Source organism: Canis lupus, chromosome 3, assembly GCF_048164855.1.
Source record: "Canis lupus baileyi chromosome 3, mCanLup2.hap1, whole genome shotgun sequence".
In the NCBI taxonomy this organism is placed as follows: Eukaryota; Metazoa; Chordata; class Mammalia; order Carnivora; family Canidae; genus Canis; species Canis lupus.
The window spans coordinates 73699953-73964823 of record NC_132840.1 but is presented as its reverse complement, the minus strand read 5'-3'; the positions used below and the strand labels follow the sequence as shown (position 1 = coordinate 73964823).

Sequence of the window (264871 nt, the reverse complement as noted above, 5' to 3'; positions counted from 1 at the left end):
AGAGAAAGAGAGAGAGAGAGAGGCAGAGACACAGGCAGAGGGAGAAGCAGGCTCCATGCAACGAGCCTGACGTGGGACTCGATCCCGGGTCTCCAGGATCACACCCCGGGCTGCAGGCGGCGCTAAACCGCTGCGCCACAGGGGCTGCCCTCCCCCCATATTTCTGAAGTATATTTTCCTGAAGAAATTATCATTTGTGGATGAAAAAATATATACCAATTAACAAACTTGAATGGTAGCATCGGGCATGTAACAAAATTAATGAGTTACAAATTAACTATTATGTACAGGTTTGATTAAACTGTAAGTTTGTATAAATTGACATAGAGTCCTTCCATTTCCAAGAACCTAGACATGCTTGAGCCTTCCTTTACTTAGTGATTATAGCAGAGGATTTTATGTAGCTATTTTTTTTATTGGAGTTCAATTTGCCAACATATAGCATATCACCCAGTGCTCATCCTGTCAAGTGCCCCACTCAGTGCCCATCACTCAGTCACCTCAACCCTCTGCCCACCTCCCTTTCCACTACCCCTTGTTTGTTTCCCAGAGTTAGGAGTCTCTCATGTTCTGTCATCCTCACTGATATTTTCACTCATTTTCTCTCCTTTCCCCTTTATTCCCTTTCACTATTTTTTATATTCCCCAAATGAATGAGACCATATAATGTTTGTCCTACTCCGATTGACTTATTTCACTCAGCATAATACCCTCCAGTTCCATCCACGTCGAAGCAAATGGTGGGTATTTGTCGTTTCTAATGGCTGAGGAATATTCCATTGTATACATAGACCACATCTTCTTTACCTATTTATCTTTCGATGGACATCGAGGCTCCTTCCACAGTTTGGCTATTGTGGACATTGCTGCTATAAACATTGGGGTGCAGGTATTCCAGCATTTCACTGCATCGGTATCTTTGGGGTAAATCCCCAGCAGTGCAATTGCTGGGTGGTAGGGCAGGTCTATTTTTAACTCTTTGAAGAACCTCCACACAGTTTTCCAGAGAGGCTGTACCAGTTCACATTCCTACCAACAGTGCAAGAGGGTTCCTGTTTCTCCACATCCTCTCCAACATTTGTTGTTTCCTATCTTGTTAATTTTCCCCATTCTCACTGGTGTGAGGTGGTATCTCATTGTGGTTTTGATTTGTATTTCCCTGATGGCCAGGGATGCGGAGCATTTTCTCATGTGCTTGTTCGCCATGTCTATGTCTTCCTCTGTGAGATTTCTTTTTTTTTTTTTTTTTTTAAAGATTTTATTTATTAAGTCATGAGAGATACACAGAGAGAGAGAAAGAGGCAGAGACACAGGCAGAGGGAGAAGCAGGCTCCATGCAGGGAGCCCGACCTGGGACTCGATCCTGAGTCTCCAGGATCACACCCGGGGCTGCAGGCGGCGCTAAACCGCTGCGCCACCGAGGCTGCCCTGTTTGTTTGTTTTTTTTTTTTAAAGATTTTATTTATTTATTCATGAGAGACACACACATACACACACAGAGAGAGGCAGAGACACAAGCAGGCTCCATGCAGGGAGCCCGACCTGGGACTCAATCCTGGGTCCTCGGGACCAGGCCCTGGGCCGAAGGCGGCGCTAAATCACTGAGCCACCCGGGCTGCCCAAAAACATTAAGTGAAGGAAGCCAGTCCTGAAAGACCATATCTTATACGGAAGACTTGCTCTGAATCTGTTCATTTCATTTATATGAAATGTCCAGAGTGAGCAAATCCAGAGAGAAAGGAACTAGGGCTGCAAGTTACTGGGAGAAGGAAGGAATGAGGAGTGAGGTTTGTTTTTTGAAGTGATGAAAATGTTCTGGAATTAGAGGTGGTACTTGCACAACTTTGTGACTATACCAAAAGCTACAGATTGTACACTTGAAAAGGGTGAATTTTTATGGTTTGTAAATCGTATACTTTTCTTTTTAAAGATTTTATTTATTTTTTTTAAATAAGCATTTTTTTTTTTAATTTATTTATTCAGAGAGAGAGAGACTGAGAGGCAGAGACACAGGCAGAGGGAGAAGCGGGCTCCATGCAGGGAGCCTGACGGGACTCGATCCTGGGTCTCCAGGATTAGACCCTGGGCTGCAGGCGGCGCTAAACCGCGGCTCCACAGGGGGTGCCCTAAAGATTTTATTTTTAAATAAACATGGGGCTTGAACTCATAACCCTGAGATCAAGAGTCATACGCTCTACCAACTGAGCCACTTAAGTGCTCCTAAATTGTATTCTTCGAAAAAGTGTGCAGGAGGGGCTCGAGGGTGGCTCAATCAGTTAAGTGTATGATTCTTGATTTAGGCCCAGGTCTCAATCTCAAGTTCCTGAGTTCCAGTTCCATGCTGGATTCCACACTGGGTGTGGAGCCTACTTTTTAAAAAAATGCACAGGGCAGCCCGGGAGGCTCGGGCAGCCCGGGAGGCTCAGTGGTTTGGCGCCTGCCTTCGGCCCAGGGCGTAATTCTGGAGTCCCGGGATCGAGTCCCACGTCAGGCTGCCTGCATGGAGCCTGCTTCTCTCTCCGCCTGTGTTTCTGCCTCTCTCTGTATCTCTCATGAATAAATAAATAAAATCTTTAAAAAAAATGCACAGGAAGCAGGGCACTTATGCCCATTTTATAGATGAAGACAATGATGACAAGTTTAAGAAATTTACACAAAGTTCTAAGCCAGTATATAATGGAAATAAAACTCAAATTCAGTCTTCTGATTCTATTGGCAGTTCTCCCAAGCCAAAAGTCAGACTTTGAGTATACCTGGTTCAGCAGTTCTTCCTGACATGTTATATCATTTTATCCCATATCACTGGCTCAACTCTACAGCACTCATCCACTGTTGCAATGGATAAACAGCATTCTTTTATTGAGTGTTTATTTTGTGTCAGGTACTTTACACATTATCTTGAATCCTTTACAACAATCCAGATAAGGACACTGAGAATCAAAGAGGTTAAACACTTGCCCAAACTCAAACAGCCTGTAAATGGTAGAGCCAGGATTCAAAGCCAGCCTTTCTCATGATGACTCTGCCTCTTTTTAACTCTTGTATGTTCCTTACTGTTTACTGAACGCTTATAATGAGTCAGACATTACTCAAAATTCTTCACATAGATTATTTAATTTAATCCCCATAGGACTCTCTCCCCTAAAAGGAAAGAAGGTTAGGGGGAAGAAGAAGGAGGCCAAGAAGATAGTTGATCCCGTATTTGAGAAAAGGCCCAAGAATTCTGGCATCAGACAGGACATTCATCCCAAAATGGACCTCACCCACTTTGTCAAATGGCCCCACTACATCCGGCTGCAGCGGCAAAGGGCTATTCTCTATAAATGTCTAAAAATGCCTCCTGTGATAACTAGTTCACCCAGGCCTTGGACCACCAAACAGCTACTCAACTGCTTAAGCTGGCTCACAAATACAGACCAGACACAAAGCAAGAGAAGAATCGGATATTATTGGCCAGGGCTAAGAAGAAAGCTGTCAGCAAAGGGAATATTCCCACTAAGAGGCTGACTGTCCTTCGAGCCGGAGTTAACAGTGTCGCCACATTGGTGGAAAACAAGAAGCCTCAGCTGGTAGTGATTGCATATAATGTGGATCCCATCGAGCTGGTTGTCTTCCTGCCTGCCCTGTGTCATAAAATGGGGGTTCCCTACTAGCATTATCAAAGGGAAGGCCAGGCTGGGGTGTCTGGTCCACAGGAAAATCTGCACCACTGTTGCCTTCACATAGGTTAATTCAGAAGACAAAAGAGCTCTGGCTAAGCTGGTGGAAGCCCCCAGGACCAATTACAATGACAGATATAATGAGATTCACTGCCATTGGGAAGGGAACATCCAGGGTGTAAAGCTGGTGGCTCCCATTGCCAAGTTAGAAAAGGCAAAGGCTAGGGATCCCTGGGTGGTGCAGCGGTTTAGCGCCTGCCTTTGGCCCAGGGTGCGATCCTGGAGACCTGGGATTGAATCCCACGTTGGGCTCCTGGTGCATGGAGCCTGCTTCTCCCTCTGCCTGTGTCTCTGCCTCTCTCTTACTGTGTGCCTATCATAAATAGATAAAAAAATTAAAAAAGAAAAGGCAAACGCTAAAGAACTGGCCACCAAATCAAGCTAAGTGGATACTTTTGAATTTTCTGTACATAAAAGTAATAAAGGGGATCCCTGGGTGGCTCAGCGGTTTGGCTCCTGCCTTCAGTCCAGGGCGTGATCCTGGAGACCCCTGATCGAGTCCCGCGTCCGGCTCCCTGCGTGGAGCCTGCTTCTCCCTCTGCCTGTGTCTCTGCCTCTCTCTGTGTGTGTCTCTCATGAATAAATAAAATATTTTTTTTAAAGTAATAAAAGTTCTCTTTCAGCCAGTGTCAAAAAAAAAAAAAAAAAAAAAAAACCTCCCCACAAGAGTTCTCTGAAATAGGTACCACCAATATCTCTATTTTACAGGTGGGAAAAACAACTGTATAAAGAGGAAATCTAGGGGCACCTGAGGAGGTCAATTGGATAAGCATCTGAGTCTTCATCTCAGCGCAGGTCTTGATCTCAGGATCATGAGTTCAAGCCCCAAGTTCAGCTCTACACTAGGCGTGGAGCCTACTTAAAGCAAAACAAAAACAAAAAGAGGAAAACTATTCTATCACAGATGTCAGGGCTAGAGAGTAACAAAGCCAGGATACGAACAAAGCAAAGGCTGCTCAACTTCAGAACCTGTACCCTTAAGCACTGCCTTATAGAAGTTTACATATTTTATTATTTTTTATTAAGATTTTATTTATTCATTCATGAGAGACAGAGAGAGGCAGAGACACAGGCAGAGGGAGAAGCAGGCTGCATGCAGGGACCCCAATGCAGCACTCCATCCCGGGTCTCCAGGATCACGCCCTGGGCTGAAGGCGGTGCCAAACCGCTGAACCATCTGGGCTGCCTGGAAGTTTACATATTTTAAAACTCTGTATGCCTAGAAGGATATATGTCAAGCTTTATAACAAATTGTTGTTATAAAAACATATTGTAAAAAAGACAATTCTTCATTTAAAAAAAAAAAGTAAAAAATCTTGCCTGGAATTATTGTCTGATTGTGGCAGCTTCCAGGAGCTTTTGGTATGGACCATGAAGCTCAGCCAAGACCAATTGATGCTGATTCTTTGGAACTATGACATTAACTGAATTACACTGCATAAGAAAAACATCCTTGCAAATGTGCTTCCTGAAGAGTGCCTAAGAGGCAGTATGTCATTATGGTTGGAAGCAGAGACTTGGGAATTTGACCTGTGTATGACCCCCATTTTGACCACTTACCAGCTGAGTGACACTAGGCAGGTAACTTTATCTAATCTGTCCATTGGCAGGAACATCTATCTCATAAGGTGGTGAAGTTAGATCATGTATTAACAAATAACATTATATAATCTAAGTGCTCCTACATTGTAAGTGCTCAACAATACATATGCATTATTATTAGCAATAACAGAGGACATAAAAACTTTAAAATGTTTTGCAGTTCCATTTTTAACCCGAAGTGTCTCAGAAGAGCTGTCTCTCATTTCCCTTTTTAAAGCCACATCCCTCTTTCCTCTGGTAAGTTTTCAGGGTCAATTTTCAATACTTTTCTTTGTTTCTCTCTGACTCCTCAACCAAGTCTATAGTTTTGAAATATTTGTTCCTTACATCTTCACTCACTCATTCCTTCATTCACCCATCCAACGAACATTTCCAAAGGGCCTAATTTTTGCAATCCACTGCTACTATAGAGAACTTAAAAATTAGGCCCTGCCTAGGCAGTTGAGTCTTGTTCAGCAAATAAAAATATAGGAAACTGGGGCGCCTGGAAGGCTCAGTCCGTTAAGCATCTGCCTTGGGCTCAGATTATGATCCCAGGATCCGGGGATAGAGACCCACATCCATAGGGCTCCCTGCTCAGTGGGGAGTGTGCGTCTCCCTCTTCCTCCTCAACCCCTCTACCCCTCCTCATGCTCTCTTTCTCGCTCTGGACTCTTTATTTTTTATTTTATTTTATTTTATTTTATTTTATTTTATTTTATTTTATTATTTTATTTATTTTTTATTTTTTCATGAGAGACACACACACACACACACACACACACACACACAGAGAAGCAGAGACACAGGCAGAGGGAGAAGCAGGCTCCACGCAGGGAGCCCGACGTGGGACTCGATCCCGGGTCTCCGGGATCATGCCCTGGGCTGCAGGCGGCGCTAAACCGCTGAGCCACCCAGGCTGCCTGCACTCTCTCTTTCTAACAAATAAAAAAAAAATTTAATATAGGAAACAAAATTTGAATCTCAACGAATAATTTCTCAGTATAAGCATGTCCCGTGCAATCAGCGCAGAAGGGACGGACTCTAAAGTAATACAAATTCTATAAAAGGACGTGCAAAGTGCTGTGGGCACACTCCCTCGAGTCGGCCTAAATTCTGATCGGGCTGATTTAGGAAGAATCGCCCTGTCCTGGGGGGAGAAGCGTACCACCGTACCTCCAGATTGGAAGGCTGGCTAAACCGACCGATACTCCTCAGCCGCCTTTGCCAGCCGCGGTCGCTAGGTGCCGCCACAAACACATTTACGGAAACCATAGAAAAACGGGGGACTAGACTGCCTAGAGAGGCTTCATCCAAAAGCCCCCGGATCCTCCTCGTATTCCTTTGCGGCTGGAAGAGACGCAAAGCGCGAGTGGAGAAGGTCTCACGAGACTGAAACCAAGTATCGCGATCTTTTCTTTCCTTTTCTTTTTTTTTTTTTTTGCCTAGCGACTGACAACAAGGCCGGTAGCTCTACGTCGAAGCCCCTCGAGTGGCCTGGCCTAATATTGGGTGAGACCCTGGCCCTAGGCTGGGGTTCTTTCTATACAGGGGAGACGGATTCAGAAGGGCTACAGGTAATTCGCCCTCTCGCTAGCAGAAATAGCACTCCCTTTCTCCCGCCAAGAGGGATCTAAGGGACTCCCTTGCCTCCAGCCCTCCCAGCTCTTCCCATCGCCTTGACAGCCGTTCCTGCTCCTCTCCCTTCACCCCACTAGCAACCACTCTGCTTCCTTCACTCCCCAGGAAGCTTCCGTGGGATCCGTCCTGCAAGACGGGGGCGGGGGGTGGAGACGGGGGTGATGCTCTTGGGATTATTGGATGAGACCCAGAGGCTGGAGTTTACCCTCTCTTCAGGTAAACAAGGTGACTCCGGAGACACAACATTTTCTAGAGCCTCTTCATCCTCACCGCCCCCCCCCCGCCCCGAGGTACCCCAAGAGCCTTGGGAAAACTGACCCACCCTAAGGAGAGAGCTGCCGTCTAAGACGAATACTGCTCTGCGGTATCCACAGCTTGGGGGAGCAGCTGCCTAAGTTAACTGTCCTTTCCCTCCACGCTTCCCTCCTTCCTCAGCCAGACTGCCCACAGTTCCTAAATAAGCCCTGCCGCAGAGTGAGCTAACCCCTTGACCTGGAGCCAAGAAGCCTTAAGGGAAATTTGAATGGGTGGTGGTGGTGGTGGTGGTGGTGGTGGTGTGAAGGTTTCATGTAAAACTGGTGGCTGGGGTAAGGAAGAGGAACCAGCGCTGGTTTGGAATCAGCTCATATCCTGTGATCGTGTCTCCTTTCACTTAGACCAAGATTGTTGAAAACCAGACATATGATGAGCGTCTAGAGATTAACGACTCTGAAGAGGTTGCAAGTGTTCATACTCCAACCCCAAGACACAAAGGTAAGAGAGGAATAAAGAAGAAGGAAGAGAAAGGGTTCTCAAAACAAAGACCAGGATGGATCCATGATGGTCTGGTCTCCAAGAAGTTCCTATTTTATAAAGGAAATGTTGCCTGTCAGAGTCCTGTTTGGCAAACATTTGCCCATTGTTTGTGTTTTCTAATTAGTTAAGCGGGGAGAAACATAGCCCCTCAGATTCAGGATTTTCCTCCAACCTGACCAGTGTTCCCTGTCACCATTTGCTTCATGATACTGCTCTGCTCACAATCTGCCAGGGATTCGTGGTTTGTTTGTTTAAATTTACCAGAACTGTTTACTCAGTTGTTTTTTTTTTTTAAGGTTTATTTATTCATGAGAGACACTGACTGAGAGGAAGAGGCAGAGGCACAGGCAGAGGGAGAAGCAGGCTCCCTACAGGGAGCCTGATGTGGGACTCGATCCTGGGTCCCGGGATCATGACCTGAGAAGGCAGGCATCCAACCGCTGAGCACCCCCCCCCCCGCCCCCCGGGCATCCCTGTTTACTCAGTTTTGAAGATGCTTCAGTATCTTACTCAGTTTTTTTTTTTTTTTTTTTCTTACTCAGTTTTGAAGATGCTTCAGTAACCTGCCCTTAACTTGCATTCCCAAGCAAAATCTCAGTGGAATCTTTCTTTTTTAAAAAAATATTTTATTTATTTATTCGTGAGATACACACACACACACACACACACAGAGAGCGCTAGAGACACAGGCAGGTGGAGAAGCAGGTTCCGTGCGGGGAGCCTGCGGTGGGACTCGATCCCGGGTCTCCAGGATCACGCCCTGGACTGAAGGCAGCGCTAAACTGCTGAGCCACCCGGGCTGCCCTCAGTGGAATCTTTTAACAGGACTTGACACCGTCATTTACTCAATAAACATTTTTTTAAAGATTTTATTTATTTATTCATGAGAGACACAGAGAGAGAGGCAGAGACAAAGGCAGAGGGAGAAACAGGCTCCCTGCAAGGAGCCCAATGTGGGATTTGATCCCAGATCCCCAGATCACGCCCTGAGCCAAAGGCAGACACTCAACCGCTAAGCCACCAGGTGTCCCACTCACTAAACATTTTTGAATGCTTACCATGTGTCAGCCTTATGCTTGGCACTAGGTATACTGTATTAAAAGAGACATTGACTCTGCTGCCCCAATGCTTGTAACCATGGGAGATTGGTGACAGATGAATAAACAGATATAATTACAAATATGGGAAGAGCATTGATGGAGGCAAAGGGTTTTTTTTTTTTTTTTTTTTTTTGAGGCAAAGGGTTTGATGTGATGGGGAATAATGGTGAGGTGTGGGGGCTACTTTTGATGGAGTGGTCGTGGAAGACCTGAGGAGGTGACATTTGAGACCGAAAGATAAGAAGGATCCAGACATTGAGGAGAAGTAAGCCAGGAAAAGAGAGCAGCAGTGAAATGTGAAAAAGACCTCAGGCCAGAAAGAACTTTGGTTCATTTAAGGAAATGAAAAAGACCAGCATATGGTAGGAGGGAGTGGCTTCAAAGGCAGGCAGGCCAGAGGTAGGCAGAGGTAGCCAGGAGGCCTAACAAGAGGAGCTGTAGGGGGTCATGTTGCTTTTGTGCATGTCTTGGATTGAAAGGTTCAATGATGAAAGTCAGGAGCTAGTTGGGAGGACTGTTGCAGTGGTTGAGTTTAGGCAAAAGTGACTTGGGTGTGGTGAGGAAAGTAAGAATAGAGAGGAGGCAAATACAAGATAATTGCCTATGGGTAGGATTTGGCTCTTGAATTGGGAATCAAGGAGGACATCTATGGTTGCTTGTTTATTGTGGTAAATCTACCTAACATAAAATGTACCATTTTAATAATTTTTAAGTGTACAATTCAGTGGCATTAAGTGCATTCACGTTGTGGTGTAACTATCTCTACTGTTTCCAGAGCTTTTTCATCATCCTGAACAGAAACGACTCATTAAATGATAACTTCCCATTCCCCTGTCCCTGGCAGCCCCTGGTAACCTCTGTTCTACTTGTTATCTATGATTTCACCTATTCCATATTCCACAAAAGTAGAATCATACAACGTTTACTCTTTTATGTCTGGCTTCTTTCACTTAGCATAATGTTTTTGAGGTTCATCCATACCATAGCCTGTGTTCATTTCCTTCCTTTTTGTAGCTGAATTGTGTTGTATGTATAACCACATTTTTAAAAAATTTTTATTTATTTGGGATTCCTGGGTGGCGCAGCGGTTTAGTGCCTGCCTTTGGCCCAGGGCGCGATCCTGGAGACCCCGGATCGAATCCCACGTCGGGCTCCCGGTGCATGGAGCCCACTTCTCCCTCTGCCTATGTCTCTGCCTCTCTCTCTCTTTCTCTCTCTCTCTCTCTCTCTCTGTGTGTGTGACTATCATAAAAAAATGAGAGAGAGAGAGGCAGAGCACAGGCAGAGGGAGAAGCGGGCTCCATGCACCGGGAGCCCGACGTGGGATTCACGTGGGATTCGATCCGGGGTCTCCAGGATCGCGCCCTGGGCCAAAGGCAGGCACTAAACCACTGCGCCACCCAGGGAATCTCTGTATAACCACATTTTGTTTATCCACTTGTCTGTTGATGGTTACTTGGTTTTTCTACCCTTTGGGTATTGTGACTCTGCTGCTATGAATGAATATTTGAGTTCCTGCTTTCAATCTTTCATATATATATATATATATAGAGAGAGAGAGAGAGAGATAGATAGATAGATAGATAGATAGATAGACAAGGTTTTTATTTGAGCATGTATAGAATCTTGCCTGCAATGGGCGTTATTTGTTTTCAGTTTGGGCAATGTGGTAGGTTGAAAAATGGTGTTTAATTGGCATTGATTCGATTTAGAAATCATTGAACAGAGGGTGCCTGGGTGGCACAGTTGGGTGAGCATCTGCCTCTTGGTTTTGGCTTAAGTTGTGGTCTTGGAGTCATGAGGTCGAGCCCCAGGTCGGGCTCCATGATCAGTGCAGAGTCTGCTTAGGACTCTCTCCCTCTCTGTCTCTGCCCCCCCCCCCCAAATAAATAAATCTTTTTAAAAAAGCAATCATTGAACATGGTTTTCATGCCAGTTACTATCTTATATCTGATTATACTTTAATTCAGAATATTTTTATTGCTCTTATTGTCTGGACACTGATTCAGTTTTATATTTATTATTTGCCAGGAGCTGGGTCAATTCCTTTCACTTGAGTATTGTCATTTGATCCTTACAACAGTCCTGAGTGATAAATATTACTGTCTTCCTTCAGACCTGGGAATACCGAGATTCAGACTAAGTCATTTTGTCCACGTCATAGAGTTGTTCTTCAATCCCAATCTTCTATTAATCCAGCCCTCTTGTCACTTTACTAATTACTAACCTCATTTTACCAATGTGTAAACTAAGGGCAGACTTTATATGATTTATAAAACAGCAAATAATCAACTGGTATAACGTCTAACCTAATGCCTTATGCACATCAATGCTTAGTAAATATATCCTGAATTGAGTCAACAGAGCCATGACTAGAATTCAGTCTCCTTTAACTAGATGTTTATAGGCCCTGTTCCATAAATAGAACATAAAATATTATAAACTAGAAATGCTTGTCTTTAAAAACCATCTGAATGATCTAAAGGGAAAATTTTTTTTCCAAGGACTTCTTCATTCCACCCATCTTCCTAACAAGACTATGGCTGACAACAGCAGTGATGAGTATGAAGAGGAAAACAACAAGGTGTAGTACAACCCACAGCTTCTCGTGGAGTTTCTTCCTTTGAGCTGTTGGTAGTTAGTCTGAGGTAACAGTATTCAGTAGTAAACATTTCTTGAATACTCACCTCCAGGGGTTGGGTTGGGTTGGGTACCTTTGAGCTCATGTAGGAAAATCAGGAGCAAAGTCTTAAGATTTTGATTCCTTAAAAAAAAAAAGAGAGAGAGAGAGAGAGATTTTGATTCCTTAAAAAAAAAAAAAAATAAGATTTTGATTCCTTCAGGAGTAAAGCCTACTCTTAAGCTGACTTTTTTTTTTTAGGTTTGTTTGTTTATTTATTTATTTATTTATTTATTTATGAGAGACACAGAGGGAGGCAGAGACATAGATAGGCAGAGGGAGAAGCAGGCTCCCCTAGGGCAGCCCGATGTGAGACTTAATCCCACAATTCTGGGATCACTGCCTGAGCCAAAGGCCGATACTCAACCACTGAGCCACCCAGGTGCTCCTACAGCTGACTTTTTGTGAGGAATTTCATATAATACAGGCCAGTGTTTTGCAGACTTCACTGATTGTAAGAATCAAGTAGGATACTTATCTTTAACAATATATATTTCCAGTAGTTCCCACCTAAATCTACTGAATCAGAATCTTGAAGATAAAAGCCTGAGTGTTTATATTTTTAGCAAGCACTCCAAGTAATTCTTAGGATAAAGCAAGTTTGGAATTATTGGTCTAGACATCTGTTCATTGTCAACATTTGGGATACCTCCAATATTTTATGAAAGAGACTTTAATTTTGAAGTTTTAAGACCCAGATGTCATTTTGTTGTTGTTCTGTGAACCTAGAGGATTACTCTGTTTTTGTATGAAAGATGGAGAGATGCCTACAGCTCTAGGCAGGACCTTGAAGCTGTGCACGTGTTCTGCTTAACAGCCATTGTGTTCAGTCTTAGCACGTAATCCAGCAGTTACTTTTTTTAAAAAAAGATATATTTATTTGGGGGGCTGCAAAAGGAGAAGGAGAGAAGCAGACTTCCCACTCAGCAGAGGACCCCACACAGGGCTCCATCTCACGACCCTGAGATCATGACCTGAGCCTAAGAGTTAGAGGTTTAGCATACTGAGCCACCCAGGAGCCCTGATGGTTACATTTGAATTGTCTTTTAAGAACAGGAGCTTTGCAAACATATGAAGAATGATATTTGAAGTAATGCAAAAAGCTGTAGTAATGTAGATTAATTGCATAAAAAGCCTAAAAGGTCACATTTTATTTTATTTTATTTTATTTTTTTTTAAGATTTTATTTATTTATTCATGACAGACACAGAGAAAGAGAGAGGCAGAGTCACAGGCAGAGGGAGGAGCAGGCTCCACTCAGGGAACCCGACCTGGGACTCAATCCCAGGTCTCCAGGATCATGCCCTGGGCTGAAGGCGGCACTGAACTGCTGAGCCACCCGGGCTGCCCCGCCCCCATTAAAAAAAAAAAAAAAGATTTTATTTATTTATTTATGAGAGAAAAATATAATAAATAAAGTATTAAAAAAATAAAGTAGAGGTACCTGGATGGCCCAGTCAGTTGTGTGTCTGATTCTTGATTTTAGCTCAAGTCACGATCTCAGGGTCATGAGACTGAGCCCTACTTCTAGCTCCTGCTTAGTGGAGTTGTCTTCTCTGCCCCTTCCCCTCACTCAAGGGTGCATGCTGATGCACTCTCTCCTATTCTGTAAATAAATAAATCTTTTTTAAAAAGTAAATAAAGTAGTCCCATTTTGTGACTAGTATGCTGTTTTATTTTTTTATTATTATTTTTTTAAGATTTTATTTATTTATTCATGAGAGACACACACAGAGAGGTAGAGACATAGAGAAGCAGGTTCCATGCAGGGAGCCCGACGTGGGACTTGATCCCAGGACTCCAGGGTCACACCCTGAGCCAAAGGCAGACGCTCAACTGCTGAGCCATCCAGGCGTCCCTAGTATGCTATTTTAACATTTTATGCACAAAGTATTTAGGCATTTGTCTGTGGCATATAAAGCCCCTCTGCCTTTAGATTAGAGATTTTGCAAAGCATAGCTTTGAAGAACCAAAGTAAAAGTGAGCAGTTTCCTAAACTGACCTTCTAATTTTGTACATTCACCCTAAATTTTTCTAGTCTCCATCATGCTGTGGCCAATGTTCAAGACTCATTTATCTAATTCAGTGTGCAACCAGAATCAGCAGAAAGGATCTATTTTTGAATGATCTTAAAATTGACCATCAGTATTCTTAAAAAGCTCCTTTCCCTAACAAGGATAGCTTTGGCAGATTTTGAATTAAGAAAGAACATTCTCTGGGCAGCCCCAGTGGGCTTTAGTGCCACCTTCAGCCTAGGGCATGATCCTGGAGACCCGGCATCGAGTCCCACGTCAGGCTCCCTGCATGGAGCCTGCTTCTCCCACTGCCTGTGTCTCTGCCTCTCTCTCTCTCTCTCTCTGTCTGTCATAAATAAATAAATAAAATATTTTTTTTAAATAAATAAAATCTTAAAAAAAAAAAAGAAAGAAAGAACACTTTGGGGCACTTGAGTAGCTCAGTTGGTTAAGCATCTGACCCTTGATTTTGGCTTGGGTCAGCAGGGTGTGAAATCTAAACACTCCCCCAACCCGCCTGCATTGGGGTCACACTGGGTGTGGAGCCTGCTTAAGATTCTCTCTCCCCCTCTCCCTACCCTTACCTCCTTTCTCTAAAAAAAACAAAAAACAAAAAATAAGAAACCCACACCACTAGGAGATTCTTATCAATGTATACCAATAAAGCATAGTCACTAAATAAATTGCGCAACTTTGTGTCATTTGTCACACACATATTACGGATTAGTTAAAATATATCCTAATCCATGTATAATAAATCCGTTATGCTTAAAAGAACACATGACCAGAAGCATTTTTGATGTATTGTCACAATTTTTTTAATATGCCAATGGTTGCTTTACTGTAAGAGAAACGTTAAATAATTTTTAAAACTAGAACCAAACATCTCTTAACCTCAGTATAAGCCATATGGCAGGGCACCTGGGTGACTCAGTAAATTAAGTGTCTGCCTTTGCCTTTGGTCATGATCTCAGGGTCCTGGGACTGAGCCCCACATTGGGCTCCCTGTTCCACAGAAAGTCTGCTTCTTCCTCTCCCTCTGCCCCTCCTCCTGGCTTGTGCTCTCTTTTCTCAAATAAATAAATAAAATTTAAAAAATATATTTTATTTATTTATTCATGAGAGACACAGAGAGAGGCAGAGACACAGGCAGAGGGAGAAGCAGGCTCCATGCACGAAGCCTGATGTGAGACTCAGTCCCAGGACTCTGGGATCATGCCCCAAGCCAAAGGCAGACGCTCAACTGCTGACATCCAGGCATCCCATAAATAAAAATCTTAAAAAAGAAAAAGCCATATGGCATATGGAAACCAAGCTTTCAAAAACCTACTTTTATTTTTTAAGTTATTTATTTGTTTGTTTATTTTTAAGTAAGCTCTGTGCCCAACAAGGGGTTTAAATTCACAACCCTAAAAAATAAATGAATGAATGAATGAATGAATGAATGAATAAATGAATGAATAAATAAATAAATAAATAAATAAATAAATAAATGGATTCACAACCCTGAGATCAAGAGTCACATGCCCTACCAACTTAGCCAGTCAGGGGCTCCTCAAAACCTACTTTTAAAGGGTGCCAATTGGTTATCCTTCAGGTCGTGAGGGCATACCATAGGCTGCAGGCCACAGAGGCAAGGACATGGACCCCATCCCAATGCCCCTGCAAGTCCCCAAACCAGACTCCACCTCGTACACTTGAGAGGAGAGGATGATACTTAAAGAACCAGAAGCTCAGAAAGGTAGATTTTAATGCCAAGAGCGGGAGAGTCTCTTATCTTTAGATATAACATGTCATTGCATTTAACTTTCGAAGAAGGGAAGGGAAGTATGAGTAGGTCAGGTTCCTACCGAGGAGAAGTGTGACTGAATGGAAGAAGACCCACAGTCTGGAACTGCTGGTCGGAATTCAGGCACAGGGTTAATTATGAACCTTCTTCAGATAGTTAGAAGCAACTTATGCTGGGCCATCTTGCAGATTAAATGCTAGATTTCCTGTGATCCTTATGAGTATGAAGATTCCTTAAATTTGTCTTCCAACTTCATGGTCCCCCATTTCCTTCCAAAATAACTCATCACAAAAAAAAAAAAAAAAAAAAAAAAAAACTCATCACAGTTACCTTCTGCTTCTTTAAAAGCCCCTAACTTTTGGAGTTGAAGCTGAATAGATAAGTTTATGCATAGTTTTGAGGGTCTCCTAAGTAACAGACAAAATAGATAATTATTAGATAAAGTTTATACAGAAGCCTCAAGGAGAAAAATAGAATATGGTTGTAGAAAGTGAGGACCCAGTTTGTAGCTAGGCAGGAGTAAATGAAAGTCCTTGGGGCCTTTCTGGGGAGCGCCACCTTCTCTTTCTGGTGAATTGGTGCCAGGCGGGAGGGTGTCTGTGGGAGCAGTAGGAGGGCTCGGGGCATGGGTACACTAAGCTGCTTTTTATGTGGTGCCTTCTCTGCCTGCCCTGCCCCATCTCAGGAGAAGAAAAAGACCTCACAGCTGACACCTCAACGAGGCTTCAGTGAAAATGATGATGATGATGACGACTCATCTGAGACAGAATCTGATGAAGATGATGATGATGAAGAGCATGGGGCCCCTCTGGAAGGGTGAGGAAAGCCCCCTAGCTGAGGATCCCCCAAGCCAGGGAGGAATACACTGGCCTGGGAAGAGATGAGTTGGGAGTGAAATTCTAGCATCTCTCTTGATCTCCCCTACTTAGTAGGATTTTCAGATGTCTCAGAAACCAACAATGAATTTTCCTCCTTTTTGGGCTGCACTGCTTCACTGAGTCCTGTGATGTCATTTGCATCATCTGAAACATTTTTGGGTTTGGGGGGTTCATGAGGATTTGCTGAGTAAATCTAAAAGATGGTCCCTGCCTTCAAGGAGCTCTCATTCTGGGAAACGGAAAATAAAATGTATGTACATCCCTAAGCAATTCTGTTTAGCAAGGAAAACATATCTGCACAGGACCATTTCTGCTTTAGGCTCAGCTCCTTTTTGGAGGGGTGGAGAATAAGGACTTCAGGAGCCCCACATGGAGGCAGATGTTCCTGGGTGATGCTTCAGTAAAAAATCTCCTTACCCAGGGGTGCCTGAGTGGCTCAGTCAGGTAAGCATCTGCCTTTAGTTCAGGTCATGATCCTGGGGTCCTGGGATCAAGAAAGCTCCCCACCACCACCACCACCACCACCACTGTGCTTTGTCTCTCTCAAATAAATAAAAGAAAATCTTAAAAAAAATAATAATCTCCATATGCTGTTCCAGCCCTTGTGCTAGTTGAGTCATGACTCACCCCTAGAGGTTTAGATAAGTGGCTTTTAAGGCCCATCCATTTCAAATACCATTACTGGTTAAACAAAGTAATGATGTTGTAGCCAATCAGTAGAATTCCATCAGGCCATTAAAAAGTATAAGGCAGGGGATCCCTGGGTGGCTCAGCGGTTTAGCGCTTGCCTTCGGCCCAGGGCATGATCCTGGAGACCTGGGATTGAGTCCCACATCGGGCTCCCTGCGTGGAGCCTGCTTCTCCCTCTGCCTGTGTCTCTGCTTTCTCTCTCTCTCTCTCTCTCTCTCTCTCTCTCTCTCATGAATAAACAAATAAATAAAATCTTAAAAAAAAAAAAGTATAAGGCAGCACTCCATACACCGTAAAGAACAATCTCCAAGAGAGTAAAATTTTAAAAAGATATAAAAGAATGTTTATGCTGTGCTACTATGTGTTTTAAAACAAGTATTACAGAGACTCTTGCTAAGAAACACTAGAGGCTAATAATAGAGATTACTTTGGAGGGGGGACCTGGTGGCAAGGGGCCAAGGGTGGAAGTGAGCCACAACTCCTCACTTTATACATTTTGTACTTTTCCTTTTATATCTGTATGTATCATTTATTTAAGTAGTTTAATAAAAATAAAAAGTTGGATCTTCCACCTGCAGGTAGACACTAAGTAAATGAGACAAAGGTTTCATCCCAGACTGACTTTTCATGCTTCCCGATTTGCATCATGATCATATCCTGCTTTCTTTTCTTTTTTTTTAAGATTTTATTTATTTATTCACGAGAGACACACAGAGAGAGAGAGAGAGAGGCAGAGACACAGGCAGAGGGAGAAGCAGGCTCCATGCAGGGAGCCGGATGTGGGACTCGATACCGGGTGTCCAGGATCACGCCTTGGGCTGAAGGTGGCGCTAAACTGCTGAGCCACCTAGGCTGCCCCATATCCTGCTTTCATATATTATAATCTGGGGAAATAGAAATTTCATGTTAGTAATATATTTAATTTTTAAGCTACTCTCCCCAGAAAGACTTTATTAATAACTTTCCAAGTCACTTATGTACTTTGCCAGTGTTCATTACATTTTACTTAATTAATGTGTTCTACTATTTTTTTTCTGTATACATTTCCTATATCAATACAAGTGCTTTTTAATAACTATACAATATTTGGGGCTCCTAGCTGGCTCAGTGGTAGCATGTACAACTCTTAACCTCTGGGCTATAAGTTCAAGCCTCACACTGGGGATAGGGCTTACTTAAAAATTAAAAATAATAATAACTACACAGTATTCAACTAGATATGCCTAACCATCTCTCAAGTGTTAGGTATTTTGTTTCTTATTTTTCTTGGGGCAAATTATTTTCATGTCAGAAATTAAAATCTCATGTCATGTCAATTCTACCTCAATTAAAAAAAATTAAAATTTCATGCTGTACTTTTTCCTCATCCCTTTCATTCAAAAAAAGGAAACAATTTATGCTATATTCTGAATTACTTAAAAAACGTTTTGAATTTTCCTCAGCTCTTTTATTCTTTGTCAGAGGTAACTGAGCTAATTATAATCCATTTTATTTTTTTTAAACTTTTATTTATTTATGATAGTCACACACAGAGAGAGAGAGAGAGAGAGAGAGAGGCGGAGACACAGGTAGAGGGAGAAGCAGGGTCCTTGCACCGGGAGCCCGAGTGGGATTCGATCCTGGGTCTCCAGGATCGCACCCTGGGCCAAAGGCAGGCGCCAAACCGCTGCGCCACCCAGGGATCCCTATAATCCATTTTAAAGTGACCTTGCAAACCACCCAGGAAAGGCAGACGTGCACGGGGCAGAAACCAGGTTCAGAGTCACAGGGTTTGGTCAAAGTGACCAGGGGGCTAAACCGGGGCTCAGCCATATCTGCTCTTCTCTGGCCACCAAGAACCATATTTTCCTTTCCCCAGGGCCTATGATCCTGCAGATTATGAACATTTGTCAGTTTCAGCTGAGATTAAGGAACTCTTCCAGTATATCAGCAGGTGAGCGCTAAGCCCTCCTCCCATGACCCCCACCCCTTTCCCACCTCTAGTCTAAAACAGGCCCATCCTAGATTTTTTTAGGCTGGACAGAAAAGTCCATTTCTCTGATTTTCTCTACCTTCCCTTGGCAATGTCTCCTAGGTACACACCTCAGTTGATTGACCTGGACCACAAGCTTAAACCTTTCATTCCTGATTTTATCCCTGCTGTTGGGGATATTGACGCATTCTTAAAGGTACAGCTGGAACATCCTAAAAATTACTTCCTAGGTGTTTCCTCAGATCCCTCTAATACTGTTAACAATTCAATGAATTTCCTTGGCTAGCTCTGGGTACCTTGATATATATTCTTCATTTCCCTGGAGTTCTTAACTTTGCTCTCCAAATTCTACACATTGCTGTTTAGGTAATACTTGATTATTACCCATTTTTTACTCTTTGTTCCTTTCTCTTCTTAACCAGGTCCCACGTCCTGATGGAAAGCCTGACAACCTTGGCCTGTTGGTATTGGATGAGCCTTCTACAAAGCAGTCAGACCCTACGGTGCTCTCACTCTGGTTAACGGAGAATTCTAAGCAGCACAACATTACAGTAAGACACCAGTCTACTACGGGCCCCTGCTGGAGAGGGCCAGGAGCTGAGGCTGTGCTGCTGCCTGTGTGGTTGATTTCCTGCCTATCAAAAGGAATGGCTATGGTTTCAGGCCAGCCCTATTTTTAAAAGAGTTTCATTGAGAGATACTTACCATGAAATTTGTTCTTTCCGATTTTACAATTCTGTGATTTTTAGTGTATTCACAGAGCTGTGCAAACATCACTGCTATCTAATTTAAGAACACTTTTATTATTGTAGAAAGAAACTTCATACCCACTAGCAGTCACTCCTCATTCCCCACTCCTCCTAAACTCTGCTAAGTACTTCATTTCTTCTTTATTTTCTGTTTGAGTAGAGTTGACATACAATGTTAGGGTAGTTTCAGGTGTACAACACAGTGATTCGACAAGTTTATACACTATGCTGTGTTCACAAGTGTAGCTCCCATCTGTCACCACACAGTGCTATTACAACACCATTTTTTACTGTATTCCTTATGCCCTTTTATTCCCATGACTTACTCTTTCCATCATTGGACGCCTATATCTTTCACTCCCATTCACCCATTTTGCCCATCCTCCCACCCCCCTTTCCTCCAGCAGATAGTCTGTTTTATGTATTTATAGATCTGATTCTGCTTTTTGTTTATTTTTTATCTTTTTTTAATTTTTTAAAGATTTTTAAAATTTATTTATTCATTCATGAAAGACACAGAGGGAGAGAGAGAGAGAGAGGCAGGCAGAGACACAGGCAGAGGGAGAAGCAGGCTCCATGCCGGGACCCTGATGTGGGACTCGATCTCAGGTCTCCAGGATCACACCCTGGGCCAAAGGCAGGCACTAAACCGCTAAGCCAGCCCGGGATTCCCCAATTTTTTATTTTTTTGAGTAAAATCCTCCCTCCTTTTTTTATGGCTGAACCATATTCCATGGTATGGACATACCACATTGTGTTTACCCATGCTCCAGGTGTTTCCACTTTTATTAATATGCTGCTATAAACTTGTATGTATGTACAAGTTTTTGCACGGGCATATATTGTTACGTAGGAGCACGTATGTAGGAGTAGGATTGCTGGGCCCTGTGCAAACTGCTTCACATTTTGAGGAACTGCCAAACTGTTTTCCAAAGTAGATGAACCATATTATACTCCCACGAGCAAAGAATGAGAGTTCTAGTTGCTCCACATCCTCCCCAACACTTATTGTCCATCTTATTTACTCCAGCTGTGCTCGCAGTGTGACATACCATCCCACTGTGGTCAGTTCTATCCTGTTCACCTGCCCCCTTTGCATGGCTCCAGCCATATTATACCAGACCTTCCCTCTCATCTTCATTGCCTGCTGTCAGGCTTCCCCACTCAACAGCTACCTGCTGTATACAGAATAGCAGCATTTGAGCCATCCTGTTAGAATAAGGGAGGTACTTTAATGCCATCAGCCAGGGTTTCCCCTTATTTTTCTAGCAACATATGAAAGTAAAGAGCCTAGAAGATGCAGAGAAGAATCCCAAAGCCATTGACACATGGATTGAGAGCATCTCAGAGTTACACCGTTCAAAGCCCCCTGCAACCGTGCACTATACCAGGTAAGAAATACCACCCTCTTCCCCACGGTAACCCCTATTAACCTTTACCACCTGCAGACCCATTGCTTCTGAAAGGAGGGCCCACAGGCTGAGGACATACTGGATTAACCTCAGGTCCTGTGGGTCCTGGCAGCTCCTGGCTGAGACTGCAGATGTAAAGACTGATTTATCTGATATTATTGCTTAGCCATTCCCCCAGACCCTAGACCCTGGATAAGTCTGTCAGGTTGTGTTCTGAAATCTTTCTGTGGCCGACCAACCACCACCCTCCCTACTAGAATCTCCTGACCCAGGGTTGCTGATGTCATTGCTCCACGTGCTTATTTATACTTACCTCTGTCCATGCAGGCCTATGCCTGATATTGACACGCTGATGCAGGAATGGTCTCCAGAGTTTGAAGAGCTGTTGGGCAAGGTAAGCAGAGGAATAGGAGCTACAAAAGTATGGCCTTTGCTTGAGGGCCCTGTGTTGGCTCTCTTCCTGTGTCTTTTTTAGTTTTTTTTTTTTTTAATTGATCACCTTTAAATATTTTTATTTATTTGAGAGAGAAAGAGAGAGGAAGTAGGAGCATGCAAGCAAGGGGAGGGACAGAGGGAGAGTGGGAGAAGCAGACTCCGTTGAGTACAGAGCCTGAAGCAGGGGCTCGATCCCACGACCCTGAGATCATGACCCGAACCGAAATCAAGAATCTAACACTTGGGATCCCTGGGTGGCACAGCGGTTTGGCGCCTGCCTTTGGCCCAGGGCGCGATCCTGGAGACCCGGGATCAAATCCCACGTCGGGCTCCCAGTGCATGGAGCCTGCTTCTCCCTCTGCCTGTGTCTCTGCCTCTCTCTCTCTCTCTCTGTGTGACTATCATAAAAAAAAAAAAAAAAAAAAAAGAATCTAACACTTAACTGACTGAGCCTCCCAGGAACCCCTTAAGTTTTTCTTTTTTGAAGATTTTAAACTCCCAACATGGGGCTCACGTTTAAAACCCCAAGATCAAGAGTCATGTGCTCTACTGAGCCAGCCACGTGCCCCTCTCTTCCTATATTTTTATTATCATTCACTTTTTAACTGGAGTATAATTCACAATCAGAGACATACATAATACATTCAGCAACTGGACACCTTTGTGTAACGAACACATCAGGTCAAAACATAGAACATCACTGGCATCCTAGAAGCCCACTGTGCCCATCTCCCAACATAATCACTCTCCTGATTTCTAACAGCATAAACCACCCTTGCCTATTTTGTGTGCTGTCTAAATCTAATTGTACTCTTTTGTGTCTTCATTTCTTTTGTTTTTAAGAAACTTAAAAGTCACAGTGGGGAAAATGTGATAGTTTAGATTCAAAAATAGAGTTCTAAGTACCAATAGTTACCATTAAACAAACTTGGGACACCTGGTTGGCTCAGTGGTTGAGCGTCTGCCTTCGGCTTAGGGCATGATCCCAGGGTCCTGGGATCAAGTCCCACATCGGGCTCCCTGCATGGAGCCTGCTTCTCTCTCTGCCTCTCTCTCTCTCTCTCTCTCTCTCTCTCTCTCTGTGTGTCTTCCATGAATAAATAAAAAAATAAAATAAAAAACCCACAAAACTTAAAAGAGTGATGGACTAAAAAAAAGAAATTTAAATGTGTATTTACATATGACAAGATTACTGTTCAAGCAAAGAGCTCTTCCATATCAAGAAAAGGAAACTGAGCAAACACAGTTAATAGGTTGTTGGTCATCCTATTTAAAATCACTACACCAGCCACACCATGTTCCTTACCCTCTTTCTCTGCCTTTTCTAATACTTAACCTTCTGACATACTCTATTCCTTATGTATTTTGGGTTTTGTTTCTCCCTATTAAAATATAAGCTCCATGAAGACAGAAGTTTTTAGTACGTTTATTTAATGGAGGAATTGTTGTAAAAGCAGAGAATTTGAAAACAATTTCTTTCCTTAGCATTTTAAAGCTGTAGATGAGGAAAAATGATTAGGGAAGTGAATAGATTGTAGTACGTTCATTTGGTGAAATATTTAAACAAAAGAATGTTATTTGACCTTATTTTCCTCTGATATGGAAAAAATATCAATTACATATTAAGTGAAAAGAGGAAGCTGCAGAACTACACACACTCTAATTTTTGTAAAGAACAGAATTGTTGACAAAGCCAATGGTTTTTAATTTTTTTTTTTAATTTATTTATGTTAGTCACACAGAGAGAGAGAGGCAGAGACATAGGCAGAGGGAGAAGCAGGCTCCATGCACCAGGAGCCCGACGTGGGATTCGATCCCGGGTCTCCAGGATCGCGCCCTGGGCCAAAGGCAGGCGCCAAACCGCTGCGCCACCCAGGGATCCCCCAAAGCCAATGGTTTTTAAACTTACAGTATGACTTGTTTAGATCCAGAGCCTGTCACCTAATATGTCATGTCCATTTTTTCTGTTCCTATCGTTTCCCAGGCCCATTAGGCATTGTAACAGCGAGCACTCATAAATACTTGGCCAGAGCCTAAGGTCAGCTCCTTCTTCACAAATACACACAGAAAGATAGCTTGGCAGTGTAGTTTACTTATAATTTTTTTGTCCTTTTAGATCATCTGCTACTATGGTGGTTAATGAATGTGACCAATTCCTTTTTACTGATCCAAGAGGGGAAAAAAGCATCTTGTGTTATTTGCTGGGGCTTCCATGACAAAGGAGCACAGACTGGGTGGCTTAAACAACAGACATTTAGCTTCTCACACTTCTGGACGCTACAAATCTGAGGTCAAGCTGTCGGCAGAGTTAATTTCCTGCAGGGCCTTTGCCCTGGCCGTCTTTCCTGTGTGTGTCTGTGTCCTGACTTCCTCTTCTTACGAGGACACCAGTCATACTGGATTAGGGTCAACCTTAATGACTTCATTTCAGTGTAATTATCTCTTTTAAGACTGTGTCTCCAATACAGTAATATTCTGAGGTAGGAGACATTAGGACTTCACTATGTGAACTTGGGGGGATTCAGCCCATGACACGCCTCATGCTAGGAGCTCTCTTCCTTCAGAGAGAAAGGGATTGGGGCTGATCCCTCTGAAAGGTTAGCCACCTGACTTTGGTCTGTCCCGTGCCCCTCCTAGGTGAGCTTGCCCACAGCCGAGATTGACTGCAGCCTGGCCGAGTACATTGACATGATCTGTGGTAAGCCTTCCACCCCTTCCTTGTCCCCATCTCTGGACAAATACATTGTGGGCTTTGCTCCTTTGCTCTGAGAAAGATGGCATCTTGAGTTATAGCTCTCGCTTTAAGACACTTTGCAGTTTGGTGGCACTGAAGGTGGTATTTGGGCTTTTGTGACATACACACACACACACCCCCCGCCGAGTCAGAGCGGCACATCCCATCTGGGAGAGGCGTGGCTGTCCTAACCAGGAACACCCCATGATTCCCAGTTGCCTTTGGTTCTGCTCACGGGAGTTCTTGGTTTCAGCCATCCTAGACATCCCCATCTACAAGAGTCGGATTCAGTCCCTGCACCTGCTCTTCTCCCTCTACTCGGAATTCAAGAACTCCCAGGTGAGACTGGCGGAGAGGGTGCCTTCTGCTGTGGTGTGGAGCGTCTCCACTCCTCCCAGTTGGCTGTGATTTGTCCTTAGACTAGGGAGGACGGTCCTGCAAGAGTTAACCGTCTTTCACAGAATGACCCTTCCCGTCATTCACAGAACAGCAAGCAGGAGGGGTGGGGCTTTCACAGGAAGGGGAGCAGAAGAGCTGTGGGCCTTGGGGGTGGCCAGGCCTGGGAGGGTCTGCGAGGGACACTCATTCTTATGGGAGAACCATGTGGCTCAGTGAATGGAAGCAGGGCAGAAGGAAAAAAGGGGTTCATCTTGGGCAGATTCCTAGCTGTTTTTTAAAAAGAAAACACCAAGGAATTGTTCTGAAAGTAGAATGGGGAAAAAATCGGGAGTTTCACAAGTTGTAAAGAGGTTAGTTGTTGCTCAGCTATAGCAGCCAGCACACCAAATACGCCATGTACCCTCTCCTCTTCCCTCACAGCATTTTAAAGCTCTAGCTGAAGGCAAGAAAGGATTCACCCCTCCATCCAACCCCTCTTCCCAAGCTGGAGATGCAGAGACATTAACCCTCAACTGAGACACCCCCAGGTCTCCCCGTTCTGAATCTGAGCTGGCTCCTGTCCCCCAACTGAGGAGAGACAGCCACCAGCTACACGGCGGCCACACGGCGGCCATGCCGCACCACAGCCTGTTGCAGGGACGCCGATGTCTTGCTGCCCTCTGCCTCTCTGTGTGCCTTCCGTGAATGGCTTCTGCTCATCTCGGGTTTTCTTGCCACGGGAATTATGTATCTATGCTGCTGTGGGGACTTGAGTTATAAAATAGAAGGATTGGATGTGTGGGGTTCCAGGGTCTCAGGCTGGGAGGAAGGCTTAAAAGATGTTCTCTTTGAGATAGCGATGCAATTCTTTTCTTTCATTCCTAAAATTAGTTGGCAAAGATTTTCCAAATAAAATGCTCTATCTTTCCATTGTCCTGCTGTTCCATAATATGAAAGAGAAAAGACAGACTAAGCATAAGGTGGAGATAAGGATCAGGCCCAGTGATGGCATTAAATGAATAGTAGCTTCAGCAAATCAATTTTGTGAAAGATCACGTCTCACTCCTCCAGGGTTGGCAGTAGAGGGCAGTCATCTTCTGGAACCTATTTTTCCTGGGGGCCTCTCACCAGTTACTGCTGGGACCTTACAGGCTACCTGCCTGTCCAGCTCCACTGGACACTGGTTTCCGGGTCAGGGGTGATTGTGCCCTGGCCAAGGGTGGTAGTGGTGGTAGTAACAGAGACAGGCAGATTCGGGAAATCATTTGGAGGCTGTATCAGCCAAGCTCCAGTCAGGAAGTCAGAAGCCTGCTAGTTTTTTCTTTTCTTTTCTTTCTTTCGGGGGTGGGGGGCGGGGAAAGGGAGAGAGAGAATCAAGCAGACTCCATACCCAGCACGGAGCCCCATGTCACGACCCTGAGATCATGACCTGAGCCCAAATTGAATCAGACACTTAACTGACTGCACCACCCAGGCACCCCCATGCTAGTTATTTCTAACAAAAGGTGTTAAATATGGGAAACTGGTCACAAAGTGTTGGGAGGGCTGACAGAGCAAAAGGGAGAAGGGAAGGTGTGCTGCAGGAGTGAGACGTTCAAGGGGCGGTATCGACGGCAGGTGCCGGAGCTAGACAGGGTGCCGCAGTGGCCTTGAGTTGCTGAGGGGACACCACGGAGCCACTAAAGTCCACACACCCTCACCCCACTGCTACGGCAACGTGAGTCATGGCTGCTATGTCCTTTCTCCCGCCTTCTCTTGTCTTGCTGCTGCCTCCCATGGGCAGAAATCAACAAATGGCCAGGGCGTCCGGGAAATCCAGCAGTATCAAACAGAACAGAAGGGAGGGTGTGGGGCTGAGAGGCAACAGTAGAAAACCAGGGGACGTATAATCACAGGACTTGCCGACAGACAGGATATGGGGGACGGAAGGAAAGGGATTAAGGATGACACCCAGGTTTTTTGGCTTAAGCAGCTGAATGAGTAAAGTATCCAAGTGCTGATATAGGGGGAAGTGGGGGCAAGAACTGATAGGAAGGAGAATTACCTTAAAATGCTACAGTGTCAGCCTCGTATGGACACAATAAACACACAGATGGGAGGGGAACTGTTGCTGACAGACTCCGAGGCCAGGTGATGTTCACATCATGCTTCGGTTTGAGGAGCAGGAGCACTCGTGCTCAGGCCTCACTTTGGCATCCTACTGGAACCAGGTGCTCTGCTCTCAAATGGATACCATCGACGCTCACCTTTAACTCATGGGGGAAAAGACTCCATTACATTTTCAGGGAACACTCAGATTGCCTCCTTCGGCAAGAGCGGAGAGTCAGCGCTAATAAACACCACTGATTCTTGTCATCCACAGTAGTTGTTTGTTTGTTTTACCTTGTTTAACTATGCTCCAGGCTTGAATGCACAACCCTGAGATCAAGGGTCACATGTTCTACGGACTGAGCCAGCCAGGCACCCCGTTACCCACAATAGTTCTTTCTATAAAGCCGTGACAGTCACCCAGTCAGCAAACCCTGAACCATCGTTCCTAGGGAATACAGGGTTAGGTTTCTATGTGCCCCTGGTCGTGCTGTGTTCATCAACCAACCGTGGACTCCCTGAGCTCACACCCACCAGCACTGGAAGTCCTGCTGGACTGAAGCTTATCTAACACACATCACGGCCCTCACGCAGAGAAAACGCTAGACGGCACGTCAGCTATACTCGGAGTTTTTTATTTTATTTTATTTTTTTAAGGTTTAATTTATTCATGAGAGACACACAGAGAGAGGCAGAGACACAGGCAGAGGGAGAAGCAGGCTCCATGCAGGGAGCCCGATATGGGACTCGATCCTGGGTCTCCAGGATTACGCCCTGGGCTGAAGGCGGCACTAAACCGCTGCGCCCCCCGGGCTGCCCTCGGAGGTCATTTTAAATAGAATCACCAGCAGTAAGAAAACGTAGCAATACCCAGACGGCGCACAGAGCGCTTGTTCACAGTATGAGAGCTGAAACCAGAGGCGGAATGTCCCCGCTTTCCAGCCTCAGCAGGGAAGGTAGGTGTTGGCTGACTTAAATCTTTCACTGCTCTGAGCTTGCCAGCAAATAACTGTGAAACACTGCATGGGGGATCCCTGGGTGGCTCAGCAGTTTAGCGCCTGCCTTGGGCTCAGGGCGTGATCCTGGAGACCCGGGATCAAGTCCCGCGTCGGGCTCCCCGCAGGGAGCCTGCTTCTCCCTCTGCCTGTGTCTCTACCCCTCTCTCTCTCTGTGTCTCTCATGAATAAATAAAATCTTCAAAAAACAAAAAACACTGCATGTATTGATTTGGGATCACACACATACTTCAGTGCCTAAGTGGATTCACAAAGGCAGAATCTGCAAACAACCAGGATCCAGTGTGCTTCCTGCTGAAGCCGTCAGCCCGGCCGGAGCGCACCCCGCTGCTCCAGTACGTCTAGCGCAGCCAGGCGGTGAGCATCCCGGACGGCGCCAGTGCGCTCCTCGCTCCTCCTCAACACCCGTGGTTACTCCCTTTGGTTCCTTGCTCTGTGGCCCTAGAAAAAAATCCCCTAACATCTATACCTCAGTTAACCTAGCTATGAAACTGTTACTATAAATGCTAATTAACTGTTAGGCAGTTAATTGAGTTATAAATTATAAGCCAGTGTACGTGGCTCACTTTTTTTTTTTTTTTTTAAGATTTTACTTATTGGGGATCCCTGGGTGGCGCAGCGGTTTGGCGCCCGCCTTCGGCCCAGGGCGCGATTCTGGAGACCCAGGATCGAATCCCACATCAGGCTCCCAGTGCATGGAGCCTGCTTCTCCCTCTGCCTATGTCTCTGCCTCTCTCTCTCTCTCTGTGACTATCATAAATAAATAAAAAATTAAAAAGATTTTATTTATTCATAAGAGACAGAGAGGCAGAGGCAAGGGGAGAAGCAGGCTCCCTTTGTTTCCCAGGTGCCCCCGTGGCTCACTTCTTATCAGTGTCTCTGTCTCTCCTCTACAGCCAAATTTCAGGCTCCCCCCACCCCACTAAATCAGTTACCATTACTATCTTCCAGAATTGTCGCTGCCTAGTCTCATGTCATTCTCTTTCCTATTATCTATCCTTGCTGATTTATATCTTTAAAAATTGCTATTCCTAGGGGTACCTGGGTGGCTCAGTCAGTTAAGCATCTGCTTTTGGCTCAGGTCATGATCCCAAGGTCTTGGGATTGAGCCCTGCCTCAGGCTTCCTGCTCAACGGGGAGCCTGCTTCTCCCTCTGCCCCTTGCCCCCAATCCCACTCGTGCTTTCTTTCCAAGTAAATACAATATTTTTAAAAATTATTATGATACTGTCATTGTATAGGTATAAAGGAGGGAATGAAGGTGTAAATACAGTGTTCAATACTTGTTTATTTCGAAGTGTTGAGGGCTTAGGATCAGCAGAAAAGGTGAGGGACGCTTCAAGCAAGGGAAACTGCCTGCATAAAAGTTTAGTTAGAAGAGGGACTTCCGGGGCACCTGGGTGGCTCAGTTGGTTAAGTGTATGCCTTTGGCTCAGGTCATGATTCCAACTGCCAAGGAGCCTGCTTCTTCCTCCGTCTCTCATGAATAAATAATAAAATCTTAAAAGAAGAAGAGGGACTTCTGGAACCCTGGATACAGCACAGCAAGCAGACTGATTTTCCAGTTTAACTTGGGGGATTATAGAAAATGAGGATCTTGGGGTAGGGAGAAAGTAGACAAATGAAGTCTTAAGAGGCCTAGTGGAAAACTTATACTTCGTAACGTCATCACTACATACTACATTTTGTGGCACTTAATCTCTTCACATAGTTTTACCCACACGACAAGCCTAACTTCTTGGGAGTCTGCTTCTCTCCCTGCCTCTTCCCCTCTATGTCTCTCATGAATAAGTAATGTCTTTGAGGTTTTTTTTTTTTTAAAGACGTTTATTCATGAGAGACAGAGAAAGAGAGAGAGAGGGAGAGAGAGGCAGAGACATAGGCAAAGGGAGAAGCAGGCTCCATGCAGAGAGCCCGACGTGGGACTCGATCCCAGGACCCCAGGACCACGCCCTGAGCCAAAGGCAGACGCTCAACCGCTGAGCCACCCAGGTGCCCCCAAACCTCATTTCTAGTCTTTTTTCCCCCTTATGATCCTCCAGATTTTGGGGGGAGGGGGAATCACAGCCTAGTCTGAGCCTCCTGTACCTCTAATCAGAACAAGAGCTCAGCATGGTTTAGCCACACTCTTGAGAGACGAGAGACGGTGGGGGAGTCTGCCAAGTGAGACTCAGACACCAGGTGGAGAGCTAGGATCCCTGCTCTGCTCTCCCCAAACAGAAAATGCCAGCCTAGCCATTGAGAACAATGTAATTAAAGAAATAACATTACTTATTTTTAAAAATAAAAGATCTGAAGCAAACAAGGTAAAGTGAGAAGATCTAACAGAGTAGTGGGACACCGGTGTTTCTTCTATTCACTGTGTGATTCAAAGATTTCATTTTGGGACTCCTGGGTGGTTCAGTGGTCGGGCATCTCCCTTGCTCAGGTCATGGTCCTGGGGTCCAGGGATTAAGTCCCACATCGGGCTCCCTGCAGGGAGCCTGCTTCTTCCTCTGCCTGTGTCTCTCCCTCTCTCTCTCTCTCTCTGTGTCTCTCATGAATAAATAAATAAAATCTTTAAAAAAAAAACCTCATTTTTATTTATTTTTAAAGATTATTTTTTATTCATGAAAGACAGAGACAGGCAGAGACAGGCAGAGGGAGGAGAATCAGGCTTCATGCAGGGAGCCCGATGCGGGACTCGATCCTGGGACCCTGGGATCATGCTCTGAGCCAACTGCTGAGCCATCCAGGGGTCCCTCAAAGATTTCATTTTAAAACCATATATAAGAAATGAGACAGACACGTAACATTCACTCAGTCGAGTTTATTAAATTTACTGTGTGCTCAGCACTGTCCTAGGTAGTAACATGAGAAGGATTATAAAACATATCAACAAGGGAAAAATATACTTTGTGCTAGACTAATTTGCTATCATTTCCATGTTGCTTTCCAGAGAGTTTTTAGATTGTTTGGGAGGTATGTGGTCCCCCTCTCTCCACATTCCCCTAAAGCTTCTAGTTCTGTCAAATAACACGCCGTTCTGACCATCCCCTGAAGAGCAGAGGGTGAAGGAAGAGCGGCTTCCTGCCCATGTCACAGTCAAGGGCTGGTCATGGGCACCCATGGTCGGGGAGACTTGTTGAGAGGGAAACTGCCAACCCCAGGGTTCAGGGCACTCACAGTGAATCATAGGAAGGCCAAACTTGGGGAGGCCACAGAGAGGGCCCTGGGCCCTCACCCCCTCCCGAGGGGATGTGCTTAAAGTGCTAACACTGTAAAAAAATGATGCATAGCTACATGCTGTCTTGGGTGCCCTTCCCACCTTCCTCTTTTTCTCCTGACTTGTGCTAATGCCAGGCACTGACACCACTGGGGGCTAGGCCAGTGGGCAAGTCTAGTGCCCAGTGAAGAAATGGAGAAGGTCTAGTATCTAACCTGTGATGCCCAAGAGGAGGCAGAGACAGAGAAGGGCAGAGAGGTATGCAGCAAAAGGGACTAGTTTGTGCTTGGCCACTGCCCCTGGGCCAGGCCTTGGTTCCTGGGCAAAGGGCAGTTTGATTCTATACAGCTATCAGGGTCCTAGATTTTCCCTGAGGGCACAAAGCTGCATAGCACGGGAAGCAAGTGAAGACGTGCAGGCACCCCCCCACCCCCCACCCCCGTCCCCCATCTGGGCATGCCCCATGCCTGCTGTGCAGAGTGCTAAGAGTACCAGTGTGTGGCACAGAGCAGCCCCAGGCCAGCAGGGCCACACCACACCCAGACGCTGGAGGACCTGCAAACACGCGGACAGAGAGCTCCATCCGCAGGGGCACAAGCAGTGAAGGCCCCCAACCCGAGTCAGAACAACAGGCTGAGGTCCAGCTGGTGGCTCTGCCAAGACACCTGTGCCCCTGAGGGTCAGGTCCCACTTGGATGACACAGAGGGCGCCCCAGCCAGGACAAGCTAAAGTAGGAGTGGCATGACCTCTTCACAATGGCAACAGGGCCAGGCAGGGGTTGCCTTAGAGAAGGGGGGGGGCAGGAGCCAAGAGGGCACCCCCCCATCTCACCCTGCTCAGAGCCAGATCTCATCACTGCTCACACTGGACACTCGATAGATATAGCCCAGCATCGGGAGCCGGATGAAACCTGCAGGGTCAAGGATGCCCGGGACTCAGTGAGCATCACTGCCTAGAAGGCAGGAGACCCCTCTCTGCCTCTTGGAGGCTCAGAGGCCTCTGGCAGAAGCGCAAAGGCTGGGGAGCAGAGCGGGGCCGAGGGCCCACATCCCGGTACCTCGGCTGGTGAGGAGGCCACCGGGCTCCGGGTCCAGCAGCTCTGGCCGGCTGTTATTCTGAGCCATCTGCCGGTCGGCTGGTTTCCCTGCTGGGCGACAGAGGGGGTGGTGCCCAGGATGAGGGGCTGCCTGACGGGGCCGAGCCCCTCCCAAGTACCAAGGTCTCTCTTCCTCCGAAGCACCTCTGAAGATAAAGGCAGGGCAGACAGAGGCCGGCCGTACCTCTGGAATCCGGAGTGAGGTCGTTGAGCTGGAGGTTGGACGGGAGGGACATGTTCTCCCGGGGCAGACGCACGTTGTTGAGTTTCAGGTTGTTGGAGTCACTACAGGGCAGACAGCCTGGGATAGGCCCCGGCTCCGGCAGGCACAGATGTCTGCTTTGGGGCCCAGTCCAGAACTAGGGAGTCCCCTGGTTTCCAGTGTCCCCATGCTGCATGCCGGGTCGGCCCAGCCAGCCAGCCAGGGGAACAGTTACCTAGAGATCAGAGACGGGCGCCGGGAAGGGCCTAGGGGAAAAGAAACCACACACTTTCTCAGGGAGCCCGCCCACACTGGGCTCTGCCCCTCTGCCCTTTCAGACCCACGGCCCTCAGGCAAGGGATCCCTCCAACGCCCAGCTCTGGCTCTGGGACAGATGGGGTTCCCAGTGCCCAGCCCCGCTGCCCGAGCCGCATCCGGTTCCCCCCGGGGACATGCCCGAGAAGACCTGGCACTTGTCAGAGATGGCTTGTTGTGCCATAGCCCTGTGTGCTGTCCTTGCCGCCCCTCCCTCCCCTGCCCCTGCTGCTCTGCCACCCTCGCTCCCCACCCCCCCCAACTCCACCCCTGCCTTGGCCCTACCTTTGGTCTTCTTCTCTTTCCTGCAGACCAGGCAGGCCACCAGTGTGCTGAACCCCACCAGGGCGCCCAGGGCAAGCCCTCCGGCCATGATGATGCCCAGCAGTGGCACTTCCACTCGGGTGGCCAGAAGCCCTGCAAGTTGTCCTCTGGTTAGGTTCTCAGTGGGCAGGGCCCCCCAACTCTGAGATGCCACAGGGACTACTCTGTCTTCCTTGCCCAAAGCGGTCGGCACTGCTCACTCGCAAGACTCACCCAAAAGGCAACCAGTCTTTTCATTTCGGTACTGTGATCCTGCACCCACCTGAGGCTTTGCTGGGCCAGCTGCTGGCAGTGCTCACCCGGGGCGGGAAGCGAGGCGCTGGTGACACCCACGTCGTTGGTGGCCACCACGGAGAGGTTGTGTGCCAGGCTGCGGAGCTGCAGCTGCACGGTGTGGTTGGTGAGCCAAGGGTAGTTCTGGGCATCCAGCACCAGGAAGTCGGAAGTGTTGACGGTCACTGGCCCATCCTGGTCGATCCAGGTCACATTGGCAGGTGGGTTGGCACGCACCAGGGCAAAAAGGACAACCAGGAGGCCTGGGCCCTGACTATCCTGGTATTTGGCCCCGACCTGGGCAATCTCTGGTTTAACTGGTGCAAAGCAGAAGCCAACAGATTCTCACCACACCCCTCCTACTCCTTGCCCTTTCTTCCCAAACCCAGAAGGGAGCCCGGAGCCTGGACCTCTCCTCAAGGGGGCACTGGGAAACAGGACAGCTGGGTCTCCTGGAGACGCAGCATCTCATAGTGACTAACAGTATCAACACCAGAACCAAAACGTTTGGATTTGAATCCTGGCTCTGCTTCCTAGCTGTAGGACTGCAGACAGTACTTAACCAATCTGTGGCTCCGTTCTTGTTTGTAAAATGGAACCAACAATCGTAATCACCTCATAGGATTGTCTTGAGGATAACGTGCGCCAGTATTTGCAAAGCGTTTAAGTGTTAGTCAACTGGTCTATCAGGCCACCTGCCTGGTGGCTGCTGGGGGTCCCTGGGCAGAGAACCCCTGCCCCTGCCCACCTCAGGGGCACTCACATTGCACATTGAGGATGACAGAAGCATTGGCTGACCGGCCACTGCCGGGGTCCTGCAAGGAGCAGTTAAGCTCATGCTGGGCCCTCTGGGCAGTAACAGTGAAGGTGCTGGTGCCTCCCGAGAAGGCCTCCCCGCCAACGCTCAGCAGTCTGGAGGTGCCGGCCTCCTGCAGCTGTCCGTCCAGGTACCAGGCCAATCGCGGGGTTCCAGAACCCCCTGCCACGCGGCAGGTGAAGGCGTGCTGCTCATTCTCCCGGAGAGCCCGCTCGGCCCAGGTCTGACCATCAATTTGCGGTGCCAATTCCCCCCAACCTGGAACACAGCAGGGGTTCTGGGAGAGCGGGGGAGGGGCGGAGCCGGGGCCTGGGCAGCGGGCCAAGGGCCGCAGGAGCACCTGGGTTCGCTCACTGGGGACCGGCCGGACCTTGGGTGGGTGCGGGGAACCCGGTGCTCCGGGGCCGGGTGCGCGGAGACAGGGGGGCTTGGCCCCGGCAGCGCCGGGCCAGGGGGTGAACGGGGGGGGTACCTGAGCTCAGAAGGGCTGGCAGGAGCAGCAGCGAGCGCGGGAGGGCAGCCGGGCCTGGGGGCGGCGCCATGGCGGCTCCGGCCTACGCCGCAGGCTGCCGAGAGAAGGGGGCGGGCCTCGAGGTCAGCCGGGGGACGCGGGCGGGCTCGGGAGGTCCTCCGGGGTTGTGCTCTCCGGGAACAAATACAAACCGTGCACCCACACACACGGGCACTGCCCGCAGCGGCGAGGGCGCCGGGAGCGCAGCCGCGGGGCCGGAGCCCGCCCGCCCGGAGCCGCCCGCCAGGCGGGCCGAGAACACCGCGCCTCCCGGGACCCACGGGCGCCCGCCCGCGCCGGGCCCCACACGCATGCGCACACGCGGGCCCGCGGCGCGTGCCCCTCCCCCCAGGGGACCGTCCTCCCGGCCGTCTCCCCCTCGCCCCTTCCCCCCGCCATCTGTCGCCCCGCGCCCGCCTTCCACCCCCGAGGACTAGGCGGAGCCGGGGCGCAGCGGGGCGTCCGGGCGGCGGGGGTCGCGCGGGAGCCCCGCCCCCCCGGGGGCTCACCTGGCGCCCGCCCCGCGCTCCGCACGAGCGGCTGCTCAGGTCTGCGGGGCGCCGCAGTCGGCGGGGCGGTGCCAGGCGGGACCAATCAGCGCCCGAGCCCGCCCGCCCGCCCCGCCCCGGCCCGCCCCGGCCCCGCCCCCATCCCGAGCGCGGCGGCCCGCGGGGTGGGCTGCCGCGGGGGCGCGGGCGGCCGCACGCAGACACGGGAGAGTCGGGGGCAGGCGGCAGCTTTATTGGCGCGGCTCAGCGGCCGTTGCGGGGCCCGTGCAGCTGCTTCATCACGTCGGCCAGCATGCGGTTGCACAGCGCGGCGTAGGGGTTGAGCAGCACCAGCTGGCGCCGCGCGAACGAGCTGCCCAGACGCGCCGCCCGCTCGAAGTCCCCGCGGGCGTCGTCGTCCCGGCCCTGCAGCCGCGCCAGGAGCCCGCGCTGCACGAAGCCCTGGCGGGCGGCGCGGCCCCGGCCTCCGCTCAGCGCCACGGCGCGCTCCAGGTCCTCCAGGGCGCCTGCGGACGGACGGACGGACGGCGGGGGGTCAGGGCCCAGCCACCTGCCCTTGCTCTCGCCCCTCCGCTTGGGGATCGCGACTCTCACCGCACGCACGGCGGCCTGGACAGCTTGGCAGGACTCGCCCCGGGCTGCCCCGCAGTCTCCAGTGGCAGAGTGGGCACTGACCCCCCTTTTACACCCAAACACGGAGGTGCGGGGGCCTGGCCGTTTATTCCACTCGTTTGCTGTTAAGCGTCTACCCTGCGCCGAGTGACTGACTCTGAATCTGAGTCTGAAAAAACTGCCCTGTACTGATAACCATTTCTTAGAAAGACCATCAAATTCATTTCTCTTAATTTTCGTTCTGAAGGCATTTCTCGTATTCATTGTACGCTGTAAACCTGTTCTTCCCGCTGACTGCCTTTCCTCATTCTTTATCTCCTGGATCTTCGTTATTCTGTATTTTCATGAAAGGAGATCTTGGAAACCAGAGCTGGCCCTGGACATTTTCATGTTTATCATTGTCATACAAGATACTTGGAGTAGGCCTTAGAACTCAGCGCAACGTCAGGCAGCCGGCTGGTAGCACTTTAGCGCCCAGCTGGAATGTTTCTGGGCTCTGCCTCAGTTCACTCATGCTCTCTCTCTCGTCTACAGGGCTGTCAGGGTGCTCGAGGAGCTCCTGCATCATCCTACAGAGAGGCCCATCTCTGTCCTGTTTCTGTGTGTTTTGATCCCAGAACCCAGCAGGGGCTATGCTCCCCAGGCCATTCTAGATAACTAAGAAGCTCTTTGATCACAGTGTTTCTGGGTTTCCTTCCAAGGAGCTCATCTGGAGGAATCAAAAGCCTTTTCCAGGCAGCATCACTTCTGTTTCTCTCTGGGATTCTGGTCTTTGTTTTTTGTTGTTGTTGTTGTTGTTGTTGTTTTAAGATTTTATTTATTTATTTACTCATGAGAGACACACAGAGGGAGGCAGAGGCACAGGCAGAGGGAGAAGCGGGCTCCATGCAGGGAGCCCGATGTGGGACTCGATCCTGGGACCCCAGGATCAGGCCCTGGGTAGAAGGCAGGCGCTAAACCACTGAGCCACCCGGGGATCCCAGATTTAGGTCTTTGGACAGTCCCTGGCTGTTTTTACAGCCTGGCCCAGCCCTGCCCTGCCCTGCACAACCCAGGTAACAAAGCCTGGGAAAGGGACCCTTGGTTCCCCACTGTTCCCAGAGTGGAGTCCAAACTCCCTGGGACTGGTATTCCTGGCCTCAGGAGCACTTGATCACCCTCTGGTCTCCAGCATGGCCTTCTCTGTCCCATTGTCCCCATTATAGTGTAACCCAAGTGCAGCAGCTTTGATCCAGTCAGTCCCCAGTTGAAATCCTCTGATGATTCCCCATATTTTCAAGACACAGTGCAACCTGTGCCTCTCACCCCCAGTCCTTTACCATCAGACCCTTATTTACTTCTCCAGACTCTACCCTCCCACCATTCCCCATTCCAGCCAGTCTGGAGATCTGGAGTTCCCTGTACCTTTTCATTCCTTCTGGGTCTCTACAGGCTGTACTGTCCCCCACCCCCTCCATCCAGCTACCTCCACCTCTGGGCAGCCCGGGTGGCTCAGTGGTTTAGCGCCACCTTCAGCCCCGGGTGTGATCCTGGAGACCCGGGGTCAAGTCCCATGTCGGGCTCCATAGGTGGAGCCTGCTTCTCCCTCTGCCTGTGTCTCTCTCTCTCTGTGTCTTTCATGAATAAATGAATAAAATCTGAAAAAAAAAAAAAAAAGCCACCTCTGGGGAACCTGGGTGACTCAGTTGTTGAGCATCTGCCTTTGGCTCAGGGCATGATCCCGGGGTCCTGGGATTGAGTCCCTCATCGGGCTCCTTCTCCCTCTGCCTATGTCTCTGCCTCTTTCTCTGTGTCTCTCCTGAATAAATAAATAAAAATAAATAAATAAAACATCTACTCCTCAGGGGCAGATACCCTGCTGACCCCACCCAGCTCATTAGACACAAAATCAGAGCTATGTGTCTGTCCTACCCCCTGGACTGCGAGCTTGAGAAGCACCGACTCTGGAGCCCTGCCCACCTGGTTCAAACCCCAGCTCGGCTCCAGTGTCTTCAGCTGTAAAGTGGAGGTAACGATAGCACAACCTTCTGGGGTTGTGGTGAGGATTAAATGAGTTACTAGAGCTTACATGGCAAGTGCCGGAGTCCTGGCACGTAGTCGTTGCTGTAAGCAGTCCGTCTGGCAGGTTTGTCCCAATGCCCAGCCCACTGCTACAGTAGGAGACTCTCATTAAATGTTTGCTAAATAAACCAGTGGAATGCAGTCTCTTCTGACTTTGACAATTGGCTCGAGAGATAAGCAGGGCCCGTAAGATCTCTCAAGTCAGAACAGAGGTTCCAGGACAGGTTCGTGGCTCCCCAGCCCCACAAGCCCTGGCTCTCTGGTCTGTGGCCTCCAGGGCCCCTCCGCGGAAGCGCCAGGGCATCTCCCCTCACCTGCCACGTCTCCTTGCAGCCGGCGGGCCTGGGCCCGGTTGTTGTAGGCGGAGGCCCTCTGGGGCAGCAGGTCAATGGCTTGGCCAAACCTCTCCAGGGCCGTGCTGAGGTGGCCGGCCTCCGCCGCCATCACCCCCTGGAGCTCCAGGGCCTTGGACTGCTCCAGCTGCGCTCGAGGAAAAACCTCATCTGTGTCAGGGAGAGAGCAGGGAGGGGACGGTGTGCAGGTGGGAGCAAGGAGCAAAAGCCACGCTGGGCTTCGGAAAGCCGCGGCCTGAGCCGGAGCCGGCCGGGCCGGGCCGGGGTGTAGGTCACTGCAGGAGTCAGAGGCCGGGTCATGGCCCGGGAGCCGAGGTGGCCGAGGTCGCAGGCGTGTCTACGTTCTGAAGGGACCCGGGAAAGGGGCTTCGGCTGCTCATTGCCACGGGAATGAAGCCCCGACTCCTTAGCTCAAGGTCACACGGACCCTAAATCGCCCAGCTGGGACTTGAACCCAGGTCTTTCTGGCTCTTTGGACTGTCCCCACTTTGTTCTACTACACCGCCTCCAACACGGAGACCGCCAAGGCCCGCGGGTCGTGAAAATCACGTGGGACGTATCCCTCAGCTTTTCAGACCGCAGTTTCAGTGAGACCGAGGCTTCTCTCCTTTAGAAACAAAGGTCATCAAAAGTCCTGATGGGGGTGGGGGTGGGGGTTGGCGCCTGGCCGACTCAGGCTGAAGAGCAGGCAACTCCTGATCTCAGGGTCCTGAGCTCAAGCCCCATGTTGGGCACAGAGCTTACTTAATTAAAGAACAAAACCAGGGCACCTAGGTGGCTTAGTGGTTGAGGGGCTGCCTTCAGCTCAGGCCGTGATCCTGGGGTCCTGGGATCGAGTCCTGCATCGGGCTCCCCACAGGGAGCCTGCTTCTCCCTTCTGCCTCTCTCATGAATAAATTCTAAAAATCTTAAAAAATAAAACCAAAAAACTCCAGGTGGGGGTAGAAGGCCTCATTAAAAAAAGAAACTCCCAAAAAAAAAAAAAAAAAAAAAAGAAACTCCAGGTGGGGGTGTAAGGCCCCATTAGAGGCTGAAGGAAGGGCCGGTGGGTGCATTCCCTCTGTGGAGGGCTTAGCTCAGTGTTGGGCTTGCTGAGGTTTGTGTTGAGGTCAGTACCCTTCAACTGAGCCACCCATGCCCTTCCATTCTCTGTGTTGAGAAAGGCCCTGTTGGAACAAAGATGTGAGTTGAGCATTTCCTACCCCCCCACCCCACCGCCCCTTCCCCCCAGCACAGCTGAGCTGGGATTATGGGCTGAGTTACGTGGTGAGGTCAAGTTCAGAAGTATGAGGCCTGAAGGACAAACCGTGACTTTCTCCTTTGGGCAGAGATGCTTGCCAAGCCTCCACCAGCGCAGTAAGTGCATGCGGACCTCTGGCATTCCAACCTCATCATCACCCAAGGGTCATGGAACAAGGGGTCTTGCGAGACCACCGTCCTCTGCTGCCCTGGTGAGGCCGGCCAGCGTGGCACGCTCTAGTCCAAGGTCAAACTCACCTTCATCTACTTCTTCCTTCTCTACCTCCTCTTCCACGTCCAACCCAACAAGGTCTCCAAACGGGGTGTCGGGGTTGAAGATGGCCCGCAACACTGCCTGGTCATTTGGAGTCCCCATGGTGCTCAACTCCCAAATCCCAGAAGGTGACTCAGGAGAGTGAAGGGAGGACGGAGGGGGGCTGAGCCTCGCAGCCAGCTGATCTAGAGGGCAAGGTTCTGTTTGAGGCTCGTCCCTGTGAGGAGTGTCTTCCATTCCTGAGCTGTACTGTAAACTCAACCTCATTTGGCCTGGGGTTAGCAACCCTGGCTTGCAGAATATTTACAAATAGTGCTCAACTGCCTTCCCACCCCCACCCCAAGTCTTAGGGGAACAGAGTAAATGAATCCAATTTCTGCCGTAAGGTGGAATGAAGCAGAGAGGGTGCTGCTCAGGTTCTTTCTGAAATGATTGCGTTTTAATATGTTCATAGACCAAGAGAAAATCCTTGGAAGCCCTCTTGACCGCCCATGGATTTTAAAAAAAGGCCGGGGGGGGGGGGTGGGGGGGGCGGCGGCTTATGAGAGGTAAAGCTCTTTCATTGTCCTCTTGACTCCTTTTCCATATCCAGGAGTAATTGGGTCCTGAACACACACCACTGATGAGTAGGGTTAGAAAACACAGTTCGGACAATCAGTGTGGAGTGGGGCCAGAGGAAGGCAGGGCAGGGTAATTTAACAAGTTAGCTTTAAAAGAAGAGAAGAGTCGCAGGTACTTTGCAAATCAGGTCACAGGCCACTTGCTGCTGCTCTCCCCTCCCCCCCTCCTCCATCCCACCCAAAGCCAAAAGAAAGCTCGATCATGTGCAGCAATAAACTTGACATGTTTATTAATTAAACTATCACTTAAATAAAAAAAAGTGCATAGAAAATAAACATGTTTAAAAACTCCTTTTTTTTTTACAACTATGTACACTTTTTACTTTTACATTCAGTCTTTCGTAGAGAGCTTTCAGCATTATTATTTTTTGAACTATTAAAGTATTTTCCTTCATCCCTGTCACAGGGAGTTAACACTGATGGACTTTAGACACATTTTTTTTCCTTTTTTTTTTTTTTTTCTCTTTTTCTCTAACCAGAAGCTTGGAAGAACACAAGGAAAAAAAAAAACAAACAAACCCAAAAGATCTGTTATACATGATAAAGTTGTCAAGAAATGTCTTATTTCTAGAAAAGAAGCTTGTCATCTGTTGAGCTTTTGAAACAATTATTCAACTACCTGTATTTACTAAAGAGACTGTTAAAAGTTCAATGAAAGAAACACCACAAGTCTATTTTCTTGGTTGGAAAGACAGAACTAGAGTACCTCGGAAACAAGATACCAAGAAAGCACAGAACACAATTTCCCCCTAAATGCAGGTGGTAACCCCAACATTCATAACCAAAAATAGAGAAAACAAGGCGTACAGGTACGGACTGGGACATTCATGGGCAGAAAAAATCCGGGTGACACCGTGTCTGCGTTCCTCTCTGATCCTAGGAACGGACTGCTTCACCGCCCCCCTCTGTGGTTTGGGTGTCCCCTCAACTCCGGGGGATCAGAGGGGTGCCAGACTGACATTTTCCTGCCACTACTAGCAACTGTAACACAATCCTTATCTATAGTGTTAAGAGAATTAAAAGCCATGGACTGAACTAGGCTTTGTTACATGGTGCATTACTCTATTAGTTCCTATATATATCATATTTATATTTATTTGAAAACCAAAACAAAACGAAACAAAGTTGAAAGTTTTCAGAGTGTGAGACTTGACTGGTGTATTCATGATTCGGCACAAAAACCATCTGCTCAAATAACCTTGTATTGCTTTAAAATGAAGGAAATGAAACATAAAATTACACCCAGCCCTTTGCAATGACCCGCTTTTCCTTTAAAAAGAAAAAAAAAACCAAAAGACCCCACAAAACCCCCAAACTTGATTTCTAGTTAAAAAAAAAATCCCAAATCAAACTTAAAAGTTAACATCTGATAAGGTTTTGACCTTTAGTCTTTTCAGATATTTGATTGAACGTCAGTCCTTTAGAAAGATACATTCATTAAAAGATTTTTTTTTGTTTTTTTTTTTGTGTTTTTTTTTTTTTTTTTTTTTTTAATGTTGTTGTAGATTTTAAATCAAAGGAGCTGCATGGTGCTCACTGCATTGGCCGGGGGAAAGGGGGGTGTGGTTTGACAGAGGCAAGCGGGGTGGTGGACTATACCCCGGCAAAGGAGTCTGGTTGAAAATGTGTATATATATATAGCTGCCAGGGCTTCCCCCTTAATTCTGGTGATTGGTCTAAAAACCGGAGGGGCTGTGCTGGAGGTGGTGGACGGGAACAGAGGGAGCCCAGGGACCAGGTTCCGGCCGTAGGGTCAGCGCCATGCAGCTGTTCTGGTTACACAGTTGTCACTGGCCACCAGGAAATGCAGCCACAACAGGTTCTAGCAGCAAAGCTCTAAGTGAGCGGGCTCTCTCACTGAGAACTGACCAGGCTTGCAGCTGTTACTCCTTAGGGATTCGGGATGCCCCTTGGGGGGATTCCTGGGAATGACCCACCACAGTTCCTCGGTCTGCACTTTTTGTGCGGAGATTCCCTTGGTCACTTTCAAAACAAACTCAGGTGTTTTTAGAGACAGATATGCCGGTTTGTTTTTGGTGTGTGTGTGTGTGTGTGTGTGTGTGTGTGTGTGTGTGTGTGTGTGTGTGTTTTGCCTTCTTTCCCTCTTGTAGGGAAACAGCTTATTTCCCCAAGTTGCTGGCAGGTATGCTGAGTTTTGGCAATGGACTCAAGGCTGAGCTAGAAGAGGAGTTACTCAGTTTCTATGGTTGACAGTTAGGGAGTGAAAAGGCAAGGCAAACCATCTGCAGCTGGCAAGAGAAGGAGAGATGTAGGTCCCTCCCCTGGCCTCAGGGGTCGGGACTGGTAGAAAGAGAATGAGGAGGGGGCTCACAGTACAGCATGGCCTAGCAGGGCAGTAACTAGGTCTATTTAGCTGAGTTTCCCCCACCCCCTGACTGGCCTTTGGGTCTTTCTCAAGGTGAATTCATGACCCATCAGTGCATTATCATTTCAGTAACAAATGCAGCTTAAGGTTTTTTTTCTTTAAAAAAAAAAAAAAAAAGGAATAAAAGGATTTACAAAAAAACCTCACACAGTGCAATAATAAAGGAAACCAGACACTAGTGGAACCCCTAGGGCCACAGTATCTTGTTCACGGGCAAAGGAGGAGGGAGGCGAGGTCTGGGTAGAGTGTTTTTCCCCAGGCCCCTGCTGGCACTTCTCCATGGTGACAAGGAAGTCTCTGCCATCCTGGCCACAGTGCTGGGCTCCCTGCACGACAGCGAAAACAGTGACAATGTTCCAGCAAAGCCACCAGACACAGTTCTTAAGGTCACGGAAGAACAGGAAGCCCAGGGTGGAAGGCACAGCAGAGCCATGAGTCCTGGGGCAGAGAGCGCAGGGCTGAGTCGTATTGCTTTGCTAGACTTCCGTGGGATTGGGCTTCTGGCCGGAGGGAAGGGCGCCCCGCCCTCTACTGGACTACACTGCTCTGAAACCCAGTGGCCGAAAAGGCAGAGGAGGATCTGCTTTATCGTGAGTGGTCAGACTGTGCTTCAGTTTCAACGGGCTGCCCCAAAAGAGGGCACAGGGGAATCCGTGGGTTCTTTGCAGGTATGAGGACTCGGTGGGCAGAGGGAAAGGGGATGAGGTGACCGATGAGGCAGATGGTAAATGTCAGGTTGCCATTCAACTGGGTTGTGATCTCGGAAGTAGGGCAAGATGGGGGAAAGGGAGCCACACCGCTCACCACTCCGAGCTAATCCCTGGAGGGATGGAGAGAGTGCAGGAAAGGACAGGGACACTGCTGTGTCAGGATACTACCACAGCCTCTTGAGGAGCTTCAACACGGGGAGGAGGGGAGCGGCCCGATGGCGTAGGGTGACCTTCCTTGTCCGTTTATTGTCAAAGAGCAAACCCAGGACACGTTTATGTCAACAGGGCACAAACAAGCTACACATTAAACAACAAAAGTACACCTTCCAGGGGGAAGTTGGGCAGGAAAAACCAGACTTTGTGTGTACAGCTGAATATTTTTCTCTAACTTCATCCTATGAAAATAAAAAATTATTAAAAACCGATCTTCTTTTAAATTAGGATAATACCGCGGTTTAAAAAATAGCCTTGTCATAAGTGCTTCTCCCTATGAAGTGCTTCTCATAGAAAAATATACAAAATATATTTACATTTATAAAACCTTAAATAGTAAACTGTAAACAGAACAGAGTAAAATCCAATGACTTAATTTAACAGGTTCAGGACACCGTCTTGGGGAAAGGAAGAGAAGAAACATTTGATGCTGTTTTGACCACATCCTAAGGAGTAATCAGGGCAGTAGTGTCATTTAATTTACTTCATCTGTGAATTTTGCCAGGTGGCCGAGGTCCCTCGGTACAAGGTGGTCTAGTTCCCAGGTTTTGGGCCTTGAAATCTGATTAGTGTTCTGCCTTCAACTGGACACCGACCGTTTAAAAATTAAGTCTTCCTATGTCTTAACAAGGGGAAAAATAAAGTTACCATGTCCTAGGAATGGGACCCAGGGGTCATCCTGGTTGTGATACTCTGGTTGTTGCATGATTCAGATCCTATTTAAATAATCTTCTGCTTCTAAAAAATCATGCTACATATATTTCTTTAAAACTCTCCATGGAGCTTTATGAAAACTCCAAATTCTGTCTGGTTATGGCCAATGGCTCCTGTCCACTTCCCCACTGGGAGTGCTTACAGGCTCAGGGATCGTCTTGTGGGCATATACGATGCCCGACCGGGAGTGTCCTTGCGCAGGGAGTCACTCCCCTCTACCACCCAGAAAGAACGGGAAAGCAGTGGGATGAAACAGGGGGAACGAAGAAAGTGGAGGGAGGAGGAGGAGGAATGAGAGGGACACCGCTCCTATTGTCAAGAAAGGTAATTGGCTGAGATAAGGCTCATGGGGGTAACACTCCCACCTAAAGCCCACAGGCTCCGTGTTTGGTGATTAATTGGCACAACCCCAAGACAGCCTTTTGACACCAAAGGTGCTCAGAATCCTGTCTCCCAGCCATAAGTGAACTCTCAAGCAGGAGGATAGTAGGGAAACCACCAGACCTTCTCTGTTTGTTCAACAGATGGTGGCTACAGGCTGGGCCGGCTGGCGAACTATCAGGTATCCAACCAACTCTGTATCCGGGGCCCTGGCTGACCCCTCGCGTATAGTGCTTGGGAAAGGGCCAAGGTGAGGATGGAGACACTCAGGCCCAAGCTCCCAACATACCTAACCCTCCACAGGCTCCTTCCAGGCAAGTCTGCTAGCGACCCCATCTCCCATGCTTTAACGGCATCCAACCAGAGGGGCCCCAGTAGGAAGCCGGTCACAGATCTTTTCTTCGAGACCTCATCTCTCTCTCCAGGACTGTGATCACATGTATAATGTGAATATGGGACGCAAGGGGGCCCAGCCGTCACGGAGGCCCCTCAACTGTGCCCACTCAATCCTGGCACTCCCTGGCTGCTGGCAAAGGCCTTCAGCAGTGCTTTGGGTGGCCCTGGGTCCTAGCACTCCAACGCTGGGGGACAGGAGCACAGGAGCAGCTTCAGTTGAGGAACTTCCGACATTTCTTGGCACCACAGTTGCAGGGGAGCTTGTTGCTGGCATCCTCGATGGGGAACTTATAGTCGTAGGTGAGCTCTTCCCCGCGGTAGATCTTGCGCATGGCGAAGATGACGATGTGCTTCTGCCCGTCAATGTTGATGACCCGAGAGTAGCAGTTGGGCTCACAGGAGTGATTGATGAAGCGGGCCGCATTTCCGTGCATGGTGGCGTCCACCACCTCCGAGTCATCGATCCGGAACATGTAGCAACCGATGCCCTACACGTGAAGGAGAAAGGGAGACCCCCTGTTATTGAGCACAGCTCGGGCTGGAGAGCATTGCCCATCCTTTTCCTGGTGTGGCCTACAGCTGCGGACGAAAAAAAAGTTTCTTCCGGTAAGATGTCCAGATTTCTCCCATCTTTCAAGATGCTTCTGTAGCAAATTCCTACATTATAGCTACTAGACTAGAGGTTTCTTAATGTCTCCACGGGAAAGAGAAACCTAAAACATTGTGTCATTAGGTGCTTTTGATCCTGGGATCCACTCAGACAAACCTTCAAAGAGTTTCCCTGTGTACTAGTCCTGAGGGTGGATTCTGAGCTTCTCCTGGGCCCAGCACAAAATTTAAAGATGTCAAAATGTTAAAAAGAAAAAAAAAAAAAAAAGGAAAGGAAAAAAAGTATGTTTGAATTAATAAAGTATACTATTTCTTTTGGGATATAGGGATCATATTTTAGGTTGATGGCCCCTTTCTACTTCCAACACCAGAACTGGGACAGTGAAAAGTGAGACACTCACCTTGCTGTCATAATACTTCTCTCGCTTGTCAGTCTGGATGGAGCGGATGACATTGCCAGCATATTCAATCACCATCTCACCTGCATCAATGTTTCTTTTACAAAAAAGACCCCGGCCATGGATGGGAGACCTAAGACATAGAGATGGAAAAGAGATTGGCCACCGATTTCGCAAATCAGGTTAACTGTGTGTTAAATAAATAATGAATAAATAAATAAAACCTCCTGGACTGTCAGTTTCCCAGTAAGGACAGACCCTTGAAAAGAAAAAAAGAACCTGGACCCACTCGATTTGAGTACGTTACTTGTTCTAACAAAATGGCCAAAAATGAAAGATTTCTCCACTCTGTAGCCCACTAGAAGTAGCAATATTCTAACATTTACTATGTTAAAGCCCTTGTTCAATGCAAGGAGAGGCAGGATCCCAGGACATCAGGTCCCATTAATCATAGCTAGAAAAACCTCACTTACTGAATGTCACTCCAGCATTTAGCCCACTTTGATTTTGGAAAGCGATTAGTTTTCTATAATTCTTTCTACAATTTTAGCCATACCTGTAGACACCAACTGCCTCCTTAGAAGTCTTTTTTAAGTGCCGGAAACGCATGGGCATTGGCAGATCCATACTAGTTGCCCGCCTAAAGAGACAAGGCATATTATTAATGAATTCTCTTCAGGAAATAATCAATTTTGAGTTTTGGATCGAAAGTTTCTAGAGAATATAACTCTATTATTCTCTTTGTTCAGTGCCAAGCATAACAAGTGTCTAATAAAATGAGGCCTATAATATACACAGTACTTTCCAACCATGGTAACTATGGTGCAAGAGTATAATTTGGTTAAAGAAAATAAAATGTACATCTTATAGTTATCTGAATGTCTCCTCTCCTCTGCCAGCCAGCTACTGCTACTTTAACACACTACACATCAAGTCTTCTTAAATGTTATCTGGTAAATTCTGATCCAAGCAAATCTACACAGTGCCCCGAACAGCCAGAAGAGAGGGAAGCAACGAGTGTTCCTAATGACCAGCTCCACCCAAGACTTACCGAGCTGACTTCAGCTGTACCTCCTCCTCTTCCTCATCATTGGGGTTGTATTCAGGAGGCTGCCGATGTTTGGAAGCCAGGAAGTTAAACATGTCAAATGCTGACTTCCTGGAGCCAAAAGATTAAAATATACTTTAATAAAAATCCTTTTAACAGAAGCAATAAAGGATCTCTTTGACAATGGAAACCTCAAAGGTTACGTGGGGAAATGATCCTATCATTAGATAATAAAAAACCCAAAGCTGCTTAAGAAAGAGAATGGAACTTGCCTCAGGTGAACTTCAGCCCTGGCTGAGCCATGTGGGTTCAGGGGGGGTTCGTTGGCCTCCTCTGGTTTGTGGAAACGGAATTTGTAATTCCTACAGTGCTTGGCACCAGAGAGCTGCTCAATCAGGAACACAACTGCATCGTGAAGAATCCCCAGCATCCTCAAACCGTTAACACCTGTTGGATATAAGGCACCAGGGTAGCGAGGGTGCAGCTGAGGGTGCAGCCAACAGGAAGCTGCCTGGTACTAAAGAAACGTCTGAGCTGGAGAAGAGCTCTGCCAGAGGCTGCTCAAGGGTGAATTGCATTAAAGACTAGCCAAGAATCAGCATTAGCTAGTCGTGGAGATGACGCAGACACAAGTCTATCAATAAGGAAAATGTTCACAACAGATTGAAAAACACACTCCATCAAACTATTTTCTATGTCCTGTATATACCAGATAGGGCTATATATGATTTCATTTTATGGTCATAATGTTCAAAGGAGGCAAGAAATACCAGCTTTCATTACCACATCTTGGGGCACCTGGGTGGTTCAGTGGTTGAGCGTCTGCCTCCAGCTCAGGTTGTGATCCTAAGGTCCTGGGATCAAGTCCCACATCGGGCTCCCAGCAGGGAACCTGCTTCTACCTCTGCCTCTCTCTCTGTGTCTCTCATGAATAAATAAATAAAATCTTAAAGATAAATAAAAACCACACCCAAGGTCACACAGCTAATGCAACAAGGTTTGAACCTTAGGCTGTGGAACACTGACCATGATCCCATTTTTGTTTATAGATTAATGGGGTACCTGGGCTTTGTAACTTCATACATAAGTATCTCACTAAAACTTAAATGTATGTAAGCTGCTGGCATAGATAAATGTATGTAAGCTTCTGGTGAAATGCTTTCTGAAATGACTGGCTTCTTTCATTGAAGGGATGGGGGCATTCCAACAACTGCCACACCACTTTGACACTAGAAGTAGCAATGTTCCAGGTGCTGGTTGGCTCAGTTGGTACAGCATGTGATTCTTTTAAGATTTTATTTATTTATTTGAGAGAGAACAAGAGAGCGCACAGAGGGAGAAGCAGACTCCCTGCTAAGCAGGGAGCCCAATGAAGGGCTCTATCCCAGGATGCTGGGATCATGTCCGGAGCTGAAAGCATACGCTTAATCAACTGAGCCACCCATGTGCCCCTCATGGGCAAGTGCCCTGCATTTTTTATTTCTTTTAATTTTTAAAAAAGATTTTATTTAGGGATGCCTGGGTGGCAGAGTGGTTGAGCTTCTGCCTTTGGCTCAGGGTGTGATCCCAGGGTCCTGGGATCAAGTCCCATACTGGGCTCCCTGCAGGGAGCCTCCTCCTTCTGCGTCTCTCTGGGAGTCTCTCAAGAATAAGTAAATATTTTTTAAAAAATATTTTATTTATATGAGAGACAGTGTGCATATATAAGCAAGGGGGAGGGGCAAAGGAGAGGGAAAAGCAGATGCTTAACTGACTGAGCTACCCAGGTGCCCCATAGCATGTGATTCTTGATCTCAGGGTTGTAAGTCTGAACCCCATGTTGGGTGTGGAGTTACTTAAAAATCTTAAAAAAAAAAAAAAGGAAATAGCTAATCTTCTTTACATTTTATCAAGTCAACAGTATTTCACTTACAAATATTGTTATCGGTATTAACAGATAGCAAAACAGTGTCTGTTGTGACAAGATACGTAAGCCATAAGCATAACTGTGCTTGGATCACTCCAATAGACATACACTTTGCTACGAGGCATAGTTAGAGATGCAACCTCGGTGTCATCTGGGGACCATGTGTCATACCCAGGAGGATGTCTATATTTACATGTTAATAACTGTTCCTTTTGGGAGGTGGGACTCTGCCCACCTTTTAATTTAGCGTAGTTGTTTGTTTTTTTCACATTTTTTCACATTTTAAAATTCTTCTAGATCTTGGATAATTTTTTTTAGAAGAGTGGAAAGTTACTATTAGATGCCTGATTTTTATTTCTCTTAGAGAATTTTTATTTTTTAAATTTTTTTAAAGATTTATTTATTTATTCATTCAGAGAGAGCGAGAGAGAGAGGCAGAGACACAGGCAGAGGGAGAAGCAGGCTCCATGCAGGAAGCCCGATGTGGGACTCGATCCCGGGTCCCCAGGATCACACCCTGGGCTGCAGTCGGCGCTAAACCGTTGCGCCACCGGGGCTGCCCCGAGAATTTTTATTTTTAAAGATTTTATTTGTTCATTCATGAGACACAGGCAGAGGGAGAAGCAGGCTCCATGCAGGGAGCCCAACGTGGGACTGGATCCCGGGTCTCCAGGATCACGCCTTGGGCCAAAGGCAGGCACCAAACCGCTGAGCCACCTAGGGATCCCCTCTTAGAGAATTTCTAAGGGAGATCATTTGATTTCAACGGGAAGCAGAAAGTTTAGTTTTCAGATCCATAACATTCTTCGAATACAACCATTGTTCCCATTAGAATTCACCCTAAGTATATAACCCAAGTCCCCCACAGAAGAGTTTAAAAGCCAAATCAGACAATGGCAAACATTTTTTTCTTTCCTATACAACACTGATTATCCCCAAGATTTTTTTCCTAGGACTTTTAGACTGTTGTGGATTCCTAAGTGGAAAAAGACGATGAAAAAAACATTAGTCACTTCCACAAAAAGTTCATTTTTATGTTTAGGCTGAGTGTTCAACTCTATCTGTCCTGGAGGGCTTATAGTGGGATTAGGTGCTGTGTCAATAATGGGAAAATATACATGAATTATACGTGATCGCAAGGAGCTCCTGGCAGAGGGGGGCAGATAGGTACACAAACCACACACTGTGGAAAGTATCCAAATAAACATATAGAATAAAGTACTGTGGGAGCTCTCAAGAGGAAGCAATCTCTTCTGTTGTGGAGGATTCACTTACTCATTCCACAAATATTTACTGAGCACCTACTATATCCCACACCTTCTTTCCATCTCTCTGTGTCAGACAGAGCCTGGGAATACAGAGGCAAACGAGATAGGCAAGGTGCCTGTATAGATGGAGCTTTTATTTCATGCAAGAGACAGACGATAAACCCACCAAAGATATTCCCACACTAGGCCTTTTTCATCTGCTATTTCTTCTGCATTGAGGACTTTGACTCTAATTGTTGAATGTCTAGCTCCTTCTCCTAATCACTCAGGTGTCAGCTTTACTGCCACCTCTTCAACAGACTTCCTTCCTGACCACTCTATCCAGAAGAGGTTCCTTGCTGCCAATGACGCACATTTGTGTCACTCAGTTTCATTCTTAAGAATACTTATTTGTGCCACCAGACTATAAAGCTGTGAGGCAGGGACCTTACTGTGATGGGGCCAAGGGACTGGACCTTGGAGAACGGGCCTGAGGCTGCTTCTACTCGGCAGTTCTTTCCTAAGTGGCCAACGTGGTGCCAGGCACATGAACGGGTTTCAGTAGTATTTTTTTTCTTTTAAAGATTTATTCATGAGACAGAGAGAGAAAGAGAGAGAGGGGCAGAGACACAGGCAGAGGGAGAAGCAGGCTCCATGCAGGGAGCCCGATGTGGGACCTGATCCTGGGACTGTGGGAGGGATCATGCCTTGAGCCAAAGGCAGATGTTCAACCGCTGAGCCATCCAAGCGTCCCCAGTAGTATTTTCTAATAACAAACATTGAAAGGTTGAAGATTTTATTCTATAATTAGCAGGTAACACTAAAAAGTTTTTGAGGTACTTCTGGTGACCCTGAGGATTTGCTACAGGAGGAGGTGGGGGACTCAGGGACCAGTTATAAGGTTTTTTGGTATTACTGGAAGACAATGACAAAGGCTATTCCTGAGGAAGGAAAGGGAGAGAAGAAGGGACTATGACTCAGACTTTTGAGGGAGAATCAACACCAGTGACCAACTGGATGTGAATGACGAGGGAAAGGAAGGAAGTCAAGATTTATTGGACTTTTTGACCTGAGATATGGGGGATGTTAGGAGGAGTGGATGACTCATAGAAGTGTATATGGGAGCAAAGCGATGGCTGCACAAGCCCAGGGCAAGGGCAGAATGAGGGTCAGAGAATCTTAATACTCCCCCCCCTTTCTTTCTGTCAACATACAGTGTTCTATTACTTTCAGGTGTATTGTATAGTTATTCAACAATTCTATACATTACTGAATGCTCAGAGAATCCTAACTCTTTTTAAAAGTTTATTTACAGAATGCCTCAGTGGTTCAGCGGTTGAGCGTCTGCCTTCAGCTCAGGGCGTGTTCCTGCGGTCCCGGGATCGAGTTCTGCATTGGGCTCCCCGCATGGAGCCTTCTTCTCCTTCTGTCTCTGTCTCTTTCTGTGTCTCTCATGAATAAATAAATAAAATCTTTTAAAAAATTTATTTGCCATCTGCTTTTCAAAAAAGTATAAATACATTCAAATTAACCCTTTAAAAAATTTATAGGGGATCCCTGGGTTGCTCAGCGGTTTAGCTGAGCAACCATCAGCTCAGGGCATGGTCCTGGAGTCCCGGGATCGAGTCCCACATCAGGCTCCCTGCATGGAGCCTGCCTGTGTCTCTGCCTCTCTCTGTCTCTCATGAATGAATGAATGAATAAATAAATAAATAAATAAATAAATAAATAAATAAATAAATCTTTTAAAAAGCCTTATAAAGTGACACAGTATAGAAAGTAAACGTTGCCCATTCGAATTCCCTAGGTCTTACTCCTCTGAGGCCACTATTCTATGTGTGTGTACGTATAATACAGAAATATCTAAAGAGATTATCGTGATCATACCAGATACATACTGTTACAACCTGTCCTTTTCAATTACTTTGGACCTCTTTCTAAATTTCCCTGTTGAAGAGTATTTGCCTTACTTCTAGTTTTTTGCTAACACATGTAGGAATGAACACCCTCATACATTTTTTATGACCTGATTTGAAGCTACCTATAGGATAACTTCCTAGAAGTGGAACTGCTGGAATAGAAGGGCATGTGACTTGAAAATTTTCATAGCTATTGCTTAACTGCTCCTCCAAATAGTTGTATTAGTAATTTATGTACCTGCCATTAATGTAAGAGAGCCTGTTTCCTCCATTTGTACCTAGATTATTTCCAAATTCTGAAACTTTATTACTAAAGGCTTTGTTAATAAATCTGTTAATAAAGCAGTTAATCAAAAAATAAATAAAACAGTTAATCATGTTTTAATATGCATTTTAAAAATTATGAGTGGGGTGCCTGGGTGGTTCAGATGGTTCAGTATCCGACTCTTGATTTCAGCTCAAGTCATCATCTCAGGGTTGTGAGATCAAGCCCCACATTGGGCTCCATGCTCGGTGTGGAGCCTGCTTAAGATTCTCTCTCTCCCTCCATAACTTCCCTTCCTCTCTAATAAATAAAATTATGAGTAAGATTGAATATCTTCATGTTATTGGCCATTTGTATTTTGTGGGGGATAAAATGCCTATTGTGTCCTTTGCTCTCTTTTTTGTTAATTAAAAACAAATTGGGGTGCCTGGCTGGCTCAGTCAGAAGAGCATGTGACTCCTGATCTCAGGGTTGTGAGTTTGAGCCCCATGTTGGATGTAGAGCTTACTCAAGGAAAAAAAGAATGAAAGACAGAGAAAGAAAGAAAGGCAGACTAAAAACAAACATCTGAGAAAATTTAAAATACACTTAAAATGTTTTCTAATACATCAAATATTTTCTCTCTCCTACTTTTTTTTTTTTAGACATTTTATTTATTTATTCATGAGAGACAGAAAGAGAGAGAGAGAGAGAGGCAGAGATACAGGCAGAGGGAGAAGCAGGCTCCATGCAGGGAGCCTGACGTGAGACTTGATCCTGGGTCTCCAGGATCACACCCTGGGCTGAAGGCGGCGCTAAATGGCTGAGCCACCCAGGCTGCCTCTCTCTTATTTCTTAGAACGAGAACAAAACCATATAAACTGGGACGCCTGGGTGGCTCAGTGGTTGAGCGTCTGCCTCAGCTCGGGATGTGATCCCAGGATCCAGAATCAAGTCCTGCATCAAGCTCCCTTCGGGGAGCCTGCTTCTCCCTCTGCTGGTGTCTCTGCCTCTTTCTGTGTGTCTCTCATGAATGAATGAATGAATGAATGAATAAATAAATAAATCTAAACCAAAACAAATCAAAACAAAAACCATATAAACTTAAATTCCTCTAATTACTCATTGTTTCCCTTCCCAGGACCCATCAAAGATTAGAGAGATAAACAGATATGGAAAAAACAGTCAGTGGGAGGTTTCTACCTTAAAGTAATTACATCTTTAACGTTTGCTCGAAATAACTGTATTAATGACATGTTTTTTCACTGCCTAAATTTAATTTGAAATCTAGTGACAATGAGAAACTGTATTAGTTTTTTTTTTTTTTTTCTTTTCTATTTCTACTTTGAAAAGAATAAATAAGTAACAGGGGTGCCTGGGTGGCTCAGTTGGTTGAGTGTCCAACTCTTTGTTTTTTGCTCAGGTCATGATCTCAGAGTGGTGAGATGGGAGCCCTGCCTCACTCTACACTCAGCAGAAAATGTGCTTGAGATTCTTTCTCTCTCTGCCCCTTCCATGGTGCACATGCTCTCTCTCTAAAATAAATAACTAAAACCTTAAAAAAAAAAAAGTAGGATTTAAAAAAATAAAAACAAAAGGAAGATATAACAAAAGCATAATGAGATAGCATTTCATACTCACTAGGATATCTATAACAAAAATACAGCCAAAACAAGTGTTGACAAGGATGTAGGTACTGCATCAAACACTGTTGATATCAAATAGTGCAGCTATTCTGGAAAAACAATTTGGCAGCTCCTCAAAATTTAAACATAGAGTTACCATATGGCACAGCAATTCCACTCCTAGGTATAGACCCAAGAGAAATAAAAACACAAAAACTTGTACAGGAATATTGATAGCAACATTGTTCATCATGGTTAGGAGGTGGAAAAACCTCAAATGTCATCAGCTGATGAATGGATAAACAAAATGTAGCATCCATACAATGGAATATTCTTTGGCCATATAAAGGAATGAAGTACTAAAAAAGCCATATGTGAAAAACCCACAGAGAATATCATAGTCAATAGTGAAAGATTGAAAGCTTTCACTCTAAGTTCATGAATGAAGCAAGGATGACCACTTTCACCACTTCTATTCAACACAGCACTAGAAGTTCCAGCCAAGACAATTAAGTAAGAAAAAGAAATAAAAGCCACCCAAACTCGAAAGGAAGAAGTAATGTTATGTTTGTAGATGATACTATCTTATGTAGAAAACTCTAGAATAAATAAATAGCATAGAATTTCTATATACAAACTGAAAAATCTAAAAAGGAAATTACAAAAGCAACTCTACTTAAAATAGTACCAAAAAGAAAAAAAAATTAACTTAATCAATTAGGTGAAAGACTTATACAATGAAAACTACAAAACACTGCTGAAAGAAATTAAAAACATAAATAAATGGAAACGTATCTTGTGTTCATGGATTAGAAGATTCAATATTCTTAAAATGTCAATAGTACTAAAGTATCCATAGATTCAGTGCAATTTCTATCACTATCTCAAATGACATTTTTTGCAGAAATAGAAAAGCTCATCTTAAATTCACATGGGGCTCCTGGGTGGCTCAGTCGGTTAAGCATCCAACTCTTGGTTTCAGCTCAGGTCATGATCTCATGGGTCCTGAGACTGAGCCCCATATCAGGCTCTGCGTTCAGCATGGAGTCTGCTTGAAGATTTTCTCCCTTTGCCCTTCTCCCACTCACGTGCTCTCTCTCTCAAATAAATAAATAAATCTTTAAAAAAAAATTCACAGAGAATCTGATGGGATCTTGAATAGTCAAAACAATCCTGAGAAAGAACTGGGCAGCCTTGGTGGGTCAGCGGTTTAGCGCTGCCTTCGGCCCAGGGTGTGATCCTGGAGACCTGGGATTGAGTCCTGTATCGGGCTCCCTGCATGGAGCCTGCTTCTCCCTCTGCCTGTGTCTCTGCCTCTCTCTGTTTCTCATGAATAAATAAATAAAATCTTAAAAAAAAAAAAAAAAATCCTGGGAAAGAACAAAAATGGAGGACTCAAACTGCCTGATTCCAAAGCTTACCACAGATCTACAGTATTCATCAAAACAGTGTGGTACTGGCATGAAGACAGTGGAATAGAAATGAACCCTTCCATATTTGATCCCATGATTTTTTTAAAGTGTATTTTTAAATAATCTCCATACCCAATATGGGGCTCGAACTTATAATCCCAAGATCAAGAGTCACATGCTCTGCAGACTGAGCCAGCCTGGTGCCCCTGGTCACATGATTTTTGACAATGGTGCCAATACCATTTAATGGGGAAAAGATTTTTTTCAACAGTGTTAGGAAAACCAGATATATCCACATGCAGAAGAATGAAGTTGACTTTTACCTCATACCATATAGGAAAATTAACTCAAAATGGATCAAGAAGCTAAGTGTAAAAGACCTAAAGCCATAGAACTCTTAGAAGAAAACATGTAACAAAACCCTCATGATGCTAGACTTGGCAATGATTTCTTGAATATGACACCAAAGGCACAAGTAACAACAGAAAAAATAGACTAGACTTCATGGCAATTAAAAAATTTTGTGCGTCAAAAGACACTATCACTCCCCACTCCCCCCCGGCCAAAGCTAGTATTTGATTTCTCTGAATTCTGTCTCAGATCCTTTCAATTAGGATAAATGTCTTAATTTATGTTATGTTATGTCTATTAGGATATATAAATAACATTTGTATAAATATACATACAAATAACTTTATTTATCTACACACTTATAAAATAAATAGCCAATAATGTTAGGTTTATTTATTTATTTATTTAGATTTTATTTATTTATTTATGAGAAACACAGAGAGGAGAGAGAGAGAGGTGGAGACATAGGCAGAGGGAGAAGCAGGCTCCAAGCAGGGAGCCCGAGGCGGGACTCGATCCCGGGTCCCCAGGATCACGCCCTGGGCTGAAGGTGGCGCTAAACTGCTGAGCCACTGGGGCTGCCCTATTAGGTTCACTTAAAACAATTTTTTTAAATGAGTATAAGTGACACAACAGGTTCATTGATTAATCCTCACCACAAATTTTGAGGGTCACATTAATATTCCTTTTTAGATAAGGAGATCAAGACTCAGAGAAATAAATTAGCTTGCACTCAATTTAATACTGGTAGCAAAAGAGCAGAAATGTAGCTTGTACTCAGTTTTTTTGCCTCCAGAGCTCATGGTTTCTTACCACCATTCCATGTGGCAGTAAAGGACATGGATAAATCAAAGGAATTTCTGTCCTGCTGGCAAAAACAAAGAGCTGGCTACTCAGTTTGAGGCTGAGAACAGAGTTGAGAACACTGGCTGATTCCAGGAGCAGGATTTTACACATATTTGCAGTAATCAGTGATTACTGGGAGAGGCCACGTAGAAGTTATACTTTCTTGCCCCCCAGATATCACCCTCACCAATCTAAAAAAAAAAAAAGAAAAAAAGGCAGCCCACAGAATGGGGAAAAATACTTTCAAGTCATCTCTCTGATTAATATCCAGAACATATATATATAACTCAACCATAACAACAACAACAAAGCCAAGGCAAAAGCCTTGCATAGAGATTTTTCCAAAAATGATCTATGAATGACCAGTAAACACATAGAAAGATGTTCAACATCATTAATCGTTAGGGAAACATAAATTAAAACTATAATAAGATACCATCGCACATCCATTTGGATGGCTTCTATCAAAAAAAAAAGCAGAGACATGGAGAAACTAGAATGGTGCAGCCAGTGCGGAAAATAGTGTGGCTGTTCCTAATTACAAATGGAATTACTATTTTTTTTTTTTTTTAGATTTTATTTACTTATTCATTACAGACAGAGAGAGAGAGAGAGGCAGAGACACAGGCAGAGGGAGAAGCAGGCTCCATGCAGGGAGCCCGATGTGGGACTTGATCCTGGTACTCCAGGATCACGCCCTGAGCCGGAAGGCAGACACTCAACTGCTGAGCCACTCAAGCGTCCCTGGAATTACTATTTTTTTATTTTTTTATTATTATTTTTAAAGATTTTATTTATTTATTCATGAGAGAGAGAGAGGCAGAGACACAGGCAGAGGGAGAAGCAGGCTCCATTCAGGGAGCCCGATGTGGGACTTGATCCCAGGACCCTAGGATAATGCCCTGGGCCGAAGGCAGGCGCTAAACCACTGAGCTACCCAGGGATCCCCTGGAATTACTATTTTTTTTTAAAAAAAGGAATTACTGCATGATCTAGCAATTCCACTTCTGAGTATATACCCCCCAAAACAGAAAGCAGGGTCTTGAAGATGTATCTACACTCACATCGACACACTACAATTATTCATAATAGCTAAAATGTGGAAGCAACCCAAGTATCCACTGATGGATCAATCAACCAGCAAACTGGCATATAAATACAATGGAATATTATTCAGCCTTAAAAAGGAAGGCAATTTTGCAATATGCTATAACACGGATGAACCTTGAAGATATTATGCTAAGTGAGATAAGCCAGTTTGCTTATTGAATTCCACTTACTGTGTAATTCCACTCACATGAGACACTGAAAGTAATCAAAATCATAAAGACAGAAAGAATAATGGTGGTTGCCAGGGGCTGGAGAGAATGGGGAATAAGGGGAATTTCAGTTTTACAAGAAAAAAAAAGAGTTATGGGATGGATGGATGGTTGCTCAACAGTGTGAATTCATTTAACAACACTGAACTGTACACTTTAAAATGGTTAGGATGGTAAATTTTATAAGTATTTTACCTCAATAAAAAAACTCATCTGTTCAGAAAAAAAAGAAAAGAATAAAGTCCCAATGCAATATTGCAGCAAATAGAAAGCTTGAAAGCATTATGCTAAAGCTGTGAAAAATTATTTTTATTTTATTTTTTTTAAACATTTCCAACATTTGTTATTTGTTTTTAAGATTTATTTATTTATTCATGATAGACATAGAGAGAGAGAGAGAGAGAGCGAGAGAAAGGCAGAGACACAGGCAGAGGGAGAAGCAGGCTCCATGCCAGGAGCCTGATGCAGGACTCGATCCCGGGACTCCAGGATCGCGCCCTGGGCCAAAGGCAGGTGCCAAACCGCTGAGCCACCCAGGGATCCCCAAATTATTTTTAAAAAAAGGTTGAGGGGATCCCTGGGTGGCTCAGTGGTTTAGTGCCTGCCTTCGGCCTAGGGCATGATCCTGGAGTCCCGGGATCGAGTCCCACATCGGGCTCCCGGCATGGAGCCTGCTTCTCCCTCTGCCTGTGTCTCTGCCTCTCTCATGAATATATAAATAAAATCTTTTAAAAAATAAAAAATAAAAAAAGGTTGATACTTTTGTAGAATTAACTCTATAGCTTTAGACCAACAAGTTACCAGAATACTCTTGAGACAGGACTAACATGACCACTGTGGCTATTACCTGCAAATGAGAGCTGCTTTAGGCGGGCATTTGATCGAGCTTCCTGGACTTTATCCGTCAGTGACTTCCAGGCATCTGTGAGGAAACAAAATATTCAATCAAATACCTCTAACACCAGTGGCAATCAAAAGCATTGAGCTTAGAATCCCTACAAGGTGAAAACACCCTACTAAAATGGCTTTTTCGTTTTTTTCTTTTTTCAAGGAGTTCCGTGCTTAAGAAAGTGGCTGAGAAGGTATGTGACCCAACAGTGCCTCCTTCTATTAGATTGGAGGCTCATACCTTCTGAAAATGTCCCCTGAATCCCCAAAGCATTCACATCCCTTGATGGTAGTCTGGGTCTCAAACCTGAATTTTGGGTATCACTGATATTCCCTATGTCCCTAACAAAATAATACTAGCATCAATGATTTAACCTGGACTGTGGGGAGATATTAACCTCTGATCCTTAAACCTAAGGGGGTGTGACTAGAAAATCTTTATAACCCCTCCAGCTCCAACTTAAGGTTCTATGATCTCTTACTGTGTGTTGGACTCACTACCACGTGGCACTTCACACTCAGTGTGTTATATGTGCAACTCATACACTCAATCACTCAATGTAGTCTTTTTGTTCTCCTTCCATGTCTTTCTTTTTTTTTTTAGTGACCCAGGCCTGAATCTTCAGAGTCACCTTGGGACTCTTCTCTCTCTATTCTTCATATCCAAGCAGTCATGAAGAGTGTCTGTTCTTTCCTCTCTTTTCCTGCTGGGAACAGGCTTTATTACCTGACACCTCTCTGCAGCTATGCTCTCATTAGTGACCTTTTGCCACCTCATGTCTACTGTTCAGTCCACCTTAAAGAGAGCTACCATGTTAAGCTTCTTGAAAATCTGCTTTTATTCCACTTCCTCAGATTCTCAAAGGCTTCACGGTTTGGTACCAAAGGCCCTCAGAAACCAGTGCTCAATCCACCTCCGCAAGTTTCTCTCTCACTATCTGACTGGGATTTCGATGTCCTCTCCCACCTGAGGACACTCTTGAACCCACCACGTGCAATCCTGTCTAACTCTGCTTATGTCCCTTTTTAAAAAACCTCTCTCGGGGATCCCTGGGTGGCTCAGCAGTTTGGCGCCTGCCTTTGGTCTAGGGCGCGATCCTGGAGTCCCGGGATCGAGTCCTGCGTCGCCGGGAGCCCGCTTCTCCCTCCTCCTGTGTCTCTGCCTCTCTCTCTCTCTCACTATGTCTATCATAAAATAAATAAATCAATCTTAAAAAAAAAAGAAAAGGGATCCCTGGGTGGCGCAGCGGTTTAGCGCCTGTCTTTGGCCCAGGGCGCGATCCTGGAGACCCGGAATCGAATCCCACATCGGGCTCCCGGTGCATGGAGCCTGCTTCTCCCTCTGCCTGTGTCTCTGCCTCTCTCTCTCTCTCTGTGTGACTATCATACATAAATAAAAATTAAAAAAAGAAAAAAAGAAAAGCCTTTCTCATTCCTCTTTTCCTAATCTAAATTCTATTACCTCCTTTAACAGGATCTTCTATTCTATCATTCTTCCTGGGTTGGATAACCCTAACTGACCCCCAAGGGTCTTTCCTTCAAATTCCTCTAATACTCACAGCCTAGGAAACATTCACTAGTCCTACAACAGCTAGCTAACACCTATGTGCTTGGGATTCAAAGTGGAACAAGAGAATAAAATGCCCGCCTTCCTAGGAAGTTCCCTGTTGGGTAAGATGTAAAAGTAAACAGACATTTATAAAAACAAATTTTAAGCTACAAGAAAAGCATTTAAGATCTGAAAAGGAGGGATCCCTGGGTGGCGCAGCGGTTTGGCGCCTGCCTTTGGCCCAGGGCGCGATCCTGGTAGACCCGGGATCGAATCCCACATCGGGCTCCCAGTGCATGGATCCTGCTTCTCCCTCTGCCTGTGTCTCTGCGCCTCTCTCTCTCTCTGTGACTATCATAAATAAAAAAAAAAAAAAAAAAAAAAATCTGAAAAGGAGCAGAAGGGAGGGAATGGGAGTGCTTATCTTCCTCAGAAGGTCAGGGAAGACTTTCCAAGCCAAACCTTGAATAAAGGTAGAGTTCACCAGATAAATGAAGGTAAAGAGAAGATTCTGGGCAGAGGGAAGAAACGGGTGAAGGCAAAAGGGTGAGAGAGAATGGCATTTGAGGCACACAATGTAGAGGTAGAAAGCAAGGCTGGAGAGAGAAGAGGTCTAAGTGCTCTCAAAGTTAAGCACTATTTCTCTAATAACACTAACTTCTTAAGGACAAGTTAGGCGTATGATGCCATCAAGTATCTTCCATAACATCTAGCACACAACCGCCCACATCAATGGTACTAATATATGTAAGTGTGGATCTGGCTGAGATAGAGCCTGTACTGATGAGACAACCTCCTATTTTTTTAAGTAAACTCTGTATCAAATGTGGGGTCAAGCTCATGACCCTGAGATCTAGTCAGAAGAAGCTCTACTGACTGAGCCAGCCGCACACCCACCAACCTCCTCAAATCCACTCACCTTCGATACTTTCTGCACAGATCTGAAAGCCATCATCACTTGAAATTTCAAAAACAAGTCCTTTCTTGGGCTTTTTCTCAGCAATGCTTTCCTTCCTCTTCTGTTCTTGCTGGAGCCAAAGCATCAACGGAGAACTGAAGTTATTTTCTTCCTCTTCCACTGTTTTAGGTTCTACGAGGGAGAAAACAGGGCCATACTGGTTGCATTAGTAAACACTGATACATGATCTCCAAGCCTACCAACAGTCCACAGTTGGCAGGATCAATCACTCTCATTTATAGATAATGAAACTGAGGCTCAAAGATGTTGGAGCAACTTGCCCTGGGTCATAGCCAGAACGTGACTAAAACTGGAATTTTTTTTTTTTAAACTGAAGTCATGCTAAGTGGTAGTCTCTGGTAGGACAATTTGATAGCTTTTCAATAAGCAATTACCCTCAATAAGGTCAAAGCTAAAAAATAATAATGATTAAGATGAAGCACAATGCATGAGGCACTCTTCTTGGAACTTCCTGTAGAGTAATCCAGATAAACCTCACAATGACCCACTGAAGTGTTATTATTCTGTACACTTTAAAAATGAGAAACCTGAGGCGGAGAGATGATAAGTAACCAGCCGAAGTTCATGTAATGAGGAAGTGGTAAGCTGAGATTTCAACTCATCTGGCTGCAGAGTCGGCCACCAGCCTGCCCTGCCATCTTACATAAAGAAGTGCCTCCGTCCTCTTGAGGAATCAGCCAATCAGCAGAATGTGATTATATCCCAAACGTTACACCTGAGCATTTTTTCTCTACCTGCCTTTCTTTTGCGAAGTTCCCCTGAAGGAAGTGGGCAAAGCCTTATATCCAGATCTCTCCAATTTTGACGTGGCTCGTTCTTTACTGATCAAACTCAGTAGCACAGATGGGAAGTGCTATGGAGGTGTATCTGAGGTTGTGACCAGATACATGGTTCTCTTCATCAACAACTAAGGCATGAGGTCAGGTCATCACTATCTATTAAGATCACAGTGCTGTTAAAGCAAGTAGAGCAGAAGTATAATCGACAAATGATTACAGACTATGGAGTGGAGGGGGAAGGGAAGGGACCAGACCAGGGGAGAGATGCCCTGAGGGTTAGTCTACACCTCTGACCAATCACTTAACCTCTATGGAGCTTAGATTTTTTTTAATTTAGAAAATTAGTAGATAATGTAGGAGATTTTTATGGTATTTTTGGCTTTGAAATTTTAATTCTAACCTGTTACCCAACCACATACCTGTACTTTCTTGCTCATTTGCTGGATTTTGTGTGGTCTGAACCTCAGGAAGAATTTGCCTAAATGAGAATAAAATCCAATGTGAGACATAACATCAGCTGCTCTTCAATTCAAAGACACAAACTGTTCACAGTCTGCCATGCCACTGTACTGGTTACATAAAACAACTACTAGATATGGACCGCAGGATGTCTTGTGTATAACCTATTGGATAAATGCCACCCCACTACTGTATGGTATATAATGTAAAACTCTCTTTTATAAGATACTTTCCTAAATACTAACATTAAGTTTGGGCTTTCAGAGTTTGTAGATCACATCCTTGAAATTTTCTCATACCCTCAGTATTATTAGAAAATGAAAGGACAGGGGATCCCTGGGTGGCGCAGCGGTTTGGCGCCTGCCTTTGGCCCAGGGCGCGATCCTGGAGACCCGGGATCGAATCCCACATCGGGCTCCCGGTGCATGGACCCTGCTTCTCCCTCTGCCTGTGTCTCTGCCTCTCTCTCTCTCTCTCTCTCTGTGACTATCATAAATAAATAAAAATTAAAAAAAAAAAATAAATAAATAGAAACTTGTTAAAAAAAAAAAAAAGAAAATGAAAGGACACTTGTTAGTAGCAGTTCTGGAGTTCCTCTCTCTCTAATAAATAAAATCTTTAAGGGGGGGTGGGGCAGCGGCGCCTGGGTGGCTCAGTTGGTTAAGTACCTGCCTTCCCTCGGGTCATAATCCCAGGTTCCTAGGATTGAGCTGCATGTTGGTCTCTCTGCTCAATAGGGAGTTTGCTCCTCCCTCACAAATAAATAAATAAAATCTTAAAAAAAAGAAGCAGTTCTGGAGTTACTTAAGTAAATTAACAAGATTTTACCAAAAAGAAAGGCAAACTGCATGAGCTGGTAAACCACTACCAATTTTCATTTTTGAAAATTAAATAAATATTGGAAACAACCCAAATGCATATGAATAAAGGGCTGTTTGTATTACTTCCATTAAAAAAAAAACAAAACAAACTTTGGTAACAAAAATAAGACAAATCATGGGACGCCTGGGTGGCTCAGGGGTTAAGCGTCTGCCTTTGGCTCAGGTCCTGATCCCGGGGTCTTGGGATCGAATCCCACATTGTGCTCCCTAGAGGGAGCCTGCTTCTCCCTCTACCTGTGTCTCTGCCTCTCTCTGTGTCTCTCATGAATAAATAAATAAAACCTTAAAAAAATACAAATCAGGAAGAAATATTTTTTACATGAGGTGGACAGAACTGAGGGCTTAATTTTAGAGAAATGATCTTTGTATTTACCCTGTGGGCTGCCCACACTCCTTTTGTGATGACTGTTCCACCTTAGCTGTGTCCTGCGGCTCAGCCTCTGCTCCTGGAGTCCTGGAACAGAATCATTGTATCTTTTCAAGAAAAGCCACCAGCAAATATGTACTGAATGCGGAGGTCTGTCTAAAGAAATGACTCTTATCAGGATCTGATAAAATTTATGAGCTGGGAAAACTAATCTGTGCTGATACAGGTTAGCAATGGTTACCTCGAGGGCATTCATTCTGAGTAAGAGAAGGCACAAGGAGCCTTCTGGAACACTGATCTGAATGGTGGCTTCCTGGGTGCACACATATATCAATGTGCTCTATGCATGTTACATCTCTATGCTAACATTTTCAAAGAGGATTTCATGAGGATCTACAACAGGTGGTTTTGCCCTCCACACAGGAATAATCATCATCCTTCAGTATCTTAAGCCTTAGCAAAAAAAAAAAAAAAAAAAAAAAAAACAATAATAACTCCCCCCGCCCCCACAAAGCAACAAACCCAAGAGCAAATGGGTGCCTCAGTTGGTTGAGCATCCGACTCTTGATTTCCACTCAGGCCATGATCTCAGGGTTGTTGAGATCCAGCCTCGTGTCAGGCCCCACACTGGGCATGGAGCTTGCTTGGGATTCTCTCTCCCTCTGCCCCTCCCCACCCTCCTTAAAAAAAAAAAAAAAATCAGAGCAAAGAGTAATTAGAGATGTGGTTCTATCCAAGAGACAAACTGCCCACGGATGATACTAAATTTTGCTCTATAAATCACCACTGTGAGGGAAAAAAAAAATCGGTCAAAACCCAGAGCAGCCCTGAGTAATGCAACGTGGACAGAAGAGCATCCCTCCCAGGAGACTGCCACTTCAACAGCCTCTCGTTCAGAGCACAAAATCCCACCTACTCAGTGTAGCTATTAGCTAATACTTAGATCTCTCACCCTGTGACTGGGGTCAGGGATGTCGTGTTGGCTTCTTGGTCTGGAATGTGTGCTTCAGAACTGGTCCGCAAGTGGGAAACTTTGTGCTTCTTGCCATTCCCTTTGTCCAAAGGCAGCTGAAACCGTTTGATTTTTTGTTTGGGCTTAGTGGGACCGGGCACTGAGGGGCTCGCTGACTGCTGTCCAGAGGATGGAGAGCCCCCAGGAGAGGCCGAGCTGGCTTGCATAGCTGAGGATAAAGCCTTATTCTGCTCTAGCCCCATGCTATTAGGAGCATCTACTGTCTGGGTAAAGTTGGATCCCTGGGTCCCTGGAGCAGAATCAAGATCGTGCTGGGAAGGGAGAATCCCAGTTTTGCTGGCAAGGAGCTGGTTCACGTGCTGAAGCTGATAGTGTTCCTCTGCTTCCCCAGAGGGTGAAGCAGCTGTTATGCCCGTGGTCTGAGCAGAGGGGAGCACACAGATGCTGGACGCCGCTGTCATTGTAGCAGCCGGAGTCTGTGATGTCCCCAGCTGTGGAAACATTCCCGAACTTGGTGGTAAAGCCACAGGCTGGTCCTGCATCCCCAGGCTCTGCTGGCTAGCTTTGATTAGAAGGTTGCTTATTGACCCAATATCTGGGGTACCGAGCAACCTGGGGTTGGTTAACGCGACATGTCCTGGAACAGATGCACTACTTGTAGGGGTTGTTGTGGTTTGCATGGATACAACATTCAGGACGGAGGAACCGGATGCCAAGCCGGACACAGGCCCCGCGGTGAGGTGGCTAGTATCCTGGCTTATTGTTGATGTGCCCGCCGCCGCGGCAGCAGTGCCTCCCACACTCTGTGGCAACAGGGGTGCCTGTTCAAAATACATGATGCCAGATTTAGACCTTTTTATGATGTTGGGGACAGTTCGGTGAGATGAAGTATTAAGTGACCCCAAATCTAAGAGATTGGGATGGTTTGGCAGTTGGGAGGGTGTGAAGTTAATCAGTGTCATGTTAGAAACCACATCGGAAGGGGCAATGTTTGAAGGGGTGCTAGAGGGAGCGAGTTTTTTATTCTTTCGGGTCTGCAGACGAGATATGGGTCTTTTCTTGAGTCCAGAGGATGGAGTGGCTACTGTGGTACTGAGGTCTGTCCTCTGGCTGGCTTCTGAAACCAAAAGTTGGGGATCTGGAGGAGGCTGAACCCCAATAAGGAGGCCTGAAGGACTGCTGATGTTAGGTGGGAAACTACTTTGAGCGGCTGCAGGGAAGGAATGTAAGTGCTGGTGATGAGGCATGGGGAGCAATCCTTTGCTAGCAGGAGGGAACAGAGATGGAGAAGTTGGCAAGCTTGGATTTAGTCCCGTGGCTAGGGTGAGACCACTTCCCATGGGCCCCAATACTGAAGTATTTGTCTCCATCACATTGGGTGTAGAACTAACAGAAGAGGTCAATTGGATTTTTTGGGTCACTCCATTTGGAAGAGTTTGGAGAACATAAAGTGGCTGCATGTTCTGGTTAACCACAATGAGTTTCTCAGTGGCTGGTTTCAGGTGGGGTGGAGTGGTCTGGACAGCTGCATTGGAAATCTGAGATGGGCCAGGACTCTCAGTAGAATTGGGCACATATTTCTGGTTCTGGATAGGAACAGTAGGGGAAACAGGTACCTGAAGGCCGGGGGTGCTACTGTTTCTAGTTAAATCCTGACTGTTGCCATGACCCTGCTCCACTGAACCACAAGGAGGACTGGAGATGTGGTCTGCGTCCATGTGTCCTTGGATAAAATGATCAGGAGTCATGTGGCCTTCGGGAGTGGGATCCACGCCTGGACTCAGCAGTGCTGAGTCACCTTCAGAGGAGGTCACAGATTTCTCTGTGATGGTGACCCTCTTCTCTCCTGAGTCGGAGATGACAGCCAGTCTACTGGGATTCTGGCTCGGGACGGTGGGACTCCGGGTGGTTAGGACAGACAGGTCTGATGGTAGCTCCAGGGGCAGCTCAAACTGCTCCTCTGCCGAGATGGAGGAGGAGACACTACTGTCCACAGGTTCCGCTGTTGGCAACTGCTGAGAAAAGACCTCGAAAAGGCCCATGTCCTTTTCCCGATTACTGTCAAGACCCAGGCCTTCACCAAGATTCAGGAGTTCTGAAGAAGAGGACTCTGGGCTCTCGCCCAAAGCCTGCATGGATGGTGTATTCTTCAACACAAAGTCCATGATGTCTGAGGGCAGGATGTTCCCACAGTCATCGCTATTGTTGTTATCAGAGTCCGATTTCAGGAGCTCGGTATTGTAAGTGTCCAGCAGGTTCTTATCTGATGGGGTGCTTGTGTGGACTCTGCGGCTCGACTCCAATGAGCTGAGCTGGGCCTCCAGGGAATCCTGTCCCTGGGCTTTAACTCTGCTTACGGAGTGGCAGTTGTCCATCTTTGGCTCATTTTTGTGGCCAACAGAACTCTTGATGACGTGTTCTTTCTCCCCAGCATCTTCAGGTCGCTCAATTTTTAGATTCTCTGTTCCGTTTTCTTTCCCGTTTCTTTTTGGGATCTGGCTGCTTTTCCTTGTTGTGGCTGTGACGCTAGTGTCACTCTCTGTGCCATCATCGACGCCATCTAACTGGGAAATTTTGGGAAGGTCACACTGCTCCTCCTCCCGAAACAAATTATGGGATGCCAGCCGCTCGTCTCCGCCTGAGGAAATCACCGTTCTGGTGAAATTGTAATAGTATAGGTCATCCTCATCTGAGGTGCTTAGGTCGTCGGCCCCATCCACCTGTCCTTCAGCAGATCTCTTGCCCCGCTTCTTCCCAGTGGAGCTGCTGTAGAATGGAATGTCTTCTTCACCATAGGATCTTACTCCATAGAGAGGGGTGAGCCCAAAGAACATGTTAGAGCGGGCCCGGGCACTACGACGGGGGTATCTCCTCTTGAAAGAGCCATCCTCCTGAGGTTTGGGGCCATCTGGAAGCATCAGGTTTCTGTCCTGTACTGGAAGATTCTGGTAGCTGTTACTCTGAGGATCCTGGGATGAGGTATTATTGGGGCTTGGCTGGGCCACGGGACCATCTCCTGGGCTTTCAGAGGCTGAGACTGGTTCTGTTGGAGATGCTGATTCCATTTGCAAAGGGGAAACAGGACTCCCTTCCTTTGGGGTATTCTTGGACTGGCCCTCACTTTCCATTTTTAGAGGTGTCAGTGTTACCTTGACCGTGCGTTTCCGGGGTGTCTGTAATTCCTTAGTAGATCCTTCTACTTGCAGGGATGGAGCTTTGGGGGCTCCTGGGAGAGAAAGAACTTTGTCTCCAATCTTATCAGAGGAAACATTATTGCATGGTCGTTGCCCCATAAACTCAGGAGTCAGAACTTCATCCACAAACTCCGGCTTTAGGTTTCCTTCCTCACCGGTTGTCACCTGACCGGGTTCCAAAAAAGATTTACTGGAATGTTTTTCTTTGAAAGTTTCTTTACAAGACTTTTTCCCTTTCTGTCTCCTGTCTCTGGAGCTAGATCCCACATGTTCATTGATGATGGATGATCTGTTGCTTACCCCAGATAGCTTCAAGGTTTTGACTTCTGTGTCTTCCTCGGAAGAGGGGTTTACTGACTGGTTAGAATCTGTGTGCTGGTCTCGATCGTTCCTCTGCCCTCTCAGATGAAGTGGGGGGAAGGAGAGAGCCTCTTTAGAAGAAAATGGCCCTGAGGAGAGGTCCGTGAAAGTGCCAATTTTGCTAGCATTTAACTCTCCAGATGCTGTATTGTGGACCTGTGGGGCCAGTTTGGGAATGCCAGGATAAGCCATGGTATGTGCAGATCCCTCTGAACTCTTGGAACTTGGCCCTTTGGTCTTCTCTCCCTTCAAAGAGGAGCTCTTGGGTGCCAAGTCAGAAGCGCTGGAATGCTTCAGTTCAGACGATGAAGATCCATCCACGTGACTACTTTTAGTGCCTAGAGTAACCACTGTCCGTTGCAAACTTGAAGAGGTGGGAGTGTTTTGCCCTAAGTTAGTATTTGAATTCAGTGGTCCTAAGACCTGATCAACTGCTTTGGCACTTGACTCAAGATCTGTGGCAGTCCCGGTGGTGGAGACCGAGGGAGCACTATTCCTGGTGTAAGTACCCCCTGTTCTCATTGGAGACATTATCCGGAGCTTAGACCGCTGGGGTGACAAGGAAGAAGTGCTGTGACGCCTGGAGCCAATGCTTCGGAGTCCAGAGGAGAGTAAAGGGTCTCCCACCGTGACAATCTCATGAGTGGTTGGGGTAGGACTTCCTGAACAAGAGAGAAAAGGTATTAAAGTCTATTACAGAGAGAACAAATGCGCAGTAGCCACTGCTTTCAATAACTTGGCAATGGCTTATAACTGAAAACTGCAAATCAGGATTTTCAATGAGCAAATGCCACTAAGGTAGAGTAGCCTGAGAAGATCACAAGCGAACTTCTGAGCTGACCTTTTCAGGTCAAATTAGTCAGTAAGTTGGTCCTTTACCTGCAGAAGGCAATGGCCGACAGCCAGGAGATCTCTGTGTTGGAGAATAACTAGGTGTTCGAATCCTAGGGACCTTTGAGATGACATGATAGAAACAGGAACCAGAGGTTTGCGAATGAGGTCGGTCTGGTGAGGGAGGACTTACAATGTCAGCTGTGTTTTGACTTTCTTTAGATGAAATTTCTGTGGTAGGAAAGAAAAACTCTTCCTAAAAAAGGTTCAATGAAAATATCAAACAAATGAACCAATACAAAGCAAGCTATCGGATAAAGATCACAATATAGACAGATGAGACCTCCCAGAGAGAGGACTTTCTCCCCACCTTTAATCACAGTACTTCCCCCACATCTAACGCGGGTCCCACCTTGATTAAAGACTTACCTGCAAAAGATGTGGGACTGTGAGCAATGGTCCTGTTTTCATCGTGCTCGACAGTACTGTTGATATCTGGCTCTACGACCGGAGGACGGCATTCCACTATCTTGCATGTGTATACACAGCGCTTGCGAGCGTCTGTGGTGCTCCAGTACACCCTGGAACACCTGGCAAACAGATTGATTAAAATCACCATAAGCGAAGAGTACAGAAGCAGGGACTAACATTTGCCAAAACTCCTTCTCGTCCTAGGTTCCCTGGGCTGCTGGATTTACAGAATTTAGCCTTACTTCAGAGTCTTATTATAGATCCCCCTAGCTAGGGTGTTCCAAGCTTTTTGAAGTTCTTGGTTTTTCCTAGCCTCTCAGAAAATAGCACCAAATCTTTTTTTATTGTAGTGTAAGCAGAGGACAAAAATAGTAAAATAGCCTCAAATGCGGAGAAAAGAAAACACTAACAACGACTACGAGAAATAGTTACTGGCCTCCAGGAAGGACCTACTGCCTACCCCACCACCCCAAGGTGTACACAGCGAGAAAAGAGCAAACCCGAAGTGTCCCTTTTGGGAAAAAAGCCCCACAAGACAAGAGAAATGTAACTGCTCCAGAATCTGCTGGATGCTGATGGAGCCTGGTTTATACAAAGAACTGCCAGCTAAATGTACAGACTGTGTTGCCAGAATTGGAATGCAGAATAAATTGGAGTATAGATAGCAAAATGAGACTCTGAAATGGGGAGAGACAGAAAGGGAGTTTTAAATTTATACTGTCAGCCTGCTAGAAGTTTAAACCATTTGCTTCACATAGGAAAGATGATAAATGTTCACTGGACAAATATGATTATTATTGTGGGGGTTTATATTTTTAGGCTGAGGACAGAGGCATGAGGTATTTGATCCACTACAACAATCTGGACTTTTGAATCCATATAGATGGAATTCAGGGGAATCTTAAGAGACTGACCCTGTGTTTTTTAAATTTTTTAAAAATATTTACTTTAACAGAGAGAGAGACAGAGAGAGCACAAGTAGGGGGAGCGGCAGGTAGAGGGAGAGGGAGAAGCAGACTCCCCGCTGAGCAGAGCCCAATATAGGGCTCAATCCCAGGACCCGGGGGTCATGACCCGAGTAGAAGGCAGACACTGAACTGACTGAGCCACCCAGATGCACCTGACCTTGTGGGGGTTTTTTGTTTTTTAAAAAAGATTTTATTTATTTATTTGTGAGAGACACAGAGAGAGGCAGAGACATAAGCAGGCTCCGTGCGGGAAGCCCGATGTGGGACTCGATCCCAGTACCCCGGGATCACAACCTAAGCCGAAGGCAGATGCTCAACCGCTGAGTCACCCCTAGGTGTTCCTGACTTTGTGTTTTTTTATTTAAGTTTTATTTGGAAATTATTCTGAAAGTATGCCAATAATACTTTCGTTCTGTAACTGGATTTAGTGGACATAAAATATTTTAGTCCCAATCTACACAAAGTAGCAAAAAAAGTAGTTAGTTTCCAATAGCAATTAAAAGTAGCTAACAAGTATGGCTCTCCAGTCAAGACCTGCTTGTTGTTGAGGGTGCTCAAGCTGTGGGGCCTGGTGTCTTAGCTCTACGGTGCTACTTACTGATATCCAATAGGAAAAAGCTTATCTTCACAGTCAGAGAGATCATTCAGAATTCCTAAGCAGTCAATTGTCATGGAGCCTGGCCAAGAAAAGAAGAACTGATTAGAGGAGGTAATGAGAAGGCTCACTTTATATCCAAAGGCCAGGAAATACCCTAGCAATACATGGAGACTTCCCCGCACGTCATACCAATCATCATGTGGATATTTTCTGGTTCTAAGCCATTGAGAAACTTTCTTCTCAAGCTGATTCCTTCAAAGTCCACAAACACTCTTCTAAAAACTTCAAATCCATTCTCAGGAACCACCTGAAATGAAAACCCAACTGTTAATAGGCTGCCCCTTTACATGTTACACGCATGATACTGATTTTCTTGGAGGGCATGTACGGAGTGTATCTCCAAATCACCCAGCTATTTCATAGGAGGACTGCCATATTTCTAAGAAGGTGATTCTAGGAACACACAGTAGGGAGGTAAAACAAAGCTTACCATCTTGCTGTTTTCAGCCTGAACTGAACTCCTGAACTCCTATAGAATTTGAAAAGCAGCAGAAGCTCTCACCTCGCCTTTGATCAAATCCCGATGTCGTTGGCAATACACCTTCTTATCATCCAGAAAGACACAGTTCTTGGCTCGAGAACACATGAAGTGGTAGTTGCTGGTGCAGGATGTAAGGCAGCAACCCACAGTGGCTCCTGGCTTTTGGCAGAACTCACATCTCTAACCACCCAGAGAGAACAGAGACCTAAGTCAGACTTTCAGATGTTTTAGGCCATTTTCCTTCTCCTCTATAGAATTACCCCATTCTGGGTTTCCTAGAATTCATTTTTAAAAAATTGGTAATCAGCTGAATTACAGAGAAATGATATAAACCCTCCTCTACAAATCCTTTCTCTCCCAGTGTCCCTGAGGCCCTGTACTTATTAAACTTAAATAAATATTACACTTTGATTTAGAACTGAAACCAAAACATAGTTTTGTTTCTAGGATGCAGGATTGATTTAGTGAAGATAAAACTTTGAAGATCAATACTAAAAACATCATTTTGCTAGAAAGCTACCATATCCATAAGAACTCAGTTCTAGAAAGATTGTACCAGTCAGAAACATAAGAGTTCTCTAGTTACTAGACTTAACAGATTAAATTTATCACACAATTCAAAGATTTCCTTCAAATAGCCTATATGTCACCACCTTAATCTGTCACGGTCAGTCTGGGCTCCTATATCCACAGAAGAGTTTTTGTTTGTGCTCTCTACACAATTTACATGTGCTGTTTATTTTTCTCTCTTTCTGAGAATCCTTCATCTTCTCCTCTTCTTCATAACTAGCGTTAAAAATTTTACTCCTTCCTGGCCTTTTCTTTCCTTCTTTTTTTTAAAAAGATTTATTTATTCATGATAGAGAGAGAGAGAGAGAGGCAGAGACACAGGCAGAGGGAGAAGCAGGCTCCACGCCGGGAGCCCGATGCGGGTCCTGGGACTCTAGGATCGCACCCTGGGCCAAAGGCAGGCGCCAAACCGCTGAGCCACCCAGGGATCCCCTTCCTGGCCTTTTCTGACTACGCTTAGCTTCTATCTACCAATCATTTCCCACATCTCTTCATGTGTGCATTTATGTGGGTTTGTTTTATGGAACCATAGAGTGTTTATTCAACTAGGACCTTTGAGATCATTTTGTCTAAATCACTTAATAAATTAACACTTTTCTTGCACTTCAAATTATCTCCCAAACTAGATAATACTTTGTCTTCTATTTCTTTTGCACCATCCCCCAGGGGTCAGAGTAGTAATCTGCCTACAGTACACACCAGTATTTGATGACGGCTAACCATTGTGAAGGTATTATAGAAGCCTCAACGAAGTAGCATGTAGCTATAAGAAAATACCTGGAAGCTGAGGGGAAATCTTTTCCATAACATTTACACAAGGTCTTACCAGCTGCTTGCCCCTGATCACAGCCATGTGCACATTCTTTAGTGATCCATCATCGTCTTCAAACACTTCTGCTGACCACAAAGCGCAATTTACATGTGTCCACTCATTTTGGCCAATGTAAAGCAAACGGCCAGCATCCTATGAAATCAAGAGATTTCTTTTTTCTTTAAAGAATATACTGTCAGAGAAGGCTTTCCTTGGTATTAACTCTACCTCAGTCAAGATAATATCAATAAAAATTCTTTAACTTGGGGATACACACAAAAATCAAAATTCATTTCTCAATGTTTCTGTGTCCACCTCTCACTTTTCTAGATTACATAGCCGAGAAATATTTTATAAACATAGTGAGAATCAAAATGTAAGCATATGTGGCAAGTTCATAAAAATGTGCACTGACTTCTTAAAAATCGTTATTCCAAAGCCAGGTCTCTCTGCTTGCATTAAAAAACTTTTTTTTTTTTTTTAATTTTAAGCTTACTATGTGCCTAGCATTAATAAAGCTTTGTAAATCTTATTTCCTTTAGTTTCACAACCATTCTGAAGTTAAGTATTATTATCCACATTTTAAAGATGAAACTGAGCGTCAGAGAGGTTAAGCTCCTTGCCAAGGTCAACAAGTAGGCAGGAGAGCACAGGAATGAATCCAGGCAGCCTGCCAGGCTTGGGATCTTCACCATGCTGCCATCCTACATTAAACACAAGCCTTTCATAAGCAATTTAAATATTTACTGACTTTCATAGAAACTTTCTGAGAAATCTCCTTTAGAAATTACTAGACACCAGCAGGTTAATTTAAGGCAAATAAATTTTTTTTTTTTTTTTTTAAATTTTAAGTAGGCTCCACGCCCAGTGTGGAGCCCAGTGCAGGGCTTGAACTCACCACTCAATGATTAAGACATGAGCTGAGATCAAGAGTCAGAAGTTTAACCCTCTGAGCCGCTCTGGTGCCCAGAGGCAAATCATCTTTAAATCCACTAAATCAGTTATAGGAAAAAAAAAAAAAAAACAAGTGTCACAGCTAGCTGACAAACATTCACTAAATAAATGGCACCCAGTCATAGAATTTAGACACACAGGACCAACAGTTCACATGAGCATCTGCTAAGTAGGACCCCATTCGCCAAGATACTTACATTAGCACTGTCATCACCATATGTCAAACACAATGCACATTGTCTATTATCTTCTATGCCCGGGGGTGGGTTCAGTTCTGGACTATCTTCTCGACTCCTATCAGTACCTTAGAACCCAAAAGACATCCAGTTAAAACTGGCGATACTAGGTCTGATTTCCAAGAAGGAAAAAAAAAAAAAAAATTTGGCTTAAATAGCCTGCAGCTTATAAAATAAACACTTTCATAAAGTGTTCAAAGTTATGCTATCTCGCCATCTGTTAAGAGTATTTATATCGATTTCTTGTTACCAGTCCAAGCTAAGTGAAAATAATGACTTTATTACATTTAAGGATGACCTGAAAATTTCTTTCCAATATGCAAGTATATTAAATTTAGATTCACAGAGTTAATCATTTGCATCTAGAGAGAAATGGATAATGACTCATTTGGTGCCTTACTCAAAATTGGTGGTGTAGGAGGATGGAGAGGAGTTGGAGAGTCTGGTTCTCCAGGTCCTTTAGGTTTGGGAGCTGGGATGATTTTCTTCATTAAAGGAGGCTGCTCAGTGTGGCTGTTTTCCTCCCGCTCCTGCCACTGAGCATAATTATGGTCAAGTGAAGGTGGAAGCACTGCGTTTGGTAACATCCCACTGCTGAAAATAATTGATTCAACAAGTATTTATTGAACTCCTACAATATACCTAGAACTATACAAAATAATCAAATTCTTGATGTCATCAGGTCATAGCCCCCATGCATGAGACATTCAGACTATAAGGACAAGCCACAGAATTTGGTAACTGCCTAAATATATGGGATTTTATTATTTAAAAAAATATATAGTCTCAATATGACGCCTGATTAAACTTCCAGAAACAAGTGATAACTATCCAAAAGGATTTGCTGGAATAAAAACTTAAGGTTAAATATGGATACTCAAGAGTGGTAGAGAGCACCATTTGAATTAAATAACATAGAACCCAATTATAACAAGTCCAAATACTGAGCTACATATAGAAGCACATGTACTGTACATATGCCACAAGTTAAGCCAACTTGCAGAAAACATAACATAAAAGGAAAAAAAAAGGGGCAACAGACTATAATAAACATTCAGTATCATCTCTAAATCAGCACTGAAAAGGCATTCAATCAACTACTAATTTTTATCTTAAAACCTAGTCCAGAGAAACCTTAATCTAGAAATACAAGAACTCTCAGATTTCAAGCTGATGAAGTGGGAGAAAAAAAGTAATACTGAATTTACTTACTTGCTTGATACTTTATTTGGCTCCCAAAACCTAGACTTTTTGACACTGAACCATGGAAAAACACGTTCCATTTGCTAACAGAAAAACAAGCAAACAAACAAAATGTGAGCATGTGGACGTTCATTTGGAAACCACACAAAAACCAACAACTTCCACCAGCTTCTCTGTCAATATGAGGATGATTTCAGGCTGCCAAGGGAAAGATCCATCCACTCTGGCCACCTCACTAACTTCCCCTCAAAGAATCAGAGTTAAACCAAAAGATGTTTTATACACATGGCAAAACAGAACGGAGAGGGAAATAAATCCGTTCTGTTCATGGAGTAAATTTACCCATAGATAAGCATTGAAAACATGAACTATTAATATCATTCACCCGAATAAAGAAGGACTTGACCATGCTGTTGGCTTTTTTAATCTCTGGCTGCCCTCCATCTGAATTAATGGCTGCTTGAATGATCTTCACGATATCATCACTGAACTCCAACTGTATACAAAAAACAAAGTATTAATTATTCATAAAACAGCGTGCTCTCAAAACCATTTCCTCTCCCCTCCTAAACTGCACAGCCCAGAGATCCAACAGAAAATGGATACTCTATTTTAATGCAGTATAATTTCTCTTTAGCAGAGGCCTTTGGAATTCAGTTCACAATTAACTTGTGGAGGTCAAGAGAAGCCAAGCTAATAAGGCAAGAATGCAAGTAAATTAGCTGTATCATGGTAAGTTACCCAAATAGGGCCGTAATTTTTTTTTAAAAGATTTTATTTATTTATTCATAGAGACACACAGAGAGAGGCAGAGACACAGGCAGAGGGAGAAGCAGGCTCCACGCAGGGAGCCCGACATGGGACTGGATCCCAGGTCCTCAGGATCACACCCCGGGCTGCAGGCGGTGCTAAACCGCTGCACTACTGGGGCTGCCCAGGGCCATAATTTTTTATGTAGATTAAAATAAATAATCAACTGAATAGCTTAAGATAGCATAAGATATCAAGTGATCATTCCCATACATTTTCAAAATGATAAATTTATTTTATTTATTTATTTATTGTTTTTTTAAAAATTTTATTTATTTATTCATGAGAGACACAGGGTGAGACACAGGCAGAGGGAGAAGCAGGCTCCATGCAGGAAGCCCAATGCGGGACTCAATCCCCGGATTCCAGGATCACACCCTGGGCCGAAGGCAGGCGCCAAACCACTGAGCCACCTAGGGATCCCCTCAAAATGATAAATTTAAAAAGACATCTATAAATGAATATCCTATATGGAAAGACATTATTTAGACGTGATTTCAAAAGGGGCAAAAGTAATTTCACGTTAGCATTTTTCCATAAGCAGTTCTAAAACAAAAATAATTTTAATACAAAAATAATTTTCAGAGAATTCAGATGACAGCCAAATAAAAGAACCATTTTTGAGACACTACTTTCCCATTTTCTGAAACACAGATCTAAAAGAACTCACAGATTTTTAGGTATTTAAATCCACACATTTCTAAATAAAATACAAACCATCTTCTAGTGCTCACTCTCAGCCTCATCCTCTAAAAGACCCAACGGAGCTAAGTTGGCACTTGCAATGTCGGTAGTTTGCTGTAGAGACATACCACAGATGTGTAGTTCCCTTGGTCCATTTTTCTTTTGACTCCTTCCAGATCTAAAGGCTGTTGATCTTCCTGTTTGCTGACCTCAGTAAGCACTGGTGGATCAGGTCCTTCTGGGGAGCTGCGGGAAGGTATACTCTCCTCTGTCTCAGGATTTAAGTCTGGAGGCTTGGCAGCCTGTTGCCAAGAAAGATAGGTTTCTTTTATCTAACACTGAAAATGAGGCATCTGTGCACATTCTACTAAAATTAATAAAGATGGTACTGAATGATTTATATTATAAAACCTAAAGAACATGAAAATACCAGAGATTTCTTAAATAATAGAAAAAGAAATGAGCCGGTTCTCTAAGAGTTTGACCAGGTGAACTTAGGAGAGCTGCTTGATAACTTCCAAACAGAGTATGAAGACATAGAAGTTGTCCCATTCTTTCTGAAGGAGACAGAGATAGTAAATCTTCCTATTCAAAAAATGGAGATTAGGAGACAAAGCGGCAGCCAAAGCAGGTACAGTTATCTTTGAGGTTCTTCCAACATTTTACCTTGTGTTTCCAGTGACTACTCTACAGGTGTACCATCTATAAAAGTAGTGGATGGTGGGCAAAAAGTAGTGGTTTACAAATTGTGCCAAGGAGCCCTAGGGATATCTCCCAGAGTGACAGCCACATGACTGTCAGATTAGGCCAACACTCTCCCAGATTACTCCAACTACCTCCTAACCACCATTCCTGCCTCCAGCCTCTTCAATCCTTCCTTCTTCTCATCAGAATCTTTTTTTTCCTTTTTCTTTCTTTTTTTGAAGGTTTTATTTATTTATTCATGACAGACACACAGAGAGAGGCAAAGACACAGGCAGAGGGAAAAACAGGCTCCCTGCGGGGAGCCCAATGCAGGACTCGATCCCAGGGCTGTGGGATCAGGACCTGAGCCAAAAGCAGACGCTCAACCCTGAGCCACCCATGTGCCCCTCCTTTTTTTTCTCCCTAAAAAGCAACTCTGATAGGGTTACTCTTGGGTGAAGCCTTTCATTGGCACTCGCTAGAGCCCTCAGAGCATGAAGTCCAAATTTCTTATTATAACAGCAAAGAAGGCCCCCGAAGAAGGTCCTACTCTTGTTCCTAAAGATTTTCCTAACAGTTGAAAGGCAAAGCAAGTTAATACTACAGGACTACATGAGAAAGAGGCAAACAAATGTCCCATCACTGGGTAAAACCCACCTAAGAACAAAGTCTTGGGAACTGAAAGCAGACTCGGGCCTACCTGCCGGTAGCGAAGCAAGTGGCTAGTGGTCCGCGAGTTCAGCAGAGCGGTCAGGACTTGCTTCAGAGAGAGCTGGAGCTCCTTCTCCAGGGCCAGCCGCCACTCTGCCGGGTGCCGCTCAGTACAGTTCACACAGGTGTAGGCCACACTCTCTGGCAGATTAGATAGAATCTCATACATCTCGTCTAGAAAAACAAAAACCTGCAATGCTGAGGTGCTCTCAAGAGGGGCACAGAGGGGAGGGCAGCTTCATACGAAGCCACGTACTGGGGACAGTGGCTAGACTCTGGCATCCCCTGGGGAACCCCGCACGCACCCATCTCTGTGGGGTACTACGGACACCAGCCCCGGATCTGGGGCTCGGGGGTCTATAGGTTAAAGCGCCCAGCAAACACAGCAAATAAAGATCTTAAAGGGCTAGGGTCCCACTAAGTGAGCATCACTTGACGCATTACTCTGGGGGCTCTAAGTGTACCAAGCAAGAAGGAAACCGTAATAAAAAGACTCCAACCTTCTGTACCTGAAAGATTCTCACATTTGGAATGGACCCAGCGATCACACTTCCCACACTGCATCATCTTACTCTCGTAGTCATCGTCGTCGTAACACTTATCACAGAGAGGGCAGAAGTTCCCTGAAAGCAAAGTACACTCTTCAGCAGTGCTCTGGCTCACACCCCAGTGCCACTCAGGCCCTGACTTCCAGGTGCCAGCTCTCCTCTGGAACTGCTTACAAATGCCGGCATGGATCTACTCTGCAATGCTCACACATCTGTGAAGTGTCAAGATTATTCTAAGCTCTTCGAATATGCCACAAATTCTATTTAGACTCATTCTTAAAGGTCACAAGGTAGAGTTTACAAATAACGCAGTAGAAAACGAATAAGAGACTTTCTCTCTTACACATTTCAAAGAAAGATTTATTTATTTATTTATTTATTATTTATTTATTTAAAAAAAGATTTTATCTATTTATTCATGAGAGACACACAGAGATACAGAGAGAAGCAGAGACACAGGCAGAGAGGGAGAAGCAGGCTCCATGCAGGGAGCCCAATGTGAGACTTGATCCCAGGTCTCCAGGATCACACCCCCGGCTGAAGGAAGGCACCAAACCACTGAGCAAACCCAGGGATTCCCCAAAGAAAGATTTAGATTTTTAAAAAGGAGGCGAGGACATGAGAGTAAAAAAACAGTTCATTTACACTTTCTCTTTATTCCTAGCACTTTAAATTAGAGCTCAACACATCCTAAACTTAAGCACAAAGTACAGACTTCATCAATTTGCTTTCTCCATGCACCTCCCTATTACTCTTTACTTAATAAACTTAAAATTGATTGGTTACTTTCAATGTCAGTACTAAGCTTTGTATCATTATTATCCCAAGTCAGTAAAATGAATTTAATGTATTAGGTATAATTTTTTTCTAGTGTAACTATTAGAATGAAATGGTTGACTTGGTAACACCTATAATCATTTCTGAAATTATCTAATGTCTATGTACCTCACTTTAAGAAATACTGGCTTAGAGCACTTCTTTGTAGTTGGTTATTACAAAAAGTCCCTTTAATTCTTCCTGTATAAGCTAACAAAATATTTCTAGTTGCTATAATGCTCTGTGTAAAGAAAAGAGCAAGATCAGAAACTTAGTAAATGGATCTGAACGGTATCCTTGGCAAGGTGTACACAGCTTTTTAGTTTGTTCCACTGCAGTGTCCAGTTTGCCTTCAAAACACCAAATATAAGCCTGACAAGTTGACAAAACTGGCTTTTTTGAAGTACCTTTAGCAAAGAGTTTGGCACAGTCGTGGCACAGTGAAAAATCATGAGACCACTGCGCGTCCCACCCTTTGCCTGGAGTCGTGGATCCACAGCTCTTGCAGCGAACACACTTGGTGCAGATCTGGGAAAGACAAGAAATTCAACAGGAATTTCTTATTTTTAATATCTCGTCTCATTTAAAGACATCAGAGGCTATCCATTTCTCGAGTTGACCTCTTTTTTAGGATGGTTCTTCCTAATAATGAGACCAACAAATGGCTACAGGGACATCCCTTGTTCAAGCCCAAGAATCCATGACAGTTCTCTCTGCTGCAGCGGGACATGTACCTACCCAAACTTTCTTTTTCTTGGTGGGCTTGGTGGGGTAGTTTGGTCCCAGGCACTCGGGGTGATAGCTGTTTCGGCACTTATTACACTCCAGCAGCTGCTGTAAAGGACACAAAGACAGAGGATGAAGAGGGACATGCTTCCAGGTAGAAAATAAACAAGTCAGGGAGAGGAAAGGACAGCAGAGGGAGTACAGTCCATGAGATTGTAATAATGCTGTGTGACGGTGGATGGTGACCGTGATCCTTGTGGTGAGCCCTGAGTCATGTACAGAAGTGCTGAGTCACTAAGCTGTGCACCTGAAACTCACATCAAATCATATGTCCGTTATACTTTAATTAAAAAAAAAAGAAAGAAAGAAAATATAAAGGCAAGAAGGTGGGTAGCACATAAGAAAAAAAAAAAAGATCGGTATTGCATTCGACTCACTTGAAATACCTCTTATTTGGTAATCATTTCATACTGACTTTCAAGGAAGTATAGCATATCATTCAAACAGTTTAAAATTTCTCCCGAATTATTTCACTCTCAAAGAAAGCACTGGGATTTATATCCTGCTAAAGGCACTCAGTGATGGATATTCTTATCAGGTAGATTCGGGTTATTGGGGAGATTTTATCCAATATTCCTCAAATTAAAACACAAAAATAGGCAATGAATTGTACTTAATAGTCACGATAGACTAAACCAACAGAGAAAAAATATAGGTACAAAAGCCTAAACCAAAAGGCAGAAACGGAGCTAGAGAGTAACAGTCTGAACAGTCGTGACTTTGTTTCCTACCTTTGTAGCTTGATGCTGCCTTCCACAAACGTGACAGAACTTGCAGCGGCGACAACACCAGTTCTCCAGCTGGTCCTCCAGGGGGCGCTCGTTCTCCTCCAAACAAAACTTGTGGAAGGGCTCACAACAGACTTGGCAATACACAAACTAGGGGGGAAGAGGGGAACACATCGTCACATGACACGGAGAGACCTCAACCAAGTGCTATTCACAGACTTCAGGCTTTAGGAGTCCAGTGGTATATATTTATTTATTTTATTTAATACATAAATCATTTAGCAATGACTATGTTAAAAAAAAAAAAAGCACAAGATTAGGCACTGCAGGAGATGCAGGGGCCTAGAGTAATAACGGCAGAATTTTAAAAGTGTCAAAATAAATATAATTCCAGATTCACCAGAATGCACTAAGTGCCAAAAGCGAGGTACAAGCAAAGAGCTGTGGGAAAGGGGAAAGAGGGAGGGTTTTAAGGGCTTCCTACAAGATACTAAAGACAGATATGTAAGCTCCGGTTCGTCCTCTCCCGCTCTAATTGTAGAAATAGTATTTTCATGTAGGGATTTTTTTTTTTTTTAATTTGAATGAAGATGACCCAGACATTTCCTTTGCCATAAGAGAATTATTGGGACAACTGGCCAAACCTAAATAAGGTTTATAGATTAGATAACAGTAATATAGCTCTGTAATGTCCTGACTGACAACTACACCATGATTATGTGAGAGAATGTCCTTGGTTTTAGGAAATACACACTAAAATATTTAGACATAAAAGGACACATCTGCAACTTCCAAATTTTTAGAAAAAAAATGTGTCTCTCTATAAAAAAAGTGTCTATATATAAAATATGTCTATATACAAAATGTATGTACATATTTTATTTCTCACTTTGTAAAATACAGACACAGGAAAGGATAAAGCAAATAAAAAATATGAACATTTGGGAAATCTGGGTGAAAGGTATATGGGAATTCTTTGTACTACACTCTTGTAACTTTTCTGTAAATCTGAAAGAATGTCAACATAAAAGGTTTTAAAAATTCGAATGTCAGGGGGTGCATGGGTGGTGCAGTTGGTTAAGTGTCCAACTCTTGGTTTTAGCTCAGGTCATGATCTCATCATGGTCGTGGGATTGAGCCTCATGTTGGGCTCTGCACTCAGTGCAGTACGGAACTTGCTAGGGATTCTCTCTCTTCCTCTGTCCTTTCCCCAATGCATGCTCTCTCTCTCAAATGAATAGATAAATCTTAAAAACAAACAAACAAAAAAAACCCAACTCAAATGTCAGAATTCATCAAGCACCAGTTATGTTTTAGGGTTATAATACAGGCAGTGAGCTATTCATCCTCTAGTTCAGTTTTTAGGAATCCTGTGGGATTGCTGTGAAAAACCACACAATTTAAATTAAAGCAATTATACTCTGAAAAAAACTCCCCATTTTATCACAGAAGTTGAAGGACTGGTGCTACCAGTTATTCCTCAGGGCAGCATATGTGTGGATGTAAAGCATTAAGATTATGTGCAGAAGAGATACAGTGGACCCCTGACACTTACAGACTGAATATTCTTAGTCTCAGTAGTATCTAAAACAGCCTCGCCACTTAGAACCATATTATTGTTCATAATAGGCACTAAAATATTTTTGCGTAATGAATGAATACCAGAAAATAATTTGTAATTTTGCTACTGTACAATTTAACATACCAAGTGGGCAGGACTGAATCTCTTAGCTAGTGAGTGAGTCTCTCAGATTACTCAATATCCACATTATTAGCTGGCTTTGTAATTTCTTCATGACCTTAAAATACATATGTGATAAAATAACAAGCTAAGAAGGCATTCTGGAATTGAGAATTATATGAATGACAAACTACTGCTTCCTAATCAAAATTCTTTTTACTTCTTTCTTACTGTAAGGGTGGCAAATACTGCAAAAGACTCAAAAGGATAAAGAAAAATAAAATGAAGAGAAAACAAGGCACCCATAATGCAATCACTGTTAAGATTTTGATGTAAATCCTTCCACAATTTTTCCTGCATATACATTTTTAAAACAATATCCAAACCAAAATGGGGTCACACTTTATATCCTGCTTTGTAACCTGCTCTCTTAACTCAGTAAGAGAGTGAGTGTCTCCATGTTATGGACACCTTCTCATGTCAATATATGTTATTATCTAGTACTTTATATTTGCCCTTATATACATGTCCTATGATTACTGTAAGAAGACCTTGCCCCTTATTGACAAACTTTTGGTGGTTTGCTATTTTTCATTACCATAAACAATACTGAAATAAATCCCTCTGTTTATTATACATCCATATAGAGAAGGGTTTATTATATATATGTGTGTGTGTGTATTATACACACACACACATACATACCTATCAGCATATACCTATTTGTTGATTTATCTAATTATATTCTTAGGATAAATGCCTGGAGCGCCATTACTGGGTTAGACAGTATGCTTGTTTTAAAGACAAATACACATTTCTGAACAAGCTTCTGAGAAAGAAAGATTGCAACTAACTTAGTTTCCACCAAGAGAAAGTCCCTATTTCCACATATCTTTTCTTCCCCATACGATTTTCTTAAAGATTTTATTAATTTACTTATTAATAAGAAAGAGAGTAAGTGAGGGGCAGGGGAGGGAGACAGAGAATCTCCAGCAGACTCCATGCTGAGCATGGAGCGGATTCGGGGCTCAATCTCATAACCCTGAGATCACAACCTGAGCCAAAGTCAAGACTCAGACACTTAACCGATTGAGCCATCCAGGTGCCTCTGAAGATTTTTTATTTTTATTTTTATTTATTTATTTATTTATTTATTTAATTTTTTAAATTTATTTATGATAGTCATACAGAGAGAGAGAGAGAGAGAGAGGCAGAGACACAGGCAGAGGGAGAAGCAGGCTCCATGCACCGGGAGCCCGATGTGGGATTCGATCCCGGGTCTCCAGGATCGCGCCCTGGGCCAAAGGCAGGCGCTAAACCGCTGCGCCACCCAGGGATCCCGTCTCTGAAGATTTTTTAAAGCAATCTCTACAGCCTACGTGGGGCTTGAACTCACAACCCCAAAATCAATAATCTCATGCTCCACTGACTGAGCTAGCTAGCGAGGCACCCCTTCCCACATGATTTTAAATCATACTTTAATGTCCAATTTAAGGTCAACAGAAGGCTTAAGGACCCCCTCCCACCATGTTTTTATTTCTCATTTTGTGAATTACATATTCCTGTCCTGCGCCTATTTTTTTTACTGGGTGTTCTTCCTTTTTCTTATTAATTGCTAAGAGCTCTTTATAGACTAGGCATTTTTGACAGTCAATATAAGGCAGCCGTCTCTTTTTCCAAAAGCGCACTATATCATTTTTGCCATATTTGAACATATAGCAGAAATATCAGAAATAATAAAGAGTCTGAATTTAAAGAGATGAGACCATTAAACCTTTCACACTCAATAATTCTGCTCTTCTACTAAGGAGCAGATTCCTTTATGAAATCTCTAAAAAACGTCTACAGCATTTCATTAGCTGGCTTAAGGAGGGAACAACAGGGGTGTCTGGGTGGCTCAGTTGGCAGAGAATGCGACTCTTGCTCTTGTGAGTTTGAGCCTCAAATTGGGCATAAAGATTACTTTAAAAATAAAGAGGGGATAGTATCTGCCACATACCATCAAAACAGAATAAATGATTTCTTTCATCACAGCAAAATCAACTACCATTCAACTTTCTGGGGTACCAAGAAGCAAGATCTCTTACCTCTACATGCCCACTGCTGGCACAGAGAAAGCAAACCACTCTGGGTGTTATAGGAACAGACGTCAAGATTCCTAAACCTCCCATCTCCCACACATTTTCTGCTTCACAATCCTCCTGTAGAGAGAAAGACAGATCATTTATGAACAAGTTGCAATGACACAGCTTTGGATTGAGAGTGAGGCTGGCAAACATAAACTCAGAGTGACACCAGAGTGGCAAGAAGGCTTCGTTTCGATGGGATCAAGAATAACTGCTGCTTTAAGACATTTTAATCTCAAACACAAACTGTTAAAAGGCTCACCTACTGGTTCAGTTCTTGTGAACGAGAATGCAAAGATACCCCGAGGGTGACTTGTCCTTAGAGTCTGACTTAAGCCATTGTCATGGTTGGAGGGTTTCCGTGTGAAAGAATTATTTCCTCAGATGCTGTTCTCCGAAGGTACGTATCACTCACTTTGGTCGGCAGTGTCTCAATGCCCACGTTCATTAGTCAGCTCATAAATGGTGACCCCAGGACATTGACCAGAACTCTCTTACACCTGAACCCACCTGCCACATCCCTGACTGGGTGCTGAAATCCCTCCTCTTTCATCAACACCTTTGATAACCCCATTTTTCTGATTTGAAGTCCAGGATGGTTGATATACTACATGACCCTACACACTTTTACCTTAAAGTCCACTCTGATCCTGTGGACTCCATCTGCTGGGATTTTTTGCTTCGAACTATTGCCATTGGAGAGAGTGCTGAGGATATTCAAAGTGCCTGTGTTCTCCTGCTTACTGACTGGAGGTGGCTTTTCCTACAGAGACAGAAGATGGATAAAGAACAAAACCGCATCCTACTTGCCTTCACTTTTTCAACAGATAACAATGCAAACAACGAATCTTATTAATAGCTCTGGAGAACATGTTTCCAATACAAGTATCCTACAGACACAGAGTTAATCTTCAGGTTCTTTTTCCCATTGAGGCATTTTATGTATGTATTACAGCCCTAGAAGAATTCCAGGACTCTCCTGCCTATGGGTTTTTGTCTTGCTTCTTCGTGGTCCATGATACCAGCTGAGGTTGTTGGCACAATGAAACTAAAGTGACAGCATGGGAGCAGGTTATTCTGCCATTTTTCTAGATCTTTGAGTTGCACATAGACTCTGGGGCTGACCATTCCACTCTTATTTAATCTGTCTAGGATGGTCACAACAAGTGTTCGCAGCTCTGTGACCATCAATCATTTCAATTCATCAGTGTAACCATGCTTTATTACCACAGTCAGAAGCCAGACAATGACCTCAGAGCAAGGCTTAATAAGACCTTGGTATCTGCCTCTTTTTGGCATTGCTGATACTCTTGAGAGCATCAGCCAGGACATGCATGCACACTGTTAAGGTAGCATAGAGAAGCAGCAGAAAGATCTAGAAGAATTCATTTTTTTTAACATTTTAAAAAATTTATTTATTTGAGAGAAAGAGAGAGTGCATGCACAGCGAGAGGGGAAGAGGGAGAAGTAAAGGGAGACTCTGTGCTGCCCAATGAGGGGCTTGATCCCATGACCCTGAGATCATGACCAGAGCTGAAATCAAGAGCTGGATGCTCAACCGACTGAGCCGCCCAGGTCCCCCGAGCCAGAAAATTCTTAAAGACCTCACTCTCTCCACATAATAAACATAGTTGACATAGGGAAGGGGGATTTTTGTAGACAAGTATAGCTAAAGGATGTAGAGAGCAAAAAACAATTATAGTAAGCAGCCTGCGGCATCAGCCTAAGCATAAAAGGTCACGAGGAAGAGAGAGCAACAAGGGAAGACAAAAAAAAAAAAAAAAAGAGGTAGAGCCTAAACCTGAAGTTTGTTCATCTTGAAGAAATCCACGGCCATCTACAGAGAAGCAGATACGTGGTTTCATTCCCTCAATCACGTAAACGTCAAGGACAAGATAAGGTCCCTACAGAATAGAACACATCCCTGAGCAATGGCAAAGAAAGAAATCTCTCCTCACCTTTTCTTTTGGTTTTTGTTTTACAGGAATACTTGGGCGAGGAGCCACTTTTTTCTGCTTGCTTTGCTCTGGACCTAAAGAATTCAAAATAAATTGCAGTCAGACACCACTAACCTCAGAGTACATGCTAAACAGCAGTGACCACTTCAGGACCTACTGGCCTGTGAGGAAGGGGGCATTAGAAACACAACAACCGACTGACACGCTAAGCTTAACATAGGAAATTAAGACAATGTCTCCAGCTTAACTGGTTTTTTGCTTCTATTTCTTTATTTTTACATAAATAGTTTAAAAGAGAGCTAATTTTCCTTCACTAAAGGCTTACAGATATACATTTTGGGCTTCCAAATGCTGTTTAAGAAGTGTTCTCTGCTGGTACTTGTGGCTCAGCGATTCCTTCTTGCCTTCCTCACTCACCTGCTTCTGGTGGTGGAGGCTGTTTCTTCTTGGGCTCGCTAGGAGTGGTCTTGGGAACTTCCTTCCTCGGTGGTGCTGTGCTCGGTGGTTGTGGAGGGGTGACTGGCGCTGGCTGGGAGGCCTGCTTGCTGGACTTCCTAGAAGCTGGAGTGGTAACTTGTTTGGATTCCGGAACCGGGGCAGAGGTGTTCCCTTCTTCGCTCTTTTCCTCGACGGGCTTTCGAGGAGGAGGTTCACTATTGCTTTTCTTGGGGGCAGGGTCCTCTCTTGCTGACGGGGCAGGTTTCTGACCAGAGTCCACCACACATTTCCCAACATTGCTCTCCTTGCTCTCTTTCTTTTCGCTGGTTTTAGATTTTTTCTCTTTCTTTTTCACAGCTAGGGGGAAAAAAACCCCCAAGATTATTTATGTATACGTGAGAAAAACTTTATTTAAGGTAGAAGCAGAGGAATATAACACAACCTGATTCACAGTTTCCTGGAGCTAAAGCTGACACTGGAAGGCACAAGTTGATTGGGTGAGAGAGGGATACTTGTGTTGCTCTAGGAAATGGAACGGACTGGAATTTTTATAAGAATTAAAAATTTTTTTTGATTATGGAAAATTTCAAAGTAAAGGGAAGAGTAAATGAACCCTCATGGAACTACCTACCACCCAAGCTTCAACAAACACCAACTCGCAAAAAACAAAAAAAACCCAAAAAACAAAAAACACCAACTCACTGGGGAGAGCAGTTACCAGCATTCTCTTTACACTAGATGTACATGACTACATGGCATTAAGTCAGGAAGCATTTGGGGAAGATCAGTTTTACAACGCTACCTTTTGCTTGCTTCTGAAGGTAGGCTTTGGAAGGCATCCATTGTAGATTCTGACATTTTCTCATCCTAGGATAACAAAGAATACCATAATGTAAACCACATTTAGAAGAAAAGCCATTGAAATAAGTGTTAGTTTGTCTGCAAGAACTAGTGAACCTTTACTAGGGTTCATTTTGAGAGTTGAAAAAGAGTACTGTTCACTACTCAGATTCAATCTGAGCCTCTGAATGCTTCGATCAGCAATTTTACCTACCTCTAGGGTCTATAAAGAGCAAGTATCAAATTATTTTTGAAATGGGACTCAAATTTCTTATAACCCAGTATTGACTAGCACCACACACAACAAATCAGCTGGTGTTTCTAATCCTCAAATTAGTTCTGCTCCTGTATGAGATTAATATTCATATAGTTATCTGAATAAAAAAGGACTAAAATTAAGCATCAAATCCTTTGTCTGACACTACAATACTATAGGTATACCTAAGGGCTTTGTTATATATTTCACCCCTCAATTTAAGGAAACTGCAACTTAATCTGAAGTCTAAAACTGAGCTACATCCATTTCCACCCCTAAATAAATAGTGCAGGTTTATCCTGCAATCATGTACCTTTCTGCTGATCAGTGAATTATCTCACTTCTTTCCGCTAATGGGACTGAGACAAGATTCTTGCTTAAGGCCAGACTAAACCAAAGTACAGGATTACTTACTGCCTCCTAGAAACTGGCTCCCCTGAACAATTTCTCCCAACCACATTTTCTCTAAATCACTTTCATATTACCATTCATTCAGCAAATACCTATTGCTAATATCTACTCCTTATGCCAGGCACTTTAATAGATGCTCAGTCACTAAAATGTGTTCGTGCAACTTTCTTGATCCATTGAAAACAAATTATCCCAAAGAGCAGAAAGTGCCTCCACGAACTCACTAAAACAAGGGAGAAAAGGTTGAGTAATCAAAACTTTCAGATCAAAACTTCCACATGCATGAAAATATTCTGGGAGTTAGAAGGCCAAGGGTCTTTTTTTTTTTTTTTTTTTAAGATTTTATTTATTTATTCATGAAAGACAGAGAGAGAGAGAGAGAGAGAGAGAGAGAGGCAGAGACACAGGCAGAGGGAGAAGCAGGCTCCATGCAGGGAGCCCGATGCGGGACTTGACCCCAGGACTCCAGGATCACACCCTGGGCCAAAGGCAGGCGCTAAACCGCCGAGCCACCCAGGGATCCCGCCAAGGGTCTTATACTAAGATGTCACCACTATTTCCTGAATGCCATAATTTCAGTTGACCTGAAAAATTATAATGCAAATAGATAATATGATATGTATTTAAATTAAGTATAAATTATAGCTCAATCACAGCTCAATGTATGTAAATATTACATATGTGTAACTTATATATAAAATATAAATATATAAATTCATCAATTTTTAAGTAGAAACCCTCCAGAGCTGCACTGATATGGTAGCCACGAGGTACATGTGCCATTTAAGTTTAAATTAATTGAAAGGAAATGCAATTAAACATGTCATTCCTCGGGCACACGAACCATACTTCAAGTGTCCTACAGCCACGTTGGGCTAATGGCTACCATACAGCACATGTCCACCGCCGTAGGACTTTTCTACTAGATGGGCACTGCCTCAGAGTATTTCGTATTTAAGGATAGCCCAAACCTAGCCACGTCACAAAATCCAACTCTGCAACTGACCTCGCACCTCAAGGAGACTCAACACAACCACATTCAGTTTTCTGATACATCCTTGCAACAGACCCAGGCATAAACACCACCTCCGTGGCTAGGAGGTCGATACCTCAGAGTAAGACACCCACTCACTTGCAGCACTGCTTCTTTATATTTCGGCCACCAAACTTGGGTTTGTCTAAGCAATTAGTACAAACACCACAGTCCTCAGGCACCTGGCAGCCAGGACATTGCCCACACCGCCTGGATCGTCGCCCTTTCTTTACTGGAGGTTCCTGAGGCGCCTTGTTTCTGGTAACGGGTTTAATTGGTTTGATGGGTGGAGCAAGAGGTTCAGCATCTTCTGAGCCAGCAATTGATGACTTGTCTGTTAAAGAAACGTGTCATTAGTTCTGAGGGAGTATCTAATTCCTGGGAGCAGAGGCAGAGTTTTTCAAGATCCATTTATATCATCACATACATTCAAGCCTCATTTTAATCGGGACTCCAAAAATGAAATACGTCATAATAAAAATATTCATATGCATAAGTCAGAGCCTGTTTTAAATAATTTTTAAAGTGTTTTAAAAGGCCTAAAAAAATAAAAAATAAAAAATAAAAAAATAAAATAAAAGGCCTATAACTTGCAGCTTGATGCAAGCAGAAATCCGAATATTGAGAACAAAACACAGTCTAACCTAAAACCAAGAATGCGAATTGAATGCTTAAGATTCTCGAAATCTCTACATTTTGTAGGAGCTGTCACCTAGCATTTAAGTCACCCAGCATCTAAATGCAACCAGGAGAATGTGCCTCACGGACCTCCAACCACAGGGAACGTAACTAACTGCCCCAAGGGCCCATCTGCTGTGCTCTGAGTTCCGGTGGCTCACCAAGGCCACAGCATACACATATGCTCCTAGGTAGTGACTGAGCATGGCAGGAATACTAAGGCAGGCCTGTTCCTGGGAGACACAAAACTCCCCTGACCGTGGACTTTTGCTCAAGGACTCCCTGACAGCCTTGCAAACTCTCTGGGAAAACAGTCTAGGAAGATTCTGTCCAACTCTCCTTCCCTCTCTCTTTCATTGGGGTCAGACTTGCAGAGTGGCCTGACAGTTGGCCCAGCCTCCCCCAGCTCCCTCCCATTTTCTCTCTCTCAGGCATTTTCTCTCGTGTAATCCTTGCACGTTTAATACAGCCTTCCCATTTGTCTTTTGGAGGACCCAGACTAACACACGGTGCTATGAAGAGCCTACCAGCTATCCCCAGGATGACCAGCAAACAAATCAAACGTCCACTCAAGACTTCAGGTGGACACCCTTGACCTACCATCATTCCCCATGGAAGACAAAATCTTTTCTCGTTCTTCCCATGGTAAGGCACTCAGGGTGGGCATGTCATCAGGAAATACAGCTCGTTTTCGGCCAAGGGCAACAGCAGCTCTTCTGCAGACATGTTTAATGCGGGGTCCTCGCACAGAGGTCTCTGATGAATCACTTTCTTGACCCTGAATAAGAAGCAAGTCAAATCCAACAACAGCAAGCATACATGTTGAAAATGTAGCTAAACGAAGCCAAGGTAGAGTTAGTTAGCTCATTACAATCTAGAATCAACACAGACAACTGTAACTATTCCCAGCTGGTAAGCTAGGACGATCTACAGAAATCAACTAGTTCTGTATCCTAAAATTGGCAGCAAAAGAGGGGGCAGGGCTTTTAAAAAATATTTATTTATTTATTATTTATGATAGACATAGAGAGAGAGAGAGAGAGAGGCAGAGACACAGGAGGAGGGAGTAGCAGGCTCCATGCCAGGAGCCCGACCGGGACTCGATCCCGGGACCCCAGGATTGCTCCCTGGGCCAAAGGCAGGCGCTAAACCACTGAGCCGCCCAGGGATCCCCAGAGGCAGGGCTTTTAATAAAAAAAAAAAAAAACAGAAATCAACTAAGTTTTTATTCCCCGTTATACTACTACTTTGAAATTCCCCTCAAGGGGCACCTGAGTGGCTCAGTCGGTTAAGTGTGACTTCAGCTCAGGTCATGATCTCGGGGCCCTGGGATTGAGCCCCAAGTTGGGCTCCCTGCTCAGCAGGGTGTCTGCTTCTCCCTCTCCCTCTGCTTGTGTTTACCCTTGCACTCTCTCTGTCAAACAAACAAATAAAATCTTAAAAAATAATGAAAACACATTAAAATTCCCCTCAAAACTCAAGCTGCCAGTCTACATTATTCAAAAGTTGGGCCTGGAGTTAACAGGTCTCATCTAATCACAGACTACTTCTATTTCCCTGATCAAGAGAAAAGTAGGGGAAACTATAAATGTAAGCATGAAAGGCCACTGCTCTGCACAAAAACATCTCACATTTTAAATTAAGAGCCACTGCTCCAATCACTAGGAGGTTAAACAAAAAACAGCCAAAATGGTATCAGAAATAAATCCCAACATACTCTTGCTGGAACTCTCAACTGGCACAATTACTAAATGTAAATAAGGCTCTACATTGAAAAACCTAAGGGTATGGTCATTGTAATCTAACTTGGTGTGTTGACATAAATATGTATCTACTACACGGAACTTTTTAAAAAGAACCTAAAGATCAGCAGATCGTCTCAGAAAAGGCCAGTGCTTAGCTCTCTTTGGAAAAAAAGAAAAAATAAATAAAAAAGCTAAGCTCTCTTTGTAAAGTTTGTCATCATCCTAACGAACTGAATCCTACTGCTTTCCTGTCCGCAATTTAAGGCTACATGCTTCTCATTTGTGTCCTGCAGTGCCTATTATCTATTGCTCTGATCACTCGTTACTCAGAGGAAGAGAAGTCCTCTCACCCCGTTTTCTATAGTAAACAACAGTAAAACAATCCAACTACAAGAATGCACCTTTGACACTAAGTCACAGATTCCATGACACCAAACCTGTGAAGTACATACTACCTTTTGGTCTTAATTCACCACCTTCCTGTGCATTCCAGTAAAGCGATCTGTCATTCCTCTCAAATGGGTCTCACACTGTTTCATCTCTACCCACATTGTGCCCTCTATTTAGAATGTTCTCTCCTATGGCACCTGGAGGGCTCAGTTGCTTAAGTGTCTGACTTTCGATCTCCGCTCAGGTCATGATCTCAGCATGTGAGATCAAGCCCTGCATTAGGTTCTGTGCTGGGCTCGGGGCCTGCTTAAGATTCTCTCTCTCTCTCTCTCTCTACCCCTCTGCCTCCACCCCCCTTCCTGACCTGCTCGCCCGCACATGCACACTCTTGTCTCTCTCTCAGAGGGGGAAAAGAATGTTCTCCCCCCATCACTTCCTATCAAAGTCCTACCTGTCCTTGCAGGACCACTGCATATGCCACCACCTCCTCTGCCCTTCTCTTGACTCCCGTAACTAGATGTGACTAAAACACTTCGCCGAACACTCACTCACAGGAGGGGCTCAGTCAACTATCGTGTTTACCAGGCAAGATGGAAAAGAGTACCTGTGCTTTGGGCTGGTCGGTTTGTTTAAGACTCTTACTCTTCTCAATCTTGCAGAGCTGGGCTTTGGCCTTTTTCAGGAGGCTGGCAACCCTCTTGTCTGTCATAGGAAGCTTGTCTGCCTGAGCCAACATGGAGCCTATGGAGGAAGTGGAATGTTTAACAGTGCTAGATGAAGGAGTGGAAAGGCAGAGGGTTTTCTCCTTCTCCAGGGATGGGGCAGTTGGGCCGAGGTCCAAGTTGTTTTTTTCCAGATTTCCTCTCCCTTTCTTTATAAGTATTTTGGTTTTGACAGCTGTTGTATCCCCAAGAGTCACAGAAGCAATATCAGTCCCAGAATCAATGGATGAGGACTTCTTCCGCCCTGCTGCTTTTTTGGCAGAAGATGAGGCAGCAACATCTTCAGCGCCAACCTTGTCTTTGGAAACCCTACCCACGGGATACAGAGCAGAGCTACTCTGAATTTCTGATCCCTTTTTCCTTTTCTCTTTCCTCGACTCCCGCTTGTTCTCTTTTTCTCTCTCCCGGTCTCTCTCTCTACTCTTGTCCTTCTCCACGCTCTTGTCAGCATCTCGGTCTTTGGACGGCTCCTCGGGGGCCTTGTCTTTATTTCTGCCTCTTTCCGTCTGGGAGCCTGGGGTGAACCAAGGGAAGAGAGGAGTGGGGCTGCCAGATGAGAAGGGCTCTGCCGGAGTGCTGGCCTGCTTCCTTGGTCTCTGGCTTTTCTCTGCAGATTCCCCAGACTGCGTCAGGGAATGAGAAGGAAAAGTAAAAGTCGGGTTTAAGGCACTAGTGGCAAGAGGGCTAACAGATATGCTTAACGAGGAGGAGACAGAAGACGGCGGGGTGAGAGGTGACAGCTCAGCAGTACTAAGCCTTCCACTTCTTGTCCTCATGGAGTGAGAAGGAGACCTTGGTTCAGATCGAATGGGGCTGAAGACTTTTCTCTTCCTCTTTCTGTTGGATACTCCTGAAGAAGACGTTCCAGCAGAAGTTCGATTGGTAGGCAAGGTGACAGACTCAAATATTCTAGAGTGAGCCTCGCTTGGAGTAAATCTTGGAGCTCTCAGGAGGGGGCTCCGTTTGTGCATATCGAACCTCGTTCCAGAGTGGAGCGGTGAGAACAGTCGGGCTGAAGCAGCGGTGCCGGACGCCGAAAACCCAGACGCAAAGCCCACGTCCTCAGGAGTTAGTGGAGGGGGTCGGAAATTATCAAATATTGGTTTGCGAATAAGACCTTCTTTGGCATACTTTGCTGAGGAAAAGTACTGTGGCTCTGACCTAGAATGCTTTAAGGAAGTCCACCTAAATGTCGGTTCTCGCAAAATGGACTTGCGCTTCCCTTGCATGGGAGCGGCAGAGGCAGGCAGAAACGGTGATGCTAGGGGGATGGTGGGAGGCATGAGCCAAGGTGTGTGGTCAGAGATGCCGGAGGCTGGCTGCAGTGGTGGGGGCGGGGTGAGCAGGGGTGGAGGGGGAGAGGAAGAGGGCTGCTGCTGAGGGGCACTCTGTAGCGTCGATAGTTTTTTAGCTGTCCTAGATCCAAAACTTCTCTCTGACACTGAATACCTTCTGCTTCTCCTGTCACTACTGTCGTTCTCTGGGGACTGGGAGATCGGCAGTGGGGTGTGAACTTCGGGGGTCTCGCTGCGCTCTTCAGGAAGTACCTGAATCTGATCCTCAGAGGCCTGAGAGTCTGTGGAGGTATCGACGCTGGGGCTGCTAGATCGGGAGGAGTCTGAAGACATCTGAGAGGAGTGCTGAGAAGCCGCACTGGATTTTTCAGAAGATCCACAGGACGTGGCGCTGAATCTACTGTTGGGTGTAGACTCTAGTCGGGCAATTTTAATGGGAGGGTCGTAATCCTCATCCTCTATAAACCGCCGGGGGGTTTTGATGATCCGTGAGGAGATGGCGCTGACCACAGGCATGATGAACTGTCGAATGTTTTTGACCTGTGTCTTCACCTTCCTTCCCTGCAGCTGGGCTGCTTCTTTCTCAATTTTCTTTTGAGCCCCCTTCTTGGCCCTCTGCAAGAGCTGCTTTGCGATGGTTGCGTCTGTCCTTTTAGAAGAAGGAATAATCCTCACCGGCTTAATCCTTCGAGGGCTTTGTCGGACTACTGTCTTATCTTCTTTTGTGAGTGGAGGTGTTCCTTCCTTGTCCTTGCGGACCTTCTGGGGCTTTTCCAGGTCGGAGTTAATGAGGAGGCCTGGAGGGGTCTTTATCCTTTCTGTTGATGGAGGCCTTCCTCGCCGTCGGACAATCTGTACCCCCTTCCTTCCTATTTGAAGCTTCCCTGTCTTAAACTTAGACTTGAGAGGAGACAGTTTACCTGCTCTTAATTTTTTAATCTTTGTGGCTTGCTGAAATGTAGCAGAGGGTGTCCGTTTAATCTTTTTCAAGCTCTCTTCTTTGCTCCCCTTGGGTAGCTCTGAAATGTCCTTTCCGTGTGTTATTTTGATTTTTACTCCGGGGAAGGTGGGGGGTCTTCCTCTCTTCTTTTCTATGCTTTTAGAATCCTTCTTCTTGATCTTTTCTCCAGATTTGGTCTCTGATTTATTTAGAGGGGAAAACACAGACGGATCTGAGAGGAGAGCTGAATTTCGGTCAGAGCCACTTCTAGGTCTCCCGCGAGGCTTTCGAGGGCTAGTTTTAACTGTGTATAAAAATTAAACAATGAAGAGCATACATTTAGCTTTGTAGTTCAGGTCGTGACTAAGCTGAATATACTTTAGCACAAGCCATTTTGTACTGACCTCTACCTGGGTCTAGTGAGTCAATAAAACATCTTAATTGGGCTTAGTTTCTTTTCACCAAAGACTTGCCTCAAAGAAATCACGTAAAGAATATTCCATCTGGAACATTTAACTTTTGGGACAGAAAAACTAAGATACACACAGATTTTCAACCAAGCGATTAATATGCAAAACTGATTTTCCTACAACTCCAGTGATGAGGAAGGTTTTGGGGACTCAAAAAAATAGTTTTACACAAAAATCTATGCCACCTTTTCCATAACCTAGCCACCAAGATTAATATTTGAGAACATGTTCATAGTAAGTCACCCCATGTTTTCAGTGGAATTTTGGCTTTGATAAATTTGAATAAGGAGCTCTTCAGTCGATAACATACCAACTTTTGTTGGGAAGTTGGGCTGCTCAGCTTCCTATAGTTCCAGTCTGTTTTGTCAAATTAACTAAGAAAGCTTTACTGAATAGAAAAATGTTCATTCGTGAGACATCAGAGTAAGATCACTGAACTTAGTGTCATGTGAAGGCATCAGTGAAATGACATGATCAAGTGTCCATTAGTCTCCTCCCCTATTTACAGGTCCTTGAACTAGTTAGTCCCAAGTTACAAAAAAGATTTAACCCTAATTGACGGCAAGAGCGAATCAACAATTTATTAAATGAGACCTCTCTATTCTAAATAAAAGGAATTTCCCAATTTATAAATCAGCTCAATTTGCTACTTTATCAAAAAGCTTGAGAAGATAAGGCTGTTTTCTAAAATTATTTGTATAAACCTGTATTTTCTAAATGTATTAAGAGTTCCCTGGTCTACCACGTCTTCTCTTCCTTCATGACTTTCCAATGTCTTATATGACTCAACATTCTTCTGAGATTAAAACCTCTCCTAACAGGCACCAAAAGAGATTTATGCCAGGATGATGAACGTTTTAGACTACAGAACCAACTTCCCAACATAAGAGAAATCAACAAAGGTCTTACTCTTAAGCTTTCTAAAAATAAATGCTTTATTCACCAATTAATCGAAACTTCCTTTAATAAATTAAGGATTCATAAATCCATTCTCAATAAATACTAATTACAACAAAAGTAATGGGCAGACAGCAGGAAAACTATGTTTCATTTCTTAAATAATAAAGCATACCCAGATGGCTTAAAAAACAAAAACAAAAACAAGACAACAAGACAATATTCAAGGTAGGCTGATAGCCAACGAGGGAGGGTTGTGAATTAACAAAATAAACTCCTACCCAGAAGTATATCACAAGATTCCTTATCATCATGCTAGCCTTCAACCTGGCCACTCATAGGGCTTCATTAATCTGGAAAACCACTTCTACCTGATTTTTAAAATAATTTTTTGGTGGACAAGGAGAAAAACCAGAACACAGAAGAGTCCAGCTCAATTGCTAACTTCCACAAATATTCTGAGAACTCATAAGCTACTCATGAGCAATTGCATCATGTATTTTCCAGGCCTCATTTTGTCACCTAGAATCTAAGGGTTAGAATGGATGATCTCTAAAATCACGTTCCTATATGAAGTTTTAGGATTTCATCGTATCTTCAAGAGAACATGGCCATTGCTAAGTGGCACAAACACTGGGGTACTACTGACTAACTCCTCCCAACAAGGATGGCAACACTCTTGCCATTTGGGAAAAAAGATTCTGTCAACTTACATGTTTGAATTAGATTACTATACAAATATGACAACTCTTAAATGAAACCCAAATGCTAAAAAACATCAAGAACCACGTCACTGTCAAAGAGCAAAACCACCTAACGACATCGTATTTAACTAGACTGTCCATTCAAATCAAAGCATAGCAAATCATACAAGAAGTCAGAATGGTAGCACAGATGGGGAATATTTTTTTCCTCAAAAGATCCCTCTCCTATACAGACTGGAATTCTGCAAGCCATTGCATGTGATTTCCACTGAGGACTGTCTCTCAGGAAACTGCTCTAAGTCTAGAATTTCAAGACATTCTAGATATTTTCTTGGTGAGAACAATGACAAATATTGCTTATAAATGGAAATACCCCATATCATTTTTATTTTCTTTATACAGCCTTTCAAGGATCAGATGAAATAGTTTCATACAGTGCCAATATTTTGTTTTTAGTTCTTTGACAACAGTAGACTAAATTTCATCTGTAAAAAATAAGTCAGATTATTCCCAAAGTTGTATAATTGCCATATCATTCAAAATCTATGAATCTGAGGATGCTGAGTAGGTTACCTTCAATTCAACTACCAGGTTTTTTGTCATTCCATGGAAATTGACCCCACCACCATGACTCAAGTGGTTCCAACAGAAAAGCATAATAAAGAGTAAAGCAAAAGTAGCCTGACAAAGAAGAGCCCCATCAATAAGAGGTCTGGTTCATAAGCCATCTCCTAGTCTCCTACTTAGTGTGAGAGAAAGGGAAGGATGCACAACCCCCTCACTCTCTACCCATAGTATTTAAGATCATCCTTTACATGCAAAGAAGGCAAGGGGAAGCCATGATTCTCTTAACAAAAGCCACCATGCACTTAACTGGCCATACCTGAAGGAGACCTTGTAGGACTTCGTACTCGGACTTCTTCGTCTGAGCCAAAACCTAAGAACTGCTCATCCTACAACAAAGGAAAATTATTTTAAAATCAGAAACAAAAACACAAGTGTGAACATATCCCAAAGAAATGCCCAGAGGAGACACAAATGAATTTGGAAAATTACTCTATATTTTAATCATTACCATTTATATGGATAATATAAAACAACTAATATTGAAATAAATGGACCCAGTCATACAGCTTCATTACAGACAAATAAGAGCTGTGTAGTAATTGAACAATGCATTGAAATGTCATCTTTGGTGCATAGAACACAGGGGACAGTCTTAAATTTCAAACCATAGATACAGCCCAAAACAATTAAAGAACAGCTTTAATTCAAGTAAGCAAATCAGTACAATGGCAGAAATATACAGCCCCAATAAAACAAACAAATCTTTTCAACAAGCAGTAAGTTTACACACACATAAGGAATAACATAAACCATAACATAATCTCTTGTCTACTAAATATTAATAGAGACTGAATTGCCATAATTGTCAGTTCCTTAACTCAGGAATTGACATTTAGATGTGATTTCTATACATTTGAGATCCAAAGATTCTCAACATGCATTTTATGGCATCATTTTAAAATGCCCTGTGATAAGAGACTTAATGGTGGGCAGCAGCATTTGTGAAAGGGATTGTGAACTGACCGCATACAGGATGAAATAATGCATTCAAGAACTCAGGGAAGCATCTTATTCTCTGTTATACTTGGAAAAGGCAAAAGCTTCCCTTTACCTCTAACTTTTAACCTGCCCTTTCAAAAATATTCATAAGAATTTAACTTCTTTTGACAAGTTCTCAAGAAAGGTGGTCTAATTAAACAAACTGATTAACAGAAATTCACTGATTCAGAAACTGAGTTCTTTCCAGAAAGAGATGAAAGAATTTCAGATTTCAGAAACAAAATCCACATAAAACAAGAATAAAATAAGGATCGAAAGATTTTTCTCAAACCTCCAATTTATACTGATAAGCCAAGCCTCAAACTTTGTTCTAAAATTAATGCCCCCAAATTTTCTTCTCAAGAGCAAAGACTACATGCATATGGACAATATCTGTGAATTTTCTGAAACATTGTTTCCCCAGTTAGTTTAAAGCTAGAGTCAGGTGCTAATCTGTTTAACTACTTATTAATCAGGAATATATGAAAAGATCCATGCAACCGTTTAGACAAATTAGCAGGTTCAGCTCTTAAATTTAAATGCTTTGAGGAGCAAAATGTTTCAAGTCCAAGACCCAGCAAACTATGCAACTGAGAGACAGTTCTTAGAATCTAAGATTTTTGTCCTGAAGTTGCTAACATTATTAAAGCATTTAACAACTTAAGAAAAACCTGAAATTATCCTCTTCAAAGAGAACTGTCTGAAAAGCACTATAATTCCAAAAATGTGTAAAACCTAAATTTAAAGAATACACAGTAGAGTGCTTTTTATAGTCTTTTCTCATCATTAAATTAAATTTAAATTCTTATCATGAATATTATTTGTGAAAAAGAATAAACCTACCTCTGCATCTTACAAGTTAGGAAAACCTCATATATGTGGGGCTTAACCCCAAATAAATTTCTGGAATGATTTTCAGGGTTTATACTTGCAAGCTACACTACAAAAAGAAAAGCCCAAACTCACAAGACCCAATTAATCCAAAAACCTGTCACAATAATGGAATTCCATACTGCTAATTTTTTTTTTTTACGTGAGCTCTACGCCTAATATGGGGCTTGAACTCATGAGCCCCAGATCAAGAGTCTCATGCTCTATTGCCTGAGCCAGCCAGGCGCCCCCATTCTGTTAATTTTTAAAATGTTTTTTGGGGTAGGAAAAAGGGACATTTAAAATAGTAATCCTACAACACACTTCGAGAAAAAGAGTAGGCAAAGAAAATAGCCCCATGGTAAGTTGCTTCAAACGCTGTAAAAAAAAAAAAAATTTCGAGGGGCCCACTCCACCGCTCGCATGTGGGCACATGACATGACTAAGGAGCATTCAGGATTTGACTGAGGACTCAGTTCTAGCATTTGCAGGCTAGATGATATTAGACAAGTCACTTAGTATTTTTATGTCTCAATTTCTTCATTTACTGAAGTGTTGTAAGGAGTAAATGAAGTAATTTATGTAAATTATGTAATTACGTAAAATCACTCTGAAAATTATCCACACTGTAGTTCTTATTGACGTGGTTTCAGAAAGGGATTCTGGAGGGGCCAAATAACTTGGCCAAGATCATATAGTTAGTTACAAAGACTTCCTCCCAAAATAGTTACAATTTAAAATTGTAACTATTTAAAGGAATCAAATAAATCATCACCAGTACAAATTTGCTATTCTTTCAGCTACTGTGAAAGTTAACTTCATGCCCACTTTCAGATCCTTAAAGTTTGATTTAATTCATTCTTTTCCTGCATTATCCTCATACAACAACATGCTAATCCAGACACTTCACAAAGACACCTTGAGGTTTCCCGACACTTTACCCAGGGACTGCACTGCGACATGCATGAATTTTATACTTCCGGTGCTGCAGCAACAGAGTTCTAGCAACTATACACATTAATAACTAACAGGTGAAGTATCCGACAGGTGAGATAATGATTATTAATCCTTAAAAGAAATGTAAGAGACCCACACTCTGTTCACCACCAGCCACCTTAGTGAGTCACTTTTCTCCATTTCAGACTTCCACAAAATATAACTATACAATCCAAATTGCCATGCGCTCCAAAACAGAGTACTACTGAGCTGTCAAACAGTAATTGAACTGCCAATGTTTAAATTTCACGAGTACTTTCCAACATGACAGCAAGCGTTAACTCTTTCCTTAGATCTTGTAGTTGGAATAAGAAAAGAATGAGCAGTCAAAAAATACTCCACTTCCAACTTTCTTTTCACTTGAAATATAGGTTGACTTCTTCAAGCTTGCTTAAAAAAAATTAACTACCCATTGTTTAAATAATCCAGACAATTAAGCCAAAAACAAAAGCCAGCATTGTTATGTTAAAGAGCTCTAGCCTTCTGACTCTGAACTTCCAAGTAAGTCGAAAAAGAAAGAAAGAAAGAAAGAAAGAAAGAAAGAAAGAAAGAAAGGAAGGAAGGAAGGAAGGAAGGAAGGAAGGAAGGAAGGAAGGAAGGAAGGAAGGAAGGAAGGAATCTAAGGGAGGCCAAGTCGAGAGAAAGTGCTGGGAAAGAGTTGCTCCTGAAGGGTGCTCAGCGGAAATCCTTTCTGCCTCCTGCTCATCTCGCTCCCATCACCCCCTGTAACACGTGGGGTTCCTGGAAGATGTCATCAACAAGGTAACAATACTGGCTTCCCAAGGATTTTAAACTTGCCTAAAAATCAAAATGCTAAGGCAAAATATCTACCCAAAAAGCCAACAAAGGAGCTGCAATTAAAAACACATTTGGCACTGTAGCATCATAAGCCTGGACAGCCTTGAAGAGGGGGACGAGACACCATGCTCCACATGATCAAGTATTCCTGGGAACTGGGCCCAAACAGCCATTCATCACACATACTTTTCCTTTCAATATGGCTTTCCCTGATGAGCACAGCATTCCAAGACAGACTACAGGGAAGAGCCATCAAACCGATGCCTTCTGAACAGTGATGTCCTTGGAGCCCAGATTGCCAAGATTTTAATACTTTCTTTCCTCCAAACATAGAAAAATAACCTTGCCAACTTGAGCACAGTAAAATACTGTTATGTCATATTTAGCTTCCAGTGATCAAGAATGCAATGAACCTGTCTAATGTCATTTCCTAAATGAAGTCTAATCGTAAAAACAATAAGTGTGTAGAATGTCTGTCTTTATTACCCACATCCCTAACTCTAGGGTAACCAGTTATTTGGTAACTCCTGGCATACCTTTACCAGATATATACCTCTACTAAATTCTATTTTACACATAAGTACCTTAACGTTTGAGGATTTTTATTTTAATGGCAGAATTCTAATTCCTTAGTGTCTGGTTCTTTTTTTTTTTTTTTTAATTTTATTTTATGATAGTCACACAGAGAGAGAGAGAGGCAGAGAGACAGGCAGAGGGAGAAGCAGGCTCCATGCACCAGGAGCCCGATGTGGGACTCGATCCCGGGTCTCCAGGATCGCGCCCCGGGCCAAAGGCAGGCGCCAAACCACTGCGCCACCCAGGGATCCCATTAGTGTCTGGTTCTATTCGTAAATGATGGAGCAAAAGAAATATTTTTTTTCCTGCAAGAGAATCTAAATGAACCCCAAATAAGTATTCAGATAATAATGTTTACATATAAAATATAATGAAGACATTTGAGAAAAAATACATGAAATTCTGTGTTTCAAGGAATTATGTACTACCAAGCCAACTTTCCAAACAAAGCACTATTTCTTTTACTTGTTCATTCATTCAAAAACCATTTATATACTATCTGCTCCAGATGCAAGGATAAGTAAGACAGGACTCCTGCTCCCAAGAAGTATCTAAAGGCAGACAGGCAGGTGCACAATTTCATTCTTCCTTTTAAAAATCAACATTAGGGACGCCTGGGTGGCTCAGTGGTTTGGTTCTTGCCTTCGGCCCAGGGAGTGATCCTTGAGACCCGGGATCGAGTCCCGCATCGGGCTCCCTGCATGGAGCCTGCTTCTCCCTCTCTATGTCTCTGCCTCTCTGATGAACAAATAAAATCTTAAAAAATAATAATGAATGAATGAATGAATGAATGAATGAATGAATATCAACACCAGGGGGACGCCTGGGTGGCTCAGCAGTTGAGAGGCTGCCTTTGGCTCACGGCATGATCCCGGGTTCTGGGATCAAGTCCCGCATCAGGCTCCTTGCAGGGAGCCTGCTTCTCCCTCTGCCTGTGTCTGCCTGTCTCTGTGTCTTTCATGAATAAATAAATAAAATCTTTAAAAATAAATAAAATAAAAATAAAAATCAACACCAATGAAGGATAAAATACTACGTAATTCATATTCTGAAATAAAAAATTTGCTTACGTCTTAGAACAGTTCATTCTTCCTCTTACATTAGTATTTGGTTCATAGAAAAACATTCAACAAATTTCAAAATCCTTCCAAAGGACAGCAATGTGTATTTCCATCTCTCAGTACTCTAACTAGGCACCACTCCAGCATTAGCAATCAGAGTTTAGGTAATCGAGACCTCAACCATCTGCACTGATTAGATGTGACACAGTTCCTAGTAACACCAGTGATCTGATAAACTTTCTTTTTTTTTTTTTTTTTTTCTGATAAACTTTCAACGGATCGACCTCAGCGCCTTTTCCTCCTTACCCCCAACTAAAATACATAGATTTTTAGTTCCTCCCTTAAATTCTTCCAAATTTACCAGTCAGAGCAAAAATTACTCACCTGGAGTTCTTCACTTCCCAGACTAAGATGGAGGTTCCAAGGCTACTTTGAAAACTTTTCTATTAAATAAACAAACTTAGCCACTTCCAGTCTCAGATAAGTAAGGTCTAGGATCAGTCTGCTCATTCCCTTCTTTCTTCCTTTTTTCTTTTTTAAAAGATTTTTATTTATTTATTCATGAGAGACACAGAGAGAGGCAGAGACACAAGCAGGCTCCATGCAGGGAGCCTGATGTAGGATTCGATTCCAGGACTCCAGGATCACCCTCCCCGCCGCCCGCCCCCACCCGAAGGCAGGCACTAAACCGCTGAGCCACACCCAGGCATCTCCCACCCTTCTTTCTTTTCTTTCTTTTTTTTTTTTTTTTTAATTATTTATTTAGGGATCCCTGGGTGGCGCAGCGGTTTGGCGCCTGCCTTTGGTCTAGGGCGCGATCCTGGAGACTCAGGATCGATTCCCACGTCGGGCTCCCGGTGCATGGAGCCTGCTTCTCTCTGCCTGTGTCTCTGCCTCTCTTTCTCTCTCTGTGACTATCATAAATAAATAAAAATTAAAAAAAAAGAACACCTTTAAAAAAAAAATAAAATAATTTATTTATTTATTTTTTCCCCTTCTTTCTTTTCTAGCAAGATTCCCTTGCACTTCAGAGCACTGAATTAAGTGGTAGGTTTCTCAGGCATAACCCCTTTGCAACCTTATCTTTGCATTCGGTCTCCAAAATGTTTAGTCTTAAGAGTTAGAATAATATTTCTTCAGCTACAAAGGTTTATCAGTGAATCAACTGGAGAGCAACATCAATAACCACAGACAGTATCAAAATCACCCAATACTCTAATTATTTGAAATTCTTGGAAATTTGAAGCTTCTAGGCTTTGGTATCATCATATATGGCTTCATCATATGAGGAGGGCCCAGGAGAACTAGAAGATCACTAAGAGCAAGTAAAGAAGATGAAGAGACAGTGCAGAAGCATACTGTATATCTCAGTTCTAGTTAGAAAGAGTAACAGGGCTCCTTTGGGAATATATTCCAGTTAGCTATCACTTCTGCTGGCACATTTCCCTTTATATCTCCTGCTTCAAGCTCTAAAACGCCAAGGTCTTGATGTTGCATTTTAAAGACCTGTACACATAATTACTAGTACTTAATTAGCATAAGAGATTTTTTTAAAAATGTATTTACATGTTTATTTCCTTCTCTAGAGTGTTCATTCTTTGAGGATAGGGACAACGTATTTATTTTCGTTTTCCCAGTATCTGGCACAAACTTGGGTGTTCAACAAACGTTTGTAAAATGAAAATAAAACACAATTGTTTATAAAACATTAAGTAGCTACTGTGGTAACAGTACTATAGCAAATAGCGGTGGACTCCAAAGAATTAGACAAAATGGTTCTTCCTTTTAAGAATGCATAGGGAGAAGGACACCTGGGTGGCTCAGTGGTTGAGTGTCTGCCTTCAGCTCAGGGTGTGATCCTGGAGTCCCAGGATCGAGTCCCACATCAGGCTCCCTTCATGAGCCTGCTTCTCCCTCTGCCTGGGTCTCTGCCTCTCTCTGTGTCTCTCATGAATAAATAAAATGTTAAAAAAAGAAGAGAGCGAGAATGCATAGGGAGACTGTCCTCAGGCTAGCAGGGCAGACTCATTCATTCATTGATTCATTCATCCATTCAAATATGTGTGCCCATTTCTGGGTTGAGGGATGAAGACACCTTATCTAAACATAAAAGACAACTCTTCTGCCTTCTAGGACTTGGAAACCTGTTAAGAACAGATGATTTGGGGTGCCTGGATGGCTCAATCGGTTAAGTGTCTGCCTTCAGGTCAGGTCATGATCTTGGGGTCCTGAGATGGAACCCCAAGTGGGGATCCCTGCTCAGTGGGGAGACTGCTTCTCCCTCTCCGTGTACACACGCACTCTCTCTCTCAAAAAAATAATCTTAAAAAAAAAAAAGGTGATTAGGGAGGGGCACCTGGGTGGCTCAATAAGGTTAAGCGTCTGCCTTTGTCTCAGTTTATAACCTCCAGGTCCTGGGAGTGAGCCCGCATTGGGCTTCCTGCTCAGCAGGAAGTCTACTTCTCTATTTCTCTTTGCCCCTCCCCACTGTTCATTCCCTCTTTCTCAAATAAATAAATAAAATCTTTTTTTAAATGATTAAATTAGTAGAACACAAGCATGTTGCCTGCTATGCTAGAGGAATACATGTGCTAACGGAATGAACAGGGAAGCACAGCAGAAGGACGAATCCAGTCAAGGAAAAAGGGGTCAGGAAAAGCCATCACAGAAATGACAAAAATTTACTCTTTAACTTTTGAGGGAGGAGAAACCAGGGTCAGGGATAGGGCACCTGGGTGGCTCAGTGGTTGAGTGTCTGCCTTTGGCTCAGTCCATGATTCTGGGGTCCAGGGATCCTGCATTGGGCTCCCCGCGGGAGCTTGCTTCTCCCTCTGCCTGTGTCTCTCATGAATAAATAAGTAAAATCTTAAAAAAAAAATCAGGGTCAGGGAGAGATACTGCATATTGCAGGCAGAGAGAATACATGTGAAGGTACGTGGGGACAAGAGAGCGTGGTATGAAATTACAAACAGTATAGAATGGCTGAAGCCCTGGCTGGTGTGGGAAAGCGGCAGAAGACACTGAAGAGGGAAAGAAGGCAGAGGCGGGTCAGGGAAGGTGTTCAATGCTGTCATGAGTTTTAAGTTGATCTTCAGGGAAGCACAGGTCTTATCCTGAAGGCTCTGCAGCTGGTCAGCAGCACTTTCAGGCAGCAGAGATGCATGATTAGATTTATATTTTCCAAAGATCACCAAGACAGCAGTGGGTAAGTAGACTGCCTTTATAACACGGGCAGTCATAAAATGACAGCAATAGTGCTGGGGGTTGAGGGAAAGGGCAGGTTCCACAGACAGTTGGGAGACAAGTGGACAAGGTTTTGATATGAAGAGTTAAGGGAATGTGAAGAATCGATAGAAACTTGAGGGTGTTTGGCCCAGGTTAATTAGGTTTTGTGGCATTATTTACCAAGGTTGGGAATACAAGAAAGAAGAAAGGTTTATAAAAGTGGAGAGATCACTTCAAACATTGGAACTTGAAATATTCATCCAAGTTGTAAGATAGGATAATCATCTGGAAAAATATATGATTCTATGAAAAAAATATATATTTAAAATAAATATAGCAGTGGACTCATACATATATATGTATGTGTGCGTATATATATATACTCTATATATACATATATATACTCTCTCTATATATATGCACACACACATATATATGTATACATATATATATAAATGCCAAAACAGTACATAAAAATTCAATCACCCAAGGAGAGAATAACAAAAGGAGGGTCACTGGCAGATGCCTACAGAACACCTATACTTAACAACATAAAAGTGAAAGCCAAGGACTAAGGTGGAGATGGAATGGCCAAGAGGAAGGTCATGCATGGGAGACACACAATAGTCTAGGGAAGGAATATATAGCAAGGGATGGTCAAGTTGGATTAAGGACTGAAAATTGTAGAGTGGGAGAACAAAGTTGGGAGGTCACCTTTACCCTTAGCACAGCCAACTTCAATGCAGCGTTAAAGGCAGGAGGAGCCAAACTACAGTGGGTACAGGTGTGATTAGAAAGTGACAAAATGGGGGGTGCCTGGGTGGCTGTCGCATGAGCCTCCGACTCTTGGTTTTGGCTCAGGTCATGAGATCAAGCCCCGCGTCAGGCTCTGTGCTGAGAAGGGAGTCTGAAAGAATTTTGAGATTCTTTCTCTTAAGAGAATTTTCTAATAAAATCTTAAAAAAAAAAAAAGGTGACAAAATGGAAATGAGCCTAGTCTTTTGGAAAAACTCATCTATGTGGGAAACAAGAGATAGGGCATAAGGCAGGGAAAGACCAGCTTGGGAGGATTATTTCTTGAGTAGAATATGTTTATATGCCAAAGGGGAACACAGCAGCAGGAAAGAGATTGAAAATCCTCAAAAGCAAAGCGGTTAATAAATGGAAAAAGTACTGGAGGAGGCGTCAGCACGGGAGGGAATGAATACAAAGCACAATGGAGAGAAATTCTCTTCTTTTAGGAAAGGGGTTAAGCAAGGATTTAGTTGCAAAAAAATTCATGGGTAGGGGTAAGCTGAGAAATTTCTCTGAAAGTACAGGAAAAACTTTGTTTATATGGGCACTTGTCAGGTGCAACGACTGATTTCTCTAGCTTTTCTCAAAAAGGCTCATAACCTACATAAGTTTTCAATAACACAGCTCTTAAGGACATTAAATCATGGACAATGGCTAATTAAGAATAAATGGGATGGGGTGCCTGGGTGCTCCAGTCAGTTGGATGTCGGACTCTTGGTTTCAGCTGGGGTCATGATCTCGTGGTTGGTGGGGTTGGCCCCACAGGGGCTCTGCACTGGGTGGGTGGGGAGTCTACTTGAATATATTCTCTCTGCCCCTCCCCACCTCAAGAGCGTGTATTCTGTCAAATAAATAAATAAATCTTCTTTAAAAAAGAATAAAAAAAATAAAAAGAATAGGAGGGCACAATAACGGGTAGAAAATCAGATGCAAGAGTTAGTGAAAGCTGATCTGGTTGGAAAAGAGTAGCCACAGCAGGGCCAAGATAAGAGATCAATGAAGTGTCAGAACCTTCTTAATTCTAGGATGGTCAAGGCTGATACAATGAACTGCTGGGAGCTACCACTGGTGCTCAAATGTAGAAAAGACATAACTCTGAAGTTTACTCTGGAAAAGGTGTACACACACACACACACACACACACACACAGAATTAGAGCAGGAAAGAGACTGAATAAAGGGTGACCAGATAGCAGTCTACAGCCATGATTTAAATGTGACTGGCATTTGTTCACTCAGCAAGTATTTACTGAGAACTGTGAGGCACTGTTTTAGACTCTAAAGATATACTGACAAAATTCCTGCCCCATAAGGCTACAATCTAGTGGAGACAGAAAATAAACATATAACAAATAAAGAGACCAAGGCAATAGGATCAATGGGAATTAGCTGTGGGGGTTACTTCCTGTGGTCAGGAAAGGCTTCTCCAAAGTAATGGTTCACCAAGGATTGGCAAGCTATGGGTCACTGGCTAAATCCGGTCTACCACCTGTTTTTGTTCAGTCCATGAGCTAAGAATGGTTTTTAATGTTTTTAAATGGCTGAAAAGAAAAATCAAAGTAGACTATTTCGTACAAATGAAAATTATATAGAACTCAAATTTCAGTGCACATACATAAAGTTTTATTGGAACACCATCATGCTCATCCGTTTATGTATGGTCTATGGCTGCCTGTGTACTACAACAGCTGAAGTGAGTGTTGTAACAGAGACCATCTGGCCCTTTGCAGAAAAAAAACTTGCTGAACCCTGGTTTAGCCTTATATAATGAGAAAAAGACAGACATACAAAGATCTAGGTGGAGCGGTATTCTTGCTTGAAAGCACAAAGCTCCAGAGATAGCAATAAGCATGGCATATATGGCAGACAAAAAGGCCAGTCTGGCTCTGTAGCAGAATGAGTGAAAATGAGAAGAGATGATGCCAGAGAAGTGGAACTGACCAGAGGCCAGAGCATGTATGGTTTTGATGGCCACTGTAAGAAATGTAGATTTATTCTGGCAGTGGGGGGGGGAGGGTGAAGGAAGAGCCACTGATAGATTTAAACAGCGGGAATAATAAGATTTGATTCATTTACACTCGGGAGCATACAGTTGCTGTGTGAAGAACAAACTAGTGCGATAAGAACACAAGCAAGGAGATGACAGAGTAGTCCAGCCAAAGGACTATAATGCAGAAGTCAGGGGTTTGGGTGGTAAAATGAGCAGAAGTTAGATTTAAGGTATTCTGGAGGTAGTGCAGAAAGAATTTGCTGATGGGTTATTTGGGATATGAATAAAAGAGAAAGATCAAAAGTAACTTAAATTTTAGGCCCAAGTGATTTAGGCCAAGTGGGTAAATGGCAGAGTCATCCCAAACACAGAGAAAGGAGAAAATCAAGAGTTTCTAGCTATAAGTGTAAAGACACCCATTAGATATCCAAGTGCTTTAATGCATACCTGTTTTCTTGCCTGGGAATAGTAGCGGCTACTTCAGAGGGTGGTCAGGATTGGGTAAAATAGTCAGTGTAAGGTACTCAGAATACTGCTTAGCCCATAATAAACACTCAATAAATGCTAACTACTCCTATTTTTATTACCCAAATGGAAATGCCAAATAGGTATTTGGTTATACAACCCTGGGACTCCAAGAAATAGAGTTAGAGACAAAGACTTTCTAGTCCTTGGGCATGTAGCCGAGGCCTGGATGAGATCACTTAGGAAGAGGGTGTAGATAGAGAAGGCAGCCAAAAGTAGCCTCCTAAACAACCCCAAGATTCAGAAGAATGAAGCAGAAGACGGAAGCCATACAGAGTACTGAAAATTAATGACCACTGAGTTAAGAAAAGAGCAGGGGAGCATAGTGTTACAGAATCCAAGAAAACATTTCAAGAAGAGAGTGGTCAGCAGATTCAATACTGCCCAGAGGTTTAACAGGGTGAGAACCAAGAATTATTTATTCAATCTGACAAGACTGAGCTTCTTGAAGACTCTGATAAGAGCAGAACCAGGGAATAAAAGCCCAGCTGCATGGCTGAGGAGGAGGAAGAGGTAAGGAAGTGGAGACAGCAATGACACACAGCACTTTCAAGTAGTTTTGCTGTGAGAAGGAACCAAGAACTGGGTAGTCATTGGAGGACAACGTGGGGTCAAGGTTTTTTTTTTTTTTAAGAATTATATTAAGATTGTTAGGGGGTACCTGGCTGGTTCAGTCAGTACAGCATGCAACTCTTGATCTCAGGGTCATAAGTTCAAGTTGGACATAGAGTTTATTTTAAATTAATTAATTTTTAAAATATTTTATTCATTTATTCATGGGGGAGAGAGAGAGAGAGAGAGAGAGAGAGAGAGAGAGAGAGAGAGAGCGCGCCAGAGACACAGGCATTGGGAGAAGCAGGCTCCATTCAAGGAGCCCGACATGGGACTCAATCCCGGGACTCCAGGATCACGTCCTGGACTGAAGGCAGGCGCCAAACCGCTGAGCCACCAGGGATCCCCTAAAATTAATTAATTAATTAAAAGTTTAAAAATAATTAAAAAGAAAAGATGGTTTCATATGTTGATGGGACCAATCCAGAGGTGAGAGAAAAACTGCTGATGCAGGAGAGAGGTGATAATTGCAGGAACAACTCCGAGATAGAAGGGATGCAATCCACAGTACAAGAGTGGGACTTCTTTGATTGTAGGAGGTGGCAGGGAAGTGGTAGTGCTTAAGTTCCCTTCTAACAGGAAGGGAAAAACTATTAGGAACTTTGAGAATGTTATTTTTTTAAAGATTTTATTTATCTATTTGAGAGAGAGAGAAAAAAAACGAGGGTGGGGAGATGCAGATTCCCCACTGAGCACGGAGCCTGACTTGGGGCTTGATCCCAGGACCCTGAGATCATCTGAGCTTCTGAGCTAAAGGCAGATGCTTAACTGACTGATCCGCCCAGGTACCTCACTTTGAGAATATTTAAAATATCTTGATCCATATATTACACTTGGTAGAGCTGACTCAAGAATCAGTAAATGAATATTACTCGAACTGCTCTCAAGGACAATTCTGTAAATATTAGTTGTGAGAGCTCCAGTCTTCCAATAACCAATTTCCAAAGTATCTTGCAAAGTATTATGATTTTACTACTTATATTCATGCTATATTTTAAGCAGAGTTCTGTAAAAAAAGTTGTTAGGTAGTAAGTTCCATGAGAGAAGGGACTTACTCAATGCTAGTGCACTAGCATTTGGTCATCTGTCTGTTATATAAAAGGTGTTTTTTGAAAAATAAATTAAAAAAAAAAAAGAAAAACGAATTAGAAGAGAGCTTGTGTGGCACAGCTGGTTAAGCATCCGACTCTTGCTTTCAGCTCAGGTCATGATCTTGGGGTCATGAGATGGAGCTGAGCGAGGGGTCTGCTTCAGATTCTCTCTCCCTCTCCCTCCCCCTCTGCTCCTCCACTTGCTTGCATATGTGTTCTCCGTTTCTCCCACTCTCTAAAATAAAATAAATAAAAGAATTAGAAAAAAAAAAAGAATTAGATTTTCCAGTGTCTCTCTATTTCTTATTATGTAGAGTGCTACATTGATGAATGCTATTTAGGGGGAAGGTGAGACTCCTTGTAAGTACTTTTTCATCATTTGTAATGGAAGAAAATACAGTGATGTTTGTAACTTCATTTCCAAAAAGTGGAATACAACAACGTTGTTGATTCTGTAAGAAGAGAGAAGTATAATATACTCAGGCATAGTCAAATACACAGACATTAAGAGACAAACTTCTTAAGCCAAGATGGTTTCTGAATCCAACTAATCAATAAACCTATGTAGTTACTGAACTAACATCATAGTCTCTTGTTAACAGATTGGCAGGGGTATAGCCAAGGCCAAATTCTCTCTGGTTTTTGGTGGTTAAAGAGAACAGTGGTTATTTAAATATATTAACAGATAGGAGGAGATTTAAACTGTTTTAACTACGATCTCTGCCTGATACTGAGAAATGTTAACGCAAAAAAGTCACCTAGGACTAAAGAGTGCAAAGCCAAATAACACACTCTTCAATAGTAGTTAGTAGATTTTTCACCCACGCAAGAATGAAATTCAGTTTTCAAATATTTGATTCAATTCTACCTAGGAACTGTCACCTGAGAAAATATTACCCACTCTGTCATTCAAGAAAGTAATAGTACCCTTCATCCTCATTCCATGTCAACAAGAGTGAAAAGCAAAGATGCTCAAAACAGCCACTCAAATGGGAAAGGTGAACTCCACCCATCCTGCTTCAGAAAGAAATACTCAGAGTAGCTCAATGGTCTTTAAAAAAAAAAAGAAAGAAAGAAAGAGGGCAGCCCGGGTGGCTAGGCGGTTTGGTGCTGCCTTCAGCCCAGGGCCTGATCCTGGAGACCCGGGATCGAGTCCCATGTTGGGCTCCCTGCATGGAGTCTGCTTCTCCCTCTGCCTGTGTCTCTGCCTCTCTCTCTGTCTCTCATGAATAAATAAATAAAATCTTAAAAAAAAAAAAAAAAAGAAAGAAATTAACAGAGAAAGAAATTAAGAAAGAAAGAAATTAAGAAAGAAAAGAAAAGAGGGATCCCTGGGTGGTGCAGCGGTTTGGCACCTGCCTTTGGCCCAGGGCGCGATCCTGGAGACCCGGGATCAAATCCCATGTCGGGCTCCCGGTGCATGGAGCCTGCTTCTCCCTCTGTCTGGGTCTTTGCCTCTCTCTCTCTCTGTGTCTCTCATGAATAAATATTTTTTTAAAAAAAGAAAGGAGAGCAGAGCAGAGGAGAGGAGAGGAGAGGAAAGAAAAGAAAAAAAAAAGAAAAGGAAAAGGAAAAGGAAAAGGAAAAGGAAAAGGAAAAGGAAAAGAAAAAGAAAAAGAAAAAGAAAAAGAAAAAGAGAAAGAGAAAAGAAAGGGGGTAGCCCAGGTGGCTCAGCAGTTTAGCATTGCCTTCAGCCCAGGGCCTGATCCTGGAGACCCAGGATCGAGTCCCATGTCAGGCTCCCTGTATGGAGCCTGCTTCTCCCTCTGTCTGTGTCTCTGCCCCTCTCTCTCTCTCTGTGTCTCTCATGAATAAATATTTTTTTAAAAAAAGAAAGGAGAGGAGAGGAGAGGGGAAGGAAGGGGAGGGGAGGGGAGGGGAGAGGGAGAGGAAAGAAAAAAGAAAAGAAAAGAAAAAAGAAAAGAAAGAAAAGAAAAGAAAAGAAAAGAAAAGAAAAGAAAAGAAAAGAAAAGAGAAGCACAGAAAATGAGGACATTACATCAGATAGTAAGCTATAAGGATTCATGGCAATGCCCCAAATTATTTCATAGGATCTTAAAAAAAAAACAAACTAGAACAAATCAATAAAGGTATATTTCCACATTCCTATGTTCCAAGTCGGAAGCAGAATAAATAAGCCTGATATACTGCAGAAATTACGTTAATCAGCACCATTCACAAGATTTATTCTTCTCTGTTTAACAGGAAAGTACCACAACACAACCAGATTTGAATAGGCTGGAAAAATTAAGCAAACAAACACCAACAGCGTTTTCAGAGATGGTTCTTTTTATTACAAGAGGTTCTGGTCCCTCATATGCCAACTTTAGGTATTCGACTTCTTTTTGAGTTATATGCTCATTCAATTACAAGCTTCTACTACAAAATTTCAACTTTCTTCATCTAGCTCATTGGTCATATCTTGGTACAAAAGGCAGGGTGCATCTTTCCTTCTGGGAGGATAGACGCACTGCTTAATGACCAAGAGCAACTACAATAACATGAGGTTTTCACAACTTCCTTCTTTCTGAAGGTAAACATGGTTTATCATTCGGTAAAGTCAGTTTTCTTAAGGAGCAACATGAAGATAGATGACAAAGGTAAACATTCTCCTTGGCAAAACAATAAAGCTACCAAGTCAGCCAACATCATTTTGACCTAATATTTTTCTGGAATTAATGTTCAATGTAGAAGTTAGGAAGTTTTGTGTTCTTAGTATCTTGAAAAACCAACTGTGACTCTCCTCTGACTACCACATCGTATTTGGAAGTTTGCCATCACATTCTGAGAAGCCCACGTTATGTGGCATTAACCTATTAAAAAAAAGTCCCTGGTATTTTTCTTTTTATTACTCCAGCTCTACAGTCTCTCAAGTAAAATAAAGAATCCTGACAATTATTCTCTGCTTTCATAATCGTTTGCTTTCCAAATTTAAATCTGTATGACTAGCAATTAAAAGTTCCAGGAAGGGGCACCTGGGTGGCTCAGCAGTTGAGTATTTGCCTTTTGGCTCCGGTTGTCATCCCAGGATCATGGGATCAAGTCCCCCATAGGGCTCCCTGCAGGGAGCCTCCTTCTCTCTCTGCCTATGTCCCTCACTCTCTCTCGTGAATAAATAAAATCTTAAGATAATAATAATAAATCAATAAATAAAAGTTCCAGGAAAAGAGGTGTCTGGGTAGCTCAGTCGGTTAAACGTCCGAACTCTTGATTTTGGTTCAGGTCATGAGATCAAGCCCCACACTGGGATCCATAGGGATTCTCTTTCCCCTCCTCTCTTTCCCTCGACCTCCACCCCTGCTCCGGTTTGCACTCTCTCTCTCTTTAAAATAAAATCTGGGCAGCCCCAGTGGTGCAGCGGTTTAGCGCCGCCTGCAGCCCAGGGCGTGATCCTGGAGACCCTGGATCAAGTCTTATGTCAGGCTCACTGCATGGAGCCTGCTTCTCCCTCTGCCTGTGTCTCTGCCTCTCTCTCTCTGTGTCTCTATGAATAAAAAAATAAAATCTAAATAAATAAATAAAATCTTTAAAAAAAAAAGTTCCAGGAAAAGCATGAATCTCTCACATTTCCAATTCCCAGAGTTTTTTAAGTGACACCCAGTTTTACAATTAGGGACTCCAAACTGTCCTTGACTTTGCCACCACTTGCAGAATTCCTGCAAGGATCCAGCTGCATCTTTGAACTCCAATCATTTAATGAGATTGTCTGGCCAAGCATGGACAGCATTTACCTTATGAAACTTAGAAAATTCATTTTATGTATATAACCTTAAATAAATCTCCTATTACTTCACCTAAAAGAATTTATATATAATTTCAGTATTAAATTCCAAAGTCCTAAAGTGCCAATAACCCATCAAGATTTTGGAACTATAAGTTGGTAGGAAAAAGAGCTGGCTTTAATATCAGCTCTGCCCAGACTCTTGGTAATCTATATGAATAATCCCAATTCACAGTTTTCATTCTGACTGTACAGGAAATGCTTTCTGCAACCCAACATATCTAAAAAGGTTTCATTCTGAGTGATGCAAGTCCTCCACATAGCCTCAAAAGCCAAGGGTCAGAGGCCTTTGTAATCCTCATTCACATGAAGCAAGCTTATATTAGATTGGAAAGGATTTACAAAGCACTTGTTATAATACATCCACAAGCAGTGATAACCTTACCAAGGGCTATTCTGCAGCACATCTCTTTGTAACTGAAAATGAACATAAAAGCTACAAACACTTGTTTGTTTCCTACAGTGAGACCACACCTACTGTTTTCCCTGGTTCCTCTTGATGTTGAGATTTCTCTCTTAGCTCCATTTACTACATTTTTATTCTCCTATAAAACCACGATAATATCGCTTCATAAAGACATTTCTCTGGAGCTTATTACTGAAAGTTAATTATTGCCACAAACTGACAATTCAAGTCAAATACTTAGGGAGCCAGCAGGGCCCCAGGACCCCTGTGGTATATTAAGAAGTTATAAAACATGACCCACACCCTCTGGATCTGAATGAAAATACACTTTTTGATTCCCAGAATGAGAGGGAAGTTTGAGAGGTCATTTTTTTTTTTTATATATATTGGCAGGACCATACTTTAAAATTTCACCTCCAGAAAAGATGATAATGTGCTTCTGGTAACTTTTTCAAAAGAAACAAGTTCTTTACGTAACTACCCATTGCTTCAGTGTAGACCTATTTTCTCTTACTCTTGGAACCGCGCAGCTGGAAAGGAGCTGGTTACCATTCCTAGTAATAGACCCTTTCAGGTCTTTGGAAGAGTTAAGTTGCCTCTTAACCTTTCATTCTCCCAACCTTTCCTCACAGGACTGACTTCCAATCATATAATCATCTTTTGAGTCTCCTCAGAACCGCCTCCAACGTCTCCTCATCCCCTTTAAGTTGAGGAACCTAGAAATGGAAACAACACTCAAGTAAGGGGACGGTCAATGCTGGCGTTATCTATATTAAAAGATGATGGTAACCTGTCATGACCCCTCAACACCACTTGTAACACCCACTCAGTACTGTTACAGAAATGTCCTCTGATGGCTCTCTTATACATTCCTCTGCCACACCTGATTTAGTTTTTTCTTTTTCTTTTTTTTTTTTTTTAAGAGATGGGGGCTGTGGGACAGAGGGAAAGGGAGAAGAAAATCCCAAGCAGGCTCCATGCCCAGTGGGGAGCCAACGGGGGACTCAATCTCACGACCCTGAGATCAGGACCTGAGCCAAAATCAAGAGTTGGGTGCTTAACCCAGACACCTCAGTTTAACCGTTTTTTTAAAAAATCACTCAGTTAACCTGCTATTAAGTCTTATACAACATAATAGCTTCTGTAATGCTGTCCTTGCAAATATTCCTAAAAGTTGTATGTGTATCAAATTTTCAATTCAACAGACATTCACTCATCACCTTCTTATATGGAAAGTCACCACTATAAGTAATATAAAACACAAATGGTGACTTAGAAATGGTCCAAGTCTTAAGGAAATCACAGTCTAATGGGGGGAAGACAGACATAATCAAAAGTATTTACACCCAGGGCTCTGGGGTGGCTGAGTCAGTTAAGCATATGACTCTCCATCTCGGCTCAGGTCATGATCTCAGGGTTGTGAGATGGAGCTCCGTGTGGGGCTCCAGGCTGGGCATGGATGGAGCCTGCTTGGGATTCTTGCTCTCCCTCTGCCTCTTCCTGCTCGTATGTGCTCTTTCTCTAAAAATAAACATTTTTTGTAAAATGATTATTTTTTTAAAGTATTTACACCACAAGGTAACCTGGAGTAAATCCTTTTAGGGTAGGTATTATGTACAGTAAGAAAACGAGAAAGGAGAGTTGAGTTTCCACTAGTAGTGGTATCTGTAAAAGCTTCTTGCAAGAGGTGGGATCTGGGGATCGGAGCTGAGCCATGAAAGATGAATGAGCCAGAGGTAGGGCAAGAAGAGAAAGACTCTGAGGCAGAGGAGAGGCATTAGCAAAGGCATAAAGGCAAATACACACAGACTATGCAGAACATCTAATACACTGGTGGTCCAACATGGCTGAAGCATATTAAGGGAGAATGTGTGTTCAGGAGATAATGTTCAAAATGTAGAAATGTAGGCCAGCTAGATTATGAAGGGCTGAGGATTTTAAATCTTATTTTATATTCAGTGAGGAGGCAAAGGGTTTTAGGAATAAAGTGACATAATCAGATCTATATTTAAGAAAACCACTGGCAACACTGTATATGTGAAAAGGAAGGCAGGAAGACCAGTTAAGAGATTATGGTAACAATCCATGCAAAGGTAATGGAAATTTCAAGTAGGATGGTAAAAACAGAACAGGAGGGACAGGTTAAACCCTGCAACAGTATCACGGACAAGCCTCACAAAATGAATGGAGGGGGTGTGGAGAGAAAAGAGGGGAAGATAGTGCCAGAGTCTGAATGAGCTTTCCAAACCCTGAATAAAGGTTTGAATGTGAATTCTAGTTCTGCCATTTACTCACCATGTGACTTCAGGAAAACTACCTAGCATGCCTGTGCCTCAGTTTCTTCATCTATAAATGGTGGGTGTATTCGGTATTTTAGCAAACTTTTTTTAAAAGAGAGATAAAGCAAAACTGAATGCTTCCTCCTTAAGCGTACTACCCTCTACTGATTATTCTTAAACTTTAATCTGTTTGTGACTATTCTACTTGTGGTTCTTTATTTCTCAAGCTAGGTTCCAACCTCCAGGAACTGTAACCTACAACTTAGCATTTCCTCTATAATTAAATTATTAATTGCTTCGCTCTCTGTAGACCAACACTTAACTCTCCCCACGCTGACACTTGAGAGCAAATGTCAACTAGTATAGGTGAATGAGCAGAGGACCCTGAAGGGCCTCAGAATCATTGCAGAGGATCCCCAAGTACTCATACTCACACATAAAAAGGTATGAAGATCAAAAGTAGCAACCCCAACATAGTTGCCTTGGCCTAGTAACTATGCAACTAACTCATGGAGACATCCAATGCCTAGGTGTCCTACCTATTTACTGTCTTCTTTCCTCCCTTTTTGGCCTTATCTCTAATTATGTTCTCATTGGACACCAATGGTATCCACTGTTGCCGAGATGCGTGGCTGGCCATACAATTTGGTTATGCCTAGCTTACTAATGAACTTGACACCCAAGACCCCAGTCAAGAACCTTCTAAAGTCAAGATTACAGCTCTCAGATAGGTATATATGTGTACACATATATGTGCATACATCAGAGTAATAAAACCCAGTTATCTTGATGGAAAAAAAAATACGATTATAGCCCTCATGGCCTTTCACACTCTGAGTCCTAATAATAATTAGGGATTCTTATGTACCAGGCAAATTGCTAAGTACTTTGCATGCATAATTTCAATTAAGCCTCACAATAATTTTATAAAGCTTGATTACTGCTAATTTACAAATGAAGAAACTGAAGCATGGAGAGGTTAAGAAACTTTTCCAAGGTCGTTCAGCTAATAAATGGGGGAGCAAAGATTTGAACCCAGGCAGTCTAAATCCGAGCCTATGGTTTTAACAGCTCTTAATTACTGTGCTATACTATCTCATACTATTACAGATTAGATAATAAGATTCTCACCATCCTTTATAAAGATATTTGTATATGCACAAATAAAAAAATCCTAGCCAGAGAGATTACAAAAGGATTTTCTCATTAACTAAGCTTAAAGAGATGTTATCCACATGGTTTTACTACTCACAATTAAAGGCAATAATCTAGGAACAATGTTGTATGTTTGCGTTTGATCTAAAAATTAGTCAATGCTCATGGATGGACAGAAGTTGAATACAGACATGTGTAAATATTTGTTCCTCTGGGTGTAGCTATTTATTGTAGAGATATTTATGATTAACTTCTCCCCAGTTTTCAGAACCAAGATAGTACAAAGGAGAGCTTGCTGAAAAAAAAATGTTCTCCAACAACACACCTCACAAGTAATATTACTCTCCTAATTCAAGACAGAAAGCCACAGTTACTTTGATGCTGTAAAAGGAGAATGAAACAATGATGCTTCAGCAAAGCACAGATTATAAGGGATGGATCTCACTAAAACAGTTCCAATGTAGAGAGGTTCATAGCTCTGGCTGCTGAAAGACATCAAAACATCTACACTCAAGCATTCCAACCAAACACAACAACACAAATGCAAGAAAAGAGATCAAATATGTGAAAGAAATTCCAACTCTGGAGATAAATGCCAGTGGAAGAGATCCACTCCACTGGTAGGACACAAGGCGTCTGCTGCAGTGATAATTAAAGGTAAGTTTTCTGGGGAAATCCCTTCAGCTTATTTGTCAAATAGAAAAACAACTACTCATTTCAAAGGAAGGGGAATTTTCAGAGCCAGAAAACTGCCAACTAACTCTTACATTTCTATCTTTATTTCTTTAAAACTAATGCTCATTAAATATGTCCAACATCTAAAAAGTGAAGCCAAGTTTGGCGTCTAAGAAGTTTTGTGCTAATCCTACAAGGAGACTTGAATCACCACCAACAGCTATACATCACACGACAAAATTTGTCTCGCAAGTGCCTTAGTCTTTAAAAAGCAAGCGCCTGGCAGTAGCTACAGCCTCATGGGTTGGCTTCCCCTGGTGTGTAACCTGACAAGGTACAAAGCTCATTGAAATATTTAACAGTGGTGGTATGGATTTCTTTGGATAGGTCAAGAAAAGCAGCTCGTCCTTTTTAAAAACATAAAGAACCATTTTATGGGATGTCATTCCCTCAGTTCAAGTGTCCGTGCATTTCCTCAGGGCCTTCTCAGAGATCTCATTGATGGGGAAAATGAGAAGGCCAACAAAAGGACCCCTTTTCTCTCCCTGTTCCCAACATAATCTACCTCGGCCACAGGGCCAGTAGCATCCACACTGTCATAAATGCCAGCAATTAGAGAATTAGGCCATAAAACCACCCACTCAGGTATAAGAGCGCAGGCCTCTAGCTTTATTTAATGCATGCCATAAAGATCCTGTACTTCCTTCTTTCAGGCCTTCTTCACAACCAATGAAATGACAACAACAAAAAAGTAGCCCTTTGTCTGCCTGCCTCATACTAATGTGATCAATGAAACCATCTGGGCCCAGGTGAAGGATTTAAGATTCCTTTTTCCTAATAAAGACTGCATTTCCTCTAGCATGCCACAATTAGATCCATTAAAGGATAGCCTGCGTTTTGAGCACTAGTATAATGGAAACTAAAGTGAAATGATATTTTCCAATTATTTTGCCTTCTTCTGAAACTACTCTAGAAGCCTAGCCAATCTCTAAACTTCTCAAGAAATACTGGAGCCTACAAGAGTATTCTCAACTGGGAGCCTGGGTGGCTCAGCGGTTGAGCGCCTGCATTCAGCCCAGGGCATGATCCTGGAGTCCCAGGATCGAGTCCCATATGAGGGTCCCTGCAAAGAGCCTGCTTCTCTCTCTGCCTGTGTATCTGCCTCTCTCTTTCTCTGTGTCCCTCATGAATAAATTTTTAAAAAAATCTTTAAAATATATATATATATATATATATATATTCTGAATTAACAACAATTTCTAGAACCTCTCGAAGTCTTTTCTAATGAAAAAGGTTCACTCAAATCTCAAAGCTAATGTTCATTCAGTCTATGTTTTAAAATCTGATACAATTCAGGAGTAATCAATAATTTCATTTATCTTCACAACCTACCAGTCTACAAAAATCACGAGTCTGTGATTTACTCCATGACAAAACTGTATTTCTCAAGCTTTAAACCAATCTAGGTAAAACCCGAACAAATTCTTCTTAACAGTGAGCTCTTTAGGCTTTCTCTTTCTTCTTTAGTGCCCACAGGGTTAAAAATCTGATTAAAAAGTACAGGTATGTTATGTCAGGCTCATTAGTAATTTAACCTTCCTTAATAATCCCTGAAAATAACATATGCAAACAACGCAAGTACCCATCCCAGCAATCTTGGAATAAATGCCTCCCGAAGTAGTGACAGTCACACAGCTCCCCCTTTTCTCAAAGGTCTATGCCACTGGGCTCTCCACCTTGGCAGAGGAAGAATGGAAAGACAAGATATTCACAAAAGGCCCTACCAAAGGCCTTAAGTTAAGTGCTAGAAGGAAACTGAAGTCCTGTGCCAACACTAGTGGAATGTGGGCAGGCACAAAGAGATCTTAATTAGGAGACCTACAATTAAAACAGTGAGTCTCCCAGAGAGAGAGAGAGGGGCACACTGCAGTGTGTTATGCCTCAGAGCAAGCAAAGCACTGTCACCACCTCCTCTAGCTACAGGGCAAGGAAGGCAATGGGTATGGAGTCTGAATCTGCAGATGCTCTGAGGACAGCTTCAAGGTGGGCAAAGATATGGAAATGAAGTCAAGATAGGATTATTTTCTCTTCTCAACTTCCAATCAGAAGGCAAATCACTACTTTGTGAATGATGGTTTCCCAGAGGAGCACTATGCCTTAAGATAACCAAATGGAAATAAACGATGGGGACATGTCATATGGTTTTCAGTGAGAATAAAGAAAAATTCTGAAGACTACATTTCTGATGCTCAGTATAAACCAGAGTCCTACATCTCACAGCCTTTTAGGAGCTGCTCCCAGCAACACAGGTACTGACTGTCACTTTGAATTTATCAATTCATCGGTGCACAGAATTTTTTTCATTTAAACACTCACACACCTAAAGGAATACAACAACCTAGGCCGAAAATAACTTCCCTTTTGCGGTCAGGAATCCATAACATGGAAAACATGAAACAAACTTAGTCAACCAAGAGGGCCTCGCAACACAAGATAATGATTTGTATTTAAAAATCTGATCTTCGGGACACCTGGGTGGCTTAGCGGTTGAGCGCCTGCCTTTGGCTCAGGGCGTGATCCCGGAGTCCCGGGATCGAGTCCCACATCGGGCTCCCTGCGTGGAGCCTGCCTCTGTCTCTGTTTCTGCCTCTCTCCCCCTGTGTCTCTCATGAATAAATAAATTTTATTTAAAAAATAAATAAAATCGGGATCCCTGGGTGGCGCAGCGGTTTGGCGCCTGCCTTTGGCCCAGGGCGTGATCCCGGAGACCCGGGATCGAATCCCACATCGGGCTCCCGGTGCATGGAGCCTGCTTCTCCCTCTGCCTGTGTCTCTGCCTCTCTCTCTCTCTCTGTGACTATCATAAATAAATAAATAAAAATAAATAAATTAAATAAATAAATAAATAAATAAAATCTTATCTTCATTTTTCTTATAGATTAGTCAACTTCAGCAAAGAACTTTTTCCACATAGTTAAGTCCTTATATTGTGTCCATACACTTAAAGTTGTACTAAGGTGAAATTTCTCTTCCTCAAAGTAGCACTGCTTAAATGGGCAAATGTACAAACTAATGTTAAAAATCACCAAAGAGGCTCACCGACTCTGACTCTATTTTAAATAAACTCAGAATAAAAAGTTCTGCCCTGACCAAAAAAAAAGTATATGATAGAGAACAATCAGAATACTGGCGCAGAAAAAGTTCACGAGCTAACACTTAGCCCAAGTGTTTCATTTTATGGATCAGATACTCAAGGTTAAAAGTGAATTGCCCAAGGTCCCGTAACTGGTCAATGAGAGAGATGAGCACAAGAAGAGCCCGTGTCCACTGATTTCCACTCTGAGGCTTCTTCTATTCCACTTGTGTTCTCTTGCTTCCTTTTCCTTCTGTCAAGCTCAGGATTAGCTATGAAGGCCACGACAAAACAACTCCCCCTCTTGGTACATATGTCCAGTGAACACCCAGAACAAAACAAAAACAAAAATCACAGGTACTCTCTAATCACCTTCTGCCTACAGGAAAACCATCTTTTTTAGGCCCAACCAAGAGTGTGCCTCAGTCTACCTCAACTAAACTGCCATTTCAAATGAAAGCAAATATAGACACTGTTGTCATTCAGTTTCGATTTATGTCTCTTTGAAATGTGTCATGCTGTGATCAAGGTGGAAATTTTGAATTCAACATTTTATGAGGTGGTAAGGAAGGTAAGTAGACTATGAAATTAATAAACAAAGGCTGGTTGCTGATATATAAACGTTTACACTTCTGGAGTTTGTATTAAAAACAGCTCAAATTCTCATCAACAGGCAGGATGCTGTACTGTGTTTATTTAGATGGCAAAGTATAGTGGCATTAACAGTACTGGAGACAATCCTCAGAAAAGTGGACACTTATGGAGGGAAAAGGGGAGATGAAGAAGCACACCTCTGTGATTTCATACTTTGCTCAGTAAAATAAGTAAAACTTAAATTCTACTTCCTGATTGTCAAAAAGCCCAAACAGAGGAGACCAGCAACACCTACATATTTTTTAAAAGAATCCCATGCTAATAGAATTTGGTCATGAAGAACTCTTATATGTAGTTGTTACCCAGAGATGTTCATAACAAGGGAAGTTGGGGACCTGTGTCAGTGAAGGACAAGTCTCCTGTGACTGAAGGAGTTTAAACAGGTAAGTGATCTGAAAGTTCTATTACCTTTCAACCACCTGAACCTACTAGTTCTGTAAGTATTAACTTACATTTTGTTATAGACAAGTTACAGTCATTATTCACTTAGAGCAGACCAGAATTTAAAGAGGGTAGACTCATTTTAGGTCACAAAACCATTTCTTAATGAATCCTGACAAGACTTGATACAGCTCTGTGAGTGAATTCTGAGAAATAATCTTTAGAATTCTCTAAGTGTGTCTGCCCAGGGGAACCCTGAACTTCCCTTTGGGAACCTTATCATTGATTTGTGAGACTCTGTAACAAAATGCTTGGTTTCTACACTGAGAACTACCAGGTCAAAGGATCTAATCACTACTAAGTGATTTAGTCCTAAGCCATACTATGGGTTAGCACTAATCAACGCATACCATCAGCCCATACTAGACTGCCTCCAACTACCACAGAAAAAGCTTACCCAATGGAACAACAGCTCATTCAAACCCAATTCAGAAAAAATACTGAAGTTTAACGTCAGGAGTCAACCACTCTTCTCAGAGTGAAGTATGCTCAGGCCAAAGTTTTAAAGAAAACAACAACAACATAGGAATATAATCTTATTTGAAGTTAACTGCAGTTCCTTCACAGGCTTTAAGGAAGTGTTAGCACCTGATTAAAACTTTAAAGGTGATTTGTCAAAGACCAACAGATAAAATATTCTGGTGCCCAGACATTAGGTCCCTGAATCCAGGTGACTCTCTTTCTAACCAGTCTCTTGAAAAGCTACGATTGGAAGCTGTCAGCATAGAACTTTGCTTTTGAATATGTGATAACAACATTTGGAATGTGAACACTTCGACCCTCGATACAAAATACATAAACATGCTAAAACAAGAAGAAAATACTTCTCAGGATCCCCCTTAAAATAGACTAACTTCTCCTAATAGAGACTTTCTTATTATACTCAAATATACATGGGGCTGAAATTCTACATATAACCAGGCAAGTCTCAATTTCAAAAATAAGCAGGTAAATGAAATGTCAGTAAGTCTTTTTTTTTTTTTTTTTTTTTTTTTGCTGCTGTATCTTTTAAAAAAGCAAAATCAACTCACATTTAAGCACCAACTCCATGCAAGTAACCTGAACGGTTCAGTCTTTTTGTCATGTATGAGGCCTTTGGTTCTCCAACTACATGGGATCTGTGTTGTTAGCTTAAAAAATACAGAATTGGCCTTTCAAAAAAAAATAATAATCTACAGCAACCAATAAATAGTCTCAATCAACCCTGCTGACTGCAGCTGCCTTCTGAAGGCTGGGAAAAGGAGGTGGAGAGAGAGCAGAGAGAGGCAGGGAAGAGGGCCGCTGCAGCTAGCTAGCTACATAGCAAGGAACACGCCCCCATCATGTCCTCCTTGCTCTGTCAGAAGGCGGGTTGTTGTCAGTCTCCTGATCAGGCTGCCTTAGATACGATTTTAAAAAGGAGGCAGGAAGACTAACAACTAAAAAATGCCAGCTCCTTGAAAGGAGGGGCCAGGGTCTCTGGGACCTCCTCCCTCCCCTTCTTCCCAGGATCTTTCCGTATATCTAGAGGGGTGCAGGGCACAATAGGGGACAAGGGGTTTGCCCGGGACCAACGGCAGAGCACGCAGGAAACGGCTGGTTGTTATCTTTCCCTTTCTGTTTCAATCAAGAGCACTCCAGAGCAGCAACCCCCTACCACCACCCCCCCTTCGCTTCAGCCCCTAGCAGCTGCTCTTCCTCCTCCTAGCATCCCCCATCTCAGTCTCCCCCCCCCTCCCCTACAATTCAAACTCCCCCTTCTGCATCCAATGGAAAACAAATGCGCAACGCCACTGGCTGGACCTGAACTCAACTTCCCTTCCCAGGGCAACTTTCCTTTTCGCTGAAGGGGGTTGAATAACGCCCCTCGAGGCATCTCCCATTCCTGCCCCAGTGCTAATGGGGAAGGAGCAAAGCTCTTGTCCCCTTCATCCACCTCGGGTCCCCCCCAGAAGAATCAGAGAGAGAGAGATAACCCTAACTCCTCCTCCTAAGGAATAACTTTGCTTCATAGCCCCCTCTTCCTCCCAACCCAAAGCAACCACCACCACCGGCATAATAAAGTAAAACTGTCCCTCATCTAGCCCTCCTCACCCCAACCCTGCTTCCCGCACCCCTTCCAAGCCCCAGGATTGGCCTAGGAAAAAGGTGGATCAATAGTGAGATGACGGAGAGGAGGAGACGGGCGGGAGGGAGCTAGGGCTGGAGACTGCGTGCTCTCAGGCTCAGTGGGTGGGGTAGGAGAGCAGCTGCTTCCCCTGGGAGGATGCTGCCCAAGTCCCCCCGCAAACACCTCCCCTCGCAGGGGCCCCCTTCCCCAGAGCTGGAGGGAAAGTCAGCCTCCGCTCCAGGGGGAATGGTGGAAAGCTGCTCCTCTCTGAGCCTGGGGGACAGTGGACTATCCTCGTCTCAAAGATGCCACTAAGCCTTCATTCTAAGGGAGGGAGAGGGTGGAGTGAAGGTAGAGTGAGTCCCTGCGCCCAGGAGGCTGGAAACTGTAGCTCGGTTAAGATGGGGGAAAGAGCCTGCTGGCGGTAGGAGGAGGTCCCCGTTATCTCCGGAGCGAGAGCAGGGGAAGGGAGGCAAGGTGGAGAGGAAAGTGGATTTTTCCTGGCGGGGTAGGGGAGGGAGGAGGGAGGATCTATCTGCGTGGGGTGGGGGTGGGGGTGGGGGTGGGGGTGGAGGATGCAGGGTGGAGGTGAAGGAAGGGGGAGTGGCTGCTAGTGCAGGGACCCGGCCCGGGGATGGGGCGAGGAAGGAGGGTTCGTCAGGTTTTCGGAAGCAAAGGTGCTGGAAGGGACATGGGTCCCCCAGGGGTGGGGGAAGAACGTGGCCCCGCGCGAGGCCGTCACCCGAGGGATGCCCAGGAGGAGAAGTGCCCCAAGAGCCCAACATCTGCCCAGAGAGGGAGGCGGGGATGTGGCGGGATCAGGTCTCTAGGAGGGAGGGAGGGAGGAATCTTGCTCGGATGAGGTAATCTGTGAAAGGGAGGAGGGGTTCAGTCCCGGGATGGGAAACCCCGGCGAGGGGTCTGTGCCAAGGGATTTGGGGCAGGGGCAGGGGCAGGGCCGGGGCCGGGGCCGGGGGCAGGGACCGGGGCGGGGTGGGGGGTGGGGTGGGGGCGGGGGGGGCGGGCAAACGCCCGCGGCCAGATGGGCCCGACCCCGGGGGCTGGGGGCGCCCGGGGGTCCGCACCCCCGGACGGGGGGTCCCGAGCTGGGCGGGCCGTCTGCCCCGGGTCGGGGACCCCGGGAGGGTCCCGGGGTCGGGATGCTCCTCCATCCCGATGGGGGAGGGGAGCGGGTCCGCGGAGGGTCGAGACCCCGGGCCGGGGGGTTCCTCGCCCCCTTACCTCTCCGCTGCCGCCTCCCCCGCCGCTCTCCCCAAACACGGCCCGGAACCGGCGCAGGTTGGTGCCGATGGCGGCCGAGACCTGCAGCGCCGCGTCGAAGCCCGGGCCCACCCGGAGCAGGGCCGGCCCGGAGGAGGCTGAGGACGATGACGAAGACGAAGACGAGGCGGACGACGAGCAGGCTGCCGAGGCGGCGGCCGCTCCCCCTGGAACCCCGGCCCCGCTGCTTCCCGCCGCCGCCGCCGCGGCCGCCACGGCCGGGGGGGAGGGGGGCGCCCCGGGGCCGCCGCCGCCGACCGGGGGCCCGGGGGGGAGCAGCAGGGCCGGGACGCGTTGCCGCGGGGCGCCCCCCAGGCCCCGGCGCCCCCCGCCGCCGCCGCCCCCGGTGGTCCCGGGCCGGGCGGGGAAGCGCCACCGACAGCTGTGCGCCATGTTCGCCCCGTGAAGTGAAGCAGCGAGAGGGAGAGGCGACAACACAGGGGGGCGGGGAGGCGGGGGGGGCGGCGGGCCCCGGAACCTGCCTGAGCCGCGCGGCGCCGCCCGCCCGCCTGCGCCCGCCCGCCGCTATGCAGAGCGCCGGGCCGCGCCCGCCCGCCCCGCAATCTGCATGGCGCGCCCGGGCCTGCGCTCCCGACGCCGGGCCGCCGCTCCGCCAGGCCGAGCCCCGGGCCGCCGCCGCCCGCCCGCCCGCCGCCCCGCAACCTGGATAAGTGCGTGCCCCGCCCTCCGGGAGCGGCCAGGCGGGGGGAGCGGCGGGCGGGGAGGAAGCCCGGGAGCCCGACGCGGCGCGCGGGTTCCGGGGAGGGCGGAGGGGGGCGGGGGCGGGGGCCTCGGGGACGGCGGAGGCGGAGGGCGCCGGCCGCCCGCAGCCTCGGGGCCGCGCCGCCGCTTACACACGTTCCCGGGACGCGCCGGGAACCGAGCCGCCCGGGAGAGCGGCTTCCAGTCTAGCGCGGCTGCCGGGCCGGGGGGCGAGGGAGCCTCCTCTGCCTCGAGGCGCGGATGCGGGATGGGCTAGCCCTCACTCACTGAACGCTTCTGGAATAAAAGAGCCCTTGTTGTACCTGATGCAAAAAACGGAAGCGTCGCCCAGTTTACTCTATGCAAAATAGACAGGCCCTCAATGAACGCGCTTTAAAATTTAAAAAAAAAAAAAAAAAAAGGAGAGGGAGAGAGGAGAGGAGCCCCTCCCATTTTCATGCTGGAGCTCCCCTCTCTCGCCCTCTCTCTCTCCAGAATGCGCACGCCGAGTGGCAGGTCTCCCGCCACCTCCTCGCCCGACCGTGCTCTCGGGGCTCAGGAGCCCCTGGCTCTCGTGCCCTTCCGCACAGAGTTGGGTCGTGTTTCTCCAGCCCGGGCACTGGGGCCACGGCGTGCTCCGCTAACGAGGCGGTGTTACAACGAAGCTGAAGCTGGATGGCTAACGGGGCCTGGAGGGAAGAGGCGGGCAAAAGCGCCCCCGCCCCTTCTTCCTCAGTTCTCTGCCTGCCGCTGCATGCAAAGCAGACCCTAATGTATGCATGCGGAGGGAGGGGGGCTCGCGAGCACGTTTCTGATTAAGAGAGGGGGAGGAGAAGAGCGTTGGGCATTATGATACACTGGGTGGAAGGGGCCCGCCGGCGGCGAGCTCTGTGCGCGGGGTTAGTAGGCTGAGGGGGGAGGGGGGAAGGAAGGAGGCGGGGGAGGGCGGGGGATGAATATCCACCCGGTTTACTTTATTGCGGGAAAGAGGGGAGGGCGCCTCGAGCTAGGCGTTAGAAGCCTGCGAGGCTGGGAAAGCGGAGAGGGGAGGGAGGGGATTGTGCCGGGAGAACTTGGGTTGAGGCTGAGGCTGGGGGATCGATACACACAGCCTGCAGGCCCCGGGGCAGCCTCCATCCCCCCAGCCGCGGTGGAGTTCGCTGGAAGGTCACGCAGCCTTCCTGGACTCCCGCACGGGTACAGAGCACGCTGCTTGTAATATTACAGCCTGGGGCGGCGATTTGGGGAAGGAGGGGGAGGGTCGTGGTGAGCAGGTTGCAATCGGCTCTGGCCCTCTGGAGGGTGCACTGCACGCCTCCAGAGAAGGTCCACGGCCTCCTGGTGCTGAAAACCTAACGTCCCTCCGCCGGCGAAACGTTAGTGCCGAGCGAACGACGGGGTGGGGGCTAGAGGCGAGCAGAGAAAGGGAGGAGACGCGGGCAAGCTCCAACTCCCCCAACTCGTCCGGGATCGATCGTCGTTCCAACCGCGCAGGATGGAGCCCAGATGGTTTGCAAAGCGCACACTCACAGCGCACACACAGAACCAGATTCCGTTGTTACATCGCGTGGTTTACTGGGTGCAAAAAAGGGTGGGAGTAGCGGGAGAGTCTCTTCAGCGGCAGCCCCAGGACTCTGCTAAGGATATAGACACCCCATTGTGGACGGTTTCTCCATTGCAATATATTTGGCGGTAGGCGCTGGGGGTTTTGCTTCAGCGTAGCTGCTCTGATCAGTTACAGATTGGCGACCACGTGGATTCCCTCATGCATCCTGATTTGTTCACTCTCTCACTCTTTCTCGCTTATTTTTCTTTTGTATTTGCCGCCCCCCCCTTCTTTAATATGCATAACGGTCTGCAGAGGTAACAGGCAAGGGGACCTAGTGACAGCCTTTACATAACTGTGTCAACAGGATTTCTTCCCGTCCCTCCACCCCTGAGAAAACATAAACTGCCTGGGTTCCCAGTACCCTCAATCCAAGCACACTTCATTTGGCACAGGTGGGAGGTCTGCAGGTTGGGTGGGGGCGGCTGAAAGGAAGCATGTCAGTGAAGATTGTATGAAGTCCCCCCAGACTCAAGCCCCTGGGTAGAAAAACTCCTTGAGAAATCGAGTTTGTCTCTTTGCCTCCAGACTAGTCCAGAAGGAGCCAGAGCAAATCAGAGTTTGGTTTATTTTTGGAGCTTTGAAGGCAGAAATAATAATAACTTACATTTGTAGGGTGCTTTCCGTGACCTGAGTGTTTTATGTGCATTCAGTTCTCGCCAACCCTCTGAGATTAAGTCTCGATTTTACAAATGGGGAAACAGGCCCAGAATAATGTTCAAGGTCACACAGCTAGTAAGTAGCATCATTCAAAGCCATGGGAGTCTGACACCAATATCCACTAACCATATTGCTGATCCCCAAAGACATACTACGCTACCTCACACCCATTAGGATGGCTACTATAAACAAAGAAATAAAAAAAAACGCACACAAAAAAGCAAAACAAATGCGGGTGAGGATGTAGAGAAATTGGAACCCTTGCTGGTGGGAATGTAAAACGGTACCACTGTGGTGGAAAATAGTAATGAGGGATGCCTGGGTGGCTCGTTGGTTGAGCGTCTGCCTTCAGCCCAGGGCATGATCCTGGAGTCCTGGGATTGAGTCCCACATCGGGCTCCCTGCATGGAACCTGCTTCTCCCTCTGCCTGTGTCTCTGCCTCTCTTTGTGTATAAATAAATAAAATCTTAAAAAAAATAGTAATGAGGGATCCCTGGGTGGCGCAGCGGTTTGGCGCCTGCCTTTGGCCCAGGGCGCGATCCTGGAGACCCGGGATCGAATCCCACGTCGGGCTCCCGGTGCATGGAGCCTGCTTCTCCCTCTGCCTGTGTCTCTGCCTCTCTCTCTCTCTCTCTATCATAAATAAATAAAAATTTTAAAAAATAGTAATGAAACATTATGATGGTTCCTCAGAAAATTAAAAATAGAATTACCATGTGATCCAGCAATTCCACTTCTGGATATATATCCAAAAGGATTGAAAGAAGGATCTCAAAGAGAGTTTTGCAGACCCTTGTTCATCGCCGCATTCTTCACAGTAGCCAAAACAATTCATGTGTCCATCAACTGATGAACGGGTTACCAAAATGTGGTATATTCATTTATTGGAATATTAAGCCTTAAAAAGGAAGAGAGAAAAAAGGAAGGAAATTCTGCACCGTGCTATAACACGGATGAATCGTAGACACGACACGCTAAGTAAAATAAGCCAGTCACAGAAAGACAAATAATGTATGATTTCACTTATGTGAGTTACTTAGAGTAATCAAAATCATAAAGACAGAAAGTATGGTGGTTTCCAGGGGCCAGGGTGAGAGGAAGATGGGGAGTTATCGCTTAATAGGTATAGAGTCTCAGAATTCCAAGATGAAGAGTTATGGGGGTGGATGGTGGTGACAGCTGTACAACAATGTGAATGCCCTAAAAATGCATGTGCTTTATTTTTTACATTTTAATTCAATTTATTTTTCTTGAATACCTAAAATATTCATATGGTTAAGAGTTTAAAGGAATTAGGAGTCCCTGGGTGGCTCAGTCGGTTAAGTGATGGGTAAGAGTCCCACTCTTGATTTTGGCTCAGGTCATGATCTCAGGGTTGTGGGATCGTGACCCACAACAAACTCTGTGCTAACGTGGAGCCTGCTTAAGATCCTCCTCCCCTCCCCCTCCCCCCGTCCTTCCTCCAGCTCATGGCTTTCTCTCTCAAACAAAACAAAACAAAACAAAACAAACAAACAAACAAAAAAAACGGGATCCCTGGGTGGCTCAGTGGTTTGGAGCCTGCCTTCAGCCCAGGGCGTGGTCCTGGAGTCCCAGGATCCAGTCCCACATTGGGCTCCCTGCATGGAGCCTGCTTCTCCCTCTGTCTCTGCCTCTCTCTCTCTCTCTCTCTCTCTCTCGCTCTCTCTCTCTCTCTGTGTCTCTCATGAATAAATAAATAAAATATGTAAAAAAAAAATTAAAAGAATTAGTCTTCACTCCACTCTTGTTCTGAACTCCCCCCTCCCAGTCATCATCTCACCTTTTCTTAGGAGCAACTAATGTTATCAGTGTCTCATACAGTCTCCCAGGGATAGTTTGTGCCTAGACAAGCAAGTGCGTATAGAAGTTGTCTTGGGATCCCTGGGTGGCGCAGTGGTTGGGTGCCTGCCTTTGGCCCAGGGCGCGATCCTGGAGGCCCGGGATCGAATCCCACGTCAGGCTCCCTGTATGGAGTCTGCTTCTCCCTCTGCCTATGTCTTTGCCTCTCTCTCTCTCTCTGTGATGACTATCATAAATAAATAAAATTAAAAAAAAAAAAAGAAGTTGTCTCATAAATGAGACAGGATCGACCACGCTTCCTGGATCTTGCTTGGAAATCTATATCTCAGAAATAACTCCTATTAGTAGATAGCTCTTCCTCATTCTTAGGGCCTCATGGAATAGTTGTTTATTCACATAATTTATTTCACCTCTTCCTCAGAGGTGGCCACTTGTTTCCAAACTTTTGTGATTTCAAACAATTTCGCAGTGTATTACTCTGACCATTTGTAATTTTGCAAATGTGCAAAATCTCTGTAGTATAAATTTCTAGAAGTGGAATTACTGAGTCAAAAGGTACATACATTTCAGGGTGCCTGTATGGCGCAGTCTATTAAGCATCTGACACTTGACTTTGGCTCAGGTTATGATCTCCGGGTTCTGAGAGTAAGCCCATTGGGCTCCACACTTCTCATCCTCTTCCTCTGCCCCTCCTGCTCATGGGATCTCTCTCTCCCTCTCTCTATAAAAATAAATAAATAATCTTTTTTTTTTTAAGATTTTATTTATTCATGAGAGACCGAGAGAGGCAGAGGGAGAAGCAGGCTCCAGGCAGGGAGCCCGAAACGGGACTCGATCCCAGGTCTCCAGGATCACACCCCGGGTTGAAGGTGGCACTAAACGGCTGAGCCACCAGGGCTGCCCTCTTTTTTAAAAAGATATGTACATTTGTAATTTTGATAAATGTTGTCAAGTTGTCCCTCATAAAGATTATACTAATTTAGGGGAGCCTGGGTGGCTCAGTCCATTAAGCCTCTGCCTTTGGCTTCCATCATGATATCAGAGTCCTGGGATCAAGCCCCACACTGGGCTTCCTTCTCTGTGGGGAACCTGCTTCTCTCTCTCCCTTTGCCTGCTGCTCTCCTTGCTTGTGTGCTCTCTCTGTCAAATTAATAAATAAAATGTTTTTTTAAAAAGTTGATAGGGCAATCTGGGTGGCTCAGCAGTTTAGTGCCACCTTCTGCCCAGGGCGTGACCCTGGAGACCCGGGATCGAGTCCCACATCGGGCTCCTGTGTGGGGCCTGCTTCTCCTTCTGTGTCTCTGCCTCTCTCTCTCTCTCTCTCTCGTTCTGTCTCTCATGAATGAGTGAATAAAATCTTTAAAAAAATTAAAAAGATTATATTCGTAACTCCCGCTGACAATGTTTAAAGTGCCTCTTTACTCCACCCTTCCAGAAAGAATTTTTAACTTCTTGATCTTTGCCAACCTAAAGGAAATGCCCATATTTGACATTTCTTCCAAATGACAAAGGGAAAATTTAAGACAGGAACCCCTAGGGACTTGTGGCTTAGTGATGAAAGTGTCTGCCTTTGGCTCAGGGCATGATCCTGGCGTCCCAGAATCGAGTCCTGCATCAGGCTCCCTACGTGGAGCCTGCTTCTCCCTCTGCCTATGTCTCTGCCTCTCTCTCTGTGTCTCTCATGAATAAATAAATAAAATCTTAAAAAAAAAAAAAGACAGGAACCCCAAATTATGCCCCTTTTTGCAAGCTTATGAATTACTTCTGTTTGAATGGACCTCTAGATGTTCATTCCCTTTTCCTCTCTCTAGAATACTTTTCATTGCAAGCCAGTATCATGGTGGAACTAACGTGGGCTCAGAGAGTCACAAATTGGCTTGAATTGCAGGTCTAGGAATTGCAGCTATGTGATCTTGAATCAGGCACCTAGGCTCATTACACCTGTTTCCTAATTTACAAAAATAAATATATTAATAGCAACTTCACAAGACTATTTTGAAGATTGAATTACATAATCTAGGGATGCCTAGGTGGCTCAGGGGTTGAGCATTTGCCTTTGGCTCGGGGGATGATCCTGGGATTCCGGGATGGAGTCCTGCATTGGACTTCCTGTGTGGGACCTGCTTATCTCTCTGCCTGTGTCTCTGCCTCTCTCTCTCTCTCTCTCTGTCTCTCATGAATGGATAAATAAAATCTTAAAAAAAAAAAAGAATTACATAATCTAAGTAAAGTGTCATCTCTCTCATTCAGGTAGACACATTCTACCCTTAGGGATTTACCTAGGCATTAGTGAGGATGCCCTCTCTCAAATCAGCAATGTCCTTTCTCCAAACAGGCCGCCAATGGAAAACATTGCATTAGTAGTCCTTAAAGTCATCAAACTAAGAAAAGAACAGTGCCTGAGTCATTTAAACTTGCCCATTGGATGGCGTGATCATCACTCAACAGAAGACAGTTCAGAATCTTAGTAATTTTGGGGATGGCTGGGTGGCTCAGTGGTTGAGCATCTGCCTTTGGCTCAGGACATGATCCCGGGGTCTCAGGATGGAGTACCGCATCAGGCTCCCTACAGGGAGCCTGCTTCTCCCTCTGCCTATGTCTCTGCCTCTCTCTGTGTGTCTCTCATGAATAAATAAATAAAATCTAAAAATAATAATCATCATTTTAATAATTTAAAAACATTTTTTTATTTTTTAATTTATTTTGAGAGAGTGGGGAATGGGGAAGGTAGGGGGCAAAAGGAGAGAAGCAGACTCCCTGCTGAGCATAGAGCTGATGGAGGGGCTGCATCCCACAACCTGAGATCAGGACCTGGGCTGAAATCAAAAGCCATGCACTCAACGAACTGAGCCATCCAAGCCCCCACCATGGTTCAGAATCTTTAGATGCTACTATCTTCTGGGGAAGGAAGGCCCAAGTCCATTACCTTTCTATGCAGGCACCCTTTTATAAGGAAGTGATGGTTACATTTTGCTACTGCCCTGAACCCATTTCTGAGCTCCAAAAGAATTAGGTATAGCGATGCCTAGGACTAAAAGGACTGTAAATACTGACCCTGGTGTGGACAGTTGGCTTTCTGTAGTCCTGGCCAAAGGCAAGGGCTAGATGATTTTGAGGCCATGAGTTCTTTGAGAACTGGAATCATGTGTTACCTTTCGTTGTATCCCCTTGTGTTCAGCAGTGTCTGTATCAGCCCAATTAATGTTTGCAGAATAAATGACCCTTTCCAGCTGAACTCTCAGACCTTGGGATTCATACCCAAAGGGTCTTGTTTTATCAGAAGATTTTGGCAGCATGTACTGGGCAATTTATTTGTTTTAAAAAAATTTATAAAATCAGTTTAATTGTCTCCCTTTGAAATTCTACTGATGATGGTTGCTCAGTCTGTGAAGCCTCTGACTCTTCATTTCCACTCAGGTCATGATCTCAGGGTTGTGAGATCTAGCCCCTCACAGGGCTCCATGCTGGGCTCAGAGCCTGCTTAAGATTCTCTCTCTCCCTCTTCCTCTGCCCTTCCCTGCCCCCTGTACAGGTTCTCCCTTTCTCTCAATACATACATACATAATACATAATTGTACCCATGACCAAAATTCATATCTCTCAAAGACAGAAAAATGACAGGAAGAATTATTATTTGATTATTATGATTTCATCTTGTAGAAGCTTGAAGCAAATGTGATATTAAAGCATTTCCTAAAAAAAAAAATAAATAAATAAAAATAAAGCATTTCCTTTCCCTCTCTTCCTAGGTCCTCTAAACTGCAGTCCTTTTTTCTTTTTTAAGATTTTATTTATCAGAGAGAGAGAGAATGAGCGTGTGCACAAATGAGGGGAGGAGAAAAGGGAGGAGAAAGAGAGAGAGAAGCCCAAATAGACTCCCCACTAAGTGTGTGTAACTCTGCATAGGGCTCAACCTGGGGCACAATCCCACCACCCTGAGATCACGAGCTGAAACAAAATCAAGAGTTGGCCATCAGGCTGCCTGGGTGGCTCAGTGGTTGAGCGTCTGCCTTTGGCTCAGGTCGTGATCCCAGGGTCCTGGGATCAAGTCCTGAATTGGGCTCCCCACATGGACCCTACTTCTTCTCCCTCTGCCTGTGTCTCTGCCTTTGTCTCTGTGTCTCTCATGAATAAATAAATGAAATCTTTAAAAAAAAGAGTTGGCCGGGATCCCTGGGTGGCTCAGCAGTTTAGCACCTGCCTTTGGCCCAGGGCATGATCCTGAGGTCCCGGGATCAAGTCCCACATCGGGCTCCTGCGTGGGGCCTGCTTCTCCCTCTGCCTGTGTCTCTGCTTCTCTCTCTCTCTCTGTGTCTCTCGTGAATAAATAAATAAAATCTTAAAAAAAAAAAAGAGTTGGAAGCCCAACCAGCTGAGCCACCCAGGTGCTCCTTCCCAGGACTTTATTTTTTATTTTTTTTTTAAATATTCATTCATTCATTCATTCATCCATTCATTTATTCAAGACATAGAGAAAGGCAGAGACATAGGCAGAGGGAGAAGCAGGCTCCCTGCGGGGAGCCCAATGCAGGACTCAGTCCCAGGACCCTGGGATCACAACCTGAGCCAAAGGCAGACGCTCAACTACTGACCCACCCAGGTGCCCCTTCCCAGGACTTCAGACTCATATAGCCACATGCAGTAGTCCAGGTATGGGTGCAGGGGCAGTGGAGATGTAGGAATAAGGACAGATTCCAAAGATATTTAGCAGATAGAAGGACTTTTAGTGTCCATTTAGATATGGAGGGTGAAGAAGAGGGGCTTTCCTCAGGTTGCTGGCTAGGGTCAATCAAGCAGATGCTGACACTGCCAACTAAGATAAGAACAACAGGAGAAAGATGATTTTGTTCAGAGATGATGAGCTTGGTTTTGGAACAGCCAAATTTGAGATGCCTGGGAGAGCTGCAGGTGGAGCTGTTTAATAGGCAGCTGGATATATCAGCCTGGAAGCTCAAGAACAGGCTGAAAATCTAGATCTAGGACTTGGAAGATCAGAAAGGGCCACTGAAAGCTTGGGCCTGGGGGTACCTGGGTGGCTCAGTGGTTGAGCGTCTGCCTTTGGTTTAGGTCATGATCCCGGGGTCCTGGGATCCGAGTCCCGAATCGGGCTCCCTGCGAGGAACCTGCTTCTCCCTCTGCCTATGTCTCTGCCTCTCCCTCTCAGTCTGTGGCTCTCATGAATAAATAAATAAATCTTAAAAAAGGGAGGGGGGTAGAACCCAAAGAAACCCAGGTCTATTGGATGGGCTGATAAAAAGTAGCCAATGAAAGCAAGCGGAGGAAGAAGGCTCCGTGACCAAAACGGGCAGGAGGGAAGCCAAAGGAGAAAGCCTTTGAAACAGAAGAGCTGTAAAAAATGTCCAACACAGCTGAGAGCAAAAGGACTGCAGAGTGTCCCTGGTAGTCCTAGGGAAGTCACAGGCGATCCCTGCAAGAGCAGTAGTGGGGGGCAAAGGTTAAGTGTGAGGTCAGATTGTATTGGGTCAAGGAGGAAATGAAAAGGACAAGGAGAAGCAAGTGGAGGCCACTCTCCAGAGGGGCTTGGCTGAAAAGGGAAAGAGAAAGACTTTAGCAGAGCCCAGCTGGTGAAGAGGTGTTTTTTGTCCTGGTGGTTGTTTTTTAAGCTACTTTTTGATTATTAGAAAAATAATGTATGGGGGCGCCTTGGGTGGCTCAGTCAGTTAAGCATCTGCCTTCAGCTCAGGTCATGAACCCGGGGTCCTGGAATCGAGCCCTACATCGGTCTCCCTGCTCAGTAGGGAGTCTGCTTCTCCCTCTCCCCCCTGCTTGTGCTCTCTCTCAAATAAATAAAATCTTTAAAAATAAATAAGTAAAAGTAATGTATGTAAGGTGAAAATTTTCAAGTAGTATGGAACAACATAAAATTAAAAATCTGAATGTCCCCTCCTTTAAAAGGTAATCACTGTTAAGTTTGTTGTCTAATATTTCAGAATATACAGAAGCACAGATATATGTACATATTATATATATAATATGTACATATATATTATACATATACATATATAATGTATATATCTTTACATATGGATACACACACATTTCTTTACTCAATGTGATAACATACAAGCTAATATGCCTGATCCCTTCATCTTATTCACTTAGCAATATATCCTGGAAACCTTTCTGTATCTTTCTGACCTTATCACCTTTCTCTCTGTAACTCACTGTCCTTCCACTGCAATGACCTCCTTGCAGTTCCTGGAACACACCGGGGCACACTCACACCTTAAGGCTTTTGCACTTGCTGTTCCCTCTGCCTGGAATGTTCTTCCTCCAGATATCCTCTTGGCTCACTCTCTCACTTCCTTCAGATTTTTACTTCTGTGTCACCTCCTCAGAGAGGCAACCAGGTACCATTCATGAAACCCTACCCTACTTCATTTTTCTTCATGGCACTTATTGTCTGCTTTGATTTTTAGTTATGTAATTTTATTTTATTTTTTAAGATTTTATTTTTTTATTCATGAGAGATACAGAGAGAGAGAGGCAGAGACATAGGCAGATAGAGAAGCAGGCTCCCTGCAGGGAGCCTGATGAGAGTATCGGTCCCAGGACCCTGGGATCACGCCCTGAGCCAAAGGCAGATGCTCAACCATTGAGCTACCCAGGCGCCCCTGTTTTTTTGTTTGTTTGTTTGTTTTTAAGTAGGCGCCATGCCCAACTTGGGCCTTGAACTCATGACTCTGAGATTGAGAGTCATGTGCTCCACCGACTGAGCCAGGTAGGCACCCCAAGGTGCATTGTCTATCATGCATCAGCTGATTTGTTCAGGGTCAGTCTCCCCCTCAAGGATATGAGCTCCAGGAAGAGAGGGACCTTATCCACCTTACTATTCTACATCCTGACCCTTAGTAGGTACTCAATAAAACACGGAAAAAATAGAGAGGTAGCATAGTATAGAATGATGGATAACAACATAGTGGTTAAGAGGGCTGCTTGAGACTTGGGTGACTCAGTGGTTGAGCATCTGCCTTTGGCTCAAGTCATGATCCCAGGGTCCTGGGATCAAGTCCCGCATGAAGCTTCCTACAGGGAGCCTGCTTCTCCCTCTGTGTCTCTACCTCTGTGTGTGTGTGTGTGTGTGTGTGTGTGTGTGATGAATAAATAAATAAAATCTTTTAAAAGGGGGGGGCTGCTTGGGTTCTAATCTTTATTTTTTAGTAGATGTGTGCACTTGGGTAGGTGAATTTCACAGAGTTTTCTGTGTAAGGTAGGGCCATACTGGTGCCTCACTCCCCGGGTTTAATGTATGAATATATGAAACAGGCTCAGAACAGTAGGTGACACTAGCGAATTATGAGGAATGATCCTTGCTTGACTATTAGTAGTATTCCATACAGGCTCTAGTAGCGATGACGTCAGTGGCTCACTCTTCCAGCTCTTCCGCACGTCGTTGATTATTACTGTTCCTTCTTGGCCTCCTTTCTCTGACCTTCACCCCTTAAACACCGGTGTCTCCTGAGCATTTTTCATTTCTTACATTCTCTTTGAATGAACTCATGGTTTTAACTACTACCCAGGCTGAAGACTGCCCCAAACCGCACTGTTCCCTGGGGCCTCAGACTCTTGGATCCAACTGCTTTGAGCATTTCCATTCTAATTACTTGTTAGGTGATATGACTCACTGAAGTGTGGGTTCCTCAAGGGCAGGGATAATTTTCTTGGTTATCTTTCTTTCCGCTTTTCCAGAGGAGGTGCTCTCAAAAGGCGTACTTTGTAGGTGTTCACAGCCTAGTGAAGGGAAACAGACAATAAATAAATTACTAGAATAGGTCTGTTGGTGACAAGTGCCATTGAGCAGGACAAAGAGAAGATAGAGCTGGGAGAGACCGAGGTGTGATCATTTATAAAGATGGCCAGGGAAGCCCTTTGGATATATATTTTTTTAAAAAGATTTTATTTATTTATGAGAGATAGAGAGAGAGAGAGGCAGAGACATAGGCAGAGGGAGAAGCAGGCTCCATGCAGGGAGCCTGATGTGGGACTTGATCCCGTGAGTCCAGGATCATGCGCTGGGTCAAAGGCAGGGGCTCAACCACTAAGCCACCCAGGCTTCCCTATTTTTTAAAGATTTTATTTATTTATTCATGAGAGACACACAGAGAGGCAGAGACATAGGCAGAGGGAGAAGCAGGCTCCCCGTTGAGCTGGGAGCCTAAGGTGGGACTTGATCCCAGGACCCCGGGATCAAGACCTGAGCCAAAGGCAGATGCTCAACCACTGAGCCACCCAAGGGCCCCAAGACCTTTGGATATTTGAACAGAGTGCTGAAGAACTGATGATGTCTGAGGAAAGAGTGGTTAGATACCAATCTCAAGTGTTAACAGCCTGTGGTGGCGAGTGTTCAGGGAGCAATGAGGGGGCCAGTGTGGCTGATATAAAGGTGGCTGAAGGGTATGGGTGTTGGACATGAGGGAAGCCAAGGAAAGGGGGGGATTTTCAGATTATACAGGGACTTGAAATGAGATGACGGATCATTGGAGGGGTTTCTAAAGAGAAGATTGACAAAATATGACTCAGAATTTGGAAGGATGAAAAAAAAAAAGAATTTGGAAGGATGGCTCTGACTGTGGTAGAAGAATACACAAGAGGGAGGAGCACCTGGCTGGCTCAGTCCATGGGGCATGTGACTCTTGTTGGGGTTGTGAGTTCAAACTCCATATTGGGTGTTGAAGTTACTTACAAAGAAAATCTTAAAAAAAAAAAAAAAGAGAATAGATAAGAGGGAAGCAAGGGTTGAAGCAGGGAAATCTGTTGGAAGTTATTTCAGTGGTCCAGGTGACAAGATGATAGGATCTTGGCCTTGATTGGTAGTGTGGGCATGATGAGAAATGGTCAGATTCAGGATATATTATGGAGATCGAGTGAGAATTTGCTGATGTATTAAGTGTAGGGCTTGAGGGACCCCTGGGTGGCTCAGTGGTTGAGCATCTGCCTTTGGCTCAGGGTGTGATCCTGGAGTCCTGGGATCGAGTCCCACATCAGGCTCCCTGCATAGAGCCTGCTTCTCCCTCTGCCTGTGTCTCTGCCTCTCTGTGTGTCTCTCATGAAAAAATAAATAAAATATTCTAAAAAATAGTGTAGGGGGGATCCCTGGGTGGCTCAGCAGTTTGGTGTCTGCCTTCAGCCCAGGGCATGATCTTGGAGACCCGGAATCGAGTCCCACGTCGGGCTTCCTGCATGGAGCCTGTTTCTCCTCTGTCTGTGTCTCTGCCTCTTTTTCTCTATCTGTGTCTCTCATGAATAAATAAATAAAATATTAAATAAATAAAAATAAAAAAAATAGTGTAGGGCTTGAGAGAAAGAGAAGAAGTGAGGATGAATGGATAAGTAAATGAATAAGTGAATTGGATGGATATATATATATGGAGATACACACACACACATACACATTCATTATAGAGTGACGGATTACAAGGGCTGCCTAGGTCAGAAAATAAATAAATGAGGGACGCGTGGGTGGCTCAGTGGTTGAGCATCTGTCTTTGGCTCAAGGCGTGATCCTGCGGTCCTGGGATTGAGTCCTGCATCAGGCTCCCCTCAGGGAGCCTGCTTCTCCCTCTGCCTATGTCTCTACCTCGGTCTCTGTGTTTCTCATAATAAATAAAATCTTAAAAAAAATAAATGAGAAAAATTATTTAATGACAGTGCAGCCAACTTTCTGAAAAGAATATCTATACTCACAGCCTCCAGTTCCGTACCATCTTCCCTAGGTGCTTCAAACCACTGTCATCTGCCTTCTACCTTCATTGAAACTGCTGACACAAACAACCCCAGTGACTTTCAGTTTGCTAAAACAAATGGAGATCTTTTTGTTATGTAGTTCTTGGTCTTTTTGCAGTATTGTTGAACTTCTGGAAGTTCTCCCGCCTTGGTACCTGACCCCCCACTCCTTCCTTCCTGCCTTCCCCTCACTTCTCTAGACTTTCTATCTCAAACCCCTGCACTGGCTTCTTTTCACGTATCCATCTTCAGTGTGGGTGTTTCTCAAAGTTATGTTGTTTTCTTTTTTTTAAGTTTTTATTTTAATTTTTTTATTTGACAGAGAGAGCAAGTGAGCAAGCACAAATGGGGGAGGGGCAGAGGGAGAAGCAAGCTCCCCACTGAACAGAGAGCCCTATACAGGACTCAATCCTGGGACTCAGGGATCATGACCTGAGCCAAGGGCAGACACTTAACCAACAGAGCCACCCAGGCGGCCCTCTCAGTTATGTTCTTAGCCCTCTTTTCTTTTCAGTATTTCATTCATTTATTTAAATACTTACTGAATCCACCTGAAACTATGTCACATTGTGTGTCAACTATACTTAAAAACAAACAAATTATTGCTTGCTTATTAAATTCCAGGTACAGGGCAGCCTGGGTGGCTCAGTGGTTTGGCACTGCCTTTGGCCCAGGGCATGATCCTGGAGACCCGGGTTCAAATCCCACATCAGGCTCCCCGCATGGAGCCTGCTTTTCCCTCTGCCTGTGTCTCTGTCGTTCTCTGTTTCTCTCTGTGTGTCTGTCATTAATAAATAAATAAAATCTTTATAATTTTTTTTAAAAAGTAAATAAATAAATTCCAGGTACAGTTCTGGGTGCTTGGGAAATAGTAATAAACAATGGAAAAATGCCTGCTTTTCCCCATGGAACTCACCCACTCTTCCCAAGCAACCTCACCTCATACTCAAGTCCCCAGATGCCCAGCCATGTCTGTGACTTCCAAATTTACATCTCCAGCACTACTCACTTTTAATTTTTATTTATTTATTTATTTTTGTTTTTATTTAAATTCCACTTAACATACAGTGTAATGTTAGTTTAATTTTTTAATTTTAGATACATTTTCACTACTGTGTCCTTAAACTGAATTCCTCTTTACACTGCAGTCTGCTTCTCTCTGTATCACCCTTTTTTTTTTCAAGATTTTATTTATTTATGCCTGAAAGACATGCAGAGAGAGAGGCAGAGACATAGGCAGAGGGAGAAGCAGGCTTCCTGTGTGGAGTCCAATGTGTGACTTGATCCCAGGGTCCTGGGAAGGCAGACACCCTGAGCTGAAGGCAGACACTCAACCACTGAGCCACACAAGTACCCCTGTATCACCTCTTCTAATGGCACCACCATGCAATAACAATTGCTCATTTTTCTTCAGGATTCCTGCAATAGTTCCCAATCTAATCATCCTGTGCTACAAAGGCTGAACTTCCTAACCTGAAAATTAAAACATATTTTAACAAATACTTAAAATATTTTAATAATTCCCTATCATCTTCAAGATCCTTCATTATTTGGTCCAAATTTCCCTCATGTCTTACCTCCAAACACACCTCAGATTCCTTGCGTCCTTGCCTTATTGAGCTTGAATTTTTTTGTATAGCCGTATTTTGGTGTATGTTATTCCCTGGTTTAATTCATTCATTCATTCATTCATTCATTCATTCATTCATTCATGAGAGACACACAGAGAGAGAGGCAGAGTCACAGGCAGAGGGAGAAGCAGGCTCCATGCAGGGAGCCCGATGTGCTACTCAATCCCCGGACTCCAAGACCACGCCCTGGGCCGAAGGCAGGCACTAAACCACCGAGCCACTCAGATGTCCCTGTTATTCCCTGTTTAAAACGTCCTTCTTGGGACGCCTGGGTGGCTCAGTGGTTGAGCATCTGCCTTTGGCTCAAGTCTGATCCTGGGATCTGGGAGGATGTCTCTTATGAATAAATAAAATCTTTTTTAAAAAATGGGGAATGGATAGGGAGAGATCTCTGAAGAATAGAAAGGAAGAGAATCAAGAGCAAATATAAAAAGATAGTCGGTGGGCAGCCCGGGTGTGATCCTGGAGACCCCGAATTGAGTCCCATGTCGGGCTCCCTGCATGGAGCCTGCTTCTCCCTCTGCCTGTGTCCCTGCCCCTCTCTCTCTCTCTTGCTCGTGAATAAATAAATAAAATCTTAAAAAAAAAAAAGATAGAAAGAATGTCCTAAATGTTTCCTTCTAGGACAAGAGAAAGGAAGGAAGTGGACAGTTAGAAGCAGATCAGTTTGAGGTGAAGAATAAGAAATTGAAGGTGTCCATGCTGGACAGTTTCTACTTTCTCCTTGACGTAGTAGCTAAGATATAGCTCTTTTCTGGAAGGCTTGCATGTGTGTGAAGCTTCGTGACAAGTTTTTTGAATCTTACCTTTCATACCTGCAAAACACTTGATTCTATTCTCTGTTCTGTAAACATTATCTCTTGCAAAGTTGTAAGAACCAAGGAGATCATGTAGGATAGGGCTTTGCTCTGTAGATAAGTAGCAATGGACCTGATGATTATTACTTAAATATGAGTTGAAATCCATGCAGGTGAAACCTGCTAAATTCCAAAGCCCCTCCCACTTTATCACCCCTTTTCATTCTATGTATTGTCAGTGCTGCAGTTCCTAGAATTGGAGACACTGTTTGCCTCCAAGTTACTTTGAAAAAATTCCCTAGACCTAACATTACCAAGTGATTTTCTTTCTTTCTTTCTCTTTCTTTCTTTCTTTCTTTCTTTCTTTCTTTCTTTCTTTCTTTCTTTCTTTCTTCTTTCTTTCTTTCTTTTCTTCTTTCTTTCTTTCTTTCTTCCTTTTCTTTTCTTTCTTTTCTTTTCTTTTTTTCTTTTCTTCTTTTCTTTCTCTTTTACTAGAGGGGGAAAAAAAAGTAATATACCCTCACTGAGATGTCTAGCATTCTTTTGAGTCATGCTTAAAGTCTAAATGGTCTAAAAATGGTTTAGGATTCCTTTCAGCCACCAATGCTAACTTATCTTAGGCTAACAAGACTAGAGTTCAGTTGATTTAATTTAGAACAAATTTTTATCTGTAGATGGGATGGAAAATCTAGGTGAGGATTAAGGTCATGGCCAAGGTACAAAAGGAGGAGGAAGTCTGAGTTAATTATAACCTAGGTTCTGCAGTCTTAATTCCAGGAAGCTGTCCTTTAGCTAGGTGGACAACTTGTTGATTGAAGAATATTCTCAGAGGAGCTAGATGCTACCAGTTCCTGAATTCTGAGATGAATTTCCACAAGTGAAGGTGTGAGTAGTGAAAGACTTGATTTTCTTGTCAGTTGAAGAAGTCCTTTGAGTCAATGAGCATTTGGTTATTGTCTCTCCAGCAATCATGACTGGCCTGGAAGATTTCCCAAAGGTTATCTTTCTCAAGGTCAGTTGGGTAAGGTTGCTTTGACATGTTTTTGAATCTCATTACAATGCATGCATTGTGTTTAGTTGTTTATTCCCAGACTCTTTTGGTAGATAACTAAAGTAAAAAAACCCAAATCCCCAAAACCCATGAGAATATAACCATCATTGCACAAGGTAAAGATCTTATAATCTCTAATGCAAAATGTAAGCCTGAATTAAAAGCTACATGTAGGGGCCTCAGGTTGGAGGGACAAGCAAGCTCCTAACTGAGCAAGAAGCCTGATGTGGAGCTTGATCCCAGGACCCTGGGATCATGATCTGAGCCAAAGGCAGATGCTTAACTTACTGAGCCACCCAGGTGCCCTAATTTTTAAAAAAGATTTATTTGAAAGAGAGAGTGCACTATACTTGCACACCTGCAAGTTGGGGAGGGGGGAAATTTCAAGCTGAGTCCTCACTAAGCACGGAGCCCTACGTGAGTCTCAATTTCAAGAGTCGGAAGCTCAACTGACTGAGCCACCCAGGCACCCCTAAAAGCTACATTTATTAATGTCTTTCATATGTGAAGTCATGTGAGCTTCTGATTTCAAGTTTAAAAACTAAGAACCATTATTTTGAACCATTATGGATAGAGGCTGCATAATTAATGATGATCACTGGTTAATTTAACTTTTAAGATGCTTAGGATTAGGTTTTAGCCTCTCTCTAGTCTTATTCTCTTTATTTTGAGCCCTATTCACACCTAGCCAACTCCACTGCTGACAACCCAGGAAATATTGTCATGTCTGGGGCTCTGATGCAAATTATACACTAGGAATTATCATCTACTCCTGCTAGAGTTTAACTGGAGTGTCTCACATGTGGGTTACAATTCAGATGTCAGTAAGTTTCTGAATAAAAACATAAAAAGCAAACCATCCCCTTCCCCACCACTGCCCCTCACGGTGCAATAAGCAACTTAAATATTCCAGCGTAGGGAGGATGTGGTTAGGGTTAGGAAACCAGGAATCAAGTCCTGCATTCCAGTCCTCTCTGCTCCTGACTCACTCACCTCAGGCAAATGGTTCCACTTCATCTCATCTTGCCCTGCAAAGTGAGGAGAGTAACATTTTGTTTCAAATCTAAGACGGGTGGCTTCTGTTAACCTGCAAGAGGTCTTTGCTAAAGTAGAGATGGACAAATAAGGAAAACATGCAGCTATAGATACCATCTTAAGAGAGATAAGAGATGGGTTTTGTCGCTGATTTGTGTTCTGTGCACTGATAACTCTGTGAGCTTATTATTGAGTCTTTACAGGCAGCTTTCTTTTGGGATGAAGAGTCAGACGGTGATGGTAGAGCAAACAAAGTCAAGGGTTCCAAATCAAGGGCCATTTGGCTTCAGTATTTAGTCTCAGTGCAGTGGGGGGTAAAATTTGGAGCCTTGGGGTGAGGTGGGAAATAGTTTCCCCCCATGTCATAGTAACACGGGTATCACATAATAAAGCATACTTCTTTCCGGGGCACCTGGGTGGCTCAACAGTTGAGTGTCTGCCTTCGGCTCAGGGCGTGATCCTGGGATCTGGAATTGAGTCCCGCATCAGGCTCCCTGCAAGGATCCTGCTTCTCCTTCTGCCCGTGTCTCGGGCTGTCTCTCTCTGTGTGTCTCTCATGAATAAATAAATAAATCTTAAAAAAAAAAAAAAGCATACTTCTTTCTACTAGTATATTCAAGGCAGACAAAACCCTAACAGGATCCAAGGTAAAGCAGTCATGATCAAAACATCACTTCTGACTTAATATTTATTTGGCTGATATCACTTGTTTGTTTGCTTAACCAATCCTGGGCTTACATGGCTTTCATTCCATTCCTCCACCCACCTGAAGGTCACTAAAATTGGTAACTAATTGCCTATCATCACCTTAGAATTCACTGTTATCTCAGAACTATATTTATTCACTTGTTCCATTAAGTTCCCTACCCCCTTGAGACCCAGAATGAGATGACATCAAGGTAAAAATGCAGGCTGTCCTTAGGGACAACAATAGCTATTTTAACAAGTAGGCTATAATTCAAAACGGCACAACAGTGTTTTAATTGCTTTTGGATTTGACAACACTGGAATGCATTGAAGCTTGGAGCCCCTGAAGATAACCTGTCTTACTTTGTGTAAGTATTCAACATATAATTCTTTTTTTTTAATTTATTTTTTATTGGTGTTCAATTTACCAGCATACAGAATAACCCCCAGTGCCCGTCACCCATTCACTCCCACCCCCCGCCCTTCTCCCCTTCCACCACCCCTAGTTCGTTTCCCAGAGTTAGCAGTCTTTACGTTCTGTCTCCCTTTCTGATATTTCCCACACATTTCTTCTCCCTTCCCTTATATTCCCTTTCACTATTATTTATATTCCCCAAATGAATGAGAACATATAATGTTTGTCCTTCTCCGATTGACTTACTTCACTCAGCTCAACATATAATTCTTATAAAAACTCCATCCATAGCATAGGTTGCATGTATAAGGCCAATGAGGAAAAGTGTGGGGTTATAAATCTGCATATGGGGGTGCCTAGGTGGCTCAGTGGTTGAGCATCTGCCTTCGGCTCAGGGGGCGATTCCAGGATCCAGGGATCAAGACCCCATCGGGCTCCCTGTGGAGAGTCTGCTTCTGCCTATATCTCTGCCTCTCTCTCTGTGTCTCTCATGAACAAATAAATAAAATGTTAAAAAATAAATAAGCCTGCATATGATGTACTTCTATCAGTTCTACTAAGGATATAAATCCCGAAATGCAGGCTTGGCAAAGCCAAGAGGGAGTTAAGACGGTCAGTTCCTAAGGGATTTCTGGGATTTTCAGATTTCAAGCTAGGTCTCCTCTAAAAGATCTGCTGCTGCCCACCAGCTCGTTGCTCCCTCCTAGGCCTTATGCAAAGGCAGCCCTGCACTCTCACCTTGCCCAGGAAAGGCCTTTAATCAGGGCTCTCAATCTCTGTTTCAGAGTTAGAGGCTGAGATGCAGGAGTGACTCAGCTGGCATGAGCTCTGGAGCAGTCTCAGCCTGCAGGCCTTCAGGAAATGAGTCCCCCAGGCCTGCATCTCCCTCTGTGGCAAACTGCCACCAGACTCTGCTGTTTATCAACCCAGTACCAAACACAGTAAGGACAGTTTGCTGTTTCATTGTTTGAAAACCTACTATATACCAGCCAGATAGATAATGTGATAGGCTAGGATTACAAAGGTGAGTACCTTCCTGAAAAAGCTTACAGTTCAGTAAGGGAAATAAACAAATGTAAATGTATCATTAGGGTACAATGAGAGGTGTTAGAAGAGGCCCAACAGGAGGGCAAAAGGAAACAGTCTGAGAAAATCAGAAGAGACTTTTCATGGGATCCCTGGGTGGCGCAGCGGTTTGGCGCCTGCCTTTGGCCCAGGGCGCGATCCTGGAGACCCGGGATCGAATCCCACATCGGGCTCCCGGTGCATGGAGCCTGCTTCTCCCTCTGCCTGTGTCTCTGCCTCTCTCTCTCTCTCTCTGTGACTATCATAAATAAATAAAAAAAAAAAAAAAAAAAGAAGAGACTTTTCAAAGTGAAACAGGGGTGTGCCAGGTAGACAGAGCCAGGATGAAGGCAGAGGAAACAGCTGTTTATGAAGGTATGGAATCATTAAAGGGCAGTTTATTTATCACCTCTGTATTGAGTGACTTCTATGTGCTTGGAACTTGGACTATGTAAGTGAACAAAACAGATTTTTAAACATTTCTGCCTTTGGGGGCCTTACATTTATTTTAGTAAGGTAAAATAATTAAGCAATAAACATAAGAAATCAGTAAATCATACAGAATGTTAGAAGTTGGAGTGCCTGGGTGGCTCAGTCGGTTAAGCATCTGCCTTCGGCTCAGGTCATGATCCCAGAATCCCAGGAGTCCCTGGATGGAGCCCCATATCAGGCTTCCCGCTCAGTGGGGTATCTGCTTCTCCCTCTGTTCATGCTCTCTCTCTCACACTCTCTTTCTCACATAAGTAAATAAAATCTCAAACAAATATATATTAGAAGTTGATTTTGGGGAATTTGGAGATGGGGAAGCAGGAAAAAAAGTCTATGGAGAGAAGTTTCTTGGAATTATAATTAGTGTGGTTGGGGAAGCCCACAATAAAAACACCTAATGAGGGGAGGGACCAGCTCTGGCACTATGTTGGGGAGGAGCATTACAAACCTAGGGACCAGCAGGTGCTGAGGCCAGGAGGTTTGAAGTAGAGCAAGGAGACCGATCCATGAAGCAGGAGAAAGTGGAAGAGTGCGGGACAGTGAGGCCAGACACAAAATAGAAAGCCAGATCTCGTTGGGCCTTGCAGTCCACTGCAAGGATTTTACCTCTGAATTTGAGTAAGGTGAAAGCCACTGAAGAGTTGTGAGCAGAGGACTGACCTGGTCCAACTGATGTTTTCATGGGATCGCTCTGGACGGTGTGAAGAATAGACTGCAGACAGGCAAGCTTGGAAGGATGGAGTTGGCCAACAGTCGAGAGGGAGAAAACTGTGGAATGGGTTTCTGGTGGGGGTGGGGAAGAAAATCAAGAATTCAATTTTGGACCTGTTAAATCTGAGATGTCTGTTAGAGTGAAGGTTGTGGGGAGGTATCAAATGGGCAGTTGCATATATGTTTGGAGTTCAAGGGAGAGGTAGAAACTAGAGATAAATTTCAGTCATCAGTGCATAGATGTTACTTAAAACCACAAGACTGGATGAGATCACCAATGGAATGAATACAGATAGAGGAAAGACTGAGCCTTATCTCTGATATTCCAAAGATAGGAAGACAGAGAAAGAAGGAACCAGAACAGGAATCCAAGAAGCAGGAAAAAAAAAAAAGAAAAAAAAAGAAAAAAAAAAGTAAGGAGGAAGGAAGGCCACAGGAAAGCTCTGGAAGTCAAGTGTATCATAAAATGTATCAAGCAGGAAGAGATATTCAGGGGAGTCAAATACTGCTGAAAAGTTCAAATAATACGAGGATTGAGAATGGACTCTTGCATTTAAAACATATTTTATTTATTTATTTGTGACAGAGAGAGAGAGAGACAACGGGAGCAGAGGGGAGGGATAGAAGGAGAGGAGGAGTCTTTTAAAACATTAAATAATTTATTTTTATTTTTAAAGATTTTATTTACTTATTTGGGAGAGAGAGAAGAAAGAGGCAGAGAGGGAGGGAGAGAACCCTAAGCAGACTCTGCACTGAGTGGGGAGCCCAGCTTGGGGCTTGATCCCACAACACTGAGATCATAACCTGAGCTGAAACCAAGAGTTGGATGCTTAAATGACCATCACCCAGGTGCCCTCAATATTGGTTTCTTTTTTTTTTTTTTTAAGATTTTATTTATTTATTCATGAGAGACACAGAGAGAGAGGAAGAGACATAGGCAGAGGGAGAAGGCTCCAGGCAGGGAGCCCGATGTAGGATTTGATCCCAGGACTCCAGGATCACTCCGTGGGCTGAAGGCAGGCATTAAACCGCTGAGCCTCCCAGGGATCCCTCAATATTGGTTTCTTTTGAGGTGTTTTGCTGCAAAAGGGAGCTGGTTTAGTAGCAGATAGACTAGGTAGTACCATGTGTATACACTCATAGGAACAATACAGTAGGGAAGAAAATTAATGACATAGGAAAGGAAAGAAATTATGGCACAAAGACATTGAATGGAGGGCATGGTTTTAAAAAGGAGAATGAATGGAGTGATGGGCTGGCTCAGTCACGGAGCATGATTTGTCATCTTGGGAGTTGTGAGTTTGAGCCCCATGTGAGGTATAGCAATTACTTAAAAGTAAAATCTTAAAACAACAACAAAAAACAACATAAAAAGGAGCATGAACAACTCAGTAGGCAAGATGGAAATATATACATGGGTGCAGATAGTAGTGAGTAGATGATGCTGTGGGAGTCAATGGAAATTCTCCAATTGCTTCAACTTTCTTAATAAAGTAGGAGGAAAGGTCATCTGTTGACAGAAATAATCATGGGTCAAAGAAATAAAGTATGCTTGTCAGGTAGTATTAAATGCTTTCTTAAGGATTCTTTTAAAGATTTTATTTGAGAGAGAGAGCACGAGGACAGAAGCTTAACCAACTGAGCCACCCAGGCACTCCCTTTCTTAAGGTTTTTCTTTTTTTTAAGATTTTATTTATTTATTCAAGATTTTATTTATTTATTCAGAGAGGGAGAGAGCACAAGCAAGGGGAGAGGGAGAGGTAGGCAAAAGGAGGAGAAGCAGACTCCCTGCTGAGCAGGGAACCGGATGCAATGCGATGCAATGTGATGCGGGGCTCCATCCCAGGACTCCGGGATCATGACCTGAGCCAAAGGCAGATGCTTAACCAACTGAACCATCCAGGTGTCCCTGTTAAGATTCCGATCAGGAATTTATATTATTGCAGTGAGACTGGCCAACTTACTTTTCTCCAGCTACATTCCACTACACGGGTGCAAGTGCAGAGCACACAGACTAGCCAAGGATGTGGCTTGTTGGCAAATATTCACAAGAGTGGTGGTGACTGACAATGGAAGGAAAAGAGGACGTCAGAATGGTGAACAAGATGGTAGCATCCATTTATTGATGGTCACAGTGACTCCAAATTAATGTATTAGGGCAGCCCTGGTGGCTTGGTGGTTTAGTGCTGCCTTCGGCTCAGGGCGTGATCCTGGGGACCCGGGATCGAGTCCCACGTCGGGCTCCCTGCGTGGAGCCTGCTTCTCCCTCTGCCTGTGTCTCTGCCCCTCTCTCTCTCTGTCTCTCATGAATAAATAAAATATTAAAAAAATTAATGTATTAGAGGAAATGGCCTAGCAAGATAATAGGTGGTCAGAGAGAGGGATGCATGAAATTCAAACTATAGTGACTGAAAAGACTGGTAATGACTTGGGAATGAATGCCCAAGGAAGGTCAAAGACCTAATCAATGGACTTTCACAGGAACCAAGAGGCTTGCTAGTTGGATCATTTGTCAATGGTTTTCAAACTTTAGCATGTGTCAGAATTACCTGGAAAACCAGTGAAACCACAGATTGCTAGATCCTACTCTCAGAATTTCTAGGTCCGATTCTGAGGATTTTCATTTCTAAGTTTCCTGGTGATGTTGCTGCTGCTGTGGTCCAGGGACCATACTTTGAAAAATACTGATCCATGTGTATGTTGAAATTGCCAATTATTAACATGTAAGTAGTTTTGCAGAGTGACAGCGAGCCAAGAGAAAAAGATTGTCAAGAAATAAAGAACAGCTGGGGTGTCTGGGTGGCTCAGTTGGTAGAGTCCAACTCTTGGTTTTGGCTCAAGTCATGGTCTCAGGGGTCATGAGACTGAGCCCTATGTCCTGTTGGTCTCTGCACTCAGTGGGGAGTCTGCTTGAAAACTATCTCCCTCTGCCCCCCTTGCTCCCCACCTCCCTGGCTTACATGTGCACATTCTCTCAAAATCTTGAAAAAAAGGGCAGCCCTGGTGGCTCAGCGGGTTTAGCGCCGCCTCCAGCTCAGGGCGTGATCCCGGGGACCCCGGGGTCGAGTCCCACATCGGGCTCCCTGCATGGAGCCTGCTTCTCCCTCTGCCTGTGTCTCTGCCTCTCTCTCTCTGTGTCTCTGAATAAATAAAATGTTAAAAAAAATACTGAAAAAAAGTAAACATTAAAAAAATGAAATAAGTTTGGTGACTAATGAACTGCAACCATCAGGAATAGTGGATAATGTGATGAGATCTAAAATTGGCTTTTATGGGGACTGGTTGGAAATTGTGTGGCTGAAGCAAAGGCTGGTAGCAGAATGAGATTAAGGCAAGGCTACAGGCAGATCATCAAGGGTCTTCCATGTCAATACTTTAATAGTAGTGGGGTAAGCAGTTCAGTGTGGGTTCCCTGCTAAGGGGATCTCTGGTGGAGCTGCTTTGTGGTTATCTTGAGTGATAACCATACCAATTCATTTCTGGAAGAAATAAAAAGTATACTAACTAGGAAATATTAAGTCTCACAAAGTTAGATGTCACTTAACATGAGTTTAGGTAGGATGATATCTGATGGGACAATAAAGCTTAAGTAGCTTGATAGTAGGGCAAAATAGAACATTACTATAGAATGGAACTGTGAAAGTACAATACAGGGAGGTTTATGAGGCGGTCAGGCATAAACTATGAAGTCAGGGCATAGACTATGACATGGGGTCACTATCTGGGCCCAGTTTGGGATGCCACTTATTACTCATGGGATCATTTAATGTTTCTGCTTAGTACCTATTAAATGGGTCTATCATTTATGCCACAGACCTGAGGGAAAAGTCGAGGGTGAAATGACATAGTGCAAGTGCTTTGAGGATGTGAAGAAAGTAAAGTGCATTGAGCTATCCTCAGAAATCAGGGTAGAAGAAACAAGGAGAGCATGAGGTGTATAGAACAAAGGATTAAGTGTAGACAGTTTCACATCCATGTGATCTTGAAATGAAAGCCTTCTAAAATGGCTCTGATATTTACTGACATTCATGTGGAAAATTTACTTTTACATAGTGGTTTCCTTAGAAATTCTACTTTTGGGGACGCCTGGATGGCTCAGTGGTTGAGCATCCATCTGCCTTTGGCTCAGGGTGTGATCCCGGAGTTCCAGGATGGAGTCCTGCATTGGGCTCCCCACAGGGGGCTTGCTTCTCTCTCTGCCTATGTCTCTGCCTCTCTCCGTGTCTCCCATGAATAAATAAAATCTTAAAAAAAAAACAAAAAAACAAAAAAACACGAACAAACAAAAGAAAAAGAAATCCTACCTTTGGACCACAGGTATGGACAAACATGTATGACTGGGTTGAACTTCAGCAGCCCGTCACCTCCCCTCTTTGCTGGTGCCCTGTACTAAGAATGTCTGTGCTCCTACACACTGAGAAAAGTGCAGAGCCACCTGTGCTCTTATATGCACCCCACGTGGGTTTCTGTCCTGGCTTCTGTTACCTGGAATTGAAATCGCCTGCTGCTGTCAGACCATACAAATCAAGGGGAGAAATTGTGCCTTGTCAAATCCCTCCATGGTTGCCTATTCACTGGTCTTGACAGTACAATCCTTCGTACGGTGTTAAAGGCACTTCCGAGATCTGGTCCCTGTTCCCTGGTCTTATAACACTACCACCCCCTGGGGATTCAGTCACATGTTAAGTTCTTTCACAACCTCTAGTGTGCTTTACTTTTTCTGACTTAATAGCCTTTACACAGGCTGTTGTACCTGACCGGGGTACCATGTCCCATTCTTGGCTCTTAGTCTTCCGGTTTATTTATTTTATTAATATTTTACTTATTTATTCATGAGAGACATAGAGAGAGGCAGAGACACAGGCAGAGGGAGCAGCAGGCTCCATGCAGGGAACCTGACATGGGTCTTGATCCCGGGTCTCCAGGATCAAACCCTGGGCTGAAGGCAGCGCTAAACCGCTGAGCCACCCAGGGATCCCCCCAGTTTACTTTTGATATTGATTCCTGTGACAGCTTCCCTTGAGTCCCCTTCTCAAGTCTGGGTTAGACTCTTTCAAGCGGACTTTCCACTTCTCTCATTAGTTCTTCTCACATTGTTGTAACTGCATGCTTAAATTACCTCTCACCAGACCAAACACTGAAAAAGGGGACATTCATGTCTCCACCACAGTGCCTGGATTCAGAAGGCTCACAATGAAGATCTGAGGTATGCTGAAGTTGTCAATGGCAGACACTTGGCACACAGATTCAGTGAAAGCCAGCCTCAACAGTTCTTTACTAGGAGACAAGACTTTTGGGGTTCAGGAGGGCAAAAGGTAACTGGCTAGCAAAGTTGCCACTTCAAGGAGCCCACCGCTATTTTAACTATTTTCTATATTTAAGAAAATACTGTACATGCACTATTAGCCACCACACATAGGTGTGTTGTATGGCAGAGAAGGAAGTTGCAGTGAAGTGAGTAGCAAATGTTTATTTTGAGGACTTTCTGGGTGTGTGTGACCAGATGGTTACCAAAAAATTACATCATGAATCAACTATGCCTTGTTGGTTATTAGTGCTAGCTGATCTCATACCTTAGAATTTATTAATTTTAATATACATTGTGTGAAATGGAGAAACTCCTAAAGATCGCCATGACTGTTGTAGTAACTTTCAGTCTTTCACCATGCGTATTTTAAGTTACTGAATGCCTTTTGAAGAGGTAGTTTCAGTTTTGACCACCTGTGATTACTGGAAGAAGTGGTAAGTTAGGCATTACTTAATTTCAGAAGAGCAGCAGCCTCTGTGGAGACTTTCCTGCTGATCACTTAGGAAAACCCTTGACTAAGCTAAAGCTTAGTTTTCTGAGTGCAGTGGATAAATTTGAGATAGACTGGATAAATGTTCAATAGTACTAAAGGATTAATACTGTACTGTGAACCATGATGTTTTTCTAATACGCAGTTAGCTTCTGGTTATCAGGTTGTAATGCATGTATTACGATGGCTGCAGGAGTTATAATGGATTTAGAAACATACCAATAAGCCATTCAAAGATGGTGAAACCCCCCAAAAGCCAATGAATGATTAAGTCTCTCCTGTATCCTCAATAAAACAGCTTGACAGACCAGTAGCAAGCATTTCTATTTATTTCAGAGTATAATGTATGCTTCAGAACCATGGAGGATACTAAATTTATAACTATTTAATATCCATAGGGTATTTTATTTTTGTAAAGATGGGTTCTAAAAACCATAAAACTGAATAGATTAGTAATACAACACACATCAAAATTAGATTTAAAAAGGAGGTTGTGGCTCTCAGTAGCTCTGTCCTGGTGTTAAAGATGTCATACTTAGAATACCACCAAGTACTTTAACATTTATAAATGCAGGTGTTATCTCTGATTCTAGCAAAAAGAAACCACTGAAATTTTATTCTTTATATCACAGACATGATTTAACCGTATCACTTTGGCACGTGGTATTGCTATTTTTCCTACTGTAGCAAATCCTAGTTCTCCCAAGACCTTTCCTCTGACTATTCTGGAAATAAAAATAAATTTATCATATATTTCAAATCTTCAAATTAGAATGTTATTCTTATAAATGTATTTCCCAGGTTGGTATATTCACATACATCCTTCATCCTTTCTGATTTTAGGCTATGCAAAAGACATGCCCTGAGAGCTGTATTAATGTATTAAAGCAAAAAGACAATCCATCTTATTATTAAGAGAAACTGTGATCCTTCCATGTAGTATCTGATAGAGAAAACACTGATTTTGATACATTATCTTATTTTATTCAAATACCAGTCTGATCACATATGGTCCAAGAACACTCAAATTATAAGCCACATAGAAAGAGATGTTAAAGATTGGTCTTCAAACATTATAGCCAATGATGCCACGCTTGCCTATGATCTCGCCGACATAAAACCACATCCACACCTCGGTGGCCACCAAACCATTCAGCAGAGCTTCCTGAAAAAAGCAGCACAAATTTTAATGTGTATTTCTTCCTTACATATTTAAAAGTATTCTTTTCCAGGATTAAGTAACAGAAAATGTAAGGATGCTATTCATTTAGAGAGCAGTTTTAGCCAAAGTCAAGATTTACTGATGTTAACTTTGTTCAACTGCTGAGAACACTTGAACTTTCAATTATGTAAGGTAAGTAGTCCAGAGCTTATAAATTCTTTCAAAGCATTCTTTAAAGACCTGAACTGACTTAACCCTTTCATTATTAGTTTATGAGACACTTTATGAGCCCTAAAACAACCCACATCCTGGAAAGAGCTGACACATTTAGACAGGGCATTCGTATGAAAGGATGGCTATAGGAAGGTAAGTCTCTGAAGAGACATTTCTGTCTGGTCAAAGGGAATTTGTTGAGAGATGAAGAGCTTTGTCTCCTCCTTTATTCATTTATTATTTGGTTTAGCTCTTTCTAAGTATTCAGTAATTACTCAGTTTCACAGATCAATGTTTTATTGTCCTGAGAGAAAAAGCACATGACTGGTTCCAAAAAGCAATGTTATAGCATGCAAGCACAGCTATAGATCTTGAAACTCTAGTTGAAAAAAATTATTTTTCCACAACAACACTGAGCCTTTTCCTTTTAGCACCTGGATGTGAATTTTAATTTTCCCCTTCAAACTAGACCAGAAATACCAGAGGTCTCCTGAAAAAACTGTTTTCTAGGATGTAGATTCTAGAGTCAGCAATAATTTAGTTATTTAGGTTTTTTTGTATTCTGTGTTTGGCTCAGGCAAGCAAACATAAAATCCAAGTTCCAATTCTTATAGTCTTTAGATTTTATCTTAATGCAATTCAATAGCCCTTCATATTACATGATATGCTTGCTAGGTTTTGATATTTTTATCTTTCATGTGAGTGTTAGCCGCCTGATAGTCCAAGAAATCTTTTGGCTAAACTGGGAATATTTCCAGGCCTACAGATGAAAAAAAGTATAGAATCAGCAAAGTAAGCCATCCTATTTTAGTATACTAACCAAAATAGGAGAGGGAAAAAAAGTTGCCCAGTAAAAATGCTTGTGTCTTTGTCATAAGACTAATAGGAAACGAAGACATAAAATAGCTGAATTATTTCAACCCAGATGACAAAATTAGAAAGGTAAATATCTTTCTCAGCAGTCAAGAAAGAGATTATCTCTCATAATGTAGGTTTCAGCCTCACTGGAAAATACATATATTAATCAAAACAATCAGAAAACTCCCAAGGGAAGACATTTTGTTATGCACATACGTTTTCATTTAGCCATAGTTACCTTAACTGTGAGCTGTTTGAAGCTACCAGTTTGAGCACTCTTGACTATTTTTTTCAAGCTCTGAATAGCTGTAGGGATCTCAGCAGGGGTTGGAGGAACCAGCTCAACCCTGGCATAGTGCCAAAATGTGGCCAATCGAGGCTTCGAGTAAGTCACAGCAGCTGGAAAACAAAACAAAACAAAACAAAAAAACGAGGATGAACTCACTAGAGACCGAAAGAAGCAGATGTGTGGGTTGGACACAAATATTTATTCATGCATCACATTCATTCACTGCTTGTACCAAATGTGCACCCGGTGTGAAAAGTCAAAGCTGCTCCCTGGTAACAAGAGGCTTTTAAAGATGCAGAACACCTGTGTCACAGGGAAGTTCAATCAGGCAGGAAGCTATAAGCACATTCAATTATGCCAGGACTTCACTAGTGGCCAGCTAGTACTGTTACTTATGAATGGCAAATCTAGCTAACTGTAAAGTCACTAGAAGCTGGATTCAGAGACAAGAAAACAGCAGCAATGTAACCATTTTCTTGGTAGAGGAGTAGAAAATTGGGAGAGCCGAAGTGCAGAAAGGGAGGGAAGGAGTTACAGAGAACGCATCCTTAAGAATAAAACTTGTCACAATGTTGGCTACAAATCCAGATGGAATTATACCAATTAGGGCCCATTTTTGGTATCCTCATCAATATGTGAATTAAATCTTTCTTTAACAAAAGCCCAGCTGCTCCTCCTTCAAAACAACACAAATAATAAAAATAAGACCTACATGTATTGTTCAGAGCAGCCCAAACTCAAATCTATTACTATGCTGAAATTCCTCAAGGTAGTTACTATTTCAGAGAACAAAAAATTCTTAATAACCAGAATAGATGTAAGATTATGGTAGTGACTTCAGAAAGAAAAAGGCATTTTATAAGAAAGTTACAAGACAAACGTGATAAAAACAGCACACTTGCATGAACATCCATAAATTACTATTCAAAGATGGATTATCCAAGGCTCTTGGTACTTTTCCTATTATTAGCTTCCTGAATTTGGGTATTTCACTACCGAGAATTACTATCTGCAACACCCTTCGTGCTTAGGGCCATGAGCAGACACAAGGCTCTCAGTTCTACATAGAACTGACAGTGCCCGTAAAATGGGACTATCACAGAGTACAAAGTCTTGTGTAACTGTCTTTAAAATTATCTTCAAAACACATATATTTCATCCTTTAAAAAAAATAGGTAAATAAATGGTGGATGATGGGAGCCAGATTTGTCACTGTAGGAGAGGAAAATGACAAATAGGCAAGAAAAGAAGCAAGAATAACCCCATTGTACTAGATTAGAGTTGGAGACATTCATATGAACTCATATGTAGTTTAATATATTTACAGATGGACAGATACAGAGACCACCATATATATGCATGTATACACATGGGTTACTACATACACACCCTTAAAGAGGGCATAGAAGCAATGATATTCTAGCAATCTAGTAGCAAGAAATTTATTTGGTGCCTAGATATTAGTTTCAAAATACCATTGTCCAACAAAAGAAACTAGGGCTCCTTGGAGAAATGGTCGATTCTAAGGCTGGGGCAAGGAAAATTTAACTTGAGTCTGAAGGATTTTGTAGTACAAGAACGGGGGTAGGTCAAGAGGACAGAGATGCCAACCTGAAAGAGTTTTCAATGGCCAAGGCTGCAACAATTTTTTTTTTTAAGATTTTATTTATTTATTCATGAGAGACACAGAGAGAGAGAAAGGCAGAGACACAGGCAGAGGGAGAAGCAGGCTCCATGCAGGGAGCCCGATGTGGGACTCGATCCCGGGTCTCCAGGATCACACCCTGGGCCAAAGGCAGGCGCTAAACCGCTGAGCCACCCAGGGATGCCCGGCTGCAACAATTTGAACAAAACATACTACTGGAGGTAGGAAGTATGAAACAAATGTACATGAATCCATACAATACACCACTAAATAAACAACTGGGAAGAACAAATCTTTCTGATAGAATTCCATTTAATTATATGTAAATACTCCTTCCTACAGGAGATGGAATCCCTGCTGTTGGCAGCTGCTCCCTACCCCCTCAATGCACACCACGAACTAGACTTGGTTACTTGCTTCTGAAGAATAGATTATGGGAAAGGAAAAACAGTAACCTTACAGTAAGAAACCTAGCAACATTAACCATAACCAAATGATGAAAGCTAATTTCACCAGTGATGTTAAATGGGTATCACATACACCCTGATAGGTGATTATGGCATTTCACTTTTGTGTTATTCTTTCTCAAAACCCACAGCTCCAAACTACTCATGAGAAAAATACCAGACAAATACAGAATGGAGAACATCTTTACAGGATACCTCAACAGGTATGTATCTACACAGATAGCTTAAAAATTGTCAAGATTGTGGGAAGTAAAAAACCCTGATATTAAAGTGTTACAATTCACAGGAAACTATGAAGATTAAAAACTCAGTACAACATGGAACCTGGATGGGCTTCTGGAACAGAAAGAGATTAATGCAAAGCTGGTAAAATCCAAATAAAGCCGCAAGTTTGGGGATGCCTGGGTGGCTCAGCGGTTGAGTGTCTGCCTTTGGCTCAGAACATGATCCTGGGTCCGGGGATCAAGTCCCACATCAGGCTCCCTGCAAGAAGCCTGCTTCTCTCTAAGCCTATGTCTCTGCCTCTCTCATGAATAAATAAATACATCTTAAAAAAAAAAGTCTCAAGTTTAATAAATAGGAAAGAAAAAAAAAATCGGACTCCATGACTTCCCTGGGGAAGTTACTTATTCCTGTAAGCTTCCTTGTGCTCCCAGGAGAATTAACAGATACATTAAGAAATTTTTTAAAAGTAAGCTCTATATAAAAAAGAAACAAAAAGAACTCTAGGCCAAACATGGGGCTCAAACTCACGACCTAGAGATCAAGAATCTTGTTCTATAGACTGAGCTAGTCAGGTGCTTCTATGGTTATTATTATTATTTTTAATCTTTTTAGGGACGCCTGGGTGGCTCAGTGGTTGAACAGCTGCCTTTGGATCAGGGTGTGATCCCAGGTCCAGCGAGTCTCTTATCAGGCTCCCTGTGAGGAGTCTGCTTCTCCCTTTATGTCTTTCCCTCTCTCTCTGTGTCTCTCATGAATAAATGAATAAAATCTTAAAAAAAAAAAAAAGTCTTGTTAAAAAAGATTTTATTTTTAACTCATCTCTATCCAACGTGGGGCTTGAACCCACAACCCCAAGATCGAGAGTTGCGGGCTCCATTTACTGAGCTAGCCAGGTGTCCCAATTTTTATCAGATACTAGAAGTACACATAACATACTGAACTATGTTACAAAGCAAAATACATTTCTGCATTTAACAGTCTGGCCCCAGCTGAGTGCTTTTGGAAGAATAACAACTGTTATCTTTTAATTACAATGATACAAGAGTTTATTTTTTAATAAAAATTTTTTTGTATTATTTTTCTTTTTGAATTTTATTATTAAAATCAGTTTCAGGGCCACTGCTGCCTTTGGCCTAGGGTGTGATCCTTGGGTCCCGGGATGGAGTCCCAACGTCGGGCTTCCTGCATGGGGCCTGCTTCTCTCTCTGCCTGTGTCTCTGCCTCTCCCTCTCCCCGGTCTCTATGTCTGTCATGAATAAATAAATAAAATCTTAAAAAAAAAAAAAAATCAGTTTCAAACCCATCACCTGAAAGGTATGAAAACCATGCTGGGGGAGGGGGGATCCACCTGAAACAATTTTTTTTTTCTTCGAATCATCCACAAAGTCCAAAGGATGAAGCCCACAATTTCTTCTTTTTTATTTATATACAACTATAGAGCTTTATCACAATAGGTACCGTGATACGCTGCAAACTTAAGCGCTTCAGGAAAATGTGTTAAGTTAGTGGATTGTGGGGTTGTGTAGGAGACACTCCAGCATTACTGTATTTGGCATTACCAGGCCTTCAATAACTCACTGTTTGGCTGCTGACAGGAGCAAAGAAAGATGATTAAGATACTAATCACAGTAAAATGGGTTAAAAAATACAGGTGTTCGGAAAATTGTTTCCATTCACGTTTCATGATCGAATGTGAGCGAAAGCTAGAGATCTGTGCTTCAACCGCTTCCTAGAATACAACGCGCCCCGGTTTTACTTTCTCGCCTTGCGGGTAAAACGAACACCCTGCTACCCAGCAGACGAACGCGCTACTTTGGACTGAAGAGGCTGCTACTCAGGGCTGGGGCTCTTCAGGGTTGGTCTTAAGTACAGCGGTCCGCCAGCTGGGCTTTCGTTCACGAAAAAGCCCATGAATATTAAGCCAGAATAATAAAGACGGCTGTGGACACGCTCCCTTCCTAGGTCTGTTGGAGTCAGGGATACCCCAGGTCTACAAAGCTCGATTCCGCCCACCATTTCCATTAAAGCAGCAACTTCACAACCCGGCCAGGACGAGGGCAGAGCCCACGCTCCAGGGCAGCACACCCATCCCCAGACAGTCACGGAGCCTTCCAGGTAGCCGGTCTGAGAGGCAGACGATCCACGGCGCTCGGCGGGCCTGTGCCCTCCTGCCGTCGCCCCGCCGCAGGCCGCACCGCCGCCGGACCCCCGCCCCCCGAGGCCGAAGGGGGCAAATGGCGGCAGAGAGGGCGACCCCAGCCTGCCCGCACGCCCCTTCCTCCCTTCGTAGGCGGCACCGAGGACCCAAGCTGCGGGACAGGCGGCGGAAGGCTAGAGGACAGTCGCAGGCCGGCCCCCGCCGCCCCCGCCGTCCCCTCCCCCCGCCCCCCGGCTCCCGCGCCGCCCTCGAGGTACCACCGCCCGCGTCGTCTTCTCAGGCCTCCCGCCCCGGGCCGCGGCCGTGCTCACCGTTCAGCAGCGCCGGAGCCTTCTCGGCGAGGTTACGGACGAACTGGGCCATGGCTCCAAGAGGGACGTCCCGCCGCCCCGCACGGCCGCTGAATGTCACCGCCCGGAAGGACCCGCCGCAGGACCCCGTTCCGCTCCCAAGGGCGGGCTCCCTCTCTCCGCGCCGGTCCAAGGTATTTAGGCGTTCTGCGATCTGTCCGGAATCTGGCCGGCCCGATCGTTTTCTTCCGTCGCAGAGGACAATGCGGGTGTGAACAGGCGAGGCCGGGGAGCACGCGGAGGGCGGCGGGCTTCGGCGGGGACACAGGCATTTCTTGGGGCAGCCGCCGTCGGAGGCCCGGAAGGCCGGCGGGCTTCGGCGGGCGCATGCGCCGTGAGCTTCCCGTGCTGGCCGTGGCGCCCACCTGCGCCCTTGTCCCAGGTGCGGCCGGCGAGGAGGTTAGGAGGGGAAGGCGTCTCTAGGGCTTCCCTAGGCCAGGACGGTCGTCTTATAACGGCAGACAGCGTCCTCGGCCAAACGCGGGAAGTAATGGCCAGAGCAGGCGCCACATCACCTGTCATCCGAGCCAGTCCTTTGCTTTTCTTTAGCTGATTTTCCCTAATCCCCATCTCCGCCCCCCCGCATCTTGAATCGGGGCTGGGAGTCCAGTTCCCCTAATTACCTAGTGAGTCGCAGGGAACTATGCAGATGGGAGCAACGAAACATTTACCGAGGGTCTCCAGTATTCCAGGCATTTTGGAATCTAAAGGAAGCCTGTAGAGTGGCGTCAGGCAGCGTCCCCCATTTAAGACTGGGATTGGTAAACGGCCACACAGCTAGTGAGTGGCAGAGTTGGGATCTGAAGAGGTTGCAGTGTAAGCAGGAGAAGCGGCCTTAGTATGGGAGGAGGAGTGGTGGTGGTGATCTGGGAAGATTGCTAGAGATTAAGGTGATGTAGAACACAACAGCTCTGTACTACAGGGTCGAAACTTTATAGTTTAATAGGAGTGGAAGAAAAGATTTATGTAGGAAGTGGCATTCGATGCAAGAAACATAAGTAATGTATCCTGGAGAAGCATGAGCAGATCTGATTGATGGAATGGTCAGGTGGAAGGAAAAATTAGGGTTGATATCCAGGAGCCAAGAGCATCATTTCAATGAAGGAGTGATTCAGCTGCCTACTATTCCAGAGAAGTCAAATTAAGGTTGGGAAAGGTAATTTACCAATATGGAAAATATTAGCTAGAGCATTTTCAGAAAATTACGATAGAAGCCAGAGTACATATGTCTATAAGGAATGTGAGTCAGAAAACCAGGTAAGGGGGGGCACTGGGCGGCTCAGTCCTTAGGCCTCAGACTCTTGATTTCTGCTCAGGTCATGATACCAGGGTGTGAGATCTAGCCCCAAGTTGGGCTCCACCTGGGCGTGGAGCCTACTTAAGATTCCTTCCTTCTCCCTCTGTCCTTCCTCTCCCCCCATATAAAACCAAGTAAGGCTGTGGAACTTAAGGTAGAAACTGAAGATAGAGAAGGGGAATTACTAAGATTATCTGAAGAGACAAGAAAGAAAACAGTGGGGATTAGCCTTGGAACCGTGGGGCCTGATTCATGGATGGGATGATGGGAGAGAAGTTTGAAAGTGAAAATTCTGAGGTCTCTATCTTTCCAGTTAAGAGGAAGTCAAGATCTTCAGTGAACGCAAACTGGGAGGGTCGGAAAGATTGGTGGAAAAATGTTAAAGTTTGGTTTGGTGTTGAATTTCTGGACACAGAAGGGTTGTTGGGCACTGTTAGCAACCACGGATTTGTGGTCATAGTACTCTAAAGATTATGTCATTTTTCTCCCAACAGTAGTCGGTAGCTTGGATACTGGAATAGAGGGGAGTGACTGGGCCCATCTAGACTGAGGTCTTACAGCGCAGGGGTAAGACAGGGAACACGATAATGATTAAAATGAAAGACCTGGGGTTTAGGCCAGATAAAGAAAAGTGAAGCCAGAAGTGAACTGATTAGGAAAAAACATGTCCTAAGACTCATCTGGGAAACTCCAGGGTCCAGAAGCCTGGTAAGGGAGGTTAGCTCAGCTGGGTGACCCATGTTTGATGTCACCTTAGAGAAGTAAAGGTCAGAGTCCCCTAAATTTTCAGAGGGATTTCTGAAACTGCCACTAGCTTTTCATACTGTAATGAAGGAAGTGATAACAAAGGTTGTAAGTCAGGTGTTCATTTATTAAATACAAGCTTTGAACAAACACCCCCAGGCAAGTTTGACAAGAAGTAACCTTCCTGGAATGTTTCAAAATACAGTTATGGTTGATCAAATTTTATTTCAACCAACCTTTTCGTTGTTTTATTTTTTATTTATTTATTTGTTTATTTTTTGTGTCTAGGTTTTCCTGTGTAGCAGTTAGGGCATGTGCATTATTTCCTCACATGACATCAACAGTGCAGCATCAGCCTCTCTGGCTTGTAAAGGCACCCAGTAGACTTATGCTCTGGGCAATGGCTGCTTAGCAACCAGCATCAAATAAAGTAATGAAGCTTTCGTAGACTGTGATACCAAACAGCAACTGGCACTTTCACCTGCACCATTAAAAAACCTTTAAAGTTTGTTTTTACATATCCATTACAAACTATATTAAAAAAAAACAAACACAAACCAAGATTGCTTGATAAAGCCTACTTAAATAATTTTCCAAGTTTAGTTATTACCCTCTTGGTAAGCAGTACCAGAGCTGATAAAGAGTCTTCATTTTCCTATCATACTCCAGTAAAGCCAACACATAAAACTAGGTAGATCAGAAAGTCTCTAATAGATTTAGAGCTGTTTCTGAGTTCCAGACAACAAAACATCTCTTTAAGCTTCCAAGCGCATATACACACCATGGTGTTCACCAAGATGATAATTTTTTAGTCTCATTTTTGGGATGTTCTTAAATTACTTCAAGGAAAGAAAAAAAGGCACAGAGGACACTTGGTTTCCTTACCAACAGTGAACTTAAGCTATACACTTGCCTTTCTGATGAGTTTAAAGATACTCAGCAGCATTAATGGTGCCGTAGCCATTCATAAAAAGTTTCAGGAAAAGAGACTTCAAGAAAAAGAAATAAAAGCTTGCTAGAAAAAGCTTACAATCTGAAGACCACAGAAGTAGAATACAGACACAGATACAAGAGGCAGCATAGAGGTTGTTAACTAGAAAGCTGCTGGAAACAGCTGCCTTCTGAGGTTTTGTGCCCATTTTCCCTCCAATTTTCTCCTATAAAACTCTGGTCTTTCCCCCACTTAAAAAAAAAAAACAAAACAAAACAAAAAAAAACCGAAAACATCCTATTACATTGGGTTTGGAAGATAACTGCAAGTAGACAGAAGCTTATTTTATACACAGTTCATTTGCAGAGAAGTAAAGGAGGATAATAAATAGGAAATGAAGCTCATTTGAAGAAAAGGAACAAATCCTGTTAACCCAAGCCTTAAAGGCCCAACTTGCACACTGAATTAATATCTTACATTCTAGCTTTTCCAAGAGTCCTGGACTCCTTTTTTTATTTCTAAGCATAGCAATAGGCAACATCTACTTTACACCTCATGAGGGATGCCCTCCGACGTGAGGTTTTCCCAAGTAATGACACTGAAAGCACATTAAGGACTGCGTAAAGCAAATCGTGTTGGAATATCATAAAACTACCATCTGATTTGAAGAGTCCATGGTTAAAAAGGAAAGTGACCCCTGTTTCTGGCTATCACTTTTCTTGTCACTTATGGTATCTTCAGGCTTACAGGGACAGTGACATGGTCCAGAGGGGAATGTGCCTCACTTGGCATGTTACCCTCCGCAACTGAGTATCAGGGAGCACAAGCTCAATTTGCAAAAGTGGGGCCCATCCACCTACTAACTACACGGAGCTGTGTGGATATTTAAAACGGCTGTAGACAAGGTTGTGCTCAAATTCCTACTTTGTTAATTGATGACCTAAGGCTGAGTTAGAAGCAGCTCTTGGAAGTTAGGTCACAAGCCCAAACAAACATTAACTATATACATATTATGGTCTCAGAATTTTCTCTAGATTAAGTGTGTCCATAAACATGGCCACACACTGCATACATCTTACCACGGAAGAGACAATATAAAGTGGTACTCAGTTGACACTAGACCAATATAAAAATGCATGTGGTGTGTATATATATACTGAAGTATACTGTTGCTAAGTGTCTTAAAATGACATCTTTCATGGTTACAATATTTGTTCCCTAACTTTTCCACTCAACCTTGTCCTTGTAGCAACAGATTTCCATAAGATAAAGAGGGTCTAACAGCCTCCTTTTTTCTTTCACCTCAGAATTTTCTAAATAAAGTGTCAAAAATTCACATTTGTTCTACCAATCCTGCAAAAAATATTATGGGGCTAACTTATTTGTGGTGATGACAGCCCCAGGGGAGAGTGTTCATCTTCCATCGGATCTCTGAGTTACGAGGTAACACAAAATTAAGAACTACCAACAGAAACTGCCTAAGATTCCTTTTTAAAAATCTCATCTATTCAAAAGTCAACTCAAACATCAAGGTATCTCCTTTTGTGTGAAAGGTTATTCTGTTAACAGCAGAACTGTAACAAGAAAAGGGCTGACATCTGGGTCATGAAGACCAGTAAATACCTCAATGATACAGGACCTTCTGATGGTGTAAGTGGTCGCCAGAATATGTGACGTCATATACTTAAAAGCCAGGCTCACCAAAGGTCTCTGAGCAGTTCTTGGCAGAGCAACAGTAGGGTGGCAGGAGGTTTTAGTAGTTGCAGTTAATATAACTTAAAGTAGGAAAAGGAAGCAAAGTAGAAGAGAGAATGAAGGGTACAAATGAATGATCATTTCTAAACTTGGTGCTGCTATAATCAGTGTAATTTCCTGCAAGCCAGGAACACTGTAAAATTCTTAGGAATAAATCTAAATTGTCATAATTTCAGCAAGAGCAGTTCTCTAATTTAGTTAAAAAAAAAAAAAGAAAAGAAAAGAAAAGAAAGAAAGGAAAAGGAATAAAACCAAGGAGAGAGAAACCACAAACAATTGTTTATCTACACTCTGGGGTTGGTTGTTTTTGGTTTGTTTGGTTCACAGTATTTATTCAAGTTGCTCCTTTTGTTGTTTCCTCTCTGCAAGCCATCGTTGGATTTTTTCTTTTAGTTCTGTGTTTGGCCGGATCTGGTCCATGGTGAGGGGACTACGGTTAAAGGGGTCGGTTTGGTCACTGGGACAAAGAGAGAAAAGGGAAAGGGGTTATTTTTGTAAGTTCTAACACCCGAAGCCCAAGCTAGAAGTGCAGGCGTGTCTCCCTCTAAGATGGAAGCCAGATGCCCTGTACATCTGTGTCAGGCGCTGACCTGAGGTTAGAGAGAAGGAGACGAGAAAAGAGTGATTCATGGGGTTTCTGGGATTTCTGCAGATGACTTAGCTACTCGGTCTCTCTGCTTCTTAACAACCTTTATTTCAACACTGCTGTTCAGAGCATACTTGATTTGATTTTCCTCAGGTAGAGAGTCTGGACACTCATGTCAGCACACAGAGCCACTTGTGGTTCCAGTGACAGGCTCTCAAGATAGTCGAAGGTGTTAGGGCATAAAACCTTGTAGATTGACACCTGATTTTGTTAGCTAATCACAACACACGTAAATGCAGATTACGGTTCTCTGAAGGTTTACAATATACTTTAAGGGGTTATATATCTTTTCTGTCTATATCCTGAGGCCACAATAAAATAGATATTTTCACTGACACTTTGGAAAAGACATCCACCTACTATAGTATTTATGCATATAGTGAATGCTTAAATATCAAACACCACAAAGTCAAAAATCCTCTTTTGCAATGTTTAAAAAACAGTATTTCCTTAAATTTGGGTCAACTTATATAATTTAATTTTAAATGGAAAAAGTTTCTCAGTACCGACTTCTATCTAATGCAGCAGGTCCCTCTTGCAGGTTGGGTGAAACTTATGGCCACCATGGCTGAGTACAACAGCAGCAGCAGAAGCTGGGTTAACCTATAATATGATGGCTATAGCATAAATCTTGACTTACACCAAACAAAACAAACTTGTCATTTATATTTTTACAACTTAAATACAATTAAAGCGAGTTCAAGTCAACTTTTACTTCAGGTTGACATAATTTATGACATATGCTGATAGAAATTATTTCCTCAAGGAAGAGATAAGGCTGGAGCCAGCATTTCTCAAGACTGTCCTGTTTTGGATGTTTAAATCGTTAACAATCAAGTGATACACCTCTGCTGAAATGCCTCCCCAACTCATTAACAAATCAGCAATACGGAGCACCTACTGGGTACACAGTACTGTATTGGGAAACTGGGAAAAAAGGACAACAAACAGATGTGTATCTGTTGTCTTGAGGCTGCTCTTTTCTTTTTTTTTTTAAATCTTTTTAAAAAATTTTTTTATTTTTTATGATAGTCACAGAGAGAGAGGGAGAGGCAGAGACATAGGCAGAGACATAGGCAGAGGGAGAAGCAGGCTCCAAGCACCGGGAGCCCGACGTGGGATTCGATCCCGGGTCTCCAGGATCACGCCTGGGCCAAAGGCAGGCGCCAAACCGCTGCGCCACCCAGGGATCCCTTGAGGCTGCTCTTTAGGGCTAGCGTACCTGAGCAAATGTCTGGCAATGGTGGATCTATCCACAGTGACTCTGGAGGATGGCAGCACCACAGGGTCGGACATGAGTGTGCTCATGATGGGATCCAGGAACTCATCACAGGCATCTGCATAAGTTTCCTCCTCCTGTTGCTGGAGGTCTGCTAGAGACTATGCACAAACACCTAGTTGTTAAGGTGAATTCACAGAGCAGCGGATTCAAAATACTCGGTTACTACGATCTTTTTATATTTTATTATTTTATTTTATTATATTTATTTTATTTTATTTTTTAGTGACTACGATCTTAAAGCGTCACTGAGAACCCTTTACAGAGAGAAGGACAGACAATTCTCAGCTTTATTTTCTAAACAAGCAAAGAAGGATATTTTATTATTATTTTTTAATTAAAAAATATTTAATTTATTTATTCATGAGGGACACAGGGGGAGAGAGAGAGAGAGAGAGAGGCAGAGACACAGGCAGAGAGAAAAGCAGGCTCCATGCAGGGAGCCAGACGCGGGACCCGATCCTGGGTCTCCAGGATCACGCCCCGGGCCGAAGGTGGCGCTAAACCACTGAGTCACCCGGGCTGCCCCAAGAAGGATATTTTAAAAGTGAGTTTAGTATTCAACCCCAACTCCCAAGCTTCAGGTTAGCCCAGCTGCTAGCAGTCATGACTAGAGATGGGTTTAAGTGTTAACAGAAAAAAAAAAAGAGACACATCCTATATAAGGTGGTTCTGGCAGCCGTCCTACTGTAAATATCATCATTGAAAAGGAGATAGTGGTAGGAAGGCTATTTGCAGAATCACTCATGCAGTCAGTGTATGAAAAGCAGCTTCTGGTTTTAAGTACAAACAGGTATAGGAGGAGTTTAAAAGTAGCTTCAACATTTTGTTCTTTTCATGACTCTAGTTCCTTGGGGACCCCTCTGGCTCTAAGCAATATGGAGCCCAACTCTATAAATAAGTGGTCCAATGAAGGAATCATGGATGTCAACAAGGAAGGTTTTCTTTAAATAAGCAAGGTTTTCTATCAGGCTGTGCCATGATTTTTCCTTCTTCGTAACTAATGGAGCTCTGTCAAACTTCAACCAAAAGGACTGGCTGAATATAAGAGAGTATTTTCATCTATAAAATGTAGGGCTATTCCCATATAAGCCAACTACTAACTATAGATATAACAAATGGAGGTTTTCCTAGAAACTGTCCACAAAGTCTATACACTCTTCTCTTCTAGTAGAAGCTTATTTTTATTTTTTTTAAAGATTTTATTTGTTTATTCATGAGACACAGAGAGAGAGAGAGAGAGAGAGAGAGAGGGGCAGAGGCACAGGCAGAGGGAGAAGCAGGCTCCATGCAGGGAGCCCGATGTGGGACTCGATCCCAGGTCCCCAGGATCACACCCTGGGCCAAAGGCAGGTGCTAAACCGCTGAGCCACCTGGGCTTGCCCTAGTAGAAGCTTCTTAAATCAATTTTCTGTTCTTCCCTCATGTCGAGAAGAGAATAAGGATATGGTAGTGATGACGTGATATGACACGGTGATGTATGGAATTCCTGAATTACTACACTGCATACCTGAAGCTAGCACTGTATGTTAACTAACTAGAGTTAAAATAAGAACATTTTTTTTTTAATGTAGGTCTAGTTATTCATGGACCAGGAAGAATCCTGTTTATATCTTCTCAAGGCCATAAATACCCTTTTACCCCTTGAAATAGGAGAACCAGCAGAACAGTTAGTTAACACAGTGATTTCTATTGAATATGTTAATAAACAGATTCCTCCTTCTCCTCACCTTGATTCTCTCTGCCAAGTTGCTGAAAGCCACAATCATATTCCCGGGCTTATTTATTTTCTTCAGGACTCGGACTGTCTGTGCAAAGAGAGTTGGGGAATAGGAACGTCCGTCCTTGGGCGCCGTGGCACAGAAGTTCTCCTCGTCCCTGGAATGTCAGCATCAGAAAGACACTGAACATCAGAGGGTAGGTCAGTGAGGGAGACAACAGCTGGGTTGAGGAACAAGATTCCCTATCACTTACATGCCATCAATGTTCTTTTGATATAGAGAGGTTTCTTCTAATTTTTAGGAAGGAAGTCTATCAAGTATCCTGTCACCTTAAAAGAATACTGCTTCTCCAAACACTGGTTACTAGTAGTCAAGTTTATCTTCACACAAAGGCAGAATGTTGAAAATTCTAAACAGCCTCCCGTAGGTCATACAAAATTTCATTATGAAAACTACATATTTTACTATCATTAAAACTACAAATTTTAAAATTCCTTCAACCAACCAGAAATAAACCGTTTCTCCTCTATTTCTACATAATTACCAGTTATTCCATTATCAAAACCCCAAATTAGAAATCAACATGCCCTCTGGCCTGCCCAATTAAATCTCAGGTACCCAAGGTTTAAGTAGATTGTGCAGATATCTGATACGAGCTGCTGGGGCTTGAAGTCAAATTCACTGAAGTCCTTGACTTTTAAGGCCCCCATTTTGGGGCCAACCAGGTGCTGCAGAAAGTAGTTCAACATGGAGATGATGCGCTCAGCCAGGAAAGGATGCACAAAGAGTGATTTGATCTCTAGAAAAAAAGGAAGTCTGTGAAAACTCAATCCATAAGCCATCTTTTACTTATTATGTCTTAAGAGTTTCACTTGGACACCTCTGGGGGAATATTTAAAAATTATGTAATACATTTTCATTGCAGGAATGTTAGAAAACATTGGTGAGCAAAAACAAAATATAGAACTACCACCCAGAAATAAACACTGTTAGCATTTTGCAAATACATCCTTATAGCTTTTTTTTTTTTTTTTTTAAAGATTTTATTTATTTATTCACGAGAGACACAGGCAGAGGGAGAAGCAGGCTCCCTCCTGGGAGCCCAACGCCATACTCAACACAGACTCTGGGATCATGACCTGAGCCAAAGGCAGATATAGATGCTCAACCACTGAGCACCCAGGCATTCCACATCCTTCTAGCTTTTGTCCATATTTACAAACATACACATTTTTACAACAAAATGATGATCATGTATACATATTCTGTAACTTACTTTTTCATTAACTGTACCATAAATATCTCACCATTTTGGTAAATATATGTCCTTGTGTTGCCCAACATGGTAGCCACTGGCTGGCCCCACATATCTATTTAAATTAATTTAAAAATTCAGTTCCTCAGTCACAGTGACCTCACATCTCAAGTGTTCAACAGCCACACGTGGCTAGTATCTACATTATGAGTCCAGATTTATAGAGCATTTCCATCAGAGAAAGTTCTAAAGGACAGCAGTGATTTGCACCCTTTTTAATGGCCACATAACTTTCCAATGTTGTGACTGCATCTGAAGTTATTTATTTATTAAAGATTTCATTTCTTTGAGAGAGAGTAAGAGAGAGAAAGAAAGCATGAGCAGGGGGAGGGGCAAAGGGAGAAGCAGACTCCCCATTAAGCAGGGAGCCCGATGTAGAGCTTGACCCCAGGACCCAGGTATCATGACCTGAGCAAAGGCAGATACTTAACCCACTGAGCCACCCAGGTGCCCCTGAAGTTATTTATTTATCTTTATTGCTGGATGTTATTTTTACTGCTGGACATTCTATTATAAACATTTCATATCTATCTATTTAAAAAAAAAGATTTTAAGTAATCTCCACAGCCTGCAAGGAGGCTTGAACTCACAATCCTGAGACTGAGTTGCATGCTCCAGTGGCTGAGTCAGGCAGGTGCCCCAGCATTTCACTTATTAACTTCATTGTGTACATACTTTCTAGATTTATTATTTCCTTATAATGAGTTCGTAAGGAATTGCTAGGGCACAGGACTCAAACTCCAAAAATTAAAAAAATACATTAACACACGCTGGGTTTGGGCAGCCTGGGTGGTTCAGTGGTTTAGTGCCGCCTTCAGCCCAGGGCGTGATCCTGGAGACCCCAGATCAAGTCCCACGTCGGGCTCCCTTGCATGGAGTCTGCTTTTCCCTCTGCCTGTGTCTCTGCCTCTCTCTCTCTCTGTGTCTCATGAATAAATAAATAAAATCTTAAAAACAACAACAACAACAACACACACACACATGCTGGGTTTTAATAAGCCAAAAAGTATGATCAGGAGGCTTACTTCATACTACTGGTTCTTGATCTTTTAGTTTTAGCCACTCTACTGGCTTCACTACTGAGGAGTTTAGCTTTTACTTCCCGTCCTTCTCTCCCAAATACGAGTCCCAGTATATAACCACATCTTTGGTTAAATAATTTAGTTTATGTCATGAAGATTATATAAGTATCATTCACAGCACAACCACAGTGTTCTAATGATTACATATATAAAGTTATATACTTTAAAAAAAAAAGATTTACCTATTTGGGGGTGTGTGTGCGAGTGGAGGGGGAGGAGCAGAGTCAGAAACTCTTCAAGCAGACTCCCCACTGAGCATGGAGCCCAAAGTGGGGCTCCATCCCAGGACTCTGAGATCATGATCTGAGCTGAAACCAAAAGCTGGATGGACACTCAACTGACTGAACCACCCAAACACCCGGTAATATATATGTTTTAATCTAACTTTTAAAAATTTTGTTTATTTTCAGAGTACCAATCACTAAATCTTTCTAAACTCTCCACCAGAAATGTAAAACTCTGGATAGGATAATTTCTAGCAGTTCTGTATTTTTTGGAAATGCTCCTTCTGGAAGCTCCCATCTGTCACTCCAATCTGGACTCCTTGCTCTATAAGTCTACTGCGTGGTGGTCACACAAGCTCCTTTTACCACCATCCTGGACACTTTCTTTGTCTCTCTCTTATGGGATTCCACTTTCCTCCTGTAGATTTACCCTTTCACTTTGATGGAGAATAGCTTTTTGTAGCTTCTCAAGAAATGGTACACTGGAAGTAAATCTGATACTTTCACCCCTGAAAATGTCCTCACATTTGGCTGGCTATAGTTTTCTGGGCTGAAAAACTATTTTCCATGAGACGCATGCTCTGGTTTCCAATGCCACTGTTGCGAAAATCAAAGACATTTTATACTTTATACATTTTATATTGTACATGACCTGACTTTTCTCTGGGACCTTTTAGGATCTTCTCTTACCTTGATTTCCTGAAATGTCACAATGTCACCTTAGTGTGAGAATTTAAAAAGTCCATGTGGTCAGCCCACTGTGGCCCTTTTTGGAAGCTTTTAGTCTTTGGGGATTTTTAATATTATTTGATAATTTCCTCTTCTCCATTTTTCTCTTTCGAGACTTTCTGGATTGATCCTTTATTTTACCCTTTCCATTCTAATTTCCATTTCTTTTCTTTCTGTTCTACTTTCATGCAAGAGCTCCTTAATTTGATCTTCTAACTCTTTTACTGGCAGATAGAAATTACTTAAGTTATATATTTTCAATATCCAAGACCTCTTTCTTGTTTTTTTTAAGTAATACTTCTTATTGCCTCTTGTTCTTGTCTTATGGATGCTATGCCTTCTCTTGTTCCTCTGAGATTATAAAGATTTTTTTTAAAGTTTTCTTCAGGGGATGCCTAGGTGGCTCAGCAGTTGAGCATCTGCCTCTGGCTCAGGGCATGATTCCAGGGGTCCGGGATCGAGTCCTACATCAGGCTTCTTGCACGGAGCCTGCTTATCCTTCTGCCTGTGTCTCTGCCTCTCCCTACCCCCCTGTGTCTCTCATGAATAAATAAATAAAATCTTAAAAAAAAAATAAAGTTTTCATCAGATACCTGTGTTTCATGTTGGAGGATTTCCTCAAATGTCTGGTGATCCTTGGTAATCATTTCATATGTTATCAATATAAAATTATTATCATTATTATTATTTTAAAGATCTCTATTCATTCATTCATTCATGAGAAACACAGAGAGGGGAGAGAGAGAGAGGCAGAGACACAGGCAGAGGGAGAAGCAGGCTCCATGCAGGGAACCCAACGTGGGACTTGATCCCGGGTCTCCAGGATCACGCCCTGGGCTGAAGGCGGCGCTAAACCGCCGAGCCACCCGGGCTGCCCCAATATAAAATTATTAATGAAATATTTTACATTAAAAAAATACTAAGTCTTGAGGCATGTATTTTTTTTTTTAAATTTTTTTCTTTAAAGATTTTATTTATTTATTCATAGAGACACAGAGAGAGAGAGAGAGGGAGAGAGAGAGGCAGAGACACAGGCAGAGGGAGAAGCAGGCATCATACAGAGAGCCCGACGCGGGACTCGATCCAGGGTCCCCAGGGTCACGCCCTGGGCCACAGGCGGCGCCAAACCGCTGCGCCACTGGGGCTGCCCTTGAGGCATGTATTTTATACTTTTAGCATGGCTCAATTCAGACCGGTCACATTTAAAATGCTTGAGAGCCACATGTGGCAAGTGCTACTGAATTGGACACTAGCTTTTTTTTTTTTTTTTTTTGGACACTAGCTCTAGAGGGAGCGGAGATAAATATTTTTGTTTGATTTACCACATTTAACCAGAGTTTAAGAATATTTCTTAGGTTAACATACACACATACTCCCCCAGATATATATATATATATTTATTTATTTATTTATTTTTTCCCCCAGATACATTTATATGGCTAATTTATTCTCAAGAAAAATTATAGCAACGTAAGCTTCCTGGTAGCTGTGTGAGGGAGAACATGCCCCTGTCAACAATGGGCTGCTTCTTCTTTTTTTAAAGTAGGTTCCATACCCAATATGGAGCCCAAAGTGGAGCTTGAACTCATGACCCTGAAATCAAGACCCGAGCTGTGATAAAGAGTTGAATGCTTAACCAACCGAGGTACCTAGGCACCCTGGGCATCATCTTTCTTGAAGTTTTTCTGGGGATTCATTTCCCTGTCAGATTGTGTCTGAGATACTATTGCCAGAGCCTGAATTCTTAGTTTCAGCTGGATTGATCCCTCAAATGAAGGAGATCTTGACCACTAGATTTTTTGGGGACATAGTGCTTTGTGTCCTTACCTGATGTCAGAAAGGCAAGGGTACCAATTGTTTCATTGGACATGATGTTATGGAAACGTGCCAGCTGTCCAAACATCTGTAGGCCAGCCTCCTTCTCTCGGCGGGCTTCTGGAGTCAGACTATCCCATTCACCTCGGTCTTTCTCAATCTGTTGAATCTTTATCTTGCTCAAATACTACAGAAACCAGAAGCAAAATGTATCAGATAAGAAAGTGCAGTTGAAGAGAAGATATGTAAGCAGTTCTATTTAAAATCTAGTTTAGTAAGTCAGGAAAACCAGGGACTATGTAAGAAACACGAGCCTTTATTTCTCAACATAGGGCTGAAAATCCATATAGATTTGTTTTAGCCTGGGTGGAGTTATGGGTAGGTTCCACATGACTATTATAGTCTGTGATCTAAAAGGGAGGATAAATAGTATCATGTGTGAAACCTAGGCAAAAATAACAGACTGAAGTGAAAAAAAAAAAAAGGGACAAATCTTTCCCTCAAAAAAACCAACAAAAAAACAAAAACCCACAAAAACCCAACAAAAAACAAAACAAAAAAATCCCCCCCAAAACAACAAACCCAAAACAAAACACCAACCCCACAAAAAACAAAAAACCAAACCCAAAACTGCCTATAAAAAAACAAAGCTGTATCAAATATGCAAGATGTCTGGAAGGAGAAGCATAAATATTAAAAACTGTCTACTTCTCATCATTCTTGCAGTCCTATGACAATGCCATCTGGTGTCATTCTTTGTATCACAGAGCTCTTGCTTAGAGGGGTCTGTTTATTACAGGACGTGTTCTTGTTTTCTAAGAAAACCTATCTAAAATCTTGAAGTATGGGATTATGAAAAAAGCAAGAACTCTTCTCACAAATTAAGTACAAGTTACTGGGGGACTGCTAATCAATATGAAGAGCTTGTGGCTATCCAATAGGCCACCTTCGTGACTTCCTTGCCTCATTTCCCTTTGGGACACTGCCTTATCTATCTTTCACTTGTCAGAGATAAGGGAAGTTTTTAATAGGAGCAAGAAGCAGCTCCTAAGGGATGATTAAGGATATGATGTACTGAAGCTGCTGAGAGGCACCCAAATATATACTTTGGGAATCTCATGTTTCAACTATAAAGATTTGGGAGGCTGTGGATAGATGAGTATTGGGGAATGTTTATATGAAAAAATAACCCAAACTAGAGATTCTGTTTTTCAAGTAGTGGTGCAAAAATCAGAATCTTTCAGGAAGGAGATAAGAATCATTGCCTTAGCGAGTCACTGTTACTGATGAACCGGTTGGGATGGAAAATGGTTGAGTCACTGACCAAACCCAAGGTCCTCTGATTTCTTTCTGTGTTGCTGGCCTGATTAATCCTGCCAATGGACCTTAGTTTAACTTCTTCACCCTTTCTTTTCCACTCTGCCAAAATTTCATCCTAGCTTAGGAGGCTTCAATGACCATTGATCTTGGTCTCTAATGGAACAATACCTATTCAATCTCCGTAAGAGTTGTAGTATACTACTACCCACAAATTTCGGGGGTCCAAAGTGGTACTATGGGCATATGGATTGCTCCATTATAATTTGAAGGTAAAAAGTATGTACTTATTATTACCTGATGATATAGGGTGAGTTAAATCTGTTCTAAAAATATTTTACTTATTCTTACCTGTATGGCTTCATCCAGGAGGAAGATGGCGTCGTTCATTAGCAGGTTAAGAAAACGGAGGAAAAGTGGGGGATTCATGGCTTCTAAATTCTTAGAGGCATAGTCAGCCAAATCCTGTAAGTCCCAGCCCAAGACAAAACCATTTTAACTACTGAACCACAACTCACTGGGGCTTATCTGAAGTAAAATTCAGACAACTCAGCGTGGCTACACCAAAAACTCTCTCACCTTAATGCTCTCTCGATAGGTATCTGTTCCCCACATGTACCTTAGGATGGGATACATGGGACGCCGGTAATTAAACTTCTGTTCAAATTGATGGGGGTCTCCTGAAATAGGGTAAGAGCAAAAACCCAGCAAAGGTGGTGCTACCAGAGAAAGAGTAAGAGCTTATGTCTATGTGGAGCCATTTTCTTTTTTTCTGCATGTGCCAAGACTACTGGTAGAATCTGCCCTGGGAGTTTAGAAAGGCCCAGAGTTACAGGCAAGTGTTTACTTATTTCTGTGCTGACAGAACAAGAGGGAAACAGACACAAAAGATACCTCATGCAGAAAAAGACAAGGACCAAGTTGTTCAATAAGAGCCAGGGGAAACCAATGCTTCCATATCCAAATGTAGAGTACTTATCGGACTTTGAATGAGGCCTCTGAACAGGCCATTGTGGCAGCAGCCATGTGCTGAATGGGTTACTAAGTACCCCCCACATTCTTCATAGATAACATCCCAACTGTGAAATGAATTGGTTCTTAATTACTATGAGAAATCAGGTCAGAGGCTAAAAACCTGAGGCTTGGACTGTTGTGACCTATGAAAGGAACCACTAGAGCTTCGTAGTTTGGGTCATATAAGAAGAGCATGGGATTCAGAGTCAGAAGATCTAGGTTTTCCTTTTGGCTCCACTTAATTCAAGCCTCTTAACATTTTTAAACTTCCACTTCCTTAGAAATAAAATAGGAATTATAATACATTCTCTATCATTCCAACTAAAGGGTTGATATGGTCATATAATAAGATAACTGTAGTGATTTACTGTGTGACTATATATGTATTGTAAAGATTTACACGCACTATCGTACTAGTCATCACTTCAATCCATTTTATAGATGAAGACACTAAGGCTCAGAGGTGAGCAAGTGACAAAACCAAAATCCAGATGTGAAAGGCACTCAGTACAATGTTAAATGTCTCCTTAAGTATTAGTTGTATTTAACACCAGATGGTAGGACAGCTTTTATTTAGGATACTTCTTTTAAAAGAGATCTTAAGTAACTGCCTAACATGTTGTTTACTGGTTGAGATGGGGTACAGTTTACTCCTGATCTCAGGGTGGTGAGTTTGAGCCCTGCATTGGGGGTAGAGTTTACTTAAAAAAAAAAAAGAAAAGAAAAAGAAAAGAAACAAGAACTGTCCCACTATTCTGCAATTTGAGGCAGATAAAAATCAAGACCTGGGAGGCAGGGGTTGCGTGACTAAGTCTGTTAAGCGTCTGACTCTTGATTTCGGCTTAGGTTATGATCTCAAAGTAGTGAGACTGAGCTCTGCATTGTGCTCCACGTTGGGTGTAGAGCCTGCTTAAGACAGAACATGAAAGACTCCTAACTCTGGGAAACGAACTAGGGATGGTGGAAGGGGAGGTGGGCAGGGGGTGGGGGTGACTGGGTGACGGGCACTGAGGTGGGCACTTGATGGGATGAGCAATGGGTGATATTCTATATGTTGGCAAATTGAACACCAATAAAAAATAAATTTATTAAAAAAAAAAAAAGATTTGCCTCTACCTCTTCCTCTGCCCCTCCCCCCACTAAAAAAAAGACCTAGGTGTAATCAAACCGTTTGCTTTTCTTGAGCATAATTTTTTTTTCTTGAGCATAATTAAATCAAGCACACAATTAAATTTGGAAGAGCATGTGTTTTGTTTTTACTATTTTTTTTCTTTGCTATTTTTAAAAGGATTTTATTTATTATTTATTTGAGAGAGAGAGCAAGCGCATGAGCGAGAGCACACAAACAGGGTAGGGGAGGGAGAGGAGCAAGGAGACTCCCTGCGAGGGAGCCTGATGTGGGGCTCGATCCCAAGACCCCAGAATCATGACCTGAGCTGAAGGCAGACGCTTAATCAACTGAGCCACCCTGGTGCCCCCTCCCTTTTTAAAGATTTTGAGAGAGATTGTGTGTACACCTGTGCACGTGAGTACACAGGTAGGGGGAGGGGCAGAAGGAGAGAGAGAAGCAGACTCTCTGCTGAGCATGGAGCCCAACACAGGCCTCCAACCCAGGACCCTGAGATCATGACCTGAGCCAAAGTCAGACGCTTACACCAAGCCACCCAGGGACCCCTTATTTTTCTTTCTTTTTAAAAGATTTATTCATTCATTAAGAGGGAAAGGGAGAGGAAGAATCTCAAGCAGACTCTCCATTGAGCGCAGAGCCCAACATAGGGCTTGGTCCCATGACCCTGAGATCATGAATTGAATTGAAACCAAGAATCAGACACTCAACCAACTAAGCCCACCCAGGTGCGCCCCGTTTTTTTTTTTTTTTTTGAGGTGAGAATCAACCTGATCATATCACTTAGTTGTGTGACACAGACAAATTATCTTTTCAAGCATTCATGTCCTTATATGTACAACAGGGATAATAGAGTAAAACTTGCCAGATGGTGACAAATTATTATTGAAACAATGTAAGAAAAGCACTTAGCATCAATGCAGATACATAACAGATATTCAATAAATAATGGCTGTTGCTATTTTTCTCACATTAAGTACTGATCAAGCTAGGAAACTCCACTAGTATCTGCTTCTCAGTTCTGGATTGCTTTACCTGTAAACTCAATGTCCACAAAAACCTTGATTAGAGCTTCTGCAAGGTGGGGTGCATGAGGAAAGTTGCAGAACACACGTTTCCGGTGGAACACACTGGATACCAAGGGATTTGGGGTCTGATCCAGGTGGGGCATCACTGCTTCCAGCACCTCCGCCAGTTTGGCCCGTAGGTGGGGATTCTTCATCCTGCAAAAAGGGCAGAAAGCAAGCAAAGCAGGTAGAAAACTTAACTCTCAAATTCATGACTGTTTTCTCCACATGAGGAGCCAAAACACTCTATGCTACCATTGGGAGGAAATAACAGGATTCTGTAGTTTCAAGTCTGTTAATTTCTGGGGGATAATGCAGGTACATCATTCAACTTTTGAGATCACAACCTACCAAGTATAAGGATGAATACTCAAATTGCTATGTAATACTAGCCATTCTGTTTATTTTTCTATAATAATCCATTACTGTTTTTATCCCTGTTTCATTGAGGTTAAACTTGCCTCTCTAAGCTTTCTGAGAGCAAGGGTCAGGATGCAGTTATACTACGTTATTTACGATGTACACATGTACCTAATAAATATTTATGGACTTATGATTTCTCATTAGGTCTACTCAGCTCAGTGAAGGATTGGCTTCTACCTACTTCTTACTGACATGGCTTAGGGGACTGTGCACCATTCTCTTCATCCAGCAAATCTTCACCCTTGCACACATGGTTTCCTTTGGCCTAGACACCAAAAATACCAGAGAAGCAACTCTATAGGACAGCGGGTATCTCACTTTGAGAAAAGAAGAAGTAGAGAAGTAGAAACTATGAATGAGATTAGAAAGCATTTACCTGTGCTTACTGCTCATGCAACTCAGAATGTTAAGGGTAAACTTTGTTACCATGCATCTGCTAGAACATTAGAACCTGGCTGCCCTAGGTAAGGTTTCTGGCATTAAGGTAACTATTTTAACCAGTCACTAACAGTGGAATTCTTACCAAATATTCTACATGCAGGTTCAGATTCTCTGTGGGGAAAGTCCTTGGCTTATAATGCCTCTCAAGAGGGGGATTTCTGGCTATCCTTAGGGACGGTCAGGAGATTCATGAATGTTAACACAACTTCTGAAGGCAAGCCCTTATGATTCAGGCTTGTGTGTTGCTTGGTTTAGAAGTCTTCTGAATGCTTTGTACCTCTAAATGGTGTTAGAGCCAAGCTTTCAACACCTCACCTTTCTATGCTTCCAGTGAAAATCGTGATAAAGTGAAGGACATGTTCCAGGGAGTCTGCTGACGTCTCCAAGATGTCATCGGCAAAGCGGCGTAGAAAAATGAGGAAATCACCCAAGTTATCTGCAAAAAATTCTGAAAAAAACCCAAACAAAACAAACCCCCCCAAAATAAACAAAAACCCCCCCTCAAAAAAACCAAACAAACATGCACTGCGATTAAGTGAAACATCTGACTTTCTGTACTAAGCAATATTGAAAATTTTCCCTTCACTCTACCTAACAAAGGTTAAAAAAAAAAAATCACAAATGTCTTATAGGTACTGGGAATGGTGACAAGTTCATAAATGTAGAATCTCCTTTTTTTTGAGTCTCCTTCTAAGGTAAGTCAAAAAAAAATTTTTTTTTAAAGATTTTATTTATTTATTCATAGGCACAGAGAGAGAGGGGCAGAGACACAGACAGAGGGAGAAGCAGGCTCTATGCAGGGAGCCCGATGTGGGACTCGATCCCGGGTTTCCAGGATCACACTCAAGGCTGCAGGCGGCGCCAAACCGCTGTGCCACCGGGGCTGCCCAGTAAGTCAATTTTTATTTCTAACCATGTCAATATGAGAATAGCAGAGACACAAAATACTGCTCACATATCAGTGCAACTTAAGAAAGTACACTGATATATACTCTTTTCCACACTCAAGGGTAACTGTGCATTAAATAACCCTTCAAATGGGCAAAGAATCTTCAACAAAGATGAATACATAAGATGATTCTGGTCATCAGTCTCGAGGATGGTCCTCCAATTGTCTTTGCTTCCTGGTACTCGTGCCCTCATGTGTCCCTCCCTACATTCTTCCAGGGTAGAGGCACATAGAAGCAATGGCATATCATTTCCTTGTTAAGTTATAAAAGCCTAGAGCTTCCCTTTGGTCACTTGGCCTGAAGGAAGCCAGCTGCCATATCATGAACAGTACTAAGGAGAGATCTGTATGATCTGGAAAAGAGGCCAGTAAGCAATTGAGATCCAACAACCACATGACCCAGCTTATAAGCAGATCCTCCAGTTTTGGTTGAGTCCTCAGATTCCTGTGGCCCTGACAGCTTGGCTGCAACTTCATGAAAGATCCAGAGGCACAACCATATAGCCAAACCACTCCTGGATTCCTGATCCACAGAAACTATGTGAGACAAAATTTGTTTTAAGGTGCTATGTTTTGGGATGATCTGTTACTTAGCAAAAGATGGCCAATACAATGATCAAGAACATAAAACCTGATTTTGATGGACAATATCTGCCAACTCCTCACCAACATATGTACATACACAATCTCCTTAAACAACAGGAGATGGTAATTTTTTCCTCCTAAGAAACAACACAGGCACAGTCGAACAGATAAATTTAGAAGTTAAACAATGAAAACAATGCTAAAACTAACAGCTCTGAAAACCCTGGCTGCACTTAATCCCTTGAAGACTAGTTTATGATATACACAGAAGTGGGGACACAAGGCTGAGGAAAAAGCTGATAGTTCCCCCATTCTTTGACCAGTAGATATTATCTACAAATTTGAGTTGTTTCTTCAAAAACAGTTGAATGATAACTAAGGGAGGGTATTCTGAGGATTATACTTCCAAAGTGACCCAGTTAAACTTAGACAGCTATAAATAGGCAGTTGGTTCCCAAGGAAGAGCCTGCTTACCTGGCACATAAGCCAAAGAGCTGTAGCCATCTGGCAAAGGAAAAGTTAGTTCTATTGGCTGTGAGCCCTCATTGCCTATGGCCAGTTGAACAAGCAGAACAGCCATGGACACCTGCAAGTTTAGACAGTTCTGTAGCATCTGTGGCTCTGTCATGGCAGTCTTGGTAGAAAGATAGATGGTCATCAGCCGTTCAAATTGCTCACGAAGGTTGTCAGCAGCAGGGCTAGAACTTTGCTGAGCATCCCGCCAGGCAACCTGCAGCCGATGCAGATTTTGGTTGATTTTTACCATCTGATCATGCAACCTGCCCCCAAGAAAGTAGAAGAGACTGGGTCAGGAGGTTCATACAGGACAGAAGAGTATACATTGTTCTAGAAAAACAAATCCTCGTTTATTTATTCTAGTATTCTCTTTTAGGATATAGGGAGCCGCAATTGTGATGATACAGAAGGCACTCACAAAAATTATCGACCAGACAGGGGCAGGGGTCATAGCAGCGGGAAAATATTATCATGCATTTGACGTAAATGATGCTAATTACAAATAGCAGCCTTTAGCTGAAACGCACCATCCAAGGAACAGTAGCTTGGTTGAGCAGGGTGTAGACTTGGCTGTTACCATGTAAAATAACTATTAGACAAAGTACAAAAAGACCCCAGCAGGATCATTTGACACAGCACAGTTGCAATGATTGTACTTGGATGCAGTTATATGGACAGTTCTTCTACGGTTAGCTGAGAAATAAAACTGGTGAAAGAAGATTCTAGGTTAGTAACAACCACATATAAACTGGTAGCCACCTGAGATGCAACCTCAGAAACAGCTTCCAGTCCTCTGTTGTTCAATATAAAATTACATTATTCTTCACAAAGGGTCAGCCAAATGTTCTCTAATGAAAGGAAGCCCCGTAATTCAATGTTATGGATAGTTATCTCTAAAGGTATAGCCCAAAGTCATCTTCTTTGGCCCTGTAGGTAATGTCTAGGGTTAGCCAGCCAATATGGGGAGACTAGATGACATTCATTTCTGTATCTGAATGCAAATGGTTGAATAAGTTAAACATATGCTGCATTATCTATTGTCTCATTTAAAATGTCAATGACTGGGGAACTCCTGCGTGGCTCGGTTAAGCATCTGCCTTTGGCTCAGGTCATTATCCCAGGGTCCTGGGACTGAACCCTGGGTTCGGCTCCCTGCTCAGTGGTGAGTCTATTTTTCCCTCTGCTCCTCTGCCTGCTTATGCTCTTTCTCTCAAATAAATAAATGGAATCTTACAAAAAAAAGTCAATGACTGGGATAGAAAAACTCTAATAAAGATATAATTTCATTTTTCCAGAAATTTGCTGAGAATTTCTGGAAAATTTTAAAAATGTTTTAAATTAAAAAAAATTTTTTTTAAATGCTCTGTGCCAGTGTAAGTATCCTGAGAAGACATTAAAAACTGCTGTACTCAGTACCTCTTCCTAAGAACTGTAACAACTTTCTTATGTATACTTGCAACTAACTCCTAATCAGCTAAACCAAAGGAGAGAAAAATCACAGAAAGGCACATGTGGCCAGCCTCAACCAGAACCATTTTTGGAAGTCCTACACTCTAGTTCTTAATTCTCCGTATTTCTAGAATCGTTTTGATCTTTGGTACACAGATCTTTTGTGTTCTACTGATCTTATCGGAATCCCTTATAAACATTTTTCTTTTTTTTTTTTTTAATTTATTTTTTATTTGAGAGAGGTGTGCATGTGCATGTGTGTACTCAAGCCCCAAGCACTTCATTTTTGTCAATATTATCTCTATACCACAGAGTAGAGCTTGGTCTTTTTCATCAGGAGTAGTAAGATGAAAATTCAAGAGGAGAAAGTGAAAAGTTAAAACAATTCCACTTTCACAAATCATGATAGATAGTTGATTTAAAAAATTGCAAATTTAGGGGCACCTGGGTGTCTCAGTTGGTTAAACATCTGACTCCTGATTTCAGCTCAGGTATGCTTTCAGGGTTGTGGGATCGAGCCCTGAGTCAGACTCTGTGCTCAGCAGGGAGTTGGCTTGAGGATTCTCTCTCTCCCTCTCGCCCCTCCTCATTGTGCTCACACTCTATCTAAAATAAGTAAATCTTTGTAAAAAAATCTGTGAGTTTAGAGAAAAATACTAATGTGTCTTTAATTTTCAGAAGGGTAGCAGGTCAAAAATGAAAAGTAAATTCAAGTTCTCTGGACAAAGCCAATTCATATAAACATGGGTAAGTGCATACAAAACCCTTTTCCTGGGATGCCTGGGTGGCTCAGTGGTTGAGTGTGTCTGCCTTTGGCTCAGGTGAGTGATCCCAGTGATCCCAGGGTCCTGGGATTGAGTCTGCCATCATGCTCCCTATAGGGAGCCTGCTCCTCACTCTGCAGGTCTCATGAATAAATAAATAAAATCTTAAAAAAAAAAAAAAAAAAAAAAAGACAAAACCCAAACCCTTCTCCTGTGAGATCCTAATGGGAGACCTCAGAATCAAGGGAGACTCACTTTCAACCTTCTGGTTATTAACACCATGAAGCAGTTCTTCTTTAATGACATCAGAGCAGTTACCTGTGAAATCCCAAGTACAAAGTATACTCTGTCAGGACAAGGTTCTCTGTCACAAGGTTGTAGTTCTGGGGAAACTTTGGCTCCTGCACCGCTGGGATCAAACAAGTTTCTTTGTCCAAACCTCAAAGAATGTAAAAGGAACAGTAAATGACTTGCTACAGACTTCTGTCCTGCGTCTCCAATGTCCCCTTACTCTAGCTCAGCTCTCTTTCATACGGCTACCAGTGAGATTTTTTTTTTTTTTTTAGTAATTTCTTTTTAAAAGTAAGTGTAGAAGACACTGTGGATTTTGCCAAGTGATAAGACAGCAGATCATCAGTACCTATTTGTGCTTTTCCAGATCTATTTCCTTTTGACCATGTATTGCTTTTATGATTAGAAGATTCATAAAACTGAAAGGAAATACACCAAAATTAAGAGGGTTTTTTTTTTTTTTTTTTTAAAGAGTGATTCATTTTGAGTGACTTATTTTTTCTGCATTGAGTTTTCTCCAAACAGGCCTCAACATTCTTCCTCCCTGGACTCATTTCCTGCCAATTCCCAAACCCCTTCCCCACCTGGCTCTAGACACACTGAACTTCTCATTATTCTCCAATCAAGGCTTTCACAGCTTTGTGACTTTATACTTTAAATCCAACTCATCTCTCAAGATGTAGCCACAGAGACCCCCAACTTCTGTAGAATTTATTATTCACTTCCTCCTCTGTACTCCCAGTTTAGCCCTATACCATATTATGATTATGTGTTAATATATTTGCTTTCATTGGAGGCTTTGAGTTAAAAAACAAAACAAAGCAGGGATTGTGCTTTATTTATTTTTAGGAAGAATGAATCAATCAATACCCAGGGCTGCTAAATTCAGAAAGAATGTTTCACTAAAACACAACATTGAAAAGATACCAGTTTTTTTAAACATCTATCTTTAAAATTTATACTAGTGGAATGCCTGGGTTGCTCAGGGATCTGCTTCTTCTCCCTCTCCCTGCCGCTCCCCCTTCTTGTGCTCTGTCAAATAAATAAATAAAATCTTTTAAAAAATTTATACTAGTTTTTCTTTTTGCCTTATCTTGAAAAAGATGCACTTTTGCGAAAAAGGATAAGTGAATGCCTTAGATGTTACACGCATGCACACGCACATACACACACACCATCTTGAGAAGCCCAGTTCCCCCCTACCTCTCATGTGCACATTTTTAATTTTTCGTTCTTCATCATTCAATTCCTTCAGGGCACAGTAAGTGGGATTAAAGGTGAGGAGCCGAGAGGATCTGGGTTTGCAAAATGGCTGGCATAACTTCAGGAGAGCAGCACCCAGATTCAAAAAGAAGGCATCCGAGGCATACATTTGGAAGAAGATTTCTGGCATCTGATTGGCCCAAATCTTGGTGCGGCCTGCATTTGCATGCAAACAGTTTCCAAGCCAGGACAAGATACAGTGTTTGGTTTCTGGAGAGAGCTGGAGTAAGTTCTTCAGCATCTGGTAGATCTTTTCATGGAACTGAGCCATGAACTGTTTAACCAGAAAACACAACCACAGAACATTCCAGTTTCACAATCCTCATATTGTTACTCCCAAACCTTAGCCACTGGCAATTTCCACAAATATCTTAATCTTTTCCCTCACTCTCCCTGTGCTTTATACCCCAGTTCCGATTTTAAGAAAATTTCTGGGCACTTAGGAGAGCTTCCCTGATGATCTGCCAAAATGCAGATAGCATTTGGATCGCTTTAGAGTAGAGATCAGTAAACTTTGTCTGCAAAGGGCCAGATGATAAATATTTTCGGCTTTGCAAGCTATACGGTGACTGTGGCAACTATTCAGTTCTACCACTGTGGAGTGAAATAAAACCATAACAATGTGTGTCAATGGGCATGGCTGTGTTCAACAGAACTATTTACCAAAACAGGTGGCAGGCCAGATCTGGCCACTGCAGTAATTTGGGATGGGAGACTTAAACCATCCCTAATTCAGCCATTTACCTCCTCATGTTGGCCAGACCTCTGCTAGAATTCACACTAAGAAGCCCAAATGGAGAGAACATAGGTGGAAGGAAGAAAAAGGAAAACAATTGTTTATAAGCTGGAGTTCAGTTGGAAGATTTTAGGAGCCCAGGTTATAAGAAACAGCTTGGTGACAACAGTGGGGGCTGAGAGGAAGTGGCTGTGTCACAGCAGGGCATGGAGGAGCAGCAGCTTATTCTTAAACCACATACCAGCTTATCTTCTTCCCTGAGCCCACACTAAAAAAGAGGACAATTTCTTTACGTGATTATGGTAGAAAAAAGCCAAGCAGATCAATCTGCTTCCCCAAAGAGGCTCAAGCGGCCTTATCTGCATCTGCTCCCCGAGGAAACATGACTTCATCTAAGATTAGGGGGCTGAGATACAGTGGTAAACAGTTCCACCTGATGGATGTTGGCCTCCTGCACTTTGATCTCCTGGGGACTGGAACGAGATGGATTCAGAAAGTAGCCATGATTTTCTACTACACCCGGAGTCTTTAATAAGCAGGAGATATTCAGGATTACTCCCAGCAAGGTCTTCTGGTACATCTGCCCATTGCTAGGGTCCTTGGGCTGAATGTACTCTACAAAAACCTACAGAAGAAAACAAGTCCTATTTATAAGTCTGTATGATGAGTTAAGGGTGGTGGGGTGAAAAGGTCTCAAAGAGTTAAGTCTATAGGACAACCAATGTATCTTTCTCTTATTTGAGAAGTAACATTAGAGCACCCTCAAGATACAGGTGCATAAAGTATTAAATCTCCAGCTCAAATGAATACATACCACCTTTTAGACCTACCTTTGCCATATCCTTCTGCCTAGTGAAATAGAGAAGAATATCCAGATATGCATAAAACAGGATCTGACATAGTTCTAGATCTTTTATTCGGCCCAATAAAATATCAAACACTGGAATCATGACTTCGGGAAATGTGCGAACTTCCTCATCCATTATCAAGGCTTCAATAACCTCTTCCAGAAACTCAGTTACATCTTCAAAATCTAACAGATGACAAATGGGAGGAAACAAAGTCTGTAGTGATTTTTAGATGCTTTTACACACAGGCTCTCTACTCTTCTCACACTTCAGTATCGTACTGCTACTTGACACAGTATGGTCAAGATATGAGCTCTCTTCCTTAATTTATACTTCTGGAACTGTAGTGGCTCTGAGGTTTTCTAACACAATAAAAGTAATTTTAAATTTGGAAATCAAAATGTAGAAATCTAGAGATCTTGCTTATGTACTCACGGGCTCCTTGGATGGCTTCCAACATTAAATCTACCAGTTGCTCATGGATGTTTTGGTCAACATAGATCTCTGGGGTGAGGAGTACTGTTCGGGTATTGGACACAGTGAGGTTCCTGCACTGCACCGCAAAGGGGAGCAGGTTCTCTGGAACTTTGGTAATCTGGAAGTAGAGTGAAGAAGAGAGGGGAGAATCTAGCTGTATGATCTGAACAAGGGTGGACTCAGCAAATAGAATAAAAAAGACAATGTACCCCAAAACAATACTGCTGTCCTGTGGATTCTTGAAAATTCAATAGAGTTCATTCTTTGGTTTAAGGAATTACCTAACTGCTAGAATTCTAATCCTGGAAGTGACCAAGCTTAGCTCACTCATTATTTACACCTCAGTGGAAATGAACTTATCATACCTTTCTTTTTTTTTTTCTTCTCCCCAGACCTTTGTTAATTAAGAGTATGACTTTTTAAGGTTTGTATGAGAACAGGAGGCACTGGTTAGCTGAGGAATGGAGTAGACCGCAAGCTACAGAAAGGACAGACTAAAATTTGACAACTAACACTGCCTCTTATATCTAGTTCCTGATATATTATGATGTATATGAATTGATATAAAAGACATTGATCCAACTCTGGCTTACGTGTTAAAGTCAAACCCAAGAGTACCACACAGTTTTCAATGGGGATTATTCCTTTACCTCTTCCTTAGCTCTTTGGAAGCAGGAATAAAGGTAACAAAAAATGTGCCTCTCCCCTGCATCTCGATCAGCAGAGAGATTCAACGTTGTAGAAGAAGTCATGTTAATCAAGTGGTTGCCTGGATCCTGAAGTAATAAGCGAGCGAAGACAGCCTTTAAGAAAAACAAGCAAAACACTAAATCACTGCAAAGTTACTCTTAGAATATCAAGATGTAAAAGGTCATTCTGACACAGGTTACTGCGAGAATCACAGGATGAAGAGTGAAGGGGCCGTAAAGGACCCCACCTTACTATTTTAGAAAATATTAGGTATATAACTGTATATGCCATTTATCCTTGAACACTATGGGTTTGACATGGATTTTTTTCAATAAATACAAACACTGTAAATTTATCTTCTATTGCTTATAATATATTTTCTTTTCCCTCGCTGACTTTATTGTTTGGTATCCATAAGGCTTCAGGTCAACAGTAGGCTATTTGCTGTTTTTGGAGAGTAACAGGTTATAACATGGATTTTTGACCACCCCTAACCCCCTTGTTGTTCAAGGGTCACCTGTACAGTTATCCTAAATAGAGCTCAAATGTCTAGTATAACCCTAGCATAGAGTAAGCATTAAAACAGCATTTGTTGAATGGTGTGGAGAATCAGTGACTGAATTTATACATGAAATCTATTCCTCTGTGTGACTGCTGGCACTCAGACTTCTATAAAGATAATTTAAACATATAAAGTTAAACTACAAGTTGTCAAGTGTCTGCCCTACCAAACTTTTATTCCTTTACAGTTAATTAGACACTTATAAGGTAAAGCGTACTATTTTGATTTTGGTAAAGATATAAAGAAAGACACACACCTCACCCCTGAGAACTGAAGGAACTGATAGGGGAGATAAAACAGGTACATAAAAAAGCCACTACATGTTACAGAAGGTGATAATTGCTATCTGAGAGGCATAGAGAGTTCACACCAGGAATTCAGATATGTGGCCATGGAAAATAAGAAGATCCCCAAAGAGGAATACCACAGACAACGTTAAGAGATGGAAGTAAGCAAAGTCATGGTTGGGGAAACATAAGCAGAGTTCAAGAGCATGGCTAGTTTGTGCTGAGGGCACACAAAGGAACATCAGAGTGGTACCTGCTCAACGTTGTTCATATCAAGCCAGTCTTGATCTTCCAGGTCTACTGCCATTTCTTCCAAATACACACAACGGCTGGGGATGCCATTCCCACTTTTCAAGCTTGGGTCACCTGGGAAATGGTTTTAATCTGGTAGGTTAAGAATAATGCTTCCGTCTTATACAGACAACTGATTTTTTAAAAAAAGATTTTATTTGACAGAGAGAGAGAACAAATGAGCACACAAGCAGGGGGAGCAGCAGAGGGAGAGGGAGAAGCAGGCTCCCCACTAAGCAGGGAGCCAGATGCACAGCTTGATCTCAGGACTGCAGGATCATGACCTGAGCAGGTGCTCAAATGAGCAGATGCTTAACCAACTGAGCCACGCAGGTGCCCCCAGACAACTGATCTTGAGCATTTCTCTTGAATGTCAAGTCCAACTCAGGTGGTATCAATGATAATCTTTTTTTTTTATCAAGGATAATCTTGACACACAAAGCAGTATCTAAAGACTTAAATCTTTTCCAAGAGTCAAAGAGCATGTCAGGTTTTGTCATAAACTTAACATTATGACATTTAAAAGAGTAAATCTCAGGGATGTCAGGGTGGCTCAGTGGTTGAGTGTCTGTCTGCCTTTGGCTCAGGGTGTGGTCCCGGGATCTGGGATCAAGTAAGTCCCACATCAGGCTCCTTGTGGGGAACCTGCTTCTCCCTCTGCCTATGTCTCTACCTCTCTCTCTCTGTGTCTCTCATGCATAAATAAATAAAATCTTAAAAAAAAAAAAAAGTAAATTCCAGACAAAAGCACATACTTTGGGGTTTAACTACAGATAGGACATAGAAGGAAAACACTATGACACCTCTTGGTTGACACCTCTTGGGTTCCCATCTAAATGTTTAGGTCACCTCTGAGAAGAAAAAGGACTTGGCTACCACTTGCATTTCCTTTTAAGGTGGTAAAGGTAAGGAGCTATTGACCCAGTCCATATCAAAATGGTAACGAAAGCTGCACTTGTGTCTAAATACTATTTTTAGGTCAATCAAAAGCTTCACTGAAATGTCAAAACTGTGTTCTAGGCAGTACAGTTAGTTTAACCACTAGATACAGTAGGTTTCTATGAACAAGTTCCTAACCCAAGCAGGAAGGGAAGAGTAATGAATAGATTGGCTGCAAGTCTGTAACTCACTGTTGTCCAGAGTAATGAGGAAGATCCTTTGGATCATGTGATTGATGTTGAGTTGCTCACATATTTCTTGCTGTGAACGGAAGGAACGGCTAATCTCAGCCACAGAGTAATCAAATTCATCCAGGCTTTCTGACACACTATTATCCGAGTCATCTGGGCTAGCTGTGAGTTCATCTGCCAGAAAATGTAAGCCATTAAGAGTTAAGCTCTTATCTTTAAGAGACAACCAAGTATACTATCAAAAATGATAAATGTTATCAAGAGAAAGATAATTTGGGATGTGAAACAAGTTAATCATCTAATTAGTGAATATCTCAAGTCACGAAACTTTTTTTTTAAATTTAGATATAAATGATGTATAACATTATATTAGTTTCAGGTATACAATATGATTTGATATTTGTATATATTGCAAAATGGTCACCACAATGATTCTAGTTAACATTCGTCACCATAGAGTTATAGTTTCCTCTTGTGATAAGAATTTTTCAGATCTACTACTCTCGTAGTAACTTTCAAACATGCAATACAGTATTATTAACTATAGACACCATGCTATTCAATATATCCTTAGGACTTCTTTATTTTATAACTCAAGTTTGTATTTTTTGATCCCCTGTATCCACCTCACCCCGGGCAACCACCAATCTGTTCTCTGTATCTATGAGTTTCTTTCTCTCTTTTTTTATGTATCATCTATAACTGAGAACATTTCTTTGTTTTTATTTGTCTTTTTCTGTCTGACATTTCATGTCACATGGGTCTGTGTTGCAAATGGCAAGAATATTCCATTGTGTGTGTGGTATATTTTCTTTATTCATTCATCCACTAATGGACACAGTTGTTTCCATGTCTTGGCTATTATAAACAATGTTGCAATGAACATGGGTGTACTGTGCTTTTCAAGTTAGTGTTTTTGTTTTCTTTGGGTAAATACTCAGAAATGAATTCCTGGATCATATGGTAACTGTATTTTTCATTCTTTAAAGAACCTCTATAATGTTTCCCATAGTGGCTGGACCAACTTACATTCCCACCAACAGTGCACCAGGGTTCTCTTTTCTCCACATCCTCGATAATACTTGTTATTTCGATTGTAGTCATTCTAACAGATATGAGGTGACAACTCATTGTGGTTTACATTTGCATTTCTTTGATAAGTGATGCTGAGCACCTTTTCATGTACCTGTTGGTCATCTGTATGTCTTCTTTGGAAAAATGTCCATACAGATCCTTTGCTCATTTTTAAACTGGATTATTTATTAATTGAGTTGTATGTGGCAACATCCTAAATACAGGATTCTGAAATTCCTGGCTGTAAATCCTACCACATTTTACAAATCAAATTCTTTCCACTCATAATTGCACTCTGTATTACCAAAAGTAGTAACACTATGCAGAATCTCAGTGAACAAAGAATTACCTAACAGACCACTATGCCTTTAATTTTAAATATATAGATTTTTCCTGATTTTAAAGAACACATGTTTTATTTTTTTTTTAAAGATGATTTATTTTATTTATTTATTCATGAGAGACAGAGAGAGAGAGAGAGAGAGAGAGAGAGGCAGAGACACAGGCAGAGGGAGAAGCAGGCTCCATGCAGGGAACCTGACATGGGACTCGATCCTGGGTCTCAAGGACTATACCCTGGGCTGAAGGCAGGCGCTAAACTGCTGAGCCACCTGGGCTGCCCAAGAACACATATGTTTTAATAAATAATCCCAAATTGTATAGGAAAATATAAAGTAAAAAGTCTCCTCTGAACAAACTCCCTATGGACAACCACTTAAGTTAACAAAGTGTTTCAGATTTTTTTTTTTTTTTCCTATTCTGGTGCTAATGTTTATTGCTAGGGCTTTCAGTTACCAAAAAAAAAAAAAAAAAAAAAAAAGAAAAAGAAAAAGAAAGAAAAGAAAAGAAAAAAAAAAGGACGGATTATACTATATATACTGCTTTCCAGCTTGCTCTTTAAATTTAATCAGCACCAACATCCTTCTCTGTTAGGTCATTTATAGGCCTACCTCATTTTTTGTAATAGCTGCACTGTATTGCTTTGTATGCACACACTCTGACTTGTGTAGCTACTTCTCAACTGATGAACATTTGGGCTGTTTCCAATTTTTCATGATTTCAAACACTACTGCATCGAATAGTACTCTTTTTGTACACCTGTATGAGTAATTCTGCAAGGTAAATTTGTAGAAGCAGAATTGCTGAGTTAAAGAGCTTGCACATTTAAAAGTAAACATATATTACCAAATTATCCTCAGAAAGACTGCTCTCCTTTACAAGCCCCTCAACAACAGTTTATGAGAGAGTACCTGTTTAAATCTTCACATATTTCATACAGTGCTCTAATTATTAGCAGGCTAGATTTTTAAAATCATTTGATTATTGCATATAAATTGCTCATTTGAGTCTTTTCCCCTCTAATTTGTTACTATTTTCTTATTGACTGGGTCTTTTTACTTTTTAAAAAAAGCAACCTTACATTAGGAGATTGCAGGAGGAAAAGGGGCGTGAGGAATAGGAATAATAAGGAAATGGGAAGATAGGATTTATGAGTATGTGGTTGAGGGAAATTCTGCTACATAGGTTATTAGCTCTTATCACTCTCGGGGTTCAGAGAACTTATAGGAGAAGATTGACAGACCGCTTGTCCTGGCTGTCAGTAGACAGAGCTCCCCCTCCGAATGGACCTCATGCTGAAAGAGTTAAGGTGGTATTGTTCACTAAAAAGCCACATGAGCCTGCATCTGCTTTTTTCTACCAACAGTGACTGTTCTGAAAGGCCAGGCAAAACTCAGAAGTTAAGAGTTGCTTTAGTGTGTTGAGTGTAGGCAATGTGAAGCTCAACATAGGAGGCCAAAGGTTTTGGCAGAGTACTAACTACTGGTGGAAAACAGGTTAGACCTGGTGACATGGTAAGCTGTAAACAAACTAAAATGAGGAGAAGCCAAAATAGTAACAGAAGCGCATGTATCTGATTTGTCCCACTGCTTGGTGCCTGCAACACTCCCAACTCAAGCCAGCCTGATGTCTGACAGCCAGAAGAACAAACATTTGCCACTCTACTCCTATAAGGTTAAGTTCTTCTCTGAACCCTGAGAGTGACAGGAGCTAAGAATCTCTGCAGCAGAATTTCCAACTACATACTCATAAATCATATTTCTCCATTTTCTTATATCCCTATTCCTCACTCCCCTTTCCTTCCTACAATCTCCTAATGCAAGAATCTGGAAGAGATTGCAGAGATTGAGACCGAGCTGCCTTTTTTTAATGTTTGGAAGTCAGCATTACATATACGCCCCCCCTTTGCTTCATCATTACTCTGTCTACTACTCTTCTGTCTTGCCCTTACCTCCTTTTTATTCAGTCCTGAGCAGAGAGCAAAGCTACAACTCAGCTATGTATACCAGCACTTTTGAAATAAAATCAAGGGAAAATATAAACATTTCTCCTTTCCAAAAAATACTATTATTCCAAAAAATATCATTTTTTTTTTTTGGAGAGAAGGGGAGTAGTTTCTGGCTTGAAAGACTGTGACTACACTCAGAAGCCTAATAATGTGAGAAACAGTATCCTGATTCTCCTAGGCTGTATGTCTTCCTACAGAAGGAAGTTACGCTTGATCTTAACTTTGGTCCTAGATAAGGAAAATCATTTTTCTGATTAGTGAGATCTTATTCTGATTTTTTTTTTCACATTAAGGCAAAGGATCAGATATTCTTAGAAGTCACGACAGTACACTATAAAAGTGACCACTTCTCAGGATGGAAGAGGTATTTTGTTTGGGATCAACTCTGAAGCACTGGGCTTAAGAACAAATTTCATTTATTTGTCTACCAAAAAGCCAAAAACCATTTTATAATTCTTCCTTTTACTTGTCTGCTTTCTACAGCTGCACATAACCTGCTCTCCACACCTATGACTACAACCTCAGCTTCCTATTTAAAAAGATTTATTTAAGTATTTTTGCTAGGTGATTTTTAAAATAAACAGCTCGACAGCATTGGGATCACGACTGGCATCTGTTACTACGGAACCACCTGTTATCTGGTTTCTCTTTATGCAGTGGGGAGGAGAGAGTTGAAAACAAAACAAACAAGGAAAATAAACAAAAAACCCCAATTTATGCCTTTAATGAACAAAAAACAACCTGTGCCCCCAGATCAACTCCAATTGCAATTATAGACCCTAAGAAGACTTTACTTGGGAAGACCCCATTCTAGGTCACCTCATCCCCTGCTACTGGCTCCTCTACTTACCAGATTGCTGCTTCAGCTGCTCTTTTTGGATTGCTGCAAACTGCTTGGCATCAGCCAGGGAGCCAAAAAGAGCAGCAAAGGGGTTACTCGAGATGTTGTTGTTATTCTCCTGGTCTGTCATTTCACTTTAAAGTATCCTCCATCCAGACCTAGGGGGAGGGGCTGCAGAAAGGACAGGTATCAGACATGGGGGGCAGATAACACAACAGCCAGGATTATACCCAAAGTTGGTTCCTTCCTCATTTCTTGAACACAACTTGTAAAAATGCTTTGGGTAAGACCTTCCAATTCCTGTTCCAAGATTCAAGGCATTTTTGGCAAAATGGTTACAAAACCCACCAACTGGATAAGGTGGCCTGATTTGGGGGCATCTAAAATCAAATAGCTTTAAAAATGTTCAAGCTGAAAAAAAAAAAAGTTCAAGCTGGAATGCATTTAATCTGTTGACATGTTTCTATTTGCCATACCTTTAAAAAATAAGTTAAGCAGGGGGTGCCCAGGTGGCTCAGGCAGATAAGCATCTGCCTTCCACTCAGGTCCTGATCCTGGAGTCCTGGGATCCAGTCCCATGGGGGCTCCTGCTCAGTGGGGAGTCTGCTTCTTGCTCTCCCTCTGCCCCGCCCCCTGCTCATGCTTGTGTGCGCGTGCGCTCTCTCTCTCTCTCATATAAATACATAAAATCTTAAAAAAAAATAGGTTAAGCAGAATTACTCAATGAGAGAACTCATCTACTCATTGTAACAACAATGTGGCATTGTCTGAAAAATAGGACAACAGCTACACATTTCCCATAAATCTCTAGGCCAGCCAATATGTTCTCATTCACCATGAACATAAGATGGCACTTGCTCAGACCTCTAGGACTTAAAGCTGGAGCTGGGAACTCTTTAGCTACATATAAACTAACTGTAAGCCTCTTGGCAAATCAGGACAGGAACCTGATCAGCAGCGTGCTGTGGGCTTTAAATATGTATCAGGCAATTTATCTCTACTCCTAGGCTTATACCAATTGAGATTTCTTCCACTAAAACTAAATGGTCTTTGCTTAATTCTATATTTAATCGCCACTACTAGATAAACACTGCCGACACACACAAATTCCTAACGTGGAACATGAAATAGGTATATACCTCAAAGGTATTTAGTGGAGCTGACTGAGCCTGCATTTGCACTCTTCTGATTACATTTCCTCATTCAAGTGCCAAGGGGACTCAGTGGCACAATGAGATGAGCACAGAGCCCTGAAAGGCTGGAACCCTTTCTGAAATTTTAAGGCCACAGCATAGAAATACAACCCTGAAAAAGGTGGGAAGAGACAAAGGGTATGAATATTCTGGTCACAAGGATACTGAACTGCTAAAAGGACAGAGGCCTTAGAAATATGGGGATGGGGTATGAGGGAAGGAGAAAAAATATTTTTGAGGTCTACCTTTAATCTGAGGTAAGACTCCTTAAAGAATCATATTCACAAGAGCTAATACAAGTTGGAAAAGTTACCCTTATTTTTTGGAAGAAGAGAGACTAACATTTCTTGACAATTCAGAGACATCTCCACCAGTTGTGTCACACTCCTCTGTCGTGTTTTCTGCATAAGACCTAATGACTAATTATTTGTAATTACTTAGGTACATGGTCTAGTCTCCTTTCAGCATGGTTCTGGGCTTTACTGCTCAAGGAACTGAACTATTAGATGTTGCTCTATGTATTTTATTTTTTGCAATGTATAGTTTAGTTAAGCTTAGTAATCCAAAAATAAAATTAGCACATTTAGTGCTGGAAATCACAAAGATCCTTGAGAGGACTTCCATCTCATTTAACCACTGCATAAGCTTAATTGTTATCCCTAATTCACATGGAGACACTAACAATTGTCTCATTGCCAGCTGATCACCCCCCACCTTTATCCTGAGATGTTCTGAAGTCCAGGGGCATGCATAAAGTATAGTGAGCTCTTGTGATTTTGTCTTCAAAACATCATTCTCTTTTTTCAACATGACACTCCAGATTTTTCCTTTGGGGATCCACCCCATTCTTAGTCCATGTATTCAGAAGAGGATGGCCTCACCCACTAGCTCAAGGAATGAGCATATGAATCTGGGCTGGCCAAACAAAATGCAGCATGCTCTGACCAAAGTGACTGACTGAGGAGTAGGCCTATCAGAATCAATCAACACCCAGCTTCAGGCTGAATCTACAAAAGAGGGAACTCTTTCTTTCCTGCTTGTGTTGTTAAGAAGGTAAGAAATAAATCTGGAATTGCCAGGAATTAGCCCAAAACTAAGTCAAGATATAGGAAAACAGAGTTGAGAGATGGAAAGAGAGTCTTTCAGTTATAAAAAAAGCCAATAGATTTCCCTCTCTTGCGAAAGCCAGTTTGAATGGGCTTTTAAAAACACAACTGAGGGGTGCCTGGCTGGCTCAGTCAGTAGAGCATGCCACTCTTGATGTCAAGGTTCTAAGTTTGAACCCAATGTTGGGAGTAGATTACTTAAAAATAAAATCTTAAAAAAAAAAAAAAACTGAAAAGAGTTTAGATTAATGCAAAGGAGATGCATCATCTGCACCCCTATAAGAGGTAGAAAGGAAGCAAATTGAAAATCAGGGATACAGAACATATGAAAAGATAGGGTCCTAAGACCATCGAGACAACTAAACAGGATTTATGATAGTAAATCGCATTATTTCCTCCTTTTTCAATATTATACTGTCACATTATAAAAAGAAGCTAGGGGCACTTGGGTGGTACCGTCGGTTAAGTGTCCAATGCTTGGTTTCAGCTCAGGTCATGATCTCAGAGTCGTGAGACTAAGCTACAGGTCAGGATCCACACTCAACTATAGTCTGCTTAAGACTCTCTTGCTTTCCCTCTGCCCCTCCCTGCTGCTTGTGTACATGCTCCAGCTCTAAGATAAATAAATCTTAAAAAAAAAAAAAAAAAAAGAAGTTAGGGAATGCCTGGGTGGCTCAGTGATTGAGCATCTGCCTTTGGCTCAGGTTGTGATCCCAGTGTCTCAGGATCAAGTCCCACATCAGGATCCCTAGAGGGAGCCTGCTTCTCCCTCTGCCTGTGTCTCTGCCCCTCTCTCTCTGTGTCTCTCATGAATAAATGAATAAAATCTTAAAGAAAAAGTTAGCTTCCTATTATCTTTTATCTCTATTAATAGGATTTATAACTTTCAACTATTATATTCCTAATGCAGACCTTTTACCTTGCTAGACAGTAAGCAATTTGAATACAATTTCCTATCTGATTAGTTTTTCTCTGTGTCTGGCATTATACATCACAACCACAGAATACCAAATAAATATTTATTGAATGATTCAATCTTACATGTCATTACTCCTGACCTCCTTGTAAGCACCCATGATCCTACTTCAAGATAAGAGCTTTATTATGTGTCTTGGGTCGCAGTAGCAGGTCACGCTTCTGGGCCAGACACTTGTGGCTCTTTCATATCTCAGCTTGTGTAGAATTGAGAATGGAAATAAATCTCTTGTCATCTCTCCTGTAAGTCTTTTTGAAAAACAAAAAAGTTTTTGCCTACTTCATTAAGCTCATCTTTCTCATAGGAACTTCAATTCTGTGCACAAATTACTTTCATCGTCAAATACTGTGTAACCACTTGCAGAAAAGTTTCACAGAAAAGGGACAAAAGATCACCTGATGGAAACCTTTGTAGAGATGTCAGTTTAGATATGTTCAATGCTTTCACAAATATAAGAGTACCTAGATATCACCCACTCCAAGAGGTCTGAGAAAACGGAGCCCTGATATTTTGTTTTCATATTCAATGTCACTGATTATTTATAATCTTCCATTTTCAACTGCCATACAGAGATACAATACCATTCTGTTGTTAGCCTTTGGGATGGTGCCTCCATCAATCCTTAGGAGCTTTTGGATTTGATTCTCTCTTTTTTTTTTAAAGATTTTATTTATTTGAGAGAGATTGTGAGCGCACACGAGTGAGGAAGGGGGTGGGAGGGGTATAGGGAAAGGGAGTGGCATTCAATTAGTCTGCCTCTCCCTATGTCCCTGCTCTCTCCATAGGGAGAAAGCACACACTCCTTGAGCAGGGAGCCCAAGTGAGGGCCCAATCCCTGGACCCCGAGATCATGACCTGAGTCGATGTCAGACACTTAACTGACTGAGCCACCCAGGCGCCCTGGATTTGATTCCTTTTAATATGTCCTACTTAAAAACACATTTCACTCTGATATACTCACTGTAAGGGTCTACATCTACAATAGCTATTTACCTCCAGTCCTACAAAATCCCCTCACACCGCCCCCTCCGGAATTCCATCTTTTGTTTATGAACAGCACTGCTAATCCCTAAGGATCAACTGTCAACTCTTAAAAAGCCACGCCCACAAATGTTTTGACATCAGACTTAGTGTTGCAAATTAATTTTCTTTAAAAAGTTTGTTTATTTATTTACCTGAGCCAAAGGCAGATGCTCAACCACTGAGCCACTCAGGTGCCCCTTGTATTGCAAATTTAAAAGAATATCCTACATATTCTTTTATTTATTTATTTTTTTATTTTTTTATTTTTAATATTTTTTTTCAATTTTTATTTATTTATGATAGTCACAGAGAGAGAGAGAGAGAGAGGCAGAGACACAGGCAGAGGGAGAAGCAGGCTCCATGCACCGGGAGCCCGATGTGGGATTCGATCCCGGGTCTCCAGGATCGCGCCCTGGGCCAAAGGCAGGCGCCAAACCGCTGCGCCACCCAGGGATCCCCTACATATTCTTTTAAACAGAAATATGTAGAATACTTTGTAAAACTGGGTTGGCAAAAACCAAGCTCTATTAAATCATACTTTTTAAAGGTCTCTCTCCTAGTGAGACATTAAATCAAACAAGAATTAAAATGTTTTTCACTGTTATATGCTCCACCCCGGAAATTCTTTCAGGTCCCGCTGAAGTGGCAACAGATCCTAACAACACACGAGCGAGCAAGAAGGATCTTACATCAAGTCAAAAAGCCGACAGCATTCTTTCCTGGGTCCCCCATGCGTCACAGGAGGGTCCCAGGTGACACCAAAGCAGCGAAACTAAACGTATCCTTGCTCTGTGAGCGGAAAAATGATCCCAAAGACACGACCTTTCAAATACAAGCTCCTGAGCTGCGGTTACTCAATCTTATTAGCGTCTTCTACACCCTATTGGTGTAGGGTGCACGAAGCACGCAGCCAAGAGTTTTGAGTAGCGACCTGATCACGTGCCATAAGAAATGTCAATGTCTTGCCGCATGTATTCAACTTGTTGGATTGCTGCGACTGGTGCTCAATTCTCCCTTCCCTGGCATCCGGCTATTGGTTGTCTATGCTTCGCATTTCATCTCCCCAGGTTCCATAAGGGATCCGCGGCAAGGGAGACCCACCCACTCGGCGCTCGTTCCAGAGAAAGGAAGTCAAAGACAACGCAAGGCCAATGTTCTGGCCTTTTCCCGGAGAGGAACGGGCAAAAAGGGGAGCGATGATGCCAGAAACTGGGGCACCTTAACCAGGTCCCAAATTAGGGTCGAAGTTCATGAAGGAGAGGGTCAAGGGTCAGGAAAACACCGAAGGAATGTGGAGGCAAGCGTGCAGAGGCCTGGAGTGGCATTCAACCAGGAGAAGAAAATCCCATCGCGGATTCAACGATCCCCTCCCGTCAAGCTATTTCCTCTCTTACCAGAGCCTGAAGGGCCACCAGCGACGACACGACAAGAGTCTCAGTGGCCGAAGGGTTCCCACTTCCGACTCAGCACGGCAACCGGAACTTACGTCATGACCAGGCGCCGGGCCTCATAGAACCTCATCCGGGTGCGGGAAGCAGGGCGCGCGGCTCTGCGCGGGGAACTGGCGCGCAAACACCTCCACGGCGCACGCGCTAGACAGCTGGGCGGGGCGGAAGTGGCCGGAAGTGGTCTTGGGGACGGGGCGGGGGCGGGGTTTGGCTGGAGCTTGGTGAAGTAAGAGGCGGGTTTGAAGTCTGGTGTCTCCGTGGCGGGTGGGACTTGGTGATCCTTGGCGCTGCTGGCAACCTCTGTGGGCCTTTGCTTTCTATCTTCCCCACCAGTGTCGTGCCTTTTTGAAGCAGCTTCTGTTACTCTTCATAGATTATTATTATCCATGAGGCAATGACAACAGCAATAACAATAACAAGGCTTTGAGCTCTTACTGGGGGTCAGGCAGGGTGCTAAGGTAATGCTAGCTTTGGATTTCAGTTTTCTTATTTGTAACGTGGGGACATCATGCGTGCTTCAAGGTTACATTGAGGTACGCAAAGGCAGCGAAAGCAGCGCACTTTTCAAGAGAATTCATAGAATGAGGCAAAATATTTGTAAAATCCTATGTCTGATAAAGGATTAATGTCCAAAACATGTAAAGAACTTCTACAGCTCAACAACAACAAAAAAACCACACAGTGTGGTTCAAAAATGGGCCATGAACTTGAATAGACATCCCTCCAAGGAAGATACACAAATGGCCAATAAGCACACGAAAAGATGCTCAATGTCACTAATCATTACAGAAATGCAAATCGAAACTTCCAATGAAATAATACCTCACATCCTTTTGGAAGTTTATTATCAAAAAAAAAAAAAAAGGAAAAGAAGTGTTGGCGAAGAGAAGGAGAGCTAGGAACCCTTGGGCATTGCTGATGGGAATGTAAAATAGTGCAATATTTTGGGAAAATTTTGGTGGTTCCTCAAATAGTGTAATATAGAATTACCATGTGATACAGCAATTCCACTTCTGGGTATGCACCACAAAGAATTGAAGGCAGGAACTCAAACAGATACTTGTACACCAATGTTCATAACGTTATGTAGAATAGCCAAAAAGGGGAAACAATGCAAAATGTGCACTGACAAATGAATAAATACATAAAATGTAGTATATACATACACTTGACTATTATTTAGCCTTAAAAAGGCTGAAATTCTAATACATGCTACAACATGGATAAACCTTGAAAACATTATGTTACGTAAAAAAAGCAGGACACAAAAGAACAAATATTGTATGATTCCACTTATATGTGGTACCTAGAATAAGCAAATTAATAGGGATAGAAAAGTAGAATAGAGGTTACCAGGGGCTGGGGGAAGGGAAGAATGGGGAATGATTGTTTAATGGGTACAGAGGTCAAGATGATGAAAAAAGTTTTTGAAATGGATAGTGGTGATTGTTGCATAATATTGTCTATGTACTTAATGCCACTGAATAGTACACTTAAAATGTTTAAAATGACAAATTGCATGTTATGTATATTTCTCCACAAACACATATACACACAGAGTGCTGTGCAATTTTTAAATGTGTATCTTGTTCCAGCATGATACTAGTTTCTGAAGATACATTAGTAAAAATACGTAAGTCTTTTCTTTCCTGGAGCTTACAGTCCAGGTGAGAGTGGAGTGGCAACTCCATTTAAAATCAATGGGCACAGGATCATTCAAAAAATTGTTCTAGAATAACTGGGTAGCTATGTGGTGTTAAAGTTAGTCAATGTGTTAGGCCTTTACATGAGAATTAATTCAAGATGAATCATTCATTTAAATGTATAAAATGAAACCATAAAGTGTCAGGAATTCATAGGAAAACTTTTTAAAAAGAATAATCTTAAAATGGAGAAGACCTTTCTAAATAGGAAACAACCTACAAGCCATAAAAGATCAATGAATTCTACTGCATGCAGATACAGATTCTGCTATACTCAGATAAGTAAAATATGGACAGAAAACCAACCATCATGAAGTCAAAGAACAAATACCAAAATTGGAAAAATATCTGCAACTAATATCACAAACAAAAAATCTAGTTTCCCACATATGCAAAGTGCTGTTGCAAGTCAATAAGATAAAGGGATATGAGCCTATATATCCTGAGAAGGAAAAATACATGATTCACTTCCATTATTATTTTTATTTTTTAAAATATTTTATTTATTCGTGAGAGACACACAGAGAGAGGCAGAGACATAGGCAGAGGGAAAAGCAGGTTCCTCACAGGGAGCCTGATGCGGGACTCGATCCCTGGGGCCTGGGATCACACCTTGAGCCAAAGGCAGATGCTCAACCACTGGGCCACCCAGGTGTCCTCACTTCCATTTTTGATAAGGAAAATGTAAATTAAAACTATACTGAGATGTCATTTTTAACTTATGAAATCGGCAAAGTTCAAAAAGTATGGAGTAAAAGGCACTCTCAATTATTGTTATTGGGAGTAAACACTAGTCCAACCTCCATGAAGTGCAATTTGGCAATATTTAATAAAATTAAAAGTGCAAATACATTATGGCTCCCAAGTATCATTTATTTATATTTGTTTTGAATAGTCCTAAGTATATTCTAAATGACGTTTGTCAGAACTAAAACTATGGAAGTTTAAAAACTATAAAAAGGAGACATTGGAGAAATCGTCATGACCTTGGGTTTGCCAAAGATTTCTTAGATATGATACCAAAAGCACAATCCATAAAAGAAAAATATGGATAAAATGGACTTCGTAGAAATTAAAAATTTTTGTGCTTCAAAAGTCACCATGAAAAGAATGAAAAGAAAAGCCACAGACTGGTAATGCATTTGTAAATCATATATGTAATAAAGGACTTGTATTCAAAATATAGAAGAACTTTTTCAATTCAACAGTAAGACAACCCAAATTAAAAAAAAGATTTAAATAGATATTTCACTAAAGATATAATAATGGCTTATAAGGACAGGAAAAGGTGTTCAACAACATTAGTTATTAGGGGAATACAAATTAAAGTACAATAATTATCTTTAAAATTTTTTTTTTAGATAAAGGTAGCATAAGATGCCATTTTATGCCTCGGAGAATGGCTGTACTAAAAAAAATATAGTAACAAATATTGGTGAGAATGTGGAGAAACAGAAACTCTCAACCATTACTACCGGGAATATAAAATGTTACAGGGAGTTTCTTAAAAAGTCAAACATAAATTTACCATACAACCCAACAATTCTTCACTCCCAGGTGTCAATCCCAGAGAAATGAAGACATGGATCCACATAAAGATTAGCATAAGAAGAATGTCCAGCACATTGCATAACTACAGCATATTGTATAATTCCATTTATATGAAACAGGCAAAAAAGGCAAACCTGATAAGACAGAAAAGAGATTAGTGGTTGCCTGGGGCTGAGGGTAGGAACAGGGAATGTACTCTTAAGAGGGTGATGGCAATGTTCTAAAACTGGGTTATGGTGATTGTACAACTGGGTACATTTTATAAGACTTACTAAGAATAGTGGAAATTGCTTAAAATGGTGAATTTTATAGCATGTAAATTATACCTCAATACAATTATTTTTAAAATGACATTTATATAATGTCATTGCAGCATTGTAGGAGAAAAATATTGGCAGCAATATTTTGTCCATCAATAGAGGACTGATTAAATAAATCATGGCAAGTCCACAATGTGGCTGGGTTAAAAAAAAAAAAAAGGTGCTCCTTTACTTACTGGTATGAAATAATCTTAATATTTTATTAGGTGAAAAGTGCAAGATGTATGTTATGATACTATTTGTGTGAAAAATAGGGAAAGGAAGAATAAGGTGTACCTAAGAGTTTGCTTATATATGCCTAGAATACCTCTGATTTATAATACCTTATATATCTTATAAAGAAACTAGGTATATTGTTTGTCTCTGGAGACCGCAGCTGAATGGTTGGGGATGGAGGTGAAGGGAGGCCTTTTATTGCATATTTAAACCGTGTAAATTATGACCTATACAAAAAGTAAATAAAAGTTAGAACTTTAAAAAATAATATTCAAATAGAGGGGTTATTGACCTTTTCAATTTTTTTTTTACAGAAAATTACCTTCCAATAGGTGGCGCTCCTGCAACACCATACATATTTTTACTTTTTGTTTATTTTATTTTGAGAAAAATCCAAATTTGCTCTGATGGGCTTTCTTCTCCATTTGTCACCTTTGGAAAACTTGATTCTACATTTAGGGCTGAGAATCTCTCGCTAGGAGTGCTCCAAAACGTACTGCCATGTTTCCGAGAACTATCCAGAAGGGAGAAAAAAAAGAAAAATTGGATTGGTTCAGAAAACCAAATAATGCTCTGATCCAGTTTTCCTGATAGAAACTTTTTCTGGTTGATTGAATCAGAATTTCTGACTAATTGTTTGATTGAAAGGTTAATATAGGTCAGTGTTTCTGAACCAATGGTGATCTTGCCCCGGAGGAGACATTTGAAATATCTGGAAATATTTTTGATTGTCACAGCTGAGGGTATTACTAGCATCTGGTGGATAGAGGACAGGGATGCTGCTAAAAACTGTACAATGCACAGGACAGTCCCCTCACCCCAAAGAACCATAAGTTACCCACCCTTCCCTAAGCTTATGGTGGCTTGGAATATGGAGATAGACTTGGCAGCAGTTGGGAGGGCAAGTAAAAGAAAGGCTGATTTTTAAGAAAGAGAGAGAGAAAGCAGAGGTGTGCAGGGTGGGGGGTGGGCAGAGGGAGAGGGAGAGAATCTTAAGCATGTTCCAAGCTGAGCACAGAGCCCAACGCAGGGCTCGATCTCATGACCCTGAGATCATGACCCTGAGATCATGACCCTGAGATCATGACCTGAGCTGAAGTCAAGAATTAGATGTTTAACCAACTGAGCCACCCAGGCAACCCCAGGAAAGGTAATTTCTTAGAATTGGTATAGAAGGACACACCTACTTTGAGTCCTGAGTTCAATTTTTCCTCAGTCGCTTTCCTTGAAGGTGGCCATATTGGTCATTTTCTCGATCCCTGAGGGGCTAATCAGGACAGCACAGTCATAAACTCATTTTCCCTTGTCCTCTATGAATTAACTTGATGCATAGTTATTGAATGTTTTCCATGTGCAAGGCTTTGGAGTGGGTGTTTCACTGTCCTCGGGGTGGAAAGAGGACAAGGGGGATGGAGGCTCTGTATACAGTTTCTTTGTGTGTCCCTCTCAGTGTGTTCTTCCACTTTTTCTCGCTGGATCCTGACCTCAGTCTCTCTCAATCCTTCTCTTCATTTCATCCATTCTGCCCAAAGTGTGACTATGTAATCATCTGGTATGCCCTAAGTAGTTCCTTACCTGTATAGTAGCCTCCAAATGACATGTCCCCCATCCCCAAATTTTACTATTAATTGTAGTAATGTCTCTTTCATTCCCCCATGCCTTACCTGGTAAAGCTGGTCATTGGACAACAGAGTCTGCTTGTCTGAGGCTGCACAAAAAATGGAATATGTGAGGTAGAATGGCTAATAAATTGGGTTATAGTCACACAATGGAGCACTGCATAGCAATAAGAATTAGTGAAATACATTTACATACAACAATGTGGAAAGATCTCACAAGCATGTTTTTGACTAAAAGAAGCACACACACGAGTGCTTCTGTATGAGTCCATTGACATAAGGAATGAAAACAGGAAAAATTAATGTTGTTAGAAGTCAGGCTAGTACTCACTTTGGGGGATAAGTGGAGAGGCTGGAACTGACCACAAGGGGGACTTCTAGGGTATTGGTAATACTGTTTTTCTTAAGCTGGGTGTTGGATTCATGGGTATGTTTGCTTGTTTAGCCGTACGCTTGTCATCCATGCACATTTCTCTATGTAGTTTTTAGTTCAACAAAGAGTTTTTTTTTTTTTAAATCAGAGGAGGGCAGACCCGGTGGCGCAGCGGTTTGGCGCCGCCTGCAGCCTGGGGTGTGATCCTGGAGACCTGGGATCCAGTCCCACACCGGGCTCCCTGCATGGAGCCTGCTTCTCCCTCTGTCTGTGTCTCTGCCTCTCTCTCTCTGTGTATCTATGAATAAATAAATAAATAAAATCTTTAAAAAAATCAGAGGAATCAGAGGAAAATCAGAGGGAGGTGGATTGTATAATATGCTGTCAAAATATCACTGTCGTATTGCTCGTTAGCAATAGAAGAGATGAGCAACCTCATCTCTTCTATTAGGTCAATTTTGGTAGGAAAGAAACTGGGGATCCCAGGTAGTCCCATCTCTTATTGAAGAGCATTCTTTTACCTCTTGACTGGCGAACTCCATCCTGTCCAGCAATGAAGTAAACCCCAACAGCAAGGAAGAAAATGCTGATGATTTCAGCGAAGACAAAGCCGATTATAGTGCCTGCATTCAGCTCAATGCAGTTCTGACACACTATGGGGAAAGAGAGGGACAAGTCTCCTTCAGGGTGTGAAAGTGGTTCTTCTGAATCTTTTTCTTTTCCCTACAAGTGCTGATGCTTCTATTTAGGATAGCAGACTCCTCTCTCTGTGCAAGGTATGGTAGGGGAAGATCCTTGGACTAAGAACACAATACTTCTTGATATCCCTGCATCTCCCAGCTGTCCTGGGGAAGCCCATGTAGTCTGACCATTGACCATATGAAATAGGAGGAAGATCAGATCCCCTTCTCTGTGGTCAGCCGCCTTCTACATATTATTGCTGCTCACCTTGTCATCTCCTCCATCTCCCCGAGCTACCCCAACTCAGCTTATATAAATAGCTGACTGCTCTGATCCATGACAGCCTATCCAAAATTAAACCAGGCTTTACAGGACAGGTTATGCTTTTCCAAGAAGATGGGGGAACTGTCTTGTTATATTCAAAAAGAGGTAAGCTGTGATTAAGAAAATGAGAACTGGGGGATCCTTGGGTGGCTCAGCGATTTAGTGCCTGCCTTCGGCCCAGGGTGTGATCCTGGAGTCCTGGGATTGAGTCCTGCTTCAGGCTTCCTGCATGGAGCCTGCTTCTCCCTCTGCCTGTGTCTCTGCCTCTCTCTCTCTGAGTCTCTCAGAATAAATAAATAAAATCTTAAAAAAATAAAGAGAATGAGAACTGTTTAGTGTCTATTCCCACACTCACCAGGGATAGGAAGCCTACCAGAACAGAAAGAACTGCTTAATTGTACAACAAGCAGACCAAAGGGGGTTACATACTTCTGTAATATACTTGGAGTGGCTTTGAAATGTTCTTTGCTACTTGACACTGATATATCCCTTGAGGGTCCTTCATACTACTTCCCAGATCCAACGTCTTTTTATCTTTCTTTGGTAAAGTTCTTTCCTTCCCGTCTTCAAACCATTTGATATCTTTGCTTTGTGAGTCACAAATCAGAAGTACTGAACCATCTTCTCGATTACCATCTACTTTTATCATGGGAAATCCTGAAACGGAAAAGCCATTGCCTGTTAAATGTCTTTCTTCTGCAATTTTCACTGTCCCAAGATATCAGGACAAGACTATTGTAGCAGTGCTTCTCAAACTTTAATAGGCACAAGGATCATATGGAGGATCTAGTTAGAATTTCAGATTCTATTTAGTAGTTCTGGGAAGGAGCTGAAATGGGGCATTTCTAACATGATCCCAGCTGATGCCAGTGGTGTTGGTTCATGGATCCCACTTTGAATAGTGCCTAGCTGCTGGAGTTCTGGTTCTGCTTCAAGAACTTGAGAATTATTTGCTTAGCTGCAGGAAAGCTGACCAGAAAGTACATGACTGGCCACTCACTTGGTTGCCAATGAGAGGTTTGCTACTTATGACTCATCATTCCATCCCTTCTATCACTCAGTCCCTATAGGACTACTATTGTAGGAACCATATTTCCATGACTTTCTTCAAAGTTTGAGGATAGAAAGAAGCCACTCATCCTACCTTGTTCCTTCTGGGCTGTAGCACCTGTAAAGACAGAAAAGAGAATTAGCTGGGCATAGAGTTGTCCAGATGCCCTGAGGTATCATTACCTTGGTCATTTGAGGCCAAGATAGATATCCTAATCTAGGAAAGTGGAAATTATCTATACTTACTTCTTTTGGGTTGCAGCCTAAATCACCAAATTGAATTCAGGGTGTTGTATAATAAAGAATTTGTCTGATCTTTGTCATGGATTCCTGGGAGGGAACTTCTAAACCCTTGGAATTTAATGAGTGTTAGGAGTGTCTTTGTTAGTCTTGGTGCATTTCTTCTTTTTCTTTTCTTTTCTTTTCTTTTTTTTCTTTTTTTTTAGATTTATTTATTTATTTTAGGGAGAGGGAGTGGGAGACAGTGCATAAGCAGGAGGAGGGGCAGAGGGAGAAGGAGAGAGAGAGAGAGAGAAGCAGACTCCCTGCTGAGTGAGGAGCTCTGCTCAGGGATCTATCCCACGACCCTGATATCATGATCTGAGCTAATATCAAGAGTCTGATGCTCAACCGACAGAGCCAACCATGTGTCCCTTGGTGGGCTTATGGACCATGCATGAGTTTATGCTAAAGAAATGACTCAGGATGGAGTTGGTCAAGACCCATGTAATCTGGGAATTTGAACCCTGAGAGAGGAAGAGAGCTGGAGATTGAGTTCAGTCATATGGCCAATGATTCGAACATTATACTTATGTCATGAAACCCCAATAAAAACTCAGTGGAGGGGCTGGGTGGCTCAGTTGGTTGAATGTCTGACTCTTGGTTTCAGCTCAAATCATGCTGGGTAGTGAGATCAAGCCCTGTGTTGGGCTTTGTGCTCTGCACAGAGTCTGCTTGAGAGTCTCTCCCTTTTCTTCTCCCCCTATCCCCAGCTCTCTTTTACTCTTAAAAAAAAAAAAGTCAAGAAAAAAAAAAAAAACAACTCAGTGGAGTTTCCTCATTGGTGAATGCATCAATGTACTAGGAAGGTGATGTATTCTGATTCCACAGGCAGAGAGCACAGAAGCTCTGTGTTCAAGGCCCTCTCAGACCTTACTTATGTGTCTCTTCATTTGGAAAATCCTGATTTTATTTTCTATAATTAAACTTTAATAGTAAATATGGTGCTTTCCTGAGTTTTATGAATTGTTCTAACAAATTATCAAATGTGGGAACCCTCCAGATTTGTACCCAATTTGTCGGAAGTGTAGGTGGTATAGGAACCCCTAAACTTAAGAAATAGAAAACCTGAACAGGCCAATGACCAGGGAGGAAATTGAAGCAGTCATCAAAAACCTCCCAAGACACAAAAGTCCAGGGCCAGATGGCTTCCCAGGGGAATTCTATCAAACGTTTAAAGAAGAAATCATACCTATTCTACTAAAGCTGTTTGGAAAGATAGAAAGAGATGGAGTACTTCCAAATTCGTTCTATGAGGCCAGCATCACCTTAATTCCAAAACCAGACAAAGACCCAACCAAAAAGGAGAATTATAGATCAATATCCCTGATGAACATGGATGCAAAGATTCTCAACAAGATACTAGCTAATAGGATCCAACAGTACATTAAGAAAATTATTCACTATGACCAAGTAGGATTATTTCCCAGGACACAAGGCTGGTTCAACACTTGTAAAACAATCAATGTGGTTCATCATATCAGCAAGAGAAAAACCAAGAACCATATCATCCTCTCATTAGATGCAGAGAAAGCATTTGACAAAATACAGCATCCATTCCTGATCAAAACTCTTCAGGGTGTAGGGATAGAGGGAACATTCCTCAACATCTTAAAAGCCATCTATGAAAAGCCCACAGCAAATATAATTCTCAATGGGGAAGCACTGGGAGCCTTTCCCCTAAGATCAGGAACAAGACAGGGATGTCCACTCTCACCACTGCTATTCAACATAGTACTGGAAGTCCTAGCCTCAGCAATCAGACAACAAAAAGGCATTAAAGCATTCAAATTGGCAAAGAAGTCAAACTCTCCCTCTTCACCGATGACATGATACTCTACACAGAAAACCCAAAAGCCTCCACCCCAAGATTGCTAGAACTCATACAGCAATTTGGCAGTGTGGCAGGATACAAAATCAATGCCCAGAAGTCAGTGGCATTTCTATACACTAACAATGAGACTGAAGAAAGAGAAATTACGGAGTCCATCCCATTTACAATTGCACCCAAAAGCATAAGATACCTAGGAATAAACCTAACCAAAGAGGTAAAGGATCTATTCCCTAAAAACTATAGAACACTTCTGAAAGAAATTGAGGAAGACACAAAGAGATGGAAAAATATCCCATGATCATGGATTGGCAGAATTAATATTGTGAAAATGTCAATGTTACCCAGGGCAATTTACACGTTTAATGCAATCCCTATCAAAATACCATGGACTTTCTTCAGAGAGTTAGAACAAATTATTTTAAGATTTGTGTGGAATCAGAAAAGACCCCGAATAGCCAGGGGAATTTTAAAAAAGAAAACCATAGCTGGGGGCATCACAATGCCAGATTTCAGGTTGTACTACAAAGCTGTGGTCATCAAGACAGTGTGGTACTGGCACAAAAACAGACACATAGATCAATGGAACAGAATAGAGAACCCAGAAGTAGACCCTCAACTTTACGGTCAACTAATATTCGATAAAGGAGGAAAGACTATCCACTGGAAGAAAGACAGTCTCTTCAATAAATGATGCTGGGAAAATTAGACATCCACATGCAGAAGAATGAAACTAGACCACTCTCTTTCACCATACACAAAGATAAACTCATGGATGAAAGATCTAAATGTGAGACAAGATTCCATCAAAATCCTAGAGGAGAACACAGGCAACACCCTTTTTGAACTTGGCCACAGTAGTTTCTTGCAAGATACATCCACGAAGGCAAAAGAAACAAAAGCAAAAATGACCTCTTGGGACTTCATCAAAATAAGAAGCTTTTGCACAGCAAAGGATACAGTCAACAAAACTAAAAGACAACCTACAGAATGGGAGAAGATATTTGCAAATGACGTATCAGATAAAGGGCTAGTTTCCAAGATCTCTAAAGAACTTATTAAACTCAACACCAAAGAAACAAACAATCCAATCATGAAATGGGCAAGAGACATCAACAGAAATCTCACCGAGGAACACATAGACATGGCCAACACGCACATGAGAAAATGCTCTGCATCACCTGCCATCAGGGAAATACAAATCAAAACCACAATGAGATGCCACCTCACACCAGTGAGAATGGGGAAAATTAACAAGGCAAGAAACCACAAATGTTGGAGAGGATGCGGAGAAAAGGGAACCCTCTTACACTGTTGGTGGGAATGTGAACGGTGCAGCCCCTCTGGAAAACTGTGTGGAGGTTCTTCAAAGAGTTAAAAATAGACCTGCCCTACAACCCAGCAATTGCACTGTTGGGGATTTACCCCAAAGATACAGATGCAATGAAACGCCAGGACACCTGCACCCCGATGTTTCTAGCAGCAATGGCCACAATAGCCAAACTGTGGAAGGAGCCTCAGTGTCCATCGAAAGATGAATGGATAAAGAAGATGTGGTTTATGTGTACAATGGAATATTCCTCAGCCATTAGAAATGACAGATACCCACCATTTGCTTCAACGTGGATGGAACTGGAGGGTATTATGTTGAGTGAAATAGGTCAATCGGAGAAAGACAAACATTATATGTTCTCATTCATTTGGGGAATATAAATAATAGTAAAAGGGAATAGAAGGGAAGGGAGAAGAAATGGGTAGGAAATATCAGAAAGGGAGACAGAACATAAAGACTCCTAACTCTGGGAAACGAACTAGGGGTGGTGGAAGGGGAGGAGGGTGGGGGGTGGGGGTGAATGGGTGCCGGGCACTGAGGGGGGCACTTGACGGGATGAGCACTGGGTGTTATTCTGCATGTTGGCAAATTGAACAATAAAAAATAAATTTATTATTATAAAAAAAGGAACCCCTAAACTTGTGCCTGGCATTTAAAGTGAGGTCAGTCTTGTTGGGGACAGTGCCCTTAACCTGTGGGGTCTGATGTTAACTTTGGATGGTCAGAGTCAGAACTATACTGGAATATACATAAAGGTATTTCCTGTACAGTCTGGAATGCTTTGCTTTTTTAGCAGCTAAAATCCTGGCAAGAAGTTGGTTTACACTAACTAAAGAATTTTTAGATTTCTTCTAAAATCCTCAGCCCTGGGGCAGCCTGGGTGGCTCAACAGTTTGGTGCCTGCCTTCAGCCCAGGGCGTGATCCTGGGGACCTGGGATCGAGTCCCATGTCAGGCTCCCTGCATGGAGCCTACTTCTCCCTCTGCCTGTGTCTTTGCCTCTCTCTCTGTGTGTTTATGAATAAATAAATAAAATCTTAAAAAAAAAATCCTCAGCCTTGGTGATCCATTTTTCGTAGAAACCCTGGACATCCTAGAGGAGGTAGCTATTCAATAGCTCTCAAAACTGTCTCAAAATTCAGAGTAGTAGAATTGCATGATAGATATACTGCAGAGAACTAGCAATGGAATTCAGTTCAATTGGATTGAATCAAAACACCAAGCACTATTATGTACCTGACATGATTAAACAATATGAAAGACATGAGTGGTGATACAAAGAACTTTCTGCTTCCAAAGAGTTTACAACAAAATAGGAAAAATGAACACATATGTAACTAATATAATAGAACTTATCAATTAGTTTTAGTACTTATGTGAATCCATATGAAAGGGGCTAGAAGCTATTGATTTTGCCCAAGAGTGAGGGACAGGGAAAACTTAACAGAGAAGGTGATATTTAGTTGGGCCTCAAAGAATGATTAGGAATTTACCAGACAGAGAAAGGCATTCTGGGGAAAAAGAATAGCTGAGCAAAGACAGATTGGAAAAGGACAGAGAGGTAGTGTGTCTAGGGGTAGAATGTGTGATGGGGACTGATGAAGCATGAATCAAATTACGATGGGGAAAAAAAGTATAATGGAAACAGTTGAAAGGAGACAACTGTTTCAGAACTTCTTGCAGGACTGAACCAATTATTAATAGTACCTAGCACGGTGTTTGGAACATGGTAGGAGCCTTATATTTGTTGAATGAGGGCATGAATGAATGAATTAATTAATTAATTAAAAAAAAAAAAGCAGGGCAGAGAGTTAGGCAGATTTTTCACTAGTGGTCCTCCCTGAACACTTGATCACCATGGGAGGGATGAAGAGGCCCTTTGTTCTAACTCAGATTCTATAGGAGAGAGGGTCCAACTGATTGTTAACATCCTTTAATTTGCTTCTCTGAGTCTTACTCCTTTTTAGGAATTGAGAGATCATGCAGCCAAAGTTCCTAGGTTGACTAGTAAGACAACAGAGCCCACAGGAAGGAGGCATCATCCAAGTTCACACAGCTCATTCGTGGCTGAACTGAACCCAGAGCTCAGGTTTCTGTTGCTCAGCCCAGTACCCTTTCTGCTATATCTAGCTGCCTCACACAGGCTTTCACCCCTGCCCTTCAACCTGTGTGGCCTTTAGCTGGCTCTTCTTCCATTTCCATTTAGAAATCATTCTAAATTCTCACTATCCTCTTCAAGTCTCCCAACCAGCAGTCACCCAGCTCAGTTTCTGCAAGTGGTATCATCTGCTACTTGGTTTGTTGAGAACATAGATGCTGTAATGATCTTCTCCAGCTTCTTTCCCATCTACACACCTACCCATGGCCAAAGCCATCTGCACGTCCTTTCTCCTCATATCAGAAGGTAAGGTTGCCTTCTCCTCTGTATCCTTGAGCCCAGTCTTGACTCCATCCTTTCAACATCAACTGAGGGAACTTGCTCTACTCTCTGTTTTCCTTTAGCCTGAAAATGTGCTCAAATTTCTCTTACACTCAAAAGTATTTTGTCTTAGATCCTATTTCTTTTTTTATTTACCACTTAAACTCTTTTCTCTTCTCATCCAAAATCTTTGAAGAATAGTCTATACTTGGTGCACATTATCACTCACCCTTCACCTTCTACACAATTCCATTCAGTTGCTTTTTTTTTATTACTTCATTTTTTCATTTGTTTTTATTCAAGTTTGATTTGCCAACATATAGTGTAACACCCAGTGCTTATTCCATCAAGTGCCCGCCTCAGTGCCTGTCACCCAGTTACCCTAAGCCCCTGCCCACCTCCCCTTCCACAGCTCTTTGTTCATTTCCCAGAGTTGGGAGTCTCTCATGGTTGTATTCCTAATTTTTCCCACTCAGTTCCCCTCCTTTCCCTTATAATCCCTTTCACTATTTCTTATATTCCCTGTATGAGTGAAACCATATCCATCCAGTTTCCACTCACACTACCCCCAATGAGAGTGTTATAAATCATCCATGGCCTTTATTTTGCCAAATCCCACAGATTAAAACTTCTAAATATATCTTTCTATCAACGGGACCTCTCTACAATATTTCATTAGTGGTGATTCTTTCCTTTTGGAAGCTCTCTACTTCTTTGGTTTCTTTTTTTTTTCTCTCTCTGTTGGCTTCTCTCTCTATTGCACTCATCCAATTATTTCAGCTTTTTGATCATCCTTTTATCTCTTTTTTGAGATGTTTTTCTCGAACTATCCTTTAAAGGTAAATATCCTCTCATTCCCATTCTCAGCCCCTCTTCCTCACATCTCACATAGTACTTGTATGATTGCAACAGCTTTTGTGGTTTTAGCTTCCCCCAGTGTGTGGAGAATCATCTCTAGCCCAGATTCCAGGCATCGACCCAGCTCATCCACTTCCTACCATTTATTTCCAACAGAATATTCATACAGATACCCCATACTGCACCTTGCACTCAATCTGGTGACACTGAAGCTTATCCCTCCAGTTAGACTATAAGCTCACTAGGGCAGGAGGCTTTTATTCACCTTTATATCCTTACAGCCTATCATGTAAAAGGATCTCACTCATATTTCGTAACCAGTTAACCAACTGACCAAATGAGTGAGTGAATATCTTATAGGTCTGCCTTTAACTCAAGCTCTGAGTTAAGGAATACATACTTTTTCTTTTCCGGTTTCTGGCCTGTGCTCTTTTGGGCTACAATCAACCTAAGATGGCTGTATCCGGGTCCTCTCTCCAGCCAGTAAAGTCCTTTGCTTTCATTTCTTTTTTTAAATTTTATTTTATTTTTAAAGATTTTTATTTATTTGAGAGAGAGAGAGAGAGAGAAAGAGAGAGAGAGCACAAGCAGGGGGAGCAACAGAGGGAGAGGGAGAAGCAGGCTCCCCACAGAGCAGGGAGCCCGATGTGGGGCTCAATCCCAGGACCCCGGGACCATGACCTGAGCTGAAGGCAGATGCCCAAACAGCTGAGTCACCCAGGTGCCCCTGTTTTCATTTCTTAAGAGACAAGGACTCCATCTCTCCCATGGGACACTGCTTCTCTCTAGCAGAGAACAGTAAGAGGCTTCATTTTTGCCCTTCATTCTCAGAATTCTAGCGTGACAGCTGAGGTAGGTTTGAGGTTAGAGGCCCCAATATTCTTTCACCCCTGGTGATGATCTCTTCCTTGAGCCTTTCTTCAGACTGCCAGAACTCCTTACCTTGAAGAAGAGTGACAGCCAAAATGAGGCCAGCCAGATGCTTCCCCAGCTCCATGTCAGCCTCTGCCTTTCTCCCTGACACAGAAGCACTAAGCAACCCCCAGCAGCCAGCCAGCCTGCCGAGCAGACACTCTGGCTCCGCCCAGCATCATTTAGGCTGGGGCCCCTGAGAGAAGGCACAAATCCAGAGCCACCACCCTCTACTTCAAATGTGGGCAGAGAAGGGCCTCAGCAGGGTTGCAGGTGCAAATGTATCTCACTTTCTGTTAAGGAGTAGAGAATGGGAAGTGTTGGGAAAGAAAAGGAGAGAGTGCTGGATCCCCATCTCAGAGATGACTTGCACAGAGACACCCCTTGGGTTGTGGGTAGGAGATGGCCTGGGCTTCTTTCTTCAAGAGAGGGGTAAACATCTCTGCCACCACTTGTTGCTAGGATTTCAGCCAGTTATTGCTTCTTGCTAGTACTAATGAATTTAAATGAGAACACTCATGTGCTCAGGGCTGGAGCTCTGAACAGAAAACCATCACAGTCTAGGCCCTTGTTCAGGAATTTTTCATCAGTCTTTTGAGACAAGATCATCAAGAAAGTACCTTCCTGGACAAGAATAGATAGGACAATTGCGATGAGACAGGCCATACATTTCCAAGGGCTAGAGCCTGAGCCGAGTTTCCAGAATCTTAGGCTCCTTTCTCCCTCAGCTGTAAGTCAGTGAGTCAACAAAAATCTACAGACCTCTTGTTATGTGCCAGGCACAAGCTAGGTGTTGGAGATACAGAAGGGAGCAAGACATATGCTATCTCTGCCCTCAGGTAAATTACAGTTCAACTCTGGCCCCGTAGAGAGTTTGGATCCTCCTAGGCCACAGGAGGGTATAGTCCAATTGTCTACTGGGGAGACTCAATTATGCCTGTGAGTCAATCATATTGGCTTTTTTTTTTTTTAAGACTTTATTTATTTATTCATGAGACACACACACACAGAGGCAGAGACATAGGCAGAGGGAGAAGCAGGCTCCCTGCAGGGAACCTGATGCGGGACTCAATCCCAGGACCTCAGGATCATGCCTTGAGCTAAAGGCAGATGCTCAACCACTGAGCCACCCAGGTGCCCCAATCATGTTGTTATTAATAATGATCTCTTACTGAACGAATACGATGTGTTACGTACCATGAAAACTTTTTGTCTGAATCCTTATTGGGATACTGAAGGAATTAGCCTCTGAAAAATTCTGACTGGCTCAGGCCAGGTGGGTAGGCAATATAGGAGTTGGTATTCAAATACCTGTCTGGGCTGGGGGGCTCCAAAGCCCAACCTCCCACTGGTAAGAAGCTAGTCAGTCTGGTGTTCCAGGCTGCCTAAGGAGGAACTAGGGCAGGGTCCCAAGAAAGACCAGAAATGGGAGGAACCTTGTTGGTATGGATTATGGGATGGGGCTCACAGTTTCTTTCCAGAGTTTTGAGAGCTGGCAGTTTTCAGGTAGTGAGTAAATGTAGTTACACTGTTGACAGCAACTCTGAAATTACTGTTTTTCATCAGTGACTCAGGAAAGAACATTCTAAATCTTCTTTCACTTCCTAGAGGTCTAGGCAAACTTTTCCACACTCTGCTCTCCCTTCCACCTCACCCCCCCCAAGCTCCCTGCTTGGAGAAAGAACAATCTGCACCTGTTTCCTTCCTACCCCACCCCCAGTCTACCCCTACTCTGACAGTCTCCCATGATCAACGGCAGATAGCAGAGACACAGCCGTCTTTTAGTTCTTCCTCCACCCCTTTACTTTTTCCGGGTACCCGTGAGTCAGTTGGGGGAGGGCACTCTTACCCTGGTTGGTGGTTCTGTGACCTGGGTCTACCTACTGAAGGAATTCTCCTGGAAAATGGAACACTGCAGGTTTCTGGCTGGCCTGATCCTGGCTGTCCTCCTCTCCCGAGGTAAGGCTTCTCTAGGTGGTGGGGGCATCTCAGAGAAGAAACCCCGAGAGGGACATTAGCACCTGGAGTGAGCTCCACTTGAAAATCCTTCTCAATGCTAGCTACACTTCACCTGGCAGAGTTGTCAGGGAGGGCAGGGTTGGGATGTAGCACACGGTTTGAATTTGGGAAACAGGTTCTTGGCTTTGACTGAATCCGGCTAGGCGTGCATGTTGGCTTTCAATGTCTCTCTAAAGGCCTTGGGCCAGAGATCTGCAGGAAATGTGCAGTCTGCAGGGGCCTGAGCCTAGGGCTGGTAAGGGAGCACTATTCCTTCTAGAGCAGAAAGCCTCTGGGATCTAGGACTCTTAGTCATTTGGCCATCATTTGTCGCCACCTGTAGCCATGTCCCAGTATTCAGGGGCATGCTTTAGGAGAAAGTTAACTTTAAATTGAGAAGGAAGGAGGGAATATCTGAGGTGGTAGGATGATCAACACATCTTGGTTTGCCTGTTTTTTTTTTTTTTTTAAGACTTTATCCATCTATTCATGAGAGACAGAGAGAGGCAGAGACATAGGCAGAGGGAAAAGGTTCCCCATGGGGAACCCGATGTGGGACTTGATCCGAGGACCCCGGGATCATGCCCTGAGCGAAAGGCAGATGCTCAGCCACTGAACACCCCAGGTGCCCTGGTTTGCTTGGTTTTAAAAGTGATCTTATCCCAGAAACCCCCTCAGTCTCAGGCAAACTGGGACAAATGCTTTGGGATATCTAGGATTTCCATTGGAAGCAAATCCGCATGGAAGGCATGACTGTAGGATGTGAAGCATCTGATGTACATGTATCTCTCTGATATATGCCCATATAATCTTGGTCTGCTGGAGAGGCATGAGAAATAACTCTCTTGGGGATTTTCCAGAGGATGCTCTTGTATTCAAATTGGTAACTGAATATGGAGTCAGGAAAAATCTGGATTGCACTTTTCACTGGGATTGGAGATACAGATCCTTGTGCCTCTGTGGACTCTGGACATACTCTCAAAGTAATTCAGTGGATCTAGAGAGGCACTGTGCATACCTCCAGTCCTTAAATTCCCAACAAAACTTCACTTGTGTGGAGCCCCAAGAATGAATTTGATAATTTTTTTTCTGTTCCCTTCCCCCTAAGCAAGGGTAGAATAACTAAAAATCATTACATGGATTTTGCCCTGGGCCTCCTTCTGGAACACTGGGCTGGTAATTCATACCAGCTTCTCTCCTATCCTAACCATCACTGGTCCCAGGAAAGACTTTAGTAGTGAGAGTCCCATTTTCTTGGTAGCTGTTGGGGCAGGGGCAAAAAGGGAGAGAAGAGGATGAGAAATTAAAGTGGAAGGGTTGTAGATGGCTGGGAAACAGAGTTAAAAGTTTTGTTGGTGGGCGCCTGGGTGGCTAGTCAGTTAAATGTCTTCCTTTGGCTCAGGTCATGATCTCAGAGTCCTGGGATGGAGCCCCGTGTGGGGCTCCTTGCTCAGTGGGGAGTCTGCTTTTCCTCTCCCTCTGCCTCTCCTCCCCTGCTCGTGCATTCTCTCTATCTCAAATAGATAAATAAAATCTTAGAAAAAAAAGTTTTGCTGGAGAACAAATGTGGACATTTCCAGCCGAGGAACATTCTTCTGTCTTTCCATGTCTCTTTGGTGCTTCAATAGTCTACGCTTTCCTTCTACTTCTAATCAGTGGTCTGAACGCATTTCCAGGAAGGTTCTTGGATCAACCAGCTTCCATGGTTTCCTCTTTTGCTCCATGTCTGTCAGGGTTTGTGCTCTGCTTGGACTGAATTCTTGCATCCTTCCTGGTTCTTGTAGTTCATGGGGAGCCCCCCAAAGCCTTTTTCTTGGGACTTCTTTCTCTCTCACTGGAAACCATAAATTGTCCTAGACTTAGAAAGAGGTCCTTTTAAAATATAAACTTCAGCAGAATCAGGCATCTGCTACAGACCAAACAGCTGGCTGCAATCATTGTTTTTTGTTTTTGTTGTTTGTTGGTTTGTTTGTTTTCTCCTTAGTGAGCCCCTTCAAGGTATCTGTGGAGGAACTTGAGGACAGAGTGTTCCTGAGTTGCAATACCAGTGTCCTAAGGATAGAGGGAACTATGGGAATACAACTCCCACACAGTAGAACTCTGGACTTGGGGAAACGCATCCTGGACCCACGAGGAATATATCGGTGCAATGCGACAGAAGAACAATCCGACAAAGCACCTTATATGCAAGTATATTATCGAAGTATGTGCCTTTTGGACTCTTTGAACTGAAATGGATGGGACCTCTGGATATGAGAACCTTAGAGCCAGAGGGCACTATGGTGGACCAATCTGTTCTCTAAACAAAGTGAAGTTACTCTTGTAATGGTGTGAGCCAGACTTTGGAACTTAACTAGCAGAAAAAAACAGTAGGGGCCTTGTGACTCAAGCAGTAGAATCTTGGTTAAGAGAGTTGTTTGGGGGGGGGGGAGTGAATGGGTGAGGGGCACTGAGGGGGGCACTTGACAGGATGAGCACTGGGTGTTATTCTGTAAGTTGGCAAATTGAACACCAATAAAAAATAAATTTATTATATATATAAAAAAAGAGAGTTGTTTGGCCTTACTGCCTTGTTTACATTCCTACAAAGCTGAAAGTACTTCTTGGCTCTTCTCAGGGATTCCTTGGGATTAAGGGCAGAGGTGGATGTAGCAAAGGCATCAGCAGGCCTTTATCCAGGGGTCTTACTAAAGTCTGAGTCTTAGTGTGAGGTTCTGGGGCTGCCCTAGGGGGCAGGGATGGTTCCCTGGTCTTGAAGGCTCTCTAGCTCTCCTCTTACCCTCATTCCCCCACAGTGTGTCAGAACTGTGTGGAGCTGAACTCAGCTACCCTGGCTGGCATTGTCATCGCTGACATAATCGCCACTCTGCTCCTTGCTTTGGGAGTCTATTGCTTTGCTGGACACGAGACTGGAAGGTCCTCTAAGTGTAAGTGGAAAGGACAGAGTGTGCATGTGTGTATGTACATGCGTGTTGTGGGTGTGAGCGTGCACCTGCTAAGAATGGGGCTGGCAATGGGTTGTGTCTCATCTGAGTCACTCTTGCAGTCTCCTAAGAACTCCTAAAACTGGTTGTTGGAAGACTTGTGCCTATATTGCTCATGCAGACTTCTGAGGGTATGACCAGCTGTAGTCCTCCTGCAGTACTCATGGAGTCTCACTGTCCCATCCTCCTAGGCCCTTGATGACTCTTTCTCCCTGTTTCTTCTAGCTGCTGACACTCAAATTCTGTTGGAAAATGACCAGCTCTATCAGGTGAGCCCTGAGGGGAAAGATACATGAATGGGAGGAGAATGGGAGGAGAATAGGAGGGGATGAAGAGGCTGATGCTAGATGTTATGTGTATGGATGAAGAGTCCTGGTGAGGAATTCATCCCGGGGGGTGGGGGGCACTGGGAAATTTGGTATGAACTCTCATCTCTGGGGCTGACTGGGGTCTTCACTAGGAGAATCCTGATCCTGCTTCACTGTTCCTCTTCTTACCTCCTAGCCCCTTCGAGATCGGAATGATGCTCAGTATAGTCATCTTGGTGAAAACTGGCCTCGGAAGAAGTGAACCTGAGAACCTTATAGCAGTATCAGCTATCGACTGTACTTTCTTTCCTTGCTCATTCAATAAAGAAGTCTTATTTCACTTGGCAGGTGCCTGGATTTTTCAAGACTCTTGGGCAAGGCATGGGAGTTGTCCTGACTTGGCTGAGCCCTTGCCTTCCCTGCCCACCTGTGTCCTTCCTTCATTGGTTCCAGTCCTTTGCCCCAGATGGACAGTGTGATGGGCAGTCTCCCACTCTATTCTGGACCAGTGGGCTCCCTGGTGCAGGGACCTGGTGTTCCTGACCCAGGGGGCTTCCTGGGTGCAGGATCTCTTCTACCACACTTGTTGCTACTTGTTGCCCCCAGCTCCCTATTACAACCCCTTGAGGGCTTTGACTTCCTCACCACAGCCGAGGGCAGGCTGCTATGTTTAGATACCTAGCCACACAGAGGTTTCCGTGACATCATGAGCAGAGGAGGTGGAAACATCAAGAGCCCAAGAGATCACTTCTCATCAAGACTTGGAGAGTATGTGTGACAAAGTCCCACTTCTGCTAAAGGGCTGGCCTTGGCTTTATGACCCCATGGAGAGGTAGCCACTAGCTGTGAGGAGGTTTTAATGTAGGTCCATTCAGTACCCTTTACTGCGGTATAGAAGGTACCATTCATCTTCTTTTTCTCAGAATCTGTCCCTGTCCTGCCCCTGCCTTCTGCATAATAAACTAATATCAGAAACTTTTTTTAAAAAAAGATTTTATTTATTTATTCGTGTGAGACACACAGAGAGAAGCAGAGACATAGGCAGAGGAAGAAGCAGGTTCCTTGCGGGGAGCCCGATGTGAGACTTGATCCCAGGACCCTGGGATCACGCCCTGAGCTGAAGGCAGATGCTTAACCACTGAGCCACCCAGGCGCCCCTAACATCAGAAACTCTTCAGCCACTTGGAAGCCTGGAACTTGAGAGTGAACAGGGCCTTGGGATATTTTCAATAGATGTCATCTTCAGCTACTGGGTTAGTGGTGGTTCTGAAACCTTGGGACTCTGAAGGATTTCTTAAAAATATAGACACTTGGGCTCCACTCTAGGCATGTAGCCTCCAGGGGATTCTGAAGCAGCCCCAATTCAGAGAGTCTCTGGTTTAGAGGAAGAACTGAGGCCACTGATTCTTTTGGGTCCTTTATGCTTATTCCCATCTTCCACAGGGGCAACCCATCTTTTTGTTCTCTGAGTTATGGTAATTGAAAGAACTTCAGGACCAGGGTTCCCCAAAAGAGAAAGAATTAACACCGCACAACCAGAGATCTGTATGATTCTGCCCACTATATTCCTGCCCACAGATGCTAATTTTGTTAGAAACAGAATGAACTTCCAATTTATACATGCTTCATTCATGGTTACGGCTCATTCCTACCTTTTACATTCCTACTTCTGTTCTCTGAGGCCTGCCTCCTACTTTCACATTGGATCACTCCACCTTGGACAACTTTCCCTTGGCTTCTACTGCACCAGTGCTTGTATCCTTCCCACACCTTGCACTCTTCCCTTCACCTTGTATTCCTTGTATGCTCTTCTATCTCCTTATACCTCTCACCAGTTCTCAACATGGCATATACTTTGGAATCTTCAGAGATTCTGATTATCTTGGGACTAAGGCACCAGGGCTTTCAGAATGGCTTAAAGTGATTTTATTGCGACGCCAAGGTTGAGAAAACTGCCCTCCACCTGAGCCCTTCTGGAAACATGTGTCCCGTTGGTTCTCTCTCTTTTTTTTTTTTTTTTTTTTGTGTGGTTTTAACAAACAGCTTTACTGGGGCCCCTGAGTGGTTCAAATGGTTGAGCATGTGACTCTCGATTTTGGCTAAGGTCATGATCTCAGAGTCATGAGATTGAGCCCTGAGTTGGGCTCCACACTCAGTGGGGAATCAGCTTGAGATTCCTTCTCTCCCTCTCCCTCTGCCCTTCCCCCCTACTCACACTTTTCTCTCAAATAAATAAACAAACAAACAAATATTTTATTTTTAAAAAGACTACTCGAGAGAGAGAGAGAGAGAGAGAGAGAGAGAGAATGAGTAGGGGGAGGAAGAGGGAGAGGAAGAGGGAGAAGCAGACTCCCTGCTAAGCTGGGAGCCTGACATGGGGCTCGATCCCCAGAACTGGAGATCATGATCTGAGCTGGAAGGAGACACTTAACCAACTGTGCCACCCAAGTGCCCCAATAAATAAATCTTTTGAAAAATAAATAGCTTTGTGTTCACCTCAGCAGCACATATATTAAAAATAAACAGCTTTATTCAGGTAAACTGACGTGAATAAACTACGTATACTTAAAGTGTAAAATGTGATATTTTGTCATATGTATACCCTTGTGAAACATCACCACAATTAAGGTAATGAACATATCCAATACCTTGAACAGTTTCCTTGTGTTCCTTTGCATCCTATCCCTCCCTCCATCCTCTCCGTATTCCCCCACCCTCCAGGCAACCACTGAGCTGCTTTCTGTCATTATAGGTTAGTTTTTGTTTTTCTAGATGCTTACATAAGTGTAATAATATAATATGTACCCCCTTTTGGGCTGGCTTCTTACACTTGAGCATAATTATTTTGAGATTCATCAAAATCTTGGTGCATCTATCAATATTTTATTCCTTTTTATTTGCCAGTAAATAGTATTCCATTGTATAGACATACCACAGGCTGTTTATCCATCCACCTGTTAATAGTTTTTTGGGTTATTTCCTGGTTTTGGCTATTACAAATAAAGCTTCCATGAACATTCACATATAAGCTGTTGTGTGGACATTTACTGTTATTTCTGTTGGATACTCAGGAGTGGAATGGCTAAGATGCAACTTTTTTTTTTTTAATTTTTATTTATTTATGATAGTCACACAGAGAGAAAGAGAGAGAGGCAGAGACACAGGCAGAGGGAGAAGCAGGCTCCACGCACCAGGAGCCCGATGTGGGATTCGATCCCGGGTCTCCAGGATCGCGCCCTGGGCCAAAGGCAGGCGCCAAACCGCTGCGCCACCCAGGGATCCCAAGATGCAACTTTTAAAGAAAGTAGTCAGGCTATTCTAAGTTCTTTGTTTTATTTTACTTATTTATTTTATTATTATTATTTTTAAAGTTTTTATTTACTTATTTGAGAGAGAGAGAACCAGAGAAAACACAAGAAGGGAGAAGAGCAAGGGGAGAGGGATAAGTAGACTCCCCATGGAGCAGGAAGCCTGATGTAGGACTTGATCCCAGGACCCCAGGATAATGACCTGAGCTGAAGGCAGACGCTTGACCAACTGAGCCACCCAAATGCCCGTCTAGATTTTTTGTAGTCCCATGTGAATTAGCTTCTCAGTTACTACAAAATGCCTGCTGGGATTTTGATCAGGATCGTGTAGAATTTAAAGGTCAACTTGCAAAGAATTGACATCTTAATGATATCGACTCTTCCAATCCATGAATACATCTTTTGTCAGATTTATCCCTTAAGCATTTTATATTTTTTGATGCTCTTTTATATGGTGTTTTTAAACTTTCAATTTCCAATTGTTGTTCATTGATAGTATCTAGAAAAACAGTTGTTTTTTTGTATATTGATCTTGTACCCTGAAAACTTCACATATTAATTCACATATTAATTCTGGTACTTTTTTTTTTTTTATATGTAGTCCGTCAGAATTTCTACATAGGTGATCAGGTTGCTTGTGAATAAAGATCATTTAACTTTTCCATTTCCAATCTGGATATATTTTACTTCTGTTCCTTTGCTCATCACAGTGGCTAGAACCTCCAGTACAATGTTGAATTGAAGGGAAGGGAGGACATTCTTGCCGTATTTGTGATCTTAGGGGAAATGTGGTCTTTCATCATTAGGTATGATATTGGCCATACGTTTTTTTTTACATGTTCTTTAAGAGGTTGAGGATGTTTCCTTCTCTTTCTAGTTTGCTGGGAATTTTTAGTAAAAACAGTTGTTGAATATTGTCAAATGCTTTTTCTGTATCTGTTGAGATGATTATCCGGTTTTACTTCTTTAATCTGTTAATATAATAAATTACATTGGTGGCATGATCTATTACATCAATCCTGCATTCCTGAAATAAACTATACTTGGTCATTATATATTATTCTTTATAACATATATAAAACATATATTAACATATATGAACATGTAAATGTTTATATATAAACATATAAATATATGTTATATATATTTATTATATATAATTTATAAAAATATATTTTATAAGCATATTATATATATATTTATATATATTTAAGTAAACTCTATCCTCAACGTGGGACTTGAACTCACGACCCCAAGATCAAGAGTCACAGGCTCCAATGACTGAGGCAACTGGGTAGCCCTATTCTTTTTTTCCTTTTTATATATTATTAGATTAAATTTATTTAGTGAAGAAATTTTGCCTCTCTTCCTAAGGGATATTGGTCTTCAGTTTTTTTTTCTTGTAATGTTTTGCCTGGTTTTGATATCAGGATTTGTCATTAGGGTTCTCCAGAGAAACAGAACCAACAGGATGTTATATAGGAAAGGGAAAAGAGAGCAGAGAGAGAAAGAGAGAGATTTATTTTAAGGAATTGGTTCATACAATTGTGAAGGTTGGCAAGTCCAAAATCATCAGGGTGAACCGGCAGGTTGGAGACCCAGGGAAGAACTGATGTTGCAACTTGAGTCCAAAGACAGTCTAGAGATAGAGAGTTCCCTCTTCCTCAGAGGACCTCATGCTGTTTTTTTTTTTTTTTTTTTTCTGTAAGGCCTTCAATTGATTAGATGGGGCTAATCACCCACCCAGATGCTGGAGGATAACCTACTTCACTCAAACTCTGCTGATTTAAATGTTAATCTCAACTTAAAAAATACATTCACGACAACATCCAGATGTGTTTGACCAAATATCTGGACACTGTGGCTCAGCCAAGTTGACACATAAAATCAACCGTTACCATGAGTTTGGTCTCCATAGAATGAACTTCTGAAAGTATTCCCTCTTCAATTTTTTGGAGGAATTTATATAGAATCATTATTATTTCTTCCTTAAATATTCAGTAGATTTCACTTGTGGAGTCTTCTTGGTCTCAAATTTTCTTTGTAGAAAGGTTTTAAACTATCAGTTCAATTTATTTAATAGCTTACTGCTTATTTAGGTTACCTGTTTTGTCTTCGGTGAGTGGAGTTCCTCCTTGGGGCACTGTCTACAGCACCCATGGGGGCTAAATTACATTCATTTTCCTGTTGTTGTTCAAACTTCTGCACTCTTGGCCACTCTTCTATAATTGCAAACTCCTTGAAGGCAAAAACTATTTTTTTTTTGTCTCCCCTTAGCCCTTAGCACACAGCTGGTCTGCCCCATGAGTGATGAGAAAAGCCCTTGACCGAAGGAGTGCCTAAGTGATTAAACACAGAGCTTTCTTTTCTTTTCTTTCTTTTTTCTTTTTTTTCCCAGAGCTTTCAAGCCAGGAAAACGGCGAGCATTCTTTTTGATCACTGTCAATCCCACAGAGCTGTTCAGAGCATTGGAGTTGGACAGTCTTGGCTGCTCATTCCTGTTCCGTCCCTCACTAGCTGTGCAACTTGGACAAATAACAACCTCTCTGAGTCTCTGTAGCCTCATCTGTAGAATGAGGACAACAACATCTATTTTGTCAACTTTGCTGAGCTGTTATAAAGATTTTAGGAGCAACACATGGAGAGTGCTAAGGGTGATTTCTAGAACCTAGTCATTGCTCACTAGACAGTAGCTGTTACTGCTTTTCTCACCCTGAGCCATCCCTCCCCTTCCTGAAACACCTGGGACAAGAGGCCCAGACTGCTGATCAGCAGCTAATGATGGTTAACATCACAGTCTCCTTATGAGCCTATGGTGCTGAGTGCACAGAGGGCAACAGGCATCCTTCAACAGGGACCAACAAATCTGTGGCCACGAGCCCGAGACTGAGTGTGAAAGGCATGTGGCACATTGCTAACCACAAATGGCCCTTCGTTGTGGCCACATGCATAAATAGCCCTGTGGTCAGCGGGGAGGTTTCTGGGTACACAGAGGGAGAAGGGGGTCCCTGGAGCTTCTCATAGTTCTGGCCTTCACTCTGAGCTAGCAGTGGAGCACAGGGTGCTGGGTGGGGGTGAGGCCCTCCAACCGGGCCCCACAGACCACATCCGGGCGTGTCAAACCACAGCTGCCTTCTGGCTGCAGGCTGCTGGCTTGCAGGGTAGAGGGAGGGGTACCTGCTCCAGAGCACCTCCTTCCCCACGGCAGGGCAGGGGCTCAGCCCTGGATTCTTCTCCCGGGCAGCTTGTGGAAATCAGACCCCCCCACCTCAACCCCCAAGCTCCCCATCCACCACCCTCACCTGTCCTTGAAGGTTTCTGCTTCTGTCCCTCTGTTTTCTGAACTGACAGCTCCATTGGGGACCCATCAGTCACTCTCTGTCATCTTTAAGATAAGTTAGTTTTTAAAAAATATATATATTTATTTATTAATTTTTTATGATAGACATAGAGAGAGAGAGAGAGAGAGGCAGAGACACAGGAGGAGGGAGAAGCAGGCTCCATGCCAGGAGCACAACACGGGACTCGATCCCGGGACCCCAGGATCACGCCCTGAGCCAAAGGCAGGCGCTAAACCACTGAGCCACCCAGGGATCCCCTAAGATAAGTTAGTTAGGGATACCTGGGTGGCTCAGGGCTGAGCGTCTGCTTTCAGCTCAGGGCATGATCGATCCCCCAGTCCTGGGATCAAGTCCTGCATTGGGCTCCCTGCAGGGTGCTTGCTTCTCCCTCTGCCTCTGTCTCTGCCTCTCTCTGTGTGTTTCTCATGAATAAATAAATAAAATCTTTTTTTTTTAAAGATAAGTTAAAGGACTATTTTTTTCCTTTCTTTCTCCCTCTCTTTTTTATTTCTTCCCTAATGGCCTCTCCAAAGGTACCAGGAGCTAACACCCCCACCAGTGGTGAAAACAAGTAGGACTTGCATTTGGGATCCTAGGGGGGCATTGAGTCAAAGGTGGGAGGATGTGAGGAACCAGCCTCTGAGGGCCTCCCAGAAAAGAGGCACAGCAACTCTTTCAACCAAATACACTTTATTATTTTCTCTCTCAGCTGTCAAGGAGCCTAGCACATTTGTAAGAATGCAAATGATCATCCAGGGGCCTGCTGGCAGAGGGTGGCTCTGGGCCAAGGTCATGGATGGGGCAGGACCTCTACCAGAGTTACCTAGTCCATCCCCACAGAGGGTCACCAAAGAGAGAGCTGGAAAAACGGAAAGGTAGGTGGGATAGTAAGGGATGGGGGCAGGTTCTGTCCGGGAGGAGGGGTACGGAAGGGAGCAAGGATACCTCTGAAGGGTAGGAAGGAATTGGTGATGGTGGGGGCGTCAGGGTAACAGAAATAAATACCCCGACCAGAGGGCAGTCTGGCTGGTGGGGGGGCGGTGAGTGGCCATGATGAGGAGGTGATATTGCAGGACCAAGTGCCAGCAGAGAAGGCGGATTGGAGGGAGCTGGGGATAAGGCTGCAGGCTGGGAGTTAGTTCTCCAGAAGGCAGAGGAACAATTCTCTTCTGGGGTTCAAGATTTACCCAGGGTACTGGGAGTAGCAGGACCTGGAGACACCAAGACCTGGGCCCTGGGGAGGCCGTGTCCTCAGGAGCCGTCAGATGCCTCTCTGATTCAGGCCAGAATACAGGTCCTGCTGGCCTTTCCGGATGGGCTGTGGGTGGAATAGAGAGGTCGTGGTCAACAGGACAGGAGGAAGTAGCTCCCCCCAGAAAAAAGGGGCCACTGAAGCTCTAGCTTTAGTGCAATGGAAAGGACCGCAGACTAGTAGTCAAGAAGCTGGCTCGCATTCTCACCTGGCACCCACTGGCAACAGACTTGCCCCTGACACCTTCTGGGAGCCTCAGCCTTCCCATCTCAAAAATGGGCATCTAAAGACTCATCTCTCAGGGCATTTGCCAGGATTAAATGAAGTCACTTATATGAAGGTGAATACCATGTGTGTGGCTGGTGCTCAGTAAATAGTTGTGGAGTTTGTTTAGGTGTGAGCATCCCGATATTTAACAATTGGTAGTGCACACACACCAGCCAACCGAAATAGTCCTGGTGGTTGGTTCTCTCTGAGGCCAGGCATTAACTCTTTAGTTGTCAAATGGAAAAGCAGTCTAGTGGGGGAGAGGCTGCGATGTCTGGCAGCCTGTGTGTTGGGAGAGGGGAGCTGGAAGCTTGGGGCTATTTACCAACGAAATACTTTAATATTTCAACAACCAGCGTGGTCGTACCCATGCATGCTGTTGGAAACTAGTCCTGAATGTATCGTGTTAGAAGGTGCGGATATGGTATTCCCCATGTTGTATCCCAGCTAACGACTAAGCCGCAGAAAGAGGAGGGTCACCCCACCCCCAACCCCCATGCCATAGTCGTAGAAGCCACACAGCCTTGGAAATGGCCCTGTTCTGAAGGAGGAGAAGGTGGGCATGGGGCAGGTTGTCTGGGAGCCCTGCGTGAGGGGCATCAAAGTGTCCAGCAAGCCAGATGGACAGTCCCACCTCTCCCCTTCTCTAGACAGATCCCCTCCCCGACTCTATCCCTTCTTACCTCGTAGTCTGGATTGGGAACAGGTGGTGGCTTCTCCTTGTTTTGTCCTGCAGAGGAGGGAAGGGAAAGGATTAGTTCCCATGTGGAAAACTCATCTTGTGGCAATGAGACCCAGATCCCGGATGGCAACCTCCTTCATTCTCTCCTCTGGCCCTCTCCTTTTTTTATCTTGGGTCCTCTGCCTCCTGTTTCCTTTTCCTTTCATCCCATCTCTAATGACCTCCATACTCTTCTCATCATTTTATGACTTCCCTCAGTGCAAAGTCCTTCCATGTGTCCTTTTCTATGGGGAAGGGAAAGAAAAAGGCAGGAGCTAATAATATCCCAAAGTCTCTCTCCCCACAGATTGGGGGCGTGTGCAGAATCTGGCTACTCTAGAACACTCACAGCCATCCTGTTAATAAATTTTTTTTTGTATTTCTCTAGGGTAGGAAAGAGAGAAGCAATCTGAGATGTGAAACCGTCTGTCCAGATGTTGGCCACACAGTGAATGTTCTATAGAAGTTGTCTTGACCTAGCTGTGGACTTGCCACCCATCCTGGCCCAGGCTGGACGTCCCCATTGGTGAGACTCTTCCAACTTAACTCCATGGTCTTACCCCTGGGCCTGCTGCCGGCACCTGTTCCTCTCATCACAGGCTTGGCATTGGCCTTTCTAGTCTTGCTCCAGTAATACACCATCAGCAGCAACCCCAGAGTAAGGCAGATGTCAGCTACAATGATTGTGACCACTGCCATCAGATTCACCTCTATGCAGTTTGCACACACTGTGGGGGACAGAGATAGGGGAGAGGAAGAGAAGTTACTGAGAAAAGAAGATGCAAGTACAGTAGAACCAGCAAGGACTAAATAAAGGTGATTCTCCCCTTACTACTCACATGCTTGCCATGACCAGAGCCGGGCCTTTCAGTGTTTTTAACAATAAGCAAAGAGTGAAGGTTATAGGTAGAGGCTCTGCAGTCAGACAGTCCTGGGTTCAAGTCCCAGCTCCTTTCCTTTGCTCACTAGCTGTGAGAATTATAAGAAGTGTTTTCAACTCACAAAGCCTCTGTTTCCTCTTGTGTAAAATGGGAATAAAATAATACCTAACTCATGTGGTTGTTGAAAGGATTATATGAAAAAAATCCCTGGCAAATGTTTGGTATGGTGCTTGAAACTTAGTAAGTACTCAGTAAATGTTAGCTACCATTATTATGCCTTAGTTTATGATACTTTATTATAGCAGCTCTACAAACCCTTCTGAAGAATTGATCTCTGGATAAGGCATCAGATAAACCCATATCTATGCCAGAATTCTGGATTTGATAAAATGCAAACAACTCCATCCTGTCTCTTGGGAAGTTGTTAATTTTAGATCTAGTGCTGACCCAGGCAACCCCCTATTCGTGTTTAATCCATATTTCAGAAAACACTGATGCCCTATGGCCCCTGAGAGTCTCAGGATTGAGTGTAAGAGAAGCACAAAATGCCAGGGGACTGCGAGGTGAGTTTGGGGAAATAATTGAGAGTGCTCTCTTGAAGTGGCCTTTTCTAAAGTGTTCTGTGGTGTTTGCTCTGGAGACCTATATTACCTCTTGCTCTCAGGTAGAGATAGCTCTTCTCCTTTATGGAATCTGCATAGCAGGCATAATAACCACTGTCGTCCACTTCTGAAAACTCCTTCTGAGATAGCTCTCTGTTACTAGCACCTTCCACAAGGTTATCATTTTTTTCCCATTTTATATTATCATATCCAAAAACATCAGGGCATGTCACCACTACCTCGGTTCCAGAGATGGAGACCTTAAACCCTGGAAAACAGGAAAGAAGAGAAGAGAAACTGGAGGGAGAAACCAGCAAGATTTTGGCAAAGGCAAATTAGGAATAAAAGGATCGACCAGATACAGAAGACCACCTGTCATCCAGGTCTTGAATCTTGTCAAAGGGGAACTCTGCTGGCTAGAGGGCATGAAAGAGGGGATCTGAAGGAGAAGGGGAACTGGAGAACCTTTAAGAGTCACCATTAAGGGTGACTTCAGAGTTTAGGCATGGACATGGGGGCTTGGGAAGGGGAGGAAGGAAGTAAAGGAAAGCCTAGAAAAGCCCCTTGGGGAATATTTCCAAAATAAGAGTTGGAAATGTGATGTTGGAAGGACTTCAGTTCTTGAGAGGTTAATCTCTCACAGCCAATTCCTTTTTTTTAAAAATTTTTATTTATTTATGATAGTCACCCAGAGAGAGAGAGAGAGAGAGAGAGAGAGGCAGAGGGAGAAGCAGCCTCCATGCAGCGAGCCTGACGTGGGATTCGACCCTGGGTCTCCAGGATCGCGCCCTGGGCCAAAGGCAGGCGCCAAACCGCTGCGCCACCCAGGGATCCCAATTCCTTTTTCTCTATCCACCCCCCCTGCCTCTTCAGGGCATACATGAAAGACAGACAAACTTACGTTTCTCTGGAGATATACTTGTCAAGTCATCTGAACATGAGAAAAGAAAAACACCGTAAGACAGTAACCTTGGCTTAAGTTTAAACTGTAGATAAACATTTTCAAGTGGGACTAGACATTATCTCCAAGAACCCCCAAACAAGGCCCTTCCTTTAGGGAGCCCCAAGCATTGAAGGTGAGGTATTTACATGAGGTATGTTCCTGGATGCAGCTCAGATGCATACCAGCATGTGCCCCTAGATCTAGATCTACTGAAGCTCAGAAAGTCTTAAAACCCTAAAACTGAAAAATTCTAGAAGTCTTCAAGCTCAACTTCCTACATTAGCAAGAACCATATTTTAGATAGACATGAAAGGGTCTTCTTAGAGATAAAGACCTTCACTCGTCTTTGCAAGATCTTGGACCCATTGATGCTTGGGCTTACCTATTTTTCACCATTCAGAAGTTCTCTCATAATGCATGGAATCCCTCATAATGGAGACCAAACATCCTTCTTATCTTAGACCATGTTTCTTTTATTGCCCTTAAATTATGTACAGGACCGTATTCCTTTTTTTTATTTATTTATTTTTTTTCCTTTTTTTTTTTTAATCTTATTTATTTATTCACAAAAGGCAGAGAAAAAGAGGCAGAGACACAGGCAGAGGGAGAAGCAGGCTCTCTGTGACGAGCCTGATGTAGGACTTGATCCCAGGATCCTGAGATCACGACTCGAGCCAAAGGCAGACGCTCAACCACTGAGCCACCCAGGTGTCCCAGGACTGTATTCCTTTATTTTTATTTTTTATTTTTTGGACTGTATTCCTTTAAAGGGAATGGTTCTTCCAATAAAAAGTGGCTTTATCGTCTGCCTTTGGTCATGATACCAGGATCCTGGGATTGAGCCCCACCTCAGGCTCTCTGCTCATCATGGAGTTTACTTCTCCCTCTCTGTCTATCCCTCCTCCCGCTCATGCTCTCTCTCTCTTAAATAAATAAATAATATCTTTTTTAAAAAGTGGCTTTATGTTGAACCATCTCTTGAGTATAATCAATTCTCAATTATTTTTCTTAGAGGGAATCACTATTGGTATGGACAACTGAAATCCACTAATACAATTTGGGGCCTGGGCACATTCCCCACAGCAGGCAGTGTTGTCCTGGGATGTGAGGCTGGGGTGCATCCTTGTTTTCTGGAAGACTTGTGGACAGGACCCAGGGTGGCACTAAGTTATGCTCAAGCCTGAATGTGGCAATTGGAAGACAGGAGAGGTGGTGATGCTCAGAGGCAGCTCTCTCTCTATTGGGAGCTTTTTTGCTACAGTATGCTGTTGGGGACAGAACATTGGACTGAATTAGAAGTCCTGTGTTTGAATCCCACATCTGCTTTAGGCTGTGTGACTGAAGACAAGTCATTGAATTTTTCTGAGCCTCAGTTTATTCATCTGGGAAATGGAGATAAAACACCTACCTCACAGGTATTTGTGAGTATTAAATGGGTTACACTGGTAAAAATGCATGGTACAAGGGGCACCTGGGTGGCTCAGTCAGTTTTAGGTGTCTGTCTTCAGTTCAGGTCATGGTCCTGGAGTCCTGGGATTGCCCCAGTTGGGCTCCCTGCTCAGTGGGGAGTCTGCTTTTCCTTCTCCCTCTGCTGCTCCCCCTGCTTGTGCACTTACTCTCTCTCTTTCTTTAATGGATGAATAAAATCTTTTTTTAAAAAATGAATGGTACATAGCAGATGCTTAAGAAAAATGTTAGTTACTTTCTTCCTTTCCTTCTTGCGGTCCTGCTAAGATGAAGAACAGAACTGAGTTCTGACCCAGTTGTTCGGGCAACTCTCCGGCTGACATCATACAGGATGATAAACAAGTCATTCTTCAATTTATCTATCTGCTAATAATTGGGAGTTGAATAGAATGACATAGATGGTTGAAATTATTTTGAGTTAGAAATAATTTTTCAATACTGCTATTTATTAGCAATGTTAAATAAGCTAGAAATTATAAATAAAACAGCTTAAAAGCAAGTAGACATTTCATTCTGTTGGTATGTTTGTTTGAAAAAGAAATGTAAAGAATGTAAAGAAAATTGTTCATGAGTTTTATTGGCACAGATACGGTAGCAGAGCTTAGACTTATGTATGTAACTCCAAAAAGGACCTAGCATCATAGGCTAGACATCTGTGCCTAGAAATTGTTTGAATGCTCACAAAGATTTGGTGCATATCCAGAAACAAAGTTTCATGATAGTTAAGAAAATGAGTTTCAGTATCAGTTAAATCTGCATTTATATTTATCTTGGTGTTTGGACTATTTATTTTCTAAACTTTGGTTTCATTATCAGTAGAATAGAGATGTTAGGAGAATTAAATGAGAAGTTCAGGTAAAATATTTAGGGCAATATCTAGAACACACATGTTCACTAAACATTAATACTTATTATTTAGTCTGTATGCTTCCCATATAATAATGACAACTAAAATTCACTCATTGCATCTATATGTCAGATGATGTTCTAAGCGAATTACTTATTCCGTCCTTATAACAACATTACAAGCTAGGTATCTTTATTATTTTCATTTTATACATGATAATGCTATAGCACAGAAGAGTGAAGCAAACTATTCAGGCACTCGTCAAATAAGAAATCAACCAAGGATTCAAATACGGCAATCTAGCTTCTTTTTTCTTTTTCTAAAGATTTTATTTATTTATTTGAGAGAGAGAGTGAGCAAAAGAGAGAACATGAGCAGAGAGAGGGGGAGAAGCAGACTCCCCTACTGAGTAGGGAGCCCAACGAGGGGCTCGATCCCAGGACCTTCACCTCATGGCTTGAGGTGAAGGCAGACACTTAACTGACCGAGCCATTCAGGCACCCCAGCCATCTAGCTTCTTAACCTCACACTACACAGCCTTAACTCCTCTGCCTAAAATATTCTTCCTAAAATACAAATTCATCTTTATTATTATCATTATTACTATTACTCTTATTATTTTTAGAGAGCTAGAACTTGTGATCTGGAAGGGGCAGAGGGATAAGGAGAGAGAATCGTAAGCAGGCTCCATGCTTAGCACGGAGCCTGATATGGGGCTGTATCTCATGACCATGACATCATGACCCGAGCCAAAATCAAGAGTCAGATGCTTAATTGACTGAGCCAGCCTGGTACCCCAAAGCTCATCCTTTAAAACTCAGCTCAGGAATCACCTCTGGGGAGGCTTCCCCAACTATCTTCTGTACAGTTGGCCACTATTATTTTTGTATTTCATTTTAGCCTGTACTTACCATAGCACAGCACATAACATACTGTATTGTCAGTTATTTTTCACACACAAGACCATCAGCTTCTTAAAGAGAGGGAATTAGTGATCACTTACTGATTCAAAAAATACCTACTATGTGCCAGGCACTGGGCCAGGTAAGTAAGACACCATCTGTGCTTTCCATGAACTTAGGATTTACACAAAAACTCAGTGACGGCTCCCACCCCATGTATATTCTTCTCAATGCATTCTCAGGGATACGTGACAGCAACAGACATTGGCACATCTACAGATCCTACAGACAGAAAATTGTATTTTTCTTATGGTGGTTCTGGCTCTCAGTGTTTATTACTATGACTGTCCTCAATACCATTTGGTTCCACATTTGAAAAGAGGTGGTGTAGAATGAAAATCCTCTTACCAGAAGCTTTGAAATCCTCTGAAAAGGAAATGATAAGCAACTATTAGTTACGCTTGTATCAGCTACTAAGAACAGACCTAGTCCCCTGGGTTAGGACCTTCTGAAACTAATGTAACATTGTATATCAACTCTTGTCAAATAAAAATAGAAAAAGAAAAAGGAAAAAAACCCTGCACCATGGAACTGCGTCAATGTTTATGACTGGTGAAATGATTATGGACAAGTTTATATTTATCTTTCAAATTTTCTACCGTATTAAATGTAATTTTCTGGGGTAACTGGCTGGCTCGGTTGATGGAACGTGTGACTCTTGACCTTGGGGTTTTAAGTTTGAGCCCCACATTAGGTATGGAGATTTCTTAAAAAATAAAAAAATAAAATGTCATTTTCTATATGTGCTGCTGAAGCAAGCACTAAAATGTCATTTTCTAAATTAGAAAAAAGGAAAAAATGATTGGATCTTCAAATTCCTCATGGCTGCATAGGAAAATCTGTTTGGGGCCCTATATCTTACGTTAAACAGCCGACGGCAATTTACAAAAATGGATCTTAAGTAGTAATTTTGCAATGTCAATTATTATATCATACACCTTAAACTTACATAGTGTTATACATCAATTATATCTCAAAGCTAGAGAAAAAAGAAAAGAAGATATGGATTGCACATAAATCAATGATAAAGAATAATCAACTCTAAATGACAGTAGCACGCAGAAGAGATTAATTACTCTGAAGCATATTCAGTAATTTTGACATATTCCGTCTGTCAGTAAAGTAATAATAAAGCATGCTGTATGGTAAAAAGGGGGAAAAAGGATTCTAAAAATATTGCAAATGATTCAGTGTCATGGAATATAAGCAGGCACAGCACAGTGGCCATCTTTAGACACAAAATTGGTTCACTAAGCTCAGAGGAGCTGATTGAATAGAAAGGGTTCCAATTGGGATGCTCCTGACTCCACTGCTATGATCAGGACATAAGTCCAGGCCAGGCATACTCACATGTGTGTGTGTGCACGTGAATGCACATGCACACACATATTCAGGGTATTTGGACATGTGACTCAAGATGTGCACCCAAATGATGCCCCAGAGGCTTATTCACCACATCCCCGTGCATATGTTCATGCCCTCTACAAAATCCCACATCAAATATGAAATTCAAACAAATGAAAACTTTTGGCACATTCAACTTAACAGTCTCAATTTTTTCTTTTGAAAATGGTTTGGACTCATATTTCCTGTGCTCTCTGTTGCTTTCCTCTTCTTGGCCGGAACTATCGCTAGATTGATCAGAAAAAGGCCAAGGAGAAGGTGGTAGAAACTCCTTTAATGGGTCTCTGTGGAAGTTTTGTGTGTGTGTGTGTTGTTGGCAGGGGTGTCTAGAGAAAACTTCACTCATAAAAACAAAGAATGCAGGGTTGATTTAATAACAAGGAAAGAGAGCATATCTTACTTACCGTCCTGCCCCCAAGCACCAACTAGAAAATAAATACAAAAAAAAAAGTTAGTAAATGTTGTGGGTCCCTGAAATTCCAAGCAGAAAAAGTGACGTGGTCTGATCTGATCATTTCTGAACATGCGAAGTCTTTCCCAACCACCCCAGGGTCACACTCATCCCTGTCCCCCAGGTAAGTGATGCATACTGTTGGGTATAGACCAGGGGTTCCTGGTCAATTTGGGTGACACAAAGCAAAGAAGCATTTGGCATTAAATATGAACACTCAATATTTGACAAACAGGAGTTACAAAAAGTTGAGTCTACTTTTTGGGCCACTGGAGAAATAGCAAAACAATTTTTGTAGCCAAGCTTCCATTTTAAAAATCAAACTGAGGAAAAAAAACAAGCTCTTCGTTAGGTACAAATGTTGACTTTCTTGTTCCATCTCTCGCTATGGCTTGTCTGATTGTTCAGTTTTTCCATTGTTTTCTGCTTGCTACAGAGGTGGAGATATTTGAAACTCCCATTACTCACCATTTAAGAGCCTGTGTGTTGAAGAGCCTGGTCACACTTCCACTGGGTTCCTCACTCAGCAATAACTTGGATTCATTATGATGACTAGTTTCCCTGATGTTGCCTGAAAGTTTTCCATAAACCTGGAACTCCCTTTTTACCATTAGTCTCTACATGGAGTGAGACCCTTCCACCTGCCTCGTGCTCATCCATTTCCAGAGCGGACTGGGCACAGTCCCTCGTGATGCCAAATCTTTAGGGGTGCTTGAGTCTTTCTCTCTCTTTCTCCCTTCCCCCCTGACCTGGGAAAGATTAGTTTATATCATAAGCCTCTAAGAAAATGCCTAACCCCTCCTTGCAGGAGCCACACCCTGCCCCTTGACACTCAAAATGTGTTCCTTGGACCAGTTGCAGACTTAGAAGCCCAAGAGTTTATTAGAAATGAAGAATTGCAATCCCCATTCCAATCCTACTGAAGCAGATGCTGCAGAATCCCAGGTGATGTGTGTGAGCATTCAAGCCTGAGAAACTCAACAGTGAAGCAGGAAATGGAGACATGATGGTTGTGGCTCTGAGTTCGGAGCCCCAGCTATGTTAGCATTTTCTAGGTCTCTGAACTAAAACCATCGTGAGCCATTTTATACCAAGCAGCCATGAAGTGCATAGGCCTTGTAGACAGACCGTCCTATTCCCCAGGTCGGCTTTAGCACTTACTATCTGTGTGACTTTAAACAAGTTATTTAATATCTTTGCATATCAGTTTCTTTGTCTGTAAAATAGGGGATATAACTTTTACCTTCCAAGATGGAGGTAAGAATTAAATTATTTGACACACATAAAGAATTTCTTCTTTCTTTTTTTTTTGAATTTTTTCTTTATACAGTTTCTGACTCTTAATAAATGGCAACTTGTTAAAAAAAATCTTATCTCCTATGAGATGTGGAATTGCTTTTGGTTATTTATCAACTTATATTCTCCCTTGCTTCAAAAAGGACTAAATTAATGGAAAGCTCTTAGTCTACAGAAAGGGGCTGGAAGTTACTGTGTGCCTATTGTTTCAGAGGTCAACCCTGTTTTACCCTGCACCGTTTGGGTTCAACTATCTGCTCTCCTCATGATAAGGAATGGAGATAAGCTCTTCTAATATCTTTTGTGTTAGTTTTTAAAGGCTGGGTTGTTCACTGATGACCGAGCTTGTTTTTGGAGGCAGAGAGACTTCTCTGCTCTGCAAAGCTATGATCTTAAATGCTTTTCTTTGGCTGTTCCCTGAATAGTTTCCTGTACAACCGGAGCAAATCTTTCTCCATACCCTGCAGTCTTAGATCTTTGCCCTGATGTAGGACAAAATGTTCCTTACATCGTCTGGTAAATGAGGCTCCTTGGTAACACTAGGCCTCCCCATAGTCTGGAGAAATACCACCTTTTCTCATTTTACCCTACTTACCTGATAAGAGACAGAGTCCCAGAATTCTCCAGAGGTTCCTCGACTGCATCCTTCTCTCACTGGATGCACCCTTATTCTACCCAAAATGGCGGAGGCGGGTGGCTTATTACTTCTGAAAAAGAAACCAGAGGACTTTCTCAAAACCCCTGCTGAAGGTGAAGACCCTGAGGTCATTGTTCTCAACGCCAGGTTGAAAAAGGGGACCCGTTAGAGGGAGACTCACCATTTTCCGAAGTAGGCACCTAAGGCTGGGAGGTGAGGCGAGTTTCTGAACCCCACACAGGAAGTGTGGAGGGGCCTCTGGGTCTGTCAGGGTACTGCGTCACTTGAAAACGTTCAAGGCAGGGGCAGCCACCTGGGTTGGCTGGGGAGAGATGGGCCCCATATCCTCCCATAGCACAAGCAAGGGGGCTGTGGCAAAACCTGAAGGGAAGATGAGAAGTACCTGCAATTTAACTGTTCAGGGGACCTTGTACAATAATAACACCATGTTGGGTCTCCTTTCTCAAACGCCCCCTCTCTCCAAATAAGCTATGACAAGGAAGGGAGCACTGAATATTTGCTCTTTTTTTTTTTTTTAAGATTCAATTTTATTTATTTATTTGAGACAGTGAGAGAGTGCAAGAGGGAGGGGGGAGGGAGAGAGGGAGACCCAGGCTCCCAGCTGAGCAGGGAGGCAGCTGCCAGGGGTCTCCAACCCAGGATGCCAGGATCATGACCTGAGCCCAAGGCAAATGCTTAATGGACTGAGCCACCCAGGCACCCCTAAAGATCGTATTTTTAAGTAATCTCTATACCCAGTGTGGGGCTCAAACATACAACCCTGAGATCAAGAGTTGCATGCTCCATGGATGGAGCCAGCCAGGTGCCGCCCTTGCTTTCTTTATGGTGTGCCTGTTGTGGACTAGTGAGGGGCAGACATCTCATTAACAAAGCCTCTTGGCTTGAAAATACATGTCGGCTTAAAGCCATGAGATGAGATCCTCCTATTTTTTTGCCTTTATTATTTTACAAAAAATATATATATTTACAAAAATATAAAAGAGGTAGAGGGTGACAGTCTTAAAATCTGCTGATGTGAATGTATATTGATACAAACCTTTTTTTATTTTTAAGACACATTAGTCAAATGCTTACTATATGCCAGGCACTGTGCTCAGGGCTTTGCCAACATACCTCATATAATCTTCAAAATAACCATTCAAGGTAGGTATTATTTTTATCCCCATCTTATACCGGAGAAAACTGGAGTTCAGACAGGTTACCTAACTTGTTGGGTACAGAATTGAGACTCTAGAAAGCATTTTGGCAAAACTCAGTAAATATATGATATATACTATGCTGTAGTTGTGCTCTGGGTAGTAGTAATGACAGATATAGCAAGACAGCCCTTGAGGACATCCCTTGTGGATGATTTCAGGAGACTGATACTAAGAAAGAGGGTGTATAGGTGCTATGAGAATGTTAAAGGTGGGAGCGATATAATCTGAGGGGCAGTGAAGGTCTTCCTGAGAAAGTGACATCCTGGTGGAAATCTGATGGATGGAATAGGAGTGAACCAGGTAGAGGGGAGGATGGCTAAAATAGTCCAGACAGAGCAGGGATGTTTGAAGCCTGGGATAGGAACAGAGGCCCATTTGAGAAACCAGAAATCCAGAAGGCAGCTAGCTGAGAGAGTGAGGGTAGGAAACTAAGCAGAGACCAGACAGGGAGGGATTTATAAGCCATATGAACAATTCTCAAGGATTATTCTAAATGCAATGGGAAGCAATGGAAATATTTAAAACAGGAGAGCGACAGTATCAAATTCTCTAAAAAAGTTTAAGAGAAAAGAGGTTTTAATGAGAATTAATACCTGTGTGTTAAAAAGAAGGACAAGCACAGAAGGGTATGTAACAATAGTCTCCTGCCCCACCTTGCCTCAGCCCTATTCCTCTCTCTAGAGAAAACCACTTTTAAATATGTGAACTGGTTTCTTCTGGGGGTTACCTTCTTTTTTTTTTTTGTCTTTGTTTTTTTGGGGTTACCCTCTTATCTCTGAATGGGTGCTGTCATCATTTGGGTTCTCTGGGAAACAAACTTCGAGATTTGTTTGCAGAAGGCCCAACAAGGGGGTGTAGGAACAGCATGGAAAAGAAGGAAGCAGGATTAGGGGTTGTGGGGGAAGTGAATTAAGGGTAGCAAGAGAGAGCTTGGCCAATCCCACGGGGAATTCTCAGGCTGGGTGAACCTCTCAGGACGGTCCTGAATGGAGGTAACTGGCACATCATCTAGCCTTGGATGTGAACTGTTCCCAGAAAGGGGGTAAGGACTTGGGCAAGGCAGCTGCTTCTGCTGAGAACAATGCCTGTGAAAGAGCTCAGCTGAGAGCTGCCAGGGAACAAAACACCCCAGCAGTGGTGAGCAGTCTTCAAGGGGACACCTGGGCAGCACCATGTGGCACCCATGCTATTCACTCCTTGCTCCTCGGGTCCACTTGCTGTATAATCATTTCAGCCTTATCCTTTTTTTTTTTTTTTAAGATTTATTTATTTATTCATGATAGAGAGAGAGAGAGACAGGCAGAGGGAGAAGCAGGCTCCAGGCAAGGAGCCCGATGCGGGACTTGATCCCGGGACTCCAGGATCGTGCCCTGGGCCAAAGGCAGGCGCCAAACCACTGAGCCACCCAGAGATCCCCTTTTTCAGCCTACCCTTAAACAGCTTGGATCCTGCTTGATCTCTTCCCAGAGACCAAGGACCTGCTCGATCTCTTCCCAGAGAAGTTTGTAAATGGAAAGTTAATGGGGCTTGTTATGGTCCCACTATAGAGAGGTTCTGGAGCTCCACCCGGCAGTCATCTCCCTCCTTTGTTACCCATTCTGGATTGCTCCCAGCCTCAGCTAGCGCTTCTGCTAGGGGAAGACATAGGTTGAGGAGTCTGAGCTCCAAGAGTCTGGTCTCATGGCCTTTTTAGGCTGTGAACCCTTGGGTTTCGGATGCAATCTTTCTGCTTTCTGAAGCCCTGACTCCTCCTGATGCTAAGGAGAGATTTCTTCTGCTGGGACAGTGAGTCTTTTTTTTTTTTTTTTTTTTTAAAGTAAGCTCTATGCTTAGCGTGGAGCTTGGACTCACAACCCCGAGATCAACAGTCACATGCTTTGACTGAGCCAGTCAAGTGCCTTGAATGAATTTAAAATTTTATTTATTTATTTATTTATTTATTTATTTATTTATTTATTAATTATTTAGTCTCCAGGTCTCTTGGCCATGGTAGAGAGCAGGTGTAGCTTAGTTTACTAGGTGTGTGTGTGTGTGTGTGTGTGTGTGTGTGTGTGTCCTGCGGTAGAAGCATTCTGCTTCTGGAAACCGTGACCTCTAGAAACTCAGAGTCTAGACGTATGAGAACAGGAATTTCCTGAATGATTCACTGACAGTGATGATAAGCATGGATACTCCTACTTCCATCCCTTAGTTCCTGGATGCATGTATTTTACCTCTTGGGGACACAGTACCATATTATTGTCATTGACATAAAATGTATAATACCACATGCTGAAGGCTAATGCCCCAGGCTGCAGGGTGTCATCTCTGAGTTGATACCTTAGCTATGTTTTCAAAGGGCTTTTCCATTGATCCATCAGATGGCGGCTTCAGGATGGTGTGGCATACGATAGTACCAGTGGATCCCCAGGTCATATGTCTAGATACTTTTGTTATAAAGTGGGTCCCGTGATCCCTAGTGATTCTACGCAGGATCTAATGCTGATGGACCAGACAGTATGTGAACTCTTGGAGAGTAGGCTTTGCAGACAAAAAAGTCAAAGCCACACCCAGAATATTTATCAATTCCTAAGAAATGAATCAAGCCCTTTCCATGTTTGGTTTGGAGGGAACCCAATGTAATTAACATGCCAAGTAGTGGCTGATTGATTTCCTCTAGGGATGGTCCCAAATCGGAGTCTCAGCATTGGGCTGTTTGCAGCAACCGTAGCCTTGGTTGGCAGCAATCAGTCTTGATGAATGGGAGCCCACACTGTTGTACCCAGGTATAGCCTCCACCACTGCTGCCATAGCTACTACATTTATAACCTTGTTGTCCCTGTTTTGTGATGGCCAAGTAGAGAGACTAGTTGACCCTAGCTGGCTTAGTCATTTTCTTTCACTTTGTGTTGTAGTGTCTCTTCCATGACAGATGTTCTCTCGTGGGTGTTCTATGATACAAAGACCTTCGCATTTTCTGATTCCCATAGGTCCATACACACACCTCTTCTGCATACTTCCCTGTCCCCAAGCTTCTAATCTTACTTATTCGAGGCTCCTGATCGAAAAATTAAGCCATTTACCACTGTCTGTGAATCTCTACTCTAACACCAGGCTATTTCTTTTTTCCACACGAAGTGGATGACCATGTACAGTGCCAGAAGTTCTGCTTTTTGGGAGGATTTCCCCTCACTACTGTCTCTCAAGGCCACTTCTGAGTGGGCATTCAGGGCTGCAACAATTCATTTGGGCTTGCAGTGCCATATTGAGCTGACGCCTGCCCTACTTTTAGCTGTTTCCCTTGTGCCATTGGAATTCCACAGTATAGAGATTACCTGAAATCTTTAACCTCTTCACACAATGCTTTTCCCCATACCTCCTATCTTGCAGAAAGCTTGGCTCCTCTTCTCCCTCCCTCTTCAAGACACTTCTTTTTTTTTAAGACACTTCTTTTATTATTTTTTTAATTGGAGTTCAATTTTCCAACATATAGCATATCACCCAGTGCTCATCCCGTCAAGTGCCCCCCTCAGTGCCTGTCACCCAGTCACCCCCACCCCCTGCCCACCTCCCTTTCCACCACCCCTTGTTCATTTCCCAGAGTTAGGAGTCTCTCATGTTCTGTCATCCTCACTGATATTTTCATTCTTTTTCTCTCCTTTCCTCTTTTTTCCCTTTCACTATTTTTTTTATTCCTCAAATGAATGAGACCATATAATGTTTGTCCTTGATTGACTTACTTCACTCAGCATAATACCCTCCAGTTCCATCCACCTCGAAGCAAATGGTGGGTATTTGTCGTTTCTAACGGCTGAGGAATATCCCATTGTATACATAGACCACAGCTTCTTTATCCATTCATCTTTCGATGGACACCGAGGCTCCTTCCACAGTTTGGCTATTGTGGATGTTGCTGCTGTAAACATCAGGGTGCAGGTGTTCCAGCGTTTCACTGCATCTGTATCTTTGGGGTAAATCCCCAGCAGTGCAATTGCTGGGTTGTAGGGCAGATTTATTTTTAACTCTCAAGACACTTCTTTTCTTGCTCTTCTTCCAAATGCCCTTTTCTCCTATGGGACAAGAATGAAAAATTTGGCCCCATATTCTTCATTATCTCTTTCAGCCTATTATATGTCCACTCTGCTGTACAAACACACAACCCTCATGGAGATGCTCTTGGTGTCTTATGTCACATCCCCTTAGCTGACCTATGACTTTAGCTGCAACTGTGGTCACTTGTGATTGCACACTGATGTTGTCTCACTCTGACAGTCTGTGCAGGCAGGCACAATTCTGAATGGGAAGGAGAAGATAGAGACATACTGCCCCCAGAGGCGGCCCTAAACTACTGGGAGAGGAGATAGTGGATCATGCCCCAGCCTTCTATCATTTCTGAAATGCATTCTCCATGGTTCCTCATTTCTTAAGAGACTTGAATCATAGGTACCCGAAGAAGTAACTAGCTTACTAAAACATTCTTCCTCTGCCCTCTCCTTTCTTGTCTAACTCTCCATTCAACATAATTTTGGTTACCTAGGTCACATATATTTTTATTAGATTTTTGTTGGATATACTTTCATACTATGGTAGGAGGTATATATATTTTTTGTTTTAGCTATGTTTATAGTTGGTTTTTGTTTGGTACAGAAATATCTGTTAATATTATATGTATTAAATTTTGTTGTTGTTGTTAAGTAGGCTCCATGCCCAGTGTGAAGCCAACACAGGGCTTGAACTCACGACCTTGAGATCGAGACCTGAACATGATCAAGAGTTGGACGCTCAACTGACTGAGCCCGCTTGGCACGGTTTATGTATTAATCTTATATCCAATTTCATTTGATAAGTTCTATTATTCTTAATTGTTAGTTTATACTCTTTTGTTTGGTAATGTAAAAAATCATATCATCTTTTTTGTTCTGTAAACTTTATTTCCTCTTTTTTGTTCTTTAAGCCTTTATTATTCTTGTTGCACAGTTCTGTGTAGGGCCTCTGATGTAGCATCAAATAAAAGTGAGGACGTCAGGCTTTCTTCTCAATTCTCAGTTTGGGAATGAATCAGTTATTTCCCCATTTAGGATAATATTTGCTGTAAGATTTCAATAGTTATTATTTATCAGGTTAAGGAATGCCCTCTAGTTCTAATTTACAAAGTTTTTAAATTCTGAATAGGCACGGGACTTGATCCAATGTTTTTTTCTGTTTCTACTGAGATATTCTTATAGTTTTCTCTTTTATTTTTTTATTTTAAAGATTTTATTTATTTTTTCATGAGAGACACACAGAGAGAGGCAGAGACATAGGCAGAGGGAAAAGCAGTCTCCTCGAGGGGAGCACGATGTGGAACTTGATCCCAGGACCCTGGGATCACTCCCTGAGCCAAAGGTAGACGTTCAACCACTGAGCCACCCAGGCATCCCCTCATGGTTTTTCTCTTAATCAGCTTATATGGTCAATTACATTGATAGATTTTCTAATATTAAACATTGTTGTATAACTAGATAAATCCTTTTTTTTTTTTTTTAAATTTATGATAGTCACACACACACACACACAGAGGCAGAGACATAGGCAGAGGGAGAAGCAGGCTCCATGCACCGGGAGCCCGACGTGGGATTCGATCCTGGGTCTCCAGGATTGCGCCCTGGGCCAAAGGCAGGCGCTAAATCGCTGCGCGACCCAGGGATCCCGATAAATCCTATTTTGTAGTGGTGCTTTTTCTTTCTTCCTTTCTTTCATCTGGTTAGATTCAATTTGCTAATATTTTGGGTAGGATTTTTGCCTTTGTTTTCATGAGTGAAATAAACTTGATATTTCCTTGTTACACCATCTTCATTAGATGTATTAGGTTATGCTGGCCTCAATGAAGGACTTGAATAGTATTTTATGTCTTCAATATTCTAGAGGAATTTATCTTTTTCTGGCATGTTAATTCATTTAGCACTCATTCACTTGTTTTTAACCTTCTAAAGTTTTGTTCCATTTACTATCTGCTGTTACCTCTCCATTCTTCTTATCTTTTATGGGTATATGCCATTCTAGTAGGGTTTCAGAAGTTGGAGATCAATGTTTGTTCAGTTTGTCGTGTTTAACTCCAAATCTGGTATCTCTAGTTCCTTTTTATTTATCTGTTTAGTTTTTTTAAAAAAAGATTTTATTTATTTATTCATGAGAGACACACACACACACACACAGAGAGAGAGAGAGAGAGAAAGGTAGAGACACAGGCAGAGGGAGAAGCAGGCTCCATGCAGGGAGCCCAATGTGGGACTCCATTCTGGGACTCCAGGATCATGTCCTGGGCCGAAGGCAGATGCTCAACTGCTGAGCCACCCAGGCATCCCTGTTAAGTTTAATTAATTGAGGATTGATTATATTAAAGAGCAGGTTCAGGTCTGAGCCTGCATATTTAAATTATTTTTTAAAGGATTTATTTATTTTAGATATATATATAGAGAGAGTGCACATGGGGAGAGGGACAGAGGGGAAGGGAGAGAATCTTTAGGCAGACTCCCCACTAAGTGCAGAGCCTGACACTCGGCTGTATCCCAGGACCCTGAGATCATGCCCCGAGCCAAAACCAAGAGTCAATTGCTTAACTGACTGAGCCACGGAGGTGCCCCTTAAATGGGGGCACCTTTTAGTGGAAGACCTAAGAAGCCTATATAACATGAAACAGTATATAATTCAAAAGATATTTATCAACTGAGGAGCAATGAGCACCCCCAGTATCCAGTCTGTAGCTCAAATACTATTCCCCACTAAAAGAATCTGGAATCATTGAAGAATTGTGGGTGATTTCAGGTCTAGGGCAAGAAGTGTACAAGACGAGCCTGGAATACCTTATCATGTGTCAAAATGATTATTATGTGAGAAATTACCTTGATGTTATGATAGCCTCTTCATATACTATAGAACAAGTAATCCCAGAGATCACTGAACAGAATGGCTCACAGGCAAAGTTAAGATCTTTGGATCATTTGGTTTATTTAACCAATGAAAAACATTTAGTGAAAAGCAGTGGAAAAGAGATGGGGAAGGTTAACCCCCTTAGGATAGGCTGCAACTCAGTAAAGAACCATCCAATGTGAACTTGTGGTATGTAATGTTCATAGATCCTATCTTTCTGCTGCACCAGCCTGTTATAAGGACTAGAGTTATGGGTGAGCAAGGGGACTCAGCAGATTGATGATCACTGGGCCTCAAATGCTCTTGCTCTTGATGGGGTTCAGGACATGTTACCCCAACTATGACACCTTAGCATATTGAATACTTCAAGCTGAAGGAATTTGAGAAAATAGCAAAGCAAGACAGTCTCTCTGATCTTTCCCTGACCTTCCCTGACACAGGTCATAAAATCCTCACATAAGGGTTTCTCCTATGCCTGAAGGAAAAGAGTATCCTTATCTCCACCCTGAGAAGAATCTGAACAAAAAGCTCTTGCTAAGATTCCTCCAGTTTGCTACAATTACCTCGGACTCCTCAACTTATTCCTCCGCAGCTGTCCTCTTTTCATCAAATGTTGCGTTAAATACTCAGGTCTGTTTCTTGGCGCTTTCATTTCCTTGTGAAGTCTCCTGTGTCACATACAACTTATATTAAATTTGTAGGATTTTCTGCTGTTAATCTGTCTTTGTCAGTTTAATTTTCAGACTCAGCCACGGACCCTAAGAGGGTCACGGAAAGCTTTCCCTTGCTTACACCCTGTTGTAGGAGCACAAGGGCAAGAATTTCAGGCTCTTGATGGAGTTTGCAAGTTACCATGATGGGTAGCTCTGAGTTTTAGCTGTAAATCTTAGGCAGAGGACACAGAGTGTCAGAAGAGGTGTCACAAAGGTATAGCTGATTTAAGATTTTATAAATATTGAGTGTCTCGTATTTACTGGAGTTTCATGTGACTCATGAATATTCGTGCTAACTTATTTGTTCTTTTCTTCCATATCAGCAGACACTTGTTCTACTCATCAAGGTCTAACTTGTTTCAAAGTTATCTGCTTCTTTTTTAAAATTTAATTTATTTATTTACTAGAGAGAGAGAGAGAGAGAGAGATCATGCATGGGCACAACCGGGGAAAGGGGCAGAGGGAGAGGGAGAAGCAGGCTTCTGAGAGCAGGGAGCTCTCTATGGGGAGGCTCCATCCCAGGACTCCGAGATGATGACCTGAGCCGAAGGCAGATGCTTAACTTACTGAGCCACCCAGGGACCCCAAGTTATCCACTTCTACACTTAATGTTATCTATCTTCTGTATTTGTTTCATTCTTTTATTTTCTATAGCAGATCTCAATATTCTTAATATTCTTAAGTAACGTGGCAAACTCATATCACAAGTGATGTAGTTTTTGAATGTTGGTGAGGTCTGAAGCTGATGGCTGAGAAAAAAATTCTTGGGAAGTCTTTGGTGTGAAAAGGTAATTTTATTAAAGTACAGGGACAGGGCCCGTGGGCAGAAAGAGCTGCTGCACCGAGGCTGTGAGGGGTGACTGATTATATACTTGGGAGTTGGAGGAGGTAAGAAAAAAGGGAGGTTTTTAAAAGAAATTTTCCTTTTTAAAAATTTTTTATTTTTTATTTTTTAAAAAAGATTTTGTTTATTTGACAGAGAGAGAGCACACAAGCAGGGGGGCAGCAGAGGGAGAGGAAAGGGCAGGCTCCCCATTGAGCAGGGAGCCCGATGTAGGGCTCGATCCCAGGACCCTGAGATCATGAGCCAAAGGCAGATGATTAACTGGCTGAGCCACCCAGGTGCCCCCCAAAAGAACTTTCATATACTGAAGAGAACCTACAAGATATTGGAGGCCTTGCCATGTCAAGTTAAGGTTGTTTTCCCCTCTAGCATTATATTAAGACAGTTGGGAGTTTCCTTCTGGAAGTTAGGTTATTGAGAAGAATGCTTTTTTTCTTGTAAATCACTAAGACATTTCTAAACTGAAGGAGTTTGCCCTCCTGCAGGATTGTAATCTCTATAAATTAACCATTTGTTTTTCCTTCCCCTGCCTTTAGAGCAGCCAGGAGTACCGGAGGAATGTCACACATATCTCACCTCAGGGGAAGTGGGAGTGTGGGATGTCAGCTTGTGCTTTGCCCTCAGCTTGCTTTCTGCTCCTCCATTACCAGGATTCAGGAGCCAACTTGAAGAGGATCCCACTGGTCAAAGATGAGATAATTTAAGAATCAATAAGGATAATAATTGTAATGTAAATGGAATAGAAGGGATGGGAGAAGAAATGGGTAGGAAATATCAGAAAGGGAGACAGAACATAAAGACTCCTGACTCTGGGAAACGAACTAGGGGTGGTGGAAGGGGAGGAGGGCGGGGGGTGGGGGTGAATGGGCGACGGGCACTGAGGGGGGCACTTGATGGGATGAGCACTGGGTGTTGTTCTGTATGTTGGCAAATTGAACACCAATAAAAAATAAATTTATTATTAAAAAATAATTGTAATATTCAAAATACATCAAACACATTTAATGACATGAGTTTATAATGACACTACAAATAAATACAAATACAAACAAAAACAAATCTTTAGCTGGTAACCATTAGATGATGCTGGTGAAACAACTCATTATTCTCAAAATGGGGCTTTCCGATATGAACTATCCCACTGGGTAACTATTTAGTAGATGAGGAAGTTTCTCTTCCCACAAACAGTCTAGTTAGTAAATGAAGAAGGAATGATAAGAATATCACCATTTTGCAATACCAAATAAATGAATAGATCTAAGCACTGAGCATCAAAGACTATTCATATCACACAAAAAAGACAACCACACAGGTACCTCTTTTTAAATTTAAATTCAATTATTTAACACAATGAATTGTTAGTTTCACAGGTAGAGTTCAGTGATTCATCAGTGGTATATAACACGGCATTATGTGTCTCTTGACAGGAGAACACAATACCACAGGTGAGGTAGTCTTGCATACAAAAAGCCAACTCTGAATCTGAATGAGCCCCGGTGTAGTTTATGTCATCCATTCTTGGGTAATGTCAGTATCACCTGATGACTTGTTAGAAACGCAAATTTTCAGGACTGCCCCAGACCAGAATCAGAAACTCTGAAGGTAGGGCCCTGCAATCTGTTTTAACAAGTCATTCAGATAAGTCTGATACTTTTGGGAAGGATTGAGAGTCACTGCTTAATTTTTTTGTTTTTAAAAAAGATTTTATTTATTTATTCACGAAAGACACAGAGGGAGAGGCAGGGACATAGAGGGAGAAGTGGGCTCCTTGCGGGGAGCCAGAAGCAGGACTCGATCCTAGGACCCTGGGGACCATGAACTGAGCCAAAGGCAGGTGCTCAACCACTGAGCCACCCAAGTGCCCCGAGAATCACTGCTTTAAATACAATACCGATTTACAAGAAATCAAAGGAAAATACTACACAATATCAAACTGATATAGGTCAAATAAATCCAGACTGTGGAAAATTCTTATCAGAAAAAACGACCCAGGGCAACCTGGGTGGCTCAGCAGTTTAGCGCCTGCCTTTGGCCCAGGGCATGATCCTGGGGACCTAGAATCGAGTCCCACGTCAGGGTCCCTGCATGGAGCCTGTTTCTGCCTCTGTCTGTCTGTCTCTCATGAATAAATAAAATCTTAAAAAAAAACGAGAAACTTAAAAAAAAAAAAAAGAAAAAACGAGCCAGTTTCTTTACATTTAAATTGTATGGAAATAAAAAGCAATGAAGGGGAACTATGCATTAAGAGACTTGGGTAACATGCGGACCAATGACTTACTGAGTTCTTTGAAGCCAAATGCTGCGGCATCTTCCAACATTTTTTTTCAGCAGTGCTTATTATATAACAGGTGCCTTGTAAATGTTTAGCTTCAGTATTCTTATTCAATTAAATCATTATTTATTAAATGAATGAATAAATAGGTACACTCCAAATTCTGGGTTTCAGATCCCTAGATCATTTATTTAATAATTTATTTAAGTTCCATTATTATTCAATAATTTTTGATACTCATTCAATAATTAAGACTTTTTAAAAACGATTTTATTTCAGAGAGAGAGAGAGAGAGAGAGAGAGAGAGAAGCAGACTCCCGCTGAGCAGGGAGCCAGATGTGGGGCTTCATCCCAGGACCCCGAGATCACAACCCAAGCTGAAGTCAGACACGTAACCGACTGAGCCACCCAGGTGCGCAATAATTAAGACTTTTAAAAAAATAATTGAGACTTTTATTTTTTATTTTTATTTTTAAAAATATTTTATTTGTTTATTCATGAGAGACACACAGAGAGAGGCAGAAACACAGAGGGAGAAGCAGACTCCACACAGGGAGCCCGATGTAGGACTCGATTCCAGACCCCGGGATCACACTGAGCCAAAGGCAGACGCTCAACCGCTGAGCCACCCAGGCTTCCCAATAATTAAGACTTTTAATGGTTGAATGAAAGTAGGAGACATCTTCTGACAATAATTATTCAATGTTGCATTATACATATTCAAATAGAATCTATTATATATTTTATAGATTACTTTGCTCTTCTTATTTCATCATGGCTTCTAGGCTGAAAACAGTGGAAGATGGGAAGCTCTTGTGCAATGCAGATTTTTCTGTCTTGGCGATGATCTTTGTAAAAATACGCAAAGTTGAAGCGGGGACTGATTTTAGGTCTTTCCTCTTGGAGCTTCCTTGGGTTCCACCAGAGGGCGCTCCATACTGCGTGGCTTTAGGGAGGCACGGGGTACACAGGACACTACTCAGTACCGGCACATTCACTTATTTAGCAAATGTGTGTTGAGTATACAATGGAATATTCCTCAGCCATTAGAAACGACAAATACCCACCATCTGCTTCGACGTGGATGGAACTGGAGGGAATTATGCTGAGTGAAATAAGTCAATCGGAGAAGGACAAACATTGTATGGTCTCATTCATTTGGGGAATATAAAAAATAGTGAAAGGGAATAAAGGGGAAAAGAGATAAAATGAGTGGGAAATATCAGAAAGGGAGACAGAACATGAGAGACTCCTAACTCTGGGAAAGGTACTAGGGGTGGTGGAAAGGGAGGTGGGCAGGGGGTGGGGGTGACTGGGTGATGGGCACTGAGGGGGGCACTTGACGGGATGAGCACTGGGTGTTATTCTATATGTTGGCAAATTGAACGCCAATAAAAAATAAATTTAAAAAATTATTTTTCTTGTATAAACTTAAAAAAAAATGTGTATTGAGTGCCTATTATATACCTAGAAGTCTTATGTGCTGAGGTTGCAGAGAAGACCTGGAATCTGGGGGACACCTGGGTGGCTCAGCCCTTAAGCATCTGCCATCAGCTCAGGGTGTGATCCTGGAGACCCGGGATCGAGTCCCACATTGGGCTCCCTGCATGGAGTCTGCTTCTCCCTCTGCCTGTGTCTCTGCCTCTCTTTCTGTGTCTCTCATGAATAAATAAATAAAATCTTAAAAAAAAAAAAAAAAAAAAAAGGACCTGGAATCTTCCCTCAAGGGAGTGGACAAAGGTAGCACGTGGATGGCTCAGCAGGTTAAGCTTCTGACTTGATTTTGGCTCAGGTCTTGATATTAGGATCCTGGAACGGAGCCTGGACTCCGTGCTCAGTGAGGAGTCTGCTTGAGGATTCTTCCTCTCCCTCTGCTCCTCCCCCTGCTCCTGCTCTCTCTCTCTCTCTCAAATAAATAAATAAATCTTTTTTAAAAAGCGGAGGCAGACATGTAAACAAGTAATGATGGCATAGTGCAGCAAGGGCTGTAATAAAAGTTTTGCAAGGTGTTAAGGGAACTATTAACTCTGACTGGAGGGGCAGGAAAATCTTCATAGAATGTGAGCTGAATCTTGAAAGGCAAATCAGGGTTCATCAGGTGGACATAACATGTATGGGTACACATGAGGAAGTAAGACGAAGCACGTGATTAGTTTGGCATGGCTAAGAATAAGGTTCAAGGATGCTGGAAAAAGGGGAAGTGGGGCTGGATAGTTGGCAGGGGCCAGATCATCAAAGGCCTTAATCCATGAAAAGAGAATACCCATTAATGTGTAGATCAAGTCAATAACTGTATGAGAAATCTTAGACTTTTAAAATATATATATTTTATTTATTTATTCATGAGAGACACAGAGAGAGGCAGAGACACAGGCAGAGGGAGAAGCAGGCTCCCTTTTGGGAGCCCAATACAGGACTCAATCCCAGGACCCTGGGATCAGGGCCCGAGCCAAAGGCAGATGCTCAACCACTGAGTCACCCAGGCATCCCAAGATTTTAAACTTTTAGGGGAGATTATGCCCTTATCATACTTACACACAAAATAGTTGTTTATTTAAAAAATTTAAAAAAATTTAAATTAATCTCTACACCCAACTAGGGGCTCAAACTTACAACTCCAAGATCCAGTCTCATGCTCCTCTGACTGAGTCAGCCAGTCACCCCTATATTTTTATTTCTTAAAGGTCCTCAGGGACCATTTACACAATTCACAAGATAACCATTCTCGTGATTTTACAACTAATGCCCAATTTGGTCACTCATTTCTTCCCCCACCTTCTTAAATTTTGATCTGTGTGACTTAAATGTGTCTAAATATGAAACTCACTCTCGCAAGTGTGAAGACTGGCCACGACTAAGGATCTCAAAAAACTTGTGGTTCTTTCACCCTTCTAAGACAATTCCAAAAGAGTCATTCTAGAAATGTTTGGGATGATGTCAGCATCATTACAATAAAAGCTTGCAGTGAAAGTGACAGCTCTAATGCAGGAATAAATTTTATTTTAAAAATTGAAGTATAGTTGATGTACAATGTTGCATTTGTTTCAAATGTTTTATTACTTTATGTAATTTAGTTTTTAAATTGAAGTATAGTTGATACCCAATGTCAAGATGACAGCTTTATTTTTTTTATTTTTTAAGATTTTATTTATTTATTCATGAGAGACACAGAGAGGCAGAAACATAGGCAGATGAGAAGCGATCCCAGGACCCCAGGATCATGCCCTGAGCCGAAGGCAGACGCTCAACCACTGAGCCACCCAGGTGTCCCAAGGCGACAACTTTAAGTGATACTTTTTGCTTTTTCTTTAAGAGAAAGACCCTTCCTCTGGTTATTTACTAGCCTGGCACCGCAGACATTGATCCTGGGGCTTCACACACCGGAACTAACTTTTCCCTGAGCATTTCCACCTTCTGAAGCTGGGGGTTGTCCCCCACCAAGAGGGGCAGGAGCCCTTTCCCTCTCTTGCTCTGACTCACCTGAGAAGACTCACATCCTTTTTGCCTGGACAAGTGGCTGACTGCCCTTTCTACCCAGAAACACTCCTGAGCCAACAGGTCCAACCTGCTCTCTTCCCTTCAAGGCCTTAGGCCTCAGTGGGGAGGGGAGGGGAGAGGAGACAGGCTAAAATGCCTTAGCTAACTCAGCACTTTTGCTGCTTCTCCACATTCAACAGATCCATGGTGAGAAACAGTGGTCCTGAGGCCTGAGGCAGCTTATTAGTGAAAGAATAACCTGACTTTAATTTTCTTTCTGAGTTCGACTGAACTCAAGGACAAAGCACTATATATATTTTTGAATTTTATTTATTTATTCATGAGAGACACAGAGAGGCAGAGACACAGGCAGAGGGAGAAGCAGGGTCCCTGTGGGAGCCTGATGTGGGACTCGATCCCAGGACCCCGGGATCATGACCCAAGCCAAAGGCAGACGCTCAACCACTGAGCCACCCAGGTGCCCTGGATGAAGCACTTTAAATCAGAACAGTAGACTCTTTGAATGGAATGGCTGGCAGGGTTCTTGGAAGTCACCCTGTCCACTCCCATCGTCTTATAAATGTGGAAACTGTGAACCCAAGAATTTAAAGTAGTGTCCCTGTGACAGTCCTGCTGTCTGCCTGTTTTTCCCATGTAAGTGTCAGTAATGCCACTTTCACTCTCAGAAGTGTCCTAGTTTGGATGATAAATTATACGGCCACCCACACGCCCTGACTTAAAAGAAAAGAAAGGCTGTGAGTAGGTGGGGAGCAGAGGAAGAAAGTTAGAAGGAGGAGACAGTATGAAAAAGAGATAGAGGTACATGTGGCCGGCTCAGTTGGACCCTGTGATCTTGATCTCAGGGTCCTGAGTTCAAGCCCCATGTTGGGCATAGTGTTTACTTTTAAAGAAAAGGAGTGGGTAAGAGATGAAAGTAAGAATGCATTTAGTATGTCTGATCTCTTGGTCTCTTTTTCAGTGATTCTGTTACTAAATAACATTTTCTTTCATGAGTTTTTGCTTCTCAGGGTAAAAGAGATAATAATAAATATAGGGGTGCCTGGGTGGCTCAGTTGGTTAAGTACCTGCCTTCGGCTCAGGTCATGGTCTCAGCATCCTGGGATCCAGCCCTGCCTAGGGTGCCCTGCTCCATGAGGAGTCTGCTTCTCCCTTTGCCACTCCCTCTGCTCATGTTCTAAGTTTCTCTCAAATACAATCTTAAAAAAATAATAAATATAAATTTTAAAATTTTAGCCAATTTGGGGCTCCTGGGTGGCTCAGTCATTAAGCATCTGACTTCAGCTCAGGTCATGTTATCAGGGTCGTGAGTTCAAGCTCTAAGTGGAGCCCCTATGTTGAGGCCACAGAGAGCTCTGAGGGCACTGTGCTCAGCGTGGAGTCCACTTGAGATTCTCTTCCTCTCCCTCTCCCTCTGTGCCTCCTCCTGCCCATGTTCTCATGCCCTCTCTCTCTCAGGTTGATAAATAAATCTTAATTTTTTTTAAAGCTAATTTGGAGTTTCTTATTACTAGTTCTATGGTTGAATTTGACTGTTACAAGCAAATAGCCACAAATCATTACATATAAGAATACCAAAGAAACAAACTAGGCAAAAACCTCAAAATGGTAGTGGCTTTTTGGGAAAAGAACAACCTGACTTTGGTCTTGTCAAGAAGAAAGAATTTTTACTCACTACTTATGCTTTCACCATTATCCTTAAGAGAACTCACTTCTGCTAAGCCAAGATCAGTTTACTCACCAATGTGTGGGGAACACCTGCTTTGTGTTAAGGTGCTGTGCTGATCAGTGAGATGGGGCACTTCTTTTCAAGAAGCTGGTAAACTTTTTAATGACCATGTGTTTCAGTGAATGATTACAGATATTTTATAAGAATGTCACAATGTCACATCTGTCTTATGTTTTAGAATTCTCTGTGTTCCATTGTACCATCATTAAGATGTCAGGTCATTGGTATAGAGAGTTTTCTTTTTAAGTCAGGTTTTTATTTACCTAGCTGTAGAAAAGCATACAATCAGAAGCATGCAGCCTGATGAATTTCCACAGAGTGGATATATCCATGGAATGAGCACCAGGAGAGGAAAACAGCAGGTCAAGAACCTCAGAAGCCAGACCTATGCTCCCTGCTGGTCACTGTCCTTACACCAACGATAAACCCCATCCTGCTCTTTACCACCATAGATTAGTTTTGCCAGTTGTTGAACTCAATATAGATTAAATCATATAGAGAATGTTCATATGGTTTTAAAAACACGTGTATTCAGGGGCACCTGGGGGGCTCAGTGGTTGAGCGTCTGCCTTTGGCTCAGGTCATGATCCTGGGGTCCTGGGATCAAGTCCCATATTGGGCTGCCCCCAGGGAACCTGCTTCTCCTCTGCCTATGTCTCTGCCTCTCTCTCTCTCTGTGTTTCTCGTGAATAAATAAAATCTTAAAAAAAAAACAAACCCATGTGCATTCATTTCAATACTTACAGAGTGGGTTATTTAACCCCAAATCCAGATTTTTATTATTTATTTATTTTAAAAGATTTTATTTATTTATTTGACAGAGAGTACAAGTAGGAAGAATGGTTTATTTATTTATTCACGAGAGACACCGAGAGAGAGGCAGAGACACAGGCAGAGGGAGAAGCAGGCTCTCCACTGAGTAGCCCCCAGATTTTTTGAAATAAAAGATGTGGGACGCCTGGGTGGCTCAGTAGTTTAACATCTGCCTTCCGCTCAGGGGCATGATCCTGGGGTCTGGGATTGGGTCCTGCACTGGGCTCCCTGTGAGGAGCCTGCTTCTCCCTCTGCCTGTGTCTCTGCCTCTCTCTCGGTGTCTCTCATGAATAAATAAATAAATCTTAAAAAAAAAAAAAAGGATGTGATAGGATCCTTGTGGTGATGGGAATATTCTGTATTTTGACTGTTAATATCCTGGTTGTGATATTGTGCTAGAGTTTCACAATATGTTACCATTGGAGGAAACTGAGTCATACCATCTCTGTTATTTCTCACAGCTGATGTGAGTCTACAAGTATCTCAACATAAAAAGTTTAATTAAGAAACTTGTTAAGAATCATTTTAAAAAGCAACGTGACAGTATTAGGCCTGCCTTTCTCATGTCAACAACATCAGGTGTCAGTGGATGGGGATGTGTTCTTTCTGGTTTGCCACAGTGCCCACTCACTTCCTAGTCTCATCGTTGGCCAGCTTCACTCATTTGTTACCTGCCTATGCCTAGGTCGAGGTCCATGCTAGATGGAAAGAAGGGCTACAAATGGTTTTCCCACTTTTTTTTTTTTTTTAGGTATGTGCTATTTCAAGATTGGATTTCCTCAATCTAGTTCATTATGGAGATTCTTACCAGATTTTGACATTAGCTTTGCCTCTTTTGAATTCATTTTCATTTCACATCTTTGTAGCGTTGCTGGGAGGGGCTGCACAATGATTTGCTGGCTGAATGCCATTGACAATCAGAAACACCATCATGTAATCATTTTCAGTGACATTCTCCTCTTTTTAATTTTTCTAGTTCTTTAGATAGCTTTTCTTCCACTTGGTTCCCCCCGTTGGCAACCCATAGGCTCACCCTTTGCTGCTGACCTTCATGAGCTTGAATAACTTCATCTCTCTGGGTGTGAACACTGCCATATGTATAATAGAGATTAGGCCCATCAGTGTTTCCTTAACCAGCACTCAGCCAACACTGGAGTATGACCAATATGTGGTTCTACTGCATGTGCTTAGTACAAGACTCACACCATATGCTTCCTGCCGTGCCATCTGCGACACCCACGCTGTTCTATACCCTATGTGATGAGTCCTCTGATCATGGCCTTGGATGCAGCAACAATGTCAAGTTACTTATAATACCTTTAAACACTTAGTTTTGCATTTTTCTCCTTAAGGACCTATAGTGTCCAGGTAGTCTGCAGATACCATTTGGAGAAGCACTGTCCTCAATTTTTTCGGTGAACAGAAAGTTCTGGAAAGATTAATAGGTGATGTGTACAGACATTTTTTTTTGTTCTACATTAGCCTATTAAAACCCCTGAGAAGTACTGTAGCTATAAACAAAACAAACAAAACAAAATCTGTTTTTGTTTAACCTAGCATTTCTCCTGAGTACAGAATCATCTTTTTATTCAACACTTACTAATGCCTGGAGAAATGGTGTTTGTCTGAATGATCATTTAGGGCATGTTAGTAGCAGTGACACATCTCCATGATTCCTTGCAGTTCTAAGACTTGGACCCTTGATCCTATGCTCTTTTCCTATCTCCTTTTTCCCTGGAACAAACACCATCCTTCCCATTGCTTGAGTTACAGATGCCATACTTCTCTGGCTTGTGATGTCCTCTTAAACCTAGTGTGTCTCCAATTCCCCTTTCCCTGTGAGATGATTGTTGAAAATAGTAAAGAATGAGAGGTGGCATTAAAAGGACGCAGGAGAGAATAGTGCTGAGTCTGAGGCCAGGGGGAGAACAGAATTGCTGATTTGGATTTCAAGTAAAGACTTGCAGCAAACTTGTTCGGGAAGCTTCCACTTGCAGTTATCCTGTCAGCAGGGTGATTGCAAGTTCAGCATTATTCTGGGAAGCTTAGGTTTGTTTTCAAAGGTAAAGCATGCTGTTTTCATGATGTTTATGGAGCAAAATATTTGGAGGTGTTGGAAAAGGTGAAGCCTTTTCCTATTTTGCTTGGCACAGTGTGGCTCAAGTGGAGACTCTGTCTTTTAATTAACCAACAGATTATTTTCCATCCTCTTACTGTTATAATTCAGTGGGTGCTTGTTGCCACCACTTTTGATTATCTTTAAATCCTTAAGTGGGTGTAAAACCCTTTAATAACGTCTATTACCTTCAGGAAAAGTGAAGCCTCTTTATCATTACTGACATTCTTATTGCCGTTATCTTGTTTAAAATTTCCAATACTGGGGTGCCTGGTTGGCTCAGTCAGTGGGGCGCATGACTCTTGATCTCCAGGAGTGAGTTTGAGCCCTATGTTGGGTGTAGGGATTACTTAAAAATAAAATCTTTTTTTTTTTAAAGGTTCTATTTATTTGAGAGAGAGAGGGAGAATGAGCAAAAGAGAGAGAGAAGAGCCAGAAGAGGAGGAGAGGGAGAGGGAGAAGGAGAAGTAGACTCCCCACTGAGCAGGAAGCCTGATATATGACTTGATCCAGGGACTCTGGGATCATGACCTAAACCAAAGGTAGATGCCCAACAGACTGAGCTATTCAGGTGCCCCTTAAAAACAAAATATATTTTTTTAAAGATTTTATTTGTTTATTCATGAGAGACACACAGAAAGAGGCAGAGACATAGACAGAGGGAGAAGCAGGCTCCTCACAGGGAGCCAGATGTGGGACTTAATCCCTGGACCTGGGATCATGCCCTGAGCTGAAGGCAGGTGCTCAACCACTGAGCCACCCCAGGTGTCCTTAAAAATAAAATCTTAAAAAAAAAATCAATTAAATGCCCATGACTTATTAAAATATCCCTTACATTTTCAGAATTTAACTGAGAACGCTTGTCATACAATGGAGACAAAAGAATCTTACCTTCCATAGCTACTTTCCTGACATTCTGCTCTTATATTCTAAGCTTTCTTTGTAGAAGTACCACAGGGTTTAGAATTAAAACCCAGCTACACCTGGGGAACCTGGGTGGCTCAGTCAATTGAGTGTCTATTGGTTTTGGCTCATGTCATGATCTCAGGGCTCTGTGCTCAGCAGGAGTTGCTTATGATTTTCTCTCTCCCTTTCCCTCTGCCCCTTTTCCCCACTTGGGTGTGCGCACTCATGCTTTCTCTTTCTTTCTCAAATAAATGAATAAATCTGGGATCCCTGGGTGGCGTAGCAGTTTGGCGCCTGCCTTTGGCCCAGGGCGTGATCCTGGAGACCCGGGATCGAATCCCACATCGGGCTCCCGGTGCATGGAGCCTGCTTCTCCCTCTGCCTGTGTCTCTGCCTCTCTCTCTCTCTGTGACTATCATAAATAAATAAATATTAAAAAAAAATAAATGAATAAATCTTAAAAGAAAAAAAAAAACCCTGCTACATTATCTCCCAGCTATGCGGTCTTGGGCAAGTTTCTTCTAGGATCATTTCCTCAGCTGTGAAATGGGGATATAAGGGGTGCCTGGGTGGCTCAGTCGGTTAAGCGTCTGACTCTTGATCTCAGCTCAGGTCTTGATCTTTGGGTTATGAGTTTAAGCCCTGCATTAGGCTCCAAGCTGGGCATGGATCCTACTTATAAAAAAATAAATAGGAATATTAATAAAGTACTTTCTAAGGTTGTTGTGAGATGTAAAGATATGAAAAGTAAGCTATGTAACAAGTGATGGTTCTAGTATTACCACACTCCAGCATCCTACTTGAAATTCCTACACAGGCCACACTGTTTCAACCCTAATGCCAAGACCTTAGCCCAGAGAGCTCTGAGCTTTTGACAAGTAGATGCCAGGTATGTTTAACCTCTTCAGAGCGGGCTTCTCGAGTGCTCCCAGGCAGAATTTGTTCTTATTCTTGTGCTATCACTTGCACCTGGCATGTACTTTATCATTGCAAAGCACCTCATATTGTGATACTTCTTAAAAACCTGATCACTCCTTGAGGGCTAAGATCTTATCTTTTCTTTAATCTTTGCATTCCTGAAGACAGCATCTGACTCTAGTAGTTGCTCAAAACTATTTAGTTTTTGAAACTGTTAAAAAAAAACAAAACAAAACACCTCCTCCCCCCCCCAAATGAGTAATAGGATACAGATAGAACAAAATGATGATACTTTGGCATAATCCAAACCCACGGTAGACACAATTTCCAAGTATTTTCCCATCAAATCTTTTCTTTTAGGAGAGATGCTGAGAAGAGGATGCCTAATGTGTACTTCATTGATGTGTGTTTCAAAAGTCTTTCAGAATGATGGAGGTGGTAGTCGTGGAAAGGGAAGGAAGGCCCTGTGGGTCAAAGAGTGGCCTGCAGGTCCAACTGAGGTTGACTGTAGACATGTCTGATAAATTCTAATGAGGAAGGGAGACTAGTATTGTAGGGAGACTTACTTGGCCCTGGAGATGGCCTGGAAGTTAAGCAGGCCTGGTTCTGGATTCTGGTCATGTCACTAGGTGGGTAACCTTGGGTACAGACCATACCTGAC

At 43.2% G+C, this 264871-nt stretch overlaps 9 protein-coding genes and 2 long non-coding RNA genes across 21 annotated transcripts; 3 read left to right on the top strand and 8 right to left on the bottom strand.

Moving 5' to 3' along the window:
• The first annotated feature begins 6749 nt into the window (after positions 1 to 6749).
• Positions 6750 to 25500, top strand: IFT46 (intraflagellar transport 46). Its single transcript, XM_072822239.1, has 12 exons — positions 6750 to 6877; positions 7598 to 7694; positions 11341 to 11420; positions 16006 to 16136; positions 18747 to 18821; positions 18963 to 19056; positions 19283 to 19411; positions 20879 to 21000; positions 21349 to 21415; positions 24094 to 24154; positions 24444 to 24529; positions 25010 to 25500. The coding sequence occupies exons 3-12, from the start codon at positions 11376 to 11378 to the stop codon at positions 25103 to 25105; spliced, it is 906 nt and encodes a 301-aa protein (XP_072678340.1). The 5' UTR covers positions 6750 to 6877; positions 7598 to 7694; positions 11341 to 11375; the 3' UTR covers positions 25106 to 25500.
• A 4965-nt stretch (positions 25501 to 30465) lies between these two features.
• On the bottom strand, positions 30466 to 34983 carry TMEM25 (transmembrane protein 25). Of its 4 annotated transcripts, XM_072822233.1 has the most exons (9): positions 34925 to 34983; positions 34377 to 34470; positions 33851 to 34162; positions 33114 to 33404; positions 32776 to 32907; positions 32411 to 32441; positions 32158 to 32258; positions 31935 to 32024; positions 30466 to 31787 (listed from the first exon to the last, which is right to left on the bottom strand). In XM_072822233.1, the coding sequence occupies exons 2-9, from the start codon at positions 34444 to 34446 to the stop codon at positions 31714 to 31716; spliced, it is 1101 nt and encodes a 366-aa protein (XP_072678334.1). In that variant the 5' UTR covers positions 34447 to 34470; positions 34925 to 34983; the 3' UTR covers positions 30466 to 31713. The 4 variants fall into 4 exon arrangements, with proteins under 4 accessions (XP_072678334.1, XP_072678335.1, XP_072678337.1 ...); XM_072822234.1 differs by lacking the exon at positions 34925 to 34983 and having other exon boundaries at positions 31935 to 32021; positions 34377 to 34666; XM_072822236.1 differs by lacking the exons at positions 33114 to 33404; positions 34925 to 34983 and having other exon boundaries at positions 34377 to 34670.
• A 151-nt stretch (positions 34984 to 35134) lies between these two features.
• Positions 35135 to 39710, bottom strand: TTC36 (tetratricopeptide repeat domain 36). The gene is made up of 3 exons (XM_072822232.1): positions 39448 to 39710; positions 37912 to 38100; positions 35135 to 35430 (listed from the first exon to the last, which is right to left on the bottom strand). Exons 1-3 carry the CDS (start codon positions 39698 to 39700, stop codon positions 35168 to 35170), a joined length of 705 nt encoding a protein of 234 aa, XP_072678333.1. The 5' UTR covers positions 39701 to 39710; the 3' UTR covers positions 35135 to 35167.
• A 578-nt stretch (positions 39711 to 40288) lies between these two features.
• On the bottom strand, positions 40289 to 128200 carry KMT2A (lysine methyltransferase 2A). 4 transcript variants are annotated; one of them, XM_072822228.1, is made up of 37 exons: positions 127769 to 128200; positions 125469 to 125567; positions 98654 to 98723; positions 93347 to 96003; positions 91208 to 91385; positions 90029 to 90263; positions 88192 to 88256; positions 87369 to 87746; positions 86952 to 87025; positions 85625 to 85756; positions 84955 to 85068; positions 81190 to 81336; positions 80411 to 80506; positions 80080 to 80200; positions 78809 to 78931; positions 78298 to 78482; positions 77042 to 77215; positions 75805 to 75915; positions 75429 to 75502; positions 74617 to 74810; positions 74178 to 74284; positions 73042 to 73179; positions 71667 to 71825; positions 71294 to 71411; positions 71105 to 71183; positions 69497 to 69657; positions 69116 to 69298; positions 64662 to 68898; positions 63716 to 63796; positions 62422 to 62480; positions 61164 to 61334; positions 58655 to 58729; positions 47207 to 47385; positions 46942 to 47045; positions 46447 to 46530; positions 45894 to 46023; positions 40289 to 45371 (listed from the first exon to the last, which is right to left on the bottom strand). In XM_072822228.1, exons 1-37 carry the CDS (start codon positions 128198 to 128200, stop codon positions 45096 to 45098), a joined length of 12000 nt encoding a protein of 3999 aa, XP_072678329.1. In that variant the 3' UTR covers positions 40289 to 45095. The 4 variants fall into 4 exon arrangements, with proteins under 4 accessions (XP_072678329.1, XP_072678330.1, XP_072678331.1 ...); XM_072822229.1 differs by having other exon boundaries at positions 78818 to 78931; XM_072822230.1 differs by lacking the exon at positions 125469 to 125567.
• Positions 128201 to 135265: 7065 nt separating this feature from the next.
• LOC140631063 (uncharacterized) lies at positions 135266 to 147965 on the bottom strand. Of its 2 annotated transcripts, XR_012028735.1 has the most exons (3): positions 147253 to 147965; positions 146814 to 146848; positions 135266 to 140349 (listed from the first exon to the last, which is right to left on the bottom strand). It is a non-coding gene; the product is annotated as an uncharacterized lncRNA (long non-coding RNA). The 2 variants fall into 2 exon arrangements; XR_012028734.1 differs by lacking the exons at positions 146814 to 146848; positions 147253 to 147965 and adding an exon at positions 143919 to 144030 and having other exon boundaries at positions 139724 to 140349.
• LOC140631064 (uncharacterized) lies at positions 147739 to 161191 on the top strand. The gene is made up of 3 exons (XR_012028736.1): positions 147739 to 147910; positions 160786 to 160857; positions 160941 to 161191. It is a non-coding gene; the product is annotated as an uncharacterized lncRNA (long non-coding RNA).
• ATP5MG (ATP synthase membrane subunit g) lies at positions 156983 to 163697 on the bottom strand. The gene is made up of 3 exons (XM_072822227.1): positions 163349 to 163697; positions 158492 to 158652; positions 156983 to 157185 (listed from the first exon to the last, which is right to left on the bottom strand). Exons 1-3 carry the CDS (start codon positions 163398 to 163400, stop codon positions 157087 to 157089), a joined length of 312 nt encoding a protein of 103 aa, XP_072678328.1. The 5' UTR covers positions 163401 to 163697; the 3' UTR covers positions 156983 to 157086.
• A 1837-nt stretch (positions 163698 to 165534) lies between these two features.
• UBE4A (ubiquitination factor E4A) lies at positions 165535 to 203253 on the bottom strand. 2 transcript variants are annotated; one of them, XM_072822225.1, is made up of 21 exons: positions 203106 to 203253; positions 197423 to 197584; positions 193152 to 193325; positions 191984 to 192096; positions 190842 to 190994; positions 190150 to 190309; positions 189697 to 189899; positions 189300 to 189491; positions 188071 to 188404; positions 186895 to 187015; positions 184322 to 184626; positions 182629 to 182761; positions 182054 to 182137; positions 181418 to 181605; positions 178822 to 178922; positions 178594 to 178707; positions 176938 to 177112; positions 172379 to 172559; positions 171770 to 171917; positions 169983 to 170140; positions 165535 to 168571 (listed from the first exon to the last, which is right to left on the bottom strand). In XM_072822225.1, exons 2-21 carry the CDS (start codon positions 197541 to 197543, stop codon positions 168445 to 168447), a joined length of 3285 nt encoding a protein of 1094 aa, XP_072678326.1. In that variant the 5' UTR covers positions 197544 to 197584; positions 203106 to 203253; the 3' UTR covers positions 165535 to 168444. The 2 variants fall into 2 exon arrangements, with proteins under 2 accessions (XP_072678326.1, XP_072678327.1); XM_072822226.1 differs by lacking the exon at positions 182054 to 182137.
• A 2746-nt stretch (positions 203254 to 205999) lies between these two features.
• On the bottom strand, positions 206000 to 218792 carry CD3G (CD3 gamma subunit of T-cell receptor complex). Of its 2 annotated transcripts, none has more exons than XM_072822223.1 (7): positions 218658 to 218792; positions 211091 to 211114; positions 210376 to 210603; positions 209463 to 209594; positions 208614 to 208657; positions 208133 to 208216; positions 206000 to 207463 (listed from the first exon to the last, which is right to left on the bottom strand). In XM_072822223.1, exons 1-6 carry the CDS (start codon positions 218710 to 218712, stop codon positions 208151 to 208153), a joined length of 549 nt encoding a protein of 182 aa, XP_072678324.1. In that variant the 5' UTR covers positions 218713 to 218792; the 3' UTR covers positions 206000 to 207463; positions 208133 to 208150. The 2 variants fall into 2 exon arrangements, with proteins under 2 accessions (XP_072678324.1, XP_072678325.1); XM_072822224.1 differs by having other exon boundaries at positions 208137 to 208216.
• Positions 218793 to 220395: 1603 nt separating this feature from the next.
• On the top strand, positions 220396 to 224262 carry CD3D (CD3 delta subunit of T-cell receptor complex). Its single transcript, XM_072822222.1, has 5 exons — positions 220396 to 220586; positions 222610 to 222828; positions 223421 to 223552; positions 223835 to 223878; positions 224114 to 224262. The coding sequence occupies exons 1-5, from the start codon at positions 220532 to 220534 to the stop codon at positions 224177 to 224179; spliced, it is 516 nt and encodes a 171-aa protein (XP_072678323.1). The 5' UTR covers positions 220396 to 220531; the 3' UTR covers positions 224180 to 224262.
• Positions 224263 to 231239: 6977 nt separating this feature from the next.
• On the bottom strand, positions 231240 to 242633 carry CD3E (CD3 epsilon subunit of T-cell receptor complex). Of its 2 annotated transcripts, XM_072822220.1 has the most exons (9): positions 242478 to 242633; positions 242255 to 242366; positions 240317 to 240337; positions 238857 to 238874; positions 235191 to 235220; positions 234339 to 234557; positions 233367 to 233534; positions 232769 to 232815; positions 231240 to 231884 (listed from the first exon to the last, which is right to left on the bottom strand). In XM_072822220.1, the coding sequence occupies exons 2-9, from the start codon at positions 242301 to 242303 to the stop codon at positions 231828 to 231830; spliced, it is 609 nt and encodes a 202-aa protein (XP_072678321.1). In that variant the 5' UTR covers positions 242304 to 242366; positions 242478 to 242633; the 3' UTR covers positions 231240 to 231827. The 2 variants fall into 2 exon arrangements, with proteins under 2 accessions (XP_072678321.1, XP_072678322.1); XM_072822221.1 differs by lacking the exon at positions 238857 to 238874.
• Positions 242634 to 264871: the final 22238 nt, after the last annotated feature.

Bases quoted from the DNA above. Each gene is read 5' to 3' on its own strand.
- IFT46 (XM_072822239.1), top strand. From the start codon at position 11,376: ATGGCTGACAACAGCAGTGATGAGTATGAAGAGGAAAACAACAAG. The intron at 11,421-16,005 runs GTGTAGTACAAC...GCCCCATCTCAG, and splicing joins ATGAAGAGGAAAACAACAAG to GAGAAGAAAAAGACCTCACA. The intron at 24,155-24,443 runs GTAAGCCTTCCA...TCTTGGTTTCAG, and splicing joins GTACATTGACATGATCTGTG to CCATCCTAGACATCCCCATC.
- TMEM25 (XM_072822233.1), bottom strand. From the start codon at position 34,446: ATGGCGCCGCCCCCAGGCCCGGCTGCCCTCCCGCGCTCGCTGCTGCTC. The intron at 32,025-32,157 runs GTACGGCCGGCC...TCTGTCGCCCAG, and splicing joins CCTCACTCCGGATTCCAGAG to CAGGGAAACCAGCCGACCGG. The intron at 31,788-31,934 runs GTACCGGGATGT...TTGACCCTGCAG, and splicing joins TGGCCTCCTCACCAGCCGAG to GTTTCATCCGGCTCCCGATG.
- TTC36 (XM_072822232.1), bottom strand. From the start codon at position 39,700: ATGGAAGACACTCCTCACAGGGACGAGCCTCAAACAGAACCTTGCCCT. The intron at 38,101-39,447 runs GTGAGTTTGACC...TCCCTGACACAG, and splicing joins GAAGGAAGAAGTAGATGAAG to ATGAGGTTTTTCCTCGAGCG. The intron at 35,431-37,911 runs GTGAGGGGAGAT...GTCCGTCCGCAG, and splicing joins GCTGCAAGGAGACGTGGCAG to GCGCCCTGGAGGACCTGGAG.
- KMT2A (XM_072822228.1), bottom strand. From the start codon at position 128,200: ATGGCGCACAGCTGTCGGTGGCGCTTCCCCGCCCGGCCCGGGACCACC. The intron at 90,264-91,207 runs GTAGGTCAAGGG...TTTCTTTAACAG, and splicing joins GTCTTCCATGGGGAATGATG to ACAAGTCATCAATTGCTGGC. The intron at 88,257-90,028 runs GTGAGTGGGTGT...TTGTTATCCTAG, and splicing joins ATAAAGAAGCAGTGCTGCAA to GATGAGAAAATGTCAGAATC.
- ATP5MG (XM_072822227.1), bottom strand. From the start codon at position 163,400: ATGGCCCAGTTCGTCCGTAACCTCGCCGAGAAGGCTCCGGCGCTGCTG. The intron at 158,653-163,348 runs GTGAGCACGGCC...TTTGTTTTCCAG, and splicing joins GGCTCCGGCGCTGCTGAACG to CTGCTGTGACTTACTCGAAG. The intron at 157,186-158,491 runs GTAACTATGGCT...TGCTTTTTTCAG, and splicing joins TCAAACAGCTCACAGTTAAG to GAAGCTCTGCTGAATGGTTT.
- UBE4A (XM_072822225.1), bottom strand. From the start codon at position 197,543: ATGACAGACCAGGAGAATAACAACAACATCTCGAGTAACCCCTTTGCT. The intron at 190,310-190,841 runs GTAAAGGAATAA...CTCTACTTCCAG, and splicing joins TCCAAAGAGCTAAGGAAGAG to ATTACCAAAGTTCCAGAGAA. The intron at 184,627-186,894 runs GTAACTGCTCTG...TCTTGGGGGCAG, and splicing joins TTGTACTTGGGATTTCACAG to GTTGCATGATCAGATGGTAA.
- CD3G (XM_072822223.1), bottom strand. From the start codon at position 218,712: ATGGAGCTGGGGAAGCATCTGGCTGGCCTCATTTTGGCTGTCACTCTT. The intron at 211,115-218,657 runs GTAAGGAGTTCT...CTGTCTTTACAG, and splicing joins GGCTGTCACTCTTCTTCAAG to GTGCTACAGCCCAGAAGGAA. The intron at 209,595-210,375 runs GTATGTAACCCC...CTTTCCCCATAG, and splicing joins ACTCCAAGTATATTACAGAA to TGTGTCAGAACTGCATTGAG.
- CD3D (XM_072822222.1), top strand. From the start codon at position 220,532: ATGGAACACTGCAGGTTTCTGGCTGGCCTGATCCTGGCTGTCCTCCTC. The intron at 222,829-223,420 runs GTATGTGCCTTT...ATTCCCCCACAG, and splicing joins TATGCAAGTATATTATCGAA to TGTGTCAGAACTGTGTGGAG. The intron at 223,879-224,113 runs GTGAGCCCTGAG...CTTACCTCCTAG, and splicing joins AAAATGACCAGCTCTATCAG to CCCCTTCGAGATCGGAATGA.
- CD3E (XM_072822220.1), bottom strand. From the start codon at position 242,303: ATGCAGTCGAGGAACCTCTGGAGAATTCTGGGACTCTGTCTCTTATCA. The intron at 240,338-242,254 runs GTAAGTAGGGTA...TTTATTTTCTAG, and splicing joins GGGACTCTGTCTCTTATCAG to TTGGTGCTTGGGGGCAGGAC. The intron at 231,885-232,768 runs GTAAGAAGGGAT...TTCCACCCACAG, and splicing joins TTCCCAATCCAGACTACGAG to CCCATCCGGAAAGGCCAGCA.